General features: G+C 40.4%; 2 protein-coding genes across 3 annotated transcripts; one reads left to right on the top strand and one right to left on the bottom strand.

The window, feature by feature from the left end:
• The first annotated feature begins 7,433 nt into the window (after positions 1 to 7,433).
• Positions 7,434 to 141,958, top strand: DMXL2 (Dmx like 2). 2 transcript variants are annotated; one of them, XM_054565427.1, is made up of 44 exons: positions 7,434 to 7,601; positions 33,088 to 33,213; positions 35,621 to 35,692; positions 38,091 to 38,169; positions 39,010 to 39,145; positions 39,807 to 39,873; positions 61,213 to 61,391; positions 63,104 to 63,287; positions 65,775 to 65,949; positions 69,681 to 69,923; positions 70,436 to 70,707; positions 71,331 to 72,015; positions 72,363 to 72,484; positions 80,742 to 80,831; positions 82,879 to 82,996; positions 88,102 to 88,221; positions 93,727 to 93,954; positions 95,608 to 97,284; positions 100,396 to 100,506; positions 103,970 to 104,139; positions 106,957 to 107,054; positions 107,496 to 107,661; positions 108,952 to 109,216; positions 112,609 to 113,687; positions 114,110 to 114,301; positions 115,797 to 115,873; positions 117,408 to 117,538; positions 119,706 to 119,954; positions 123,906 to 124,084; positions 125,107 to 125,237; positions 125,760 to 125,845; positions 126,269 to 126,470; positions 127,281 to 127,398; positions 130,644 to 130,706; positions 131,508 to 131,594; positions 131,899 to 132,020; positions 133,173 to 133,311; positions 133,970 to 134,030; positions 134,160 to 134,287; positions 134,871 to 134,948; positions 136,796 to 136,887; positions 137,582 to 137,634; positions 139,630 to 139,847; positions 140,580 to 141,958. In XM_054565427.1, exons 1-44 carry the CDS (start codon positions 7,515 to 7,517, stop codon positions 140,787 to 140,789), a joined length of 9,165 nt encoding a protein of 3,054 aa, XP_054421402.1. In that variant the 5' UTR covers positions 7,434 to 7,514; the 3' UTR covers positions 140,790 to 141,958. The 2 variants fall into 2 exon arrangements, with proteins under 2 accessions (XP_054421402.1, XP_054421403.1); XM_054565428.1 differs by lacking the exon at positions 130,644 to 130,706.
• Positions 141,959 to 160,114: 18,156 nt separating this feature from the next.
• GLDN (gliomedin) lies at positions 160,115 to 213,370 on the bottom strand. Its single transcript, XM_054564789.1, has 10 exons — positions 213,008 to 213,370; positions 187,531 to 187,582; positions 180,020 to 180,037; positions 179,562 to 179,669; positions 169,513 to 169,650; positions 166,688 to 166,813; positions 163,954 to 164,037; positions 163,731 to 163,856; positions 162,501 to 162,651; positions 160,115 to 160,592 (listed from the first exon to the last, which is right to left on the bottom strand). The coding sequence occupies exons 1-10, from the start codon at positions 213,368 to 213,370 to the stop codon at positions 160,115 to 160,117; spliced, it is 1,644 nt and encodes a 547-aa protein (XP_054420764.1).
• Positions 213,371 to 288,358: the final 74,988 nt, after the last annotated feature.

The raw sequence follows: 288,358 nt of genomic DNA on the forward strand, positions 1-288,358 counted from the left end.
ACACTAAAGATTCATGATTATCAAAAACAGTACCTGTTCTTCCTAATACCTCCTCATAAAAATTCACCTCAAGGAGTTTCAAAGCAGTGCAATTGTTCCCAGGCCATATCCCCAGACTCTCTGATACTAGGGGGCATAATGACCCAGCCTTGTCTTTCCTATACATTCCTTCCATGTGATGTAAAATAGTTGATGATTGAAATGTATGTATCCTAATTCAAACTTCTGCCAGGCTACTTTTTTTGCTTATCCCTCTGCGTGTTAGTAGTCCACAGTGTGTGTGCCTGTCACTTCAAAAGGCCAAAACTCAGACCATCTGCGTCTGGAGTAAGTGAATGTTTATTGATGGAGAAGATCTTCTCTTCTCACCAACTGAGATAGAAGATGGGAGCTCTAATCCTCAAATCCATTTTAAGGAAGTACACAGTTTAGGCTTTTTTTTATGTCAAGGGAAGGGAACATGGGACGGATTGTTTTTGTAAAATCTCAAGCCCCAAGCAGAATTCCTCTGAAGGGTGGCAAGTCTAAAGCAGGAGCTCTCAGCTGGAAGGCCATGGCAGGGCAGGCCCAAGCAAGATGGAGCCAGAGACACCAGGCATTTCACTCTGTTACATGCCTACAGAGTGCTCTTCACTTTTCTAAAGTGGCCCAGTTTGGGGGCGTTGTTTCAAGGCTTCCCAAAGCTCTAGTCTTGGCTTATAACATACTTTCTAAAATTTTTAGAGATTCAGGTTCTTTTCATTGACAGCCTAAAGGGTACAATAGCCACCTTTTAAAGAAAATTTCCGGAAATTACTGTATAGCTCATCCTCAGCTATCACCTTATTTTTCAGAACTTAATCAATGACCAAGTAGCAACATGGTAGGCTGGAAAATGCAGTGTTTATTCCATTTGCCAGCTAAAAGCTGGAGATTTTAATTAGGAGAAACAGATAATGGAAAAGGCAATCAGCAATTGTCATCAAGACACAGTCCTCGCTTTCTAGACAGAAAGGGGAAGGGAATACCTATAGGAATGTATAACATAATCCACACTGGGCAAAGCTCTTTGGGGAGGGGTCTTCTGAACTGAAACTGTAAGGGTGTGGTGGTGGTGTGATGGTGATGGGGAAGTTTCTCGATGGCAAGTAGTGAGTTTACAGATCTTGAAAGATCAAAGAAATTACTAGCACTTCAGTGTGGTTGCAACATATATTAGAGGTCAGGAATAGCAAAAGATAAAGTTGGAAAGAAAACCAGTGGTCAGGTCATGTTATGCCTTATTTACATAACAATTATTTAAATGATAAATTATTTTTTAAAATGACTTCCCACTTCAGCTCTCACTTAAATGGGTTTATGAAACCACTGAACCTTGATATTTAAGGAAGTCAGTTATATTTGTAGAGCATCTTATTTTTCACAGCACAATCATAAATAGTGCCTGCAAAGATATGAACCATTTGCTACAATTCTTCTAAGATGATCAGTCTTAGATCCTAGCAACAAAAGAATCCAACTAGAGAAAAATGCACTTTATTCATTTGCTTATAAGACTCATAAAAATTCATTCTTACGCCCCTCTCCGCAAAAGTGTTTAAAAATTTCCCTGTGTATAATGCATCCATATTAGAGACAAAAAGCCAAAGGCTCAAGCGGTGAGTTAAATAACTAAGATTCTGAGGTGTAATCACCAAGAAGACAGTAATTTGATGTTGCCTCTAGAAGAGAAAGACATCACAGAAAATATGTAAATTTTTCATTCTATAAGTGGTATTCTTAATTAAAACAAAGCAAAAATAATAAGTCAGAGGCCATAGAGATGACCAGAGGTAGAGTGTGGGTTTGTGATAAAGACTGCAAAAATGACTATGATAATTTCTTCTTTATCTCTTTGCAATGTGACTTATCTGTTTCTTCCATTGAAAAATGGAATTTGTTTCCCTAGGCCTTGAATCTTTGCAGACCCTGGGACTCGTTTTGACCAAAGCACGTGATAGAAACGAGTCTGCGTATAATCTTCAAGACTGAGTCTGAGACTGCTTTGAAAGTCAACCTAGGCTTATGGAGGATGGGAGACTACAGGGTGAGGAACCAAGGCATCCCAACAAGCATCAACTGCCAGCCATGGGCTGATCTTGCTCCTTCTACGATGAATGCAGCCGCATGAATGAGCCCAAGTGAAACCAGCAGAAGAATTCCACACGCAACCCGCAGAACAAAAGAAATACTAGATCACTGTTCTTTTAAGTCACTGAGTTTCAGAGTGTTTTCTTACATAGCAATATATAAACTAAACAGGGTCATTCCCTATGACTCAAAAGCAATGAAGGCATTGCTATTATATCAATTTTAGGCTTAGTGCAATAGACTTTGCAAAATGAGCTGGTAAGAGGGAGTCAGGGCTTTCATTGCTGTCCACCCAAGAAAATAGCAGCTTAAATTGTTAGATATCTGCAAGAAAACTGTAAGATTTCCACAATTAGAGGAAATATTTCAAAAACATGGATATTAGACCCATCACACAAACAAATGGACTCACTTGGGAAATTCAATGTTTAAAACATAACGCTTAACAATAAAGAACTGATAACAATAGAAACATCAAAGATCAGCATCATGACACTCTAGGTTTGTGAGTAGAAATTCCAATTTCTTCTGTAGGTAAGAATAAGAATGACCCAAATGCCCCTTGACACTTGAAGACGCTATCCCTGAGTTCTGCAGTGTGCTAGTTAGCCTCAAAGGCAGCCCTCAGTAATATCCCTTCTTGGTATTCACTCTTGGGAAATATTCTCCCAAACTAAATTATGGCTGATCTGTGTCTTCAATAAAATATGGTGAAAGTGATGGCGTGTGACTTCTGAGGCTGGGTGATAAAAAACATGACAACTTCCACCTTAGTCTCTCTCTTCGATCACTCTTGCTCTCAGGAAGGCCAGCTGCTATGTCTTGAAGACATTCATGCAGCGTTACGGAGAGGAACACAAAGTGAGGAACTGAGGCCTCCAACCCAACATCAGGATCAACCTGCCAGCCATGAGTGTGCCATCTTGGAAGCAGGTCTTTTTGTCTCAGTCAAGCGTTCAGATGACTGTAGCCCTGGCTGACATTTCTCTTTTTTAGATAGGTTTATTGAGGTTAGAGTTTATTTATCATAAGACTCACTAAGTCCAATTTAATGATTTCTAGTTGATTTACAGAATTGCGCAGCCATGACCACAATCTAATTTTAGAACGTTTCTACTGTGCCTGTGCCCAAAGAAACCCCATGCCCATTAGCAGTTACTCCCCATTCCACCGCCAGCCCCCGGCAACCACTAATCTGTTTTCTGTGTCAATACATTTCCTTTTTAGAAAACGTAATCTTAGTGGAATAGTACAATATGTGGTCTTTTGTTTTTATTCAGTATCTAGCTGTCATTTTGACTGCAACTACAAGAGAGACTCTAAACTAGGACCTCCCAGCTAAGCTACTACTGAATTCTTGATGCACAAAAACTGTGGGAAATAAATGTTTACTGTTGATTTTAGCTACTTAGTTACAGGGTAATTTGTTATACAGTAATAGATAACTAGTGCACATGGGTATATGATAACTGCTGGGAAAGAAACTAATTCCTTCTGACATGCCAATGTCCCATTAAACTCAACCCCAGAGGCACAACATGCGCTACTACTAAAACTTGTGGACATGAGATGTTATACCTTACAGTTGCAGTGGCATGTTTTGTTAATGACACAAAACTGATATTTTTTTCTAATAAAAAAGCTATTTCGTGATCAAAAGAAAGAAACTTGACTTTTTTTTAGGTCCATGAGAGAGGTTTGATGAACAAGGAAGAAATGAAATTGTGGACAGTTAAAATATGGCTTAGTGTCCTAGTTGGGTGGGTTACTAAAGGAACTTGCCATATTAATCTGGAATGAGGTTTGGTTGATCAGATTGGACAATAAAATGCTCGCCTATAATTCCAGGAGACTTAACTAGCCAGCTGCAACCTTGAGATGTTGATGATCAAGAAGTCATTTAAAGGACTCATGAGAGAAGAGGGAACAGGTGCATGCAGGCTTCAAATTTTTTGAGTTGATACCAAAAGAAGGAAGAGGCTTACAGTTTCATAGCTATGTGAATGGGTCAACACTTCATGGAATGCTGTAAAATGAGAGCCAATTGTGAACTAGTTTCGATAACTTGTAATTAATCTTCATGACAATCTGACCTCAATTTCTTGTTTGATGATGATTTTGACTCAGTTTTTAATGCAGTGAAGGTTGAAGATTAAGAGATTCATCTAGAATTCAGTAGTAGCAATGTTTTTCAAGATCTGAAAACATTTAAGCTTTGAGGGTGAAGATTAAAATCTTTATGACACTTTGAAACGGTATTCGTTTTTTATTATGCAGCTATTAAGTCACTAAAACATTAGTTTCTCAACACATATTCAGTTTTTTCAAGCTATTCAATGTGTGTCAATACTTTGTAAAACATATTTGTCTTTAGGTGTAAACATGATGTTGGGATTTCTTCAAATTTATTATTTTGTGATATGTTTCCTTCCAGTTTTTACTGAAATGTTTGACTACATGTATTTTTGTAAAAGACTTTCAGTTTATTCTATTTAATTGCTTGCTTTTACTATTTTTTACTGAAATATGTTGTCTATATAGAAATTCTATCAAATTTATTTGATACTGTGGTTTGCTTTTTAGTTGCTAGTACCATGCTAATACCAGTATTTGCCTTCATGGTACTTCATACATAGCATGGGGTTTATTTACCCATCTTTGTGTGTGTGTGTGTGTGTGTGTCGTTGTTGTCTGCTATATTTTCACTATATATTTCTTTCAGCTATGTGGCTTAGTACCTTTAGTTACAGTTAATAGTATGTAATACACAGAACCTGTGATTTCCCAGAACCCAATATATTGTATATAGTGTACTATATTAACATGAGCATGTAATACTTCCATTCACATAACCACTGTAGACTCATTTAAACATTTTCACAGACACAAATAAATACATGTATAATGAAAGGTACATAAAATTTGAAAAAAATATTGATTTTAGAGACAGAGAGGGAGAGGGAGAGCGAGTGAGAGAAAGGGAGAGAGAGAGAGAAGTATTAATTTGTTGATCCACATATTTATGCATTCACTGGTTGATTTTTGTATGTGCTCTGATGGGGGGCATCGAATCCACACGCTTGGCATATGGGGATGACGCTCTAACCAGCTGAGCGACCCAGCCAAGGCTTTGAAAGTTACATTTACCCCGTAAATTTTCCTTGCAAAATCAGGTGCTCTTACATTCAAATCCTGTATGTCAGCAACTAAAGTACTATGATTCAGGCACTGGGTTAACAGGAAAATAAGATACTGATCCTGATTTGAAATATCTAAAACCCTAGTAGAAGAAACAGACACAAACCAACACATTGCTTTGTGATACATTGTTTCAATAGGAGGAAGCCTCGGGGTGTTTAGGGGTAGACAAAAAATTTGGCTGTACTGAATAGGTGACTTTTACACTAAATTGTGGTTTGTCAGGTTGAGAAGCACAGGAAGAGCATTCCAGACAGAGCAAAGAGCACGAACCAGGAAAAGGAAGCGTAAGAGAACACAGCATGCTCTGGAAACAACAAATAGCTCAGAGGGGCTGGAGCATAGAAGCTAGGAGGGAACAGCTGCAGATGACAAGATTAGGCAGAAACCAGAATGAGCAGGTTTGTCAGCTAAGCTAAGGAGTTCAGATTTTACCTGTAGGGAGTGGGGATTTTAAGCGGAGGAATTTTTCCTTTAAAAGGTTTCTCTGGCTGCAGTGCAGTGGATGAATTGGGAGAGCAAGAGATGGAAGGCAAACTAGTTAGGAGGCTATATGGTTACTGATTGAGAAATGATGAGGTCTAAAATGAAGGTAAATGGCAGTGGGATCATGAGGGGCATGAATTAGAGACTTCGAAAAGGGATCCTTAGAAATGGGCAAGAGAGAAAGGATCGGAAAGTGGCTCTGTGGTTTCTCGGCTGGATGACTAGGGGAAGAGTTATGCCACTAAATGAAAAGGAAAATGCCCCGTGTCATCACGATTATCTTTGACTCTTTCTCCTTTCCACTGAACAGATTACTGGTTCCTTCCAGGCCTTTGCCTCCAATATCGCCCCCCCCCCGCCCCGCCCAAATGTGTTGCAAAGTCATCTTCCTAAAGCAGTTTTGACTGTATAAACATGCAGAATAAAATCGAAGCTTCTTAGTGGAGCATTCAACACTCTCCACCTTCAGATAGGCCACAAGCTAATTCTTGGATACCTTTATTTCCTTAGCTATCATTTCCTTTCCCCACCTCAAACAGCAATCTAATTTTTGTTCCTCTGACACATCCTGTCAAAAGTTTTTCCTTTTCTGTAGTGCAAAGACTCTTGTGTCTCAGTCATAACATTCGCCGTTGTGCCTTGGTATCTCCTCTACTTCTTTGCCCCATTGACTTAAACATAGTATAGGATAAAACATTTGTGATGAATTGACCTGCAGCCCGGATCTGATCCCCGTTTAGCAGTCAGGGAAAATCAGGCGATTCTGCGAATCCATGACATCACACATGAAAAAAAATGAGTCTAGAGGAATCACCCGTCTCTAGGGGGCCCTTTCTCTATCTAGAACAACCGTGACAAAAGGTGGGAGCAAAATAACTGCTGTCAGGGGCGTACGGCATCTCCAGGTTCAAGATGCCTTTATTGTTTATATAAAATATCTTATGCACTGTACTTTGAAAAATCCCTTAGTGATCTAAGGTTTCCTGAGGTGGAATTTCCCGGTGGTGGATATCCTTCTGAGGTCAGCTGCGCTGGCCATCACACAGCGTGCTTCGGGCTAGATCATATACAGCAAAACACACTCGGCGGAGTTCCATGAGTTGGGAAAGCTGCCTGGCCCCGAGCGGCCTCCGTCCCGCCCGTGTCCAGCCCCCGCCCCCAGAGGCCGCAGCAAGAAGGCTCCGAGGGAACTCCCGCACGTCTGCGCGCGCAATCCCCGGCCGAAGATCCGCAAGGCGCACGCAATTACCTTGGAAACCACTGCGCGCGCACGCGCAAACGCGGGGCTGGGAAGAAGGGCTGAGCTAAGTGCTTAGCGACGGGAGGAGGGGTTTACCCTCCCACTTGACCGTCGCGCCCATCTCCCTCGGGCGGAGCGTCCTTCTAGCACGCGCCGGGCTCGCGCGTTCCCTCCGGCTTTCCCCCGCCTCACACGCACCTTTGCCCTCCTCCCGCATTTGTGCGCCGGTGCAGCAGGCAGTGGAAGCATCCGGGCATTTCCGCAGTCGTGCGGCGATCCGGGCGGCGTCGGCGGTTGAGGAGCTCTCATGGCAGGGACAGGGTGGGGGAAGGCGAAAGGGGAGTGAGGCGATAAGCCGGGGCCGCCGCGCGGTTGGTCCCGAGGGAGGCGGAGGGGGAAGCGCTCTCGCGGCTGGAGGAGGGCCAGACGCGGGGCTCGTCGAGCCTCTCGTGCATTCTCCTGGCCAGCCCGGGCTCCGGACATGCATCTGCATCAGGTCCTCACCGGCGCTGTCAACCCTGGAGACAACTGCTACTCTGTGGGCAGCGTCGGGGATGTCCCTTTCACGGTGAGCGGCGTCCAAGAGCCCGAGGGGGAGAAACCGGAGTCTGGGCCCAGGGGCCGAAACCCCCTGTCCTGGGCCCACACTGCTCTGGCTGAGGGGTGGGCTGCGAGGTGTTGGTGGGCCCCACCCACTCTCTCACTCTGCAGCCCAATTAAGGGGGGGAGGGGACGTGGGACTGTGAGTCCTGTGGCTGGTGTAGGAAATTACCCTTCAAGGGAAAGGATTAGGGATCCCCTCCGCTGTCCGCCTACAGCAAACGGGGCCCTGGGGTGACTGTAGACGGGGAGGTTACTCTCCTAGGGCGGTCCCCGGTCTGCGGGAGGAAGATCTGCTGAAACCCCAGATCGTCTGTTTCGCACCTGCTCTGGGCGTGGAGGCCAAGAGACTTAGTCTTGTCTCGGAGCGTGAAGGCAACACTGCTGCGCTTGGCTCCCGGTGCCCCCTGTGTTAGGACAGCGAGGAGACGTTGGAGCCTGCGGCTTTAAAACCCTATCCAACCCTCTATCTCCTGATATGCAGAATCTTAATTCCAACAAGAAAATAGAAAAATTCATTCTCTGCCCCTGAAAAATTTAGAATGGAAATGTTCGCGTGACATTGGCCTGGAGGGCTCTTATTTATCACGAGATCACAGTTTGCTAACCTTCCTAGGTAATATTTTAATCCGTTTGCAAGGTAGGCTGGTTTGTAAACTAAGGCCGTGTGAAATTTTATTACATGCTATTCTTGTTTGTGCGAGTAAAGTGTATGTAAACAATAACGTGTTAGAACCTCTTTAAAATCTAAGTGAAATAGGTTTGTTTCTCAAGGAGTGTGGATGGATCAGTCCTTTTTGAGGATGGGATGTTGTTAGTATAGCTAATTCAAACCAAGCCCTAGAGGTTTCACCCAGAGATTCCCATGGATTATTAGCCTGAGTTCCTTTTTTTTTGTGTTAAATTTATACATGGTCCTCTTTAGAAGGAACTGTGGGCAATGAGATCTTGATGACATACACATTGTTATTGATAATCGTCTGCTTGATAAAATTGGAAACAGCACAATGGTATGCTTTTTAGACAAGGGAAACTCTTTGATGTGATGTCTGCTTTCCAACAGCATGTTTTTTAAAGCTGCAGAAATATGAAAAGCTCCAGCAAAACTGCACAATCATTATGTAGCACAGTGCATTCTGGAACAGTTTGTCATTGTGATACATTAAAAATAACTACAGGATTGTTTTTTGGCCATTTTAATTTTAAATGTAATTAACTTGGCTTTGTCCCAGTTGAGAATGAACATATAATTTGCCTGACTTACATCGTTATACCTTTACTTATCAGTGGTGTCATCTGTGTTTTGTGTACATGTTACCTAAAAGATCCATCTAGTGTTGAGCTTGGACTTCTAGTGTGTAGAGGATATTTGGGGCACAGAGAAGAAATTTCCCTCTCCCTCAATTGTGTAGGTGGGGAAGAAGTTCCTCAGGGTTAGAAGAGCAGACTTCCTCCATGAAGAAACCTATCTGGAACCATGGGTTATGGGGTATTTCCACAGTATCCTGGTGGTAGTAGTTGTCTGTTTTCATCTAAAGTGGAACGGTGTCACTGCGGGACTGGTATATTGCGCTCGAATGGGTTCAGATGCACTCTGGAAAAGACAGTGCAAGAACTGTGAGTGCTGCGCAGGTGTGGTTATGCTGGAGGCCATCATGACCAGGTTCTTGGAATCATTTTCATATCTTTTTCCACCTTCCTAATTCATAATTCACCAAGTCTAGCTGACTCTCTGCAGTGCCTCTCAGATTAACTGCTTTTCATGTCCTTTGTTACTACTTTATTATAGAACCTTATTTGTAGTATTTAATGAGACAGCTTCCAAACTGGTTTTCAAGATACTTATCTGATCACTTCACTTCATCCTTTACACAGCTGCTGGGATAATTTTCTTCCAGTACCATTTCACCATATCATTCTGGGCTCAGGAATATATAGTTGTTCCTAATAGCTATGTACAGAATTTAAACTTGTCAGGTATTCTTCCATCTTTGACTTTATATTCGATTATATATACTTAGCATCTTCGTCCTACTGCTATAGAGATGCTAATTTCTTACTCTAGCTTACATTTTTATGTTGCAGCGAGAGAATTCTGGCTCTTTAATTTCCCAAATACGACTAAAAAATTACCTGGTTTAGGATGCCTACCTGTTGACACTGATTATTTGGCCCTTTGGCATTATAAACCCATTCTCATTTTAATATCTTAGTTTTGAGCACACTGAGCCAGTTGTAATTTTGCCTTGAACTAGGTAAGACATTTTGGACTCTATGAAGAAAAGACTTGCTTGAAAAGAAATAAGAACAAGCTGTTTTTAAGCACTCTAGAATTAACCCACAATTATTTGAATGCCTATATTAGTATGGTAAAAATCAAATTTTTTTACAGAAAATAAAGCTCCTTGTCATAGAACATGACATTTAATTTGTATAACAATCAGATGGTAAAACTTTAGTTCTGATGACAAAAACAGGGATCAACCCGATTGCAGTGGAAATCTTGTGACTTCACATCTGGTGGGCTTTTTTTCTGTTGCATGTTTCTTTCCTGTTGGAGTTCTTGCTCTGAAGGGAGGGGTGAGGTGGTGTGTGTGTGTAAGGCCAAGACACGGCCATCGTAGAAGGCAAGACTGTCTTGCAGCTAGCCAGTGGTTCTTAGGCAATGATAACCTGATTCGCTTTTCAAAATAGGGTAGATCATTTATTGAGGAGTCTATAAATGGAAAGTTTTGGGAAAGGAATTGCTCTACATGGATTTTGAAGTGTTCATGACATTAGTAGTTGAAAAACAGTGTTATATATATTGTACTGTGCCTGGTAGGTGGTGGGTGGTGTGATTGGATTGTGAATGACTGCTTTGTTATGTCACTGTGGCCCAGTGTGTTCTGTGCTGACATGGTGTTGCAGTTTGTGGTGGACAGTCTTCGTGATGTGTATATTTTTAGTGTTAACATGAGCTGTGATGGTTTTCACTTGTGTTTTGGCAGTTTTGGCAGTTAGCCATTTTTTAAAACAATTGAGATTTTATAAATATAGTGTATGTACCACCTTTTGATCATTCTGTTCTTTTCAGTGTACATAGAAGTTATGGAAATACTGTTATCCTACAAAAGTCAGGTTCCAGATAGTCCAAGGAGATGATTTACCATGTATGAGCTTTGTGTGTTTTATTTTGCCATTGAGATATTTCCAACTACTTTCTTATAGATAAGTGAATGTTTCAAGGCTTAATGAAAGAGATAGTATAAATTTCTCCTTATTTATGTTATTACTTTCCTGAAAAAATAGTCCTTAGTTATTAATTAAAATAATAATGGTACATGATGATTATTAATCTAATTTAAATTTTTTTACCATTTGGCTTTAAGGGGTGCAGACTGCATTTTCAGACAGACAGGGATAGTTGATATTATTCCAGTCTGATACAAATTCAACACATTGATCAAAGTTTACAAAAATTAGTAAGTTATTTCCACTCTCAGGGAGCTTATAATACACTGGCAGAGATAAAGAAGGATGTACATAATCATAATGTAAGGCAGATGACAGAGATTGAATGTAGTTGGGAAGATAAAATATTTCACAGAAGATTGATGTTTGGAAAGACAGTGGTAGTAGGCCTTTCTGAATGGCAAAAACAAAAAAAGCCAAGAAATGGTATGATATAAAGGATAAATTATTGGGTATAACGGTGTGATGTAAAGGATAAATTCCTTCACAAAAGTGCTTTAAAAAAAAAAAAACAACAGAGCTTTATTAAATAGCAAACACCCTTAGAATGCTGAAAAATATAATTTGCAAACATTACCCACAGCTTTTTAGGAAAATGTATTTGTATTCTGACATTTCTTGACTTATTGTTGGTATTGTTTTTTTCTTAAAGTCACCAGGCTAGTAATGAATGAAAAAACATTGCAAGTCAGAAGGTAATGTTATATGACCTCTTTTTCTGGCATTTAGATATATTTTAATTCTATCATAGCATAGTAGCATTCCAATCTTAGAATTATGGCAACACCTGTTTTTGAAAATGATCAGCCTGTTTATACATTTAGGAAGTGTTTGTTGAACTCATAGGTGTGCGAGGCTCTGTGGAGATCAGAAAAATAAAATGAACAACAACAACAACAAAAAACTTAGTCCTGATGCCAGGAAATTTATTGAAGTGTAGGAACCTGGTAGTATACTAGGAGAGTTAAGACTTGTACTTAACACAGCAGGCCAGCTGTGTGATATTGAAAGGCACTTAAAGTCTGGTGGGAATTCAGGAGGAATGGTAGCTTGCTTTTGGCCAGGGGAATTGGGGAGGTGGACAGAAATATGCTTCTATACTGGCTGGTTATCAATAGGTGTCACAACCCTTGCACTTACTGTGAGCCTATGTGAGAGTAAGGGGGAAGACAGAAGTCAAGAACTTAGAACGGGCTTGTTTTCCCAGAGAAATTGACCCGTTTTTTTCTTGGAGAGTAGTTTCTTGTTTATTTAAATTAATTTTTTTTTTTTTTTTAGAGTTTGTGGGCTTGTGTTTGGTGTCAGCCTGTAGGTGTACAGGGTGGGGCAAAAGTAGGTTTACAGTTGTGAGTATGCCAAACAGTTTATTCTCATTTATCAGTTATTTTCCATAGGAACAACAGTAAACCTACTTTTATCCCACCCTGTATATGAGGTTATAGAAGTTCTTTTGTATGTCCTCATGTAGATGGTTAACTAGCCTTCCTATTTATAGTGAGAAGACTCCTAGCAGCCACCCAGAAACTCTGGTACGTAGTCCAAATAATGCTTCCCCAGGGATGAGACATCAGAGACCTACTACCTGTGTGACTTTGGCTAAATCACTTAAGCTCTTTTAGGTTTTTCATTTCTAAATTAGGTTCTCTTTACATATTCAGACCTCAAATGAGCATTTTATCAACTTCTTTAAAGATTTCTAAGGGGCAAGAGAGAATACAGACCAGAAACAGAAGGTGTTTGTGGTGAAGTTATGTCTCGAGTCTGTTGTGTATTTCCTCTCTACTTGTATGTACAAGACTGTTTGTCAGACTTCACAGTCAGGGAGCTTAACCTCCTTTCTGGCTCAGGGCATAAGCCATAAAGAGTGTTTATGAAATAGTGGGTCTTTGGACTCACAGTAAAGAAGGAGGCTCTTGTTTATGATTGTATCCTCAGCATCCGGGTACTGGTAGTTGCCTGGGACTGTCGCATGCAGTGTGAAATGAGAGAAGGGGCCGATGTAATTGTATTCAGATTCTCCACCCCCTCAATGTATTTACTCCTTTACTTTCTGTTCTTAGGATTTGCGGTATTTGAAAGATGACATTAGAAATTATAATCAGTATCTTAACTTGGATCTTGGGAAATTTTTACTAGGGCCCTGGCTCGCAACCTAGGCATGTGCCCTGACTGGGAATCGAACTGGTGACCTTTTATTTCACAGGCTGGCGCTCAGTCCACTGAGCCACACCAGCCTGCGATCTTGGGAAATTTTTAGAACAAATCAGTCTTAGTTTTTGTTCTTGTTTTTTTGTTTTAATCCTCACTCGAGGACATTCTTACTGATTCTAGTGAGAGAGGATGGGAGAGGGAGAGAGAAGGAGGGACATCCATGTGAGAGAAACATCAATTGGTTGCTGCATAGGCGCCCAACTGGTGACTGAACCCACAAGCCAGGCATGTGCTCTGACGGGGATTGAACCCATAACCACTTGGCTTAGGGACGATGCTCCAACCAACTGAGCCACACTGGCCAGGGCAGCATCTCAGTTTTTAATCATCAAAAAGAACACAGGATTGGTTACAACCACAGTAATGCAGTGGAAAAAGAAGTCATGCCTGACCAATTTGATTTCTTTCTCTGATAGAAAGAAAAGCAGCGTTTAGAAAGGGATAATAATAGGGAACATCTGTAATTCAGATTTAGTAAGTCTTTTCTAACTTGTAGGTTGTGTTTTAAAATAAGTTTGGAAGCCAAGTATTTTCATAGAAGTTTTAGGGTTTTCTATATTTTAGAGTTCGTAGAATTATTTTGCATTATATTTTTGCTCTAGGACCCCAATTCATGTTGTAACAGAATAGGATCTGTTATTGAGGAAGCAGGTACAAGTTACACAGGTGGTATGACTGTCTTTTCTTTCTCCTAGATATGGCTCATGTAACCCTGGGACTTGATGTATACATGTGAAATCAGTTGCCTATACTTTTTATTCTCAAACCTTCTCATTTCATGATTGATAAGGACCCCTTGACCACTCTCCTTTGCACCTGTCCTAATACTTAAAAAAAAAAAAAGTGATGGTTACCTTATATTCCTCTGACAGAGAAGTAAGTACATATAAAGAGGTCAGTGAATACAAGAGCGAGATTCCTCTAAACACTGTACTGTATGGTAATTTAGTTGGGTGATATGAAAGCCATAAGTAATATCCTTTTGAATTATCATTGGAGATATGTTCCTTTTAGGCCCCTTTCTCTAAAAATTGAGTCCTCTCAGGGATATACCATTTAATTTAATTCATACTAAGTCACGATGTTTGTATTCTGTGATTTTAGGAAAAACCCAGGAAACCTGAATGGACATTATGCAAAATGGCATTGGTGGACCCCCTAAAAAAAAAAAAAAACACACACATGAAAGTTTTGGCTTAGACTTAGTTCAAAGATACACTTAGCTTATATGGTTAAATGCCAACATTTTCCTAGGAGTAATGACTTTGGTTTTGTGATACGTTAGCAACTTCTTCACATGTTATCTGGTCTTGACTGTACTGTGCTTATAAGGATCTAATAAGAAGGAGATATTCAAATTATTATCATGTACTCTACCCATAGCGTCTTCCCTCTTTCCTTTTATGTGGATGGATTATGTTTCCAGCAAAGGCCAGTTCCTTCATTTATATTGGTCATTTTGCCCCCTAGGGGACATTTGGCAATGTCTGGAGACATACTTTATTGTAACAGAGTTGGCCGGGAGGACTGGCATCTAGTGGCAAAAGGCCAGAAATCCTAAAAAATGTCATACAATGCACAAGACAGGCCCCCCTCCCCCAATGAAGAATTATTCAGCCCCAAATGTAAATACTCTTAGAGTTGTGAGAAACCCTGATTAATATACCCTAGTTCCCATCCCCTCTTATCTTCTCAGGGGCATTACCTTAGCAGTTTCTACTTTTCTCTCCTGTAAAATTGCTCTTTCATCTTTTTTGAAATACTTTCTTCATGTAGTTCTACTGGTTTTCCTCTACTTCCCTTAACTGTTCCTTTTCAGCCTGATTCCAGATTTCTGTATCCAGCTGTTTCTTGAATGTCTGATAGCTTCCTCAAAATGCCCATCCTCACTCATAACATTTTCTTCCTCCAGCCTTTCCTAAGTCAGTAAACTACTTTATTTTTTCCCAGTTCCTTTGGGATCTTTCACTCTTTTAAAATTTACACCCCATATCTAATATTGGCAAATTATGTTGGCTGCCTTCAGAATGCATCCAGAATTGGACCAGTTCTTCTTATCTATACTGCTACCACTCTGGTCCAAAACACCATCATCTCTTTCCAGGATTATGACATTCAGCTTTTAACAGGTCTCCTTACCTTGTCTGTCTTTAGTTTTATCCTTCTCTAGTTTATTCTCAATGTAGTAGCTAGAATGATTCCATTAAAATACAATCACATGCCACTTAATGATAGGGACACATTCTGAGAAATGTGCCGTTTGTGATTTCGTTACTGTGCTAACATCTTATAGTATACTTATACAGACCTAGATGGTATAGCTTACAACACACTTAGGCTGTATGGTATAGCCTGTTGTTCTTAGGTAACAAACCTGTACACGTTCTTATATAAAACAATAAGAATTAAATCAAGCACAAGAGAAAATTGTGTAATAGAGATGTAGTAAACACAAGATGTATGAAGCTGCTGCCAGCGTAAATGGCATAGTGTTTTATACAAATTTTTTATAAGTAGAAAGCATATACTTCAAAATAACGATAAAAAGTATAGTATAGTAAATATACAAACCACTAGTATAGTTTTTTTATTATTATCATCAAGTATTACGTGCCCTGGCTGGTGTGGCTCTGTGGACTGAGTGTTGGCCTGTGAACCACGGGGTCACTGGTTCGATTCCCAGTCAGGGCATATGCCTGGGTTGTGTGCTGGGTCCGCAGTGGGGGGCACTCGAGAGGTAACCACACACTGATGTTTTTCTCCCTCCCTTCCCTTCTCTCTACAAATAAGTAAATAAAATCTTTTAAAAAAAGTATGCATTGTACGTGATTGTATGTGCTGTACTTTATACCACTGACAGTGCAGTAGGTTTGTTTACTTCAGCATCAATACAAACACACGAGTAATCTGTCGAGTTATGACGTTAAGACCATGGCTGCAGCATCACTAGGCAATAGGAATTTTTTAGCTTCATCATAATCTTACAGGACCATTGTCATATATTCAGTCTGTTATTGACTGAAACATAATGTGGCTCATGACTGTATAAATCAAATCTTGTTAGTCTCTTGCTCAAAACTTTCAGAAAAGAAAAGACCTGTGTGCCTTCAGTGCCCTTTATTGCTTTTTCTTGAGTGCCTAGAACAAAAATGTGTGGGGTACAAAAAATACCCAATAAATTAATAAATGTAAAGGGCACTTACAGTAATACACAACATTCTTAGGGTAAAAATAGTGACTGCTTTTATAAGGCTATTTTTTATAATACCTGTTGTTAGAGGTCGATGACATTAGTCCATATTTATATAAATGAATTTTATAGGATAGGGGTAGAGAGAGAGCTGATATAATACAATCCAGGGGTAAAAGCTTTGCTGGTGTGGTTTAATCCAAGGATGGAGTATATTAAGGTATTGAAAGTAATTGATGGGCTGTGCCCATTAAGCAATTCTCAAATTTTCCTCCCTCATGATTTTGAAAGACTTCAGTTGCAGGGGTGTCCAGCCTGTGGCCCACAGGCTGCATGTGGCCCAGGATGGCTATGAATGCAGCCCAATACAAAATAGTAAATTTACTTAAAACATGAGATTTTTTTTGTTTTTGTTAGTGTTTGTGTATTTAATGTGTGGCCCAAGACAACTCTTCCGGTGTGGCCCAGAGACACCAAAAGGTTGGACATACCTGCTAGTGCATAAAAAATTGGAGGTGGAGTATAGTGATTTAGTTAAGACATGTATTTTAAGAGTTACGTGTTTTACATGTTTTAACAATCAGCTCAGCTGGGCCTGGAATTGATCATTGAGGAACCTGATAGACATGATCGAGGCAAAGACTTGCCCACTTGGTGGGAAACTGAAGTCAGCCCAAGGAGTACTCCTGGGAAAGCAATGTTAAGAATGTTCCAATTCTTATCCAAATGGCTCATTCAAACATGGTTATCATAATTTTATGCTGGGAAAATTTTTATGTAGATATAATCAAAAGCCCAATTTGGTCTTTAAAATCAACCTCCACCCCCCAACAAAGGAACACTAAAGAACTCAAATTTTTTGTTTTAAAAAGATTATTAATGTAATACCTGCATTCTGAAAAACTCACAAATCAAACAATGTTGATATATAAAAAGTGAGAAGGAAAGTGAAAAGGAAACCAAAGAGGAGTTTGTTTTCCAGCAGAATTTTGATTAGCCAAACTTCCTGTTTAAACTTTATTAAAAAATATTTGAGTGCTTAGGCATTGCATATACCCTTAAGGCAAACCAACTATTAAATGTGCACTGTTGTACAAGAGAACATGGCGTATGTTGTTATAAGCTATAAACTAGTTAAATTGGGGATCACCTACCAAAGTGATGACTTTGATTATAAAATAATTGAACTGTAGCCCTTCTTTCTGGCAGTATTTAATAGTGTCAGTTGTATGTAGTTGGTATATAGCAACAAGACAATTTGTTCTTTTTTGAAGTGGTAGGATTAATTTCTATCTATATTAAATTATTGGTACATGAAATTATTTTAAAGTTTAGATCTGCTAAAGGAATTTTATATCTAGGGATTAAAGGATTTAATCAAAGTCACATAGCTAGACCTGAGGCAGAATTAAAATTAGAACACAAAGCTCCCAGTCCTTTTTCCCCCCTTAAACTTTAAAAAGTAACATATGTAGAAGAAAGAAAAAATGTAGAAGAAAGATAAAATCATCTGTTTTGGCACAATCCAGAGATAACCCCTTTTAACATTTTGGTAAATTGGACCGAGGGCTCATGGAAGAGGCTTATATTACCAATTTGAGAATGTTTATCTTTATTTTTTTTCTTAATGAATTTTGGGTCATCATATTTCTAAGAATTTATTCTTTTGTGCAGATTTCCAAATTTATTAGTTTAAATTGTTTACGGCAACTTCTATTGTGTTGCTTGCTTTCTCATTACTGCCATTGGTTATTTGTGACCTCTCATTTTCTTCAATAGACGTTTATCAACTTTGTTAATCTTTTAAAATAACCTACTTCTATCTTTACTGTTCTCTATTCTATATATTTCCTATTTCATTAACTCTTATTCTTAATTTATTATCTTTTTCTTCCTGTATTATCTGGATTAATTTTTCTCTTTCCCTTTTAACTTGTTGAGACAAATGCTTAGCTCTTTCCAGTCTTTCTATATATGCATTTATGGATGTAAGTTTTATATTCTTAGGACCTACTACTATATCTGCATACCACAAAGCTAATTTTGAAACAACTAACAAATAATTTACAAGTGTGTTTCTACCCTAGAAATTACAACATGCAGTTTTCATTTACCATGTGATTTACCAAAGTTTGATGAGGGTTTATAAACTTACCAGACAGTATAAGAACCCTATGCATTGTTTTTACTTTCTTCCTGCCTGTAATCTATCCTTCTGTGATAAGTCTGTTTATTTATAAACCCTGTAGGATGCTATTATTTTACACAGTGTTTGTTTAGATTTACCTACATATTGTATTTACTATTATTTTGCTCTTCTGCATCTCTCACATTTCATTTGGGATCATTTTCTTCCTGGAGAACCTTTAAAATTTCCTTTGGTGTGGATTGGTTGGTGTTGTAATGTCACCTTTTGTTTGTCTGAAAATGTCTTGATTTTGTTTCATTCCTGACAGACATTTTTGCTGGGTCAAGAATGGCAGTAGTTTCTTTTCAGCACCTTGATGATATCAGTCCTTTGTCTTCTGGCCTCTGCTGTTTCTGTTGAGAAGTCAGTTGCCAGCCTATTACTTTAAAAGTCGTATTTTATTTTCTCTAGCTGCTTTTAAGACTTTTTCTGTGTCTTTCTGGAGTTTTACTATGTTGTGTTTAGGTGTGCATACTCTTTTTTTCAGTCCTGTTTGGGATTTTTCGAGATTTTTAAATCTGTGAATTGATGTAGTTCATCAAATCTGGAAAATTTCCAGCGAATATCTTCTCAATTATTGCTTCTGCCCCATCGATCTCATGAGACCAATATTGTCAGGCACTGTATAACAACATTTCCGTCATTGACTGCATATATGGAGGTGACCCCATAAGATTATAATGAAGCTGAAAAATTCCTTGTGTCTAGTGATGTCATAGCTGTCCTAACTTTGTGCACTGTGTAGTGTTACTTATGTGTTTGTGGTGATGCTGGTGTAAACAAACCTGCGCTGCCAGTTGTATAAGAGTATAATACAATTATGTGTAGTACATAATATTTGATAACGTTAATAACCAACTCTGTTACTGGTTTGTATAGTTACTATTGTTGTAATTTTAGAGTGTACCCTTTCTGCTTATGAAAAAAAAGGTTTGCTGTAAACAGTGTGCTGTGCTACCCTGGCAGCAGTCTCTTACCACTTGTGTTTACTGCCTTTCTTGATGGTATCATTATCTCTTGTTTGTGATGTAGTCTTGTTTTGTGCAGTCACATGTGTACAGGCTTGTAGTCTAGGAGCAATAAGCTGAACCATATAGCCTATGTGGGTAGTAGGCTAGAACGTCTAGGTTTGTGTAAGTGCACTGACTGTATTAAACATGTATTAGACTTTCTTACTCTATTTCTACATCTAATAACCTCTCTTCTGTATTTTGTTTTTATCCTTTGTAGGATTCTGGATGGTTTCTTCTAATCCATTTGCTAACCTATCTTCAGGCCTGTCTAATTTGCTTTATTGTACTTATTGCACTGACTAGTGCTAGGCATTGGTTTTGTTTTTTGTTTTTTGTAGATGGCCTTTAGGTTGAGAAATTTTTTCTTTTTATTTTTTTGAGGAAAGTTTTTATCACGAAGGGATCTTGAATATTGTCAAATGTTCTTTCTTCATCGATTGATATGGTCATATGGTTTTTCTTCTTTAGACTGTTAATATGGTCGATTACATTGATTTTTGCAAATTGAATCACTTTGTATTACTGGTATAATCCCTGCTTGTTGATGGTGTGTATTATATTTTTTACATATGGCTGGGTTTGATTTGCATATATTTTATTGAGCATTTTTGTGTCTGTGTTCTTTAAGGATATCAATCAGTAGTTTTTTCCCTTTTCTAATTTGGTTTTGGTACCATTGTAATATTGGTTTCATAAAATGAGTTTTGAAGTATTTCTTCCTTTCCTGTTTTCTGGTAGGGTTAATGTAGAATTGGTGTCACTTATTCTGTAAATGTTAGTAGAATTTGCCAATGAAACCATCTGGGCCTGGCATTTTCTTTTTCAGAAGGTTTTTAACTCTACATTTGAGTTCTTTCATAGTTACAGGATTACTTAGGTAATATATTTCTTTTTCTGTGTGTTTTTATAGTTTCTCTTTTGGCAGAATTAATCATTTTCATCTATTTTCTTGTCTCATTTATGAGTGTAGAGTTCTTTATAGTATTTCATTATTATCCTTTTAATGCCAGAAATTTAAGTACTGATGTTTTTTCCGTCATTGTTGATATTGGTAATTTGTGTCTTTTCTCTTTTTCTTTGTCTTGCAAAAGTTTTTATGTTTTATTGATCTTTTTCAAAGAACAAGATTTTGATTTCATTAGTATTCCCTATTGTTTTTGTTTTTAGTGCCATTGATTTCTTTTCTGATCTTTATTAGCATCCTGCCTTTTGCATGCTTTTAATATGCTTTGCTCTTTTCTAATTGATTAAGATGGAAGCTTAGATTATTGATTTGAGAGTGTTCACCATGTTCACCTATATACTTTTACGAGGGTTTTTATACTAGCCATTTTAATGTCTTTGATAATTTCTTTCTTTAATATATATTATTGATTATGCTATTACACTTGTCCTATTTTTCCCCTACGCCCCCATCTACCCAGTACTGCCATTGGCTCTTCTCCCCTTATTTCATGTCCATGGGTTCTGCGTGTAAGTTCTTTGGCTACTCCATTTCATATACAGTTTTTAACACCCCCCTATCTATTCTGTACTTACCAATTTGTACTTCTTAATCTCTGTACCTTTACCCCCATTCTCCCCCATCCACCTCCCAACTGATAACCCTCCAAATGATCTCTATATCTATGATTCTGTTTCTCTTCTGCTCTTTTGTTTAGGTTGTTTTTTAGATTCAGTTGTTGATAGTTGTGAATTTATTGCCATTTTATTTTATTAACCTTTAAAAAAAAGAGTTTTGTTTATTTTCAGAGAGAGGAAGGGAGGGAGCGAAACATTGTTGAGCAAGAGAAACATTTATAGGTTGCCTCTCTGCGCCTCCCAACTGATAACCTGGCGCAACCCAAGCATGTGCCCTGAGCAGGAATTGAAACAGCAACCTTTCGGTTTTCTGATGCTCAATCCACTGAGTCACACCAGCCAGGGTATTTATTGCCAATTTAGTGTTCATAGTTTTGATCTTTTTCTTAAATAAGTCCCTTTAACATTTCATATAACAGCTTGGTGATGATGAACTCCTTTAACTTTACCTTGTCTGGGAAGCACTTTATCTGCCCTTTGGTTCTAAATCATAGCTTTGCTGGATACAATAATATAGGTTGTAGGTCCTTGTTTTTCATCACTTTGACTACTTCTTGCCTGTCCCTTCTAGCCTGTAAAGTTTCTTTTGAGAAATCAGTTGACAGTCTTATGGAAACTCCCCTGTAGGTAACTCTTTTTTTTCTTTTGCTGCTGTTAAGATTCTCTCTTTATCTTTAACTTTTGGCATTTTAATTATGATGTGTCTTGGCTTAGGCCTCTTTGCATCCATCTTCCTTGGGACTCTGTGCTTCCTGACTTGTGTGTTTGATTCCCTCGCCAAATTAGGGAAGTTTTCTTTCATTATTTTTTCAGTAAGTTTTCAATTTCTTGTTTTTCTCTTCTCCTGGCACCTCTATGAGGCGAATGTTGGTACTTTTGAAGATGGCCCAGAAGCTCTGTGGCCTATTGTTTTGTTTTTTTTTTTTGATTCCTTTTTCTTCTTGCTGTTTTTTTTTTTTAAGATTTTATTTATTTATTTTTAGAGGAGAAGGGAGGGAGAGGGAAACATCAGAGTGTAGTTGCCTCTCGCACACACCCTACTGGGGACCTGGCCCACAACCCAGGCATGTGCCCTGACTGGGAGTGGAACTGGTGACCCTTTGGTTCACAGGCTGGCGCTCAGTGCGCTGAGCCGCACCAGCCAGGGCTCTTCTGGCTCTTCTGGCTCTTCTGATTGAGTGTTTTTCTTCCTTATGTTCCAAATCATTGATTCTCAGCTTCATCTAATCCACTGTTGGTTCTCTGTAAATTTTTATTTCACTTAGTGTAACCTTCATTCTGTCTGGATTTTTTTTATGCTGTTGAAGTACCCATTGAGTGTCCTGAGCATCCTGATAATCAGTGTTTTGAACTCTGCATTTGGTAGGTTGCTTACCTCCATTTTGTTTAGTTCTTTTTCTGGCTTTTTGTTCTGTTCTTTCGTTTGGGCCATATTTCTTTGTCTCTTCATTTTGGCAGCTTCCCTGTGTTTGTTTCTATGATTAGGTAGAGCTGCTTTGCCTCCCTGACCTAGTGATGTGGCCTATGGTAGAAAAGTGTGCTGGTAAGTTGGATGGAGTGGAGCCTTAGGTAATTGCCTGTGCAGGGCAACCCATATAAACCAGGTTGATGGAGTCTCACATATGGTGTCACTGCTCTGTGGCTCTTTGTGTGGGAGGGCTCAGATAAGGGACGTTGCCACTGCCTGGCCTCTGGAGTTTTGTCTGGGAGGAAGCTGTCTTCTGGCACTGGCCCTGATGCCAGACACTCAGTTTGTCCCCATATGCCACTGCTGCCCTTCTAGCTGCTGCCGTGGTGCTGGAGCCCAGAGGGAGTGAGTCTGTGTAAGTCCTTAGTCCATTGTGAGCCCTTTAAGAGGAGACTCTTGAGAATCCCGCCATCTCAACCCCCACTGGTTTTTATAGCTAGAAGTTATGGGGACTTACTTTCCTGGCACTGGAACCCTGGGCTGGGTGGTCTGATGTGGGGCTGGGATTCCTTGCTTCCGAGGTATTCCTTCCGACTTTTATCCACCATGCATGGGTGTGGGACCATCCATTCCACGGCTCCGCGTGTCTGTCCCTCCTACCTGTCTGGATGAATGTGACATCTTTAATTCCTCGGTTGTCAGACTTTTGTACAGCTCAGTATTCTGACGATTATGGGTGACATTTGTTCTGTAGTCTACTTGTAATTTTTGCTGTGGTTGTGAGATGAGGCGAGCCACGTTTACCTATGCCTCCATCTTGACTGGAAATCTGTCTTCGATAATTTCCGCATCTGGCCAGCCTGTATTTTGGAATGAAATTCATGGTCTTTGGAGTTAAGTGTTAAGCCCTGGTCCAGTCAGTTGTTTGCAGTGGGTGTTGGTCTTGTGGTCTGCCAAAGTCGTTCTTTCAGAAGGACTGAGTGGGAACAGTCTTCTAGAAATTGTCTGTGACTAAGATGGACAGTATGTGTGACAGGATAAAATATAATTTTCCTAGAATAGGATGTTTAGGTGGTTCCCATTTTAAAAATAGTTTTAAATAATGCTGCAATAAACATTTCAGTAATAGTTGCAGTGTTTGTTTGCATGTCTAAATGTTTTCTGAGGCTAGAGCCCTAGAAATAGAGTTAATGAATCAAAGAACTTAAATCTCTGTGTAGTCTCTAAATTCATATTATCAAATTGTTTTACAGAAAAGCCATATGGTTTGATATCAAGAGTGTATGAGAGTGACAGGTCCACCATACTCTTCTTGCTCATTGCTTTTTTGCATTCTTTATTTAAGGCTGAAAAAACTACATTTGGCTATCCAGTGCTCCAAAGCATTACTCTCTCTAGGTATGTATTCTGGATCCTAAGGGATCATACTTGACTACTTTAGTACCTGTACCTCTATTATATATCCTGTTTTTGCTAGCTTTCCACCCTCGCATCCTCATTGCATTCTCTACTCTAATATCACGGCCAATTCTGCATTTTCTTTGAAGTCCTGCTCGGAGAATCCCTAATCTTTTTACTGGTTTTGGTTCTAGTCAGGGCAAAGGACAGATGAACTGACGTTAAAAACAAGGTTTATTTCAGGATACCGGATATACCATCACGGAAGGGCAGTTGAGCTTCAGAGTGATTCAAACTAAAAAGCTGGTAGAACCAAGACTGCTGTTTCTTGGGGATTTTATATACTGTACTTGGTTTCTCATGAGCTCGTTCTTGTTTTTGGATATCTGACCCATTAGCTTTTTAAACTGTTGGTTTTAATTTCAAATTGCACATGGTTCTTAATAGCAGTTTTATTTCTGAATATGTATGACTTCTCAGCTCCACTCTTTCTGCTGACTTTGGTGGTTTTGGTTTAAGTTCCCCAGAGTGGATTTTCGTTGGTGTATCTCATCTTTTCCAGCTGGCTTTTAGCCACTGGTCATTATCATGGACCACCGTTGACTTCTGCCACCTGTGAGTAAAGAAAAGCGTCACAAGATAAAAAACGCTAAGTTGAGCTCTGTATAAAATAGTGCACATTGGATTATTTAATCTTTTCTCAGGACTGTTTGAGGCAAATTTGTGCAACCTTATCATTTTATAACTTTAAAGGGTTTTCAGAAGCAATCTAGGCACAGTTTTTCCTTTGACTGGTGAAGGAGATGTCTGTAGAGAGATCGTGCTTTTCCCATTGTTATAGTCAGTATTAGCACCTCTAGACTCTTAGGAATGTATTCTTTCCATTGTATTGATGATATTGAAAGTTTAATTACAACTTAATAGTTTAATTGTATTATTTGGGAAATATATTTTTTGAACACTATCAGGACAGTCTCCCTCAAAATAGCAACACTTAGGTTAAATGATTTTCTGGAAATGTCTAGTAGTTGCAAAATAATTGGCAGTTGTCATAAACATTACATATTAATGTTGCTAAGTATTACATAATACATGTATTATTAACTTTAAAATCCTTTCAAATGTAAAATGTATTAAGAACCAACTAAGAAACAAAATGAGGTACTCATGTTTCTAGTAACAAGGTTAAAAAAATGTTAATTTAATTTCTTTAAAGTAGCCATTTTAAAAAGTGGTGTTTTATTTTATTATTCTCTATGAGGCAAATTGTTATATACTCTAAGCTTTGGAGAAAAAGTTAGAGGCTGAAAGGTGGCTCAAGGTTTTTATACATGCTAGTCAGTCCATGGGGCTTATTTTTACCGGTATTACTATGATTTTCTTTAGAAATTTGTGATAATTAATATTTTGAATAATTTATTCTTAGCACTGAGATATTTATAAGAGATGATTTTTGGTTTCCACTCCCAGACCTACTTTTTGATGAGAAGGTAGGCCAGCTGGACATAGCTGGTTTTGTAGTGGTTAATTAGAGCAAATTAATTAATTATTACATTTATCTCTCTACAACGTCTCATTTTCCTTTCAGATAATACTAGCATGAGTAAATGAAAAAAAAAAACAAAACCTGTTTTTGTTCAGGGATATAGAAATAGGCTTAGTCTGGACTGCAGGTGACTGTTTTTGTTTTTGTTTTTAATCTTAGCATTTAGAATTTGTTATAGCTCCATTTTGTTAGTAAATTATGCAGTTTGGCTAGTTTTTGACTAATAATAAAATAGTCCTTTTTTAAATTTAAAGTTTTAATTTTAAAGAAAGTTCTTTTTAGATCATTTGCTTTTTTTGGGTTGTTAGGAAGAAATTAAAAATTATTTTGTCTCTTAACCACTTAATCGCAAACACTTGTAATATATTTTTAAAAAATTTCTTCTCTTTTCTAGTTATAGATTTTTGTTTTGCATATTAAGCTTTGTCTTATGATTTTTTCAGCATGCTACTGGCAGCTTTGCTTTTTTTCTAGTGCTACTTATAAGTAGTCTGTTAATTTTGCAAATGCTGATATGAGTTGTTTTCTAAAAGGAACAGTCAGTCCCCTTGGTTACCACACAAGTAGTCATTATTAGATTATTTCTGACATTGCTCTACCTGTGTTAATTTAGGTTATTTTTTTTGCTCTAAGGTTTTTGAATATTAATTATTTTCTCATTTATTTTTCTCATTCAGCATTTTTGAATAGATTTTAGTCTATTAGAATGAATCATGTCAGTAAAGTATATTCGTAGCCCTGTGGAAAGAAGAGTTGCTTATTTATTTACTACCCTCTCACCACTTTTCTCACTGGAGTGTAGACATGTCTGAATGACAAGAGTTTTATTTATTTTGGGGGGGCTGGTGGTGATGGGCAGACGATGATAATGGTAAGGGTTTGACTTTATGTGTATAAACTTAATAGTAAGACAACTTGTTAGCTATTTGTGACAAAGAGTTCTATAAAGAGCTCTTAAATAATTTAGAACAAACAGGACGATAGACCCAGTTAAAAATTGACCAATAACATTAATGATGCAGTTTGCAGAGAATATAAATGGCTGATAAATAATGAAGAGATGCTCAACATTCTTCCTAATAAAAATACAAATGAAGACAACAGGGAGCTGCCAGGTTTTGTTGAATTGGAAAGATTAAAACATTTGATAATGATCAGGTTTAGTGAGAAAGTGGAAAAACAGATACTTTTATATACACGGGAAGTATGATCTTTTTGGAGGCCAGTTTGCATTTTAATCACTGACCCAGCAAATTATATCTTAGAATTTATCCTATGCTATACTTGTACACATATGCATAATATAATGCATACTATATTTTATATATAGATGTTCATTGAAGCATTTTTTTGCTTCAGTGGTAAAAGACTGGAAACAACCTCAATTAATTATGACAGAGCCACAAAATGGAATACTCTGCAACAATTAAGAAGAATGAGGTATTTCCTTCTTTGCTGTTATGGAAGAATTGCAATATATATTGTTAGTTAAGTGGAAAAAAGTTGCAGAGTTTTGTGTAGCATAATCCCTTTATGTTACAAAAAGTTTTATAAATAGATACACTTGTATGTACACTAAACATTTCAGGAAGCTTTTATAGGTAACATTTAAGTGATTGCTCCTTCAGAATGAGGAGAGTCAAGGCTAAGGAGGTGGCTTAATTTTTCTATTTAGTTTTTTAGATTTAGTACATGCGTTATTTTCTCCATAAAAAATCTTATTACCGAAAACATACAATTAAACATTTAAAATGGTTTATTTAGCTTGTAGATGGCTTTAATGGATAAGTAATATACGAAAGCTCTAGATTAATAGGGAAACCTATTTGCCCATTTTATATATTGATTGATTTTTATTTATTGATTTTAGGGGGGGAGAGAAAAACATTGATTTGTTGTTCCACTCCTTTATGTATTCATTGATAGATTCTCGTATGTGCCCTGACCTGGGATTGCCAACATTTTAACCAATTGAGTTACCTGGCAAGGGCTGGAAGTTAATTTTTAATTCTGAGAGCATCATAGCAGTTAGAATTTTAATTAGGTGACTAAAATGAAGAGAGGGAAATGATTGGAAAATTTTTGTTAATCTGTACTTTGTTTTTTTGGTTGTAGGATTTTTAATAGGTCAGCATTGACTTCCTAAGAGTATTTGTTCAAGATAACTTGGTACAACCAAGTAACCATTAAAGCCCACATAACCCTGTCTTTTCTTTAGCTTTTTGTTTATGAATAGAACAAAGATCACAGCAGAAATGAAGAATTTAAATTTATGTAATTAACCAATAAAAACAAAAATTTGAGCAATAGAAAACAAAACCATAGAAGATGGTCATTATTTAAGTGGATAAAACAGTGTAAAAAAACTTGTATTTGCACCCCAGCATGTGGTTACTTTATTACTTTGATTTAAACCGTATGAACTTTCATTTCCTTATATTAATGTGGGATTAATAACCAACTTCTAAAATTGAAAGAAAGACTGGGAATACATAGTATAATACCTGTTGCCTAGTAGACTTTCAATAAATACTTCTTTTTAGTAATTATTTTTCTAACTCTTAACATATACCCTCATTTGTAGAAGAGTGAACATATTTACATGAATCAAATCTCCGTCTCAGGGAGCAATGGGAGTTTAACAGTAAAACTTCGTTAGACTATACTTTGTTAAAGTAGACAAACCTCTCAACATACTTTACACCTCTTGATTAATCCATGCTTTTCTTTTTCTTTTAAATTTAGATGTTTGTGAGTGGTTCTCAATGATCTCAGACTTTGACCCTGAAACTACCAGGGTGTTAAAGCATCCAGCTACTCCTTAGAATATGCCAGTATAATGAATCTATTCGTATTCTGAATTCTTATAGGAAAGGTCATATGCAAGATTTTTAAAAAGTTTTATTTCTTTTCTTTGCACTTTAATTTACCTAAGACTTAAAGTATATTTGATAAATTAGAACAGTGCTTGTAGAATATGAGTATTAGGAGTTTGCTCTTCTGAAAATAGTGTAGTCAAGGCAATTATATATAAAACTGAAGTTAGAGAAGACAAAGAGTGTGTTATGCCTATTTGGATATGCTTAGTCCTTCTTCCCAATAACATTAAACACTCTGGAGAAGGCAATAATATCTTTATTAAGATAATGATAGTATGTTAATTCAGAGTGCTTTATGACTTTAGAAGATATTTAATCTTTTTCATCAAGTGTAACATTTTAATGGGGTAACAGAAAAGGGTTACTTTGTTTTTCAGCCTCAGCTAATCAGCAAGGCCCTTCTAATGAAGTTTGGATACCACAACTAAAAACAGAGAAAAGAATCTTGGTAATAACAAATACTTAAAGTTCTTAGCTCCCATATAATTATTGTGAGATAGATAATATGACACACTCTAAGGAAGAGATTCTTTTAGACAAACTAATAACAAGACCTGTGGACCCAGGGAAAACAAATACATTCACATTACTTTATATATAATTTCCAGGAGTTCAGAGACCTTCTGGGACCATCTGTGACTTATACTCATTACACTCTGGTTGTTAGATTCAATGCTCAGAGCAGGGATGACTTCTCTCCTTCCTAATAGGATGGATTTGGTCTCCAAAAATAAGGCTAAAACAAGTGAGGATTAATAATTGTAAAGCATGCCATTGATTTTTGAATGTACAGGATTGTCTCTTAGTTATGAGTTACTGTTGGTTAGTTATTCATTCTTTGTCATTGTAAGGACAGCTCAGTCCTTCCACAATGGGAATCCTCCCACATGAATGGAAGGAAAGGGTGTTTTTGTGACTCCCCCTCTTTTCTTGGGCCTTACCTGTGTGTTTGGGCCAAGCTCCTTATGTTTGAAATAAAGTGTTTTAAAGGTCAGTACTGTTATAAATGCAAGACACTTTCATGGTGCAGTGGCACGGGGCGGTTCTACCAGGGATCCAAAGCAGGGCAACCTGGTTAAGGCAGGACAACCTGGTTAAAGCAGGACAACCTGGTTAAGGCATTCCATTTGCTTCAGAAAAGTCTTGGTTGGTGGTTTTTTCTACTTCCCTCTGATCCTGTGGCCTGTCTCCCACATGTGGAGTTGTTAGTTTATATTCAGCTGAGTCAAAGATATTTCATTTATCTAGTACAAAAGAGCCCACATCCCGTACTCTCTGGGGTCATTTTAGTATTTGCTTTCTAGTCTCAGTGAGCACTCTTTCCTGCATTATCAATTCCTCCTGTGGTTAAACCAAATTCTGAAAAACAAGGATGGAACAAATTTACTTTTTGACCAAAAATTGAGACATTGGTAATTTTTTGAGTAATTATAGATTTTGTATAAACCTTCACAGCTATAGGTCTTTACTGAGTGCTTACTCTGGGTGAGGTGTTGTGGTAAATACTTTGGGATTACAAAGTTGAATATGAACCTTCCAGCACTAATAAGACATGTAATGGAATAGAAGTGGGATGTTGCAATGGAGAGTAGGGTCTTTATTATGAAGCAAATGAATCCTCCTATGAACTTGGGCAGATTACTTACCGTTTCTGGGCCTCAGTTTCTCCATATTTAAAAGGGAGCCTGTGAAGATACAATGTTCATAAAGGCCCTAGCTGACTTCCTGATCATAATAGGATTCAGTAAATGGTAAATTATTAAGAAATGCTTTAGTAGATTTCCTTCTGGTAGGTCTTTTAAATCCATGATACTGTTAGACTGCAAAAGTCAGCCAAAATCCCTCTTTCACTTCTTGTAGCTAATGTCATAGACTTGGCCAAATTATTAGGTTACGTCAGCTGTCTGAACTCCATGTTCTTTGACCAAGTTTCTAGGCACTTAGGCTTCCGGAGCCAGACATTAGGAAGATTTTGAATCATTTATTTGTTATACAGATATTTACTTGAGGGCTGCTTATGTGCTAGGTGCAAGGACTACAATGATGAACAAGGACATGGTCCTTGTTCTGATGGACCTTACAGTATTAGGAATCAGGCAGACATTAAACACATGTTTATAGAAATCATGGAAATCTTATGAGCCTTCAGTTATAGAATGCATGTGATGCAGTACTCCCCTGCTCTTCCACAATTGGGTTATTTGTGCTTCAGACTCTTTAGAGAAGGTATAGAATAATATTATTCTTCTATATTTTTGCAAGCTCTTAGTGCGTAATAGTTTAGGGGATTCCATTCCAGCTGTGACCCTGGATATTATATAAAAAGGCAGGCATTGTCTAACTGTAGTTTGACAGGAAACCAGTACCAGACATAATTATTCCATTATGATGGTAATTACTAGTTTGATAGGGGATTTGAGACTATTTTCAACTATTGGTCTCCAAACTTTTAGTAGCTGCATAGTATTCCAGTGTAAGGCTATATAGTAATTTATTTAACCACTCTGCTACTGATGGGTGGTATGATTATTTTCAGTTTTTGCTACTATAAATAATGAGGCAGTGAAAATCCTCCTATATATTTTTTTTGCAATCTTGTAAGTATGCTTATAGAGTGAAATAGGGATTTATTTGCTCACAGGGTATATTGTATTTAAATTTTGATAGGTTATTTGCAAAATTCTTTTATCCATGACAATTCTGATTTAGTACGTTTGGGGTGGGACCGAGCAATCTGTGTATTTAACAAGCTCTCTAGGTGATTTTGATGCAGCCAGGTTTGAGAACTACTGCAGGATCAGAACAAGGGTAAGATTCCCTACAGGTAAGGAGTATGATGCACCTCCTCTGGAAAAGATCTGGCAGTTGTGAATATCAAGGGAAGAGTAAACGTCCTTTTTAATGATTGAGCAGTAAGAGCCTATCTGTCTATAGGAACAGTTGCTAGAGATGGCCCATTTTCAGAGAAGCAAGTAAACTAATAACGGGAATATTTTATGTCTTTTGATGAATAATGCTGGGGGAAAGATAATAAGAATTATAAGGACCAGAGTTTGAACAGCTTCCAGTTATTTACTGTGAGATCATAGGCAAATGAATGAACTTCAATTTTTATGTTACATTGATAATGAAGATATTTTCCAAAATTGCTGCAAAGATTAAAGCAGGGGTAATGTAACATTTATTGAGGCCCTTCTGTCTTCTGCTAGTATTTTGTGGATATTGCTGTCATGGCAGTTTGTTATGTAGTTGTGATTGGTGATTCACTTGTTCATCTTCCCATTAGACACACTGGGACCACCATCTTGTGGTTTGTATTCCCAGTCCCTGGCCCAGGCTTGGGATATTGTGCACTGTTTTGTTTCTTAATTGAATGATGTGTGGTAAGTACTATGCAAATAGATGATCTGTTTTAATTTTTACCATTATCCTAAGAGGTAAGTAGTGTTTTTCCCATTTTATCACAGGAGAAAATGCTCAGAGGGCTTAAGTAACTTGCTGAAGGTCACACAGTACCATAGAACCATAATTAAAAACCTTGCGTGTGTAATTCAAAACCAGATGAAGTCTGTGCTCTTTTCCTCAATCCACTTTGTTGAGATAATGCTATTGCACTTTGGAAATTGTGAAATAATTGTTCAAGGGTAAGATTATTTTGATAATATAATTTTAAAGATTAACAGCCATATGTGGGCCTCTTCAAGGCATAGGTCACCGACTTAGGTGTCCGAACATGTCAGCCCTGATGACTGGATCTCTGTTTTGTAGGACATGACCATATTGCTAAAGGGTATAGAACTAGTGAGGAAAAAAATATCTTGTAAATTTTATTCTTATATTACTTTTAATGTAGCTTTTTCATTTGAGAATTAGATTGGTGAGTTACTTTCAATGTTTAATCATAAGGTGAATTTGGAAGAAAAAGAAAAATGTCACCAACTTCTGTCCTTTATGTCATCATAAAATTCACAGAATTGCAAAACAGGAAGCGCATACACCAAGACGTTTGGCAATAGGAAGAAATATGTGGTTTTATTCATTATAGTTATGTTGAACAAGGGAATTCTCCAGGACCTAATTGTGTGTTACGTTTTATTTTCTAGACTGTATAGTTCTATTTGCCAACATTTTATATAAATCAGTTTATTTTTTATTTAACTTTTTTTTGTGTGCATGTGAAACCACTTTGGGTTGGTTTCCTCTCTTTCTCTTGTCCGGTAAGATTGTGGGGAGGGAGGAGCCATGCTGCATCATGGATTCACTTAGGTAGTTGGTGAGTTTAAGTTTAATCTTTGCCTTAGTGCATGTAATTCTGCCTTGTGATTTCATGTCAACTTAACTAGCTCTTTAAGCCATGTGGGATTGTGTTGGAAAATGCATCTGATTTCTATCTTTCTCAAGCCTGGTTTGAACCTTGGGAACATAGTCACAGCCTTCAATGCCTTATCACTTTCAGATGGCGTTTTTATTCTTTAGGGTTTTCTGAGATGAGCTTTGGAGAGAACCTCTAAACAGAATGATTTATGACCGGCAGGACAGAGGCTGTAGTGCTGAAGAACTGAAAGAACGCTTTTCTTGTTAGTAGCAGTTGTTGAATGATAATGTGTGGGGTGTCATTACCTCATGGTTTTTTTGTGACTTTTAATGTTCTTATTTAGAAATTGATATTCTTATTATTTTTACATTAATTTTTGTTAAATGTGTCAAAGTATACATTACAATGGCAACAAAATCTAAGCTAAACTATTATATAATAATTCAAAAGTTACATGTCTTACATACTGTAAAACTTTTTTTTTTTTAAAGGCATATGGATCTGGCTGTGATATTGTTATTCTGGCAAGTGACTTTGAATGTGTGCAGATCATTCCTGGTGCTAAGCATGGAAACATCCAAGTCAGCTGTGTGGAGTGTTCTAACCAACATGGAAGAGTAAGGGATTTAATTACTTTATTAAATACTTTTAATATATTTAACAATCTTAGAATATTCTTATCCTTTTATACAAGGCTTACCTACAATTTCCTATTAATATGCCTTGCTTAAGTGGCTTTTGATAGGAGTGGGTGAAGTGGTAGTTTTCATGCAAATAGTAATTCATTGTTCTATAGGTGTATTCTATCTTGAAAGATCTGTGAGCCTCATAGTCCTGTGGGTACTGACATTCTGCCAGCTAATAATTCTAGCAGCTGTTAAGCCAATAGCAGGGAAGTGGACTTTTCTCTACCCAGCACCCCTTATCTCTCCCAAATTATAATCATATTAAATTTTTATCAAGAAATTTAGCAAGTTGTTAGTGTCTAATATAATATTTAGGTACTTTATAAAGTTTCTATTAATTAAATGAAAGCTTATTTGTTGAGTGAAGAATCTTACAGTTCATTCCTTCAGACTTTAACAACAGTTTATTTTGACATAGTTCATCCTATGTACCCCTTCTCCAAAATTTCAAGCATAATGTACATCACATTTTGCCTTTATGTAGTAAACATAGCATGTTGTATACTATAGCAATTCAGTAAGGCCAATATTGTATAGCAGAGTTGAATGGCTCTCCAAGAATATGAAAATGAAATTTTTCCAGTAATAACGGTAACATAATAATTTACCATTTAATAATAATAATAACTTAAACAGTCTTAGTGTTCCAGAAGTCATTCTTTACTGAGTAATAACAAATTTTTTCAAGGATATGTTAAATCATAATACTTACGGTGATAAGTAGTAATCATGCAAGTTTATGCCAAATAATAAATTATTGTACCATTTCTACTCTTCCACCCTACTACTTGTATCAAGCTTTAATAGTTGTATAAATGTACTGTAATATGACATTCCAGTGATATAATTGACCTAGTATTGAAACACTGAATTTCCAGGTGTTTTCTGAAACTTGTTTGTTTCTTTTCTGATTTTTTCCCTCATTGTTTTCCTTAAGCAAGGGTTGTTTACTTTTCAGGGAACACAGAGTGTCAGATTTCTTTTATTAATTTCTTATTGCTCATCTCCCTAGGTGAAACAAGGTAGCTTTAAACCTACCTAGAGATGTACGATAGTTGTTGGAGATGAATTTCAGTAGATTATTTATATGCTGGTGATAATCACAATAAACAAATCTCTGGGAGCAAAGTTTTTAAAAAAATATATAAGACCTTGGTGTTCATAATCATGTTTCTACTTTCCTTAGCAGGTTGAAAGGAAAGAAGGCAAAATTGTGACATGTTTGATGTATTGTCTTTTATTTCTCTCCTCTTTTGTTTCCAATATCCCTAGTCCTTGTGATAACTTTCACACTTAGGACCTTATGTTAGCTAGCCACAATCGTTTATTCATTCATTGACATGTTGAATATGATCATTCATAATACTTTTTGCCTATTACCTCAGCCAAGCATTTTAAGTAGCTTCCCCACCACCATTGTGGATTAAAAGTTTTGTTTTTTCTAGGAAAGAATGATAGCCATTGAGTAACAGTTAAAATAACCTGTTGGCATGAGAGTACCCTGAAATCACAGTAGGTCTTTTTGGCTGGCCTTAAACAAATATATACCTTATTTAGTTTTATATGTTAACTGATAGGTCTAGAGGTGTCAGAAGGGATGATTTTTGGTCTGTGCCCTGTAGTTGATTCCCTCTTGCCAAGAGGAGGATGAACTAGGAAATGGCTTTCAACGAATTAGTGGAAAGCAAGCGCTGGTAGTTTTTGGGAGCAGAGGGACTTAAATGTCCTCTTACCAGGCATATGACCTAGGGCAACGCTACCCGGTCCCCGAAGCTCCAGCTAAGTCCCTGGGAGATACCTGCCTCACTCTTTCTCTTCTAGTTGCAGTAGGTGTCTCTGGTTTCTCCTTAGTCCATTTTCTCTATTCCTCCTTCTAGATGGGTTGCCCAGTTGGTATTTTTGTTTGCCTATGTAATTAGTGGCATTTTATTTGATATATTTTTAACACCTGTTACTCTTTGATGTCTTTTTCTACCTCTCATGGTTTTTATATTATATTCATTGGACTGTAAAGTTTCTGACAGATGTACTTTTGAAATGTGTTTTTGTTAATAAAATTATTACTATGTTAAAATAAAAATTCTTACGGAAAAATGATGATTTCTTTGAATAGGTCAACCTTGTATTTGATGTGTGAAATAAACCCTGGTGAATTTTTGCTTACAGAGAAGAGATTCTTAATTCAGTACTTTTCCAATTATGTTTATGCAAGGGAATAAACCATGACTAGTGTATTAGGGTTTTATTATATATAATTAGTTTACACATTATTGTGAAAGGAAGGTTATCTTTATTTTTCCTTTTCCTAAATATTAATGTTCTGTTCATTCTTTTTTAGATTGCAGCTTCATATGGTAACGCTGTTTGTATTTTTGAGCCCTTGGGCATAAATTCTCATAAGAGAAATTGTGTAAGTATTAAATGATAGTAGAAAACTTTTAGAATAAATTTTAGAATCAAGCTGTTAGCAATAAAGAGCTTCTTAGGAGCTGGTGCTGAAGGTGGTCAGGGTAAGACCTTTTACATCCACTCGGAATATACACCTAGGCCTTTTAGAGACTTGGTTTTCTGCAATATTGCTAATTGAGATTAACCATGTTAAATCCTCTCTGATATCACTCCAGCCACACTGGCATTATTACTGTTCTTAGAAGAGTTACTCTCCTATTTTAGAGTCTTTGCATTGGTTGTTCTTTTGTCTGGAATGTTCTTTCTCTATGTAGCTGGAGCTCCTGCTATTTTGTCTTTGCTCAAAAGTACTTTCTCAGTGGGTCCCACCTTGATTGCCCGTTCAAAACTTGTCACTTGCTTCTACAACCTTTATTCTAAACCCCATCCTTCTATTTTTAACTTTTTTCCATAACACTTATCTTGCTTATTAATTATAAGCTGCATGAAGGTAGGGAGCTTTGTTTCTTTTGTTCATTGGTGCTTTCCAAATACATAGGCTGTTTCTGGAACATATTAGGCTCCTAAATATTTGTTGACTGAAGGAGTTAAGAGCTTAGATAAATTCACTAACCAGCCAAGTGGTCTATCATATCATATTGAGAAACATTAAGATTCATTCTTGGATGCTGTATTTTATTTTACCTTACGTTATATTCAAAATATCCCATATGGTTAGAATTATTAACCCCCTTAAAAATCACTACATAAATTGGAACTCCACCATCACACACAAATAATCAAAACTGCCAATGTGAAACTTGAATGCCAAGAGTATGTATTACCAGTAATTTTTTGAAAAAGTATATTCTTAAGTACATTAGAACAAGTGGTGTTTATGTTACATTGATGTATGATTTGAATTTCTTTTTACATTTCCAAAAATACCAATTAAAATATTAGTCTTTTCCCTGTCTTATGAAATGGATACTACATTATAGAGTGCTTACAAGTCACCTAGAGTGACTTAAAAATTCAGATTACAGGTCTTAGTCTCCAAATTTCTGCCATGTATTTGATCCACAGATATACTCCAAGAAATACTAACAGAAAGAATATTAGCGATGTTTATAGTTTTAGGAATGATTTAATTATTACTTTGAAATAGATCTGTTGAACAGTATTTAAAATACTGTTGTGATTGTTGTTTGTTCAACAGTGGTAGAAAAATAACATTTCCCCTGATTAAAACTATAAAATTAGTTTTGGATAATAAAATTCAAGTTTTACAGTTTATATTTTTTAAATATATTTTATTTATTTATTTTTAGGGAGAGGGAAAAGGAGGACAGAAACATCGATCTGTTGCCTCTCAAACACACCCTTAACTGGGAACCTGGCTTGCAACACAGCCATTGAACTGACTGGGAATTGAACCAGTGACCTTTTGGTTTGCAGGCTGGCCCTCAATCCACACCAACCGTGGCTACAGTCATATTTTAAAATTCTGCCTATAGCTAGTCAGAAATCTTGAATAAATTATTTAATTGTTAAATATTCTAAAGATACTATAAAGAGAGAGGGAATTGCCACTTATTAATATTTCTGTTCAGGCAGTTAATATATAACTTGCCTAAGGTCACATAGTTTTACATTGCAGATTACTTTCACAAAAGGCCATTTTACAAATATTTATATACTATAAAGAAATATCTAAACTTTTTACTTAGATACTCTATTTCATGGCAAAGGCCTTTGACTTTTTAAACTTTAAATCTCTTTCTACCTTTTAGAATAAAAATAGAAAAAAGGATGGAAATTATTCAAATAAGTATAATATAGGTCAGGTTTGTGGATTTTATATAATTCAAATTTGTTGACTTTTGGGGAGGTATATCTAATTTTATTTTAGACATTGCACTTCTTTCTAAGGTGCATTTATTTTGTTTTTATGTGTGTTTATTGAACATTTGTGTACTAGCCATTAACAGCACTAAAGACATAATTCCTGCCCTGAAAGAGTAGTAATTTCATGGGAGAATCAGGCATATAAATGAATAATAAGTCAGGGTGACCAATGAAGTGACGATTGAGTTAGATCTTGATGTGAGCATAGGAGTTGGCAGGTGGAGAAGAGAGGATAGGATATTTTAAGTATAAGAATGTATTTATAGACACGGAAGGTAGTCTGAGAGAACATGTTTTGTGTGGGCCTGGCAAATAGCTTGATAGGGTAGAATAAAAGTAAGTGGAACCATTGGAAGTTTTTTTTAAAAAACAGTACTTTGAAAATAATAGTGCAATATTTCATCTTTGTTTGAGATCAGTCTTAAGTTGAAGAAAATGATGAAATAGTACTGTTTGTGGAAATTATTTTAAAAACATACCTTTACTTTGTTCTTTCTCTTCATGTGTTTCAGCAACTCAAGTGTCAGTGGCTTAAAACTGGACAGTTTTTTTTGAGTTCCGTGACATACAATTTAGCATGGGACCCGCAAGGTAATCAGTGATTCTATTTAGAAATTATGAGAAGTAAATAATTTATTTTATTTATCTATTTTTAAAGTAAATAATTTGTTTTAAATGTATGATTGCAGTGTGATATCGTCTCCTATAATAAGAAAATGATCAACATTATATTTTCTTTTTGCAAGTGAATGATGTACTTTTTTTCTTCTTGGTATACACTGCTTTAAATAGTGCTGAATTTATTATTAGTTCTGTGTTTTCCTCCCCTGCCTTTGAATAATTTATTTTCAGAACAACGATGATTTCCTTCTTTAGTGAACATGTGCTGCATTTTGCCCTTTATTGTATATATTAAGAAAGAAAATCAGAAATTAAACAGAACCCCGCCCCCCCAAAAAACTATCTTGTTTTGTTATTTGTATTTCAGGAAGCTATTGTCCTTAATTTTGAAAGATTAGAAACCTCTAATGATAATGATTTTTGTTCCCTTTTACATTCATAATTAATGAAGGGTAATTTTTATATTCCAAGTAGAAAAACAAATTTCATTAATTTTTAGTTATGTCTTACATCCTAACAACATTGTATGTAGTAATTTTTGGACTTTTCTACCTTTTATGTTATTTTTTAAAAAGATTTACCTGATACATAATAGCTGTTTGCCAATGCAGCTTTTCTTTTTTGTTCTCAAGTTTCTCACTATAACTGTTCTTTCTTGTCTAGGGATTCTTGAACTTTTAAATGGATATACCCACAGTGTTTTGCATAGACAACATTGCTTATTTTGTACTGTATAGTCTAGAAGCCCACATGTGTGTTCTCTCTCTAGATAATCTTTGCTTATTCATCAGAACATTCTCTAATTTTCAGATAACAGATTGTTGACAGCAACTGATTCTATTCAGTTGTGGGCTCCTCCAGGAGGTGACATTCTGGAAGAAGAGGAAGAAGCTGATAATAAAATTCCTCCTGTTTTAAGTGATTGGAAATGCATCTGGCAGTGCAAGTTAGTGTCTAACTCTGTTGTTATGTTTATTAATTAAAAAAATGTTTCCCAAAATATGTTCTGTTTCATAATCATCTTTACTTTTTGATGGTACTATTGCATTTAGAAACCTAGAACACAGAATTTTTCTAACCAAAACTTATAATATCTTTGTTCAATCTATGTTATAGTTGATTATTTAAGAAAAGGACAAATATTTTTATAGTATAACCTCAGAACTTGGTCTGACACGGTTGGCACAGAGGAATTACTCATTAAGGGAAGAGAGGTGGATGGTGACGGGGAGGGAAAGATGTGATGGAAGTTGCCAGCCACTCTTTCAAGTGGAAGGGTATTTGAACTGTTAACAGTGTGGATTATGTGAAGGGGACCAATTAGCCAGGGAAGACGATGGGCTTAGTTTTTAACGTGTATTTAGGACGTTGGCAGAACTTGTAGGTGGAGATGTCATTTATGTATGTTAATTGCACTCCTTTTTGGATCTCCAAAGTGAACTTCGGATTAGTTTTAATTAATTTGTATTTTGGGGGATGTGAAATATTTTATTTTCAGAGAGTTGAAGACACTCTTGTTCTGATGATGTTAATAATCTTATTTTGGCCATTTGTACCTACAGTGTTCCGGATTTTTAAAATGGTAACTGCTTAACTTTGTTTTTTAGAACCTCAGTATCTGTACATTTGATGGAATGGTCCCCTGATGGTGAATATTTTGCTACTGCTGGAAAGGTAAAGATCAAACAAAACATAAAATAAACAATGAAAAATATTCCTTATTCATTCTCATTTTCAGTTTTCTCATCTGTAAAATTGGGATAATCTTAACTCTGCAAAGCTGGCCTGAGGAATAGTGATAGATTTATATAAGATCAGATATGTTTCCCATAGATAGTAGGCACTTGGGAAATAATGGCTATTATTATTCTTATTTGACCTTTTAGAAAAAGTCTGTTTTTAAAAATTAATTTTCTTTTGAAAATATCATATATTCATAACTTAAAAAGTAAAACAGTACCACTAGAATCACAGGCAAAAGAAGCACTCCCTTCTTCCTGGAGGCAGTTATTTGTAAAATTGCGTATTTTGGTCCTTCCTTCCATGTTTCTAAATAACGTGGTTTTGCTCCCAGGTTTTGCTCCCATTTCTTGATGCTTTTTCCTTTGTTTTTAGGTATCATCTCCTTCCTTCCTTCTAAGGAGCTGAGACTTTAGTTCCCTAGCTAATGAATCCAACCTTATCTCTACTGCTAGCACATACACATATTGCTTCTCATTCCTCCCCTATTCCTGTCATAGGTAGCTCATAATTTTGCGTAAATCAGTATTCATCATTCACATTATTGATTGTGCAGTATATTCTTCACAGAATAATTACTTTGGTGTTGATGATTACTTTGTTTTTCTATTTGCTTAGTTTTCTGTATACCTAATTCATTTCCTAAACTTTTGACAGTTTTTGAATCTTTTCTTATTTACAGTCTAACATAGGAGGTATCTTGGAGATGTGTGTTCTCTTTGCTCCATTTGGCTTTAGTTGCTCTCTGAGTCTAAAGTAGCAGAGCTGTAATTTGGGGACTTTCTTTTAGTGATCTCAGGAGATTGGCTTTGCCTGTCTCCTTTGTTAAATTCCCTGTTTCTTCGCATCATTTATCTTCCTCTTTCCTTGTTTTGATGGAGGTATTGCCTAGTAGATTTCTTAAGAAAGTTGAATGGGGAAAAAACGTTTCGAGGACTTAAAAATGTGAATAAATATTTCTTCTGCTTTTATAGCTTGATTTGGCTGGGCAGAAAATTGGGTTGAAAATACTTTTCCCTCAGAATTTTTAAAGTCATGGTTCTATTGCCTTTTAGCTTCCAGTGTTGCCATTTGAGGAATACAGTACCATTATGACCATATTCCCCCATCTTCAGCTTATAGAGGTTTTAAGAATCTTCCCCTATCCCTGAAGTTCTGAAATTTCATGATGATGTCATGGTATGTGAAGTCGTCTATAAGTATTTTAGTATGTATCTTTAAGGAATAATGATTTTTTGTGCAGATAATTTGGTGGGCCTGTTCAATCTGAAAACTCATGTCCTTCAGTTCAGGGAGATTATCTTATTTTTTCTTCTGTGTTATTTCCTTTCTTTCGTGTTGTCTTGTCTCTCTGGATCTCCCCTTAATCAATGTGGATCCTTCTGTACTGATCCTCTAATTTGCATTTTTCCCTTCTCCTATTTTCTATGTTTTCATCATTTTAATTTCTTAAAAATTATTTTCATTTCTTTATGTTTTTTAATATCTGGGGGATTTTTCATCTTAAACTGTGAAATAATTATTTCCTACTATGACATTTTTAATTTTCAAGAGTTTTCCTTATTCTGTGAATATTCCTTTTTGAATTATAAATATTTCATAAATATGAAATATATTAAACAAATATACATATCCCAATTATCTAATTGGAGACAAAGAGCATAAAGCTAATGGGTTCCTTATGTTCCTGCTTGCATTTCCTCTTTCCCGTCCCACTGAGGCAACTAGAATCCCATATTTTATGTGTTATTTCATTATCTTTTTTAATAGTGTCACATGTATGAATTCTCAAATAATATAGTGTTTAGTTTTGCATAGTTTTGAACTTACAAAAATGATACCATATAGTTTTTGAAATACAGCTTCAAGATATTAAAAGTACATTTGTGATGATAGCCACAATGTACTTTTATATTAATGCATTCAGTAACAAAAAATTACATTTAAAAATCACAGTTTAAAGGTAAATTATAGTGCTTTTATGGAATTAAAACTTACATATTACACTTTATAAGAGGAGGATAGTTTTTCTGAGAACACCAGAATTTACCCAAGGCTTCTGAGTTCCTCTCTAGTTGTAGAACACTCAACTGTTTTGTGGCTGAATAATTACTTGGCACAGAGGTAGTTGCTGAACAGTTGGTGACATCACAGACAGGAAGAATGTACAACATTACAGAGAGAAAGACTGCAATCGTGTAGCAGTTTGGCAGTAAACTAAGTAGTTGCTCACAGTTTCAAAGTAGTGAGGAGTGTACAAACTATTTTGAGATATCTGCAGAACTATAATGTAATATTAAGACATCTTGATTTTATTAGACAAAGTCACAAATACTGCTCATATTACTTTGGTTTGCTTATATCATAACTGAAGTTCAGCATTAGTAATATCATAATTAGCAGTTATGAAATAAAAGTAATTGTTTTTCCCCCACTCAAATTCATGGTTAGTTTTCTTGATTTTTGAAGAAGCAGACCTCAAAACAAAGATTTGAGTATAAATAAATAATTTGAGGAATTATCACAAAGAAATATACTGGATTTGAGGCTGTGAAGTGAAGGTGCTTGGTAAAGGATGTGTTACCATGCAGGTGATTAATAAGCTTAAATCTGGGTAACTCTGGGAGCCAGTGTTCCTCACAACATCATGTTCTTCCTGTATGTTTTTCATGCACGTTAGTCACTGGCTGATGGTTGGGGGGTGGGGCAGGCTGTTAATTCTCATTATACAACTCCTAGAAAACCTCATGCAAAGATATATAGATGCTTTTAGTTAGAAGTGAAATACTAAGGCATGAGAGGATACAGTTGATGTATTTTATATCTTGAAATCTGTCCCCTGTCCCCTTGGGTAGAGGACTTCAGACAAAGAACCTCTGGTCTAAAATCTGGACATTTTATTTTTTTGTCTCCCACATTTAGGTCTAAAATTTATGTGGAATAATTTATAGGTATGGTTTGAAGAAGAGGTCAAGTTTTATTTTTTCTTTTATGGCTATTCAGCTGTCCAGCACAAGTTATTGAAAAGCCTCTTCTTTGTCCATTGCTCTGTATTAACTACTTTTGTTATAAAATCAGGTGTCCATATTTGTGTGAGTTTGTTTTTGAGTTCTTTTCTTTAGTCTTTTGGTCTTTCCTTGTACCAATGCAACTTGTCTTAATTGCTATAGCATTCAAATTATCTTGATATTTGCTGGAGCAAGTCCTGATGCACCACTTTAGTGGTGGTGACAACTTATTTTGCATTACTAAGTAAAACTTAAAAGTAATTTGTAGTTAGAATAATAACAACTACTAGTACTGTAATGCCAACAGATACTAATTATTGAGAGTTAAGTACCAGAAACTGTGCCTTCAAAAAGCTTTTGGGGTAGTCTGTACTGTTCCTATTTTATAGAAGAGGAAACTGCAGATTGAGAATTTTCTGTAGAATACAGAGCTAATCAAAAGGTAGAGCAGGGATTTTAATCCAGGTGTGTTAGGTATCGGAGCACCATATAACCATATAGACTAGCTTTGTATTTCACTTTGAAAGTACTTATTGCAAGTGCATTGTTGGGGATTTATTTGAGGCCTTTGTTGAGTGTGCATTCTTCCAGAAAAGGTTTATGTAGCTTCTGCCAGGCACCTGTGGGCACACCCAATTAAAATTAAATTCTCTGCTTGTTTTTGGGTCCCACAGAGTGTGTGTTTGGGTCTCATGAGGCCTGTTTTTCGGTGATAAGTGCCCAGTGGAGACTTTTTCCTCCACTCACAGCTCAGGTGCAGATGGACCCTTCATTACCACCATATCCCTTTTTGGAGAGGGTTTTTTCTTGACCTCATCTTTTTATTTTGGGGTAATTGTTAGCCTTTTTTTTTTTTTGCATTATCCAGGTTCCTCGGACCTGACTTCTCACTTTGCATCGACTCTCTGTGTTGTCTCTGTAGCTATTTAAAACCAGAGCTCTATGCCACAGGGCATTGGTAGATTCCGTTATGGCAGTCCAGTCACTCACTTCGGCATTTGTTTACTGTGGGTTGTTGCCTGAAAGACAGATGCAGTTGGAAGAGAACTTTGATAAGTTCCTATCACCTACTTATATTAGTTCATCTCCTTACATTCGTTCCTGTTTGTTCTGATTTCCTGTGTGTTGCCAAGGATGAACTGTCTGTGCTCTTCTACAGGCCAGTTTCTTCTGTTGTGTACTAGACGCCATTTGTTCTCTCTTACTCAGGGACATCAGTGTTGCAGTTGTCTCTTCTCTTCTCAGTTTTCTCCTCTGGGTCATCACATTGGCATATGTTTTGCATGACTGAATGTTTATGCCCCCTTCTTAATCCCATCTGTTGAAGCCCCAACCCCCAATGGTTTGGTATTTGGGAGATGGGGCCTGCGGGAGGTAATTAAGCTTGGATGGGGCCACGAGAGTGGCCCTCATGATAGAATCGTCCCCTTATAGGAAGAGATACCAGCAAGCTTGTTCTCTCACCAATACACGAAGGTGGTTTTCTGCAAGCCAGGAAGAGAGCTCTCACTAGAACATAGCCATCCTGGCCCTCTAATCTCAGACTAACAGTTGCTGAGAAAATAAATATCTTTGTTTAAGTCACCCAGACTGTGGTATTTTGTTATGGCAGCCTGAGCTGACTAATACAGCATAGCTTACTAAATGTGCTATAATCTTGCCCATTCTAAAGCAAACAAACTTACAATAATAACAAAAACTCTGTCCTGACCTTCTCCCTCAGCTTCTGCCACATTTTCCTACCCTCTTTATAGCACCATGAAAGAGCTGCTTACAGTTGCTGTCTCCAAGATTTTTTTTCTTATTTTCTGTGGTGCCTACTCACCATTCCTCTGAAACAGTCATCAGTGAGTTCCTGTTACTGAATCCTGTGGTTAGTAAACAGTTGGTTGTTTCCTCCACCTTGAACGCTTTTTCGGTTTACTTGCAGGACACAACACACTCATTTGATTTTCTTTTCAATTCTCTGGCTGCCCCTTCTTAGTTTGCTCGTATCATGTTGGCTCCCCTACTTTACAGTGTTGGACTCCTCCCTGGCTTTTTTGTTGGACCTCTGCTCTAACCATACCGTTAGCAATTTCATCATATCTTAACGGCTTCAAATTTGTATGTATTGCCTGTACATCTCCCCTGATCTCCAGACTTACAGATATATACAGGGGTGGGCAAAAGTAGGTTTGCAGTTGTGAGTATGTGAAAATGTTTATTCTTGTATTATTTATCATTTAATTATTTTAATATGAAAAACTGTAAACCTACTTTTGCCTACCCCTGTATATAGCTCATATACATCTTTAAGTAAATGTGTCTGAAATGGAATTCCTGCTCTCTACCCTTTTTTCTTCACCACTGCCCTGATGGCTCTGCCTTCAGAATATATCCCCAATCTGCTCACTTCTTTACCATCTCCACTGTTATAATCTGGTTGAAGCTGTCATCATTTATCACTTGTATTATTATTATGTTTGTTTTATTTTTATATTTATTTATTTTTAATTTTAATTTATAAATCATTTTATTCTATTACAATTGTCTCAATTTTTTCCCCCATATCTCCCCTCCACCCATCCCACCCCCACCCCCCACTCCCATAGTCAATTCCCGCTCTGTTGTCCACGTCCATGGGTCATTCATACTTGTTCTTTGTCTAGTCCCTTCCCCTTCTTTCCACTATTGTCCTCTTTCCCCATCCCCTCTGGTCACTTTCAGTCTGCTCCATGTTTCTGTGCCTGTGATTTATTTTGTTCATTAGTTTATTTTGTTGAATAGAGTCCACTTATAGGTGAGATAATATGGTATCAGTCTTTCATCAACCGGCTTAGCATAATATTCTTCAGTTCCATCCATGGTGTTGCAAAAGGTTGGAGTTCCATCTCTCTCTCTCTTTATTTTTTTCCTTAAATGCAGATTGATTGTATCTATTTTTTTAAATGTCAAAGTCCATTATAAAATATTATAAAATTTAAATCCATTATAAAGTCTCAGCAATTAAAACAACATGACACCAGCACAGAAATAATCAAATACATCAGTGAAATAAAATGAGCATTCTAGAGACAAATGTATATATCTGTCTAACAATGTAATATATGATTAAATTGATATATCAAATCAGTCGGGAAAATAAGACTTAATCAACAAATAAGGTGCATGGACCGCTATTACTTGAAATAAAACAAATATAAAGCCCTATTTCACACATTATACAAAAAATATTCAGGTGAGTTAAAAATCAATATGTAAAATCTAAGGAGTTGTAGGAGAAAATACAAGATAATATTTTTCTTACCCTAAAGTAAAATATTCAAACCCAGAAGCTATAAAGTAAAATATTCACAATATGACTATATTAAACATTTAAGACTGTACAGTAATATACGTATAAGAAAAGTTAAAGGACAAGTAATAGAATGGGAAAGTATTTGCAACACATCTAAAAGAGAGTTAATGGTTCGTTTTTGTTTTTTTTTAGGAAAAAAATTCTACAAACGTTTAATCAAAAAATAGATACAGAATACCAAAAAATCTTTTAAAGCTTTTTAAAAATAATAGAAATAGGCAAGAAATATACAAAAACAGGTTTGGTTTCAACAAATATAAAGTAACTATTAAAATAGCACATTGTTGTCACAATCAGATTAATAGGTATTAAAAAATATTGGTAATATCAAGTATTGGTGACTGTGAAAGGAACTGGGTATTCATAGACTTTTTTTTCATCTTCTTAAAGTAGTCCCTTTAGCATATTCTACAGTGTTGGTTTGGTGGAGGTGTATTCTTTTAGCCTTTTTTTTTTTTTTTTGTCTGGGAAACTCCTTATTTCACCTTCCATTTTAATTGGGAGCAAGAGGTCCCAGCCCCACACTAGACTGCCCCCAACCCAGGGTTCCAGTGCCAGGAAGATAAGTCCCCATAACTTTTGGCTGTAAAAACGAGTGAGGATTAAAGCTGTGGAAGACAAATTGCTAGAATCCCAGGCAGTTCCTCTTAAAGGGCCCACAGATAGACTTACCTAGACTCACTCCCTTTGAGCTCCAGCACAGGGGCAGCAGATTGAAAGGCACCAGAGGCACATGGGGAGGAACTGAAGTGTCTGTCATCAGGTTGAGAGTTGGGGGACAGATTTTTTCCAGACGGAAGTGCTGACAGTGGCCATTGTTCCTTTTATGAGCTCTCTCCAAACAGAGAAGGCAGGTGGGAATTACATCTGAGACTCCATCAATTTAGCTCACACTGTTTGCCCCACCCTGGTGATTCCCTAAGGCTTTACCCACTCAACTTTTGGGTCCACCCAAGCTGTTTCCAGTGACTTTTCCATACAAATGGCTTGTCTTGCCTCAAGCTTCAGATTTGCCTAAATCATCTTAAACAAGGAGCATCTGATCAGTGAGCCCTGTGCCTATTGCTAAGTGGCTTCAGGCTTGGCACTAGCAGTAGCTGGCCTTGGTTCACAGCTTGGCCTCGCTTGGGCACCTCCAGGCCCAGTACAAGTAGCAGCCATCTGCAGATTGCTTTGTAGCTCATGGCAGATGGCCCTGGACAGAACACAAGTGGTAGCTCACCTTGGCCTGTGCCTCCAGGGAGACTCCAGAGCACCGAATGGACAGCTATAGGCCATGTCAGAGCACCATCACCCAACCACCTCCACTAGTGGCACACCCAAGGGGTAGATTCAGTGGGCATCAGAACCCTGCTGAAGTCAGTCTTGCTCTGAGGAGTTGGCCCCTGCATAGCTGATCCTTCATGGTGGTCGGAGGTTGGTGGTCAGTGGTCACAGCCAGTCCTTGAAGCTGACTGGCCTGAGTAAGTCCCTCCCAATGACCTTCCACCTGCAATCAAGGCTCAACTACAAGAGGAGGTTGTACACAGCTCACATGGTACCCAGCTTGAGCGATAGGGGAGGCTGTGCCGCTGGACCCTACAGGACACCTACTACATTAGGCCATTCCTCTAAGCCAGGGCATTGTAGCAGCTCTAGCTAATATACAGAAACAAACACAGGGAGGCTGCAAAATGAGGAGACAAAGAAGAAATACCCAAATGAAAGAACAAAACTCCAGAAAAGAAAAGCCTAAACAAAATGGACACTAGTGATCTAGATGCAGAGTTCAAAACACTGGTTATAAGGATGCTCAGTGAACTTGAAACTTCAACAGCATAGAAAAGGACATGGAAACCATAAAAAAGGACCAGTCAGAAATGAACGCTATACTAACTGAAATGAACAATTTACTGGGACTCAACAGTAAAGTGGATGAAGCCGAGAATCAAATCAGCAATAAAGAATATAAGGAAGCAGAAAACACCCAATCAGAACAACAAGAAGGAAAAAGAGTCCAAAAAAGTGATGATAGTGTAAGGAGGTTCTGGGACAACTTCAGGTGTACCAACATTCCCATCATGGGGGTGCCAGAAGGAGGAGAGAGAACAAGAAATTTAAAATGTATTTGAAAAAATAATGAAAGAAAATTTCCCTAATTTGATGAAGGAAATAGATATACAAGTTTAGCCAAAGAAGGTGAATGCAAAGGGTCCTGTACCAAGACACATCCCAGTTAAAATGCCAAAGGTTAAAAACAAAGAGAAAGTGTTAAAAGCAGCAAGAGAAAAGCAGTTAGTTACCTATAGGGAGAGCTCTTATAAGACTGTCAGCTGATTTCTCAAACTTTGCAGCCTAGAAGAGATAGGCAGGAAATATACAAAGTGATGAAAAGCAAGGACTTACAACCAAGATTACTCTTCCCATCAAAATTATGATTTAGAATTGAAGTACAGATAAAGAGCTTCCCACACAAGAAAGAGCTAAAGGAGTTCATCTCCACCAAACCAGTACGATATGAAATGTTAAAGGGTCTTCTTTAAGAAGAACAAGAAGATCAAAAATATGAATAGTAAAATAGGAGTAAATACGTATCTATAATTGAATCTAAAAACAAAATAAATGAACAGGAAAAGAAAAAGAATCATAGATATAGAGAACATTTTGATGGTTGCCATATGGGTGGAGGGTCAGGGTGATGGGAAAAAAGGTGAAGGGAAAAAGAAGTACAAATTGGTTGTTACAGAATAATCATGGGGATGTAAAGTGCAGCATAGGGAATATAGTAGCCAAAGAATATATGTGCATGAAACATGGATATGGACAATGGAGTGGGGATTGCCTGAGGGAGTTGGGGGTGGGTCTGGGTGGAGGGAGGCAAAGGGGGAAAAATTGGGACAACTGTAATAGCATAAACAATAAAATACAATTAAAAAAAACTGCCCTGGCTGGCATGGCACATTGTCTTGCAAACCAGAAGGTCACTGGTTTGATTCCAGGTCAGGGCACATGCATGGGTTGTGGACCAGGTCCCCAGTTTGGGGCATTTGAGAGGCACCTGATCAACGTTTCTCCCCTCTTTCTCCCTCCATTTCCCTCTCACAAAAAGTAAGTAAATAAAATCTTCTATAAAAAAAAAAAAATGTAAGTCAGATCATGTCATGCCTCTGTTCAGAACTGTGAACAGGTTTCCCATTTCATTTAGTAAAAAATCCCAAGTGTTTTCGATGGCCTACCAGGACCCATACTCATCATACTTCTTTAACCTTATCTCCTGTTACTCTCCTTGCAAACTTGACTCCAGTCATATGCTCATTGTTGTTTTTTCTGAACAGAGTTTGTTGTTCCTCTACCTAAAAAACTCCTTGCCCCAGAGACCTGCGTGGCTTTTTTGCTTAACTTCTTAAATGTCACCATCTCAATAAGGTTCTTCCTAAGCACCCCTTTCAAAATGACATCCCACCTCCTGCTGTACTTTCTATTCCCTTTGCCTGCCTTAATTTTGCTCTTAACACTTATCACTAGGAGTCTGTATTAGTTTTTTGCTATGGCATAGATTACCACAAATTTATTTTCTGAGCGTTTATGAGCTAGGTGTCTGGGCATGGCATAGCTGGGTGCTATGATCAAAGATTCCAAAGGCTGCAAAAAAGGTGTTAGCTGGGCTGAATTCTTACCTTGACGCTTGACTAGGGCAGAATACTCTTCCATGCTCACTCAGGCTGTTTGCAGACTATTTCCTTGTATGACTGAAGGCTTGGCCTTTACTGTCTGTTGGCCGGAGCTTTCTTCAGGCCCTGGAGGCTGTCTGCAGTTATTTGCTATGTGGGCTTCCTCCCCTCTCCCATTTCCTCTTCTCTACCTCTGGCTTTTCCTCTCTCCCTCTTCCTCTCCTTCCCTTCCTACTCCCCCTCATAAATAATAGAGCTACCCAAACAATTTGGCAAGGCTGAAAGTAAGGAGCCAAAAGAAAATAGGAGAAAATAAATACAGATTAAAATAAATTAATTAGAAGAAATAATTAAATTAGATTTTAAAAACAAAACTGAAAATTTTGATAAACCAGTTCAGTCACCTGCAAATAAAAAAAGATTGGATAGAATGTAGAGATGTGCGCAGAATTTTTCGTAATGTTTGAAAAGTAAGGTTACTAAAGGAGAACTGTTACCAGAATCATAGGAAAAAAACTAGGCAACCACTTTTAATCTTTGGTTGGAGTATCATCCCAATAAGCCAAGGTTGTGGGTTTGATCCTCAGCCAGGGCACATACAAGCATTAACCAGTGAGTTCATAAATAAAGAGGAACAACAAAAATCGATTTTTTTTTTCAAAAGAACCTAACATCACATTACTCCTCAAACTTGACCATAAAAAAAACCTACCTACAGACTTTGTTTTTTTTGCTACTCATATTTCTTAGGGTTACCATATACTCATGAGTGATTAGTAAAGTTAGTCCATCTGTCCTGTGATTTAATGAGTCCATATTAGGTAAAACCACGGTAATTTAGTAGAAGACCAATCAGTGTGACCAGAAAGCTACTCTAGATTCATACTGGAATGCAGCTTTATAAATTTCCCAGTTAGTCATTGCTCTGACATCAGTTTAGTTATTGTCATGCATACTATGCATCATTTGAAGCACTCAAACCTTTGGGGGGCCTAATAAAAAAAAAAAAATATATTAAGCAAAAAAACTCCATTTAAAAAACCAAATTTTTTTTTTTTTTTTTTAATATTCTTTTTTTTTTTGGGGAAAAAATCTTAATCATAAACACCACAAAAGAAAAAAAAAAATTAAAACAAAAAAAGGGGGGGGAAATGTTAGCAGGACTTGTTAAAGAACAACAGAAAGCTGAAGTATAGTGGCTAGGTCAAAGTTTCACATACTTTCAGGTTAAGGTGTCATGTAGGACAAGATAGTCAGGAATTTCCCAGAGAGGTCAGAGTTAGAGATAGGGAGTTTGAGTTCATTAGCCAAAAGACAATGTTTTAAAGTTACTGAGCTGGGTGAAGTTAACAGTGGTGAAAATGTATGATGTAAAGATAGTGAAAAGATAGTGAGGCTCAAGATGAAGTCCCAGAATTCTTGAAAATTAAAAAGTGGGAAAAAAATGGCATGAAGTGTACAAAGGATGCTGAGAGGAAAGCTCACTAAGGAGGAAAACCAGGAGAATGTGACAGAGAAATTAGAAGGAAAAAAATTGAAGAAGGAGGGAATAGTTATAATTCTGTCAAATGATCTACAACATACGGGAGGACAGTTTGAACGTCTTTAGGAAGGATAGGCCTATGTATTTGGCATAAATTAAAATATAAACTTAACCACTTTTAGAGTCATAGGATTCTAGTGGCCTTAGAGGTCATAGAAAGAAGCTAAAGTCTTTAGGGGGGAAGTTCACTTCTCAGCCTCTTTTCTGCCTTTAGCCAAGTTAGTATCTTTTTGCCTCTGGACCCTTACCGTAGTCTCTTAACTGAATGTCTAGCAGCCATTCTGTAATTCTGTCTTACAGTGGTCAGGGTCACCTGAACATACTCTCCTACTCACAGTCCTTTCATGACTGCTTTTGCTCATAAGATAAAGACCACAGTCCTTACCATGCATGGTCTGTGAGGCTCTGCTGTATGATTAGGCTCTTGTGTACCTCTCCAGCTCCTTCCCACCTTAGTGCCTACTGATGATGATGTTTTAGGACCTTGAATATGTCAAGCTCTTTACTGCATTCAGGCCTTTGCACATGCTATTCTCCCTAGGGGATGCTCATCCTTCCTGTTTTTCTGCCTGGCCATCTTCTATGTAGTTCAACTCTCTGTTTGTTTATTTACTTATTTAAAAGGCACTTTAAGAATGTATTTTTATTTATTTTAGAGAGGGGAAGGGAAGGAAAAAGAGGGAGAGAAACATCCATGTGTGGTTGCCTCTCTTGCGCCCCCTACTGGGGACCTGGCCCGCAACCCAGGCATGTGCCCTGACTGGGAATCGAACCAGGAACCCCTTGGTTCGCAGGCCGGTGCTCAGTCCACTGAGCCACACCAGCCAGGGTTCAACTCTGTTTAAATATCACTTTTTAAAGGAACATGCTGACCTCCAAGACAATGTCAAGTCTCTTAAATATTCTCATAGTATGTTTTTTATGTTTAGCACTTATCATTATTATACTTAAAATAATAATTTGTGTTCTAATTTACTGTTGTCTTCCCTTGTAGAGAATTAATTGTGTCCAAGAAGCCAATATATTTTATTGTCATTGTCTCCTCTCTTGCCCCACCTATATCCTCAGCAGTTTGCACAGTGTCTGTATTCAAATAAATATTTATTGTTTGAATCGTGACCAATCCATTACTACCTGGGCAGTTATTAGTACACTATTATCCATTATATGTTACAGATTGATTTTGTCTGAAATGGATCTGAATACCACTGAATTTTCTCAGTTAAATTTGGCTCTTTAATAAATCTATATCTGGACATGATCAAGTGTAATAATTGGTTCTTAGGAAATAAATATATTGAAATACATGTAATTGGATTAAATTAAGAATATCACATTGATACAGATTATAGGATCCCTACCCATCCCTAAATGAGAGCAATGAAATGTTAAAATACTTACAAAAAATATTGTTTATTTTCTAGATTCTTTTTGTAATTTCTCTCATATATAAATGTATTTTTAATCCTCACCGTAGGATATGTTTATTGATTTTAGAAGGAGAGGAAGTGGGGAGGAGAAGACAGATAAAGAGATACAGAGATACAGAGGTTGATGTGAGAAGAAAACATGCCCTGTCCCTGCGTGCCCCAACTAGGGATTGAACCTGCAGGCTAGGTATATGCCCTGACTTGGGATTGAACACACATTTTGGCATCTGGGACGATGCTCCAACCAACTATGCCACCTGGCCAGGGCTTCCCTTATATATTCTTAATGTTTTTGATGATCTCACTTTGCATACCTCAGCTGTGGATCACAACTGGTTGAACTTTGAGACAATTTTAGAGTATTTTGACAAGGTCACTTGGTGCTTTAAAAACAATTAATTACTCATGAAAGATCAACAGTACTCGTTGTCTGAACAACCTCTGAGTATTTGAACTTTTATCCATAATCTGAAAGATGCCTTTGTACTTCAAACAAAAGTAAATAATGAGACTAAAAGCACATTCTCTTGAACGGGACAACTAGATTTTAAACTCCTTAAAGAGAGTTCTGTTTGTATACTCGTTATCTCCTTTCTTTGAATTTTTATTGCACACAACCTTAACAATTGATTATTGAGTATTTTTTTCCATTGTATTAGGCATGTTTACCTGTTTCTTATATTCAGTTCTCCTAAGACCGAAGTGTTTCATAATTCTTATGAAAAGGTAAGAATGTCTTACTGGTAAAGATCCTTTGGAGGCTCATAAAATGTGTCATGGGTTTAAAAAGCTTATTTCCTCACATTTTTTGATAAGATACCACATCTAATTAAGATCCTCCTGATAAAAAGAACAGAAACTAATTTTGTAATGTTGGCATTAAACCTCCACCCCCCCCGCCCCCCCGCTACACAATCTGTTCTGCTTCTGTTAATAAAGTCAAATTTGTCTGACTTGAGGAAACAGATGGTAAACTGTGATCTACCACTAGAAGGCATTTTCCACCGCCTCTGCTACACATGACAGGATTTCAGTTCATGTTGTGGCACTCAAATCCAATTACCTTCAGGATTTTTAATATTAATATTACAGCTCACTGAGCACTTGCAGTGGTAATTTTTATAAGTGTGGTAAATTAACTTTTCTTGGACTTGGGAGTATTTTTAACTTTTTTATCTGAGCTTAAAGTTTTACTTATTAAAGAACCTTTTATCCCCACAAGATATATGATTTAATCTTTGGGTCAAGAATTATTTTGGGGGCAGTTTGACTGTTGTTAGGTGTTTATTTAAATTCTGTTTATTTTATACAGTTTAATATCTGAATACTTTCTATAACAGTTGATTATTTTGTAAAATTTGAGAGTGATTTAAAATATTGTTTGCTCCAAAAACATTTTTCTTGATAGAAGATTATTCTTTCGAGTTAAAAACTGGGCTTTCTGAGAGCTGGGATGAGAAGAAGTTTGGGGGAGGGTGATTTTATGAGAGGGGGAAGGAGAGGACCATGGGGTGTTCCCAGAAGTTTTTTCCTCTGCTTGAGACTGCCTCTCTGTTCTTAGATTGTGTTTTGGTTATTTCAGGATTAGCTTATCAACTTTTTCTCCTCCTTTAAAATGAAAATATCTTTACTTTTTAGAAAACATAATAATGTGTTTATTATGAAAAACATGCAGAGAAAATGAAAAACCTCTACCAAATAAAGCCCTGCCTCCAACAGAAAAAATGGCCACTGTTTTTTATTTAATATATATTCTTTCAGACTTTTTTGATGCCTTTGTAAACCTGGTAGAAGTGTGTGTGTGTACACACATACTGCAATGAAATCATATTCTTTAATCTGATTTCTTCACTTAATAAAGCATATATAGATAGATCACAGTATCAATATTTGTATTCTAAAGGTGATGTAATTTTCCATTATATGAATGAATATTCCATATTTTAACTTAATTAGACAACTATTCATGAACAATAAGTTTCCGATTTTTTCTGTTGCTATTAAAAATGAACATCCTGGTACATTACTCTTGTGCTATTTCCTTTTCATAATTTATTGAGGTATAATTAACATAAAATGTATTTTTAAGTGTGCAGTTGTGTGAGTTTTGACAAATTTATAGACCCACATAATCACCACCACTCAAGTTATAGGCCATTTCAGTCATCTCAGGTTTCCCTTAACCTCTTCCCAATTAAACTCTCACTTTCATCCCTTGTGCCAGATAATAACTACTCTGCTTTCTACCATTGTTGATTTGATTTGTCTCTTTAGAGTTTCACAAATGTAATTGTGCAGTGTGTACTCTTTTGTGTCTGGCTTCTTGCGTTTGCTGTAATGTTTTTGAGATTTATCCATGTTCTGTTTATCAGTACCTTTTATTGCTGAGTTGTATTCCATTTTATGGATATATCGCTCTAAGTTTACCCATACCTTTTAAAAAATATTTTATTTATTTTTAGAGAGGGGGGCGGAAGGGAGAAAGAGAGGTAGAGAAACATTGATGTGTGAGAAAAACATCAATCAGTTGCCTCTTGCACGTGCCCCAGCTGGGGACTGACCTGCATGTGCCCTTACTGGGAATTGAACTGATGACCACTTTGCGGGACAATGCTCATCCAACTGAGCCATGGTGGGTCAGGGCTCCATTTATCTTTTAAAAAAAAGATTTATTGATTTTTGAGGGGGAGAGAGCAAGCAGGGGAGAGAGAGAGAGAAACACTGATTTGTTGTTCCACTTATTTATGTACAAGGGGGGACCCAAAAAAACTGGAATTATCTTCCGGAGAGTAGGCCCTTCGTAGTACAGGCTTCCCCCTATAGATGAGTGTTCTAGGAACCCATCTGTATCCGTGTACCAGCTGGTGTTGTGAGAGGCTGCATTTGGCTTCAGTGAATTCTCTTGAAGATTCTTGCAGCGCATATGCCTATTTCATGATGGGTGATTTACAGTGCATCTGTCCACACCGCACTGAGCATTCAGCAGTTTCTGACCAAAAATAGCATTAACCCCTGTGCCCCACGCTCCCTTTTCATCCTTTCTTGGCCTGAGTGACTTTTTTTTTGTTTCCCAAGATGAAAAAATTCCTGAAAGGAAAATATTTTGACAATGTTCAAGAGGTGAAACAAAAAAACGGCAAAAGCACTAAGAGCCTTTTAAATCGGTATGTTCAAAAACTGTTTTGAGCAGAGGAAAAAAATGTTTTGATGGGTGTATTGCATCAAATGGAGAGTACTTCGAAGGTGACAGAAGTTTAAACATGTAAGGATAAATACACAATTTTTAAATAAGTAAGTTCCAGTTTTTTTGGGGTCCCCCATCATATTCTTTGGTTGCGTCTTGTATGTGCCCTGATTGGGGATTGAACCCACAATCTTGGCATATCAGGACAACACTTTAACCAACTGCGCTACCTGGCCAGGGCTATCCATTTACCTTTTGATGGACACTTGGGTTTTGCAGTCTTAGGCTAAAATTAATAAAGCTATGACCATCTACTTGGAAATCTTTTTGTAGACATTTGTTTTCATTTCTTATGGGTAAAAAATACCTAGCAGTGGAGTTGATGGTCATATGGTACTTTACAAAAATGTTCCAAACCCCTCTAAAGTTATATAATTTACATGCCCACCAGCCAACATTTCTTGCCAACATTTGGTATCATCTGCCTTTTTGACAGTAGGCATTCTGATAGTTGTGTAGTTGTGTCTTGTGGTTTTAATATGCATTTCCCTGACTTTTCAATAATGTTGAGCCTGGGCTTATTGGCTTTTTGTATAATTTCTTTTGTCAAGTGTTTATTTCAGCTTTTTCCCGTTTAAAAAAAAAAATTGGGTTTCCTCATTATTACAGGGTTGTAAGAGTTTTTTTTCTATATACCTGTGTTGTTGAAAGATCAGTGCATTGCAGATGTTTTCTTCCAGTCTGTGACTTACCTTTTTATTTTTTTAACAGTATGTCATGTAGAAATTTTTAATTTTGAAGAGGTCTGACATTAATTTTCTTGTATTGGTTTGTGCTTTTTTTGTCCTAGATCTAAGAAATCTTTGTATACCTCAGAGTCACAAAGGTATTGCAGTGTGCTTTTTAAAAATTTTTTTAGAATCTTTATAGTTTTGAGTTTTACATTTTGAAGTAGTTTTTTGGTGTTTAATTTGAAGTTAATTTTTTTCCAAATGTATAACAAGATACTAAAGTGGCATTCTTGACTGAATTTCCTGCAACTTTGTTGAAAACCAATTTTTTTACGTGTGTGTGTATCTGCTCTGGCCTTTCTGTTTTGTTCCACTGATCCTTATATCTGTCCTTATGCTAATGATATGCTGTCTTGATTACTGTAGTTTTATAGTAAGTTTTGAAATTGGATAGTGTAAGTCCTATAACTTTTTTCTTTTTTTCAAAATATCTTTGGTGGTATTGGCCCTTGGGTTTACATACAAATTTTAGAATAAGCTGTCAGTTTCTACGAAAAAACGTACTCTGATTTTTTTATTATGTTTACATTGAATCTTTATAGGTCATTTGGGGAGGAATTGACATCAGTAATATTTGCTCTTTGGACCCATATTTATTAAAATTTTTATTTATTTATTTATTGGTGGGGGAAGGAAAGAGAAAGGGAGAGAAACATTGATGTGAGTGAGAAACTTCGATCAGTTGCCCCTTGTATGTGCCCCCACTGGGGACAGAACCAGCAACCCAGGCAAGTGCCCTGAGTAGGCATCGAACTGGTGACCTTTAGCTTTGTGGGATCACGCTCTACCAGCTGAGCCACACCAGCCAGGGCCAGATCCATATTTGTTGAGATCTTTTTTCTCTTAGTAATGTTCTTCAGTTTTTACTGTGTGTCTTTTACATAAATTACTAAGTTTATCTTTCTAATGTTAAGTATATTTAAACAAATTACATTTCCAGTTATTGCTAACACAGAAATAGAATTACTATTTGAATTTTGATCTTTAGTCTTGTGACTGTGCTTATCAGTTTTAGCTTTTTTTGTAGATTTCTTAGAATTTTATGAATAAAGACAATTTTAATTCTTCCTTTCTAATATATATGTCTTCTATTTTTTCCCTTTACCTAATTTATTTCATGTTCGTAGGACCTCTACTATAATGTTGAATAGAAATTGATGGGAGCACACATCCTTGTGTTGCTCCCAATTTTATGGGAAAAGCATTCAGTCTTTCACAATTATATGGTAACTTGTAGGTTTATTGTAGATGTAGTTGAACAAGTTGAGAATGTTCCTTTCTATTCTAAGTTTGCTGAGAATTTTTTCTTTCCATGCAATGTTTATTTTTGCCAAGTGCTTATTCTACATATACAGTTGACCCTTGAACAACATAGATTTGAACTGCGTGGGTCTGCTTATATTTGGATTTTTTTCAGTCACTATACAGTCGGCCCTCTGTATTCTTGGGTTTCACATCCACAGATTCAATGAACTGCAGATCAAAAACAGTATATTTCCTTTTTGCCCCCTTAATTAATATGTGGCTCTTATTGCATCTTTAAAATATTGCAAATAAGTCTGAGGAACCGTTCAGCACCTTGCTGTTTCTATAGTTCGACAGTATATTTTCAGTCTGCATTTGGGATTCTTCGAGTATGTTGGAACCAATACTCTGGAGATACTGAGGAATGACTGAGGTTTTGGGGGAGTCAAAAGTTATACATGAATTTCTGACTGGGGGGAGGGGGGTGAGTATTGGCATCTCTAACCCCCATGCTGTTCAAGGGTCAACTGTATTGAGGTAATTGTATAGGTTTTCTTTTTTATTCTGTTAATATGGCAAATTACAGTGATTATTTTTCAAATGTTAAACCTGCTTTACTTTGCTAGAATAAACTCCACTTGGTCATGATTTAAAAAAATATACTGCTGGGCTAGGTTTGCTAATAATTTATTAAAGATGATTGAGTCTATGTTCATGAAAGATACTCATTTTTTAAAAAGATTTTATTTATTTATTTTTTTAGAGAGAGGGGAAGGGAAGGAGAAAGAGAGGGAGAGAACATGAGTGTGTGGTTACCTCTTGAGTGCCCCCCACTGGAGACCCAACCCACAACCCAGGCATGTGCCCTGACTGAGAATTGAACCGGCAACCCTTTGGTTTGCAGGCCGGCACTCAATCCACTGAACCACATCAGCCAGGGTCATGAAAGATACTCATTTATAGTTTTCTTCTGTCTTTGTCTGATTTTGTACTGGTTTTACACAATGAGTCCCTTTCCTCAATTTTCTGAAACAATTTGGGTAGGATTGGTGCTGTTCCTTTCTTAAATGTTTGGTGAAATTTATCAATGGAACCATTTGGACTCAGGGTTTTAGTTGCAGTTTTACTTTTTTTCATTTTTTTAATAAGATCTCAAATTATGAATTAAACATCTTTAATAGATGAAGAGCTATTCAGGTTTTGTACTTCTTCCTCCATTAACTTTCAAAATTGTCTTTCAAGGAATTTGTCCATTTAACCTAAATTGTTGAATTTACTGAGATAAAATGATTCATAATATTCCCTCATTATTCTTTTAATGTTTGTGGGATCTATAGTCATGTCTCCTCTCTTTCATTCTTGATAATGGTAGTTTGTGTTTTCTCTCTAAATATTTTTTATCACTCTAGATAGAAGATTATTAATTTTATTGATTTTTCAAAAAAAAAGCTTTTGAATATATTGATTTCTCTTTTTTTTATTTCATTGGTTTCCATTCTTACATCTGTTTACTGTGGGTTCACTTTGCTCTTATTTGCTGCATCAGGTAGAAACTTAAACTATTGATTTAAGACTATTCTTTGTTGACTTAAGCACTTAAAGCTGTATATTTTCTTCTAAGCACTAATGTAGCTGCAAGCCCCAGATTTTGATATTTTGCTTTACATTTCTTTCAGTTCAACATACCTTAAAATATCCTTTGTAATTTAGAAGTTTAGTTTTCAGATATTTTGGAATTTTTCTATCTTTCTGTTAATGATTTCTACTTGACTTTGTGTTTTTTTTTTGTTGTTGTTTTCTGAGTTTTAGAGAGTGACAAGAAAGTGGGGGCTTCCTCTGGGGGAAGGGATGGGAGAAGGGGTTAGCTTGTCACCACTTGTGGAGGCTCTATGCCTATCCTTTGTTAGTCCTGAAGGGGGTTCTGAGGTGCCTCTAAGGTTTTCATGGTACATAGTCTGAAGCTATTGCCATAGATTGTGCAGTAAATTTGGTTAGATTAAAATGATGCTAAGGTCAACATCCATTACATTAATTGTTAAATGGTTGTCTCAGAGTAAGCACTTAAAGAGATTCGCTGTATAATTCAAATATCTAAATAAATGAAACATTATTGGAAACATAAACTATGGAGTGCAAATTTAAAATGAGTACCAAGAAGGAAAAAAACCAAAAATGTTTATCTCATCCAGATAAAAATGTTTGAACCTGTACACACTTTCTAGTAATACATACTTTCATTGTTTCTTAGTATCGATAATTTTGAATAAATGATAACATTTTATTATTTTCCTTAATGCACTTTTACCACTGAGGATAAAGCTGTTTAAAGTAGATTGTGTCTGTTAAATAAGCTACAGTTACATAGGCCTCTAACAAAATTGTTAGAACTAAGTCAAAATGATAAAATTGGTGCATTTTGTTATAAATATGATAAGTAGGCATAGAGGTGATTCCTGACAACTGCCTAACTGCCTTTCGTCATTTAGAGATCAGAAAACTGTGGCCCATCAGTTAAGAACGATTTACATTTTTAAGTGGTTGTAAGACAAAAATCAAGAAGAATCCGTGTCCACAGGGCTGACTTACTACCTGGCCCTTTATAGGAAAACTTTGCTGATTCCTGACTTAAAAAGGATTTGTTTCCCCTTACAGATCTTTTCAAAAAGGAAAGGATGACATCAGTGTCTGATAACATGGCATCCTCTTATTCTTTATCTTACCCAAGGGGCTGGTATCTGGTTTCAGAATCTTTCTTCTACAGTTACCCATGTCTATTTAAATGGTGGAATTTGGCATCAGCCTGTATAGAAAATCACCATTATGCAGAGAAGATTGATAATGAGCAAATGGTCAATGTATTTTTCAAGAATAGTAATCTGTAGCATAACACACATTATTTTAGATTTGGTTTTGTACTATATACATATAGTACACATTAGTTTTGTAGTGTGTGTATGTATGTGTGTGTGTATATATATATCGCATTTTTATATATAACTTAATTTTTAAAGCTTCTTCAAACCACTTAAATATTGAATTGTGTATACACAAATTAATTTTATGCTGATGTATATTTTTGCAGGATGATTGCCTTTTGAAAGTATGGTATCCTATGACTGGATGGAAGTCTTCAATTATACCACAAGATCATCACGAAGTGAAAAGGAGACAGGCATCTACCCAATTTTCCTTTGTTTATTTGGCACATCCTCGAACTGTGACAGGTTTTTCATGGCGTAAAACTAGCAAGTATATGCCCAGGTTAGATAAATGTACCATGTAACTTGTATATTTACATGTTGATAAAAATAATGAAAACAAAATCCTTTTACCACATTGACATGGTGGCAATTAAGAGCAGAGGCTCTGGTGTCAACTGCCCGAATTCAGACCCTGCTGCTGTTGTTACTGGCTTCATGGCTTTTGACTGAATTTTTGAAGTTCTCTATGCCTCATTTTTTCTCTTTGTAAAATGAGGGTAGTAATAGTACCTACCTCTGAGTTGTGAGACTAAAATGTGTTCATGCATGTGAATGCTTAGTGTAGGCCCTTTGTACATAGTATGTACTCAGGCAGCATTAGCTGGTATTGTTGGTAGTAGCTGTAGTAGTTGAAGATTCTAGAAAGGAAATGTTTGCAAGTAACAGGGTAGCACACTCTGAGGGGAAATAAAACATAAGTACACTGTCAGTAATAAACACGGTGAAAGACCATGTCATATATAGTGAATAAAGTGGCCAGCTTTTTCTCAGGGCTATCAACAGAACTTTCTCAAAGGATTTATTATGTGTTTTTTCTCATTGTCACATTATCTTTTGAAAATATTTAGAAGGTTAAATAAACTACAGAACAGCTCATACAAATGATTCCTGTATTATATATAAAATTCTGTAAAAGCTTGTTTAGAAATCTACATTCGTTTTTGAGGAGGGGTTATTTCTTCTAAATATATCTGAGAAATGTTTACAACTAACAGGATATACAGTACATATTATAGAGGTGTTCAGTCAATGATAACGTGGGAAATTTATACATTTTTGGAATCTAAATAAAAGGTTTATTCTTCCTAACTTATTGGCATCTATTGAAAGCATTTGCAAAACAGTTTACTTTTGACTGACTGAGATTCTGTGTAAGCATTTTTTAAAAGGGAGAGTTTATTTATGGCAAGGAGTTATGTCACTTCAGCTGCTTAATGCTGTGACATTTTTGCTTAATTTAATGGAAATTAATTTGTAGCTTGAAATTATATTCTCTTTGCAGTTTAATTATGAAGATGCTCACTTGTTTACCTATTTGTAACCATTTAGGTTATAAGAAGGATGATGCAAAAATGATGCAACTACTGCTCTAAGCCATATAGTTTAATTACTTTTAATGATCTTTTATTAGTTTCTGTAATTTGCAGTAATTAGGTTTTCTTTTGCTGTTCATTTTGTTTAGGAGATACTAATATTCCTCCAAATCCTAGTTTTCAAGCAGCACATGTGTAATCTGGCATTAATTTCTATTTCCTTTGTCAAAACTGTTTCCAATTTTTGTGATGTTCATAGCAATACTATATATATGATTTCAGACTCTTGAATTGACCACTCTTTTTCCATATAGTGTGATTTCTAAAGCTGTTGGAAGTATACTATACTGGCATTTAGCTTAGCTATTCAAAGCATGATTTTAATGAATTAAGATGATTGTCAGGTACAGATAGGTTGTTCTTATTTTATGGTAACTTATTGCAGCTCTATACCCAACCTCCCACTTTGCAGGTATGAGCAGGTAATAAATGGGGTTTGATGAAGCTGTGAAATAGTGCAGATCCATTCCATTATTGGAAATACAACTACACATAGTTCATACTGTTAGTTTTTCACTGATGTTGTCTTTATATGTGTAGAACCAAATGCAAATAGCCTTTAATTAATCGACAGGATTGATATTCAGAGTAATTTTTGTTTACTTCTCTTTGTCATTAGAGGTTCTGTCTGTAATGTGTTGTTAACTTCATGCCATGATGGTGTCTGCCGGCTCTGGGCGGAAACCTTGTTACCAGAAGACTGTCTTTTGGGTGAGCAGATTTGTGAGACTACCACTTCCAGCATTGCCAGCAATCTTACTCATGCTGGAAAACACAAAGACAGAATACAACATGCTCTTGAGGTACTACATTATTTAAGGTGTTAAATGAATTTTGAAGATATATATGTCTGGTGGGAATTTATAAACTAGGATGCAGGTAATACACAGTGGTACATGTAATGATAAAACTAATAGCAAAGAAATCTCACTTATTTTATGCTTGTTAAATTACTCATTTTATGCCATGTAGAAGCTGACTATAGATAGTAATGATTTCAGACATGTAGTCTAGGTAAATAGTATAATTTTAATTCTGTCAATTTGAGTGTCAAATATGAAAATCTTTGGCTTACATGTTTACTAAAACATGTAAATGTTGTTTTACATTTCCTTGAAATTAGTTGTAATTAAAAATAGTTTGCTTGTTTCATGAGGATTAGATTTTACTTTTATTGTTTTAATTAAAAGTGACTATTTAGATCTTTAAGATGTTATCAGATGTATATGAACCTACATAATTGCTTTACAATTTCCATTGTTTAATGTTTTGAAAAATGAAATAATTTTTCCAATTTTTAAATGCAATACATATGAAATACTATGCTTTCTAAGAAATTAGGTTATTTATAATATAGCATAAACTGTTGTATCCATTATGATTAGAGAATAAAATGGGAAAAACACACTATTGGAAATTACCAGAAATTTATTTTGGTAAACCTATATTACTAATATTCTTAATTTCTTTTGTGACTTTTTATTACACAAATAATATATGCTTATTCTAAAATTAGGTTAGGAAAAAAATATGAAATTTATAATCCTGCTGTTCTAGTTACATGCATATGTGTATTCATTATTTATAAGATTGAGATCCTATTTTAAAATAATGGTTTGTAATTTGCTTTTTAAACAGTGTGTTACCTCTCTACAGTGCTAGTTATACATAAATTGTACATTTACTTGAACAGTTTAGTGGTCTCATAGGCAAAATGGCTCTGCTGTTTCAGCAAGCTGAGATAATACCTGGGTTGGGCTAAGGATGTTGTCCTTAAAAGTTTTATATAAAGTGGGCCTGCTCTGGAACTAATTGTGATTTGGCAGTATTTTACATTCTTTTCTCAACATTGAAAGCATAAATGAAATTAAAAGCAAAGTCAGAGCAGTTAAAATTATATTTTGTTATGATATTGACTGACATTTAGTGGGACAAAGTGCTCAATTTACTACATGGTTACAACCATTTATGCCTTTGTAACATATCTTTACATTATATGTGAGCTTTTAGAGACTAAGGGGTTTTAGACTTCTTGTATTCTCCTTGGTATATGATATATTGCTTTTTAAGTACTTGCTAAATTGAATTACTAATTGCTGTATAAAGTAAAAGCAAAAATATAAGTAAACATGTATAATCAATGATTTGACAAGCTTCTACTTCACTTTAATAATGTTATCAATAATGTTAAAATTGCTTTTAATAGTAAAAGACTATTTATCTGACCTAAGAGCTGTTTTGCTTTCTGACATCCTTTCCTGTGAAACTCCCAGTTGTATTCCTAGGAGAAAATAAGCAGCCAGTATTATACCAGCTGTGCCAATCTAATTAAAACTAATGATAAATGTCAAAGATGGCGTGAAACTAATTTGATGAGCAGTTTGGAGTAGGAGGTTTCTTAATATCCATCTTAACCCTATCAAAGAAATAAGCAACTCCATAGTCTGGAGACCAAGGGCAGAGGACACACCATAGAACTGATACTGTTTTCCATATGAAAAGAGAAAAAGGGCTGGAAACTGAAAGGAGGGACCTGATGTGTTACTTTAATGGAGAAACACTTGAGATGATGTTAACATTTTATTTGATTGAATGTGAGGAACAAAGGAAAAGAATGGGAAATTATAAGACATGATATTGGGGGTGGGTTAGGTGACAAGAATGAAGAAGTACTGTGAGGCAGAGTTATATGGGAAAAATCATGCTGTGGGTGATAGGATCCCAAGTTAAAATAGTTCAGATCATCATGTATGTTAGTAGAGAATTTTTATTATGTAGATCTCAATTTTAAAAAATTCCATTGGTCAGCACTATCATGAGATCTTTCCTGGATAGGTTCCCATTGTTATTCTGTGTTTTTGTGCCCTCTTCTTTATAATAGGGTTATATTTTAGACTGTTTGGCTGAGTAGTTCTAAGTGAGAATTTTGGGGAGAAATATTCTTCCTGGTAGGAAGATTCAGGAATTTTTTTTTTTCCTTTTATGAGTAGTAAATTACATCTCAGTACTGGGATGTCCTGAAAAAACTAGGCTTTGAATTCCTAATCTTAATAGGGGTTTTTGTAGATAATATTAGTAAGTGTTTTTGAGCAGCTACTTCTGACTTGAACTATTACATATGTAAGAACTATGGAGAATGTATTTGGAATCTTTTTCCTGTAGTTAAGAGAATTTCCTTTAAAATGATCAGATCTTACAAGTAGGAAAATCATAAAATCCTTCATAATTGAAAGTACTTTGGCACTCAGTTGGATTTAGCAATCTTCTTCTTCTTCTTTTTTTTTTTTTAGACAATACACCATTTGAAAAACTTAAGAAAAGGACAAAGGAGGTCTTCTGTTCTTGTAACTCACACTGAATTAGTGCCTGATCAGATGACAACACATGAAGTTCAAAGACACATTTCCCACCATGCAAATGCACTGTGCCATTTTCACATTGCAGCAAGCATCAATCCCGCAACAGGTAAAGGATAGTTATTTTTCTTATAAATATGCTGAAATAAGGTAAATAAGTAGAAAAGTGGGACTATTTTCATAACCTGGTGTTTATGTTAATATTCCGTATTTCCTTTTAAAATAGTTCTTGATTGGACTAGGAATATATAAGGTACCATTTCTTAAATATAGACTATGTGATTCTCAGGGAATAACTTCAGATAAGTATTTTTGAGCATCTTTGTCTGTCTGTTTAGAATATAGTGAGGTTCTAAGTAAAGTGACATTTATTTGAACCTGGGAACACAAGTGGTGGTGGCCTGGTTAATTAGTGTGGTTTCCCTCCCTTTTATAAATTCACTGTTATTCATTCTTCTCAACCCTTTTATATAACTATCTAAATATGTTTTTGTATAGTTTTCCTTATACCTCAGCATACCATATTTTTCTGTGTATAATGTGCACTTTTTTCCCCAAATTTTTGAGGGAAGAATAAGGATGTGCATTACACATGGGTAACCCCTGAAATACCTTGTTTCTGTTCTTGTGTTTTGTAATTATTTGTTACATAAAATTTCTTGTACCATAATATGTTCAAAGATTCCTATTATTCCTTTATGATAAAAAAACAAATATCTAAATATAAATGAATACATAAATAATTGAATTAAAATATTAAAATGAAATATTTTTTTCCTGAAAGTTTGGGCCAAAAATGTGGGTGTACATTATACATGGCACATATGATACCTTGTTTTTTACTGTCAGAAACTTTCTTGTTTTGCCCCGAGAGAAAGATAATTTTTCTTCTAACCTTGATGTTTTCTTTTTGCTCTTTTTGTCTCATGTGGTTGAGAAATATTTTGAGGCAGGTCCAGTGTTGGAAAAGGCACATTTGAAAGCTTCTATTTAAGGGCATTGTTTTCTTTCTGCATGATAAATATATGAGAAGGCCTATAAATTTCGTTACATTGCTGGTATAACTATTGTTACATAAAGTTATAGTCATGTTTTAATGAAATGGAAGTCTATTGCTTCAGAGTGCAGAAGATTTTGTTTTTAAATGTTCCTTTATAAAAAGAGGATGTTCAGTAAATACAGTTTCAAAAGGATGATCTTTAGGATGATTCTCCCCATTTTAGCAGTGGCTGTAGATATGTGCTGTCCTTTATGGTAGCCATGAGCCACATACAGCTATTTGAGCACTTGAAATGTGGCTAGTCCAAACTAAGATATGCTGTAAAATACACACTGGATTTCTAAGACTCAGCACAGTAAAAGAATGTAAGGCCTCTCGTTAATAATTTTATTTACTTTTTTTATATGTTGAAATTATAATATTGTACATATTTTAGGCCAAATAACATGTATCATTAAAATTAACTTTATCTCTTTCTTTTTACCTTTTATAATGTGGCTACTAAAATAAAAATTACCTATGTGCCTTACTTTGTGCTTTGCTTTATATTTCTATTAGAGAGTGGTGTGCTAGCTGATTAAATGTTATTTTGCTTATAGTATCTTTTCTGATCTAAAATCTTAATTGTATTCTAAGGTTGTCTTTATAATATTAACTTGTTTTTAAAGTGATGTTGGTTTGAGATATATATAAATTTTTAACCTTTTTAAAAGAACCTTGAGTTACTATGATGAAGATGTAACTTTAAACAAAATGTAATTATTGATAGTATGTGGTAAACTTAATACATACTAGAAAACTTGGCTTTTTTAACTGTATATGCTATTCTAATCAAATGTAATAGAATTATAAGATCATTCTCTGTGGATCGATGTTCTGTCATATAATTTGAGTCTAAAGACTGGAAAAGTTTGTCATTTTGAAAAAATATTTAACATTATGCATTTGTAGCTACTGTATGTAAATACAACATTTTGGTTGGCCAAATTGATTGCTAAATGCAAATAACTTTGTATTGTAGGACTCTTCTTCTTCACCTTTTTTTTTTTCAGGAAAATTTTTGAATACATAGTAAAGCCAAAAGCATAGTACAGTAAATACCCATGTACCCTTCACCCAAATTCACCAGTTAACATCTTATCATGTATGTTTTTGTTCTCCCTCTTCTGCCCATATACAGGCTCCAGCAGAGGTAACTCAAGGCCTGCTTGAGTGTGGTTGGTAGGATAATATGGGTGTAATAATTTATAGTTTTAATTTGAACATTCACCTAAAATGTCATATGGTGTGCTTGAGTGTGATATCGTTGTGTTACAGAATTACATGCTTATGATTTTATAATAAAAGATTTTGTAATAAAAAAGGGGGCGTTATTTGTGTCGGATCCTATATATGTGTGTCTTTGCTCCATTCTCCCTGATGTTTGGCTGAGCCATTTGAAAGGAAAGTTATCACCAACGTTATCCTTAATCCCTAAATATTTTACAACATTACATAAATATTTCAAAATTTGTCTTCTAACAAAATAGGAGTTGCCTTCTTAACCATAGCACTGTTATCACATGCACAGAACATGGATAAAGTAATAGAATCTAATATATAGTTTATATTAAAGTATAGATTCTTTTTCATGCATTTCTCTTTAAACTCCTCTAATCTAGAATAGCCCCTTTGTCTCAGTTGTCAAAATAGTCTTTCAGTCTCAAAAAAATTACCTTTCATTTATCTTTTAGAATGTCTTGCAGAATGTCTCTGAATATTTGCTCATGGTAAGATTTAGGTTAAACATTTTTAGCGAGAATACTACGTAGGTACATATGGGATGTACTGGTTTATAGGGTTAATTTACAAGTCCTCTTTTGTCTGCTTTGTTTCATTTTAATCAGAAAACCCAGACTGCCATCCAGGACAAGAAAGAAAGAACAACCTTGAGCTTTCCTTAACACTGATATTTATTAATAGTGCACTATTAGGATATTCTGTGCATTTTATCTTTAGGTTTTCACTTCTTTTTACAGGGGACAATGTTTTGTTTTTCCTTTCTGTTGAATATTTTTAATATACACTGAGATTAAGGAGATTAATGTTTCTGAGTTATACTATTTTACATGAACTAATCTATATCATGAATTTCACTTATCCCAAATGCAGAAAACCTGCTATCCTTAGAAGTCTGGCTGCCTTTCTGTGTTCTGTCTCGTTATTTTCTCCCAAATTTTTAGGAAAGTTGCTAATAGTTAGAAAAGTTGGAAGAATAGCATAGTGAACACTCAGTTCCTCCACTTTGATTCAACAATTGCTATCATTTTACCACAGTTGTTTTATTCTCTTTGTATATGCACATATATATGTTTGTATGTGTGTGTATGTGTGTGTACTCACATATGTATCTGGTCATGTGTGTGGTGAAATTCATAAAATTACATCATTATTATACTTAAGAAAATTAGAAGCAATTCCATAATTTCTATTATTTAGTTCATATTTAAATTTAAATTTCTCCAGATATCTCAAAAATGTCTTTTGTAATTGCTTTTCTGTTTAGCTTTCTTTTCCCCTGTCCCCAAGCCAGGATTCAATAAAAATTTGTGCATTTGGTGTATTTAGTTTTTAAATTAGTAATTTCATTCCCTATAAGTATATGTCATTAGTTCTTAATATTTACATTTATTATTAAATTCAGTTAAAGTTTTTACATATCCTGCTAGAATTATATTTACTTGCTGTTTAGCACTTTTTCTGTGTAAGTATGGAATTGGTATTTATAAGCACTTGTAATATTTTTAAAGACATTAAAAATTCATATCAAAAACTTATGATTTTCTATTTTGTTTTCATAGATATTCCAAATGCCTTGGTGGGCACCGCGTTTAACATTGATGAAGGAAATGGAGGCTTTGTAGTTCATTGGTTAAACAACAAGGAATTTCATTTTACATCATCTACTGAAATATTTATGCACCAGTTACGAAAAATTTCTGAAAAGCAAGTAGACCATGAAAGTGATGATAGAGAAGATAGAGAAGATGAGGAGCATTCACAGGAGGAAAGGGAGAAGGGTTTACATATGAAAATAGACCATGGTTAGTATCCTGTATTCAGGTTTTTCTTTTTTTTTTTTTCTTCAAGGTAACGAGTTTTTGTAGTGCCACTTTTCATTTGTAATTCTTCCTCTTGCTGTTCTTCCTTTTGACTTTTTGATTTATTCTGCAAATATTTATTGACCATCTACTATGAATCATCTATCATTTAACTCTATATGCTTTGTTATAATGTACTGCTCTGAGTAATGTATTACTTGGAAGCCATATCCTTTTTGGGGGAATGGGTTTTGCTAATGGTAATAACGATAATGTGAATGAATTAAATTTTGATTTTATTGAGAAGCAAGAACTATAATAACTTTCAGTTCAAACCAGAAAATAGTTTCCTTCCTTTTTTTTTTTTTCTTGACTATAAATTGGAAAAGGAATTTATAGTTTTTAAAAGATGGTATGTTGTTCATTTACGGTCAAGTACATAAATGAATTTTTATAGTGTTATTAGTATGTACTGATGAATTTGTATGTGTTGATGCATTTATTTTCTGATTCAGAGTTATCCCTGGACAGAGAATCTGAGGCAGGTACAGGATCATCAGAACATGAAGATGGAGAACGAGAGGGAAGTCCTAGAACCTATTCACGACCTAGTGCACTAATGCCTCTGCCTACTGTCCTGCTTGATCGGAAGATTGAAATGCTACTAACTGAATGGAATAAGAATCCTGACATGCTTTTTACTATACACCCTGTAGATGGTACCTTTCTAGTGTGGCATGTAAAGTATTTGGATGAATATAATCCTGGAATATTTAGACAAGTCCAGGTATATTTTATTCATAAAGCAATTAGTATATTCATATATTTAAAAAAGGAAACAGATAATATGCAGATTTAGCAGGTTTTCAGAATTATTCAATGATTTTGTTTTTGATAAGCAACTGAGAAGAGATCACTTATATTGCTACCAAAATTTGTGATCTGTGACTACAAATTTTACAAATCTGGTTAATTCAAAGTAAGATGAATTTGAAATGTGATACTGAATATTTGAATACAGGTGTATTGATATTTTTTGCAATATTTAAATAAACTAAGAAGCTATCCTAAAAATGTGATTCAGGATGATCCTCCCCTTCCCCAACCTCCTGAATTTATTAACTGAATCTAGCTAGCTTTATCTGTTATCTTTTTGAACTTTAGATTTGTGGTTGTGTTTATTTATGTGTGCAGGCAAGGCACTTGAACATTTTTTTCTTCAGTCTTCTCTTATATTGTGAATAGAGAGATACTACATAAATACAGGAGAAGGATTAGACCATAAAAGTTTGAAAATGATACTTTTTGCTAGGAAGCTGAGATTCGGCATTTTAAAAATAAAAGTATATTTGGAAGACTTTTTTTGAGGGACAGGCTCCTTACACTGAATCATATAATTGTGTTTTTCAGGTTTCTTTTTCTTCTCGGATTCCTGTTGCATTTCCTTCTGGTGATGCAAGCTCTCTTAGTAAAAATATCATGATGTATGCCTGTATGAATGCTACCAGAGAGTCTCACCCCACTCTGTCACACCAAGAGATGATGCCTGTAGGCAGTCCTCACAGGTCCCAGCCACACAGTACAAATATGAACATTCTAGCTCCCACAGTAATGATGGTCTCTAAACACATAGATGGGTCTTTAAATCAGTGGGCAGTCACTTTCGCTGATAAGTCTGCCTTTACCACTGTTCTAACTGTATCTCACAAATTTAGATACTGTGGTCATCGATTTCACCTCAACGACCTGGCATGTCATTCAGTTTTACCATTGTTACTGACATCATCTCATCATAATGCTTTGTTGACTCCTGAATCAGATTGTCAGTGGGACTCAGTCAATACATTAAGTAAATTAATGGATCCTATGAAACATATGAAAGGTTCCTCGAAACAACCTCTTAGAAATGCAGCCACACGTACATTTCATGACCCAAATGCAATCTACAGCGAGCTTATTCTATGGCGTGTAGACCCAATAGGACCTTTGTCATACACTGGAGGAGTATCAGAATTGGCTCGAATTAACTCTTTACATACTTCAGCCTTCTCTAATGTAGCTTGGCTTCCAACTCTTATTCCCAGCTATTGTCTTGGTAAGTTCATTTTAATTGTGAACTTAATAAATTCTTTAAATTGTTATTTGTTATCCATAAAATGGTTTTTATTTGTCATTATTAAAAGGATTTTAAATAACTGTTCAGAATGTAGGCACCAGACTTAGTATAGAATTTTTAGACATTTTGTTTTTAATCTTTTTCCTCATAATCTATTTTCTCTTGAAATTTTTTGCTAATAAGTTTGTATCAATTTATTATGTCTGTTTAATTATGATTCTTGACCATGATTATGCCTAAAAAGTAAAGTGTGGATATTTATTTCTTGTACTTCAGCCAATAGTAAAAATAAACCACATTATAATGCAAAATGTTTACTTTCTCAGGTACATATTGCAATTCTGCAAGTGCTTGCTTTGTTGCTTCTGATGGCAAAAATCTTAGACTCTATCAAGCTGTGGTAGATGCAAGGAAATTACTTGATGAACTGTCAGATCCAGAATCTTCGGTAAGTATTTACTAACCTTTGTTAATATAATTAAGCTGACAAGGAATTCTCTTTTACTTTGTCAAAGGTCTTTGTTAGTTGGTAGTTAGGGAGTCCTGGGTTCCTGCATATGTCCTGGGTTCTGTATGACAAATGTAATTTTTTTTTAGTTTGTGCCTGAGGTGTATGAGTCAGAATTACAGTCTACACATCACACACCATTACATTTTACATTTAAAGAAATAAATTTTTCTTTTTCTAAAATATGGCAGTGCTTGACATTTTTTACTTTCTAGTTTGATTCTGTTAATCTTTTCATTGCTCAAAAAAGATTTTAAGGCAGCTTTATGAAGGTCTGTGTTTAGGTGAGACCATTTGAACTTTTTTGAGCTTGATTCATTATTTAAAAAAAAATGCTATAGGTAGAATATATTATCAGTGGGAGGCAGTATTTTACTCTGTTAGTTCTGTATCTGAACTGGGAGTTATGTATATTATCAGTTAATATTTAGATTTGAATAGTAAATTTTTCATTTACCTATAAAAACATGCCTCTTTATGAAACAACTGTTATAATAAAAATCTTTTCAATGTTGAAAACCAAAGACAATTTTTAAGTGTCTGTTTTGTGCCTCTAGATACGCAGGGGATATAGAGTATAAGTTTCAGTGTCTGCCTGTAAGGAGCTTTTAATTCATTTAAGGAGAGAAATTATTAATAAGAGGTTAAATAACAGTTTAAGACAGGAGAGGAGATGTCTGAGGATGGTTTGTAATAAATTGTCAAATAGATGGCACTAGAAGTATTTCATAAGTTAGAGGCTAGAGATAATCAGTCTAGGGTACGCATAGAAGTCTTTATTAAGAACAGTATTTAGTTTCGTTTGTCATGGATGGAGAAGATTTTGAAAGACAAATTCTTTATCTTCCCCTGAGTGAGAGAGTGGCCTGAAATATAGGAAAATACATGTAGAAATAAGGCTTACTGCAGAAACCAGTGAGAAAGTTAGCTGTACTGGAGCCAAAGGTTTGTCATAGAGAAAGTCTAGCATCTTAAAATTATAGAGTTGGAAGATACTTTAAAGATCACCTAGTCTCACCAGCTATCTGATGCTTGATTCCTCTCTACCACATTCCTGCCATTTTGTCACCTGGCTTCCAAGAGGGAGAACTGAACTCTAAAGGCAGCTCATTCTGTTTTTGAAGTACCCTCACTATGATATCAAAATACATTTCTAATCCTTAAATTCTATTTGTTAGTCCTACTTCTATTTAGAATAAGTCTAATATTTCTTACATATGAGAGCATCTCAGATATTGGAACACAACTTCCCATTTTTTTTTTTTTTTTTGTAACAGAAAAAGGATAAGGGAGGGAGAGAAACATCAATGTAAGAAACATTGATCAGTTGCCTCTTGGAGGCAGCCTGACTGGGACTGAACCTGCAGCCAAAGCATGTGCCCTGACTGGGCATAGAACTGGCACCCTTGTGTTTTGCGGAACAGTGCCCACCCCACTGAGCCACACCTGTCAGGGCTGATCACATTTTTTGTATGTAGTTGATTCATATTGAGCTGAGTCTTAAATATCCCAAAGGTTTTCTTTTTCTTTTCTGGCCAGTAAGCCATTCTGTGTTTGTGCATTTGAGTTTGGGGCCCAAATGTAGGCCTGTTTTTCCTGTTACATTTTGTCTTGCTAGGCTCAACCTAACAATGCAACTTCTTAGTATATTTTGGAATCCAGGTTCTGATATTTGTTATTGTTTTATGACTTACAGGATCAGTCTATTTGATGAATGTTGTATGTGCATCTTCACTTAAGTCAGTTATTACAATGTTAAACAAGACAGGCATGAAGAAGGAGTCTAGTAGTGTACATTTGAAATCTTTCTCAGTTTTTATTGTCTGGAATATCTCTCCAGCTTGTCCCAAGGATTTCCATGAAGGAGCTTGTTATGTACTTTGCTGAAATAAAATATGCTCTGTCTGCCAAATCTCAGTGAAAAAGGGAAGTCAGATATATGTGCTACGATTGTTCTAATAGATAGTAGGTTGAATGTATGTAACCTGATCTTTCCTGGTGACTAAACATTGTACTAAATAGATATCAAGCATTTTTTGTTTTCCTTTTTGAAAATTGGAACATTTGACTGTTTTTAGTCTTTTAGCTATGCTAGTCCCCATGATTTCTTAGAAAACATCGTTTGTTCATTGATCTCATTTATAAAATTTCCCTAACCTGGTCATTATTTTTCCAGAAAATATAAATTCACTTAGAGCAGTTAGATACATTCTTGTAATTTTTTTTTATTTATCTTGGTGTTTTACTTCAACCTTACTAATGTACTTTTTTTCTTAAAGCTTCCACTTTTTTAAATGTTAAGAAGTAATACTTATTCATTGTAGAAAATTTTTGGTTCTTTCTCCTTTTGCAGGCTAAATTTTTGAAATAGAAGATCAGAGACAATTGGACTTTTTTAATATTAAACCATCAGCCTCTGTTAATAATCTTTTCCTTTATTTCTATAATTTGAAAACAATTTATTCAATGCCTTAGTTAATATTTAAGTAAACTTTTAATTTTAGGATAGTTTTAGATTTACAGAAAAGTAACAAGCATAGTAAGTTCCCAGAATACCCCACAGCCAGCTTTCCCTATTGTTAACATATTTCTGGGATGCATTTGTCACAACTAAGAAACCATAATTGATATGATACCATTAATTAAACTCTAGACTTTATTAAAACTTAACTGATTTTCCACTCATGTCCTTTATGTGTTCGAGGATCTCATCCAATAAACGACATTATGTTTAGTTAGCATGTCTCCTTAGTCTTCTCTGATCTGTAAAAATTTCTTCATCATTTTTCTTTCTCATGACTTTGACAGTTTTGAGTAGTACTAGTTAGATATTTTGTAGAATTTTCTCTTGATTTGGGTTTGTCTGCTATTTTTGTCCAGGTTAGACTGCATTTATGAGTTTTGAGGAATACCACAGATAGGCAGTACCCTTCTCATCACTTCGTGTGATGGGTACATGCTATCAGCATGAATTGTCACTGACGATGTTAACCTTGATCTTTGTGCCAAGGTAGTGTTTGCCAGGTTTTTCCACTATGAAGTTACCTTCCTGCTTCCTACTCTTTCATGTTCTATACTTTGGAAGTTATTGTGCCACTATCCACAGCCCACACTCAAGGGAGGGGGGAATTAAACTCCACCTCTGGTTGGGGGATAGGGGCGTTAACCTTTAATCTCATTATCTCTGTAATTGAGTTTAAGTCTACTATCTGGCTATTTTTTTTCCTATATGCCCCATCTGTTTTTTCCCCGTTTTCTTCTTCTTTGTTTCTTTTTTAACTTAGTATTATGTTTCTGTTTTATCTCCATATGGGTTTATTAACTATGCAATTTGTTTTTGTTTTTAGTGTTTTATCTAGGGTTTATAGTATTCACCTTTAACCTATCATAATTTACTTTCAAATAATAATAAATCACTTCAAATGTAATTTAAACACCGTACAACACTATCCTTTCATTAACCCCATCTCCTTCTTATGTAGTTTTTAGCAGACAAGCTTTAGACCTAATTTTTTAAAGCAATTTTAAATAGTATTGTATTTTTAACTTTAGTGTGCATATGTTCATTGCCAGAATGTAGGAATACAATTAGTTTTTGTATGTTTATATTCTATTCTGCAACCTTGCTGAACTCACATTATTAGTTGTAGTTTTTTCTTGTGGATGTCTTGGGATTTTCTACATAGACAATCACATGTAAATAGGAATGGTTTTATTTCTGCCTTTCCAATTTTTATGCCTTTTATTTCTATTTCTTACTATATTGCACTGACAAGAACTTCCAGCACTGTATTGAATAAGAGTGGTGAGACTGGATATCTTTGCCTTGTTCCCGATTTTAGAGGGAAAGCATTCTGTCTTTCACCATGAAATATAAATTTAGCTGTGGTTTTTTTTATAGAGGCTCTTTATCAAGTTGAGGAAGTTCAATTCTGTTTCTGTGTGTGTTCCCAGTTTTGTTTTTGTTTTTGATTAAGCATTGAATTATCTTAAATGCTTTTTCTGTATCACTTGGTATGATTTGTGATTTTTTTCCTTTAGTTTTGGCTCACATGGTGAATTACGTTAATTGATTTTCAAATATTGAACCAGCCTTGCATTTCTGACATAAACACTACTTGGTCATGGTGTATAATTCTGTATATATATTGCTAAGTTCTATTTGCTAGTTTTTTTGTGTCTATATTTGTGAAGAATATTGGTCTTCAGTTGTCTTTTTTTTGGTATAGTATTCTTGTCTGGCTTTGGGGTCAGGTTAATACTACTTCATAAAATGAATTGAGAAGTATTCCCTCTTCTATTTTTTGGGAGAAATTATATGTACTTGGTATTAGTTCTTTAAATGTTTAGTGGAATTCCCCAGTGAAACCGTCTGGCTTAGAGATTTCTTTTTTTGGGAGTTTTAGAATTATGAATCATTTTCTTTAACTGGGCTTTCCATAGGGCTATTCACGTGACTTATTTCACATGCATGAGCTGTGGCCATTTGTGTTTTTTGAGTAATTGCTCCATTTTGTCTAAGTTACCAAATTTACGCAGATAGAAATTTCATAATATGCCCTTATTAACATTTTGATATTTGCAGGGTCTGTAGTGATACCCGCCATTTCATTCCTAATAACAGTAATTAATATTTTCTCTCTCTTTCTCTTTTCATTCTTGCTAGAAGTTTGTTAATTTTTATTGATATTTTCAAGGTGCCTTTTTGTTTTAATTTCTACCCTTTATTTTATGCCTCTTTTTTTTATTTTTTGTTCTCTTCTTCCTAGGTTTCATGAGATAAGAATTTGGATTATTGATTTGAACTTACTTTTTAATTAGGCATTTAGTGCTCTAAATTTCCCTCTCAGTGCTGCTTTGGCATTTATAAATAGTATTTTCACTTTCATTCAACTCACAGTATCCTTTGTGTTTGTAGACTTTAAGCTGTAACACTTGAGTCTCTCTTCACAAAGCTGTCTTCTCTCTGAATGTCTGTGCATGTCCTCTCCTCTTCTGCATCTTAGAAGGACACCATTCCTTGGATTTGGCATCCATCCTAAACCAGTGTGACCTTAACTTAAAACTGATTATATCTGCAAACACTCTATTTCTAAATACGGTTACATTCTGAGATTCTTGGTGGACATGAATTTTGGAAGGACACTATTCAACCCAGTATACTAACCAACTTTTTTTTTTTCATCAGTTACATTTGCAGTTGCATTTAATCAGGTACCGCCAATGTCTCCTGAGTCTCCAAACTCTTTGGAGCCATTTGACTTTTCAGAGCCTCATACTATAAGGAATTCCGAGATTTTTGTCTTTCTAAAATGTAGACTGCAGAGCTGTGTCCTTACTATTGATTTTAAATTCCTTTTTCTTTTTTTAAACACCTGAGGATGTGTTCATTGATTTTAGAAGGGTCGGGGACAGAAACATCTATGTGTGAGAGAAACATCTATTGGTTGCCTCCTCTGACCAGGGATTGAGCCCACAACCTTTTGGTGTATGAGGCAATGTTCTAACCAACTGAGCCACCCAGTCAGGGCTGTTTATCTTAAATTCTTAAAAGAACATGATTACTTTCTGTCAAGTTCCCATTTTTTTCTGCTCATCTTTTTTGTTTTCTTGTAAATCAGAGTAGCAGCCCTCATAGTTCCCTCCTCTACTGATTGTGAGTTGAAATTCAGTAGGAAGTTGTCACATGCTGTTTTCTTCCTTAAATGAGATTTTTAGTAGATGCTGAGGAGAGGCTAGCTTTTTAAAAAATTCCACAAGAAACATCTGAAAAGAGGTGAATCTTATTTTGTAGATTGAGAAGTAGACTGAATATTTTGGACAGAGAAGTAAAGTGGCTAGCTGGGAATCTATTGACTTCATCCCTGTGTCAGTCAGGGTTTAGGTGGGAAACAGATGACACACTCCTAAAGGTTTAACTGAGGAGAGTTTAGTGAAGGGACCCTTTACAAAGGTGAGCACATGGTAACCCACAAGGAGTAATAAAGCTCTCAGAGTCTAGCAACAGGATGAAGCCATCATCACCTTGCAGTAGGCAAAATAATGTTCCCCCTCCCCCAAGGTGTCCATGTGCTTATCCCGGGAACCTGTGAATGTGTTACCTCACATGGCAGAAGAGACTTTGCAGATATGAATGAACTACAGACCTTGAAATGTGGAGATTATCCTGGATTATCTATATGGACCCGGTCTAGTCATATGAGTCCTTGAAAGCAGAGAAGCTTTCCCAGCTGAGGTCTGGGAGAGCTATGACAGAAGAAGAATGGTTAGAACAATGACGATGTTGGCTTTGAAGATGGAAGAGGGGGCTATGAGCCAAGGAATGTGGCCAACCTCCAGAGGCTGGGAGAGGCCAGGAAAGAAACAGACTCCCTCCGTAGAGCCTCCAGAAAGGAATACAGCCCTGCCAACGCCTTGGTTTGGGGCAGCGAGACCTAAGTCAGACTTCTGAGTTGCAGAGCTGTAATATAATACATTTGTGTCATTTTAAGCCACTAAGCTTGTGGTGGTATTTTGCAGCAGCAGTAGAATAATAATAGCTCTATGCCTAAGGGATAGGAGAGACGTAACAGTGCACCAGGCAGAGCCTAAGTAGAGCTAGAGCTGTGGAAAAGGAGCTGCTTCTTGGGAGAGGCAGTCATCACAGAACGAGCCACTGCCAGAATGGTGGGGAGCAAGGGGGAAAATACCCCAGCCTCTTTCTTCTGTCCAGTCTCTGGCCACTGCTTCCACTCAGCTGCACTCAACTGAAGCTGAAGAAGGCCTGGGAGCAGGTGATACAATCCAGAAATCACTAAAGCACAGAACAAGACAGATACGGGTGGGGAATGGATCATGGTTTAGATACAAATAAAGAACAGTCAGCGAAGTCCACAATTTTTGCCCTTAGCATCTCTTTCTGTTCCTTAGATGAGGAAACTCTTTATTTCCAAGGTAGGGGAAACAGATTCCCATTTGGTATTGTATCATTGTGTAATGATGCTGGCTCAGTCGTAATAAGTACTACTTGGAACCTAAATTGTTGTTCTTGTACCATCAGTATTTGTCACAGCAGGGAAATTGGTGAAAAAAAAGAAACAATTAATGGAAAGCTCTTCTAGCCCCTGTGTTTATAGAATGTAGTCACAAAGCCAACTTTTGATAATCATGGCCTTCTTTTCCCACCACCAAAAAGGTTTTTTTTTTGTTTTTAGAGCCCCAATTGTGGGGACAGGAATAAAAAATTCTGTTGATGGGTTATTAGATGTAATAGGGAGAGGGGTTAGTTCTACCTCCATCCTTTGGTTTGGAGACCTAGCTAGGAAGGAAATGGAACATTAGTTTAAGCCAGATACCTACAGTGTGGAGGACAGCACCCCACCACAGAGGGTATTATTCCCTGGCTGGGGCTGTTATTTCAGTAAGGCATTCTGCTCTATTCAGCTGCTTCCAGGTGAAGAGCCACTCGATTATCACAAGCCAAGTGCCATACTTCTTCCAGATGGGCCCGAAGTGGGGTGAGTGAGACACTCACCTCAGGTAAAAACTTGAGGGAGTACCAAAAAAAAGTAATCAAGATAAATGGTATTTTAATGCAACATTTTAAACAATCAGTGTTAAAGCAAAAATGCCATGATGAACAAAATGCCAACATTTTAAATAAAGATAGTATCTAACAGTGTCATGGTGAACCATGTTGGATCCTGAGGCAAAAGGAAGGATATTTACCCTGTAAATCATGTTCCTGTATTTTTTTAATGGTTAATTTTTACCCAGGACATTAAAGTAGTTGAAAAGTATTGCAAGTTGAAAGTAAGTATATTAAAACTAACAACATTATTTTAAGTTTACATATTTATACCAAAAACAGAATTCATTATAATTCTTACTTTTCAGGTATAAAGCAAATTCTTCAGGAATATTATTGAAATGTCTGTCTTGGAGCTTTAAGGTTGCAAAATGAAGAAGACATGTTAAAAGACCTAGATGCCTTGCAGCTATATAGTATTGATGTAAACACTATTGATTTTTCTAACTGCTTAATTTAAAAAATGATAATAAGACTGAGTATAACAAGTTGCAGTAATTCTTTGACCATTTGAATTGTTACTGTCAATCAGTTAATTTAAAGGGACCTTTAATGTGTGAGGTGCTGTATCATATTGACAGTAGATTCATAAATTGTTGATTATTGACATTTTGTGTTTTTTATTTACAGAAACTTATTGGAGAAGTATTTAATATTGTGAGCCAACAGTCTACTGCTCGACCTGGCTGCATTATTGAACTTGATGCAATTACCAACCAAGTAAAAACATGCTTTTGAATTGGTGATATTTAATATATTTTATCCCAGTGTTTATATTTCATTCTCAAAATAATCTCGTTTGATACTATACACAGCCAACTTCTCTTGTATTTCTTGTAATTCTCTTGTAATTCTTGTAGTGAAAAATCCAGTGATTTAGGAATTATTCTTCTCCACTTGAATTGTATCTGTGGCCGTATTTTCTTGTTTAAAGATTATCCGATTCAGTTAGGGAAGCCATGAGGGAAAATATTGTACCACTGCATAGATGCTTGGTTTGTGGTTTCTCTTATATTATTACTCATTTCAGCTCAGTAGAGGGTGACTTCATCTTTAGAGTGTTTGTCTTGTTAGGCTGCATATTAGATATTTCTATGATGTCCATTAAAATGCAGGTGAAAATAAGATCAAAATAGCCAGTGTTCTTCCCCAGCTACCACTGAGGAAGTGAGAACCCTTCTCCCTGTAGGGAGTTTGTAAATTCACTCTAGCTCTCAGGTTATTTGTTTCTTTAGGATCATGTTTGTGGACTAAGAGACAGAACTAATATAGTCATTCTGAATATTAAAAAAAGATTACTTTGGTGAGGAAGTTGCCAATAATTTTGACATGGGAATGAAGAAAGAGCCAGTCATATTTAGAAACAACTGTAATGTCATCGTTTTACCATGGTGCCTTGCACATTTTCTGGGGGTGGGGGGAATGTAATAATTTTCATCAATGTAGAGAAATTACCACATCAGTTCTTGGCAACAGATCTGTGGATGCTAGACTCAAATTACTGATGCTTCCTAGAAAATCCTTAACTTTTCTGTTGCTTAGTACAATGTCTTTCTTACAAATTCAACATGTGATTCCTTTTTCTGTTCCTTAGCGATAGGGTAGGAGAGTGGATTGCCTTCATTCCCACAGATATCTTAATTTTTAATGGAAAGGATATTAAATTCATTCCCCACTTTAGCCCATTCTTTACTCTTACCATAGGATATTAATATAGTACATTAAATACTGATGATATTCCCTGGTATTCTGCTTTTCACTTCATACTTGCTCACAATTTTTCCCTCCTAGTAGTGGCTGTCTTTAATACAAGGGCTGGTAAACTGGAAGCACTGGTAAATGACTTAGGCTTTTTTATAAATGATAAAGTTTAAAAGTCATTCTAGGTTTGTGTCTAATGTACTGTATGATTTCTATATCTATGAAGAAAAGACTCTTTCCTTTTATTCCACTTTTTTTCTCTGGGCGAGGGGCCTTTTACGCTATGAATGGGAAAAGATTTTTTTTCATATTTCTACTTTGAAATCTGTGGGGTGTCCATCTAATTGTCTTGGCACACTTGTTAATAGGCTCTTGTTGGGATTTAGCCTTTCCTTGATTTTCTGTTCATTTTTTTGTGGTTCTAAGTCATCATTTGTGATTGTCTTTATTTTTCTCTGGTCTGAAAACATGGTAACAGCTGACAGTGATGCTTCATCCACCCTTCTGGAAGCCCCAGTTACATTTCAGTACATTTCTCCAGAGATGCGTCATCCTCACTGGCTATATTAGGATTCCTTGTAATTCCCACCATACTGATTTACTGGGAGTATATATTGTACTTTGAGAACCTTTCTGGTTTTTATTTATTTGTATTTTGAAGGAATTACCAAAACCAAAGGAATCCTTTACTAGTGTTCCTTACATAGTTAGCTTTGCCTTTTCAGCTCAATACTTTTGAGCTCAGACTGGTATAGATCACTTAACTGTTTTGTTTTTGTTTTTTGAATATGTTCTTTTGAGAAACAAATCTGTCGGTTTGTTTTTATTAGAGTCCCTCTTCTCTGCTATTGGCTGTAGCATCTTTGAAAGTATTTTTCTCTGCCCAGATAGTTCTGATGATTTTTTTTTCTGTTACTTTTTTCTCACTCCTCAATTAGTCAGTAGATAAAGAGTGGAAATTGTTAGAGAGATTTATTTCTTCTACATTAGTGTTCTTTTAAGGTGGAGGTATGAGGGAGATAAGGAATTTCAAAAATTAAAAACTTCATTTTTTTCATATTTTTAGTGTGGTTCAAATACACAATTGCTTCATGTGTTTCAAGAAGACTTCATTATAGGATATAGACCACATAAGGAAGATTTGGAGAAAAAGGAAACAGAAGTATTTTTTCAGCCATCACAAGGTATTTTTAAAAAAATAATCTTGAGTTTACTTACCTTAATATTAAAAAAAGGCCTTCAGAAAGTTTTTTGCGTATAGATCTTTATATCACAGGTCATCACTCTTGTAATTTTAGCAAATATACCAGTTCTGTCAGAATTGGTTATTTGTAGATTTGGAGGGCATGTGGCTGAAATTACATTTTGAAACAGTTTCATTGGCAACATAGACTTCTGTTAAGAGATGTTATTTATGGTACTACTTGGCTGTGAAGAAAAGAAGGAAATCTTACCTTTGGTGACAACATGGATGGACCTGGATAGTGAATGCCAAGTGAAATCAGCCTGTCAGAGAAAGACAAATCTCACATGATTTCATTCATATGTGGCATCTAATGTGCAAAATAAACTAACGAAATAAGAACAGACTCATAGATGCCGACTAACAGCTATCAGAGGGGAGTGGGGTGGTGGGGTTGGGTGAAAAGGTGAAGGGATTAAGCAAAAAAAACCCAAACTCATGAACACAGACAGCAGTGTGGTGATTGCCAGGAGGAAAGGGGGTGGGGGGACAAGAAGAGGATATAGGGGATACCTGGTGAGAGAAGGAGACTTGGTGGTGAACACAATACAATATACATATAATGTATTATAGAATTGGACGCCTGAAACCTATATAATTTTATTCACCCATGTCACTAGTAAATTCAATAAAAAGTAAATAAATGTTATTTATGAAACCTAGTTTGTTTTAAAAATTAATTTTAATTGTTTATAATTAAATTATGCTAAATGGTAGTAAGTTCCCTGTGGTATCTTAAGCAAACCAATTAATATTAGTATGAATTCAAAATATAATAGTAAATTGCTATATACTGTTGTTGAATATAAGGTATAAGGTATTATATTGCATGGTATGCCAGAAACCTCAGATATGCTATGAATTAAAGGGACTTACAGTTTTCTCCTGAAGTATAACATTTCTTTTTTCTTTTTATGAAAGAAAGTAGTTCTTCATAAGACTTTTCAAGAACAAACCATATGCCCTGGGGATGGGTAGCTCAGTTGGCTTAGAGCATCATCCTGACATGCCAAGGTTGCGGGTTTGATCCTCGGTCAGGGAAAACATACAAAAATCAACCAATGAATGCATAAATAAGTGGAACAAAAAATTGATGTTTCTCTCTCTCCAAAAAACATCAATTAAAAAAGAATAGAACATATCATGTTTACTTTAAACTTCAATATTTAGCTTAAAATGTTCCCTTTAGAAGGTACAACTTTGTAATTATAAAACTGCCATGTTGTATTTGAACAGAACCTATTGAATAGTGTACTTTCTATTAGAAAGAAGGAAAGACATGTTCTATTTTAATCTTTTTTAGTTGAAAAGTTTCAGATACTTTAACTCATTTGATTATGATGGTAATGAACATATTTTACTTTCTTAGTATAGCTTTTTAAAATTTTTTATTTTTTGTAATTTATTTTTTCAAGCCATCACACTTTCTTAGTATAGCTTTTATCACAGAATTGTATATAGACATTTAAAGAAAGTATTTCTAATGAATTCATACAGATAATTTTCTTTTATTTAGTGAAAAATCAGAATAAGTCTGTATCTTCTATGAAGCTTAGTTCAAATATCTTTTCACCTGTCAGACCAGTAATTTTATCCTTTCATGTCTCTTTCTTTATATGCCAGAACTTTTCTCTTTTATAAGTTATTCAGTTGTCATGTTCAGTTTTATTTTACTATCATTATAGCATAACAGTACTACTTTATAGATTTAAAATTTGCTTTTCCATAACATTTCACCTTTATCTGAGAAACTTTTTTTATATGCTTTCCAATAAAGCAATTTCTAACTATACTATTTCTAACAGTATATACATGCCAACCTACTAGAAAACAATGCTTATGTAAAGTTGGTGTTTTTCTTTATAATACAATTTTTTTTTGTGGTAGTGGTGGTTGTAATATTTTTAATTAAAAGACTTGCATTTAAAAATATTTTTTATTTCCATCTTTTGATAATTCTTTGTCACTGCAAAATCAGGCCAAAAACCCTGACCAGTGTGGCTCAGTTTGTTGGCCCTCATCCCACAACCAAAAAGGTTGCTGGTTCAATTCCCAGTTAGGGTACATGCCTGGGTTGTGGGCCAGGTTCCCCTGGGGTGTGTGAGAGGCAATCACTCAGTGTTTCTCTTGCACATTGATGTTTTCCTCCCTCTCTCCCTTCCTTTCCCTCTCTCTAAAAATAAGTAAGTAAAATCTTTTTAAAAAATCAGGCAAAAAGATTTTTTTAATTCCTTTCTTGATTTTCCTTTTGTTTTCATGCAGAATTTCTCTGATATTCTTTCTGATTTTATAGCTGTTTTCTTAAAAGACCCAATATGTATAAAATGATGTGTAAATATGTATAAAATTAATTACTCTTAATTTTTAAAAATGTCACATATTTGAATTAATCTCCTTATGCCCATAATTTAGATGGAAGATTTTAAGATTTTTTTCACAATTCATCATTTTTTTCCTTTTTTCTGAAATATTTTAAAGAAAATCCAGCCATCATGTCGTTTCACTCCTGTGTACTTCCATATACATTTGTAAAAATGACCTTCTTACGTGTGTGCTAGTAGCACACTGATAAAACAACAGGTATCCTCAGAACTGTGTAGTAACTCATCCATGCTGATGCCATTCACTTGTCTCAAAAATGTTGGGAATTTTCATTTGTTTTTAATTTGTTGGGTTGATATCCAAACCAAATTCACATTTCATGTTTCATTGTTTGTTGAGAGTTTTAATCTAAAGGAATCCCCCTTTATGCTCATTATGCCACTGAGTTATTTTATTTTTAAAAGATTTTATTTATTTTTAAAGAGAGAAGAATGCAGGGAGAGAAGGAAAAAACATCAATATGACAAAGAAGCATCGATCGGTTGCTTCTTGCAGGCACCCCAGTGGGGGATCAAACCGGCAACCCTAGGCATGAAGCCTTGATGAGGAATCAAACCTGCGATCTTTCACTTTGGGGAATGGTGCCCAACCAAGCCACACTGGTTATGACGCCACTGAGTTGTTTAGAGAGAGTTATTGTCTAGAAATTTCTCTGACTAGTTGCTTGTGAAGACATCTCATCTTTTTCTTGAAAAGTGTGAGTTAGCTCTATACACTTGATTAGATGCAGGTTCTCAACTTCTTAGGTGATGCTATGTACTTCATCTGTATCGCACCAGAAAGAACATGTTAAGAAGTCTCATTTTCAGTGATGCCAAGAGTTAGAAGATTCAGGTAGAGGCTCCAATGCAAAGATTGCCAGCAATCTTTTTTTTAAATTGAATTTATTGGGGGTTATAAAATTATATAGGTTTAAGGGATATTCTATAATATATCATCTGTATATTGTATTGTGTGTTCATCACTCCAAGTTCCAGCAGTCTTTTTACATCATTGTTTCTTCCATTGATAAGGTTGCTTTTGAATCAGTTATTTCATTAATAATAACAAAACCTTGGCTCAGTAGCTCAGTTGGTTAGAGCATTGTCCTGATATGCCAAGATTGCGGGTTTGATCCCTGGTCAGAGCACATAAGGAATCAGTCAATAAATGTATAAATAAGTGGAACAACAACTCTCTCTCTCTCCTCCTCCCTCCCTTTCCTTTCTCTCTTTAAAATCAAAAAATAAAAAATAATTACAAAATTATGATTTTATAATTCTGTTAGTTCTCATTTATTTATTAGCTGGAAAGCATTTGTAAAGAATAACTTTGTCTAATCAACTGGAGCTATTTGGCTACTTGAAATAAAGTAATTTTTTGAAAAGGCAGGGTAAGTGCTTAGTTCTTTCCCTTTAATTGACTGTTTCAGAGGAAGGGGTTTGTTCCCAGGTTAATGCCAGGGGTTACTAAAGAATTTGTAGTTGTTTGGTGTTTTCTTTTGGGTATCATATCAACTCATTTAAAAAAACTCTTTATTGAAGAAATGAAGAATAATATAAATATATACATGTATATAAAAGAACTCATATTACTCATAGATATTTATATTCTTAGCATATTTCCAACAGTTTTCAGGGTTTTTTTTTTAATGCTCGCATTGTCTTAATATATATAAATTAGGCTAGTGAGGATCCTTTCAAGTTGGTCCTCTGAGTCCTTTTGACAAACCTTGTTAGTTTCTGTAGTTTACCTTCTTTCAGGCATAGTTAGATGTCCTAGGCTCATCTTGTAGATATCCTTATGAGAATGGAGTCATCGCTCCAAACTGTTTTTTTAATGGGGAATGGGATTTAGAGAGCACAGTCTGGGCCCAAGCCCTGCTCATTGCCACTGAGGTGTCATTATGGATTTTCATTTTTAAGGAATCTTTTTGTTGGCCTGTGTAGATATCATTTTCATATATGAGGAGTACAATTTACATATATGACTAACAGGGAAAATTATGTCCCTAAATAATGTTTTTTTCATAAAAAATGAATAAAGTGTCTAGGAAGTCTCTTCTGTGCCAGTACCACTGCCCCTACCCCATGACTTAAAAAAATGTCCTTTTCATGTAGGAAAAACAAAATAAATGTTTATTTCATTTTTCTTTTTAATTGCCAATTTTTGAAATAAGGAATTAGTGCCCCAGATAGTCGAAGGGGTGTTCAATGAGACACTCTTGGCTCTTGTACTATCCCTCCCTCTCTTGTTCTCTCTGTGTCTGCCTCTTTCCTGTCTTTCTCTTCCTTTCTGTCCTCTTTCCATTTCTTCTTGTTTCTCTTTTCCTTTTTTTCTTGTGTGCCCTCTCACTCTCATTTGGTATTTTTATGAATTCTTTTTCTTAAAAAAATATATCAATGTGTTTTAATAGGTTATATTCATTTTTATTCTCTGACGCTTATATTGTCCCATCTTGACTAATAGCCGTCCCTTCATGTTGACGTTTGTATACTTTGACGTAGTCCCGTTAGTCTTGATAGCTACCTAACTTTTGCAAAAAAATTGTATAAAACTGCTTCTACATGTCTGTTCCTCTCCCTCCCTCCCAACTTTTATGCTTATTAAGAGATGTTTTTAAAAAGTATCTTTTAACTTTATAAAAACATATTAACTTAAATATTCTTTTTCTTTGAACAATAGGCTATCGCCCACCACCATTTTCAGAAAAGTTTTTTCTAGTAGTAATTGAAAAGGACAGCAATAATTACTCTATTCTCCATATGTGGCACCTTCATCTTAAATCTGTACAGCCATGTTTAGGTAAGTAATTTTCATGTAGTGATGATGTGAAATTCTATTTTATTGAATATGCTTTAGGTTACTTAATTCTTTAAAATGAAGAACTGGAAGTTGAGTTGGAGAATCAAAGTATGTATATGCTAGGCTTTAAATTACAATGTCATAAATCATTAATGAAACAGATTAATCTAAAAAACATTATGGATACATTAGACATAAAAACAAAAGCTTGATTGACTTATTTTTGTCATCAATACTTAATGTTTATTATGACCATTCTAGATACTATGTTTCTGTAAGTCAGTTTTGCTATAGAATTAATCCTTACTTTTCTGTTGATTAATACATATTTTGTATCACTAAAAGGACCAGATTTGCTATTTAGAAAAAACGTGGTTAAACATCTGAACTGAAGCTCATAAGTAGAACTGTTTTGGTAGTACATTAGGAACTGCAGCACTGATAAAAAATTACTTTAGGCATGAATTTGCTATACACATTTGTATTAATTCCTTAACAAAGTAGAATATAGTATGAAGCAAAGGAATTGATCATTGATATTACTTTCTGAGAGAGAATTCTTAAAATGAGCCGCATAGATAGCCATATCAAACCAAATTTCCTTTAAACTACTTAAAATGTTTAAGTTACTAAAATATTTTATTCTTATATAATTTATTTTATACGCTAAACATTTACTACATGAACTAATTTTTATATATATACATTTTTTTTCCTCTTTGTAATCCAAATTATTGGGAAATTGTATAAGTAGTGGTTCTAACTGGGCCATGAACTGGCATTAGCAAAACCAAATGATTTGATAGAACATTTTTACCTGTGGCTAGTACAGCCTAATCTTCTTGAGACAGCAGGAATCCAAAAATTATTTCAAAGCCTTTGGAGTTCTTGGCATTAGTTGTTGTTTCACAGAAATGCAAGAGTAGAGAAATCTAAAAACAGCTCATCAGGAAGATGATTCTTAGCAGAGACTATAGTATCTAGAGTTGAGTAGAGAGCCAGGGATGGTTCTGAAAAGATTAATGGAAGTAGTAGCAGATCCTTGTGGTAGGACGGGAATCATGTGATACCTTCTGTCCCTACTGCTTATGAGCAAAGTGTCCCACTGCTGTTTTCCTAAGGCCAGGGCTAGTGTAGAGTTGCTTGCCTATCCTTGTTTGTGACAATAATATACGATCACAAACAATGATATTTCAGTAGAGTCAAACAAATAACATTCTCTTTTCAACTATGACGTAAGCACCTATCTTTTGGCTCTATCATTCACAGCAGATTTAAGATAGTGTATATTGCCATTCACAGCTAATACTTGAGTTTATCAGTGTGTATAAAATCCTGGCAGAATTTCAAATCATAGGTTTCAATTTAGATGGGGAAGAGACATGTTGAGTAACTTCTAGGTGCCAGGCACTGAGATACGTGTTTTATATATAGGACATAGAGACTATCTGCACTTTACTGATGGAGTACTATTAAGTAACTTGACTAAGTCCAACATCTAACTTGTCACAAAATCAAGTCTTTGGCTGTAAAGTCTTTTCTTTTTTTCCTGCTCTTACTTTCTTTCTTAGTATGAAATATATATTAGAAAATTGCCTGTTTTACAGGAAGAGAAATGTAGTTCAACCTTTTTTGCTGACGGTGAAGTGCATTCCTTAGACAATAATAGTGATGGAGCCAGGAGTGGTATTTCTGTCTTCTGACTACCTATTCAAGTTTGTAGTCTTATTCTATTTTACAAAAAAAGTTTGCATATTTCATCTTGAGTGTTCAGCCATTATAAAAGAGAGTGATGTGTTTAATTTCCACCAACAACAAAAGAGGATTGATTATTACCTCTTTTGCATTCTGGTGCTTCTTTAGATGTAGATAGCAGTAAGACCTCATCCTTGTCCTTGATGAATTCATAGACTAAGGTGGGGAGACAGACACAGAAAGAAATAAATGTACTGCTTTTTAATGTTTTATGTAGCAGAAGCACAGGTAACTGAATCTGTTTAGAGATTTATATTTGCTCTTGTGTGAAAGGTTGAAACTCTTTGGAAGAAGATCAAGATCAGTGTGCCTTACAAAGCCAGTCAACTAATACTATATTGAATTTGATTGGAACTTTTATTTTTTGAATTTGTTCTTGAAATTATTATTTTATTTCAGCACTTAATATTTAAGAGGCTGGTATTTTAATATCTTCTTTGCCATAGCTAGTTATGTGATCTAAAATCATTAAGTTTTCCAAGTTTAAATTTCTTTATACATTAAGTGAGGACAGTACCTTGTTATTTCTCAAAGTTCAATTCATGCCTTTTCTGTTTTAGCAACACCTGGCCTGCTTATTAATGCAGATATCTGGGATCTACCCGAAAATAACTGAATCAGTGTCTTTGTGTTTAGGCCCAGGTACCTCTATGTTAATGAGTTCCTCAAGGTTTTTATGTCTTAAAGCTTGAGAACATTGGACCATATGACTTAGGGTATTTTTCTAGTTTTTAAAAAATTATATTTTATTGATTATGCTGTTACAGTTGTCCTGATTTTTTCCCTCTTTGCCCCCCTTCACGCAGCACCCTCCACTCCCGCAGGCAATCATCCCACCATTGTTTATGTCCATGGGTCATGTGTATAGGTTCCTTGGCTACTCCATTTCCTATACTGTACTTTGTACCCTCGTGGCTATTCTGTAACTACCTATTTGTACTTCTTAATCCCCGCACCTCTTCACCCATTCCCCTATACCTTCTCCCTCCCATCTGGCAACCATCAGAATGCTCTCTGTATCCATGATTCTATCTCTGTTCTTTTTGCTTAGTTTTTTAGATTCAGTTATTGATAGATAACTGATATTGATAGATATTTATTGCCATTTTATTGTTCACAGTTTTGATCTTTTTTTAAATAAGTCCCTTTAACGTTTCATATAATAATGATTTGGTGATGATGAACTCCTTTAGTGTTTTCTTGTCTGAGAAGCTCTTTATCTGCCCTTCGATTCTAAGTGATATCTTTGCTGTGTAGAGCAATCTTGGCTGTAGGTTGCTGCTTTTCATGGCTTTAAATATTTTTTCCAGTTGCTTCTAGCCTGCAAAGTTTCTTTTGAGAAATCAGCTGATAGTCTTATGGGAACTCCCCTGTAGGTAACTAACTGCTTTTCTCTTGCTGCTTTTGAGATTCTCTCTCCATCTGTAACCTCTGGTGTTTTAATTATGTGATGTGTCTTGGAACGGGCCTATTTACATCCACACTGTTTGGGACTCTCTGTGCTTCCTGGACTTGCATGTCTATTTCCTTCACCAAATTAGGGAAGTTTTCTTTCATTATTTTTTCAAATAGATTTCCAGTTTCTTGCTCTTTCACTGTCCTTCTGACACATCTATCATGTGAATGTTGGACTTCTTGAAGTTGTGCCAGAGGCTGCTTATACTATCCTTAATTTTTTGGATTCTTTTTTCTTTTTGTTGTTCTGATTGGTGGTTTTTTGCTTGCTTATGTTCCAAATCATTGATTTGATTCTTGGCTTCATCCACTTTACTCTTGTTTCTCTGTAAATTGTTGTTTCTTTTTTCTTTACATTTATTTATTTTTAGAGAGAAGGGAAGGAGGGGAGAAGGAGAGGGAGAGAAACATCTAGGTGCCAGGGATACATCGATTGGTTGCGTCTCACACACACCCCAACTGGGGAACTGGTCCCCAACCCAGGCATGTGCTCATCTGGGAATCAAACCAGTGACCTTTGGGTTTGCAGATTGGCACTCAGTCCACTGAGCCACATCAGCCAGGGCTGGATTGTTCTTCATTTCAATTAGTATGTCCTTCGTTTCTGACTTGATCTTTTTTTATGCTGTTTAGGTCCTCACCAAGTTCCTTGAGCATCCTTATATCCAGTGTTTTGAAGTCTGCATCTGTTAGATTGCTTACCTCCCTTTTGTTTAGCTCTTTTTCAAAAGTTTTGGGCCATGTTTCTTTATCTCCTCATTTTGGCAGCCTCTCTATGTTTGTTTCTATGTATTAGGTAGAGCTGCTTTGACTCAGTGTCTTAGTAGTGTGGCCTAATGTAGTAGGTCTCCTGTAGGGTGCAGTGGCAGAGCCTCCCCTATCACTGAAGCTGGGTACTTGTGGTGTGCCTTTTATGTGGGCTAAGTATACTCTCCTCTTGCAGTTGAGTCTTCGTTGCTGTTGGCAGATCAATGGGAGGGATGTACCCAGGCCAGTCAGCTGCAAGGACTTGCTGTGACCACTGACCACCAACCCCCACACTCTGTGGAGGATCTGCTGTGCAGGGGCAGGATGGTGGTGCTCCAACATGGTCTGTAGCTATCCATCCACTGGGTGCGCTGACCCTAGGGTTTCCCAGGTGGTGCATGCCGAGGTCAGCCACCACCTGTGTTTTGCCTGGGGTCACCCTGCCTGAGCTATAAAGCAATCTGTGATGGCTGCTGCTTGTGCTGCCCTTGGAGATTCCTAGGCAAAGCCAAGCTGTGCATCTAGGCTGGCTGCTGCTAGTGTTGGGACTGAGGCTCATTGAGGCCAGCTGTTGCTTGTTTGAGAGAATTTAGGAAGTTGTGTGGTATAAGCCAAGACCAGCCTTTCATATGGAAAAGTACCTTGGGTGAGCCTATAAATTGGGTGGGTAAAGTCCCTGGGGATCTCCATGGCAGGTCAAACAGTGTTAACCAGTTGATGGAGTCTCAGATATAGCACCTGCTTGCGGGCTCTATGGAGGGAGGGTTTAAAAAGGGGACAGTGAATGGTGTCTGCTCGTCTTGATGCCAGATACTTCAGTTCTTCCCTGTATGTCACTGGTTCCTTTCACATTGCTACCCCGTTGCTGGAGCTCAGAGGGAGTGAGTCTGAATAGGTGCATCTGTGTGTGGGTTCTTTAAGAGGAACTGCTTGGGGCTCCAGTAGTTTCCTCTACCGACTTAATCCCCTCTGGTTTTTGCAGCCAGAAGTTGTGGGGATTTATCTTCCTGGCACTGGAACCTTGGGCTGGGGGCCTGGTGTGTGGCTGGAACTCCTTGCTCCCAAAATATATCTCCCTATTTTTATCCACCACATGTAGGTGAGGGACCAGCCCTTTCCGCGTCTCTTCCCCTCATAGCAGTCTGGATGGATTAGTTTCTTCAATCCTGTGTTGTCACATTTCCCATCAACTCGATTTCTGATGGTTCTGAGTGATGGTTATTCTATATTTTAATTGTAATTTTGATGTGGTTGTGCGAAGAGGTGAGCCATGCCTGCCTACACTGCCTTCTTGACCAGAAGTCTCTCTAGTTTTTTATGTTGTGATTCTTCACTGACAGTGTCACTGTGGTGGAGAGACTAAGAAAGAGTAAAAGTGTTTAGAAAAATTTTTAAAAAAATTATCAAGGTAGCTGAGCAAAGTCTGAAAATAACCTTGTTTCCAAAGTACTTTTAAGAAACCATGTTTCTTAAATGATAACAAAATGTACTCGCTTCATGTGTATAATGATAGTAATTATATTTCATAATTTTGTAATTTATTTAAAGCTAAAGCTTCAGAAAGTGTTCCATCGGAGAGTCTGCTTTCAGTCCCTGGACAGAAGAATGTAGACTCTTCTCCAGAAACCTCTCCCAGTGTGAGCCCCATGCCACATTCTTCATCAATTGCCAATCTTCAAACTGCTAGTAAACTTATTCTGAGTTCTAGACTGGTATATAGCCAACCTCTTGATCTTCCAGAAGGAGTTGAAGTAATAAGGGCAACACCTTCAGCAGGTAAGATAACTTTAAGACCAGGCAGTTGTAGCTCAGAGCGATCTTCAATGGGTAAAATGCATGAACTCTTCTGAAATGTGCTACGTTGACATTGAAATAATGATTTATTTTCTAGTAATAATACATCTACTTAAAAACATGTCTTTATAAGATATTTTCTGTGATAAATCTAATCTGCTTGGCATAATATGTTGTGAATATTTTAATGTGAGGTTTCCTGCCTGCACTATCATTTCCTGTAAACAGGAATACTATGTTAGCACAGTTGTAAAGAACAAATATGCTCATTTGTGAATCATTGAAGCTTTTTTTAAAAATCAAGGCTTATCATCCACATTATGTTAATTGCATCTCACATTTATTAAGTATGTTTGAACTATAGTTGCCAGATACTTTGGTGAAAAAATTTAGGATACAAAATTATAGTTCAGCTAGCCTAGAATGATACTGACTTTAACAAGGTGGATAAGATAGTTTGGAGGGTACGGCTGGAAGACAAATTTAAAATGACCTGTCATTTGTGGAATTGTAATAGAGGAGCTTGTAGAATAGTATTTTTGGGGAACTGAAATGAGAGGTTCAAGATTGTTCCAATTACTGGTGAATGATTTTGAGTATGAGTATTCTTACTCATTCCTAAGACAGGGTTGAATTCAGACTTGAAAAGATCACATTAAGAGTTTACTCTGGGCTTTTGTGGCAGGTGCAGATCTAGGTCAGTTTTTTAATCTTTAAAATATTTGGTAAATTTGGGATATACTCAAGTAAGTTTGTTGGCATTAATAATAAAAAATTATGTATTTTCATGAGCTTTATAAAAATACTTTCAGGTATTTTATTTGACAGTAACATTTCAAGAGAAGTAGTAACATGATTCCTATTATTTAGATGGAATATGCTCAGATGTTTAAGTGGCTTTTCCACTGTTACGAAGGTATCAGTGGACTGGAACCTGAAAATACAGGTCTTCTGACCCCAGTCTTAAATGCTATTATCCTTTATTATTATATCTATACTATTATATCACTATTATGACTCTCAAATGTAAGATAATTCACGGGCAGTATTAGTCTTTTGCAGCCAGGAATAAATATGAGAGTTCTGGTTCAGTGTTATGACAGCATGAATTAAAACTGGTAAAAAGGGTGAGATATAGTGACCTGTTCAACTGTCTGAAAATTTTTTTGTAGGATCAGATTTAGGGTCTAGGTTATTTGAGGACAGCTTAGGGACATTTGAAGGGCAAATTGTAAAGATTACTTAAGCAACTGTGATGAAAGAGATAAAAGAGAATGAAAGTCCAGTGAGGCATGCTGTGGTGAAGGCATATAAAAATTACAGTGGATAATAGATGGATTTATTAAGGGTTGACTTGAATTTTATTTTAATGAAATATTTGCCTCATTTAAGCCTAATTACCTAAATAATTAAGTGATTATTATTTTATATTTTGATTTCACCACTGGGCTGTTCAGTACTTTCATAGATACCTTGACCAATGGACATTTAGTGTCAGACACTGGTTAAGGGTGGGCTGCAGAGTTATTCTGAAGAAGTGCATAGTGATTTTGGACTTACCATTCCGGAATTTGATTACTAGCATATTATTTTGTGGCTCTATTGTTATGACTGTGTACTTTTTGTTTTTTTAAGGCCACCTGAGTTCTTCTTCAATTTATCCAGTGTGCCTTGCACCTTATTTAGTAGTTACAACTTGTTCTGACAATAAAGTACGCTTCTGGAAATGTAGTATGGAAACCAACATACAATGTGAAAGTGATGATAAAGAAACCTATCACTGGAGGAGATGGCCCTTGATGAATGATGAAGGAGAAGATAATAGCAGTACAGTGAGCATTGTGGGAAGACCCGTTGCTGTTAGCTGTTCATACACAGGTCGCCTTGCAGTGGCTTACAAACAACCTATCCAACACAATGGTTTTGTTTCCAAAGAATTTTCCATGCATGTTTGCATATTTGAATGTGAATCTACAGGAGGGTCAGAATGGGTTTTAGAACAAACAATTCATCTTGATGACTTGGTTAAGGTTGGGAATGTACTTGATTCAAGAATCAGTGTCGACAGTAATCTGTTTGTGTATAGCAAATCAGATGCCTTTTTGAGCAAGGATAGATATCTTATTCCAAATATTAAGCATTTGGTGCATTTGGATTGGGTATCAAAGGAAGATGGCTCCCACATTCTCACAGTGGGCGTTGGTGCTAATATCTTCATGTACGGGCGGCTTTCAGGAATTGTGACTGAACAAACCAACAGTAAGGATGGAGTAGCTGTCATTACTTTACCACTAGGTGGTAGTATCAAGCAAGGAGTTAGGTCAAGATGGGTTCTTCTTAGATCTATAGATTTGGTGTCTTCTGTTGATGGGACACCTTCACTGCCTGTGTCTCTCTCTTGGGTCAGAGATGGAATATTGGTGGTGGGAATGGATTGTGAAATGCATGTATATGCACAGTGGAAGCATGCTGTCAAATTTGGAGACACTGAAGTTGATAGTCCTGATGTAGAAGAGACTGCAATACAAGATCATTCTGCCCTTAAACCCAATATGTTGTCAAGAAAAAGTATTGTTGAAGGAACAGCTGTTGCTGATGATGTTTTTTGTTCACCAACTGTAGTTCAAGATGGTGGCCTATTTGAGGCTGCACATGTACTTTCCCCTACTCTCCCACAATATCATCCAACTCAACTGTTAGAATTGATGGATTTAGGGAAAGTTCGCAGGGCTAAAGCTATTCTCTCTCATTTAGTAAAATGTATTGCAGGTGAAGTTGCAGTAGTTAGAGATACTGATGCTGGAGAAGGAAGTAAGCGACATCTTTCTCGAACCATTAGTGTAAGTGGAAGTACAGCAAAGGATACAGTCACCATAGGAAAAGATGGCACTCGAGATTATACTGAGATAGATTCTATTCCTCCACTACCATTATATGCATTGCTTGCTGCAGATCAAGATACAACCTACCGAATTTCAGAAGAAAGTACAAAAATACAACAGAGCTATGAAGATCATACCAAAAGTCAGCCAGAGGATCAGTATTCAGAACTGTTCCAAGTACAGGATATAACAACAGATGATATTGATTTAGAGCCAGAAAAGAGAGAAAACAAATCAAAAGTAATAAATCTTTCCCAGTATGGACCAGCTTACTTTGGCCAAGAACATGCTAGGGTACTTTCGAGTCATCTTATGCACTCAAGCCTGCCAGGCCTTACCCGTTTGGAGCAGATGTTCCTTGTAGCCTTGGCTGATACAGTGGCTACCACCAGTACTGAGCTTGATGAAAACAGAGATAAGAGTTACTCAGGTAAGTATTCTCACAAAAAAGTTATAAAGTTACCATTATTAGAACTATTTGTATTATCTAAATAATGACTCACATATTAAATTGCGGTCTTTCTTTGAATCTTGCAAGGAAAAGATCTCTAATAGGCAGTCACTATCATGTCACATGATTAGTTGTGAAAGAAAAGACAATTGTGTTAGGCCCTCACTTATGACTTCATGGATTCATAATATCTGTGTGCATTCCTACATGAGTTTTACACTGAAACTTTTGTATGATATTTGGATATAGTCTTCTGCTTTTTCAGATTGATTTTTGTAGTTTATTTATTTACTTTTAGTCATAATAATGGCCCATTTGTTAATTTTGCTGTTGAACCATGAGGCTCATAGACATTTCATGAGCTCAACTTGTTCATCTTACCATTTCTAGGTATAAGTAATTTTTACAGGTATCTAATTTTCTCCAAAATATATTTTGATAAGGAAGTTTTCACATATTTTAATATAATGTATGTCTTGCTTAATTCATTTTGTACCCAGAAGATTTTTGGCTGTCTCTTGAAACTAAATTTCATTCTCTTTTATGCAAATAGTTGAAGGTAATGGTTCTGATTGTAAATGATGGCATTAGCAAAGGTAACCAAAGATGATTGATCATTCATCAATAAATATTGTGGAGGGGTGAACAATTTAATTACTCTGTGCCAGGTGGTTATGTACTTTATGATATTAAATTATCATCACAATCTTCTAGTAGGTGGCTATTATTTAATTTTATAGATGAAAACAGTGACCCTTAGGAAGTTTGTGACTTATCTAAGATTTCACAGGTAGTATGTGGCAGAACGGGTGTTTGTGGAAAAATCATTGCCTTCAAGCCCGTACTCTGTTTCACAAAATTTCCAAATTTGAGGAAAAAAGATTGTTCCTCAAAGCCACCTGGAATACATACCTTTATAGAGATTTATACCCTTACAATATATCGCTAACATTTTCACCTCTGTAGATTAAAATAACTAGAGACCTTTGTGTCCAGCTTGCAGCCCGCAGGCCACATGCGGCTCAGGATGGCTATGAATGCAGCCCAACACAAAATTGTAAATTTACTTAAAACATTATGATATTTTTTTGTGATGACATATCACAGTGAATTTAATATGTGGCCCAAGACAACTCTTCTTCCAGTGTGACCCACAAACGCCAAAAGGTTAGACACCCCTGCCTTAGAGGATTTTGCTGATGACCCATTTTCTAACCATGTTAATTTTTTAAAAAGTTCTAATTATTATGAGCTTGTGTACAATAAAACAACATTCTTCTCAGAATAACCTTAAGCCTTTGGCACAAATTTAATATATATTACAGTTTTTGCTCTGGGACATTAAGAAGGCAGGAATGCCACAGTCCATGAAAAATAGTTTAAAATTCCTGATACAGAACTATATCATTGGCTAGATAATATAAAAATGGCTCATCCTGGTCACAGTGGACTTTCATAAGGTAGATAAGGCAGGAATGAATGTCTCCATTTCACAGGTGGGGAACTGAAGCTCAGAGATTAAATAAGTTGCACATCTCAGTAAATGGATTCTAAGTAAATGAATTCTTCCATTTGTTCAGGTGAGACAACTTAGAGGCATTCCTGGCTCTGCTTTCTCTCACACCCCATATCTAGTTCACTGGCAAATGCTGTCAGTTCTACTTTATCTAGAATCCAGTCATTTCTCATGACCTCTCCTGTTACCACTCTGGTCCACGTCACTGTCACCTCCTGCCTAATTATGGACAGTTTCCTAAACTGCTTCATTCTTATTACCTCATTCTGTGTGAAGAATATAGGAACCAGTGATTGTTCTAAAGCAAAATCACATTAAATCTCTCCTCTGCTCAGCACATACCAGTGGCCGCCTAAATCACTTTAGAATAAAAGCCAAATCCTTACAGTGGTCTACAAGGTCCTATGTGGTCTGTGCTTATTTCCACTCTACTTCATGGGCCTCCTTGCTGTCCCACAAACACACTAAGCATGTTCCTGTCTCAGAGTCTTTGCACATGTTGTTTCCTTTGTGTAGAATGCTCTTCTTCTAGATTTATGCATGTTTTCATTCCTTTGCCTCCTCTAATTTCTCCTGCCATGTCATCTTATTGGAATGTTCTTCCCTGGTTACACAATATAAAATAGAGCTAATTCCAGTGTTCCTGTCCTCTCAATCCTGCTTTATTTCTCTCCATAGCATTACTTTCTACTAGACACATTATTTGTTTATTGTATGTCTCTGTCTCCTAAAGTGTCAGCCCGATGAGAGTATGCATTTTGCCTTACTCACTGCCAAATCCCCAGTACCTAAACTGTGCTTTGCATTTAGTAGATGCTTAATTTGTTGAATAAGTAAATGAATGGATGAATGAATATAGCTAATGGGAAGTAGAGCTGGAACTTGAACTTTGACAATGCAAACGTTTTATTTTCTTCTGGAAAATGCTATTTGAGTCAAGAGTCTGAGTACTAAGTGGCGGTCACTGGGTTAGGTGCTATTAATACTTTTGTTTTGCATTTATCCAATAGTGGTTATTGTTTTGATTAAATGTACTACACTTTCATACCTTTTTAACTAAAGGTAAATTTCTGGATTCAAGGTTGTGGTTCAACTTTGTAACAGTAGCCTGGGGAATCAAATTTCAAATCTTTGATAGTACTACTGTATGTCAGTTGAGCTAAAGATCTTATAAAGTATTACCTATTTAATTATATAACAAGTGATTTCACTTTGGTTATATAGTTTCTGTCTTTAAATCTCATCTCAATTCATGTAGGGTGTAACTTACTGTAGTTAATATATTTTTATTGGCTTTCAAGATTTCTTATTATGAGTAGCTATAAACACTATTACCCATATTAATAGGTAATTATATTTCCCCAACCATATTTAATGAGTTTTAGTATTTATATACCTTTGTAAAGATATTTTAATAAAGATATTAAAGTATTCACAAAAGAGTACACTCAAAATTACCTTATATATTGTGTAAATTATCGTGACTAAATTTATTGTTTATTTTCTAACTTTTGATTGTTTTGTGACCTGTTGCATTCCTTTTTCCTTAAACATATTTTCTGTTTACATTATAGGAAGAGACACCTTAGATGAATGTGGTTTGAGATACCTATTAGCTATGCGCTTGCATACATGCCTTTTGACATCACTGCCTCCTTTATACCGAGTACAGCTACTTCATCAAGGTATTTAACTACTTGTTTGAACTTTTGCACAACTGTTACTCAATATAGAAGTGTTGTATTCATATTTGTGTATAAGCATTCAGTAAATATGCTACCTATAGCTAGGCTTAAGGCCTTCCTGTCACATAGTACCCAATTACCATTTTTCTTTGTATCTTTCAGCTAGGTTCTGTGACTTTACTCATCTATTTCAGTTTCTCAGACTTTACTCAATAAAGTTACAGCAGCTCAGCAGTAAACCTTATATGCCTGACATTGTAACCCAATGTGGTCCTGAATTTCTTTGATATCTGATGCCTTTTCTTTTAAAGTTCTGTAAATTTGCTATACATGTTATTATTTATGTTTATTTTAATATAAGCACTGTGTTCTAAGTTATTTACTTACAAGTAAAGCTGATGTTTCAGGAATATCTGCCATATAGTAATCCAGCATATTCCCAGCACACTGCCAAACATGCTGCTTTGAGACAGAAGGATATATATCAACTCTATTACTTATAGATTAAAAAATTGAAACTAGAGTTTAAAGTGACCTGCCCAAAATATAGGGCTATTCATTAATAGAGTTAGAATTAGAATTCCAGTCCCATGCAGTTTTCATTAGATTGTGTTCCTTTTGAAACCAGCGTTTTGGATATAGCCCCATCAAATATGCATTAGTATTGTAGGACTTAGAATACCAGACTTTACAGTGTATTATTCTTATATTCTTTGAAAATATGATTCTACATAGTAGTCAAATATTCTGTCATGTGTCTAAACTATTTCATCTATTCAGTTAGTCATTTTTGAAACAAATTTTGTTATATTCTCTACTTGACTTATCACTGTAATGAATCACCTTATAACCTTGCATATAAATATTTATGTATATATCTTATTATTTCCTAATGTTGGTTTTCTAGAGGGGGGATTACTGAATTGATGGGCTTGAAAATTCTTAACTCCTGATAAGTATTGCCACAGTGTGAAATACTGTGCTAATTTACCCCCCTAGAAGCAATGTTTGATGATGCTAAAACTTAACCCATTGCCAATACTTAATTATCATTTTAAGGAATCTGTCCCATTTGGATAGACTTAAAAAATGGTGTCTTGATGTTCTTTTAAATTGCAGCTTTACTTATTTATTTCAAGTATATTTTATTGATTATGCTATTACAGTTGTCCCAATTTTTTTCTCCCCTTTCTTCCCCCTCTGCCCTGTAAATGGTCATCAAGTGTACTTCCTGACAGTTGTTGTAAATTGCTTAGGGAGATTTAAAACGCCTTAAATTTCTAAAGCTTTGGCAAATACCACTTTCCCTTTGATACAGTTAAAAGATTGGAGATGAGAAGGGACTGGTATTGTAGGTAATGGTCGTGGGAACAATTTTCAGGGGAAAAAAATAAGTGGCCAGTATATAGATAGAAAAGCTAAGAAGAACAGAGATAAACTGCAAAGAATAGCTTGCCATTGGTAGGCAAATAAAAATGAGTGCTTGTTGGTGCCTCTGTTCTTTCTTTGTAATACTTTTTTTCACCTCTAATAGTTAGGTTTCCAAATGCATTCACTGCTCCTAATCTTACACTTTGAGCTTAATTCTCTTGACATGCCGGTGTGTATTTTCAAAAACTTAATTAGTCAAATTTCATTTAAGGTTATAGAATATAATGTTATTATTTTTATAGTATAAAAGTATAGCAAAAGTATGCATTTGCATTGCTTTATAATAGCAATTTCTAAAGCAATGTGTTACTTGATTTAATAATTATCTCTTCAATCAGATGAAGATAAATACAGTGATAAGATTAATGATTGCAGATAAATAGTGAGAAATTAATCTGTCTTTTAGATTCTGAAAAACTACAAATTGTTAATAAAATTTGTCCATTTTTTTTGTTTCTTTTTAATTGTTATTCATTTGCAGCTGTCCTCCTCTTTCCCCCCACTGCTCTCCCCTGCTCCCAAAGACATTTCCCACCCCATTGTCGTTGTCCACGGTCCTTTGTACATGTTCCTCTTCTTCCCTCCATTATGCCACCTCTCTCCTCCCTTCTGGTCACTGTCAGTTTGTTCATTTTTGTTCCCTTAAATTTATAGTGGCAGTCAAGGCTTGATGCATTAGGTTTGTGATGATTTCAAAACAGGTGTATATAAAGGTTAGCAATGGGAAATTTAAAAGACAAGATTATTATTCAGAGTAGTCATGATAGATTTTTCCTTTTATAGTTTCTAAAAGAATTATTTTGGAGGAGTAATTATTAGAAAAGCTTTAAACTGCATGTGAAATTTGTTTAATAGTTGTTAATGAGAAAATTATAGGTAGTAATATAGATGGCCTTATTGCATTGAGGGGTTGTGTTGTCAAGTGACTGTCATTGACCCCTGACATTTCTTTGTTTACAAAATGTGTTCACATAGATGGCTGCATTGACTGATCTGGCTTCTTCCCTAGGCTTGCCAGAATGTGCCCAACATTCTCACTGTCTATTACCACTCTCCTCATGTTTCCTCTTCACCTGCTCTAAGTGGAGTAATAAAGTGCGTTCAGTAGTTAAACCACTGATAAACTCATTTGTACTTCCAAGTCTGATGGTGTCCCTAAACCCATTTTGTTGCTTCTAAATACAGTCTAGATCCCTGTCAGCCTTCTACCAGGGCAAAAAAGAGTTTGGGATGTCTCATCAATGTTAGACAGTTTTAAACTATTTTAAGTTGCCCTGGCTGGTGTGACTTAGTGGACTAAGTGCTGGCCTGTGAACCAGAGGTTGCTGTTTCAATTTCTAGTCAGAGCACATGCCTCAGGTGTGGGCCAGATACCCAGTTGGGGGTGTGCAAGAGGCAACCATACGTTGATGTTTTTCTCCCTCCCTTTCTCCCTCCCTTCTCCTTCCCTTCTCCTCTCTCTAAAAATAAATAAATAAAATCTTTAAAAAACAAAACAAAAAAACCCAACTACTTTAAACCAAGGGGCTAAACACAGAGGAATGTACCTCCTGACTGTTACTCCGTGGAAGTCGCATGAAGTTTAGAGCTTCCTTCAAAGTGATATCTAGCTCTTTGGCCAGAGGGATGAACAGGGCAATTTTTAGTATTCAGCACTAAAAGATACGGTCCACAAGCTAGTGGAACCGTGAAACACTGCCACCCAAGCACATGGGCCAAGATATTTTGACTTGATCAAAGCTTCCACTGTTGATAAGTTTGGTGTGTGTACATAGGAATGGCTTGATATTCAAATATCTTTCTTTCCAATGTGTAAGTTTCAGTGTTTCCATTTTTGCAGGGGAACAAAAGCAAGTATGTTTGGGGAAAAGGTAGAGATTTTGATTTTGTGTGTCCTGTCACTGATCTGATATTTATAAGCTTATAATATAAAATCCTGAATGATGGAAGACTTCCTTTCTTCCTTGTTTTATGCTTTCCACAATGAATGAATACATGGCTGTGTGAAACACTGTTTATCTTTCTAATTTAGGTGTGTCTACTTGCCATTTTGCCTGGGCTTTTCATTCGGAGGCGGAGGAAGAACTGATTAATAGGATTCCTGCAATTCAGAGAGGAGACCCTCAGTGGTCTGAGTTAAGAGCTATGGGAATAGGTTGGTGGGTCAGGAATATTAACACTCTTCGAAGATGCATTGAAAAGGTAACTTTACTTCATTGGATTTTGAACTTAAAAAAAGTCTTTTCTTGAAGGATAAAAGATAGTATCTTCCAGAAAACCTGTAGTGAGGAATTAGTTTGTATATCTTGAGGTCTTGAAAATTTCTTAAATGTTTTTGGATACTCCAATACTTGAATTTTATAAAATGTTGTGCAGTATATCAGTTGTCTTTTGCTATATATACATGAGTTTATACTATTTATGGAATAGCAATATTTTCTGCTATCTGTTGATGTGTACTCTAATATAAGAAACTACAAAAATCTAAATTTAGAAAATAAATTTAAATTCTCATTAGTTATATACATTACCTAGAAAAATCATTCTTTTTATATAAAAGATTTTCTGCATGGCTAGGTTAATAACAGCAAATTTCCTGTGCTTACTTAAAATAACATTCAATAAAAAGTTTTGATATGTATGCACTTGAAGGACATATCAATGGCAGCAAATGAAACATGCTATAAATTTTTTAAGACAGGTTTTTGTAATCAGTTTCTTGGTAGATTCCCTTTAGGGAAAAAAATTGTTAAAAAATTTGTTAGTAGAAGCTGAAAGTTCTTTCAGTGTTGCAGAAACTAACTGTTATTGAGCACGTACTGTGTGCTAGGTTTGGTGCTAGTTGTTTCTCATAAATTATTTCATCTTCTCATCAGCCCCATCCCCATTTTTCACCTGGTAGAACTAAGACTCAGAGAGGCTGGGTAACCAGCCCAAGCTCTCAACAACTATATGTGTGAGATTTAGTCTGTGCCCTTTCTACTCTGTCATGGTTAGGAAAGTGGGTTACTTTTGGGAGTCCATTGCAATTCCCAAAGTACAATTAATGATAACTGCATTTGTGAAGTATGCATGTATTTCTCCCAAGACGAATTTATTCTTCTATAATAGTAGTTATCAAATTTTGGTGTCAGAAGAATCACCTGGCCAACTTACTTAAAATGCATATTGCCCAGTCCTGCTCCCACGGTAGGCTGGGAGGGCTGCGGCCTCTGCCTTTGAATTAGTGTCCTGTGATTTCATAGGTGAGTATAAAAGCGTCATTTTCCTGCTACATGTAAGGCAACCAGTAAGATATCCACATTTTTCCTCTCAAAATAGGCACAAATATCAGAAGGAATTTTTTTCTCACACCAGCCAAGAAATCTAGTGTCTGGTGTATGGGAAAAGTTAATTATTATAGTATATAAATAACACAATATCTACATGAAATTTTTTATGTCCCAAAGCAGTGGAAGAAAGAGGATATATTTTGTCTGAAATGTTTCAGATACTGCCTACAAAGATCTGTTTAATTTGTCAGTGATGTGTTATTATAATTAAATAGTTCTGATATATACATATGATTTATTTCTACAAGTAATTTATCTCTTAAAATTAAACCAAAAGGATATGTAAATTTTTTTGCCTTGAGATTTAGATTATAAATCATTAGCTGAAGACGAATAAAAATCCTTCTAAAAATTATTAAACATTGGAATACTAAGTTAAGTGATTGAAGGCAAAGAAAATACTAAAAAGGAGGAAGCGAAATAAAAAATTAGTGAGAGTAAAGCATTTTCATGCTGCATTTCTAGGTATTTTTCCTCTGTCCCCCAAGCCTCAGTAGCTCCTGTTTGACCACCAGTCAGTGTGAGCTAATAAAACATTTACTGTTTTTTATCATTATGCTTCTCAACTAGTGACTTGCACAGGTTATCTCAGAATCTTTGAGAAATAAGATATGGTCTATTTGATATAGTTTTCAAAACAATATAATTATATATAATAATGTTACTGAAATAATTTTTAAACTTAAACTGGTTTGACTGGTTCTGTATATAGTCAGCAGCTTTGGTTATATGGCTCAAAGGAGGTTATCAGTTACAATACAAGAATTATATACTCATTAAGAGTTTTTCTCATGATTTTCTAAGAACTAAAATTTGTAAGCCCTTCAAAGTAATAGAACCTCAACCTTCTGTATTTTAATTACGTGCCAGAGAGAATGCATCAATCCTTCAGAATTGTCAAAATTTGATTGAAAAGTACCAGAAAAGTATGCTTTTATAAAAGTACACTTAAAAAAACAACTAGAACTTTTATTTTTGTCTGTAATTTTATAAATGTGTGTGTGTATAATTGATATTTATTCACAGATGTCTATATCAGTATTAATTGAAAGCTTTAAATTGTGAAATCACATGTACCATAGAAGGTAACATTTTAACTTTTATAAAACATTGAGGATGTAAAATGTTTAATGTTTTTTTTTAACATTTTTGTTATTGTTCGAATACATTTCTCTCCATTTTCCTGCCACCACTTTCTCCTTCCCCTCCCACCCCCAACTCCCACCCAATAATATGTTTAATTAAAAAAAAAAGAAATCATATGTATTGAATATTCATTCTGCCTTCTTTATTGTTTCCTATGTTAGACAGTTTTATTACTACCAGGGTTCTGATCCCTTTTCTACCCCTTACTGTGTGATCTTAGGCAGTTTACTTAACCTTTCTGTGTCACAGTCACCTCATATGTAAAATGGGATAATAGTACCTCATGGATTGTAGTGAGTCAATGAGATAAATGTAAGGTGCTAATTTTTATTATTTTTTATTATTACTGGCATGCAGATGGTTGTCTTTAGGAGCATGTATTATTATAAGATACTAGAGACTGTAGGATACAGCCAGTTTCTCCCATCTCCATAGTTTCTGTCAGCCACAGAAATAGCAGGGAAGCATTAATTGGTGTTCAGTTGATTGTAATTGTTTAATCAAAAGGTTAATTTAATATAATTATTTACTTATTGTTTAGGTTGCTAAAGCTTCTTTTCAAAGGAACAATGATGCGTTGGATGCTGCATTATTTTACCTTGCAATGAAGAAGAAAGCAGTAGTGTGGGGTCTGTTTAGGTAAGTTGCCTCAACACTTAACATAATTTAGTTAAATGAAGATTGTGCTGTGAATCAGAAACTTCGTACTTTTGAAAGTATTTAGATAAGTGATCTTGATCATATCAACTTACTTATTGGGGCTTTGCATTGTTTATCTGCAAAAAATAGACATATTGTTTTAGCCTACCTAAAGAGTGGGATGGTGTTTAAAAAAATTGATAAAGGTACTTTGGACAGTAAAAAATGCTCTTGCTTCCTATTTGTGTGCAGATAGGGTAATTTGAGTTTTCCTCATTAGAAGTGAAGAGAAGCATTATAATAAGTACCTATCACTGAAGTTATTGTTCTTTTGTTAGATGGGTGTTTCAGGTTTTTATTTTTCATTTTCACACATTCTGTAAAGGATTCAAAACACGTAAATTGTGATTTAACCCCTGATGTTTGTGCTCTGGTTCCCAGGTCACAGCATGATGAAAAAATGACAACATTTTTCAGCCACAACTTCAATGAAGATAGATGGCGTAAAGCTGCTTTGAAAAATGCTTTCTCTTTACTTGGAAAACAGCGCTTTGAACAATCTGCCGCCTTTTTCTTGTTAGCTGGTTCATTGAAAGATGCCATAGAGGTATAAATAAGAAAATATGCTATGCGATACTTGTAAGAGATTGAAAACCTGAAAGGGTTGTAGAGGAAGTTGTAATTTTTTGTGATATGTTTGTAAGGACAGAGAACAACTATATAAGTCACTGAACTTAAAGAGTGGCACTGTGAAAACTGCAATTACAAATTCAAGTGAAAAATGAGAAAAATTTTATATAGGGTATATTTCATTTTAAGATAAGTATATGTTGTGTATAAATGGATGAAACAATGGCAAAAAAAATTGTTTATGAATATTTTCTTCCTGGCCAGCTTGTGATTCTGAACTGTTTAAAGTATATGTAGGTCACAAACCCCTTATTTGGTGTAGAAAGGCAGATACTTTACATTCTTTATCTTCTAAATGTAGTTCATACATATAGAACTGAAATTGCAATTTGTACTGTTTTGTAATGTAGTTGTTCTAGATACTGGAAAATAAATGTAAACAGGTTAAACTTTTGCATTTTCTAATATAGAATTCTGGCAGCTGGTTAAGAGCGTAATTATAAATGTTTCTATTTATTTATGCTGTCTTCCTGATAGGGTACTTACTGTCATTGTGAACAATCCAAGTGGGTGAAAGAAAAATAGAACTGAACATAATACATGATAGAAGAAATAGGAAATATCCAACAAAGTGAAAGAACTTCACATTTAGAATTTGTCATATTTTCAACATTATCTCAGGTTTATGGGTTTTTTTTTAAAATAACAAATGTTTTTAATTTTAAACGAGGAAGTTCAGCTTAGAAGATAGGCAAAGAAGAGACATGTTGATTGAGAACATTCATATTGCCTAAATGATATAAAAATCTGAAGTGTGTAGTTACATTAGAATATGAACTAAGAGTAAAATAGAGTATGTGGCTTTATTTCATGCATTATTTACTATATAAATAGAAGTTTATTTTAAAATGGTAGTAATTATGTTTATATGGAAATAATGTGAAAATTAGGAGGAACTGATACCACAATAGGCATTTAATTTAAAAATGAATGTTACTAATTTAAATTGAGCTAAGTCTGAGATGATATTGATATACTTTATTTTATGCTTATTTTATAAATGATTTTTCTAGACTGGCAGCTACTAAGTTCAGATTTTTTACTCTTCTTCCTATTCCTTTAATCTCCTATCAGGCAATCATTTAACTACCCTTCAACCTCTGGACCTCCTCCTTCTACTATGAAATATAAATGGTAGATAATCTCAGGATATTGGTGGGATATTTTATGTCTCTAAATAAGTATTTCTTAATATTAAAATTTACAGGTGTGTCTTGAAAAAATGGAAGATATTCAGCTGGCCATGGTTATTGCCCGTTTATATGAATCTGAATTTGAGACTTCATCAACTTATATATCCATCCTAAATCAGAAGGTTTTGGGTTGCCAAAAGGATGGCTCAGGATTCGATTGCAAAAGGTTACATCCTGACCCTTTCCTGCGTAGTCTTGCCTATTGGGTGATGAAAGATTACACCCGAGCCTTGGACACATTGTTGGAACAAACACCAAAGGAGGATGATCATCATCAAGGTAGGATATTTTGTAAGTTTCTCTTTTTCTTTTTTAAAAGACGACAACTTCTGAGCTAATGTTCACTTGGATCAAAACCAAAAACAAACAGAAAAATCATTACCAGATTTACTTCACAACTTTCAGAAATTATCAAAATTTTGTGTATGGCTAAAGGATTAGTTACCTACAGTTTATAATGTAGTGTATCATTTGTTTTCATAGTTTGAGTAGTACTACGATGACTTCACACACATTTTTACTCTCACATGTAGTAGAGGCTTATAAAATAGAATTGCCATGCTATTCTAGTTTCATATCTATTGAACTGAAGCATTATGCAGCTCTTTCCATTTAATTACATAACTAGTTTTTCTTTCTTTTTTAAATAGAAGAGATTTTGGCTATTACACATACTGGTTTAGTGCATGGGCCTGGAAAAACTTTATTCTTAGGTGCTAAACTTTCTTTACTCTTAATTATCCCAAATAATGTATATTTTTTAAGCATCTTGAAGTTATTGTCAGATTGTCATCAATATAGTAATTTAGAAAATGGAAACTTCTAAGTATTTGTCAATAGAATAGTTAAATAAATTATTCCCAGAGAATAGACACGGTGCCATTAAAAATGAGGTAAATTGATGTGTTAATATGTGCTGTATGATTAAGTGAAAAAAGCAAAATGCTGAACAATGTGGTTCTTGATGCCATCATTTTACATACATGTGTCATATGCACACACGAATGGGCACTCACAGTGTCTGGCCTCCCTCTCCTTTTCTTGTTTCCTGGAACAAATCACGAGAAACTAAAGACTGGTCACTGGTTAACTTTTGGGAATAGGAGGAGAGAGACTTAAGCTTTTACTTTTTATTTTGTACTTTGTGTAGTTATAATTTTCTAGCCTAATATTTTTATTACTTATCTTTCAATGTTAAAAGAGATACTCTGGAAGAGATTAGGACCCAATTTTTACTTATTTACAAAGAGAAAACAGGATAATTTTAATAATATTTAAAGGAAAGAAAACATTTAGAAGAAACAAAATCAGAACTACCCAGGTAATTTTTATAGAAGGAAGGCTCAACTTATTTCTTAATGTTTTCCAGGTTAATTTTTAAAAACGTATCCTGGAAAGTTTCAAATATATATAAAAGGAATAATATAATGAAAATCTGTGAATTAATCACCCAGCTTCAATAATTATTAACTTATAACTAGCATCGTATCATATATACTGCATCCTATCCACCATTTCCCATCTCAACATAGATTTCTTTTAAAGCAGATTCCAACATATCATTTCATCTGTAAATATTTCAACATGAATTTCTAAAAAAATGACTCTTAAAAAACATAACATATGCCATTGTAAAGAATTTCAGTTAGCAATCATTGAACACAGTGTTCAGATTTCCCTGGTTATCTCATAAGATGTTATACAGTTGATTTGTTTGAATCAAGATCCAGAATGGGACCTATATATTGTGATTGGTTAGGTTTACTTTAATCCATAGTTTTCCCTCCTTTCTTCCCCCCACCCCCCTTGCAATTTATTTGTTTAAGAAGTAAGGTTCTTAATCCTATAGTTTCTTGTGTGTTGGGTTTTGCTGATTGTGTCCGTGTTGTGTCATTTAACATGTTTCCTCTTCCTGTGTTCTCTCTATTTCCTAGAAATTGGCAGGTAAGATTCTACAGGTGTTTATCAGATCAGATTTTTTTGGCAGAAATATTTCATAGGTGATGTTCATCAGGGGACTTGCAATGTCAACTTGTTTTACTTTTTGTGGTATTAATAGCCATCAATGATCATTGTCTAGGTTTTTTATTTCATTAGTGGTTGTAAAATGATGTTCTAATTCTGCCATTTTATCCTCTCTTTTGAGCTGGACTATTTAAGAGTATAGTCTCTCTCAGCAACTGTTTGATTACACTGAAGTCTACTAGTATGTATAGTGAGGGGAACATTTTTATCAGTTTTCAAAATAATAGTTTCATTCCCTAGCTTCCTATGAAGCTGACCACTTATGTTTTATATTTTTAAAGGTTATTTTGAACTCACAAATTTAGATAGAATTGTGTTTTAATCCATTGCATTTTGTTGTTATTGATGCTCAGATTATGCCATCTATAACCAATGCGAGCCTCTTCAAGTTTGAGAATCCTTTTGACGTTATTCCTTGATAGTTTTTTTCCTTTCTGGCAAGATATGTTACAGGCTCATTTTGTACATTTTCTGCCCTAGACCTGGAAATGGCCATTCCTCCAAAGAATCCTGGGTCCTTTTATATGGAATAATATTTAGAGACCACAGCCTGGGCACAGGAATTCTCATTGCTATTTGTTTGGTCATCATTTGTAGGCCATTTCAATGTATGGTGCTGGGAAATTTTTTTCCTGAGAATTCATGAGTTCACACTGAAATTTCAAATTGAAATACAGATTATAGTATTTTTTTTCTCCTTAGATTTAAAATTTGTACCTTATCAAGAAAAGCTTGGATTCTCATGGCATTAACATAATTACCTGCTATTAATATGCATATAATAGTTTCAGAATGCAAATATTTTTCATCACAACATTACTGAGAACAGTTAAAGTTTTTTCTTTTTTTGCAGTTGTTTTTTGTTTTTATGACATAGCCCACTAAGGATGTATAATTAAATTACTTGTTTTAAAGTCCCCTTATAGTTACTCTCTGTGTGGTTAATGCTACCAAATTGATACACAAAATCATTTCTTTAATTTTGCTTTTGAGTGAATTTTTTTAAAAAAATTGATTACTGTGGAAAGAGGACAATAAGGGGACTAAATGGTAATGGTAAAAATACAATAAAGATTAAAATTTTTAAAAAGGCATTGTTACAAGGGAAAAAATCTTGAGGAATATACACTGAAATAATAAAAGGTGTTTTGACGGTAAAAAAAGTTATTTAAAATATTGACATGGTTTTAAATAAAATATATAAAACCACAGTATTTTTGGAGAAATCTAGCTTCTTCCCTGACCTCTCTGCCCTGTTCTTCCCTCCCTTTTTAGGGAACCAAGTAAAAAAATTTTTTTATATGCCTTTTTTTTCATTTTAAAAATACAAGTGTGTGTGCATGTGTTTGTGCTTGTATGTTCCCTCCACTTTCTCAGATAAAAAGTACTTTACAGTGTATCATTTTTTGTAACCTATTTTACTTAATATATCCTGGACATCATTCTATAGCAGCACATAGGGAAATTCTTTTTGTTTCAGCTATGTAGTTTTACTGATTATGTGGATGTACCATAGTTTAATAACTTATCCTAAGTTCATATTTAAGTATCCTCTATTTTGAGAAAATGCTGACATATTTTATTCTTTTTAATAGAAATACAAATTAACATAGTACCTTACGATTGTATCTGCTTGATTTCTATAGTTATCATCAAATCTTGTAACCCAGTGGTGTTTAGTTTCTACAACTACCTTCGAACTCATCCTTTGCTTATTCGAAGAAACCTTGCCTCCCCTGAAGGAACTTTGGCAACCTTAGGTCTTAAAACTGAAAAAAACTTTGCCGATAAAATTAACCTCATAGAAAGAAAATTATTTTTTACCACTGCAAATGCTCATTTTAAAGTTGGATGTCCTGTTTTAGCGTTGGAGGTACTCTCCAAAATTCCCAAAGTTACCAAATCATCCGCTTTACCTGCAAAAAAAGATCAACCTGACTTCATTTCTAAAAAGATGGGTGATGTACCTTCAGAATCAAAAACTCTGAGTGATGGCAGTAGCAGTTCTGGCGTCGATTGGTCAAATGTAACTTCATCACAGTTTGATTGGAGTCAGCCAGTAGTAAAAGTTGATGAGGAACCTCTTAATCTTGATTGGGGTGAAGATCATGACAGTGCCTTAGAAGAGGAAGAAGATACAGGTGGTTTAGTAATGAAAAGTACAGATGTCAGTGGGAAAGATAGACAAGAAGATCAGAAAGCATCAGACCCTAGTAAGTTATTGACTCCTCAGGAAGACGAGAGTCTTGAAGGTAACACTGAAGTTGATGTGATTGCTGAACAACTAAAATTCAGAGCTTGTTTAAAGATCCTTATGACTGAACTGAGAACATTGGCTACAGGTTATGAAGTAGATGGAGGAAAACTCAGATTTCAACTTTATAACTGGCTTGAAAAGGAAATTGCTGCCTTGCATGAGATATGTAATCATGAAACAGTTATTAAAGAATATGCCAGTAGAACTTATTCTAAAGTAGAGAGTGATCTTCTGGATCAGGAAGAAATGATGAATAAACCAGATATTGATTCCTATGAGCGCCACCAAATAGAACGACGAAGGTTGCAGGCTAAACGAGAGCATGCAGAAAGACGGAAGTTGTGGTTGCAGAAAAACCAAGATCTGCTGAGAGTGTTTCTTAGTTACTGTAGCCTTCATGGGGCCCAAGGTGGTGGTCTGGCCTCAGTAAGGATGGAACTCAAATTTCTGTTACAAGAATCACAGCAGGTACGACCTTCAGTTCTGTTTCCAATCTTGGTTATTTTAACTATTTCAGTAGCCCTTCCAGTTATAGCTATAAAGCTCCTTTTTTAATTAATATTAATATGTTCAACTCCTCTATTTACAGGAGGCAAATTTATATATATATAATCTACATGGGTCTTTTTTAGACTTAAGTTTTGGGAATTAGGAGTAGGCTTAAAAGATTGAGACGACACCTATGTCATACTCATCTTCATCTTCTGTATCTAGCATAGTACCTCGTACATAATGGGTGCTCAATAAATTTTTGTAGACTGGGGGAGTAAGTATGTGAATCTGCTTCTTACATTCAAATATCAATCACCAGTATTTTTATCAAATAACTATTAATTGTTTTTTTCTCCTTCATTTAACAACTTTGAAAAAAAAAAATCTCTTACCTACAGGAAACTACCGTGAAGCAGCTCCAGTCTCCACTGCCATTACCTACTACCCTACCTCTGCTTTCAGCAAGTATTGCATCAACAAAAACAGTCATAGCTAATCCTGTACTGTACTTAAATAATCACATCCATGATATACTTTATACTATTGCTCAGATGAAAACACCACCTCACCCCAATATTGGAGATGTGAAGGTAATGTAAATTTTATGATCATTTGATCTTGTACACACTGAAAAGGTAAATATGTTATACTTGTCTACCAATTTGAACTTAGAGGAAATACTTCAAAGTGCTCTTTTGTGCTACCTACTCACTTCTCATCAGCTCAAGACTATTTGTCCAATGAATGTAATTTAAAATTAAGTATTCTTCTGGAAAAGTTGTCTTCCTTTAAGAGAGGCAAATATTGTTTTGATAATAAAATTAATCCTCTAGATAGTATTCTTGTCACTTAATATTCCTTTAGCTCCTCCATTTCCCTTAAATGAACCATTGAGAAATGTACAACTATTGCCTTTATGCCAAGATATTATAAAAATACAAGTTCAAAAGGCCATCTTTGAGAGAATCATGATTGATCAAAAGTAGGCCCAAAGAAAGTATCCTTGTAACTATTTCCCTGATGATTGTGTTTATTGTTCAGTAATTAGGGGTAATCAAAATTTTGGCAGTCTTATTACCCAAAATTAAACCTATACTTTGTTTTGAAAACTTAAAAATGGATGGAGCGTGGCAGGATTTGGAGAGTTGATCAGACTTTTACTGTGCCAGCCTAAGTGTATTTGTACTGTGCTTTTTCCAGTTCCAGTGGCCAATGTCATTTCATGTCCCCAGCATTTTTATTTCTTATTCCTTTTGTTTGAAAGGTGTGTTCAATCTTTGGTTGTATGCTCTCCTGAAGGACCCAAGATTTTCCTGGTCATGGCAACCTATTAGAGATTTCTAATCCATAGCATGAATTAATCCATTTCAGTATTTTAGCAGAGATTGCTTAAATTATTTCTTAGATTAATACAGACACATACAGAAATGTATTAAGTGCATATAAATTGTAAGTAAACATTTCTAATTTTTGGAAATTTGGATGCTTACAAAGAGTATGAAACTTTTTCTGATGTCCCTTCAAATTGTAAGATTTTATGAGTCTGAAGATGTTGATTCAGTCCATATGGCATTTTAGGATGTGGTTTTTGTATTATGTTGATAATTTTTAAACTTTCTAAATTAAAAATTTAGAGACTATGCACTCCTCATAAGTACTAAGAAAATTATTTGCTTCTGGAAAATCAGCCATTTCACAGAGTGATTGATATATTTTCTAAACATTTAATTCATTCATATTGATAAGCTCAAGTCTTTATTTTCATCAAGGGGAACTTCATAAAGCAGGTTTAAATAAAAGCTCTGAAAAGTCTATACCTATTTGGCTCTGTTTTTATTTTTTATTTTTTTGCATATTGCATTTTAAACTAATTGCTAGCAAGCTGAATTAATTAGCTTTGTTGTGAGCATGCATAAAAGTTGGATGAGTTTTATTTTAGAAGTTTTAAAGTACAGTTAGTAGTCTCATATAGGAAAATCTAGTCTTATACTATTGCTAGTTTCCTGAGTATTTTCTGATATTTAAGGTATTACTATTGTGTGGACATGTTAGTACAAAATGTAATTGTGGCTGTTTTGATTTTAGGTGCACACACTTCATTCATTAGCAGCATCACTTTCTGCATCAATTTACCAAGCATTATGTGACAGTCATAGCTACAGGTAAAAAAAAAAATCACCCATAATAGTATTAATACAGCATAAATATTAAACTATTCCAGAGTTATATTAAGGTTCTATTTCCTAGGGACTGAAAAGTCCTTAAATAGCACTGCCATGTTTGCTTTAATAGATGAGAGAGAATGAAAACAAATAATTATTTATTTAATTTAGCTGTCATTTAGTAACAACAGAGACACATAGAAAATGACAGATAATAAATGGAAATTATCATCACCATCTTCTTATTTTTCAAGAAGAGTGTTTACTATCCAAAACAATTTATAAGTTAAAATTAAGTTTTCTAATTTTTTTCCTTAGGAAATATTTCTTTTAGCATTGGATTAACCTCTATTTATTTAACTGACTTTAAGTTGAAAGAGGAAGTACTTTTGAAAAATGAAAAGGTACATTCCTAACATTGAATTATTAAAATCAATTTTACTTACCCATTTGCATGTAATATAAGAAGTCTTTGGAAATGATGTCAAATTGAAGTAATGGTTTGACTTTTTAAAATGTCAGATTGCCTTCATAAGTGTATACTTTGCATTTTAGTGACTAAGCTGTATAGGTAGTAAGAAATCACTTAAAAAGATGACCCAAATTTAAATGAATTATGTTAATAAGTGAAAATTTATAATATACATAGAATTAAAATTAAATTTATATTAAACATGTCTAGATCTTTTTTTCTTGTAAATTTAGCAGCCTTTTGTGGAAAGACTCATTTTGATATTGCATAAGGAATTACCTTCTCAAAATGTCCCGTATTCTGCTTTTAGCCTTATGAGGCCGTGTCTAAGTATTCCACAGTCTTAGACATGTAAATAAGGAAAACACTTTTATTTAGTTGACTGTGGTCATCTTAATGCTCAAAGACAACTTGTTATGAATCCCTGGTAAAAATGGTACCAAATAAGAACTCAAATTTTTTTTAATGTGCATTTCCTTGCCTGTAGGCTGTGATTAACTCTCAAGGGTGTTAGGGTTACTTTTGCTTTTGTATTTTCTTCAACTCTACAAAGATGAGGAAAATAATTATTTAGGCACATTTTGGCTTCAGAGTTAGGTATTTCTAAAATATTCTTCAGATTTTAGTTCATATTTTAATTCAGGGTTAAACTTTTACAACTTTGTAGAGCTGAGAAGTGCAACAGGACAATACCCTGAAACTTTCTAATATATCCTAGGACCAGCATCAGTCTCCTTACCTCAGACTTTAAAAAAATACTTAAAAAAAAAAAATGACTGAAGAAAAGATATTAAAATATTAAGTGACATCTGGAAAAGGTTTTAAAAAACTAAGTGTCATTTGCCTAACAGTAAAATTTGGTAGTTTGGTATTTGGTTTTATAAAAATATCAAACATTTGCTACTAACGTCAAGAATTTCTAAAAATGAATTCTTACTAGAGCAGTGAATTGAGATTTAGGAATTTTTTTATTATAATTATCTAAAATAAATATGTATAAAGTCCAATTGCTTATTACCTCTGTTAGGATGATAAGCAGCTGAACCCTTATATTTATTTTAGCAGTCAAACGGAAGGAAATCAGTTTACAGGAATGGCCTATCAAGGACTTCTTTTAAGTGATCGTCGAAGACTAAGGACAGAAAGCATTGAAGAACATGCAACACCAAATTCTTCTCCTGCTCAGTGGCCTGGTGAGAATTTGTTTTCTTTTTAATACATATTTAGCAATTCTTTTTTAAAATGCTACTAACTGGTTTCCTGAATGATGTTCTTTGTGGATTTGGTGAATGTTTTTGTTTTTGATAATGTTTTCTGCCACAGGTTAAGTACATATGTACTGTAATATTGTCTGAAGACTCAAAGCTGAGGCTTCAAAGGGCAAGGTTTCCTTCATAAGAACATATTGTCTTCCTTATCCTTAGAAGTTCTTTTTTTAAAGTTATATTTTATTGATGATGGTATTACAGTTGTCCCAGTTTTTCCCCCTTTTGCTGCCGTCCACTCAGTACCGCCCCCTCCCTTGGGCAATCGCCATATCATTGTTCATGTCCACGGGTCATGGGTGTAAGTTCTTTGGCAACTCCATTTCCTATACTGCACTTTACATCCCCATGGCTATTCTGTAACTACCTATTTGCACTTCTTAATCCCCTCACCTCCTCATCCATTCCCCAACACCCCTTTCCATCTGGCAACCATCAAAATGCTCTCTGTATCCATGATTCTGTCTCTGTTCTTCTTGTGTTATTTTAGTAGTAATTTTGATGTGGTTGTCAAAGAGGTGAGCCATGTGTGCCTAAGCCGCGATCTTGACTGGAAGTCCTCATCCTTAGAAATTCTGAATTAGAGTTGTAGAGAGCAATATGACAGAGATATTCTCACAAATATATTAGACAGAATACAATTATTCTCTAGTATAATTTTCTATATTAGGATAGGAATGATCATTCTGTAGCATATACGTCTTGCTGTCTGCTGATCCCGCTTTTCCCCTGGTTAGCTTTTTTCCCCTTATTGTCCACATTTCAAACTTCCCCCACTCTCTTAATATCCTTTTCTGGTCTGCCGTGTCATTTAATTTTTACTGTACTTGCTTTGTAACTCTGAGTTTACATGTTAATGATCATTGTGAAGAGGGACAGGAAAAAGAAGTAACAAACTCAGTGTGTATTTAAAATTCATTTATACATAAGCTTATGGAAACATTGTTTCCTTTTAGCTTTTATTGAAATAATTTGATTTTATAAAAAGTTGCAAAAAATAGTACAGAGGATTTCTCTATAACCTTCATCCAGAATCCCCAGATGTTAACATATGCCATATTACTTTATCGTTCATTGCTTCTCTCTCTTAATCTTTCACTAAATTTGTATGTGTATAAATATGTATTCTTTCTGAAATATTTGGAAGTTGCAGACATGATGCCCTTTCAAATCTAAATGTATCAGCCTTTCCTAAAAACAGACACTCTTTTAACTCTAGCATAGTTACCAAAATTTCAGCATCTTAATATTGATGCAGTACTGTAATCTATAGATTTTTCTCACATTTCACCATTTATCCCACTAAATATCCATGTACCATTTAGTTGTAATTTCTCATGAGTTTCCTCTAATACAGAGTAGTTCCTCATTCTTTCTTTCTGTCTCATGACTTTGCCACTTCTGAAGAGAACTAGTCAGTTATCTTACAGAGTGTCCCTCAATTTGGATTTTTCCTGATGTTTTCTTAATATTATATTCAGGTTATATATTTTTGGTTGCGATACCAGAAAAGAGAAATTGTGCCTTTCTCAGTGCAAAATGTCAAGGAGTTCATGATGTCAGTTTGTCCCATTACTGGTGGTGTTCACTGATCTCTTGGTAAGGTAGCTTCTGCCAGATTTCTCCTTTGTAAAGTTACTGTTTTTTTCCTTTGCACTGAGTATCTTTTGAATAGACACTTTGAGATTGTGTGAAATATCATACTTTCACCCACAAATTCTAGGATGTAGTGATGATTCTTTCCTGAATCAGATATTACAGTGGAGGTTATTACATGGTGATTTTCTAATTCTATCATTCCTGCTACTGATTAGTTGAAATTATACTGAAATTGTATGGTAAGGGAGAGCTTTCCCTTCTCCCCTTTTTAATTATTTATTTGCTCATTTCTTATATCAGTATAGAATAATGGATTCTTATTTTTTTGTAGGTTGTAAACCATCCCTATCATGTTTATTTTGTTGCTCAAATTATGGAAATATGTTTTTCATATTATATAGGTACATAATTTTGGTTAAATTGCAATTTTGGTACTTTTTTTCCCTTCTGGATCTTTATGCTGATATACTTTTTATGGTATTTTATACCCTTACAGGTGTGAGTTCACTTAGTAATCTCTTGTGTTCAGCTCAAGATGAAGACCAGCCAAAATTGAACATTTTGTTGTGTGAAGCTGTTGTTGCTGTTTACTTAAGTTTACTGATACATGCTCTTGCCACGAATTCCTCCAATGAATTGTTCCGACTTGCAGCCCACCCATTAAATAATCGAATGTGGGCTGCTGTTTTTGGAGGGGGTGTAAAACTTGTTGTGAAACCTCAAAGACAATCAGAAAATATTTCAGGTAAGATTAGTGTATGTAAATGTAAATAATTACCATTGGTAAAGGAAAAGATTTTTTAATATTTTAAGAATTTTTATTTTGAAAATCAGTGATGCTTAAAGTATAATCACTCTTGTTAGGACAGTAAATAACTAAATTCATGTTAAAATAAGAAATTACAGTAATTTCAGTTGAACGATTTTTTGATACCTGGTCAAATTTAAGGTGGATAAAAAAGAAGTAAAGGAAAGGTAAAGATAAGTGAGGAGATTATGTTAACAAAGGAGGCCATGGAAAAGGGATAGTTTGTAATTAGAGAAAAAAGATTTAAAAAATTTTTAAATTTTCTATTATAGTTGATGTACAATCTTCTATCAGTTTCAGGTATACAGTCCACTGATTAGGCATTTATATAACTTAAAAATGGTCACCCTGATAAATCTAGAATCAGTCTGACATATATAGTTACTACAGCACTATCAACTATATCCCTATGCTGTACTTTACAACCTCATGACTGTTTTGTAACTACTAATTTGTACTTCTTAATCCCTTTACTTTTAAGAAAGAAGATTTCAATAAATCCTTTTAACCTTTGTAGAGCATACCAGCAACTGGCTTCAGAATAAGTTTATGGTCATGTCCAAGATAGCTGTTATACTCATGCACCTTGTTTATTCATTCTATTTTTTGTATGTTTTCCCCCTTATAGATTGGAATATATTTTTCATCTCACTTTTTAAGGTGGTAGGATATGGGAGATTAGACTAATGCCATAGGAAAGCTTTCCTTCTTGATGCTGAAACACAGAAATCATCTTAATTCATCATTAGTAATGGTTATATTACAGTTGAACAATTAGTGGCACAAGTTTAAATGGCACAGGTTCTAACCTGTGTCCTTACTGCCCAGGTAGATTGAAATGAATAGTCTGCTATGTAAAGCAAAATAAGGGAGGAGATCTCGCCAACTCCTGTTGCTTCTACTCCCATTATAGGTGGATGACTCTTAAACTTTCTTCTTACCCAGTTGTAGTCCACTTTAAATTTAAAAGTTTTCTTTTAAATCCCCAAATCACTTCTATTCCTGAACTTTTCTATTATTTTTTTATGGTAATTCATTCATCAGGTTATCCACACTTAAAATCTCTGAGTATGCATTCATACTTGCACTCACTTAACACCTACCATCTGCTTTGGAGATATGAAGTGAACAAAACAGACAAATCCTTCCCCTTCATGAAGCTTACCTCTAGTGGAGGTAAAATTAACAAATAAAATTTCAAGTATGATTAGAACTCTGATAAAAATAAAGCAGAGTTAAGTGGAGAGGGAAAGCAGGTAACGGCAGTTCAGTTAGGTTAGACAAAAGACGCATTCCTGATTAGGGAGCAGAGCCTTAGGGAAGTTGTGATCACACCATACAGAGCATCGCAGGCAGATGGAGTAATGGGGGCGAAGGTCTAGAGGTAGGACTGAATTTGGCCTTTTCTAGGAACTACAAAGGGGGCCAGAATGGCTTTCATGGGGTCAGGGGGAGGGTGTCCAGGGATGAAGTAAGATAAGTAGCTGGGGGCAAGGGTAACTTAGGGTTTCATGGATCATGGTATGGACTTTAGTTCTTCTAAAGAAAGATAGGAAACTACTGGAGCTTTTTAAGCATGGAGGTGACATAGTCTGATTTAGGTTTGTCCCACTCTAGCTGCTGTGTGGAGAGTAGACTGTACAACAAGAATAAAGGTAGGGTGCAGGATGGGAGGCTATTGTTATTCTCCACTTAAAAGGTAATTGCGGGCCTGGCCAGATGGCTCAGTTGGTTGGAGCAGCACTAAGAGGCTGTGGGTTCAGTTCCTGGTCAGGGCACATACCTAGGTTTCAGGTTCATTCCCTGGTTGGGGCACATATGGGAGGTAACCAATCACTGTTTCTCTCTTCCCCTCTCCCTCCTTCCTCCCCAAAATCAATAATACAATATATCCTTGGGTAAGGATTTCAAAAAACAGATAACCAAGAATGAATGAATTTTATTACTTCACAATGTATGTAAGTCAGATCATTATGCTGTATACCTTAAACTTAGACAATGAGTCATGCCAATTGTTTCTCAGTAAAACTGGAAAAAAGGCTGGTAATTACAAATGTTGGCAAAGATGTTTAGCAACTGGAACTTCCATATTATTGGTGAGGATGTAAAATGTACAACCACTTTCGAAAACTATTTGAGAGGTTTTTTTAATCCTTACCTAGGGATATGTTTATTGATTTTAGAGAGGAATGGAGAAAAAGAAAGAGAGAAACATTGGTCAGTTGCCTCTTGTACATGCCATGACAGGGGAGATTGAACCCACAACCTAGGTGCCCTGACCGGGAATCAAACCCTCAGCCTTTTGGTGTACGGGATGATGCACCAACCAACTGCACAACCTGTCCAAGGCTAAAAGTTGTTTATAAATTTGTGACCCCTTACCCTGTGTTCAAACAATTTCAAATCTAATTATTTATGTAGAAGAAATGGAACCATAGGTTCACACAAAGTTTTGTAAGTGAATCTTTATACAGCTTTATTTGTAATAGCTCCAAACTGGAATTAACAAATGTCAGTTGCTAAGTGAGTGGGTTTAAAAAAATAAACAAAATGTGGTATGCACATATAATGGAGTGTTACTCAGCCATGAAAAGGAATGAAGTACTACTACATGCAGCAGCCAGCATGGATCTCAAAAATATTATGCTAAGTGGAAGAAGCCAGACACAGAAGTCACATACTGTATGATTCTATTTATATGAAAGATTCAGAACAGGTAGTCTATAGAGACAGAAAGCAGATTAGCGGCTGCCATGGGCTAGAGAGACGGAGGAATGGAGAATGAATGCCTAATGGGTATGGGGTTTTTATTTGGGGTGATAAGAATGCTTTGGGATTAGATAGAGATGGTGGTTGCGTAACAATGTGAATGTACTAAATGCCACTGAATACATTTAAAAATGGTTAATTTTATGTAAATTTTACCTCAATTGGAAAAAAATTAAAGGAGATTTAGCTTAGGGCGTTAAGTGAAAAGTGGTCATATTTGGATATAATGTGAAGTTACTGCTGATTGTTGATGGATTGTGTGGGGCATGGGAGAAGGAGGAGTTGAGATAGAATTGTCATTTTCTGTGGTGTGGAGCTTTAGAATTGGAGTGGGGTTGACTCCTTTCTGGCTCTCCCATATCCAATAAGTTCCTGAATCCTTTTGATCTTTTTCTTACATATTCCTTGTATTGAGCAGTTTCTCACAATCTTTACCACCCACAATACTAGTTCAGGCCCTTCTCATGTCATCTGTCCATACTCCTCTCTAATTGATCAAGTAAACCACGTCTCATCGTGTGACTAGCTCAAGACAATTTTTGTGAGAATGTCTTGATAAGCTTTTAGGATAAGCTTTGAGCCTCATACCCACAAGCTGGTCCTGGCTTAACTCTACACTGTTGTTATTGCCCTCCCTGATTCCTATCTGGCAAAAGTAGTTTTCTCCTTATTTACCCAAACTTTTGATCACTTATTTCTGTTGTCTCTTTTATCTTTTCACCTGGGCCCTGGCTCTTTTTTTAAGGCATGCTTTACATCCTATAAATTCAGTGGATCTTGAGCAACATAGCCAGAAATAATCAGTCAAGTACTCTCCTTATGACTTACTGAATATACCATTTATTTAGTACATTATACCTAGAACTACTTTAATCCTTATTCTATACAGCACACAGGCTGTTTCAGGCAAGGATAGCCTTTTACGATCTATCCTCATCTCTGCCAGGATGGCTGGAATACTGATGCAGTAACTAGAATTTAGAAGCACTAAACTCTAGATGCAAGTAAGTAATTTAGTCTGAACTAAAACATGGTAAAAGTGGAGTGAAAAGAAAGGTTAACTCATTGAATTAATACTGGAAAATAAATGCTTATTTTTTTTCTTTTCTTTTTATTCAGCACCTCCTGTTCCTTCTGAAGACATAGATAAACACCGGAGGAGATTTAACATGCGAATGCTGGTCCCTGGAAGACCTGTAAAAGATGCTACCCCACCACCAGTGCCTGCAGAAAGACCATCTTACAAAGAAAAATTTATTCCTCCTGAACTTAGTATGTGGGATTATTTTGTTGCAAAGGTAAGGTGTGTGAGGAACACAGGTTTTAAGTGAGTCTGTTTCATTAACTCTGTACATGCATCACATAGGTATGATGGGGCAGCTTCTGGCCCGAATCACTATAATTTAGACATTTAATCTCTCAAGTCCAGAAACTGAATAGTCAATTCAAGAATGATCAGATACCTGATGATGGGTAGACACTTGATATGGATGAGACAGATTAAAATTATATGGGATTTTGGTATAAATGTGAAGTCAGTTTATTAACATGTAGCTGGCATCATCATTTTCTAGTGTCTGGAATACTTGGTTCTTCCACCTAGATTCCCTTCATCTCATTACCATAGTTCCCTTGGTCAGCATGGAATTAGAGCAGAAATTTGGGGGTTTATTGTTACCAGTCCAAAGTGTGACACTTCGGAAAGGCAAAATTCAAAACATCAGAGATTAGAATAAGGAAAAATTTATTGATTGAGAAGGTGTCAGCTGAGAAGATGGGAGCCCTGATCCTCCAATTCCATTTTAAGAGAGTACAGAGCTTACGCTTCTTTTACGCCGGGGAAAAGGAACATGGGAGGGATTGTTTTTGTAAAGTCTCAAGCCCCAAGCAGAATTCCTCTGACAGTTAGCCAGTCTAAAGCAGGAGCTCTCAGCTGGAAGGCCACAGCAGGGCAGGCCCAAACAAGATGGAGCCAGAGACACCAGGCATTTCACCTATTGCATCATCAGGCGTGGCCCGCGACACATCTCTGTTCCTCTAAGCAGAGGAAATGCTTCTGGGGAGCAGAATTGATGGAGACTAGAGCCATTGTAGTTCCATTTAGTGTCAGAATTTGGGTGCATCTCTTACTTTTCAGCGCTTTGTGTTTTTGAGCTCATCACCTGTTAACATTTCCCTCTTCATAAGTGTTAACACTGTTGTCACCTTGCTGTGAGTGTATAAGAGGGAATACATCTCCCATTCTGCCTCCTCCCAATGATAAGTTAGGGAAAAAACAACCCAAGTATATATTTAAAAATAACTTTACCTTTTATTGCAGCCATTTCTCCCTTTGTCTGATAGTGGTGTTATATATGATTCTGATGAAAGCATTCATAGTGATGAAGAAGAAGATGATGCTTTTTTTTCAGACACACAAATTCAGGAGCACCAAGATCCAAATTCCTATAGGTAAATAAGGCTTTTTTCTTTTCCTTTTTGTCTTTTGTAGAAAATCCTTATATTACTAATTTTAAGTAACATTATCACAGACTTGTGAAACCAAGAACTGACTTAGGTTTCAGGTTAGGAATTTTGTACCTTTTCAGGTAAATTTCCAGAAAGTACAGTATTTCTTTCACATCCAGATTCAAAGACTAGCTTATATACAGAGTACAAACACAACATTTTTAGTGAGGGAAAAATATGTAATTTGTTGTTGTGTTATTAAAACTTCGTATATAATTTCCATGTGGCTGTGGTAAATCTTTTTTCATCAGGTAATTTCCATATATTGCAAAATGTATTGTTGTATATCTTTTATTTTCAAAGACTAAAAAGGTGCCTTTTTAAAATAGTGAGTTGTTATAAAAGAACAGCTTTTTTTCTGTGCAGGCAGATTGGGCTAAACAATCAACAGGGATCATTCCTATACTTCACTCATGATTTTATTTTCAATTAAGGAGAATTTTTTTTTTTGTCCCTTTTGAACAGCTGGGCTCTTCTGCATTTGGCAATGGTTAAGCTGACACTTCACAATGTCAAGAACTTTTTCCCCATTGCGGGACTAGAATTTTCTGGTAAGTTTGGAATTTGAAAATTAATGTTAATAAATATAATAAATTACCATCAATTTTTCTTTACAAAATCCTTATGGAAGAGCCTTTGGTGCTAAAAAAGAAATTACTGCATTGGAGATTTAAGAGGTCTTGTTTATTTTAGGCTCCAGTCTGTGTTTTTAAATACATAGCAAGAATTACTGTCTTCCTAGAAAGCTGAAAGATAAAGCAAAAAATCAGACTGGAGAATCTAGATAGTTTCTCAGCTGATTTTACAGAGCTGGCTTTCTTCTTTGTTGAAAGCATTAAGAATCCAAATGGCATTAGATTAACATTTTCAAATTTATTGTATTTTTAGAAGTTTTGGCTATAAATTCAGATAAATACGTGGGATGAATCAACATTTTTCATCAAAATAAAATGACATATTCTGTTACTTCTTAGAGTTGCCTGTAACATCACCATTAGGTATTGCTGTGATTAAAAACTTGGAGAATTGGGAACACATCTTGCAAGAGAAAATGAATCAATTTGAAGGTCCACCTCCTAACTATATCAACACATATCCAACAGACCTTTCTGTAGGAGCTGGACCAGCTATTCTACGAAATAAAGCTATGCAAGAACCAGAAAACACTCCTTTCAAGTAAGAATGCTTTTTTAATGCTGAAGAGAGTATAGCTTGGTTTAATCTTTCTGGAACACAGTTTAGCAAAATATGCCAGTAGCCTTCAAAATATTCAAAACTTTGAATCTGCAGTCCTATTTTTATCACTATATGCTAATATAAGACATCTTGTTAGAAAATTATTTTTCCCAGTATTACCAGTATAATTCAGTAGACAGTACCTTTATATTCAGGGAAAAACATTTGTTATTATTATTTTTCATTTTAAGAGCTTTTACAGAAATTCTTTGAGATAATCTATATATGCACACAGGTGCTACCGACCTTTTTTCAGCAATCTAACAGTAAACATTATTTTTCATTGATGTTTTGATTGATGAAATGTTCATCTGGGCTCCTTTTGATAAATGGCATGCTTTTTTTCCTTGAAACAGCTGGCCATGATTCAAAAGAGTATTGCTTATAAGCTTGAAGAGCAGGGAGTTTTAGCTTGTTAGGATGTTAGAAATTAAATATATCACTTATCTTCATTGGTGGTATGCTTTAACCAACAGAACCAACCTAAACTATAATTTAAAAAGCGAATAATAAGAGAGTCATTTGACTCTCAGCTCAATCTGCTTACAGAACCTGAAATTAGAGAATTAATTGCTAGATTTTTAGAAGAACTAAAAATTAAAAATGAAATAAATTGTAAAATTTTGTTAGGCTCAATGCTGTATCTTCTTTGCCATAGATAATGGAGGTTTACAAAAAAAAAAGTGTCTGCAAATATGAAACACATTTTCTGTAGACTAAAAGAGTGTGATATGTTGATTGTTTTAATAGATCCCGGGATTCCTCTGCACTTCCAGTCAAACGACTTTGGCATTTCCTTGTTAAACAAGAAATCCTTCAAGAGACATTTATTAGATATATTTTCACTAAGAAAAGAAAGCAGAGTGAGGTATTTTGAAAAAAAACTTTCTGTTGTAATTTTTGTTCAGTTTTCTTTAACATTTCTAATGAAGTCCATGCTTGATTTATTTTGAAGTTTACTTTTTTTGTTTGGAACTTATCTTTCATACATCATAGGTAATAGTTTACCAAACTACAATAAATTTTTTTAAAGTAAAAACTTATCATTTTCATTTCATAACAATGAAATGACATAGGTCCCTTGATAAATTGTGTATACTCAAGTGAAAGTTGGTACTGCCTTTATAATATTTGCCATTGGGCTTTTACATGTAATAAACCTTGTGATGGGTGGTGTGGGGAATTTGATACATAAATGAGTGTACTCTGTATCATGATTCTCTGAATATCACTTACTGAAAATACAAGATAGCTGTGGGAAAGCATTTTCTTTATTTAGCATTTAGAAATGAACAGGATAAACTTCAGAAGCAACAAATTCAGGATAATTTTGTGAGAGAATAAACTACAGAAATACCAAATTCAGGATGAAGGAAGATTGCTTTTACAAAGTGAGTCAGAGGCTCTGCACTGCATGCTGATTTTTAACCTAAATATAAACTAGCAATGTTATGCCATTCTAGATTTAAGAAGAGGCAGGAATTTGGGAGACTGGCATGGTAGAACTGAAAATGATCTCTTCCTTGTATTATAAAAGGAAGGGTACATAGATCTTTTATATGAGCATTTAAGTTTATTTGGCTATTTAATGAGGTAAAGGACAGTTTGGAGCATGTTCTCAGAGCAGAGTGTCAGATGTGAGTGAAGATTTGGTGAACAAAATTTATGAGAAAAAAATGAATTATATTTCACTTAGGAAAGTGAAAACTGAGAGGGACCGTCTACATGATTCAGTTTCCTAATGTAAAATAGAGAACTGCTTCTCAGTTTTCCCCATACTGAAAGCAGCAGACTCTACTGAACTCATTCTTTGCCCTAGTTACCCACTTACCTAGGTGGTAGTTGTGGTCAGCCCTTGTGAAAAGTTTTTGTTTTCTCTGTGGATTCAAACTACATACTTAAATGAGGAATAAGGGGATTGAACTATAGAGATTCTTGAGTCTTATAAGCTTTTTTTGATACCAAAAAGCATGGGTAGAATTGATATTATTGATGTAGGATTTGTTAGAGGAATCACAGAACTAAATTAATTTCCTCTTTCATTTAATCCACTGTTTACACTGTTTCCAGTAGTGATGCTGAGTCCAAATGCCATAAGATACAGAAATCTAAGAAATAGATATAAAATAAAAGATAGTTGTTTAATTAGAGCTCTCCTATTCACAGGATGCCAGTTGATTGAAGGATTAATTTTCTGTATATTTAGTTCTTCACTAAACATAATGACCTATTGAAAATATGCTTTAATTACTCATAAGGTTTCTAGCAATTTGGTTGGGTTGGATTGTCAGAGCCTCAGGGTACTGTGAGAATCCAGGTGTTTGGGTTGTTTGGACCCTTAGACTTCTGTCTTGCTCTTTAGGTTCTAATCTCACCTCTCGGGTTTCCCTCTTCCTTAACTAAGCCCCTCCCTCTTTCTGCCCCTTATCGCCCCTTCTTTATGCCTCTTCGGTCTCCGTGCTCTTGGGATCAGCAGCCAACCTATTTTTCTACATATGTTCCTACTAGCCTAGAGTCTCCATGAACAGGGAGGCAGGTCAGAGATAAATAGAACATTTCTTAAAATGCTGTATCAGCATTGGTTGGCTCTAGGGAAGGGAAGTACATAGTTGGGATTTTGGATGGGAGGAAGAATTTTTATCATGTATCCTTATATACATTTTGAATTTTAAATTGTTGAATGAAATCCTGTCCAGTGCTGTTGAATAGAACTTCCTGTGATAATGGACATTTATGTCTGTTCTGTACCATACGGTAATCACCAGCCACCTATGGTTATTGAGCAGCTGAAGTGTGGATCGTGTTACTGAAGGGCTGAGTTTTTAATTTTGTTTAAGTTTCAGTAGCCACATATGGCCACTGTATTGAATAGCATAGATGGGCTGAAAAGTTGTCTTCATTAGGGAAAAAAATGTTAAAGCTGTTAAGACAAAATATAAACTGATCACTAAGTTCAGAAATGTGCAACATTATTAAAACTACCCATCTACAAAGAGAATTTTCTTAAATCATTTGATAGGATTATGGTAAATTCAGTGAATTAATTAGTAAAATAGACAGACTAATCCTACAAGTGCTAGTGTATTTCCTAATTAGGGAAAAAAGACTTAAAAAGAAAATTCTTCTGAGAAATGCTGAAATTTTAGATGTACTCATACGGAAGTTTTACTCATTGACTATATTAAAGAAGAATCTTCCACAAAATAGGTTTTTGTGAAATTGACAAATGTGGCAAACTCAGGCGCTTCATTACAGACAAGTAAGTTGTTCAGCACTGTGTCCTCTGCACATGTCACCATTTTTTCACTGTCAGCTGCAGGAGCTGCAGGAGCTGCAGCGCAGTCCTGACGGCAGGGTCAGAGAATTGGGTCCTTTTGGCTGTAAGTGAAGCAGTCACTTCAGGAGGTATTTGAGACAGTGTATTGCTCTGATCAAAGCTTCAGGGGTTTCCACGGCGAAGCCAGAAGTATTGCTTCCGATTGTAGCCCTTCCTCATGGCCCTGTCGTCAACCAGGAGCAAGTTATTTGTTCTTTCCCATGCCTCATTTATCAAACATTTATTTACCTAAAAGGAGAAAAATCATATTATTAAGTAAATGGTCGAAGTGAATTCTACTCCCTGAATTTATTTTCAGGGATATATCCCTTATGAGTAAGGGTGAAATAATAATCAGTACTTTCAATCTGTGTTTAGAAATAAATAGTTTTAATTTGTATTTGAAAGAAGCCCCTACAGGCTAGGAAAATGTGTATTATAGCGTACAGCTGCTTGTACAAGTAGGTCTTATTTTTAGAGATTATAGTTTAAGTTAGAACTTTAAGTTATATAACTGATACACAGATAACTAATTTTTATTTTGAAATGCCTTTTATATATGTAATAGTCACATTAATTTTGCCTGGTTTGGTTTGCTTTGTGTTGTGTATATGATGATGTCACATTTTACTCAGTTTAATTTCTTTCATGATTTTTTGCTTTTAAAAAAACCTTGCAAATTTCATTTTTACCATCATTAAGTGATGGAGTGACCATTTCAGTTTGAAATTTTTTATTCTCTTTATAATTTTGTTTCATGCGTGTGTTTTGTGTTTGTGGCGGTGTGGTGTTATTAGTCTGTAGAAGAACATGTGGAGCAGGTCAAACAAAACTACGTAGCAGAAGATGGTCATACCAAGGTAGTATTCCAAGCTCTTGTATTTAGCTCATTCTTTAAAGTTCAAGGAGCTAACACCTCATCTCTAATACTAACCATGACTTGCACAACCGGCTAATCAGTCCGAGTACTCATTGCGCCCTTATACCTCAGTGACAGATGGTAGCGGATGCTGCACTATGGCTGGCTGGCTCTTCCTGCCATTGGTGCTTCTCTTCCTTACTTTCTGTTCCATCTCCACTTCAGTTACATTTTCCAATCTCTTCTTAAACATGATTGTTTATCTTTCTTCTTGATTCTGCCTCTTCTTTCCTTCCTGTCACCTTTGACCCTAAGCTACTGCACCTCTCATCAATCTCCTTCATTCCTTTCTGTTTTTCTTTCTAACTTCTTATACCTGTCTCATCACCCTTACTTGAAAATGTTTCACTTTGTATGTGACTCCTTTGTCTTTCTGTGTCCATTTTCCTTTACTCATGCCTCTTATGTATACACATTCTTATTGTAGTATCTTTGCACTCTTTTGGAAGAGGTAAGAGACATACTACTGTCATAAATACTAGTGAAAACTCTGCTGGCTCTCTTTTATGACAGTTAATTTGTATCCTAGAATCAGAATGGAAATATTTATAATTGGGGTGATAAAAGGGCATCAGAAAATTCAAGCTAATTCCAAATCTAATTTTCAACACGCTGAAATTACTGGTACCTTATTACTTGCTGCTGCTACATTTTCTTCTTATCCTCCCTTTGATGTTGTGGGGTGTGCAGATCTCTACAGGGAGCTATGCTGCAATAACTGACATCGCTGACTCTTTTGTAGGTTGAAGCCGATCTGGGCTATCCAGGTGGAAAGGCAAAAATCATTCATAAGGAATCAGATATGATTATGGCATTTTCCATTAACAAGGTAAAAAAGCTATAGTCATTATAAAGAATGTACTTTTTAAAAATATTTATTTATTTTTAGCGAGAGGGGAAGGGAAGGAGAAAGGGAGAAAAACTTGGATGTGAGAAACATCAATGGTTGCCTCTTGATACACACCGCAACTGGGGACTGAACTTGCAGCCCAGGCATGCGCCCTCACTGGGAATCAAACTGGTGAACTTTCACTTTGCAGGATGACGCCCAACCGAACCACACTAGTCAGGGCAAGAATGTACTTCTTTTTAGTGAAATTGCTTAAATTATTGACTCCACATTTGCTTTACAGGCAAACTGTAATGAAATTGTTTTGGCTTCAACACATGATGTACAAGAACTTGATGTTACTTCTCTACTGGCCTGTCAGTCATACATGTGGATTGGAGAAGAATATGACAGAGAATCCAAAAGGTTCGATTGTCTTATATAGTCAATTTTAAATGTAGTTTTCTTCAGAAGGTTAAATGGTTATGCACACAATTTGAATTACCTTGAAAAGTATATTTGTATCTATCTCCCTTCATTTGGGTAGGAGACAAACAAATTGGTTCTCCTACCCAATAAAAGGCACTACTTACAGCAATGAGCAAATTACTCACACCTGTTCCATTAGTCCCTGAACTGTTCATGGTGTTTGAGTCAGAATAATCCCCAACACCAAAGTCTAACGCTGACAGATGCCACTTTGACATTTAACTACAAAGAAATGTCAGGAATTATACAATATTCAGTAAATTCAGCTCGCCTGGATAATTAAAGCAAAAAGCGTTATACACAAATGTATTCATTCATTATATGATTGAGAATCACATTTACTGAATGATTTCCAATGTTTCTTCTTATCCCCTTATAAGCATACATTTTTTACAGATGAAAATGTAGACGACTTTGCTTTTCAATAAAGCTATGGACATTTACCAAGTGTTCTGTAGCACTTTCCTGTTTGAGGTTTCTCCTCCACGTTTGCCCTTCCTCTGCTTTTCTCCAGACTCTTGAAATTTGTACATGCTTGGGAACAGCGCCACGATAACGTCCTTGTTCTTTGTGTTTTCTGTTTTGTCAGTATATAATATGACTAGATTTCAATATTGCACTTCAGGGTAGATATAACCATATAATATGATACAGTCCATCATAAAAATTACTTTAACATTTTTATGTGATAATTGGTACCTTAACTTTAAGAAATCTTTAAACTCAAATTTCTTTAAAATGTATGAATTTGATACATGAGATATCTGTACTTGAGAACATAGAACCTTTCTCTATATTTGATTTTAAAAAATCTCTGTTAAATGCTTGATAACAAACATTCTACTTGTGCAGCAATAGAATTACCACTGAACAACACTTGACTAAATTTATATTTTGTCTGCAGGGAAAAAGTTAATCAGTAGGAAAATTGGTTACGATTAGGACATGGAGCTAAGTTTTTCTCATGGATATTTATTCATTTTAAAAAAATAAAAAAAAAGTCCTGTGTATACACAAAAAGCTCTGTAATTGGAATATGTATAAAGAGAAAATGGAATTTTCACAGTAACACGTAAATGTTTTTCACAGTTCAGATGATATTGATTATCGTGGTTCCACTACAACTCTTTATCAACCCAGCGCATCATCCTACTCAGCAAATCAGGTGCATCCGCCTTCATCTCTGCCATGGCTGGGCAGTGGGCAGACTAGCACTGGAGCCAGTGTGGTATGTAGTTTACTATTAGGTGTGGTTTCTGGATATGGACTCCCTCAAAATAAGTTGCAATCACTTTGACCTGGGAATGATCCTGAAGGTTAGGAGCAATGACTAGTTAGTAGATCATCATAATAATAGCTAACATACTGTGAGTTTCTGAGGCAGGTGCATGCTTTTTCTCACAACAACCTTAAGTGGTAGGTGCTATTATTATCCCCCGCTATCATTTTATAGATGAGCAAACTGAGAGGCACAAAGTGGTAAAGTGGAGTTAAAGAGGAATTCATACCTACTCTAAGTGTGTGAAAAGTGCATCAGTAACATGGCTAGTCACTGTAGTTCTACCCTGAAGACTCTGGAGACACTCCTGACATCCTCCGGGAGGGGCACTTGGAGGAGACTTCCCTTTATCACTAGAGGAAGCTGCTTGGTGTCTTCCCAGCCCACACAGGCCAGGGCTCTGCCAGTAAGTGACTGCTTCTGCAAGTTGTGCAGACAAGTCTCATATGTTAAGTGGTTCAGAAAATCCACAACAGGGCTTATTTCCATAATTAGCCAGTTGTAAAAGAATAAATTTATCAGAGTTAGAGTTGGCCTGAATCATATCCCTCCTCACCTCTTCAGTTATGCACAAAATGAATTCATTTTTTATTATCTTCTTTTAAAGCTTATGAAGAGGAATCTACATAATGTTAAGAGAATGACTTCACACCCAGTTCATCAATACTGTAAGTCTTTTATGATCCGAGGACTGTAAAAGGTCCCTATCATTTTGAAGTTGATTTATAGAATGGAAAATATTGGGACTCTTTCTGTAGCTTTATTTCTTATTTCCTGCTTTGCCTCTTGTGTTTCAGATCTTACAGGTGCCCAGGATGGTAGTGTAAGAATGTTTGAATGGACTCGACCTCAGCAACTTGTCTGTTTCCGCCAAGCTGGCAATGCAAGAGTTACCAGATTATATTTCAATTCTCAAGGCAACAAGGTTAGTTCTTGGCCGGGGGGTGGGGCGGGGGGTGGGGGAGAGGGCAGGGGGGTTTACTGCTAAACTCATCTGAAAATAATTGTAGATATTTATGAGTAAAAGGTTAGTAAAACTCTATCTAAAAGCAAATTCAGTGACCTTGTATTTAAGCTGAGCAGGTAGTTTGTTGGTGTCTGTTTATATATCTCTATATCTACCATTAAAAGCATAAATCCACAAAATTTTGTACGGATTAATTAATTATCCACTTAAAGATACTGAATATTCTGTGAGGGTAAAGAACCCTGTTGAGTGTATTGGTGGTGCCAGTCAACACATTGAAACACCTGAGAGAAACCTTCTAGTTTCTTAATGAAGTGTATTACAGGCAACTGGAAGAAAACAGTAAAACACGTGTGGAAATATTGAATAGGTGGCTGGATATTTACAGTATTTGGACTTCCTTGGGAATTGCACAACAGAAACATAGGGATAGGCAGAATGTTAGTTAAGAGGGGACTAAGTGACTCTGCTTTCCATGAATGTTTTTACTTTTCATGTGGATACTAAGAAGCGGTGTTTAATAGTTAGGCCTTTCTTACAGTGCGGTGTTGCAGATGGAGAGGGTTTTCTGAGTATCTGGCAAGTAAACCAAACTGCAGCAAACCCTAAACCGTACATGGTGAGTATCACTCAGCACTCCCGGAGCGTGTAGAAGCCACGTGCTCATGAAGTGTCTGTTTCAGACAGTGAATCTCACTGGTGGGTCAGGTGGGGAAGGGGCAGCTCTGTGCAGTAGCCACAGCCCAGAACCCTTTATTGCCCTGGTTTTACACTGAAGTGGCCTAAAAACAAAAACCTTGTTTTTTACAGCCTAAAGAGGGCCAATTATATTTGAAAATTTCCAGGAGATTTCCCTGTGTATAGTCCTACATAGGATACATTTTTTTCCCCACTTTTATCCATTTTGAAAACTATTTTTAATGATAGAATTTTGTAGTGATTCATTTTAGACACCTATATTACAAATCAGACCTGTTCTATGTACAGTTGTCCCTTGGTATCTGTGGGGGATTGGTTTCCAGGAAATATGGATGTTCAAATCCTTTGTGTAAAATGGCAGTGTGTTTGCATGTAACCTACACACATACTGCTGTATACTTTAAATTACTTATAATACCTAATACAATCTAAACTCTATGTAAATAGTTGTACTATATTGTTTAGGAATAATGACGAGAGAAAAGTCTGTACACGTTCAGTACTGATGCAACCATCTCTGACCTAACTACATGTACATGTCAGCAACAATGTAACTTAAAAAAATTATTTTTTTTTCATATACAGATATGTAGGGCTGACTATTTCAGTTTTCTCCAGAATTTTGTTTACTAGATTATAAAATAACCAATCCCAATAGTCACTTTATTCATTAATCCAAATCATATTAAAACACTTGGTGATACAGACAAGCTTATTTTTACTCTGTGGGGGTGAGGCAGGGGAAGAGATAGAAGATGATGTTATTTTATGTGGAACTTCTGGCTTCATATATTTTGATTTTATAGAAAGTCTTGAACCTCCAGGGTTTGGATAGATTCTCAAATACTTTAAAATTTTTCTTTTCTAGACTGTACACATGTTCTTATTTCACTTAAATTTGTACACTATAGACTATAAAAATAAGTCTTTACAGAAATGGAAGTGATCTTGAATCTCTCCGTTACTTTCAGCCCAGTCTATACTATGATAATTTCAAACAGAAAAATGTCTGTTTTATTTTAAAATACCATGACATCCTCCTCCTGAGCGAGCCCTCACCTCTAAATTTCTACTCCTCCCGCTGATCCAACATGAAAGTTCTGCCTGGCTCAGCAGATGGTCTCCCACAGTGTTGGGCTGTCCTCAGGAGCTGTGCGCCACAGCCTCTGGATTGTTTGCAGGACCATTTTTGATCTTGTTTTTGTAAGTGCTAAAGCTCACAATCCAGAGGTGAGGACAGGGAGCTCCGGGGTGGGCGGGGGGGGGGGGGGGGGGGGTTGGTAAAGGAAGGGGGACGGTTACAAAGTTACTTTGACTTAAGACCTTCATTGCAGTCTAATACTAGGTGGGTATGGAAGAGTTTTCCTCCATGGATTGTTGTTTATTATGATTTGTATTATTGTTTAAAGTTCATTAAGTATATTTGATATCATTAGCACTAAAATTGTTTGATTGGGCCCTTAGGGAAGCCATTTAGTTATATGAAGTTCATGTGCTTGGTATCTTATTCCTTCGTTATGTATTCTAAAAAATATAGCCTTTAATTCCATGTTTTTACCATCCCTTTCCAGTTTTAAAAAATTATTGGGCATTAGCCAAATAATATGCAAATAACAGCTAATCCTCTCATTATCACTTATTCTTTAGCCTAGGCTGTTTTAAAAAACTGTTCTTAGCTCATGCATACAGTATTTATTAGAACTGTTTTTACTGTACCAAATTTTATTGGATTTTTAGATAATGTCAATTGCACTTTGTTTTCCATAGAATTGGCAGTGCCACAGTAAAGCCACAAGTGACTTTGCATTTATTACCTCTTCAAGTCTAGTTGCCACATCTGGACAGTCCAATGACAATAGGTACGTTGACAGAGAAGCCAAATAAGAAATAAGCAATTTTTGGGCAGATAGGAGTTCTTGGATTTCTATTTAGGAGGCTTTTTCCACCCCAGAAATACAAAAACTTTTTTGTTACATAATTCTTAGAGTAGTTTTTCTTATCAAAGAGAGAAACAAAAATTAGTTTATCGATAAGCATGTGTAATTATTATGCTACAGGTACCCAGTCATTTCTTTGTATTGCTGTTAATACTGTCATGTTCTTGAGAACTAAAAAGGCTTTGACAGTCTGTAGCCATCATTCTCGACATTTTCTTTGACCTCTCACTGTTTTCATTGACAACACATGCCTATGAGTAACACCTGTCATTTCCCTGCGGTGGCTCCCGCTGTGGGTATAGAAGCGTCCTTTCCACTCGGGAAATCAGCTTCCCTGGAGTGGCAGTGGGAAAGAGATGGGGCTGGGGGCTGAGATGGGGCAGAGACCATATGAGACAGAAGCATGCAGTGTGAAAAGGTTAAACTCTTAGAAAAGACACAGCCCCAGTCCCAGCCTCTGACCTCATTCTGGTGGAAAATCACTGCTTTATAAATGTGAGTGAACAAAAACAATAAGACTCAACAAGGTATTTGACTTGAAGGCAATTTGCACCTAGTGATGACTTAGAACAATTGTTTATGGCATTTTTGTTATTGTTCTTTGTTTCTTTATAAGAAATGTATGCCTCTGGGACACTTTGATATCACCTGGAAACAGCCTCATTCATGGTGAGTTATGGTCTTGGATTTCTCCTACACTCTGAAGGAATGCTTTCCTGGCTCTATTTTAACCCGTGAATCTAGGCGGTGTTTCATTACATGGGTTGACAATGGAGAAATATTTAGAATGAATAAAAACCTAAAAGTTAACTAGAATATCCAGCTCTCTCACTGAGATAAATATATATGGGCATAGAAATCCAACTAGCCTGGAGTGGTTTTCAGTTGTACTCTTTTCAGAAAATATGGTGGGGTGAGTACTGTTACTAACAAGGCTGCGTAAGGAGAAGGTTGCGAAGTGTTCATTGAACTCAATAGAAATGAGATCATATTTTAGAGAGTTAAACCTAACCATACATAAGAGTTAGAAATATGAACAGTACCATTTAAATATTACTCATTCTTTAAAAGACATGCTCTCTCTCCCACTTAATGCTGCTGAAAGTGCTCCATGCTCCACCCCATAAGTCTGGGTTACCGCTGGGTGGATGTTTTTTACAGAAAGATTTGTCACTCTTTTTACTATGCTGAAGTGGATTTTTGAAAAGTGTAGTTATTTCCCATTTTATTTTTTTTAATTGCTGAAAGAACATTTTCAAAAATTTATTTGGTGCTTCCATGATAAACAGGGAGTGACAGTCAGTAATATTTTACTTTATCATTATACTTTTGATCATTTTTTAAGCTCTGAAAAAACAATGAGATACAGTTTCATACATTTGAACTTTTGAAACATGGAGAAATGTTGTAAAACAACACTAAAAGAAAGCTGGGGATGCCTTTTTTTTAAAATTTCAGTAGGTGTGTAGGTGTGATTCACCCAGTACTTGCTTCAATGCTCAAGTTACTACTACTGTACTAACACCTGTACTGAGCACCTCCTCTATGCAAGGCACTTCCGAGCCAGGAGTCCCAGCTACTAACATCAGATCTCTCGAAGGCCTTCCCATGCAGGTGCCAATGGGGAATTCATGTGTAGCCCTATGCCAATGGCCTATGTGTGTGCTGGCTCCTCTCTGGAGCCAAGAATGCTCTCCTGGAGCTTGGATTTGCCCCTCTGAAAAGTCATTGGCTCTGATGCAGCAGCCGAGTGTTGACTAATTGGTCAACACTCACCATGGGGTTGGCAGCATATCAGGGCTGAATCTTTCATTGCAGGCTTTAGGTTTTGAGACGTAGGCCAACATCCCATTGTCCTTAAGCCTCAGAGATTCCTCTAGGAGTAAACCAAGTATTTCTGATCTGTGGTCAGTCACCACTGCACTCAGGGTGATATATTGGCTCCCACGGCCCCAGGACTGAGTCAGTTTGGGGAAGGCAGCAATGTTGTTAGCCCGCTCTAGGCCAGAGTGCAAGCTGCTTCTCTACTGGATCTCAAGGTGCCCACAGAAGGTGAATTTACGGAATTGAATGACTTGTTTTGATTCATTACTAGAACAATTCCTTTATAATTTTTCCCATTTTTATTTACCATCTTTTGAAGTTTAGTAAAACTTCAAAACTTAGTGGGTTATAGCTTTAATTATATTAACATGCACAAAATCCTGAGAGGGCTAACTCCTTAACTTGTAGCTGGTCATTTTCACACCAGAGTACTTGGGTTTCAGCTGCTTACCGGAGAAGAACTTATGATGAGGCTGTACGTATGGGCAAGAACTAGGAGAGGATAAATACTTGTCCTTGGTGGCTATTGGTGAGGTGGCTGAATGTGTCATTGAGAAGCTTGGTCACTTCTGCGCTTTTGCTTCTACATACTTCTTATGAGGCAACATGACTTAGCTTGGGCTTAAGGTTTAAACTCTGGGTGTGTGTGTGTGTTCATATTGAAATTATGGATAAAAATATGTTTTTCTGTCATTGCTTGGCATCTTTTTTAATACCTTGATCATATGATCACAGAAATTAGAATAAAAAATATGTATATATTATTTAAATATGCATTGAAATATTACCAGAATTGCCAAGCTAGAAATTTATTGAAGGGCTCTTGTTTTTCTTCTTAAGGTTTCACATGCCATGATCATGGTGCCACGGTACTTCAGTATGCGCCAAAACATCAGCTCCTAATATCTGGAGGTAGGAAGGGATGTGTCTGCATTTTCGACATCAGGCAGAGACAGCTAATTCACACATTTCAGGCACACGACTCAGCCATTAAGGCTCTGGCTCTGGATCCCTGTGAGGAATTTTTTACTACAGGTTCAGCAGAAGGTAACATAAAGGTGAGTCAGTAGGAGAGGTTGGAATTGTATGTTGTCTTGCTCTCTGTCAAGACTGATTGGGAAGAAAAAGCCCCAAATCCCCCTCTATCTTCTTTGAAATGAGGGCATAAAATGAAGTTTCCTGGAGATACTGAATGTCTCTTGACATTCTTCCTTATTTCTGTATTGTCCTTTCTAAACTGTAGTGGTTTAAAAAAACAGATAGTGAACCGCATTAGACTTCCAGGTTATTAAAAAGCCTTGAAGAGCTCTATTTTGTGTCAAGTGATGAGTTTAATTAAAGCATGGATTTTTTGGTGAACATTGGTTCGCTCCTCAGCACCTCCTCCCCTCTCCCACCTCTGTCCCCAGAACTTTACTCTGTTTTATATAGTTGTGGTGAGGTTTCTGGGTAAGTGAGAAGGTGCTGTTCTTCTTTTATGTTGCCAGGGCCTACCTTAGCATTAGGGACACACTTAATTGAATTAACTATGTAGTAATTACATAGTTAACATGTGGTTAATACGAAATTATAAGAGATGGAGAGAAATTTGAAAGAAGGGACAATGAAGTGTAAGGACAGTAAATTAATCATCTGAATGGTATTAGATTCTAATTAGATAGGCTGTCAGGAGAGTCAGTGGCAGGGAAAGTTGGGCCAAGGGAACAGAAGAAAAGACCATGTTTTTGCTTTTGGTCTCCCTCTTTGGGACTTACATATTTTGTTTTCACTCTGTGTTTCTTTTAAACCAGGTTTGGAGATTGACAGGTCATGGTCTAATTCATTCATTTAAAAATGAACATGCTAAACAGTCCATATTCAGAAACCTTGGGGCTGGAGTCATGCAGATTGACATCATCCCGGGCAATCGGATCTTCTCCTGCGGGGCAGATGGCACTCTGAAGACGAGGGTTTTGCCCAGTGCTTTTAACATCCCTAATAGAATTCTTGACATTCTATAAAGATTTGGGGCTTTATTTTTATAAACATTTCAGTTAAAAAACACTGTAGTAATTACCAGGCATTCCTGCTTTCCAAGCAGTTAACATATTGAAAACAATACAGAGAATCTCTGTAGAATTTGCATCTGATTCAAGCTGAGTATTATGCTGAGTATTGCCTATACAGGTTGGTAGAATGACTGTGCATGTACCTTCTATCATGCTGATACACTTAACAAATCAAACCTAGTGTTCTATGAAGGATAGCTATTCTTTACAGCATTTACTAAACCTGATTCAGAAAACATTATTAGTAAGTTATAATGATGAGAAGGACCTATCAAATTAAGGAAGGAAATGTTGCTGGTTCAGGTTTTTCTTCCTATTCGTACAACTGACTGAAGCATGCCTACAGTCTCCTTTGGTGAAGGAAGGATAGTCATAAGGAGTTAGACGCTCTTGATCACCAGGAACACTTTCTAAGCTATGACGCAGTGTGCAATGACTAGTTCCCTGCCCAGAGAGGCCATTTCCATTCTTTCCTGCTGAGTATTTTTCCTGTTAGTGTTTAAACTGAGCTAGTACTGTAACTTGCAGATGAGTGCAAATTTAAATGCAATGTTTTCCTCATGATTTGCACATTCACATTTTTTGGACTGCTAGTTTTTCTATTTAAACATTTGCTTTCATGTTAGGAATGTAATAATGTGAACATGACATATTTGTAGTTCCCAGAACATGCCAGTTTAGTACTTTTTCTTTTCTTATTCCAGTGTAGTGCCTTTTCTTTTCATGTATTCATGATTAAACACCCAGAGCATTTTAAGGCTATGTTGAAACTATCTATACCAATAGAGCATTTCATATCATAATTAAAATGAATGTTAGGCTTTTTGTGGCCAGTTAATAGTTGATGAGATTGGTGATACTATTTATTACCACAGCCTCTTGTATAAACTATGCAGAATTAAATATTATTTGCTTGTAAAATATTAGCCAATGTTGTCATATTTTGCTGTACCTCCTTGGTTATGACCAAAAATATGTTGAGATATTGAAACCAATGTCTGTGTGTTTAAATGTTTACCAGCAAATTGTCTCATCATGTTAATGAGAATGCATAATACCTGTGTGATAAATAGTAAAATATAATGGCATAAAAGCACCTTTCTCTGAAGGCAATGTGGTGTTCAGGCTGTGAAATACATATGTGAAAGAGAAATAAATGTTATTTGTTAGAGTTTTACCTTATTTTGGTCTGACATTTTTTGATTAATATTTTAAACTATTGAGATCATTTTACATTTGATAAAATGTTTAACTTCTAGAAAAATTTTAAGCGATTAGAATGCAGTTCATTCATTCACAAATATTTACTGAGTCATATGCCATTCTAGGAACTGGAACACAGTGGTACACTTACATAGTAGACTACTACTTGGCCATAAGAATGAAGGAAATCTTACCTTTTGCAACAGCTTGGATGGACCTGGAGAATATTATGCTAAGTGAAATAGACTAGAGAAATAACAAGTACCATATGATTTCACTTATATGTGGAATCTAATGAACAAAATTAACTAACAACATAGAAACATACAGAGAAAAGACCAACAGCTGTCAGAGAGGAAGGGGGTTAGGGGGGCTGGGTGAAGGGATTAAGCCTATATATATATATATATATATATATATATATATATATATATATATATATATTCATAGTCACAGATGTGATTACAAGAGGGAAGGGGGTTGGGGGGAGGTAGAAGAGAATAAAGGGTTCATAAGTGGTGATGAGAGGATACTTGGCTTAGACTGGTGAACGTGCAATACAGTATACAAATGATGTATTACAGAATTGTACAACTGAAACCTATGTAATTTTATTAACAAATGTAACCCTCATAAATTCAATTTAAGAAAAAACAAAACTGACATCAGGATCCAAAAACAAAACAACAAAAAGAAACTCACTTTAGATGTAAGGACAACACAAACAGTATAGATATGGAAAAAGATACTCTATGCAAATTAAAACCAACAGAAAACTGGGGTACTTATATCAGACAAAATAGACTTAAAAACAAATCCTGTAATAAGACAGAAGGGCGTTACATAATAATAAAGGGGTCAATCCAACAAGAGTATGTATGACATTTATAAATGTCTATGCATGAAATATAACAGTACCTAAATGTATAAAGTAAATATTAACATCTAAAGGGAAAAGTAACATCATAAGAGTATAGAGTAAGGATCCAAGGTGTCAAGAGGAATAAATGCAAGATGCACTAACCCCCTCCCAGGACCAATCTGGAATTACAACTATATTGTAGAGAAATCATCCAGAATAACCAACTGAACACTAGCTGGAGAGATGCATTATAAATAACCAAGGACAGATAGAAGAAACCAGTTCACCACAAGCCTAGTAGGGAGTGCAGGGGAAACACAAGGGGGTGGCTGGGCTCACCTGGGCAGCAGCTGAAGTTCTAGAAGGATATTTCAGGGGCTGCAGTGGGGTCACCTGAGAAGCATGCGGTCTAAACCCTAAGCTTGGTTCCCCAAACTATAGCACCAGAGGTGGAATGGAATCCAGAAAACATCCATCTGTGAAAAGCAGAGTTTCTGTCTATCAGGGAGACATGGCTGGGGATACAGAGAGCCTCTTAAAGGGCTAATGCACAAAATTTTATTTGTAGCCACTTACCCTAGGCACCGGCAGAGGGCAGGCAGAATGGGCTGGAAACACGTGAGGAAAGTCTGAGGTTGGTGCTTCTGGGAAGAGAACTGAAGGAAAAGCTACCAGGATCCCTGTGCTGAGTCTTCCCCCAGTACTGCAGAGGCCATCTTAGGCAGTGCGCTCTTCTCCAGGTGGCATCAGCCTGAGGGGAAGTGATAACCCTACGCTGTGGTGCTTAAGCTGGGCTGCTGATGACAGCATGATTAGGTTAGCAGCTTATCTGTTTAATGGCTGATTAGTTAATGACTTAGTTTAATGACTAAGGTGAAAAATACAAAGAAGTAGACAAAATGGGAAGACACTAACAGACCCCAAATGAAAGAACAAGATAATTCTCCAGAAACTAGATAAAACAGAGGCAAGCAATTTATCAGATAAAGAGTTTAGAGTAATGATTGTAAGGATACTCAACAGCATGAAAAACTATAGCATAGAAACTATAAAAAAGGACCAGTCAGAAATAAGAATGCAGTATCTGAAATGAGTAATAGACTGGGAAGAATAAACAGGTTAGATGACGCAGATGATTGAATCTGTTGTGGAAGACAAGGTAGGGAAAAAAACACCCAGGCAGAGCACCCCCCCCCCAAAATAATTTTATTCATTTTTAAAAATTGTGTGTGTGTATGTATGTATGTATTTATTTAAGAGTTTGGTGATGACAAACTCTACCTTGTCTGGGAAGCACTTTATCTGCCCTTCCATTCTAAATGATAGCTTTGCTGGATAGAGGATCTTGGATGCAGGTCCTTGCCTTTCATGACTTTGATACTTCTTGCCAGCCCCTTCTTGCCTGCAAGGTTTCTTTTGAGAAATCAGCTGATAGTCTTATGGGAACTCCTTTGTAGGTAACTGTCTCCTTTTCTCTTGCTGTTCTTAAGATTTTCTCCTTATCTTTAATCTTGGGTAATGTAATTATGATGTACCTTGGTGTGTGCTTCCTTGGGCCCAACTTCTTTGGAACTCTATGAGCATCCTGGACTTCCTGGAAGCCTATCTCCTTTGCCAGATTGGGGAAGTTCTCCATTATTTTTTCAAATAAGTATTCAATTTCTTGCTTTTCCTCTTCTTCTGGCACCCTTATCATTCAGATGTTGGATCTTTTAAAGTTGTCCCAGAAGATCCTAAGCCTCTCCTCATTGTCTTGAATTCTTGTTTCTTCATTCTGTTCTGGATGAATGTTTATAATTGATTTCAGTCCTGGTTTCCTTCCCTTTTCTGTTGGTTCCCTGTATATTTTTCTTTATTTCACTTTGCATAGCCTTCACGTTTTCCTCCATTTTGCAACTGTACTCAACCATTTCTGTGAGCATCCTGATTACCAGTGTTTTGGACTGTGCATCAAATAGGTTGGCTATCTGTTCATTGCTTAGTTCTATGTTTGGAGCTTTGATCTGTTCTTTCACATTTCTTTGTCTCAGTGTGCCTGTTACATTGGAAGGGGCGGAGCCTTAGGTATTCGCCAGGGCAGGGCAACCCCTGTCCCTGTGTTGTGATGCTGTATGTCGGGGAGGGGTCGGGGAGGGGTCCGAGAGGGAACAATACCACTTGCTCAGCTCTTGGCTGCTTTCAGTCACTTACCCCGCTACCCACAAGCAAATTGGCACCTTCTAGTGCTGATTCCCCAGGTGAGTGCGTTTGTGTACATCCTAGGACCCTGTGGGTCTCTTCCGTGAGGCTGGGAGTTTCTTCTGCTGCTTCATCCCCCACATGTTTTTACAGCCAGAGGTTTTGAGGCTTTCTTTTTCTACACTGGAACCCGGGATTGTGTGGTCTGTCTCACTCCCTAGCTGTTCCTCCTGGTTTATCCTCATGCAAATGCAGGACTGTCTGGACCTCCAGCCACTGCCTGGCTGCGCGTCCTCTCTGCCCTCACAGCTCGTCCTTGTCCACCCGTCTCCACCCCTCCTACCAGTCTGGATGAATGTTTCTTCTTTTACTCCTTGGTTGTCAGACTTCCATACAGTTTGATTTTCTGGCAGTTCTGGTTATTTTTTTGTTTTAAAATTTGTTGTCCTTCTTTTCATTGTTCAAGGAGGCAAAAGTTATCTACCTACACCTCCAAGAAAAAAGAATTTTAAAAAGGAGAGTGTAAGAAACATTTTGGACAACATAAAGCATAACAACATCTACATGATGGGAATACCAGAAGGAGAAGAGAGCAAGCAAGGAATGGAGAACCTATCTGAAGAAATAGTGACCAAAACTTCCCTAATCTGATGAAGGGAAAAGACACACAAGTCCAGGAAACTCTGACAGTCCAAAACAAGTTGGACCCAAAGAGGCACACCAAGACACATCATATATAAAATGACAAGGCTTAAAGACAAGGAGAGAATCCTAAAACCACAATAGAAAAGCAGGTAGTTACCTACAAGGGAACACAAACAGATTGGCATCTGATTACTCAACAGAAACATTTCAGGCCAGAAGGGAATGGCATGAAATATTAAAGGTGATGAAAAGTAAGGACCTACAACCAAGGCTATTTTACCCAGCAAAGCTATCATTTAAAACTGAAGAAGAAATAAGGAGCTTTCCAGACAAGAAAAAGCTAGAGGAATTTCTTAACATCAAACCAGTACTGCAACGAATGTTAAAGGGCTTGCTTTAAGAAGAAGAAAAAGAGAAAGTGGGGTGGGGGAAACCCAGAGGAAAATATCGTATAAAATGGCACTAATATGTATCCATCAATAATCATCTTAAATGGCCCTGGCTGGTGTGGCTGAGTGGATTGAGCGCCAGCCTGCATACCAAAGGGTCACTGGTTTGATTCCCAATCAGCGCATGTGCCTGGGTTGCGGGCCAGGTCCCCAGTAGGGAGCGTATGATAGGCAACCACACATTGATGCTTCTCTCCCTCTCTTTCTCCCTTCCCCTCTGTCTAAAAATAAATAAATAAATTCTTTTTAAAAATTAAAAAAAATCATCTTAAAAGTAAATGGCTTAAGTGCTCCAACCAAAAGACATGGGGTAGCTGATGGATAAGAAAACAAGACCCATATATATGTTGCCTCCAAGAGACACATCATAGATAGAAAGATACACACAGAATAAAAGTAAAGGAATGGAAAAAGATATTTCATGGAAAAATGAAGAAAGGCTGGGGGCAGTTGCAGCATTTATCTCTGACAGAATAGACTTTAAAACCATGGCTATAGTAAGAGACAAAGAAGGACACTACATAATGACAAAGAGAAAAATCCAACAAGAAGATATAAACTGAGCAAACATTTACACACTCTACATAGGAGCACCTAAATATGTGAAGCAAATCTTGATGCACATAAAGGGAGATATTGACAGAAATAGTTATAATTGGAGATTTTAAGGCCCCATTGACTTCAATGGATAGATCTTCCAGACAGAAAGTCAACAAAGAGACAGTGGCCTTAAATGACACACTAGAGCAAATTGATTTCATTGATAACTTCAGAGCATTTCACCCCAAAGTAGCAGAATATACGTACTTTTCAAATGCATGTGGAATGTTTTCTAGGATAGACCACATATTAGGACACAAAAATTTAAGGAGTTGGAAATCATATCAAGCATCTTCTCGGACCACAATGCTATAAAACTAGAAATCAGTCACAAGAAGAACAAAAACACACAAAGACATGGAAGCTAAATAACATGTTATTAAACAATAAATGGGTCAACAACGAGATCAAGGAAGAAATCAGGATACCTTGAAACGAATGATGATAAGGACACAACAATCCAAAATCTGTGGGACACTGGGAAAGCTGTCCTAAGAGGGAAATTCATAGCATTACAGGCCTATCTCAAAAAAACAAGAAAATGCTTAAATAAACAATATAACTTCACACTTGAACTTGAAAAAGAACAACAAACAAAGCCCAATGTGAGTAGAAGGAAGGAAATAATGAAGATCAGAGCAGAAATAAATGAAATAGCCTTAAAAAAAAAAAAGCTGACACAAAAGTTCAATGCATCCAAGAGCTGGTGGTTCTTTGCAAAGATGAACTAGATCAACAAACCTTTAACCAGGCTCATCAAGGGGAAAAAAAGAGAGAGAGAGAGAGAGAGAGAGAAGACCCAAATAAATAAACAAACAGAAGTAAGAGAGGAGAAATAAAAACTGACACCAAAGAAATACGAATGACTAAGAAAATAGTATGAACAATTATATGCCAACAAACTGGACCACCTGAACAAAATAGATAAATTCCTAGAAAAATACAATCATCCAAAAATAAACCAGGAGGAACTAGAGAGTCTGAATAGACAGATTACACCTAATGAAATTGAAGCAGTAATCAAAGAACTCCCCAAAAATAAAAAGCCCTGGACCAGATGGCTTCACAGGTGAATTTTACCAAACATTCTGAGAACTAACACCTCTCCTTCTAAAACTACTTCATAAAATCCAAGAGGAGGGCAGGCTCCTAAACTCATTTTATGAGGCCAGCATTATCCTAATTCCAAAACCAAATGAAGACACTACAAAGAAAGAAAATTATAGACCAATATCCATAATGAACATAGATGCTAAAATCCTCAAGAAAATACTAGTAAACCGAATACAGCAATGCATCAAAAAGATCACACACCATGATCAAGTGGGATTTATTCTGGGAACACACGTTAGATACACCATTCACAAATCAATAAATGTGATTCACTGTATAAACAAAATGAAGGATAAAAACCATATGATCATATCAATAGATAAAGAAAAGCTTTTGATAAAATTCAGCACCCACTGATAAGAACTCTCAGCAAAGTGAGGATAGAGGGAACATGCCTAAACATAATAAAGGCCATGTATGACAAACCCAGTGCCAGTATCATAGTCAATGGACAAAAAATACAAGTGTTCCCCTTAAGATTGGTAACAGGACTGTCTGCTTTCATTTCTCTTATTTAGCATAGTACTGGAAGTCCTAGCCACAGCGGTCAGACAAGAAGAAGAAATAAAAGGCATCCAAATTAGAAAGGAAGAAGTAAAACTGTCTTTATTTGCAGATGACATGGAACTGTACATAGAGAACCCCAAAGATTCTACCAAGAAAATACTAGAACTGATAAATGAATTCAGCAAGGTAGCAGGATACAAAATTAATATCCAGAAATCAGTTGCATTTTTATATGCCAAGAGTGAACTAACAGAATGGAGAATTAAGAAACAATCCCATTTACACTTGCTTCAAAAAGAATAAGATATCTAGGAGTAAACCTAACCAAGTATGTAAAAGACCTCTACACAGAAAATTGTAAGACATGAAGAAAGAAATTGAAGAAAATATAAATAAGTGGAAGCACATTACTGTGTTCATGGATAGGAAGAATTAATATCATTAAAATGTCCAAAGCAATCTATAGATTCAATGCAATTCCTATCAAGATTCCAATGATGTATATCACAGAACTAGAATAAACATTTCAAAAATTTATATGGAACCACAAAAGGCCCCACATAGCAACAGTGATGCTGAGAAAGAAGAACAAAGTTGGAGGAATCATGCTACCTAATATCAAACTGTACTATAATGCCATAGTAATAAAAAAAAAAAAAGCATGGTACTGGCATAAAAACAGACATATAGATCAATGGAACACAATAGAGAGCCCATAAATAAACCCACACCTTTATAGTCAATTAATATTTGACAGAGGAAGCAAGCACATACAATAGGATACAGTTTATTCAATAAATGGTGTTGGGAAAATTGGATAGATATGTACAGAAAAATGAAACTATACCTCTTCTTACACCACACACAATAATAAATTTAAAATGGATCAAAGGCTTAAAGGTTAGACCTCAAACCACAAAAATCCTAGAAGAAAACATAGACAGCAAAATCTTGGACATTGCTCATAGCAATTTTCTGTTGGATATATCTCCCCAGGAGAGGGAACAAAAGAAAAAACAAACAATGGGACTTCATCAAACTAAAAAGTTTTTGCAAAGCAAAGGAAATCGTCAACAAAATAAAAGACAAGCCAAGAATGGGAGAACATATTTGTCAATACATCTGTTAAGGGATTAATATCCAAAATTTATAAAGTACTTACAAAACTCAATGCCAAAAAGAACAAACAACCCAATTAAAATAGGGCAAAGGACCTGAATAGACACTTCTCAAAAGAGGACATACAGACGGCCAATAGACATGAAAAGATGCTCAATGTCACTAGTCATCAGAGAAATGCAAATTAAAACCACAGTGAGGTACCATCTCACACCTGTCAGAATGGCCATCATCAGTAAATCAACAAACAAGTGCTGGCGAGGTTGTGGAGAAAATGGAACCCTTTTTGCATTACTGGTGGGAACTCAGACTGGTGCAGCCACTGTGGAAAGCAGGATGGAGATACCTCAAAAAATTACACATGGATCTGCCTTTTGACCCAGTGATACCACTTCTGAGAATATATCCTAAGGAACCCAAAACACTAATTTGAAAGGACATAAGCACCCCTGTGTTCATTACAGCTTTATTTACAATCGCCAAATAATGGAAGCAGCCCAAGTGCCCATCAATAGATAAGTGGAAAAAACAACTATGGGACATTTACACAACAGAATACTGTTCAGCCATAAAAAAGAAGAAAATTTTACCCTTTGCAGCAGTATGGATGGACCTGGAGAACATTATGCTGAGTGAAATAAGCCAATCAGAGAAAGTTAAATACTATATGACTTCACTCATATGTGGAATCTAATGAGCAAACTGAACTAACAAGCAAAACAAAGTCAGACTCACAGATGGACAGCAGATGACAGCTAGTTGGGGCAGGGTAAGGGTAGAGAGATTGAGCAAAAAGGAAAAATGATACATGGACATGGACAACAGTATGGTGATTGCTGCGGAGAGGGAGGTATAAGGGGACTAAATGGTAATAGGAAAAAGTACGATAAAGATTAAGTATAAAAATAATGGTATGGAGCTTAAGTATGCATTTATTCCAATGGATAGATCATCCAGATACATATTCAGTAAGAAAACATTGGTCTTAAATGACATGTTGAACTAGACAGATTTAACAGATATACCTCATATACAAAACATTCCCTCCAAAACATCCAGTAAGTGCACAAGAAATATTTGCCAGGATAAATCATTATGTTAGGCCAAAAACAAGTCTTAATAAGAAGACTGAAATTATATCAAGCATTTTTAAAGACTGCAATGGTATGAAACTAGAAATATATTACTGGGTTGGCCAAAAAGTCTGTTTAGTTTTTTACATAAAATAAAAAGACACATTGACACAATCAATGACTTTATTGATTTGGGTATTTTGAGTATGTCGGCGGTCTCCTGCTATTGGTTTCTGGTGGGTAGAGGCCAGCGGTGCTGCTAAACATCTTCCAATGCATAAGACAGCCTCACAGCAAAGAGTTATTTGACCCAAATGTCAATAGTACCAAGAAACTTCGTAAACCACTTTTGACATGTTCGATCAGTCACAGTACCTTCTCCACACACTGCACAATTTTTTTGTGTTTCAGTTGTATTTTTACATTTCTTGAAATTACACTGAAAATGTTGCTTATTTTCTTCTACTTTAATTATTAAAATGGCTTCACAAAATTCACCAGTTTTGATAATTTTTAAAAAATGCACAGTGATATGACAGCTGCCCACAGTAGAATCTAACAAAATTGTTGCAAATGACATTAAGGACAACTAAGCAGTACTAGAGCCATGGCACAGAAAAAATGTAATGGACTTTTTGGCCAACCCAATACAAGAAGAAAATTGGACAGTTTACAAATAATGTGGAGGTTAAAAAATGTCATACTGAAAAACCAATGGGTCAAGGAAGGAATCAAAACTACCTTGAGAACATATAGCAAGGACTCATGGACAAAACCAAAGGGGAAGAGCTGAGGGAGGGAAGGAGGGAGGGGGCAAGGGAAAGTGGTGGGGGGGAGGCAGAGACAAATGTATTTGAAAAAATAAATTAAAATAAAATTTAAAAAATTAAAAAATAACAAAAAACAACTACCTTGAGATGAATGAAAATTAAATGTAACATAAAAACTTACGGGATGCAGCAAAAAACAATCAAACAAGAAAATTTATAGCCCTAAATGTCTACTACATCAAGAAACGAGAACAATCTGAAATTAAAACCTAAATTTTACATGTTAAGGAACTAGGGAAAAAAATGCAGCCCAAAGTTAATAGAAGGAAGGAAATGAAGATTAGAGAGAAATAAATGAAATAGAGGCTAAAAAGACAATAGAGAAAAATCAGTAAAACAAAGAGCTGGTTCTTTGAAAGGATAAAGTCTTTAGCGAGATTCACCAAGAAAAAGAGAGGATTCAAATAGAATCAGGAATGGAAGAGAAGCTGTTAAAATACCACAGAAATACAAAGGATCTTAAGAAACTGCTATGGCCCTGGCCAGGTTGCCCCGGTGGCTAGGGAGTCATTCTGATGTGCCTCGGTGGCGGGTTTGACCTCCAATCCGGGCAAATGCCGTATTTCACTGTGCATAATGCACATGTTTTTGCCCAGATTTTTGAGGGAAAAATAAGGGTGGGCATTATACATGGGTAGTACTAATTCTGTATCTATATAATTTTTAAAAATTCTTTTATTTATGCTTGTGTGTTAAAAGTGTAAATCTTGAAAGCAATAATGATATCCATATGCAAAATAATACCCTGGAATACAATAATCAATTTTGTTTCTAAATATAAATAAATAAAAATTGAATTAAAAAGTTAAAATGAAAGATTATTTTCCCCTGAAAGTTTGGGCCTGAGTGACAGTTTCTTAATCTCTTTTAGTCTGGAAAATGGGGATAACATTTATACTTTATGGGCTTCCTATGAGGATTACATGAGTTAATAATTTGAAGCCTTCAGTACAGCACCTGGCACATAGTAAGCCCTCCATAAATGTGGACTAGGATGGTGGCATTGATGTTGCCACCACTGTGGTATTCCTTTTCTAGGCTTTGGAGAAATGAAAAGAGTATTGCCGTCTATGTGTGCAATAATCTCTAAATTGACATAATGACCCCCATCCTCTAGGAGTGGCCAATAAAATATTCTTAAACATAAGCACGATTGGAGGCAGCATGAGCTTTTAACCCAGGTAGGAACACATTCAGCTTTCCACCTGTGTTTCTCCTTTACTCCCACACTATAACCACTCACAATAATTTTGACACCTGATATGTGGAGGTATTTCCCTACACCAAGCAATTCATGGACACCAGCTGGGTGACCAATTCATCTCAATTCTGACACTCTACCTAGAGACAGTGTAGATCCCATGGGTTAAGGGCTCAGTCCTGCAAGACTCCCCTGCTCTCCTCCTCTCCTGCCGCTTGAGACTCCAAGCAAAAGTCCTGGTTATCACCCGTGCTTCTGACATATCAGAGGTTTGCACAACCTCCTTCTTAGGTTCAGTTAATTTACTAGAGCAGCTCACAGAACCCAGAGAAACATTTTACTTGCCAGATCATCAGCTTATTATAAAAAGATGCAACTCAGGAACAGCCATGTGGCAGAGATGCATAGGGTGAGGTGTGGGGAAGGGTGTACAACTTGCGTGCTCACTTGCAGGCACCACTCTCCCTGCATCTCCACACATTCACCAACGCAGACGCTCTCCAAAACCAGTACTTTTGGGCTTTTATGGAGGAATCAATGCAAAGGCATAACTGGTTAAATCATTGGCCATTAGCAACCTATTCAGCCTCCTGAAAGTCTTTCTTCCTGAGGCCCAGAGGTGGGACCCAAAGTTCCAATGCTCCAACCACGTGGTTGGTTAATAGGGGCTTTCCAAACGCCACCATTAACATAAGAAAAGACGCCTCTATGACTCTCATCCCAGAAAATTCTAAGGGTTTTAGAAGTTCTGTGCCAGAATGAGGTGGAAGACCAAACGTGTGTTCCTTATAAATCACTGTATCACTCTAGGGCTTGGCAAACTGGCCTGCAAGTCAAATTGGGCCCAGTACTTGTTTTTGTACACCCTGCAAGCTAAAAGTGGTTTTTACATTTTTATCTAGTTAAAAAAATCAAAATGAAAACATTGTGTAACACATGAATCATAAAATTCAACTGTCAGTGTTCATAAAGTTTTATTGGAATGCAGCCGTGCTCACTCATTTATATATTGTCTATGATTGTTTTCAGCTACAACAACAGAGTAAGTGGTTGCAACAGAGACAGTGTGGCCCACAAAGCCTAAAATATTTATCAGGCCTTTTGGAGAAAAATATTTGTCAGCAAGCTTGATCTAACCCATCCTTAAATTTCCCCTTTATTTCCAAAAGACCACAAACACTATACAAACTGCAACTTGGAAGCAGCCGATCCAGATACCGCCCCCATCCCACATGGCTCAGCCCCTGTCTCTCCTTGTCCAGGTCCTCACCTTGGTTTAATGTTCTTCTTTTTCTGGGAGTTTAACCTTCTTTGGAGCTTGGCAACTTCTATCTTCAAGTCCAGCCCCTGGTCATGGGCTTTTTCTGTCCTTCTACTGCCAGAGGTGAGAGCCCCTTCGTGTGCCGTTAAGGAGGCCCTGGACCCCCAGTTAGTAATTAATTGCTCTCAGCTTTTTCTTGTATTTTCCCATCGGGTCAATCAAGCTTAGCAATACCACCTGATTTTATTATACTTTTAGTCTTTCTCTCGCCATAATTTTCAAACACCTGACACATAATATTAGCTAATGTATTCCATTCCAGATTATCACCAATGAAAGTTTGAACATTTGGACCACCTTGTGGACCCAATGGCTCTTTATGGTCAATCTACTACCAGCCATGGGGTCTTCATTTATAAACAGGGTGGTGAATGATCCAACCACAAACTCCATCTCAGTGGCTTCTTTCTGGGCTATACCTGGTTAGCGTTGCCAAATTTAACAAATATAAATACAGGACTCCCAGTTAAAAATAGGTTTCAGATAAGCAATTTTTTAGTAGAAATATATCCCATGCCATATGTGGGACATACACTAAAAAATGTTGTTGTTGTTGTTGTTGTTGTTACTTATCTGAAATTAAAATTAAGCTGGGTAACGCTACAAGGGGTTGGATTCCCCAGGAACAACTTGTGAGATGGAGTTTAGCCAGCAGGTATCAAAGGGTGGTCCAACACCCGTGCAAGGGAGGAGAAGGAAGTAGGAAGGACAAAGGGAAAAGTCGGCCTGCAGTGCAGGCCCTGTGACACCCTTGGCTGAACCATGGGGAGCTCTGGCACCAGAATGGCCCTTTAGAGGAGTTCCAGGTTGGGCTGAGCTGTCCAGGCCTTTCTACTCAGACACAGAGCAGTCATTGGATGAGGGGACGAGTCCTGGGTCTCTGCAGCCGAGGCAACCTCCGAACGGGGAGACAGCGGAAGGCTACATGCTGGCAGCCCCCCAAGCACCAGGGACAAAAAGGCTTTCCTGATGGGGAATCCAAGTAAAAGTGAGAGCATCACAGTGTCCACTACATTTGTAGAGAGGACTGAAACATTGAGAAGAGAGAACAGATGATATGTAAGGACATTTCCACTTGAGCACCTATGATTAAGTGAAATAATGTGTACAAATTGAAATTGCCTGGAAAAGACATGGCATATAGATGGTAAGAACTGGGTAGCAGCTACTTTGATGCCTCTAGGACTTTGGGCCTGGAAGGGTCATCCAATGGTGGTGGTAGTTTTTAGAATAACACCTGGTGCTGGACATCAGCCTGCGGGCCTACCTCGCAGAAGGCGATGATTGGCATCACTGTGCCGACAGCTTCTTTGCCGGGAGTGTTCTCTGTCTCACTAGGCTGGGTTTGACTTATTCCTATAGATATAGCTTTTAAAAAGGAGTGCCTTTAAAAAATATTCAGCATTAATTATTTCCACTTTCCAATTACAAAGGCCAGATCCTTACTTTGGAAGAAGGAGAGGGAGGTGGAAAACGATCATAAAGTCAGGACACAGCATCTCCTGTTGATGCATGCTGGCCCTTAAGCTGTGGTGTTGAGGGAGTTACCTCCTCTGGCTTCACTTTCTTAGACTTTAATGTGAGAGGGTTGGAGTGGGTGTTCCGTGAAGATCGCATCTAGTGTTGATCTTTTGTAACCCTGTGGGTATGTATGTGGTCTCTTGGCAAATGAGATTGGGACACTGATAATGCTAGATACCTAGCAATTTTAGAATTAGGGTGTGTGTGTGTGTGTGTGTGTGTGTGTGTGTGTGTTTGTCACATTTTAGAGAGAGTTTGACCACAATTTCTTAAGTAGCTCCGTTTTTGAGGCTGCTCATAGCAGATTGCTTGGAGAGAAAATAGTGAGGCAGATTAATTTCATTCTTCCTTTAAATCTAACAGTGAATGGCTATAAGATTGGGTATCTTAACATCACATCTAAAGTCTGAATAGAACAATTAAAAAGCAAAACTAATGTTTTCTTTGTGGTCTTTTTTCTTTTTGCTCTATTATGTTAACGACAAAAGTTATCTGCAGTACATGCCTGGGCTGCCTACTAACAGAGATGCTTCTAGAGAAGGTTGTAAAGAAGCTCTATAGGCCAAAGCAGCATGCCCGTGAGCTGTTTTTTAAAAATTATTATTTGGGGGAAGTTTTATCGTAAATTTGTTGTATAACTAAAGGGCCATTTTTTTTTTTTTTTGGTGGTGTGGAGTGCTGACTACCTAAACAAACAGACCAGCATATACCAGCAGATAGAAACTGTTGGTTCTGTGTCCCCGAGCAGTGCTTGAATAAAGCCAGAAGAAAAACAGGGTCACTCTGGTTTCCTGTATGAATGAACTATAAAAGTTACAACTATAATTTACCAAGAATTATATTACTTTCAGAACATTTCTCATTTCACATAGAGAAATCGAAGGAAGCTAAGTAACACTATACCCACATTTTACAAAATAAACAGATGTTCAAGCCATTAAGAGACTTGCCCAAATTCATACAAATCCAGTTTTAAAATTTGTTCTTTTTAGTTTTCAGCCCCAAACGCTATGTCCTTTTCATTTGCCTTCCTATGCCGATAAATTAGCAAGTTTTCATTGCACTGATGTCTGTGTAGATCTAGTCCTAGTTACGAGTGTTACATTTTTTCATTTTCCTATAGAGAAACCACAGTCCATATCAGCGAGTTTTCAGGAGGAGCTAGCAAATTCTAGAAATTTCAACAGAAACGCCTCCCAATATAATTCTACCATGATATCGGTTTTGGTGGTTGTTTTTTCTTTTAAATGTTGCATGTAAATTACCAAGCATTAAAAATTACAATACGCTTGTTTCAACATATGATTGTGTTCAGCAATGATTATTTTATTGGCTAATTAAAGTAAATTACAACCAAAAAAAGAGACATTCACCATTATTCATTTGTTGTTGAGAATTGTTCGGAGCCTATGGTTACAGATTGGAAATTATGACTTTTAATGATATGATACACAAGGTCACAGCAGCTGGATGAAAATGGAAAAGCCCTATCACATACTCCTCCTTCGGTGGTTTGACATCAAAAAGTCATAGCCAAAATGTGCTCTGTGCAACCCGAAAATGACACCTGGCTCTTCAAGAATTGCAGTGCCTCATTTGACTTTTCACCTTACAACCTTGAGGGAAATAAGACTGTCAAAACACCTAAGATCAGAACTCAGCCATTTGAAAACTTTCACCCCAGAACTCTTTCTCCGTTACAACACCTGTACTTAGTGATATGATGAGACTGTACCCACCTGCATGGCTTCAGTAGGAAATGTTATCAGTTGAAAGAAAATACTTTGAAATAGAGTCCAATCTACCTTTGAGGTTGGGATGGGTGGTTTTATTTATTTTCCAGGGGGAAGCTATCTACTTTAGATTAAAGGAGAATTAGAGAATTATCTGGTTTGATTCTGACATCAAAGGTGCAGCTATTTGGAAAGTGCTTGAAAGCAACTTTGGTAATAAGTGACAGTGGAAACTGCTAGAACGTTATCTTGACTTAAAAACATTCAGTTGTATATTCTATTTTAGCAGTGAATCCAAACCTTTTTTTCCCCTTTAATCAAACACTGCTTGCAGAAAAAAATGAGTAAAGTCTTATTCTTTCTCTCTGTAAAGGCAAACTTTCAACCACATAAAATTATCCATTAGACCTGATAGAACTCTGTTGTTCTTATATCACTCTGCCATAACCAAACCAAACCAAACCTGAACAAAACATACAACCCTCTATAAGCTTCTCTAGTAATGAGTGTATAATTCTTTACCCGCAATTAGGGGAGCCAAGATAGCTCAGACTTCAAGCAAGAACTGGGGGTTCTAAAACTTTTTCCTAAAAGGAATATGTGCAAATTTAATGACTAATCTTAATGGTTGCTACCACACATGCAATTAGTGTTGTATATAGTACTATTACTACATGGCTATTACTATGAAATTATGTTCATATCCAGGTCTTCCGTGTCCAGAAATGCAACACATATATTTAAATACTTTGAAAGAAGACTGGCATTCCTTAGACACATTGATCTTGAATATGAATCTCTATTTTACTTTTTTACAAAACATGAACCTGAAGAGTATTTTTTAAAAGCTGTGATGACAAAACACAACCAATCTAATTTAAAAATGGAGAAAAAAGTTTTAAATACTCTTCCTTTGAGAACGCAACAAAAAATTCCTTCATAGCTATCTAGGTATTTTCAGCGGACAGATTTAAATATTTAAATCAGCACATCCCCTAAGTTTTAAAATGCTTCTATTAATAAGGTATAAAACCAGGACTCAGAGTCAGTGAGAATGAGTCCCAGTCAAAAAGTTACAGAAGAATTTCCCTAAACACACACGTACTCAGTGAGGGCAAATCACGGAAACATCTTTACGTAAGAGTGTCCCTAAGTTGCCTACTGGCTGCAGGACCCTGGTAACTTTCTAGATTCCTCGCTACTCTCAGTGGTCCTGCCTGGCTGAAGGATGTTTGAAGAACTGAGCTGGCAGAAAACATACATATTTAAGGATGTTTAGGAGAAAGTTAAACTGGATTTTCTCCTGGCTTTCAAAGGGACCCGATCACAACCTTTAAAACTGTTTTAGAGAAAGAACAGGTCACTAAGTGCTGTTTGGAAGACCACTTAATTTTATACCCTTTCCCTCTATCAAAAATCTCAAACCATATAAGTGGCCAGTTTTGGGTCTGGAACAAAACAAAATAAGCAGGCTCTTATGAATAAGCCCTTCCGAGAATCAGGCTCACTTTATACTCTAGGCCAGCGATTTTCAACCTTTTTCATCTCATGACACAATAAACTAATTACTAAAATTCTGCGGCACACCAAAATATATATATTTTTGGCTGACCTGACCAAAAAAAATATGGGTATAATTTTGATTCATTCACACCAGATGAGTATGGTCATTTTTTTTTTTTAATTTGACAATCTAGGGAAAAAGAGGTCAGTGCCTCTGACTAAATAGTCAGCTATTGCATGTTTCAAAAATTCCTGCAGCACAGCGGTGGAAAATTGCTGTTCTAGATCAAGGGTGGGCAAACTTTTGCCGCAAAGGGCCAGAGGATCAATGTTTTAGACTTTGAGGGCTGCTACTCAACTGTCTTGCAATGACTCAACTCTGCCATTATAGAGCAAGAGTAGCCACAGGCAACAATACATAGCCAAATGCATGTAACTCTGTTTCAATAAAACTTTATTTATGAAAACAATTAATGGGCTGGCTTTGGCCCGTGGGCCATAGTTTGCCCTTCCCTGTTTTAATTAACCACATATGGTGCCTCTCTTCTGAAAACTGCCAAGTGCTTCCCATACTTCTGGCTAGCAAATGCCCACTCACACAGTATTTAGTACTCCAATAGCAGATGCACAGAAGAAGCCAGTGAGACCTGAGGATTCATTTTATGACCCACAGCTGCAAGTCAGCAATCAGAAACTGACAGGAGTGTGGAAGGGCCTGTTCCTGTTTTATTAGAAAATCTGGGCTTGCAGCTGCTGCCGGCTTTTGCTAATCTTGCAGCAGCGATCAGGAGCTGTGGGGGGTGGCCATCCTGGTGTTGTGCTGGCAGGTACAGAGGCAGAGAAGGGGAACAAACTCTGGGTAATGTGGTGCCTCAGCGGCCTGAACGGGTCAGTGCCGCTTCCCGAGGCACCAAGCGTAAGTCAGCACTAAGGAATTCATTGCTCAAGCAATTGGGCCGGTCAACTCAGAGGTAAATTTGCTCAGCACATGGCTCAAAACAAAGCAAAATACCCAAATATATAAAAGTTGTAAAAGCTGCAATGGCCAAAAATCACCGAATTCCCTCCAGGTAGAAAAAATCTTACCCATCATCTTAGCCAGCTCTTTTATATTATCCATGGAGGGAAAAGGGGCCGGAGAGGAAGAGGTAACTTGCCCAGCTAGTTTGTGGAGGGATCACCAAATCTCAGCCATTGTAACTTCTAATCTGCTACTTTCCTTTAAAGAACCTGAACATAAAGAGCATTTACCAACTGTATAAACCCTCATATCATGAAATAGGATAGCTAAGTGCCTGGCTACCCTTAACGACAGTTTTCTGTTGGGACATAAATGGTGCCAGAGAACTCCTGCAGCACAGCGGTTGAAAATTGCTGTTCTAGATCAAGGGTGGTCACTGAGGGGAACAGAACGCATCGTCACTGGTTTAACGTGGCTGATAAAAACCGCACAGAGTAGAGCATTAAATGACCATCTTCCCACGAATATAAATGCTGGTCTCTCCTATTGTACGATAGCATGGCAAGAACAGACTGAGTAGTTCTTAAATCAAAGCTTGCGTTGATCTGTTTCCCTCCTAACAAATCAAAGGCAAATGTTATCCTCATATCTTTGGTGTCTGTGACGTAGAGGATCCCTCGGGCAATGAAGGCGTTGCCGGCCTTGGATTTAGGGTACGTGGTGTTGATGTGCTGCACCACAGAGAATGTCCTCTCGTCCAGCTGGGCTACGAGAATGCTTGAGCCGTCCACACTGGAGGCATAGATAATCCAAAGGCCCTTCTCATCTACAGCTAAATTGAAGTACGTCTTGGAATTGGCAAAGAGGTATTTTCGATCAAAATACAAGGCATGTTCAAGCTTCAGGGTTTGGGATGTTTCTTTGCCAAATTCAAATCTGAAATGTGTAAAAAAAGTAGAGATGAGTCACCATTTTTGCGGACAAGGGAGGTTTTTAGGTTCCTTGATTAAATTGGGGTGGGTCCTGCAATTCTGCATTTCTAGTAAGTTCCCAGGTCATGCTTGCTCTGAGCAGTAGGGGTATAAAGGACAGTGGCCACATGTAAGTGTCCACCTGCCAGCCATGTGACCCCAGGAAGATCCCTTCGCCTCAAGAAGCCTCGTGTTTGCCAACCTCCTGAGATGCCCTCTCACAGTTTCCTAGAGCTTTGGGGGCCTCCACGGGAGATCTGGTCCAGCCCTTTCATTTGATTGGGTTGTCCAAAAAGCCCTTTACATTTTTTTCAGTAAAATAAAAGACACACTTTTCATTTTCACTCGTAACCTTATCGATTTGGATGTTTTGAGTATGTTGTATGTTGAATAGTGGCTATCTCCCACTATCGGCTTCTGGTGCGTAGAGGCCAGGGGCGCTGCTAAACATCTTCCAATGCATAAGACAGCCTCACAGCAAAGAATTATTTGGCTGAAATGTCAAAAGTACCAAGAAACTTCGCAAACCACTTTTCACACATTTGATCAGTCACAGCACCTTCTCCATACACCGTACAGTTTCGGTTGCATTTTTACCTTTCTTGAAATAATAAAACATGATATGCTGAAAATGTGTATCTTCTTCCATCTTCAATATTAAAATGGCTGCATAAAAATTCATCAATTTTGATAAGTTCTTTTAAATGCATGCTGATGTGACAGCTGTGACAATACAGTCTAACAAAATTGTTTTGAATGAAGGTAAAGACAACCAAGTACTACTGCAGCCATCGTACGGAAAAACGTGATGGACTTTTTGGCCAACCTAATACCAGTGAAAAAGAAGGGACTGGCCCAGGAATACAAGAAACTAGCTGAGCCAAAGTTAGAGCTTAGGATTTCCAACTCCAAGTTTTAGGGGTTCTTTCTCCACTCTGTGCTAGAATTTTAAGTCCAAAATTTCACAGCAGTCTAAGTTAAGATGTCACCAGCTGGAAGAAAGGTAGCAAAGTCGTGGCTGTAAAGTCATGTCTGGCGGGTGATTGGGTGAACGAAGCTATACACGGAACCCCGTACCCTCAGCTCCTGGAGGCCATCTCATGTAACCGGTTCTAAATCCAGGCCATATCATAAAGTGAATTTATGATTCAAAAGATACCTGACTCCAGGAATGACAATTCAGACATTAGGATGAAAGAAAAGAGAAACACTAGAGGGTGCCATTGAGCAGCAGAAGAAGCGGGATGCGTGGGACTCTGGGACACGCATCGGAGCATAACAGACTTGAAGCCAGTTAAGAAACCCTGAAGTAAGTTTGAAAAGAAACCAGGGCTCCGTGTTTCTTTTATATTATCCATGGAGGGAAAGATATTATCCATGGAGGTAAAGAAGGGGACTCCAGAAGGCCCTGCCCGCCCATCTCGGCTCGCGGGGCTCTCCTTCCTCTGAGCGCCCGGAATTCAGGACTGCCAACTGGTCCCTGTCTGGTCCTTGGCGGGGGCCGATTTCAGGGTGTGACACTTTCCTGCCAGAGGGAGCTCGGGTTCTGGCTGCTTTCTTTCTCGGCGATTGAGAAAGCTGCACGTCTCACTGTTCCAGGTCTCCTCCTCTCTGGCTCCAACCTTACTCTCGGTGTCCAGACCAGCAATAAATGCAGACCCCAGGCAGGGGCTGGGACAGGGGGCTCATTCACCATGTCCAGTGGTTCATCGTGTCAGCAAACCCTGAGTGGCCTCTGATTGCGTGCCGGGCCCCGGGGACACGCAGTGATAGAAACACAGTTCCGACCGCTAAACAGCTGGCGGATGGCTAAAGCGCCACAGCAGGCGCTGTCCGGGATGCCGGGGAAGGTGCTGCCGGCAGAGTGACTCACCTCACTATGGTGTTGGAGCCTCCTTTGTGGTAGTAGAGAGCATTATTGTAAACGGCGTGCCCACAGCCGTGGAAGTAATACGGGAGATGGATGAGCGAGAAACTGCCGTTCAGCAGGGAGGGCTGGTCTTTGAACTCCTTCACCCTGATGCCTGCGGAGGGAAGCCCAGGAAAGGCTGTCACCTGCCCGCTGGTCTGGCAGTCACAGCTGGGGAGTGAGTTGGGGGAGGAAGGGAAAGGAGGGAGGTTGGAGTGAGATGTCCTGCAAGAGTCCTTGTCCAGTTGGGAGAGTCTCAGACTCCCAAACTCAAAGTCCAGTTCCGTTCTGTGGAATCTCGTCTGTCTTTTGAATGCAATAGCCACAGAGTCAGCTTTGCTCCTCCCAGGAAAATGTGTCACTCCCCCCCCATCTGACTCTAGACTGTTTATAAAAATTTCTATCAGACTGACATAGGTCTTTCCTGGGAGTAGCAGATACCCAGCAGTTACTCAGTCCCCTCCTGCCTCCTCCTGCCCTCCACAGCATCGACTGCTAGTTCACATTTTCCCCTTCCCTTCTGAGCCATAGAGTGCTTCTCAGCGGGCCACCTGGGCAGCCACTGCCAGCTGAACCGTTAGCCTTGATGAAATGAAGCTGCATATCACAGCTGTTGCTCTGACCAGTGAGTATGGCCAGACCCCTCTGGAACGAGGCCGCTGCTACCTCCACCAGCAATTCCTGACCGCCTTCCTTTGGGGCATCATGACTAAGGCCATGTTCAGAAGCAGGATGGCACTTCACCTTCTCCCCAGGGCTCTCTGTCCATCAGATACCTTAGAGCAATAACTAAAAAGTACTCTCTCAGGGGAAGGGAGGGGGTGGCAACCTCAGAGAAAGATGGATAGTGCAAAAGACTTTGTCTCTGACATTTCTACTCCATTATGCTTGGAGGGTTTATGAGGCCATCAGTCATAACACCATATTGTTTCCTTCTGGAGACTTTGCCTAAAATTGGATCAGCTACCCTGGGGGTGCCCTGGTCATGTTCCTGTGTCCTGGAGGGCTGCCAGCAGGGTGCTCAAAGGAGAGAAGTACCCCGTCCCCTCCTCTGTGCTTTCTGAAAGAAAGAGCAATTGTTACACCAAGTAGCAAGGATTTCAGGCACACACAAAGCGAATCAGCCTGAAGGTAGGCAGCAGATGAAAGAGACAATGACAACACAGATTCAGATTAGCTGTCAGGCAGAAGTACCTGAAAAGTGTTCAGTCACCCAGATCCGCTCATCGCTCTTGTTCGCAGACTCTCTTATCCAAGTCCCAAATGTCTCGGTGACTTTTAGTACTTGTGTTGCGTTTCCAATGGAAGTGATCATGGATTCTTCCAAAAGAGGAGGAAAACAAGTTACTCTCCTGCCAACTATGACTTTAAGGCATCCAATTTCTGAATTTCAAAATAGGATGCTTTGTTTCTGTACCCGCTTGTGGGGAATGGTGCTCACTGACTTTCTCATCAGCTTTGCCAACCAAGGTATCATCATTGGGGACAGCACACGTCTCACCTAAAACAACAACAATAGTCAGAGCGAAGGCAGTCACACACTGAGCGGTGCGCCACCCCCAGCTGGCGCTCTCCGTCCCTCAGTGCGGGCTCTAAGTCCACAGGCATCCCTTGCAACAGGCCCCCCAGGGTTCTTGGTTGCTTGCTTTTAAACAACATCAAGTCATACACTTCCACATTTCCCCCCTTAATTGGTGAGTTCCTAACAAGTTTTCCATGACCACAGTTGCTAAGTCGGTACCATCCCCAGAGAATGTCCATAAAAGGGGAAAAAGTGGCCTGAGCCAGCTCGGTCCATCCCAGCAATCTGAGGGAAAGAGAGGCTTGCTGACGCTTTCCTGGCCTCTCGGGCCAGGTGGTATTGCTTATCGCAATTGCAACTTTCTGGAAGATTTTCCCTTTCAGGGAGGCTGATGGGAGGGGGAGCCTCGGGAGGGGGCCCACTTTACCCCCTCTTCCTGGACCGCCAGGGGGAGGCATCGCAAGGAAGGAGGAGCCTGGAGGCAGCCTGGCCTTGGCACGTTTGAGCCCCTCACCACATCTCCCCACCTGCCCCTGCCTGAAGGTCTCCGGCTTTCAGGTCCTCCATGGGCACCTGGTTCACACTTGGTTTGAGGCTGCACCTCCTCCATCCTCCTCAGTTTGTCCTTGTTCACATTACAAATGCGCTCGATTCAGACCTTTGGTGAGGAGGTGGCTCAGGGTGTCAGAAGCAGGACAGGAGGAAGGGGGGACATGGCCACTGCGACGACGAGAGGGAGTGGACTGGTTGGGGGAGGGCCCTGGTCTGGGGCAGGTTGGGGCAAATCGGGCTGTCTGGGGAAGGCCAGGCCCGTTCTAATGGGCTCATATCACCCTGTGGCTGCGGGACAGAGAGCGGCACCTCGGCTGTCAGTGAGGAAGCTCGGGGAATAATCTGGAGCGGTTCCTTTATCAGCCAGGAGGGGGCGGGACGCTCCGTGATTTCTGGGCTGGTTTCTAGCTGGACGCGCCCGCTCATGTTCCTCCGAAGTCCTTGGGCGCCCGAGGTGACCAGTTCAGCGTCTGCGCTGACTACCCCACCGGTGGTCCTGCTGCCTCTGAGTGTCACCTGGAGTATCCCCTGGGGAGCTCGGGCTTTGCACAAGAAAGGGGCAGGGAGACCCTCCTGTTCTTAGTTTGAAGAAAGGGCTCTCGTTAATTCCTGCTGTACCAGTCCTGTTCTAAAGGAGTGGGGGCGGGAGGGGGGCTAAAGAAATGGGATTGGAGCAGGAGGGAGGGCCGAGCTCAGGTGCAAGGAGCCTGCCAACAGAGGACTCATTTCTAGGGGGCAGAGTAGGACATGATGGCCTCTCGTTTACACCTTCACAACTCTGTCTCCATAGCTCTGGGGCCCCACCCCTGCCGACCAGCCTCTCAGGACAGAGGCCAGGCAGAGGACAGTGCTCCTCCGGGCAGCCGCTGTCACTGGCTGATAGAGCCTTGGGAATTATACTCCACAAAGCTCCGGTCAGATCTCCCCTTCGTGCAGGCAGAAAGGGCTGACGCTAATGGAGGCGGTGGCGCTGAATGCCAGCGGAGGAGCAGCAAACTGCCAGCGAGACTTCTAATCAGGCCCCATTTATGCGGGTGGGGGCACATGGGACATCTTTGAGAGCACAGATTTGCCCATTCTTACAGCTGAGTGCATGCCTCCAAAATGCCTTCCAGAAAAAACAGTGCACCAAAGAAAACGGAAGACTTTTAGGAAAGTGGCTGTGAAATCCACAGCAGATGTTACCGACACGCCGGTTGGGGCCCTCCCGTCTGATGCTGAAGTGACAGCATCAAGTGGTGCCCCCTCGCGGCCTAAGGAGGTGAGCGGGTCCCAGGTTACTGCCTTTGGGAAAAAGGTCTAGCATCACTCTAGAAGTATTTTCCACTAGTATGGACCTTGATTTCTAAGTAGTTTTCCATCCTGTGGCCACCCCTATCACAAACTGGCCAAAGAACAAGTCCTGTTGGCCTACCAGAGGTCAGCTGTTCCTTGCCTTAGTCTTAAGTGTGAATTTCTGTCTCCGAAAGGAAGATGTTCTAAGAGCAGGGGTTTTATAGTGAAGCACACCTGGGTTTGAAGACCAGCCCTGTCACTTAATATTGAGTGTTTCAGTTTTGTATCTGTAGGTGGGTGACACTAACGATTCCTCTACCCTAGGATTGCTGTGGGAATTAAATGAAGCCGCGCCGGGCACACTGTTAGCGCTCAGTGCTTAGTGGTGGCAACGGTAGTGTTGTAGTATTTGCGGGGCGTTCACCACTTGGAACTTCCCCATCATCTTCTCCAGCATCAGTCAAGCCCATCATGTTCCAGAAGTGGACAGTTTAGCCTTCGAGACTAGTCCAGGGGAGAGGGATGGTGGATTTGGCAAGTAAGAGGGATACACTGGTAAGTGGGGTGGGAGAGGAGGGAAGCTGGTGGGAAGCCCCATTCTAACCTGCCCCCAGTCCTCATCCCCGGGACAGACTGCCCAGGCCTCCCAGAAATATGTAGCAAGGGGGAACTCCTTGGATAAAATCTGGCTTTGGACAAAATCTCCTCCCTCTCTTTAAGAAATCCAGTCACAAAGCCTGTGTGAAGCCTGAGAGCTGGGACTATTAGTGGAAGAGGCAGGTTCCCTGGGGCAGGGGTTGACCTGGGCATTGGCCGTTGAACATGTTTGGCTGCCGAGGGCCTTTGGATCTTCTTCCAGGGGACCCTGGGGGACCGGGAGGGCCCGGGGGCCCGGGTGGGCCGGGTGGGCCCGGGTCACCTTTGGCACCTGGAGAGATGGAGAGAGAGAGAGAAGGTGGGGGGAGATCAATTAAAGAGCTGTGATCAGAGTTGGGTTTCTCACACACACACACACACACACACACACACACAGAACGAGTGCCCCCAGGGAGACTCTCCGCACAGCCCCTCCCACAGGTGACTGAGCTCTAGCACTTGCCCCCGCAGAGCTGAGGAGGCCCCACAGCAAGGGCTGAGTTCCAGCTCTGTGCCAGGAACTGGGCTGAGAATTTTATACATCTTCTCCTGGCCACTCCCTACCTCTCCATGAAGTAGCCCCTCAGTAACTTCAGTCTTAGGGGCATTGAGTGTTTTGCCCAAGATCACAGCCTGAATAGGCTGGGACTCAGCCTCAACTCTGTCTCACCCCAAAGCTCATCCTATTTCCCTGGCCACTGTCAGTGGAGGACCCCCACCCTGATTAATCAGCAGAATTACTCAAAGACTCAAAGAGCTTTTTTTTTTTTAAAATATTTTATTTATTTTTATATATTTATTTTTAGACAGAGGGGAAGGGAGGGATAAAAAGAAGGAGAGAAACATCAATGTGTGGTTGCCTCTCAACATGCCCCCTACTGGAGACCTAGCCTGCAACCCAGACATGTGCCCTGACTGGGAATCGAACTGGTGACCCTTTGGTTCACAGCTGGCACTCAACCCACTGCGCCACACCAGCCAGGGCTCAAGAAGCTTTAATACACTTCTTCTGCCTGGGCTCCTTCCCAGGCCAATTGGATCAGAACTGTAGAGAGGTAGGTTATTTGTATTTTTTTTTAAATATTAAAAATTTTTTTTTCAATTACAGCTGACATATAATATTAGTTTCTGGTGTACAACACAGCATTAAATATTTATATAACTTACAAAGTGATCACCCTGATAAGTCTAGTGCCCATCAAATACCATACAGTTATTAAAATATGATTGACTATGTTCTCTATGCTGTTCTTTATATCCCTGTGACTGTCTTTATTCATCTGTATTTTTTAAAGTTTCCTACTCTGCAGCCAGGAATGAGAAGCACTGCTCGGTGTGGTAGAGGAAATAAGGAGGTCCTGTCCAGCTCTGAGACCTTGAGTGGGCAGCATAGCCCTGCTGAGTCTGTTTCTTCATCTCCAAGTTGAGCCTCACGCTCCCTTGAGAATGGCCTCTTGAGAATGACTGAGGTCTCTGGAGTGAGTGTCTGAGCCAGAACCCCTCCACACCTGAAGGCAGCCATTCCCCAAACTTCCAGTGGCCAATGTGGATGCAGGCCTCTGCTGGGGCCGTTGGTTCTGGAGCTCTCATAGGGATGCCGTCAGGCTGGGCCGTTCAGCCCTTTGGTTCTACCCACCTGTCCAAGGCGACACTGGTGATCTAACGTCTGCTTCACTGCCTCTTCCCAGTCAGACCAAATAAGCCTTTTCAGTCTCTTGAGAGTGGGCAAGCAGGGGTCACTCTGGAAGAGGCAGGGATCTGCGGGCAGGACGGACGTGACCAGCCCTACGACGCCTTCTCCGCTCTGACCGGAGGACACCCTCAGCTTGGCCAAGGCCTCTGGAGCTGGAGTAGTCTCAGGGAGGCTGCTTTTCTGAGTGGTTTGTCATCAGCCTTCCCTTGCTTGGCAGTATAGGGGAAGGCTGCATTCTGGATGTATTGACTTCCCATGTAACTGAAGTGTAACATGATCTTATATTTTCAAAGCATACTCACATATGTTACCCTGTCAGAACACTTCTTAAATTTTGTGCATTTTGCAGAGCATCCGCCCCTGTTTATGAAACAAAGCTTGCTAAATATAATTTGATCTGGCCTCGATGCTTTGGCTTTAGCACAGCGTCTGGCAAATAGCAGGTGCTCAGTAAATTTTCAATGGATGAACGGGCAAATGACTCAGGATCATTATTCTGAACATCATCATCTTCGCCTCTTAAGGACAGATGTCATGTCTTTTACTCATTTTCATATTCATAGCCTCAGCTCTTAACAAAGCCCCCAATTCCTAAATGCTTCTCTTTGATATTTAACAGATGTTTACTGAATACATTAATAGGATAGTCATGTTTTGATGATATAAATGGTCTCCAAAGTATAGGGCTTTTAAAATTCTTTGCCCTGTGACCATCAACTGTCATCTACTCTTTCCACTACGTGATTGTCTTTCTGTGGCTCACTGCTTCTCCATCTCTTCCCCAGAGACACTCATTATCTGCTTTTAATCTGGGCTGAAAACCGGAACATGAAATCAGCAACTGTGTTTGCCCCAATTCTCCACCTCAAAGGCTTAGGATAAGGGCCTGGGGATGGTCCTGTCTTGACCGCAAAGAAAATGCCTGTGCTGTCCGTCAGTTGCTCTCCGGGGTATGTTAAATTGCTTGCTGACGCGTTTGATTTTCAATTGTGCTGGATTTAATAGACATTTGGAAAAAGGAAGCTTCCTTCACCCGAATTTAATCCAACCACTATGTTTAGGCCTGAATTACTTAACCTTCTTCTGCTTAGACCCCAGGTTTGGTCTTGCCAGCACTGGGGTAACATGCACAGTCTTCTCCTCTTTGAAAGCACAGAGTCCTAAAACGTGCTGCGAAACAGATGGCCACGGAAGGCGAACAAGGAGAGAGGACCCAGAGCAGCCCTTTGTTCGTTAAAGCCCAGGCAGGTCTCTGGGCCTGTTCACCCTGGGGGAGGGCCCAAGCGCCAGCCTCTTACCTGCGGGGAGCACATCATTGGACACGTCCCCCTTGTCCCCCTTTTCACCCTTCTGCCCTGCTGGGCCCTCGTTTCCGGTCAAGCCGAGTTCACCAGGGTCCCCCTTCTGCCCTGGCATTCCTGTGGCTCCAGGTAACCCTGAGAAAAACAATGAGATATTAGCCTGCTGTGCAAGGAGTTCTGACACACTACTTTGTGATATCATACTATATACTTTAAAAGTGAAGAAGCTTCAAAATCCAAATAGCTAACCCATACAGCCACTTTAGGACAGCATTGTGGCCGTCATTAAAGAGGGATATTTCCGGGTGGCTCTGATGGAATACTTTTAGAGACACTTGATTGCAATAACAGGCTGAAGAGGCAACTGAACCACAAGAGGGACAGCCACAAGAAGAGTAGAAAGGTAAGGCCGGATCAGAAGTCTGATCCGCCTGTGCAGGTTGGATGGAGCACCGTGAGGGGCTGACTTGGCGCTGGAACAGTGGGTGGTGCCATCTGCATTATTTGGTTGATTCTTCACAACGTATTGGAGTAGAGGCTGGGGACTTACCCTTACTCTCATTTTTAGAAACTGGAACTAAGGCCAACAATGGGTATAACTGATGCTGCTGAGCAAGCAGCAAAGATCTTCCGACTCTGTCACCAATGTCCCTTTCTGTGGCATTCCGATGCAGCACGCTTTCACGCGAAGGAGCAAAACAAGGAAAGTTGCTTTCGGAGAGACATTAAGATGGATGGTTACAGCGTGAAAAAGTTGCAGTGGGTGAAATTTCTGCCTTTGCTCCAGGGGAGCCATCACGATAGGACTTGCAGCCCTGCCACCCCCCGGCTAGGAACGGTCGAGGTGTGTGCTGTGACCGATCTCCACGCTGCTCTATGGGAGGTGCAGGTTTCCGGTCCCGCGGAGAAAGGAAGCAAATGGGGTTCATCTGACCGGCACAGCTCTCCTTGTTTCCAGAGGTCGTGGCAAGGGGTCGTTTCCAGGTAGCAGCACAGGGAGCGGGACCCCGAACAGAGTCTGGCAACTTTGTTATGGTGAAGAGATAAAAAACAACAGTCTGGGGACACAGAGGCAGCTAGAATTTGAGATAGACTGTGAGAGAGGAGGTAGATGTGCAGAAAGAGTCGGGGATCTTCAGAACTTGAGTCTTTGGCTGAGTAATGACCTGCACAGAATGCAGGACAGGGAAAAGGAAGGGCAGAAAGCGCAGCTCCTCACGCCTGCCAGGGAAAGTGCTCGTTCCCACCAGTCAAGGTGGAGCGATCTCAGAAAGTGACAGGATAGTGGGTAAGAGTCCTTGGAAATGTCTTAATTTGCCTGAGATTCAAGGCTGCCATGGGTCCATCATAACAATGCTTAAAAGCAAGCTTTGAAAGGGTTAGACTGAACTGCAAGTAGTCTAACTGCACTTCAGAACAGAGTCCAAAATTTGGATCATTCAGTCAAGGTGATGCAGCAAATTAACAACTTAAGAGAAAGTCATATGGTCATCTCAATGGGTGCAGAAAAGGAATTTCATAACATTTAGCACCTGTTCTTTCAAAAATTCTCATCAGACTAGGTATAGAGGCAACTTCCTCAACCTGAGAAAGGGCATCTATGAAAAACCTATAGCTCGTGTCATTCCTAATGAAGAACCTAAGTGCTTTCCCCTTATGGCATCAGGAACAGGACAAGGTATCTGCACTATCACTTCCATTTCACACTCTGCTGGAGATACTAGCCAGTGTGAAAAAGAAAGGGAAAAGGAATAAAAGGCAGACATGTTGGAAAGGATGCATTAAAATTATCTTTATTTGCAGGTGACATGATTGCTTATGTAGAAAACTGCCAGAAATCTATAAAAGAGCTACTCCACCTCATAAGGGCCCTGCGAGGGGAAGCAATTGCCTAGCACTGTGCAACGTTATCACCAGATATGGATCAATTCACATGATCTTCTATTGCAGGGAGCCTTCTGTTCATTTTGATGACAGCCTCCTGGAAATATTGCTCAATAGAGATATTCAAAGTGGCAGAGATTTTGAGCAACAGGAAAGAGCCAGAGGCATGTTTTACAGCAAACAAAACTTTGATTCCTCTCAAAGTCTGTCACTAAGCGAGCTCAGGATCCACTGCCTTTTCTAACGTCCCTGTCCGTCCCCACGCCTCTTCTTACAGGCTCTGGCTAAGTGACTGCCCATTTGCCCCTCTCCTGTGCCCCATCAGCTGGGACGGTCCCCACTCTCTAATGGTCATCCTTCCGGTGTTACAGTAATCCTCCCTCCAGATGTAAAATCAAACCTGGACTGCCCCACCCTCACTGCCTGCTAGTGCCAGAGGAGTCAATACAACTAACTGTCCCAAGGGAATCATGGAATTCCAGTTTGGAAGGCACCTGAGAGGCCAGTTGGATCACCTCTCCATCCAATCCTAAAAGCCTCTCTGTGCTACCCAATTGGCTCTTCAGCAGTGGGGAGGCTGCTGCATTCGTATCGCATCCCATCAGAGATCGTACTCGGATACTCGGCACTGCCACTGAAAGCGGTTATTCCCTAAAAAGTAAATCTGGAGCTCGCAGTGCTTTTCCTTTATGCCAGGGGAGTGGTAAGCATTCGGAATGGTTTCTGCTCTTCCATACTCCAGGGACTCTACACAGACCATCCCAAGGAAGACAGCAGTGTCTGAAAGAACCTTGATCACTAATAGAAAATGGAGTGAATAAAGAAACATTCGCTAGAGTTCAGCCAACCATAAAAAAAGTCTCAGTGAAAACGGTGAAATGCAGCTGTAGCTGGGAGTCAGAGGTTTGGGTTCCCTGCTAGTGGTGATCGGGGCGGGGGGGGGGGAGGGGGACGGGGGTCGTGTATGGATGGAGAAGCTGTGACACAATAGAAGAGAATGTGAAGAAGAGAAAAAGCGCCCCCACCCCCCAGCACCCATTGTCAGCATTTGCTCTGCCATGGATTCAGTAACACAGGGAAAATCATGCCTCTTGGGTGGGGCGTGGCTCATGATACATCTCTCACAACAGTATGGAAACCCATTGGTCTGAGCCATTCCTGCCCCATCAGGACATCTCGCTGGAAGGTGATTTGCTCACTTAACGGAGCCCTTAATTGGGGACCTCTGCATGAGAAGACGTTCTTTTGTCAGTATTTTAAATGGGCAATTTGGCACATTATCTGTAGGACACAAAGGACTAGCTGGTTGCCATAGAGTCCAGTCAGCAGAATGCATCAAGTATAACTGATACCATTTAAAGGTTTCACATGCCCAGATTTAGCAAAGCTCAGGGAAATGGTATCTTCTTGTTACTTCAGGGTTTTCTTTTTCAGGCATTTATTCTAGTCACAAAAAGCCTTTCTGCATCACCCTATTTTCCCTTCATTTCTTTTATTCTATCTTCTTACACCTATAATTTCCTTTCTCTAAAAGGTCATGAGTGAAACTGGAAAATGTTCATACTGTAATGCAGCTATTGCAGGGCAGCCCCTACGGAGGTGGGTGTTTAAACTAAAGATATTAAAGACCTGTGCTTAAAGGTGTATTTTGATATTTTCTGGGTGTGCATGATGATTTTTAAGCTTTTGTTTAAAAAGGGTGGGGGCACACGGCACATTCCTGGAGCACCAAGCTCAAGTGATCAAGGATAGGAAGAACTGACATCATTGAAATGTCCATACTATGCAAAGCAATCTATAGATTCAATTCAATTCCTATCAAGATACCAACAGCATATTTCACAGAACTAGAACAAATATTCCAAAAACACATGCAACCACAAGACCCAGAATAGCCACAGCAATCTTGAGAAAAAAGAACAAAGTTGGAGGAATCATGCTACCTGACATCAAATTATACTACAAGACTATAGTGATCAAAATAGCATGGTGCTGGCATAAAAACAGACATATAAATCAATGGAATAGAATAGAGAGCCCATAAACAAACTCACACCTTTGTGGTCAATTAATATTAGACAAAGGAGGCAAGAACATACAATGGGGTAAAGAAAGCCTATTCAATAAATGGTGTTGAGAAAATTGGGCAGATATATGCAAAAAAAAAAACAACCCCAAAACAAAAAACCAGACCACCTCCTTGCACCGTACACAAGAATAAACTCAAAATAGATTAAAGACTTCAGTGTTAGACTCAAAACCATAAAATTCCTAGAAGAAAAAATAGGCAGTAAAATCTTAGACATTTCTCGTAGCAGTATCTTTCTAATACATCTCTTTGGTCAAGTGAAACAAAAGAAAACATAAACAAATGGGACTACATCAAAATAAAAAAGTTTTTTCACAGAAAAGGAAGCCACCAACAAAATAAGACAGGGTTGTCTTGTGAGAACATAATCGCTAATGATATATTTGATAAAGGGTTAATATCCAAAATTTATAAAGAACTTACACAACTCAACACTAAACACACAAACAATCCAATTAAAAATGGACAAAGAACCTGAATAGATACTTCTCCAAAGATGACAGACAGTTGACCAGTAGAACATGAAAATATGTGCAATGTCACTAGTTGTTAGAGAAATGCAAATTAAAACCACAAGGAGATACCATCTCACACCTATCAGAATGGCTGTCATCAATAAATCAAAAAACAAGTGTTCGCGAAGATTTGGAAAAGGAAACCCTAGTGCACCGTTGATGGGAACACAGACTGTTGCAGTCACTGTTGAAAACAGTATGGAGGTTCCTCAAAAGATTAAAAATGGAATTGCCTTATTACCCAGTGATTCCACTTCTGGGACTATATCTGAAGAAATCTAAAACGCTAATTGGAAAGAATGTATGCACCCCTATAATGATTGCAGCATTATTCACAGTGGCCAAGATTTGGAAGCAGCCCAAGTGCCCATCAATAGATGAGTGGATAAAACAGCTGTGGTATATTTACACATGGAATCTACTCAGTGGTTAAAAAGAAGGAAATCTTACCTTTTGTGGCAGCATGGACAGACTTGGAGAGTATTATGAAGTGAAATAGGCCAGTCAGAGAAAGACAAATACCACATGATTTCACTTATATGTGGACTCTAATGAACAAAAATAAACTAACAAACAAAATAGAAACAGAATCATAGATACAGAGAACAGACTGACAGCTGTTAGAGGGAAGGGAGTTGGGGGTGCTGGGTGAGAAAGGTAAAGGGATTAAGCAAAAACACCCAAAAACTCATAGGCACAAGACCACAGGATGGCGGTTACCAGAGGAAAAGTGTGTGGAGGAGGCAGAAGAGGGTAAAGGGGGGATAAATGGTGATGGAAGGAGACCTGACTTGGGGCGGTGAACATACAACACAATATACAGATGATGTGTTATAGAGTTGTACACCTGAAACCTATATAATTCTATTTAACCAATGTCACCCCAATAAAATTTTGAAGAAAAGAAAGAATGGAGGACATTCTGTCAGTATACAAAATGCTTTGTCTTTGTGCTGTTGTGACCACCGCCTCTGACAAAGTTTCCCTTTGTCTCTGCTGATAAAATCTCCCTGGCCGTGCCCTGGTGTCAGAAGTGCACTGCTACCTAATCTCCTTCACCGTCAGAAGGCCCGTGTGTGGCCCTTTCTACCCTGCCTGACTCAGCTGTGCTCACACGGTCCCCTGTGTCGCCTGGACGCGGGCACTGTTTGTCCCACGACTGGAGACCGGGCGTTTGCCAGAGGAGAAAGGCCAGGCCCTGCTTGCCTAAGGGCTCTTTGCTGTTTTCCTTTCTCGTGGCACTTCCTCAAAACAAACTGTCTTACCAGCTTTAGAGTGGGGAGGCCTGCCGTGTTGCAGGGGTCAACTCCGACATCCTCACAGCACGGGGTGAGGGAGGACGGCTTATTTTGGGCAGGACCGTCTGTCGCAGGCTGAGGGGCGGGGGAGGGGACCGGAGGGTGTTAACAACACCCAGTCCCAAGACTGAAATGAATAAGGAGGAGGGTGTTTATTTCTGTTTTTACGAAGATTTGATTTTTAGAGAAGGCACTGTAGCATTAACTGTTAAGTGAGAAAGTGAGACAGATGGAGAGAAGGAAAATGTTTGGTTTTGCGGCAACAGAATGTCAAACTTCATAGAAGATGCTTGTTGCAAAATGACAACATTTAAGTCTCTTTTAGGTTCAGTCCTTCTCTGCAAATCTAAGTCAGCGTTTTCAAATGAATATAGGTATTTCCACTTAGATTTCCTTTTGGTCTAAAACCAAGTTTCTCCTTCCCAATTTTTGGAAACAAAAATAGCTGACACTAATATAGTACTTACCACGTGTCAAGCTCTATTCTAAGTGCCATATACATTATACGTATGAGTATACACACACACACACACACACATACACACTCACATAAACACTCATTTAATCTTCATAACAATGCTATGAGTTTGATACTATTATTGTCCCCATTATATAGATGAGGAAACCATGGCACAGAGTGATTAAGTAACTTGCCCCACACACAGCTAGTAAATGGAAGAGCCAGAAGTCAAGACGAGGCATCAGGATCTGGCTCCATGCTAGTCTTCCATTGTGCTTAGCATGACTAAGGTCAGAAACTGAGGGTTAACTTTCATGCTTCAATCTCCTGGAAACAACTCTTAAGCTATAGCACTGAAACTCTGATTTCATCAGGCTAGTGTATCTCATAACAGGCTGTTCTTTCCTTCAAATGAGTATCTCATGTTGTGATTAGATGTATTAGATCATTCACTGTTAACAATTAGATGGAAAGTTCCAGAATAGAGGCTCCATCTGTTTTGTTTCATCAGCAGTATTTTGAACCCATCCAGTAAATACGTGTTGACAAATATTTCCACCCTCTTCTGCTCAGTGCTGTCCTTGGCTCACCCAGAGGCTCACTTCTACTGGGTCACCAGATGCCTCTGCTTCTCAGGGCTCCATCCAGGCTCTCCGTGCGCCTGGGCTCTCTGTGCGCCCATGTCCACAGGCCGGTGGTCTCTGATACTCCCTGATAGACCCTAGCCCCATGGTCTCCTCTGACGGCAGACCTGCATCTCCAAGGCATCTTGGCATCTCCTAACCTGATGTCTCAGTCTCAGCTCATCTGCCGCTGAGCTCCTGACCATGTCCTTGAACCTGAGTCAGTGCAGGGTTCCCTCCTTAGGGAAGAGCAGTCAGACAGGGCAGAAAGCCCCTGAGTCCGTCTGGGTGCCTCCCTCCCTGCCCTCTGTACATCCACCTGCCATCCTGGACTGCTGATTTCACTCCCAAACGTGCGCTCCATTTGTCTCTCCATACCCACATCGCCACCCCTTCCGCCTGCGTTTTGAGAAGCTCCTGCACGGACCCCTGCCTCCACTCTTGCCCATCTCCTGTGCTTATTTCAGTGTGCTCTCGCGCAGCGGTGTGCTCTTGCGCAGCAGGCGCAGTGGTATTTTATAAAGGCAGACCTGATCACGTCACTGTCTGCTATGTGAACCCCCTCAGTGGCTTCTCACTGCCCTCAGGATAAAGCCATTTCCCTGCTGTGGCTCTGCATGCTCTGATCCCCCTGCAAGAAAGTTGGCTGTTGGGTAGGGTGGAGATTCATTCCGGGGCTCAGGTAGGGAGGGGGAGGGAAAGCACAGCCCTGGGCCTTTCACAGGGGGACCGGGGACCCCACAGCCCTTGCTCTGGAGTCTGACAGTGGGGCTGGAGTCTGAGCTGGCCCAGGGCTGAGAATACTTTCAACAAACTCTTTCTATAGAGCCAGGCTCTTCAGACAGGCTTTGTCTTTATAGCTGTAGAAGGGTGGTTAGTGTCCGCTTTCCCTGGCCTAGGGCAAGGACTCCCTGCAGGGCCCTCGGGACTCAAGCCCTAACCTCAACCTTATGGAAACTTCTTGTTCTAAGTTCTCACATTGCTGGCCTCAGGAGGCCTCCCTCCCTGGGAAGGTCTGTGCCTTTGCTGCCGTTTCTATGGGATCTTCAGGAAAAGAGGATTTGGCCAATCTCCATAGATAAACAGAATCCAGCACCTTCTTATCCATCCTCTGCCATTGCCCTCTAAGCCTCCTCCCTCTGCCCTGCTGCCTCCTTCAGCAGGGTGACCGGTTGCCAATGAGACGGAGCAGGTCTCTGCTCTGCTATAAATCCCGCCTCTCGCTCTGAGTACAAACCACAATTCTTCAAATGCCCGGGGCCAACCTGATTTGGCTCTTACCGCTCATCCTCTCCATCTGACCACACTGGCTTCCCTGTGGCTTCCTAGACTCTGAGAGCAAGCTGGACCTCCATGCTCGGCTGAAACCCCTCCCCCAGATCCCCCGGGGACTCGTGCTCTCACCTCCTCCACGTGTTTGCTAAAAGGTCCCTTTTCAGGGGGACTTAACGTGGCTCCCCGCTCTATAGTCACGCTCCACCCCTACGCACTTCCCACCTCCTCTCCTGGCTCTATTTTTTCTCTTTAGCCCTTAGCACCATGTAACAGACAATATATATACTTATTTATCTTGTTTAGTGTTCATCTTCCCAGATTAGAATATAAGTTTTATGAAGGCAGGGATTTTGTCAGCTTTTTCATTTCTGGATCTCCCCCTCTAGATCAGTATGTGCCACATAAATAAGCAATACCTAAATGGGTGAACTTTTTGTTTTCTGCCCTCACTGAGTGGCGGGCTGCACACCAAGCACCTTTCTGCAGGGCCAGAGACCTACCTCTACCTATCCTGGAAAACCACACCTTCCTACCTGCCCCGCTCCCAGCGCTAGCACTGTGGCTCCTGCCCCTCATAATACTCAGCGCAGAATCCTTACAACTGGGTCACATTTTGGGGGGCTGCCCGGGGTAAACCAAACGTCTGCACAAGGACGGTCATCATTATTCAACACCGATGTCCATTTATAATTACAATTACCATCCAACACGTAACGACCTCTAACTGCTCCGTAATTCTGGCTGTAATTGCTGGCCTTCTGGGGACCGAGCTGACTGGGACCATGCTGCACACGTCCGCAGAGGCTGGCCCCTGGAACATGAGCATGTACGTTTTGCCAAGTGGCAGAGCCCCTCCACGATTTCCCCGCTCTCCACTGGCTCTCGCTTAAGTTGCCATGGGAATAAGAGCAGGGTGTGCTAGACGGGGTTACTGTGCTGTCTGGAAGGATTTCCTAGTAGTTCTTCTAGCCCAGGGCCTGTGCAAGTAACTTAGAGTAGCAGAGCCAAGAGGATGAAAATAAACAAGAGGGTGTGATGGAGCCTCCACTCAGTGGCTGAGCACCAGGTCTTCCTAGAATTCCTGAGCATTCTCTATGCCCTGCACGCCAGTGGCCACCAGGCATGTGCCAGGTTTCGTCAGCGAGTCTGCCCAGGCCTTCTCCTTGACTCTCCAGGACTGGGCCTCAGAGCCCTTTAGAACCCGCCCCGGCGCACGCCCCAGCCCCCTGCCAGGCCTGCGCAAGCCCCTGCTCCTCTGGTCCCTGGACATAGCTGACACTTTGGGGCTCCCGCACCGTTGTTCAGGAGATGGCAATGTTGCTGCTCACAGCAGGGCAGAGGGGGTCTCTCAGAGATGCCAACCACACCTTTGTAACCATCCAGTGGCCCCTGGACAGGGGACCCTGACAACCCAGTGCTGGCCTCAGGGAGGCCTGGATGCTGCCATTTTATTCGAACCATTCCAGCTATTCCTTTAGCCAGGAAACCTGGGGGCTGACTTCACTCAGCTGAGTTCCAATCAAACGCAGGCGGTTTCTGGGCAGGAGAAGGCAGTGAGAGAGCCAGGCAGGAGCTGACCCTTGGAGGGACTCGGACGTGGCACATCCAGCCATCCTACAGCCCACAGCCTTCCCGCCCCTTCCGGCTCCCGCCCCTTCCACCTGTCAGTCTGCGTCAGGGCCGTCAGTTCCCGGGGAGACTGCTTCTCCAGTTGCAGCTGAACCGTTGTCGGTACCAGAAAGAATGCCCTGGCCTGAAGCACAGCAACTTCCAGGCAAGCACTGAACCTGCCTTGCATGCAAAGGGGCAACATATTACAGCCACTGCACACACTTCAGCCCGTTCAAAGTGCAGTAACAGAGACAAGCAACAAGGAAAACAGTGAAAGAGTTGCCAAAATACCCATTTTCCCTCTTTTTCCATTTGCTCCTTTTTCGCCTTTTGGGCCCTGGGGACCAGGCTGTCCATCCGATCCGTTATGTCCTGGTAACCCACCAACTCCTGGAGGTCCTGCGTCAGAACACAGGAAACAGGGACATTTCTTAAAAATCTCTTCACTGAAGTTAAGGCGGTTTCCTTAGGCCAGTGAAACTGGGCACGCGTCAACCCTTTTCTTTCTCCCCTTCCCTCTCTACCTGTGCTGCCCTGGCTGAAGCAGACAGGTGGGGAATGGTGATGGCGGGTCCTCAAGTGGGAGGGGCAGGGGAGCTCCCTTCGGAGTAGAGAGGGAGGGGACACAGTGATAGCCCTGCCGCCCCTCAACTATTCCCCCTTCCCCACCTCAGTCCCTTCCGAGTGATTCTGGGGAGACAGCCACCCATATTCCCCTCTACGAACCAGGAAAACCCATGGGTTCTTACCTGGTGGGCCAGGTGGTCCTACAATAGAAAAAGAAATGTAGATGATTATAGGTGAAAGAAAAGCCTGCTCCACACCCAAAAAACACCTTCCCCCTCTTAAAATGTACTGGCGTGGAACCGCTCCATTCCTTTTACTCAGAACTCAGTATGTTTGCTGAAAAGATTCTTCAAATCAATTCAACACAGATCCATTTGCCAGTCAAAACGACTTCTGTTTAAGTTTTAATGGACCAGGAATAATTTAATGGATTCAGAAATTAGTCATCTCTCAAGCGACAACTTAATTAAATGAGGCTGGGTGACAATACAGGCAGGCACTAGTGCGGCCTTGGCACAGGTGAGGGTCGCAGTGGCGGGCTGCCGTCGCAGGGCTGAGGTCTGGCTGCCACGAGGGAGTCCCAAGCGCTTCCGTGCAGCCAGCTGTCTCCTCCGCGCCGCCGAGGGGAAGTGATGGTGGAGGCTGGTTTGCCAGGTCTCTACATTGTTGCATGAAATAGCCTGAGGAAAATCTGAGGGCCCAGATCAGCGAACAGATGCTTTCCTTAGCATGCAACCACCCAGAAAATCTAAGGGGGTTCAGATGAATCAATCATTTACATATAATCTAACAAAAAAGATTTTGCTTCCACAAATAGGAGAGTCCTATCAATTATTCTGTTTGAGCATTCAGACAAGCTGATGAGGCTGTAAGAGCAGAGAAGGTCCTTTTGTTTCTCCAGGCTACATGTAATGACTACCAACGCTGCAGTGGAAAGGTCTATCCATAAACCCAAGCTTGGGACCTTACAGAAAAATCATCACTTACTAAGCACTTACTACGTGCACCAAAATTTGCTAAGAAGCAGAAATCTTGGTCCCTGTGTCTGTTATATTTACAGCCTACCTGGGGAAGGTGGGCACTTTGAAATCCCAACAAAATATGGGGGAGAGACAGAGGAGCAAACCCCCAGCTGGGGTACCGGGGCCGGGGCGGTGGGGCACACGGCTGCCTGCGGAGGCCTGCAGCGAGGTGAGCCGTGAGGGCGGGGCATCCCACCAAGGGGACCAGCAGGAGCAGAACTACAGAGGTGGGAGCCTGCATGACTCAGGGTGAGAAAGGCAGGAGATGGATCAAGCTGGTGTGTGCGCTTGAGGCTGAGGAAGTGCTTGGTGGGACAGGTGTGGGCGCGGCACTTGAATGCCAGGCGGAGGTGTAGGCGGGACCTGTGAGGTGGGAGGGAGCTACAGTACTTTCTTAAGGGGGCTGGCAACACCGTGAAGTCTGCACTTGAGACCTTCCCTGAAGGTGGAAGTTGAAGAGAACTTGAGAATAAGATGAGAGAAAGAAAGAGGGAAAAGAGAGGGTGGGGAGAACATAGCCAGAGGGTCTTTGTAGTTAAAATTAGTGGCAAGATTATGGATAAATGCGGTTGGTGACTGTAGAGTTGCAGAGAAAGCTAGAAACTCCAAAGGTATTTCAGCAGAAGAATGAGCAGGGCCCCGCATCTGATAAGGTAGGAGGCAAAGAAGGCCTAGGATATTAACAGAGAGAGGCTATTTTACATACATGGGAACTCATGGAAGAATACATGTTTGAAGGTGTGCTTTCAATACATATAGTCCTATTTTGGGCAAAAATGATCTGCTGAAAATGGCACCAGATTTTGCAGGATTAGCGTAGCCTGTGGCTATATGATTTTAGCACAAGATGGTGCATGCAGCCACTGCCTGGTAAGGGGGTGATGTGGGCCGCTGACAAAGAGATCAGTCAGTCATTGTTCCCAGCTGCAGATGGAGCCAAATTCAGATGTGCAGACTGGTAGGGAAAAAAAGGTAAACAAGAAAGAATCAACTGTATGTCATAGGCTTCAAAGCTCCTGGGACAGTCTCACAACCACTCTCCTGCAGTGGTCTACTGGGGACAGGTCCCGGCTGGAGCTCTGTACTCAGGACACGTTAGCCATGGCCAAGGCTATCACCGGAGTGGTGTTTAGATTAGGATTTCCTGGCAGAGGTCCATGGACACTCTGTGGCTACAGTGCTTAGCCATTTGAGTCCACAGAATCACCTGGAATGCTTGTTACAATGCAGCTACCTGGTCCCATCTGGAGATTCTAATTCAGTTTGGATACAGAGGCCCAGGAACCTGCATTGTTACCAGGCATGCCAGGAGACTGGGCTGCAGGTGGTCCTGGGTTCCTTCTCGCCTCCTACCTGGTGTGAAAATTTTCTGGGAAAAGAATCAGTCACTGTCAGCAGATCCTTGAAGGGGTCCCTGACTCTAGGAAGGTTGAGAGTTGTTAGTCTTGAGGGTAAAGTAAAATGCCTGGGCAACCAAATTTTGGGGTTCAGAGGGGTGGCGGGGAGGCCGGTGATAGAAGAGGTACCAGGAAAGAGAGGGAGTGATCCGCAGACATGGGATACGGGGAGGGGGAGGGGAGGGAGAATCCAGCAGGCCCTGTGCCCTGAAGCTATTGGAGAAGAGAATTTCAGAAGAGAGAGGATCACAGACAGTTCCAAAGAGCTCAGAGGAGGGTGCCATAGTGACGGCAAGCCTCTGTCCCACTGTCTTCTCAGGATGCCAACGGAGCTGCCCAAGGGTTCCTTACAGCTGGAAGAAGCCCTGCATTTGCGGCATCATAATAATGTCAAATGTCACCTCATATATGTGCCAACTGGGCATTTAGACAGTTTCCCAGGGTGTTTCTCAGCTCCTGAGCCTCCCCGTTCTGAACTACAGACCCGCTAAGGATGCCTGTGGACAGCGACGCTCCTGCCAATACCGTCCCGGGGCTGGTTTGCTGGGCCTGCCACCAGAGCAGCTGGCAGGGACCCCTTCAGAAGGGGCCTTGTGCTTGCGTATAGTGCTCTGTGGTTGCCATTCAGAAATTCTTAACAGTTTTATCTTTGAATTTGTGTTTTGGATATGAAGTCCGATGGGACGATGAAGCAAGGTCCAGGGACTGGGAGCCTCGGTGCGTGTGTGGTGCTTCCCCACCCCGCTGCCGCCCCAGGGCAGGTTTCTGCCCACTCCCCGTCCCGTCAGTGACTGCGGCCACCTTCCATCCCAGGGGGCGCCGGGCACGCACGCAGGCAAGGCTGGCGCTGGGGTGCGCCCCGCGTGCCTGGGCCGCAGCGTGGGGCCCCTGTGCCCGGAAGGGTCTGCACTCACTAGGTGAGTAACCCGTGCCTCAGACAGCCCAATATTAAACAGCAAATGAAAAAGCCCCACCGTAGCAGGTTGCAAGCGAGACCGTGGGAGAAAGGAGGAAAGCCTTTTTCCTGCTTTTGAAACGAGAGCCCCCGCATTTTCATTGTGCACTGGGCCCTGCGAGGGACGAGGGACGCGGCTGGTCTGACCATCCCACCCCACTCTCCTGGGCGGAGTCCATTAGAACTGGCTGGATGCTTGATAGGAGCTCAGCCCCTTAGATATTTTTCCCCTTAAAATGTAAAATTGACCCACTATGTGCGTAGCTTGTATACTACAGGTCTGCGAATGGCTTTGCACGGGGCGGGGGGCTGGGAAGGCCAGTCTTCAGAGAGAAGAGTGTGAAGTAGAGAGAAGCAAGGAGAAGAGAGTCCGACAGACTGGGAGGAGCTGTGTGGGTCCCTGGTGGCGGTGAGCCCCCCGCCCCCCCCCCCCCCCGCCCCCGCTGGCCTGGCTGCCGTCCCCTCCCCCCAGTCTCTCTGCGGTTACCCTTGTGAAGAAGCAGCCTCTGTGTCCCTGTCTTCCAGGGCAGGCACTGGTCAGTGGCTAAAGCTCTGGGCCCCTGGAGAGCCTGCCCCCCTAGTTCCTCCTGCCACGGTCATTCCAAATCTCACGGTTATGATTTGGAGGTGCTTGTCTCTAATTATTGGCTCCCCCTTCCGCCCTGGGATGGTGTCAGAGCAGGTGTTGCATGACCCAGGGCACCTGCTTAGCACAGCGATGATCACAGAGAAAGTGGCTGCACATTTCCCAAAGGCTTGCTGATACAACGGGAAAAGAAGCCAAAAAATCCTCAAATAGCAACATTTTAGAAAGTGAGATCTGCTTCTGCTGCTTCAGGAAGAGCTAGGGAAAGATGCAACTTCATAAACCTGGCACTGCCAGGCCCGGAGCACACCCGGCAGCTGAGGTCTGGAGTCCTGATCCTTCCTCTTCTTACCCCAGCAAGCACTCCGGGGGCTCAGGGCTCACGCCAGCCACAGCTGCAGGGCCAGGCAGGAGCCCTGGCCGGAGGAGGCATGGTCTCCCCTTCCCTCTGGGCGTCTTACATGCCTGGTTCTCCTTAAGGGACGGTCTGAGAGGGCCCAAGCTCTCACACTGGGAGCTGAATCTAACAACCAGCTAGTTCGCTCAGGGAGGCCTGTTGAATGAAACATAAGCAGCTGCAGTAGCTGGGAATGACCTGTCCACCCGTTTACCAAAAGTTGCACTGGCTACAGCTTTGAGGTTTCAGTTCCCGCCCCGTGAGTGCTGGTGCATCCTCTGGAGCCACCCCGCCACCAGCTACTGGGCCAGTGCTAAGGCACTTGACTCGGAAAGGCATCGTTCCTCACACACTCCCATTAAACGGTGGCTTTGTGTTACAGAATGGTACCCGTGAAATCTACATAATTTTCTTAACCAATGTCACCCGAATACATTCAATAAAAATTCATAAAAAATAAACTGCAGCTTTGATCCAATCCCATTTATCTGGTGCATTTCCACTTTAAACTATGGACATGGCAACCTTAAAAAATTAGAGTAGGGATGGGCAAATAGGTTTTATTTCGAGTGCCAGTTCTAGTTAGTTGGTGCAGCTTTCTGGAGCGCCAGAAGAGAATGGCATGAGGTCATGCCCAGCGGCAACTGTGATCCATTATTAATGTCTGCTCAGATATAGGATAAAGAGTAGTGACAAGTGCTGTGGCGGGGTTGGAGTCACTTGGCTGCCAGGAGATGGAGACACCACCCTGACAAGCAGTTCCGCAATGCGATGGCTTAGAGATTTACAGCAAGTCTGTAGTGGGAGGCCACTGGGAGTGAAGAACAGTCCAAGAACCTGCCTTCTTCAGGGCACCTGCTCGCCCAGAAGATGTGCCTCTGGGGCTCTGAGGAAACCTCAGCTCAGGGGTACAGTGCATCCGGAAAAGCCTGTGTGGTTTGACCAACTGCGCCAGCAAAACCCACTGAGCAGTGTAGCCAGTGAATTGCCCTCGTCCCCACCTGAGATGTCACAGGCTGCACAAAACTACACGCTATCTGTCCTTGTCCCCATAGCAACCACAGCTAAGTCCAGGAAAAGGAATAGGGATGTGGTCCCACCGTCACAGCTGGACTAGCCTCAGGTCACAAGTCCCTGCTTTTTAAAAAAATGGACCCAGAGTAAAGCCAGATCTTGTTCTTAGGCCCTGGCCCAGGGCCTGCCCCGGCAACCCTTTCCGCCTGCACCTCCCTGGGGCTCTGGCCCAAGCTCCCTCACCTCCCCCTGACGCTGCCGGTTCAGTCCTGTCTCCTTCCCTCCCCCAACCCAGGCAGCCTGGCCTATCCCAAGGCATCATCTCACTTTGTAACTTGTACTTTTCACACCGAAGTTTTAATGGAAGAACTTTCTGTGTAAAAAGAGGCTCGATTTCAAGCTGGTATGTATGAAAGGAGAAGGTGCTGGCTTTTGAAAAGCATTTTGAAGTGCCAAAGAATAACCTCCAGAACGGAAGCAGTCCCCCGCCTGCTATCACTCTCCCCTAAGTGGTCTCAATGGGTCCATCACACATTCACTGCACAGTATGGCTCTCCTTCTATCACTGTAAAAATAAAAAAGGAAGAGGCTTTTCCTGTGCCTCTCAACAGGGCTTTTGTGTCTATAATCCATCCATCTGAGCATTTCTCTAGCGCTCATTACTGCCACGCATGGGAACTCTAAAAAGGGACTTCGAGAGATGGGAGAAAGGTGCTTAAGCCACAAGAGTTTCAGAATAAAGGACCAACCTGTTCTGAAGATACTTAATTTTCTGTGAGGGCTGAAATGTGACTGAGTAATTCAATTAGCACTTACCAAGAAACCACAGGATCACAGCTTTCCTCTCTGAGGCCAAAGTAAGTGAATGGGAGTCAGGCTTGGACTCAGGGTCCCCCGGGGAAATGCCTTTCTCACCAACCCACCACCCCCATTTAATCACTCACACAAACCCCAGATCTAGTCACTTGACAAACTCCTACTGAGCACCTACTGCACACGGGTAACGTGAGGTACCGGGGAGAATACTGCCGAAAGCGGGGAAGCTTCTTACTACTCAACAGACACCGTGCGGGGGTTTTCAGCCTCCGCCAGTGCAGCCCTGGGTGCGAGTGAAGTGTGAGTGAGGCCTCCCCAGAGCCTGGGGCCATAGGCTGAGGTGGCCCAACAAAGCTTCAGAAGGCGACATAGTCTCGGGTTATATTGTCAAGTTTATGAGAGTATGTACTTATTCCAAATTAGACTTATTTTTTTAAATCCTCACCTGAGGATATTTCTACTGATTTTTTAGAGAGAAAGAAAGGGGGAGGGAAGAAGAGAGGGGGAAGGAGAGAAGGGGGGATGGAGAGAGAGAGAGGGAGAGAAACATTAATGTGAGAGGGAAACATCAATCAGTTGCCTCCTGCATGTGCCCTGACTGGGGATCCAACCTGCAACATAGGTATGTGCCGTGACCCGGACAGTGCTCCAACCAGCTGGGCCACCTGACCAGGGCTCCATAATAGACTTTTAATTGAAAAATAATTTTTTCTTTTTCCTCAGGGTGCTATACTGTCTTCGGAGAGGCAGCAAATGCAATGTCTGGCATCAGGCTCTATAGGCCCATGGTGGGGCGGGGGGTACACACGAATTCCTCGCTCCCAGCTTCGGAAGTCAGGGGGCGGGCGGTCCTCCCCTCAGGTGAGATGCACGACTCTGTCAGACTCAGCGGTAAACAAGCATATTAAAACCCCTCTCCTCCTCCCCTGCCCCAGCCATCAGCCATTCCTTGTCCCAAGGCTTGCTCTGCCTTGACGTGGATTCCCTCTCTCCTGTCTCTTTGTCCTTGAATCACTGAGTAGAGGCGGTCAGCGTGTGACCAACTGCCAGTCCCACCTAGCACACAGTAGGCACCAGACGGGCCATTCTTCATAAAAAGTGTTTCCTTGACTAATTAGCAGCTTGCTTCTAGAGCTTCCCATTCATGCTCTATGCATCATATATCATGAAGGGAAATAATTACTTCTGGTAAGAGAACTCTACCACTTAGCAAAGTCTTTTTCCTTTCTTTCTTTTCCCTTTAAAAAACTAACTGGAATAGGGAAACATCTATGGCACCGGTTCAAGATACCACAGGTTTCGAATCCCCCAAGACCTTGTTATTTTTCATGGCTATGTTTCTATGGCAATACCAAAAATATTATTGTTAAAATTACTTTTTATCCCATTAAAAACATCCAGTAAAGGTAAACCACATGTATTTTTATAACCTGAAGTGTTACAAGGTGTTCATTCGGCCCCCGCCCGCTGGCGAGCGCCTGCGCGCCCCGTGCGCGGCCGGCCTACCTGTGAGGCAGATCCCCTTGGTGCTGTTGCACAGGTCCACCATCACTCGGATCTGCGGGGAGAAAGGCTGGGGTCAGCAGCAGCACAGTGGGCCAAGGGCCCTGACCTTGCCTTTTGTTTGGGCAAGGAGAAAAGCGATTATAAAAATTCACAAAGTAACTTTGGGTGAATATGCAGAAGTCGAAGGGAAAGTTAACCGAAGACAGAAAAGAAACCTTTAAAGGATCTGAAAATATTTGATATCAGATGCTCATCTATCAACAATGTCAGCAGAATCGCCTTGATTTCTGTCAAATTCTGAGAAGACAGAGGATGGTGAAGGAATTGCTGAATTGAACTTTCAAGGCTGTACTGAGCCGGCTCCCCTGCGTCTAATGGTCTCAATCTGTGAGCTTAACTCAAGAGGGTCTATAGGCTTAGCGGTCGGGAGCAAGCACTCACTAGCTGGGTGGGTAGGGACAAGGTACTTAACCGCTTGACACTTCGGTTTTCTCTGAAAATGTAAATAACATGAACACCTGTCCTGAGCTCTGTCCCTGGCCCCCGAGGGAAGTGGTCCGCATGCCGTGTGGATGCTGCCCACCCAGGGCTGTTGACCACCTGTGGTGGTGGAGAGGGTCATCGCAGCGTGGTTTTGGCCGGATAGCTGGTTCCCCCACATCCCACTTGCAGCCGCCGCCCCACCCATCCTCCACAGCCTAGTGAGCTACACAGAAACCCAAACCGAGGGGGTCAGTCCTCATTCAAACACTTCTGTGACTCTTTGCTGCTCTAAAGACAGAGCGAAATTCCTCTTCCTCTGGACGCCCCTCACGCTGCTCTCCCCTCCCTCTGTGTCTGACCTCTAGTTATACTCTGCTTCAGTTTGCTCATCTGTAAAATGGAGAGTGTAGTTGTGCTGACTGCTGATGGAGTGCTGTGAAGAGTAAATAAAATTGTGGTCTGTGAAGGTCTTAGAACAGTGCCTCGCATGGAGGAAGCACACACAAAATGTTTTCCATTTCATGGAGGCAGTAGACTATGTGCATAGAAGGATGGATTCTAAAGCCAAACTACCTGTGTTCAAACCACCACGCCATTCAGAGCAGCGTGACCTTGGGCAACTTACTGCACGTCTCTGTGCTTCAGTGTCCTGACTGTAAGTCAAGCTCATAGCACCCACCTCCTAGCATGGTTACGTGGACTAAATGAGCAAATACATGCAGCAAGCTTAGAACAGAGCCCAGCATGTGATTTGCACATTCTATGCTGTTGTTTTGATGGTTCCTTGAATGTACAAAAAGGACTTGGTTAATTTATCAATTTACCATCCGTGAATTTTTAGTCTGTAGATACAGCAATTTTTAGACCCCCCAAAATGTGGCATTTCAAAATTATGGGGAGGAAACGTATTAGTTATCAAATAGAGTAGACACCCTGAGAGAAAATAAAGGCTGAATCCCTACTTCATTCCTTATACTAAATAAGTTAATTAAATGATATTGATCAAAAATGTAAAAGTAAAAAGGAAACTAGTAAAAATACCAGATGAAAAGCTGGGAAAATATTTATAATGGCATTAAAATAAGAAAGACTATTCTAGGAACAAAACAACCCCCTTACTATATATAGAGAGAGGTAGAATGGATACATTTGACTAATAATTAAAAATTTCTGCAAGAGGTAAAATACTACTAGCAATAACAAAGGAGAAACACAAACCTAGAAAAATAACTGCAAAGGGCTTGTATATAAAGAGCTAATAAGAAGCAATATGTATGCTCTGGCTGGTGTGGGTCAGTGAATTGAGCACCAGCCTGCAAACAGACAGATTGTTGGTTCGATTCCCAATCAGGGCGCATGCCTGGGCTGCAGGCTGGAGAGGCAGCCCATTGATGTTTCTCTACCTCTCTTTCTTTCTCCCTTCCACTCTCTCTAAAAAAATAAATGAATGAAACCTTAAAAAAAAAAAAAAGGCAGCAATATGTAAAGGGACAAGAAACCAAAAGAAAAATGGGCAATGGACCCAAACTGGAAGTTCAAAGAAAGAAGAGAATGCCTCATCTCCACTTAGAGTTAAAGAAATAAGTCCAAATGATGAAATACTACTTTCACCTCTTAGGTTTGTAAGAGACAAGACTAACAGAGCACATAGCGCAGGTGTGTCAGGCAGGAAGCACTCTTGCATCCTGCTGACGGGAGTCTAAAGGGACCCTCTGTCTCCTTGGAGGGAGTTAGGCAATAGCCACTAAAATTTAAATGGATCTACCTTTTAATCCATCCATTACACTCTGGGATTTACTCTAAAGATGCACTCACATACGTGTGAGGAGATGTAAGCATAAAGACGGTTGTTGCAGAAATGTGGGCGAGAGCAGCAACTGAAAACAACCTAAGTATTAACCCGTGAGGTCTGGTTAAATTAGCTACAGACTAATAAGGTGCAGCATAGCCCCACAAAAAATGCTGTGGAAAAGCAAAGGATTTAAATCTGTAAGGCTGACAATGAAAGCTCTCCAAGATAAATGAAAAAAGGCAAAGCACGGAGCAGCACATATAATGTACTTCCGCTGACATAAAAGTGGTGCACACACGAACGCGCCCATGTGCATCTTCTCTCTTGCTGCTTTCAAGATTCTCTCTTTCTTTGGCTCCCCAGACTGTTTCTGGAGAGAAATATAAAAAGCCTCAAGTGAGGATGAATGGAGGGCCGGGTGGGAGGGAGCTGTACCGAGCTATATGGTATGCCCTTTTGTTTAACTCAAAATTCTCACTCTTTCAATTAAACTCTTTTTTTTAAAAGAACATGTTTTGATTTGATGGGAGAAGTTGTTTTGTCTCCTGTCTAGGTTTATTGTGTTTGCTAGGAGGTCTAGAGGAAAACGCGGACTGCATTTACTTTTTGTCAAGTCTGTCAACAAGTATTTACTGCCTATGTTAGAAATTTATTGTGAAATATATCCTACACATCACAAATACATAAAGTGTGCCTGAGCAGTTTGAAGATGAATAATAAAAACAAATGTATATGCCACCCCCACCTTAAGGACTGGAAACATGCCTGGGAACATGCAGGTGCCCCTCTACAACACACGCCGGTCCCTCCCTACCCCAACAACTTTGAGCTGAAGGATATTGGGCCCTATTACTTTCCCTTTTATACAGATAAGAACATAGAGGCTTCGAGAGGTGGCATCATTTATTCAAGGTTGCACCTCCTGGCTCATAGAAGAGCTGGGCTCAGGTCCAGGTTTCCTGATTCCAGGCCTACTATCCTATTTATTATGACTCTGATGATTGTCTTAAAGGAGCCAGACAGAAAAAAATTTTGATTCATTGTTTTTTGGTCATTTTCATAAGTGAATGTAATCAGACAAAATTTATTGTCTACAAAACGTGTAATTGCCCATTGAAAGGCCCATCAAAGACTCAACAATGCTTCATTTGCTGCCTCGGGGAATTACCACAGGAGGAGGAGCTTGAAACAACAGAAACATGAATAGGGAAAATTAGACTTTCTCTTTTATACTTGTAGTGGGCTGGGATAGGCCCAGATTCTGTAAAAAAAAAAAAAAAAAAAAATTGATGAGAAGATTTCATTTCCCGACCTTTTGGCTTCATTTTTATGCTAAATGTCAATTAGGTATTTACCAATAATTGTGTTATTCTTCACTCAGGAATATCACCTGGGAATATTCTTTTAACAAATGTGAGCTGAACAAGATTGTACCAAGGTGAAATATAGGGTATGAAGAGGTAAGGCCACAAGAAAGTCAGAAACTGTTGTTTTCCTGATAATAATGAATAAGAATTTGGATGAAAATAAGAAAATCCAAAATTGACAGTCACAAAATCTAGACTGTCAAACTGAGGAGTCACATTTGGCACAGAGGGCTCCCTAAATCTTCATTCAGGACTGGAGACTGGCGGACGCTGGAAGAGGCTTTAGAGCTCACGTGCTGGAGGGTGTTGGCAGACCCATCTGTAATGGGTCCCTGCCTGGGGGCTGCCCCCAACTCTGCTCCAGCTACGTTGGCCGTTATCATGGGAGGGTCTCTGCTGTGCCCAGTATGCTGTGCCCACATCTTTTATTTTTTTTAATTTTTTATTTATTGATTTGAAAGAGAGAGAAAAAAACATCGATTTGTTGTTCTACTTACTGATGCGTTCACTGGTTGATCCTTTTACGTGCCCTGACTGGGGATCGAACCTGAAACCTTGGGATGATGTTCTAATCAACTGAGCTATCTGGCCAGGGCCTGTGCCCACATCTTCACTGAGGCCTGAGCTTGAACGTCAGCTCCTCAGGAGGTTTTCCCTGATTCCCCAACTGAAAGTAGGCCCAGCAGCTACTCTTCACCACCTCACCTGGCTTTTGTCTCTGTGACACTTAACATTCATATTCAGTATCCAATATTGCCTTGCCTGTGCACATATTCATTTTATTGCCTGTCCCTGCTTCCCAAAGAACCTGCTCTCTCTTTTGTCTGTACCCCTGCACAGCGAACGATGCCTGATTCCAGGCCAGAGCTTCGTGGGGGAGATAGGGTTCAAGTCAGGAAGCACACCAATTGTCTCCCAAGGAGAGCTTGCCTTGAGAGAAGGCGACAACCAGTTGTTAACCTGGGTTTCTGATGTGAGAACCTGACAAGTTGGAAAGAGGGTGGATGAGGCCCAGGAAATGTCCCTAGCACCGGTGGGAGGCCCTCCTCACCCAGGTACACTAGCTTGGAGGACACGTTCTGTGGGGACAGCAACTGTCACCCTGAGTGCAACGTAACGGACAGTACCCCTGAGAACTCAGGCCTAGTGCACCCTTGGTCAACATGTCACTGAGGAGCTGGAATCACCTCCCCAGAAGGAACACGGTGGCGTGTCAGGGCCATCTCCTCACTAAAAAGGTCAAGGCAGCAGTGGACAAGGACATATCCCATTGCATGGGGACTTGCTGTCAGCACTGATAACAAATGGTAGTGCATTTCCCTGTAATGTGAGTAATAAATGGCATGTCCACACCTGCTAGTCCACCGGGTGCTTTTTCCAGAATATCATGAGCACTTAAGCAGCTCCGGGGTTTGGGGCTCCTGCACTACACACTCGTTAAACAGAAGAAAGAGGAATGATGTAGATCCTTATATACTAATCTGCCCTCGCGTACTGTCAGGAGATACTGGCAAGGCGCAGCTGGGCCCCAGGACACAATACAACTTTTTGGTGGGATAATGGGTACTTTTTACTTTGCTGTGTTTCTATTAATTCAGAGAGTCAGCATTATTTGAATCTAAGGACCCAGCCTTCACAATTACCTCCATCACTTGGAATAATTTAGATCTCTGTTGCTTCTAGGCAAATGAATATAGAAAAAACCAGAACCGTTTCTAGTCTGGGGATTTCCAAATTGTTCATTATTACTCAAACGAGTTTTCTTTTTCCCACATAAATTGCCAAACCCCAAAATATAAAACAAATACAAATAGAACTACTCTGAGTGACCTGGGCTGGGGCTTGGCCTTAGTTACTTACCTGTAAAACGAGAGGGTTAGACAGGACAGATGATTTCAAACTCTGCTCCCACTGGGGGAGGGAGGGGGGAGGAGAGGCGGAATACCCAGAGTCGGGGAGCGGGGATGAGAGAGCTGAGGTCCAGAGCAAGCAAGTAGAGCAGTGGCCTGGGCTCACCCTGGCCTCCAGGGCTAAGTATTACTTTCCCCGACACGTACTTTTCCATACTGCCTAGGCTTTGCAGAAGGAATCGTCTGAATTCAGTTTGAAATGCTAATTTTTGCTTTAGCTCAGTTTGAATACGAACAGATATTAGATTTTCACTAGTTAATAATGTGTCAGTTTTGAGAAATCACTTCTGTGCAAAAAGAGGAAGGTTTAATTATAAGTATTTATTTCTCATCAGGATGAATAGAGCTAAATGCAGTGAGCTGCCCCTGTTCATCTGAACACAAAACCTCAGGGCAGCTGGCTCCCTTCCTTTCACATTTTACTCTCAGTACTGATTCGTGGGAAAGTGAGGGAGCAAACCTGCCTCCTGTCGCCAGCTCGCTCTCTTCTGCGCAGAGCGAAAGCAATGGGCCCTGCCACCGCTTCTCTGAAGTTCCCCAGGCACTGGCTCTGTCTGCTAGCTGGAGCACTGTTTAAATTCCAAGTCACTTTGCAGATCTGACCTATGTATTTTGTAACTTAGATTCCATTTTTTTTAGAAAGTTAGATACTCTTAATTACTCTGCTCAATTATGCAAATTGTTATTATTATGCACACGCAAATTACCCTTTAGAAAGGGCTCCAGGTTGCTGATAATCAGCCTGCCATTGACTGCGATACCTTGTGCTGCAGAGATGGGGCGGTGGCTCAGCTGTCTGCACCTGAGTGCTGGGTGTTGGAGGAGTCCCTCACAAGGGTCTGAAGCTGGGGTCAGCTCATCCCTGGGGAAGGCAGGCCTTCACACGGGGGCCAAGACATGGCGACAACAATCTGCAAACCCCAACAGAGTGTGGGGTTTGCCTGGTATGGCGGTGAAATTCTGTGGCTTCCTCTCCATCCTGCAGCCCCACAGGAAAATCAGCCAAAGGTTCAGGCATTTGTCAGCTCAAGTGAGCAAGCCCTGGCCATCCAGCATGATCGGCCTGGGTGAGGGCCAACCGCTGGTGCTGGTTCATCCGGCTCGGGCGCCTCAGAGCCCAGCTGAGTCCTGCCCAGCCCTCCCCAAAGGTCCCGATTCCCACTGAGTGCTGCCTCGGGAGCCCAGCAGCTTCGCTCTGTGGCTGGTGGTTGGCACATTTTTTGGCATTACTCTGGCTTCTAACCAGATAAGCTTTTATGAGTAGGGACTGTTTCATCCTTTTTCTGTTTGCCCCTTTCACTGATCCATTCCCTTTCCCCCCATTAGAATGACATCAAGCATACAGTAGACACTCAATAAAAACGTCGTTATTAATTTCTCACTCCTCTGGGTGGGAAATGCGTGCCTCCATCAGAGACATTTCTTTCTGACTGGCAGTATCATTGTTTATGGGACCTGAATATCTAGCATGTGGTTAGTTGCCTGTTTCTCTTTGTGCCAGTTTGCTTAGGATAATTTTACTTTGGCAGACCCTCCACTTAATCCCTAGAAAATAGGAGCTTGGAGACACTAGGGTCCTCCTAATTGGGCCCCCGAGATATGGCTTCCCTTCTCCTGCCCCACGTCCACATTACTACAAAACCAGAAACCAGGGACGTGCCCCTGGCCTGCAGGGTAATCACACAAACCTTGAGGAAGGTGCCTGCGTGAGTTCTGCACCCGGGACTGGTCAGGGCAGGGCCAGCCAGGCAGAGACAGGGTAAAGGAGACTCAGACATCACTGCAGATATAGCGCCATGGGGAAAACGTGGTATTCACCAGCTCCTTCTGCTTTGCTAAGTGGGTTAGGATGGTGCTGGGGGCCAACCTGCCCTCCAAGGAGAAGGGGTCAGACTATTTGTCCTAAGGCATTTAGTTGGCTGAGTAGGGTCCACACGATCGAACTGGATTGCCAGAGCCCGAGTGCAGCCCCCCAGAGCTCTCCTCGTCACCCTGCCTCAGCCATTGCCTGAAGTCACTAAGAAAGTGCTGAACAAATAATTAACAAGTGTCGGTTTGGAGGCCACCCACCAGCCAGGGCCCGTCCTCTTGCACACAAAGGTTGGGAAGTCCCAGAAGCTGAGGCAGCCCGTCTGGATTCAGGATTCCTCAACAATCCCAGATGCAGGGGGCAGCTCTGGCAAATGACCTCACCCAAGGTCTCCAGCAAAATTACTTACAGCTGGGATCAGAGCCTTGGGGAACAGCCCAGCCTGATATTTAGTAACACTGGGGACATTTGAAAACGCAGGACAGAAGTCCCTGAAGGAGCACGTCCTCCCACAGGTGTGCTTCAGGCTTTCCTCAGGCTCTGGCCCTGGTCATACAGGTGTGGCAGGTGGTTGGTGCTGTTTGTTGGCCACACAGGACCCTGCACAAGCTCCTCAGCCCCTTGACAAAATAGGGTCCATGGCAGTCCTTACCCCGGGTAGCGGCTGTGAGGAGTAAATGAAGGAGTCTTCATATGTGCCCTGACCAGGGACCGAACCTGCAACCTTGGTGTATGGAGATGACACTAGGACCAACCGAGTGAGGGTTCAATAAAAGAGTCCTTATAAAAACAACTTCATATGTTAATACTGGTGTTATATAAATGTGTTTCATGATTTGAACATAAATCAGCTGATTCTGCTTTTTGAAAATTCATACTATTTTATAAAGGTACCTAACCAAAGTCTAATTACTAGCTCGGTTTACCAACTGAATTCAAAACATAACACAGAGTAGGGTTTATAGAAATAACCAGACACAATCTACAAGTGCCCTAACCCACTAAGGATGAGCCAGCATTGGTCACTACAGCCTCCTTCTAGACCTTTCCCTCCACCCACTGGGAGCTCAAGTGCCAACCAGCCCCAGGTTCCCACCTTGGTCCCAGCTGCAGTGCAAAAGCCTAGGCTCTTTGCATTTTCTCCTGATCCCTGCTTAGTTGAGAGTCACTGGCAGCAAGGACTCCTGTGGCACCCATTGACCAGCCCAGCTCAGACACCAAACGCACTGGGCTGCTCTCAGAGGAGGCCCAGGGCGCAGCCTCCCACTGTCTCTCTTCCTCCGGGACAGACGCAAACACGTAGACAGCGTGGTATTTTATCTACTCATATTGCAACTCTTTTTGAGACGGTCCTCCCCTGATTATAAAAAGAAAATGTCACAGCTAAATATCAAGTTACTAATCTCAAATCCTTGTCTGTGCTTTATTTCGAAGAAGTTGTTTTGTCGCAAATTGCCTATTTTCAAGTCCAGCAATTTTATAATTTATCCTGGGCAATGGTTTCTTAAAGGGGAAAGGCTCTTTTTATCTCTGTGTATTTTAAACACATACTCATGCAATGGAATAGGTTTCAAATGAAATTATGTGTGACTATGAGAAAATACTGTATAGATGACTATTGAACCTTCAGATCTTGAGGTAGGAAGCAACACTCCAAGCAAGAGAGCAAAAGAACCCACAGAGGAAAGGCTTTATAGATTTGACAATATGAAAATAAAAACTGTCACATATAAGTGTGAAATGACCTAGAAACAAAAGTAAAAGGCAGATAACACACAAGGCCGAAGAGGACGGGCTTTGGCGTCAGACGCTCTCCATTTGCTCTGAGTTCCAATTCCGTCGCTCTCTGGCTCTGTGACCTCGAACTGGACGCTTAACCTCTCTAAGCCTCAGTGATCTGTCTGTTAAAATGGAAATAATATTGTAATAATGATAATAATGGTGACTACCTCATAGTAAGGGCAGATTTGACATACATACCTAAAGCTCTTGGCATAGCATCTGGCCAATTTTAAGTTCCCAGTAAATGTTATAAACATTCTTAAGGGCAAAATATAGCTACATGTGTAATACACAAAAAGCTAATAACTTTCCTATAAAGGGTATTTATAAATTAGTAAGAAAGATACTTTTAAAAGTTAAAAAATAAGCTAAAACACAAATGAACAAATCTCACGCAATGAAAAAATTCAAATAACTAATGAACATGAAAAAAAAAATCACCCTCACCACAAGCAAACGCCTGCAGCTCCCTCCCTGCTGTTACAGACCCAACCCATCCCGGAGCCCTCCTCTTTTAAACCTCCAACTGCAAGCCTCTAATCCCTTCTCCCACCCAGTCTGGCCTAATTCCAGGCCTGAGATTCTCCAATTTAGGATGTATTAGAATCATGTAGGGAACAACTTACATGCAGGTTCCCAGGCTCAACCTCCATCAGTTCTGACTCAGGTCCCGTGTGGAGCCCAGATGTCAGCATTTTAAACAGATTCTTCCAGGTCTTTTTTCTAAGCCCTCCCCCTACAAAAGAGCTGGCAAGCTGGTGCCACATCTGACACTCCATCAACTTGGCTAACACCCAGGTCTTTTTTGAGGCAGACGGCCCCTACCCACACTTTGAGATAGTCTACCTGTCCTCTCAAAACAAGGGACTGTTCCAGAATCTTCCAGGTTCTGTACTTTCTGTCTCTGTCTTCCCCTCCTCCCCGCCTCACTCCCCCGCAGAAAACTTCTTACAAGCTCAAGCCTTGAGAGCAGAGCTCTGACTCAAGAGTGGGGATCTTTTTGTTCTTCTCCTGATGAGTCTTTAGAAGTTTAAAATAACAAAGTAAAAAGAATCACAGGGTAACTTCTTCATCAGCTACCATGCTACATTAACTTAACTGATTTGCAAAATAATTTTTAAATTACCATTTTTATACCTTTCTAACTTACTATAATGGCCACACAATCAGAAAGAGTTACAAAACTCCTTGTTATTCTCTCACATCGTGTATCATCCCAGTTGTAGCTTAGATGTCACTTTCCCAGGAAGCCTTTCCTCTTGTCCCGGGCTAGCGGTGTTCCAATGCGGTCCCCCCTCATCCTGCACTCATCCCATTGGGGCACTTACAGCGTTTCATGATGACTTGTTTGTTCCCACTAACCTAAGCATTTGAGGGCCAGGGAGGTATATAACTGCCTCACATAGCCCAGAGCCTTCCACATAGTAAGCTGTTCATGAGTAAATTCTTCATCCCTCAGCGGGAAAGAGAAATGGACACCTTCCCTGCCTGAGCATCCTGGATTCAAACTGGATTTATCCTCTGTTCTTTTTGTGTTTCCTTTGATTTCTTACGTGAGTACTAAACAGACAGTAGGACTTTATGGTACAAGGTTGGAATGTGTCATTTTTAGGTCATCAGCCATGTGGAACTTACCCAAGGCTGTGTGTTTCTTCCCCTTGGCAATTAAAGGTGCCCAGGTGAGCAATAGCACCCAACAAAGCAAAATTCACAATGTCTAGCATCCAACAGAAAATTATTAGGCTTGTGAAGAATCAGGAAAACACAACCCATAATGAAGGGGCAGGGGAAGAATCAATCAATTGAAATCTATCAAGAAATGACCTATATAAAGGAATTAGTAGACACAGACAATAAAACACTTATTTAAACTGTATTCCAAATGTTCAAGAAGCTAGAAGCAAGATTGAACATGTTAAATAGAAACATAAAAATATTAAAAAACACTGAATTTAAATTTCTAGAAATTAAAATTACAGCATCTGAGGTGAAAAGTAAAGGAATGGGACTAATAACAGATTGGATATTGCAGAATGAGATTAGTGAATTTGAATGTATAGCAATAGAAATTAGTCAAAATGAAACTATGGAGAAAAAAAGATTAAAAAAGTGAACAGATTGTGAGCTGTGGGACAACTCCAAGTAACTAAATACACGTGTCATTAAAGTCTCTGTTTGACAGAGAGGGCAGAAAAATATTTGAGGAAATAATGGCAGAAAATATTCCAAAATTTTTTAAAGTATATTTTATTGATTACGCTATTAGAGTTGTTCCAATTTTCTTCCCCTTGCCCCCTCGGCTTGGTATCCCTCTTCCCTCCAGCAATCCCACCCTTTAGTTTATGTTCATGGGGTGTGCACATAAGTTCTTCGGCTTCTCCATTTCCTGTACTATTCTTAACATCCACCTGTCTATTCTGTACCTACCAATTTGTGCTTCTTAATCTCTGCCACTTTCTCCCCATTCTGTCCCATCCCCCTCCCAGGTGATAACCTTCCAAATGATCTCCATATATATGATTCTGTTCCTGTTCTGGTTGTTTGTTTGTTTGTTTTTTCTTTTTTTCTTTTTGGTAGTTGTGAGTATGTTGCCATTTTAACGTTCATAGTTTTGATCTTCTTTTCCTTAAATAAGTCCCTTTAATATTTCATATAATAATGGCTTGGTGATGATGAACTCCTTTAGTTTCACTTCCCCTAGGAAGCACTTTATCTGCCCATCCATTCTAAATGATAGTGTTGCTGGATAGTGTAACCTAGGTTGTAGGTCCTTGCTTTTCATCACTTTGAATACTTCTTGACAGTCCATCCTTGCTTCTTGTTTCTTCTTTCTGTTCTGGTTGAATGTTTATTTCTTCCTTATGTTCCAAATCATCGATTTGAATCCTGGCTTCCTTCCCTTCACTGTTGCTTCCCTGTGGATTTTTCTTTATTTCACTCAGTGCAACCTTTATTTCTTCCCATATGTTGTTGCCATCCTCAATGAGTTCTCTGAATATCCTGATTTCCAGTGTTTTGAACTCTGTATCTGATAGGTTGGCTATCTCTATTTCATTTAGTTCTTTTTATATGGTTTGGTTCTGTGCTTTCATTTGGGCCATATTTCTTTTTCTCCCCAATTTGGCAGCCTCCCTGTGTTTGTTTCAGTGTATTAGGTAGAGCTGCTTTGACTTCCTGTGTTAATGTACCTGTTAAGTTGTATGGGGTAGAGCGTTAGGTATTAGTCAGGGCAGGGCAACCTGCTTCACTGTTTTGTGTCTCTGCGTTCAGGGAGGGATCGGAGAGGGCACAATGCTGCTGCCTGGCTTCTGGAGGTTTGCCTAGCACTCGCCCCATTTTCAGTCACTTCTCCCACTTTCTATATGCGACTGGTGCCCTTCCAGCTGTGGCCCTGGTGGAGAATCACAGAGTGGGTGGGTTTACAGATGTTTTAAGTCCATGTGGGCCCTTTAAACGGACTCTCCTGAGAGACTGGCAGTTTCTTCTGCCAGCACAATCCCCACTGGGTTTTACAGCCAGAAGTTATGGAGCTTTATCTGCCTGGTGCTGGAACCCTGGACTTTGTGGCCTGTCTTGGGGCTGGGATTGCTCGCTCCCAAGGATAAATCCCTCCCCAGGGGTTTATCCACCACACGTGAATGTGGGACTGCCGGTTCTCCCTCTGCCGCCTCTCCGTGCCACACCGCTATCCTCGCCTCGCCACCCTGACCCCACATCTCCACCCCTCCTGCCCATCTGAATGAATGTGGGTTCTTTAAATCCTTGGTCATCGGACTTCCATACAGTTCCATTTTCGGGCAGTTCTGGGTGTTATTTGTTTTGAGGTTGGTTGTAACTCTTTTTGTGGTTGCACAAAGAGGTGAAGCATGTCTATTTATGCCTCCATCTTGACCTCAAGTCCCCAAATTTCCAAAATTTAATGAAAACCATAAACCTATATCTCCAACAAACTCAACAAAACTCAAGCACAAGAAACATGAAAAAAATTACACTAAGGCAATAACATAATAAAACTGCTTAAAACATTCAACAGAGGGAAAATCTTAGGGGCATTTCTGAAAAGATAATATTTTCAATTCTACACTCAAGAATGAAGGCAAAGACTTTTCAGACATTTTTAGGTCTATCTGTACCATGTTCTAGTTAAAATGAACCACCTGCCCTTCAAATGTGTTTTTCCCTCCTCCCAGTCCTTGCTTCTGAAATCCTGCCCATCCTCCCAGGCGTGGCTCAGATGACGCCTCCTTTTTGAAATCTTTCCTGGTCGCCCACTGGGTTTTATTCTTACTTCTCTGAGGATCCTATAATCCTTTTCATTGTATTGTAAGTGTTTGAGGATTTGTCTTTTCCCTCCCACCAGCCGATGCATTCCTCGGGGGTTGTTGTTCTTCCTCATCACCCACAGAGTTCACCCACACTGCCCAGAACAGGCACTCAGTATTTGTTATATTGACTTACATATTGCTTAGTCAGTAAAAGGTTTCTTTTAAAGTCCTTTCCAAGATATTTCTGACTGATTTAGAAGTACCTATTTATTCATCAGCAAACACTTTATAAGTCGGGCCCTGTGCTTATAAAGGTAAGACAAAATCTCTGGCACAAAAGGTTCACAACACAGTTAATTGATTTAATTTGGTTCTTTATAAAAGAGTTCTCTCTCTCTCTTTTTAAAGTTTAGGTTTAATAAGGTTTTGAAAGGCTCTTGGTTAGAGCCTCCCTGTGTCCAGGGAATGAATATTCTCAAGTTCAGCATCTCCACTATTTTCTGGTACACATCCAACCGGGACCCCCTCCCAGACTCTGGTATGCAGCTGCCTCTTCAATATCTTCACTGGGAAATCTAATGGAAATAATGTTAACACACTCTAAACTAAACTGGTATTTCCCTCAGTGTTCTTCCATCTGCAGTTCTGCCATCTCGGTTAATGGCAATTCTGTCTTTCCACTGCTTGGCCACTCACCTTGAAGTCACTTAACTCCTTTCCCCCTCATCTCACACCTCACAAATCCCATCCACTCCACCATTAGACATATCTAGACACCGTCCACCTTTTACCATCTCTACTGCTACCCCCCTGGTCTAAGCTACTATCTTCTCTCACCTGGATTATTGGCAATAGCTGCATTAATGGCCTCTCTGCTTCCACTGCTCACCCTGCTCACACATGGGGTCTAATCTCATCATAATGATTCTTTGAAAAGGCAGGTCAGATCATGTTACTTCTCTGCCTCAAATCCTTTAAAGACTCCCCATAAAGGCCAATATCTTTACAACAGCTTGCCAGGTCCCATGTGAACTGGTTCCCTTGTTCCTCCTCCCCACAACATCTTTCTGAGCTCCTTTCCGCCTACTCTCTCCCACTCACTCTGCCCCAGTTTCCTTGCTGCCCTTGAGTTCTCCAGACACAGTCCCACCTCAGGGCCTTTGTACTTGCCATTCCCTTGACCTGGACAGCCCTTCTCCATGTATCCACATGGTTCACTTCCTCCTCCTTCAAGTTTTTTTTTCTCAAATGTCACCTTCTCAGTGAGGCTTTCTCCATCTGCACGACAAAATTGCATCTTCCCTTCCCATTCCTTGAACCTCCTCCTTGCTTTATTATTCTGCATAACACCTACCCCCTTCTAATAGTGTAGATAATTTACTTTGGTTTTTGCCTGTCCTTTTCCCCCCAGAACAAAAAGTCCAAGAAGATGGGGATTTGTATGCATTGTTCATAATATTTCTCTTATATCCACAATAGTGCCTGGGACATAGTAGTTGTTCAGTAACTATGTCATGAATGAATGAATGAATGAATGAATGAATGAATGAATCTCTGACAGGTAAAGAAGACCCTTAAGTCAGTCTTACCGATATTTGACACCATCTCCTGTTTGGTGGGTGGCGTGAATTCTGAGGAAGGAATTTAAAAAATGCTCCAGGACTCACCTTCAAAACTCTTAGCATGTCAAGAAACTGGATGCAGAATCTGAGCTTAGTTTATATTTGCTCTTGTTGAGTTGTGGATGAATTCATCTGTGAAGAGGTATTCATCAAATACCTCACTAGAGGCACAGCAAAGAACAGTGAACTGTATTTAGAGAGACAGGGTGACTAAAGGTGACAAATTAGAGACCAAAATTATAAAGAGACGGGGTTTTAGCTGTGCAGTACAGACAAATAAATGCAGAAGGAATCAGGGGAGAAAGAGACGAGTGTTCTGAAGTGAGCTGAGAATCACTTGTCTCTCTAGGCCTCTCATGGAGTTTTATGAAGCAGGCGTGCTGCTGGAATAATCTTTCACTAACTGTTAATAACAATACTTTGTGCTCACATTGTTCCTTTCAACAAGCATCTTTAGAGAATTTCTAATTTTTATCTAAGCATTCTTCTCTGCACCTTATAGTCAGAAAAGCGTATGTAAACCATAGTTAAGTAGCTCGTCTAATGTTGAGGGAATGGACAAAGAATCAAACCATTATCCCCAAACTCTGCCTTGTGGCATTCTTTGTACATAGCAAAACTACTTGTGAAGATGCTTTGTCAACCCACTCCCTGCTCAGCCCCCTCCTCTCTCAGCACAGGGAATAGCTATAAGTGGTTATTCCAGAAAACATTTGGAGGAGGTCACCCACAAAATAATTGTTGATGCTATTAGCATCAGAACTCTAGCTGGATGGCGCCTTGGTCTGGCAACATGCCATTTATATGGGCTTCCAAGAGATTTGGTCATTGAAAGTATGAATGTGTGAGTTCACATTGTAAATAAATAAAAATACGTGCAAGTTATAATTAGTATAATTAACTTCCCTAAGTCTGATACCCAAAATATATATATATTTTCCTCTTAGACTCATTGACTGGAAAAATGACAATCTGGGAAGTGACATTCTTTTTAGGGGTCTGTGTGTTTCCCCAGCTACCAGGGATCCCAGACTCTAGAGTCACCCTAGAATCCGCCTTTTCTCTAGCAAGTTCTCTTGATTCCATCTCCATTGTTTTCATTACCAGATTCCAAAATTCCCTGAAGCACAGAAAGGAAACACGTGAGAAATACTAAAATATGAGTAACAGTAAGGTAATATTTATTGAGTTTTAGGGGCCATGCTTAGAACTTTTAATGGATTATTGAATTGAACCCTTATGATAACACCTAAGGTATAATCTGCTATTATTGCCCTCTTAAGATTGAGGGAGCGGAGACACAGAGAGGTTGAGTGACCTGTCAAAGGCCACAGAGCTAATGGGAGGGGGGGCAAGAGTGAACATATATAGCATGATTCCAATACTCATTATAAAGGCTTTGGGGTCTGCCTTTAGTCTTTAGACTTGTACAGACCTCACTCATGAAGAAGATAGATGTCTTTTTAGAAGCAGGATGTTTTCCTCTCCCTGAATATGCTTACATTCCTCAGTGCCCCCTTCAACTTTTTTCTCTCTTGTCATTTCATATTCAGTTTCAAATTCAGCATCCTCACTTCCAAATTAACCCCGCTTCTGGGTTTCCTCAATTCTGTCCATGATGCCACCATCATTCCCAGTGCTGGATAGGTCTGGACCAGATGGACCATTTCTCTTTCTTATATCCAAATAGTAACCGAGATCAATTCAACTGTCTCTCTTGATACTTTGAGAATATGTGCCCTCTTCTCCATTTCTGATGCCACCACCTCAGCCAGACATGAGCTATTTCTTTCCTGGACTAATGCAATAGCTTTTTTACTTTCTTCTTGCCTCTGATCTCTCCCCTGCCCACTCTTTCCTGAATCACATCACCAAATCTGTCCTGTAAAACCACTTTTCTCATGATCCTCTGCCCCTCACCCCAGTAAAGGGTCTACAATATTCCCAATTGTCCATCACATTCATTTCTTAAAAGTGGAAATTGAAGGCACTCTCTCACCCAGCCAACCTTAGTTCCACTCCTACCCCCGCCCAAACTCTGCGGTGCAGGAGGGCCTGCTCTGCCTCTTGCTCTTCCAGCACTGTACAATTTTCACTCAAGTCCCTAGACCGTGGTTCAAGTTACTGCTGGCACTTGGAATGATTCATTCTCCTTGCCTGCTCAAATCTCACCAACCCTACGTTGTCCATTTCAAATCCTGTCTCCTCCATGATACCTTCGTTCATCACTTTAGTGAGGATTGGTCTTCTCTCTTCTTGACCACCTGATACTCATCACACACCTAACTCACTGTAAAGTGTTTTCCTCTGTATGTCTTCCTGTTCAGAGGGATTGATTCCAAGGTCCTCAAGTGTTGCATGTAGGAAAAGGACTTTTTTTTTCTTTTTGCCTTCGAGTAAAAAGGATTCCAGATTCCAACACTTACCCACTAGAATTACTAAACAATGGGAATGACTCTATAGTTGCCAGCTGATCATTTTAGGCTGGGTACAGTTAATTATCCACAACCCATTCCTAAGTACTTCACAGATTTTCCATACAGCCCAGGTAGGGTCACCAAAGTTCCCAGCACTCGTGAGCACCAGAAATTTTTTTTGAGTGGCAAATGAAGGGGTTACTTCATCTACTGCATTCAGAACAAACTCCACAAATTGCATTTTAAATCATCTTTAGTTGGCCTTGTTGTTTTAACTACCTTTCAGTAAAGAAAATTGTGTCTTGAACTTAAGTTAAACTAGAAGTAAATTACATGTACTTAAAACATAGAGCTGTTAAAATCCAAAGAGCTACATAAAAGCAACTGATGGGCTGAAAAATGCTCCCTTTGTAGCAGAATCATAACCTAAAAGCTACAGCTTTTTTCACACAACATGACCTTTCCTTGTAGATAAAATGCATGTAAATTAAGCTTGAATGTCAGCTAGATTTGGCCAAGGATTTCTTTTTAGGGGGAAGGGAAGGGGAGTTTGAGGAATGTAGAGCAAAAAGAGAATGGAGAGCAAAAAAAAAAAAAAGTTTCCCCCCACGCGCCCCCCCCTCCTTAAGTGTGTTTTTATCAGATCTGAAGACTGTTCTGATAGCTTCCACACAGGTAACCGTATCCTAAAGAACACGAGACTCCAAGAAGTAAACTGTTCTCCTTTCTTGGAAGTTGTTTTTACTCTACCTTTCACTTATATTTTATCAATTTTTCAAGTAAAAGCATCCCAAACTTTTTTTAGAGCTGCCACCAAATAGGAATCAGCAGGATTTAACCACAGCTGAGCCCGTCAGGATTGGGGTCAAGATGACTCCGCCAACCCTGGTCGTCGGTGACCCGGCAGAAGGGGCGGGGGCCCCGGAAACCCAACCTGCTGAGAAGCCCTGTTGCCGTATCAAGTCTAACTCCCTTGTTTTCATGACAAGATCATTGAGGTTGGGGTGATGCTAATCTAGGCTTTAAGAAGCCAAATATTATCCTGAAGCAACAGTTGATAGAAGCACTTACGAACAGACAGCTTGGCATTCTGAAGGAAGCGGAGATAAAGAGTAAACCCAGAAGTAAAATGCCAAGAGCATGGAGCAAGAAGGGCTAATGATAAGAAGTGATTAATCTTAATGTCAACAATGAACACTTACTGGGAACCTAACTATACCAGGCACTGTACTTTACCAACAGCATTTCCCCTGAACCTCCTGATAGCTCTATGAGGTATGGACCATACCTCAGTCTTACAGAAGAGGAAATGGAGGCTTGGAGAAGTTAAAAGACTTGCCTACAGTCACCCAGATACTGAGTTGGGAGCCCAGGATGTGAATCCGTCTGACTCCCGGGTCCACACTGCTTAATACCACAACATACTTCAGGGAAGCATCAGGAAGAGAGGGTTTGGCTGGGAACCTAACAGCGAAGAAGGATTCCCAGGCTGCTCAAGTTAAGGGCAGGCACTCAATGGCTGAAGGCGGCAGCAGCAGCAGCAGCAGCAGCATCACACGGAGGTAACCCTGGGCCAGCCACAGAGAGATCCTGGGACAAGGACAATTGGGAGCTGAACCACCCCGTGGCACTGGAGGACCCACAATCTGAGAAGTTGTTCTGGAGCTCATCCAGAGAGGGCCCTCTGCCCAAGGATCTCTCAGTCTGTGGGCTAGTGCCACTGAGTGATCAGCTGGTCTAAGGCATTCTGCTGTCTCCCCAGAGTGGAGTGGCCCTTTTCAAGTGGGGCATGTGGTTTTTCCCTGGCATAGTGCCAGTGTAGGTTGAAGAAGAGGTAGGGACATCGCAGATAAAGAGTGGACAATTCACCAACCCCACTGACGATCCATCCTGCTTAGGTTGTAAAGGCTCAGTATGCTTGTTTCTACTGCCCTCACCTTTTCTATTTTGGCTAGAAAGAGACTAGGGGCTAGTTGACAGCTCCAGGGCCTGGGAGCGGGTCCAAACAGTTTAATGCCATTCATGGGGTCAGTACAGTTGCTCCGTTCTCATGGGTCCAGATGCTCAGTCTTGATCCACTTACATGCGGACTTAGAGAATCAAGACAACTATGCATATCTACAATGAATGTTCTCTTTGCATGTGTGCAAAATGTGTTGATGAAGCAAGTGTCTGAAGGAGGTGCTAAGGGGTCACCTCTCTCCTGTCTTCCTCAACATACCATCGTGACCTGATACATGAGTTAGCTTTATGCGTGTGTCTGCAATACCAACACCAGACACAGTCTTAGCAAAGGTGTAGCTTCAAGTACTCCCCCACCCTTAAGTGACACCGGAAATAGCTTCTGACATGGAAACCACCCACACAGTGGCAAGTGCGACATCCCAAGTGCTCATGTGCTCATGCTACTCGGAAGAAGGCCGGGGAAGCCCACCTCCCAGGCTCTGCATTTGGGTTTAGGACTTTGCCTGCCCTGTCTTTTTGTGTCCTGCTGTATCAGACCGCTGATTTCCCTTCAGAGCCCACTCCATACTGCAGGACCTATGGGGTGTAAACTTCTCCCCTTCAACTGAAGAGAACAGGCGAGGTCTGAAACAGGGCCTAGATACTGGGTTACGGGTGGTTAGAGCTGTCCAACATTGACTGCTCTTGACTTGGGAAGCCAGCCTAGAAGGCACAAGGCTGGAGGGCGGGCTCAGCAATACAGCCTCCCTCTCAAGTGCAACCACACTCTCAGGTCAGCTCTGTCTTGGATATGTCTTCTTTGGGGAGGTATTAAACCCTGGGTTAACCAATGCTGGGACAATCCTGATTTAGTAGCTTGGGCTCTGCAGAGGAATGACCCCACTCCAGTAGACCACAGTCAAGGGTGAACAAACTTCTGTAAAGGACCAGACAGAAAATAGTTTAGGCTTCATGGGCCACATGGTCTCTGTTACAACTACTCATATCTACTGTTTCATGAGAAAGTAACCACAGGCAACACGTAAACTCACGGGCATGGTTGTATGCCAGTAAAACTTTATTTATGGTCACTGAAATTTGAATTTCATTTGTTGATATGCCATGAAATGTGATTCTTCTTTTGATTTTTTTCCCTAATCATTTATAAATGTAAAAACAATTCTTACTTCTTGGGCTGTACAAAAACAAGTGGCAGGTTGGGTGTGGCCTGTAGGTCACAATGTGTTGACCCTGGGATGAAACCCTCAGCCTTTACACCACCTGGAAGTGAGTGACCTGGTCCAAAGGGCAGGAAAGGGAGGTAGACCCTGGCACAGCAATTCCGGGCCTTCATGGAATCTAGCCTCCATGCAAACAGGAGCTGTGACTACGGGGAATAGGGTTTCCCTTTAAACAAGATAATGCAAAGATCCCTAAACATGTACCTCACAGCAGCCATCATGAAAAGCCCTGTTTGTTACAATAATGTGTTACTGCCTAACACAGCTGGACTCTCCTCCCTGAGAACCACCCTCAGAACTGCCGCACGTGCTTTTGAAAAACCACGGTGAAGGGAAATCCCCATCCGCTGAAGGCATAGTTGATTTTTAGAAAGAGCCAAAAAAAAAAAAAAAAAAAAAAAAAAAAGGAAAACAAAAGAACCTTACCACCAACAAAAAAAAAGCCAAACCAACCCAAATGCAAAAAAACCATCTGCCCTCAACTAGCAATAACAGTAACAATGGTACCACAACCACTAGCCTATCAGAATCAGGCTGGAAAATAATAGGGTGGCATGGAGTTGTGATTGAGCTAAATAAAGCCATTTTTGTCCAAAACCACCCATGATTACAAGATGAGACTGCTACAAACTAAGCCTGGAAGTCATAACGTGGCTCCTAACAATGTGAGTGTTGTTTGACACTGGTCAAACAACTCATGGTCAGCCAATTAAAAACAAGTTTTCTGAATTTTTGTCAATATTTAAAAGCCAAGCGATTTCACATAAAAAGTCAGATTTCTTTTTCTTTCTTTCTTTTATTACTTCTCTTGAGAATAATCAAAAGATCAGGCACTGGATTCTCATTCTTACATGGCAACAATCAGCAAGAGCCACCCTTTTAGACAGAGCCCGGGAACCTCGGCTGGCAGTCCCTCCCACCCTCCAGCACCCCAGCCCGGTGGCAGCTGCCACTTAACCTTGTGCTTGCGGCATTTTCACTCACAAAAGAGTAACACAATCACAGGGTACAAAAGTCAAAATAACACACAGAGCTATACAGTGAAAAGGCTCATTCCCACTGTATCCCTACCCTCCCTAAGTAAGCACTTTTTTAATTTCTTCATTTAATTTTCCTCTTCTTCCCTACACAAAATAGTACAATATATACTTTTCCCTGCCTTGCTCTATTCACTTAAAATAAGTATACCCTGGGGATTGTTCCAACAGAAGTCCAGAAAGAATGTCCTTATTCTTGTTTTACCACTACCTAGTATCCCAGTGTGTATATAGGTCAGTTTTACTAGTCCTATATTGGTGGACACAGGTTGTTAAAAGTCTTGCTTTTACAAATATTGTGCTGTGAATGGCTATGTGCTTGCCATTTCATAGGTGGTAAAGTCTGTTGTGCAGGATAAATTCCCACAAGTGAAATTGATGGATCAGAGGATAAATGTATTTATAATTTTTTTAGGTATTGATAAATTGCCTTCCTCACAGGTTGTACCATTTTGCACCCCAAGCCGCAATGCAAGAGCATGTCTGTCATTACACTTCCTGAACAGAAGGTGTTCTCCAACTTTTGTAGTTTTTTCATTCTGACAGGTAAAAACTATTCAGGGCAGCCATAATTCCCATTTTTAAATCAAGAGATCTTTTCTCACGTGTTTAAGAGACATTTGCATTTCTTTTCTTGAGATCTGTGTTCCATTTTCCTATTGGATTCCTATTTCCATTGCTAATTTTACCCATATTATCCTTGTTTTTTTCCCCTTGTCATCTTCTAGGAGTGCTTTTTATGTGTCAGGAAGATTAGTGCTGTATATATGATATGAGCTGCAAATATTTTTTCCAGTTTGTTATTTATCTTTGCCTTTGCTTATGGTGTGTGTTTGTTTCTTTTTGTTGTTATTTGCTATACAGTTTTGTTGATGTCGTGTATGCTTTTTAAATGTAGTTTATTTATTTGTTGTTTGCTTGTGGCTTTTGAGTTACAGTTTGAAAGAAAGATCTTCCCCATTTCAAGGTTAAAAATGAAGTTACTCATATTTTCTTCTAGTAATTTTAAAGCTTCATTTTTTTTTAAAGTATAAATTATTGATCTATTCAGACCTTAAGGTGCACATTGGAAGAAGTAAAACTTTCTTTTTACTGGGTGCTGAACCCTAGTTTTTGTGCAGGATGACAAACCTAACTGTACTTAAGTAATAATTAGTTACGTTGCCCTTTTAACAAAGTTATTTACAGCTGCCAACCAGTCCCTGATCAGAATGTGCTAGCCAGAGTTACCATGCTGAGTAGATGTACTTTCAGCCAAAAGTACAAAACTCTGAATTCTGTTAGCTTGAGGAGGCTCATTATGGATAAAAGAGCCATTCTGGAGGACTTTTTGAAATGATATTAGTCTGTGTACAGCTTATTCTTTGTTCCTAGATCTCTAAGGACATGGGACCTCAATGAGGGGACCTCTGCGCCCTTGTTCAAGACCTACCGGTGCTGTATGAAGGGCGCGGGGGGAAGGCCACAGCCTGACAGTTGTCCAGAAGGAATCTGTGCACCCTTCTGTCAGGCTGTGTACTAAATCTCTTAGCAACTTCTCTAGTAGAAGTGCCCTAGGGACAGTTCTTTTTTAAAAATTGTTTCCTCATGTGAATAATTCTCTGTTCTAAGAGAGTCAGAGTAAAGACGAGAAAAATTTGCAAAGGTGAATGGTGAGGATGTTAACAAGGAAGGAAGGAAGGAAGGAAAGAAGGAAGGAAGAAAGGAAGGAAGGGAGGAAGGGGCTTTGCAATAATAAAATTGGTTCCTCTGCCTGAAGCAGAGGCCTCAAGGGGAGCGAGATGCTTAAGGCAGCTTTCTCTTATCAGGAAGTCAGGCCATATCGTTCCTGCTAGTGACTGCGCACCACCCCCTCCCCACCCCACCCCCCGACCCCCGGGGCTGCACCCCTAACAATTAATTCAGAATCTCCGGGGGTGGGGTCTACTCATAGTCCTGCTGAAAGCTCCCCGTATGATTTCAGTGTGCAACTGCTGCTCTAGAACCGTGGCACTCAAAGCGTGGTCCTCAGACCAGCGGCCTTGGTATCAGTGAAACTCGTTAGAAATGCAAAATCTCAGGCTCCCACTTAGATCTTCTGAGTCAGAAGCAGCATTTTAACAAGACCCCTACAATATTCATAAGCACATTGAAGCTAGAGGTGGTCTAGAGCAGTTTTTCTCAACTGTTCTACAGCGCCTGAACTACACTCGCCAAAGGGTAGAAGGGTGGGGAAATTATGATTCTATATGTCTGAGGGCGGAGCCTTGGAATCTACATTTTTAATGTGTCAACTGTTTGAGAACTACTCCCAAGAGGAAAGCCAGCATGGAAAGCCCCTCATTGGCTTTGAAAGGTCAAAGCATGCCTATTGCAAGTGGGGGGAGGGTGAGTGGGTGACAACGTGTAAGTGTTCCTCAGCCTGATAATGTGGTTGCTGCTCTCTGACCTGTAATAGAGCAGGTGGTGGTAGTTAAATTTAGCTTTCAGACTGACACAGAAATGAGCCCATTCTCTTGAGGTAGTGGCTGAACAGGCTGCAATTTGGATACATAAGCCTCTACCTTAAAAGCAGGATTAAAAATATAAAGTGTTGATGCTCAGACACATCCTTCTTAGAGGGTTTCATAAAAACCCCTCAAAATGCACAGGAGAGAGACAAGAGAAAGAGCAAATCCCCCTGATGATATTTCTTCACTTTACAGAGGTCTGTTTTTGAAATTTTTGCTTGGGCCCAGATTTTTAAATGTTTATGGGTTAAAAATAAAATGAAGCCAGGGATAGAAAATTTGATCTCTCAAAAAAAATGTTTGCAGTGTGTAGTACTTCCATGTAGTTTTAAAAGCATTTCAGCTCATATAAGATATTTAAAAGCTTCTTTGATAACAGAAGCATTACGTGGATGGATCTTCAAACACCTAGGATTCCGAATTATTTCTCACACTTGAGGTGACAGAACTGAAATCTTTGTAATCATACAGTGAAATAAGACCATTGTGGTTGTAATGGATTATAACATGGAATGGGGAAGAGCAATGTGATCTATGTGCAATTGTTAGATAATTACTGAGTTAAAAATCACCGAAATCAAAGGAAATTAAAACTGGAAAAAAGATTTTGGGGGCTTTGCTTTAAAGAATCTCTGTAGTGCAGTGTTTCTTAAACCTTCTTGGGGGAGTGCGGTAAAGCCCCTTTCAAAATATAACAGAGGGCTACAGACTCTTCCCAGATGCACTGTATGCAAACAATCTCTGAGAGTTTTTACAGACTCAATGGAGCCCACATTAGAACCATCACCTCTGACACTTTTAAGAAAACTGCCTTAGGCCTGGGAGCAACTTTCTCAGCATCAACGTTCTAGGTGGCTGGTAAAATTAGGGCTGATTGTGTTCACTTAAGCGAAGACAATTAGGTCAGCAATCTCGTGGGGACAGAGGCCAGGTGAAAAACCAGACTACTAGATTATGTCAGGAAAAGACTCCCTTTATTGAAGAAGCCTGCACCCTTTCAGATATGCTGCTTCCCTGCTCTCAGGGGGCCTCAGTGAGTTGTGCAGGCAGAGCCCAGGGACTGCTGGGGCTCCCTTCATATGAGAAGGTGAAAACTTTTGTCCAAAGTTAGGGAGGAAAGTAGGCTCTTACAAACACTGCTTATACCCTTCATTTACCTACAGACTCAACGACGTCAGAGATGGAAGCCTTATCCCTTCCCTCCCTCCCCTTCCCCATTTGACTGATGAGGGCTGGAGGAGAGGGAATGGGGCTCTTTCCCCACACTGTTTGCCGCCCACCCAGGCAGGGGCGCCACGGGGAGCCAAGCCCCGCCTACCGGCACCATGGAGTAGGTCATCATCATCAGCATGTCTTGGCTTTCGGCGCGGAGATGCGGCACTGGCTCCCCGCTTTGGCTGCGCTTGTTGCGAGCGACGCCCGCGGGGTCTGGCGGTGGCGCAGAAGCCCAGCGCGGCGAGCGGCTCAACTCCTCCAGGAAGGCGCGCAGGGCGCTGTCCTCGCTTTGCTCCCTGGCCCGCTGCGCCTCCAGCGTCCGAAGCGCCGCGCTCAGCCCGCGCCACTGGCAAAGAGCAAACACCGTGCCCGCAGCATTGAGCGCCGAGAGTAGGGCCACGGCGGCCAGGGCACCGCGCATACCCCAGCCCGCGCCCCCGCAGCCACGCTCCGCGCTTCGGGCCATGCTCTGCGCGCTTCGGGCCGGCGGTCAGGGCTGGGCCGCCTCCCGCCGGGGCAGCCTTTATACGCCACGGGCAAGCCGTGGGCTGGTGGCAGCGCCGTGAGTCACGCCGCCCTTTGGCCCGGCTGGTGGGGCAGGTTGGGGACAGCAGCAGTGGCGCCCGAGCAGTCCGGAGGGACAGGAAGGCGGAGATGGGTAGACAGGGAGAAGAGTTAGCGGAGACAGCCCGCGGCGGAGGGGTAGACAAGGCTCATGCTCCCGGTGCTGGCCAAGCAAACCAGCAAATCTTCTTCTCCCTCCTTTTCCAAACTGCCCCGACGGACGCTACTGCCTTGTCTCAGACGGCCAGACAAGGGTCAAAGTGAGGGGGAGAGAAGGAATTTTTATGGTCAAGAAGTGGCTGGATTCCTCCCCGTTCCCCCCCACACTGCCTTTTCTGGAGAAAAAGATCAGCATGCCCCGATGCCAAGTCACAGGCCCACTGTTCCTGGAAGGTCTGTGGCTGGGCGGGGTCCAGGCTGCCCATCAGTCCTCCTGCTATCACAGGACCCCTGAAGACCTGCTATATCTTTACAAGGAAGGGGATGGATACAGACAGCGAGACGGTTGACATTGGAGGATTAAGAAGGCCACTGGTCAGAAACAGAAAAGCCCAGCCCTGTCTGGCAAACAGGAGTCATCTTGGAAGGGAAAGTTCCAGGGTTTGACAGGTCAAGACCTCTCCCATGAGACCCATACCTGGGAAGTGACAGGGTGATGAGAGAGAAATTCAAGAGTGGGAATCAAGAGTCCTGGCTCTAATCCCATTCTGCCACTACCCAGCTGGGGGCCTTTGAACATGTCCCAGGACTACGCTGGACTGATTGGGAGGAGCTTTCTGGCTGAAGGCTTGGGACTCTAGCCAGGCCCCTCCCCAGCCTTACGTAGCCTGCCTTGCCTGAGGGGGCAGATGCCTAGTTACCCCTTCACAACCTCCCTTTCCTGTCAGCACAGATGCCTGCTTTGCCTCAGGGGCCTCTGTCCCCGAACGCAGAGTCACTTCTCAGCCTCTTTGCTTTCTGTCTTTCTCAGCTTTCCCCAGAATGGTTCTGCCGCCCCAGGGCCCCAGGGCGTGCAGGAGGCCACGGTGGTGTGGGAGGACCCCGACCAGAAGCCATGATTGCTGTTTCCACAGCCCATTATCTCAGAGGAGGGGGTGGTGCATCCAGCCAGCTGTAGCTGTCAAAGAGAAAGGACTTTCTCTAGCATAGCGGGTCACAGCTGTTTTTGCATGGAGGAAACCAGTAGGATGATGGGGAAGCAAGTGCCTTATGACTTAATGGCAAGTGCTCTGTAACCATCCCCCCCCCCCCACAAAGGTGTCCGTTCCAATTCTTGTAGGTAGGGTCTTTTGTTTGTTTGTTTGTTTTGTTTTGTCAGAAGAGCACTTTCAGGGCGTCTCAGACTTATTGCCCACTGCTCACTAGTGTGAGTGAGCCAGGGTAGAACCTCTGGGGAAGCATGAGAAGACTGAAGTTACATCTCAGAGGTCCTGTGTCAGGGTCTGGATTCCTGAGTTTTAGTAGGGACGCTGACCACCTTGAGTTTTCTTAGATGACCATCTGGATGAGGAGCAATAGGAAAGCATGAAAGTCCGTGTAGCTCACAAAGGACCCCAACTACAGCGGCATGATGGCTGGGAGTGAGGGAGATGATACGGACAACCTTGTCTAGTTTCTCCTACCTCTAACATACTGTGACCTAGTTGAAGAATTGCCATGTACCCTTATCTCTCGTCATCGAGGCTTAGGATGCCAATTGTAAGCCTTCTCCCCACTGTGGAGAAGACACAGAGGGACAGATTGGGGGTCAGCCTACTGAGCACCTACTATCTGTCGGGCACAGTGATGGGCTTTGGAGGTGTAAGAATGAACAAAACAAGCAGCTTATACTGTGGGCAGTTAGAGACCCATGGAGCTTCCTGAGCTTCTCTTTATCACAACATCCATTACAGTTACTGGTGCTTGACCATCTGTCACCAGTGCCCACCATCAGCAACAGAATATACAGCTCCTGAGGGTAGGGGCCCTATTTTGTTTGACCCGGACTCCCCCAACACCTGGCACAGTTCCTGGCTTGAAATGGCCATTTAGAAATTTCCTGTCGAATGTGTGAATGAACAAATGAATGTATGAAAGGTTGTTTAGTGAGGGCATTTCTATGTGAAACATGTGTGTGGTGGTGGTAGGGCTTAGGAACAAAACTCTGCTTATGCCACAGACCTGGCCCCGTCTTCCTCGGAAGGCTGGCTGTCTAGCGGTCCAGATAAGGAGGGTAGCCTGACACACATACCCCCACCCCCTCTGGCTCAGAGCCTACAGCTGATAGAAGGGAGTTCCAGTTCCACTGGTACCATTCAGGCTCTGCCTGACAACCACAGGCCAAGACTCTGTCACTCTTGGGACGTAGGATGCAAAGGCTTCTGGCACAGACAATGGGCGGGGGGGGGGGTGCCTGAGGATCTGCACTGGGGTCAAAAGAGGAGCAGAATGAAGGGAAAAAAAAAGACATTCATTCCCACCCAACCCTTCTAGTTCTCTCTCCAAGCCTTTCTGCGTAGGATGGTATTTCATAAGGAAGAAGAAGGTGGCACATGTTACCATGACCTACAGTGCAGCTTATCTTCACTCATCCCTTGTTCCAAAATGGCTGTATCCGAACAGCTGGACTTGCTTTGTTTTCCTTCGCCTTTCTCCTCTGTCCTCTCTCTACACCCTGTCTGTACCATGTAGCAACCTTTCTACTTCTCTGGCCTGTCTCAGGGTTGTCCCTGTTTAACGTCTAGTTCAGAGTCCGCTCCCTCATCAAGCCTTGACTTCATGCCAGCCTCAAGCACTCCCTGTCCCTGAGCTCTTCCCTGAGCTCTGCAAGCCCCAGGGACTCAGAGGCTATGAGCATGGGCTTCAGAATCAGGGAGACTTGAGCTTGAAACTACTTTTTAACTGTGACTTTGGGTATGTTACTCAACTTCTTGAAGGAGACTGTAATTTTATTTATTTCATAGGGTTATGAAGATTTAATGAGAAAATACATGTAAAGCACTGGCATACAGTAAATGCTGTTGGCTATGGACTGTCTGAACTTGCTGACACCCATGCGGTGCCTTGTGCTGTTGACCAATATCTTAATTTTTCCTGGTCTTAGTTCTTTTTTTGGGTTATAGCATGTGTAAAGAGGGGAACTCTCTTTACTGTATAGGGATAGACTGGCAGGGGCTTGTGCCAAGTAGGAATATTTAAGTGATTGATTAACTAATCATGCTTTGTTAATGCTTTTTAAGGAATAGAACTTTTGAATGCATAGTAAACTTGGCCTGTTGTCTGAATACAGTGCCTCTGAAGTTGGTTATGTGGGGCCCTTCAGTCTTTAGCATCCTAAGCCCCACATCGCTTCTTGAGAGGTAGACATGTCTATGAAGGCTGTCCTGCCTAATGTTTCTCAGGATGGGCTGATACTTTCCACTTCTTATTTTTTAAAAAGTTAGCTATTAGTCTGGCCTCTTTTGTTGACATAGGGGGGTCAATATACAGTGAGGACACAGGGAGAAATCTGAATTACTTTTTCTGGAGACCAAAGAAGCCAAGAACATTGTGTGCTATCTTTACAATGAGAAGTAGTTTTTCCATTAAAAGGCAGGTGCTCCATTTCCACAGGTTAAATAGGATGTTCCTTAAGAAATGATTCCAGCTGGTTAACTTTAGGGCCCTGGAGAATGAAATCCAATTCAAGGATATACTCCAACTTTAATTCCACTGCATTTCTTCCTGATTGTGAAGTGAATAATTTTCATTTACCCTAAGGTCTGGGTATTTTTATTTGGCCCTCTGTGATGAGGTTGGCAGCTATGCTGTGACTTCTGGTGGTGCTTTGCTACCTCCCCACCCACTCTTCCCTCTCATCTGCGGAGAGGGAGAAAGTCTCCCTAACGGTCACTGCCATGTACCCCTTCCACCCAACCACCTCTGATTTTAACTCCCCATTTCTACATTTTAACCCCAAGAAGTTTCAAGCCAACCAACCAAAGCCAGCAATTCTCTCTTTTTCTTTGTTCACTTACTTGTTCATTCACCCATCAATTCATTTACCCATTTATCAACAAATTGGGTGCTGGCGATCTGCCAGAAACTGTATTAGGAACTAGGAATAGGATGAAGGGCAAAACCAGACACCATTTCTGCCTTCCTGAAGCCCACTGTCTAAGTGGGAGACGAGCTTAATCCAGTAATAACAGATTTGAAGGTATAATTCTAAATGAGATAAATGCCTCGAAGGAAAAGAGAGAGATTCTGTGAGATCTAATCACTGAAGAACTTGTCATAGATGGGGGGTGTGGAGTTAAGGAAGGCTTCCCTGAAGAATTAATGATGCTTGAGCTGGAAAAGAGATAAGTAGCCATTAAAGAGGTGGAGGCGTGCGTGTGGAAGAGTTGGAAGCAGAGGGGCCAGCATGTGCAAGGCCCTATGGCAGGATGTACTATGGTTTATTTAAGGGACCATGAGAAAGCCAATGTGGCTGCAGCATAGGGAGAATGGGGATCAGGGAGGAGAAGGGAATGAAATGAGGCTGGAGACTGAGTTAGGGTCAGACTCTGTAGGTGGGACCTCATAGGGTTGGGGTCTTTATAGTGAGATCAATGCGAGGGATTTTAAGTGTGTGTGTGGGGAGGGGAGTGGTGGGAAGGGCTGGGTTGGTAGATGACAGATTTTCGTTTTCAAAGATTACTTTTTATTATCAGGGTTTGCTGTGGCTTCTGTCATGGCAGAAACTGCGTATGATCGCTCACCTTCACCGAACCAAATTTTAGCCTTTAAGCCATCTTTCCAAATGAAATAAAAAAAAAACATTGAGTTCTAGAAAAATACCACTCTGTCTTTTACTGCACATTTAAATGTAGTTGAAAAATAGAACCATAATTAACATTTAAATGATTTAGCAAATCTTGATACTAGCAGGGATTTCTGTGTAATATGCAGCAGGTATTTGCATTTTTCTGAGAAATCAGCCTTTGGTGCTTCAAGGCGAGAGCACCAAATCAGGTGATCTCTAGGGCTGGGAATAAGAACAGATGATATTGCTTCCTTTATGAGATTTGGTCTAACTTGGGCAGGTGACAACAGATTTCCCCCATCATAGTCTGTAGACCTTCAAGTCACCAAGTCATTGTGAGACAGGGAGCTGTCCAAGGTTGTACAGTAGTGTTATTTCAGGTCTCCACTACTCCTTCTGTGTTTTCTTTGTTTCCTTTGTTTGTAGTAAACATACCCTTCACCACCTTGCCTCATCCAGCCCTTCTAGTGCATTGTAACCAATTGTTACAGGCTGGGTTCTCTGCAATAGATGCTGAGGTGGAATTTGGGGTGGAAGACGTTTATTAAGGATCAGCCCCTATGAAGGAAGAAGGAGGAAGCAGGATTAGGCAGAGGCAGAAGTCCTACTCAGTGCAGTGCTGCTAAGCGTCAGTCCAGCCACTGGGGAGCTCTGGATTGAGTATTGTCCTTCACAGTGCTCTGTGTCAGCCAGAACGACTAGGTCTTCACACCAACCTCGCTCAGTTGCGGGGCAGATGTGGGCTGTCCCCAGAAAGGTGTGATCTTGGGCCATGTGGCTCTTGAAGCTAAGGCACACCTTGATTTTACACCCTGCAGCTGGGCATCGGGCTCTTCTTGAAAGGGGATGCGGGCACACACCTGTCTACCACATCAACCACCCAATTAATTGCAGAGATGGGTCTGCAGATTCTAACATCAGTAGACTTTAAATTGTGGCCTTGTCACACTATGGAGAGAAGCCTTCTTTTTCACCTGGGGTTATGATCTTTCAGTAAATTAAAATGTGACTTTCAGAAACTGAATGAAAACATGAAGGGAAGCTCTATGAGTATCTTTGAAATGACTAAATCTATGAAAGTTAATGCTGCAAAACCCCACTTAAGAAACGTGAGCCACTGTTTTTGAAAGTTCAAAACAAAGCCTTACATGTATAGGGGTTCAATTTTCAAAGTCCTTTCTTATGTCATTTGAGCCCTATAATAAGCCTGTGAAATGAGCAGGGCAAATCTTACATCCATTTCAAGGAGGAGAGAGCAAAGCTCAAGAAGGATATGGGGCTTGTCGTACTGTTGAAACCTTGCTGGCATTCATCCACACACTCTTCATCAGAATGTTCAAGATGATGGACAGGAAGTGGAAAAATAGGGCAGGGGAAAGATTCAAGGGGATGAAATGGAAAGTGGCTTGGAGCAGCACTTGGCTCCAAGGCTCAAAAACAAAGGTGGAGCAAGCAATGCTAGTATGTGTAAATTTCACAACGGAGAGGAATCCAGTCCCCAGTCCAGCATTTTAGGGTGGTTCAGAGAGAACAGTGGTATCAGAACATGATTTTCTGGAGATCAGGCAGGGGGGCCATCATCTTGGCATCTCGGGGATGGATAGGGAGAGAACTGGGGGCCTGAGAGGCCAAGACCTTTCCATCCTAGGATTTAGAAGCCAGAGTGACGAGCAAGAGAAGCTATGTCTTAACCTCTCCAGAGGCTAAGTGGGAGGGACCAAAAAGGTTTCCTGCCAATATCAAGCCTGGAAATGATGGAAGTCCATCTGCAGAGCCAGGGGACTGGAGCCAGGCCTGGAAGACTGCCCCGAGCCGGGCCAGCTCAGGTCATATGTAGACCCTGAACTGAGAAGACCTTTGATAAGGTTTATTTTATTCTCATTTGAGAGAAAGTGGGGAGACAGGGGGCAGGGAGATAGAAACAATGATGTGAGAAACATTGATCGGTTGCCTCCTTCAGGTGCCCAGACTGGGGATTGAACCTGCAACCTAGGCATATGCCCTAACCAAAAATGAAGTGGCAAGAAATTGAACTGGTAACCTTTCTGTTACCTTTTGGTTATGGGATGGTGCTTCAACCAATGGAGCCACACCAGCCAGAGTGAGATGACTTCTTTTTCTGAAAGAGATGTGCCTAGCTCTAATATTGGGCTCTTTCTTTTTTTCTCCCTTCCTTCCTTCCTTCCTTCCTTCCTTCCTTCCTTCCTTCCTTCCTTCCTTCCTTCCTTCTGTTTTTTCTTTTCTTTCTTTCTCTCAAAAACAATTAAAAATGCATTATTTTTATGTGTTATTTTACGTTTTTTTTTCTTCTAAATTTTATTTTGGTAAGAATACTTAACATAAGATCTATCTTCTTTACAAATGTTTCAGTATATTATACAGTATTTTTGACTGTAGGCACAATGTCATACCACAGATCTCTAGAATGTATTCATCTTGTTTAACTAAAACATCACGTCCTTTGATTAATAACTCCCCATCACCCACCCCTCCCCCAAATCCTAGGCAATGACCATTTCACTCATTGATTCTATGAATTTGACTGTTTTAGATACTTCATATAAGTGAAATCATACACTATTTGTATTTCTATGACTGGCTTATTTCACTTAGCATAATGTCTTCCAGGCTTATCCATGTTGTCTCATACTGCAGAATTTCTTTCTTTTTTAAAGAAAAGAATCCCATTGTATGGAATATTTTCTTTATCCATTTATTATGTCAATGGACATTTAGTATGTTTTCACATCTTGGCTATTGTAAATAGTGCTGCAGTAAATATGGGAATGCAGATATCTCTTTAAGATCCTGATTTTCATTCTTTAGGATAAATACCCAGAAGTGGGATTGGTGGATCACATAGTAGTTCTAGTTTTGATTGTTTGAGGAACCTCTGTACTGTTTTCCATAGCAGCTGCACCACTGTATTGTCCTACCAACTGTGTAAGGGATCCATTTCTCCACATTCGCACCAATACTTGTCAACTTTGGGGCTGTTTTTTGGATAATAGCCATCCTGACAAGTGTGTGGTGGTAGCTCATTGAAGTTTAGATTTGCACTTCCTTGATAATTAATGATGTTAAACATCTTTTCATGTACCTGTTGGACATTTGTATATCTACTGTGGAGAAATATCTATTAAAGTCTTCAGTCTGTTTCTAAATTGGGTTATTAATTTTTTAGCTATTGAATTGTAGGGGTTCATTACATGTGTTAGAAAAACCACTTATATATATGGTTTGCAAATAGTTTCTCCCATTCCATATGTTGTTGTCTTTTCATTCTGTTAATTATTTCTTTTGCTGTGCAGCTTTTTAATTTGATGTAATCCAACTTGTCTATTTTTGCTTCTGTTGCTGTACTTTTGAACGGAGGAAGGAGGGTTCCGATCTTCTACTCTGCCATCTTGTTGATATCATTCTGAGGTCACTTCTTGAATGGGGCTGTGATGCTTTCTTAAAGCTGTGTATGTAAGTGTGTGATCTCTGAACAGCCCTTTCTTCCGTGATCATAGGAAGGCACCGGCACCTGGGCGCCAGTAGGTATCCTGGCAAAGGGGCCTGGCTGGATGAGAGGGAGGGCAGTTGTACAGGTGCACGGAGGTCTTCCTCTCCTCCTGAAACTGGGGTATATGAGAACACTGGAGAATGAGAGTTCTCCTCCTAGGGCCTGGAGAGGGGGGATGAACGTCCACCACTTGTGCCTGGCTTTAAGCCCAGGGAGCAAACAAAAGAAAACAGTACCATAACACCTAAGAAGGCCAGAAATACTCTTAGAAGAGGTGTTCATGAAACCAAACCACTAGAGAACAATGATAACTTTAAAAGTAATGTAATAAGGACAATGGGATATAAAGATTCTAGGAGAACACAAAAAAACCTTCTGGAACCACAAGACAATATCAGCATACAAATTAAGTAGATTGAAAAGAAAGAGGTAATACTTAAGTAACAGGAAGTTAATTTCTCAAGCTAAATAAAAGGTCTGAGTCTGCTGATTGAACGGTTTGGGCAAGTTCTGGGCAAGGCAAATGAGTCATAGCTTGGTAAATTCCTGAAGTCTAAGGATAAAAAGAAAATCTTACAGTCTTTCAGAAAAAAAGTACAAGTTACTTACAGAAGATGAAGGATCATGGGGCATCAACTTCCTCTTCTATAACACCCAAAGAGAGATGATTGAGGTGAATCCTTTCCAAGCTTTAATGAGATAAAAAGGTTGCGTACTAAGAATCTTGTGACAAGACCTTACTCCTCCGTCAGAGTGAAGGAAATATATCTGAAGATATATAAGCATTCAAAGGACATGTCAACAGCATCTCCCATCAGAGAGAAAGATGTTTAAAAAGATCTAACCAAAAAATAATGAATGAATCAGCTGAAAGGCTTCAGGATGGAGGGAAGATGAAAAGGAAGAAGAGTGATGAGCAAGGATCTGTACAGTGTATAATTAATTACATTTGGATGGATAATAATAGATCATTTAGGAATCTGTGACAGAAGTGCTCAAAATAGAAGAGACATATTTCGAAAGAAATGTTAATAATAGCCTTGAACTAAAAATACTAAGGGAGAAAGAGGAAGTAAAAATTTTCCATAGGTCTCAGGTTGGTGTGTGACAGTGGGAAGAGAAAGCATTCTGAAGCTTCTTCCTGCAGAGGAGGAAGGACAGAAGAGCGGGGAATTGGGGGGGGGGGATATTTGGATTCTCACCTTCATATGATGGAAGAAAAGTATGGGTCTGACTGAGTGACACAAAAAGGAGGAGGTGGCTGGTGGAATGGAAGAGGAGAGCTCCCAAATCAAAAAGAAAAATAGAAAGAATTGAATAACAACTTAAGCTAACTAATACATAAAAAGGAAATGGGGGAAGGGGTGAAATAAGTATATAAGAAACATTAAGTAAAATAGGAGAAACAAGCCCCTGATTACGTGTTTGATAAATAAGTACAGTGCATACTTTTCCAGTCTAAAGCTCAATCTTACTTCTCTTCTCTGCAATCTTTGACTCTTGCTCTTCATCATTCTCCCCTTCTTGACACTCCTTCCCCTCTTGGCTTTCATGACATTACTTTCTTCTAGTTTTCCTCCTATTTCTCTGAATATTCCTTCTCAGCCTCCTTCGACTGCCCTTCAACCTCTGTTCACCTCAACTGCCAGCGTTCTCCTGGATTTTACCCTATATTCTCTCTCTCTAGACTCTCCTTTGTTGATTTCACTCACTTCCAAAGAGCCCGACCCCCACTTACCATGGATGACTCCCAAACTCCACCTGCAGCCTAGGCCTCTCTTCTGAGTTCTAGATGCACAGGGCCAACTACCAATAACACAACTCCACTTGTAGCCCCACAGGGACCTCAAACTCAACACATTCAAACATTCTTCACATCTCCTGCTCCTGTGTTCCCTACAAACAAACTAAAACAAAGACCCTTATCAAGCTGATAGAAGAAAGTACTGTATCATTTTATTTTTTATTGCTTTATTAGTGATAGCAATTTTTTTCATATTTTATTGATCAATTGTGTATGTGTGCACATGTCTGCAAATCCTTTCTTCACTTGATACTCCTCATATCTCTGCCCTGTGATTTAATTTGGGTCCCCATCAAGCCTCAGCCAGATTACTGTGACACTCTCCCAAGTGCTCCTCTTGCTCCCAGTCTGCTAGTTCATGGACTTAAATTCTTCGGTCTGAGTGATATGTTTATTACACAAGTAGATCGTATCACTTCCTTGCTTAAAATACTTCAATGGCTTCCCGTTGTCTTCAGCATGGAAACCAAGCTCACGGGCGTGGTCCACGCAGTGCCCTCCATGATCTGATCCCTGCTACTCTCTCTAGCCTGTTTCTCACCATTCCATACTGGGGCCTTATATTCTGTTTTCCAGCTTCTGGGAGGCACCTGCTCCATCCTTACTCCATGCCATTGCAGTGCTCATCTCTCTGCCTTTATTTTGCCCCTTTTCCCTTCTTTATCATTTTTCAAAACCCACTTCTGGCACTCCCTCTTGGGAGCCTTCCTTAACCCTGGCCCCACCTCCTTGGGAGGGTTAGCTGCCCCAACTCTGAGCTCCTGCAGCAATTGTTTACGCACCTGGTGTGCATCCCATCATTTTATCATTGCCTTTTTACATGACATCTTCCTGCCATGCTGTGAGCTCCTTAGGGACAGGCCTACATCTTGTTCATCATTATATTCCTAGGATGTAATGCATGCCTGGTATATAGTACATTCAATATATTTTTGAATGACTGAATATGTGGTAAAATGAAATAACATTGCCATAGTTTCTTTCTGAGACCTCCTTTCCTGAACACTGGATTCACTCACTGAAGGGGGAGTATCAAAGATTTCATGCCAACAGCCTCTGTGCTCAGTGAGAGAAGGTGCTCCCTTGAGAACATTCTTCACCATGGGTGGCATATAAAGGTGGTTCTCTATGTCTGCTTACTTTGTAAAATTTCTCTGCCTTTAGCCTGAGCCTGTTGACCTCCCTGTTGCATATTTGGGGGAGCGCAAATTATCCCAGTGTCTTCCCCCAAAAGCTATCCCTGTTTCTCATGAGGCTACAAGCCTGAATGTTCAAGCAGATACTAAAAAGGGGCCAAAGTCCCAGGCGTCAGTCAACTCTAGAGGATGTCTTGTTGACCCCCCCCCTCTTTTTTGTTTGCCCTTGCCTGGTTCATGCTGAGTTCGGGGTGGGGCCTGTGTGTTGAAGTTGTAGCCTCCTGATACAGTGCTTCAGGGTGCCATAAGATGGACCAAGTGCTCTGATGGTGAGAGCCAGCGCCCTGGAGTGGGGGACCAGAGGCAGGAGGCAGGCCAAGGCAAGGACATGGCTCAGACTTGCATGGGAGTGTTCTAGTCAGCGGCCTTTGGAGAAACTGAATGAACAGCATGTATATGTAGATAAGCATAGGTGGTATATAGAGATAGTCTCCTTCTATATAGATACACAGACATATCTTATAAGGAATTGACTCACATGAGTATGGAGGCTGATAAGATGTGCAGGGTGAGTGGGTAAGCTGGAGACCTAGGAAAGTTGATGGTATGGCTCCCAAGTCTAAATGCTGGCAGGCCCAAGACCTAAGAAGTGCCTATGTTTTAGTTCAAGTTCTAAGGCAGGAAGAAGCAAATGTTCTGGTCAAAGGCAATCAGATTGGCAGGACTTGAGGGAGAGTCAGCCTTTTTGTTCTAGGCAAGCCTTCAACTAATTGGATGAGGCCCACCAACATTGGGGAAGGAAATTTGCTTTACTTGGCCTACTGATTTAAATGCTAATCTCTCACTTCCAGTCAAGATGGAAGCATAGGTAAAAACAGCTTGCCTTCTTGCACAACCACAGCAAAAATTAAAAGTAAACTAAAAAACAACTATCACCCAGAATCATCAGAAAATTGAGCAGTATGGAAGTTCGACAACCAAGGGGTTACAGAAATCACATTCGTCCAGACGGGTAGGAGGTGCGGAGATGCGGAGACAGAGAACGGGCTGTCACACACCCACAAGTGGTAGATAAAAATTGGGAGGGACTGAAGAGAATCCCATACAGCAGAGTTCTCCCGGTTGCGGACGAAGAAATGAGTCGTTGCAGATACAATCATTCTGGCAGGAAAGGGGGTGGCAATTCCCTCTAGTGGAGAATGCCCTGAACCCCTCCCTGAAGTGGCTTTTATTGGAATTGGTGCAGGGGCATACAGAGTGCATGAAAAACTTATCAATCGATGCCTAAAAGCAATATTTACAGAAAACAGAAATGGTTCATAGATAACAATTGAAGGAACACAGAGATTTCCCTCAGGTCACGGTCTGTTAGACATGCTGATGCCAGATGGTTGTTAAGGCATGGCTCATGAATTCAGGAATTCACTCCTTCTGTTTTGAGCTTAAACATCTGGTTTATATTAACAGAGCTATACAAAGCAAAGCCAGCTTCAAAGGGTACACTGTATTCTTCAGGCCTGATTCCCTATGGAACCCTCAGTGCTAGCATTGCACCATGCCTGCCTCCTGCATTCCCAGCCTACCAGTCAAGACTTACAGGCCTCTTCCAAGGCTGTGCTTGCGCAGGGCTATAGTTTCTGATACCACACAAAGTGGTTCCTAACAAGAGATACCTCAAGAACGAGGGATCCCAGCCCCACATCAGACCACACAGCCCAGTGTTCCAGTGCCAAGAAGATAAATCCCCATAACTTCTGGCTGTGAAAACCAGTAGGGGTTGGGGTTGCAGAAGAAACAGTGAGATTCTCAAGCATCTTCTCTTAAAGGGCCTGCAACAGAGTTAGGACTTACTCAGACTCACTCCCTCTTGGCTCCAACACTGGGCCGCTTCTGAAAGGACACCAATAGCATACAGGTAGAAATTGAAGTGTCTGGCATCAGGGCACATGCTGGGGGATAGCTCGGACAAAACTACAGAGGCCAGGAAGCGGCCATAGTTCCATTTCTGAGCACTCTCCCTGTCAGAGCCACAGAGCAGCAACACCATACCTGAGACTCCATCAGCTTGGATCATGTTGGTTGCCTCACCCTAGCAATTACCTAAAGCTATGACCCCATTCAACTTACAGATGTGCTTTTCTCCAATAAGCCATGCGACTAAGACAGGGAGTCAAAGCAGCTTTATCTAATACTAGAAATGAACACAGAGAGGCTGTCAAAATGAGGAGACAAAGAAACACAGCCCAAATGAAAGAACAGAAGAAAACTTCATAAAAAGAACTGAATAAAATGGAGTTAAGCAATCTATCAGATGCAGAGTTCAAAACACTGGTTATTAGGATGTTCAAGGCACTCATTGGGTATTTCAAAAGACCCAGGCAGAAATGAAGGTTACACTAAGTGAAGTAAAGAAAAATTTACAGGGAACCAACAGTGGAGAGGATGAATCTGAGAATCAATGATTTGGAACATAAGGAAGAAAAAAACATTCAACAAGAACAGCAAGAAGAAAAAAGAATCCAAAAAAAACAAGGGTAGGCTAAGGAGCCTCTGGGACAACTTCAAATGTACCAATATTAGAATCATAGGGGTGCTGGAAGGAGGAGAGAAAGAACAAGAAACTGAAAACTTATTTGAAAAAAATAATGAAAGAACACTTCCCTAACTTCGTGAAGGAAATATACATACCAGTGCAGGAAGCACAGAGTCCCAAATAAGTTGGACCCAAAGAAGACCATACCAAGACACATTATAATTAAAATGCCAAAGGTTAAAGATAAATAGAGACTCTGAAAAGCAGCAAGAGAAAAGCAGCGTTATCTACAAAGGAGCTCTCATAAGACTGTTAGCTTATTTCTTAAAAGAAACTTTGCAGGCTAGAAGGGACTAGCAAGACGTATTCAAAGTGATGAAAAGCAAGGGCCTACAACTTAGATAACTTTATCCAGCAAAACTATCGTTTAGAATCAAAGGGCAGATAAAGTGCTTCCCAGACAAGGTAAAACTAAAGGAGCTCATTATCCTTAAGCCATTATTATATGAAATGTTAAAGGGACTTATTTAAGAAAAAGAAGATCAAAACTATGAACATTAAAATGGCAATAAATTCACAACTATCAACAACAGAATCTAAAAAACAAACTAAGCAAACAGGCATAATAGAAACAGAGTCATAGATACGGAGATCATTTGGAGGGTTATCAATTGGGAGGAGGAAGAGGGAGAATGGGGGAAAAGGTGCAGGGATTAATAAGTACAAATCAGTAGTTACAGAATAGACAGGGGGATGTTAAGAACAGTGTAGGAAATGTAGAAGCCAAAGATCTTATATGCACAACCCATGGACATGAGTTAAGTGGGGGGAGATTGCCAGAGGGAATGGGAGGTACTGGTTGGAAGGTGGCAAAGGGGAAAATGGCACAACTGGGATAAAATAATCAATAAAATGTATTTTAAAAAACACATATCAAAGATTCAGAGATGAGAAAACAACAAAAACAAAAAAGTTAATCTCATTCAAAATACACTCACGTAAACTCCCAGAATAATGTTTGACCAGATATCTGGACATCCCATGGCCCAGCCAAGTTGAAACATAAAATTAACCATCACAGGGGGCAATTGGGTGACAAGAAGTGACCCCTAAGTCCAGATTTTGGAAAACACATGTGACTTACACACACACACACACCCCCGACCATAGACACACACATCTGCCCTCTAATCTTTTAATTTAGGCTTCCCAGTGAGGGTGGTTCCATCCCCTAAAAGGCATTTTTTGGAATTTGAGACATTTATCACAATGCTGGGAGTTGAGGGCGGGGTGGAGGGCACTGGCATTTTGTGGACAGGGGCCGAGTAGGGGCAGATGTTGAGTAGTGGTCAGGACAGTCTGCAGCCCAGGAGGCTGCTCTGCATGCTTTCGAATGTCCCACTGGATGTTGATGTCTGTGAAAATCCCATTTATAATGATCAGGGTCTAGCATCCAACACCATTTTACACAAATAACGTTTTGTAGTTTTGACAAACATTGAATTTTTTTCAGTAATGCAAAACTGCGTCAAGGAGGCACATACAGAGGGTACAAAACTGAGTGAAGGAGAAACTTTACTGAGGAGTAATTTTACAGTAACTTCACTGTTCACTGTTCTGGACAATCATACTGTGAATGTCAATGCCAATTACAGTATTTGAGTGACCCTTAAAATACACACCAATCTGTGCAATTATTACAGATTGTACTCACGGTGAGTCTGTGCCCAGGTGCAGACATCTAACTGCTCATTTGGTCTTCCAGTGTAGTTGTGTACACATTTTTTCCAGATATCGAAATACTTATTATTTTACTATAAAATTGCTTTTCTTTGTTCCTTGATTATAGCACAGTGAGTGCATTATTTTAATTGTTTTGCAGTTGTGGATTTTGAAGTGGGAACTTTTTGTGTAGGCAGATTATATTATCTATGGCTTTCATTTGAGCATAAAGAAGGGAAAGTTACAATCTATTTGTTACAGAAAGGGGCACTGGGTGCAATGCGGCTGAGAGCCACTATTCTAAGTGAGCAGGTGCTTCTGAAGAAATGCTCATCTATCTGTCACCCCAAGCCTGGCCCCAAGGGGCCTGTGTACAGTAAGGAGACTGGTCCCCAGTAACCTTATCTTCCACTTTAAGGAAGCATCAGAAATTAACAAATCTCTAGGCAACAGGCTGATGTGTTCTACTTTTCAGTGTCACTGAGATATTTTTGTGCTCAAAAAAGAATGGAAGGATCAAAAGGCTTCATGTCTAATTCGTCCTAGAGGCTTACAGGCTCTATCTCCTCCATGAAGGCCACCAGGATTAGCATCGCCTCGAGGAATCTTTCTCTTTGCTCCGCTGATCTGCCTGCATTGCTCTACCTTAACTTCTTCTCATGAATTCATTTTTAAAACGTTTTAAATTTAAATTTTATTTTACAATTACAGTTGACATTCATACTATTTTGTATTCATTTTAAGTGTGCAGTATAGTGGTTGGATAATCATATACTTCACAAAGTGATCCCCCTAATATTTCAAGTACCCATCAGGCACCATACATAGTTATTTCGATATCATTAACTATATATTCCTTCTGCTGTGCTTTATATTCCCATGACTGTTTTGTAATTACCAATTTGTATTTCTGAATTCCTTCAGCTTTCGTACCCAATCCTGCAACCCCCTCTGCTCCGGCAACCACCAGTCTGTTGTCTCTATCTATATGGCTCCTCATTGCATTGGTCTGTTCTACTTTGTTTGTTCATTTATTTTGTTTTTTAGATAAGTGAAATCATATGATATTTGTCTTTCTCATGAGTTTATTTTTTTATCTCCTCAAAAGGACTGTAAATTCCTTGAAGGGAGAGATTGACGTGTCCTCTGTCCTAAGGTGCTCATTAAGCATATGAATGAATGGCCCTGGCTGGGTGGTTCAGTTGGTTGGATTGTTGCCCCAATACACCAAAAGGCTGTTGGTTTGATCCCTGGTCAGGGCACATACCTAGGTTGCAGGTTTGATCCCCAGTCGGAGCACGTATGGGAGGCAATTGATCAATGCTTCTTTCTCTCTCTCAAATTGATGAACTTATCCTCAGGTGAGGATTTTTTTTTAAAAGAATGTGAATGAATGAATGAATGAATGAATGAATGGTTTGGGGAGAATATTGGATAGCTCTATTAATTTGATCCTAATGTCTATGGAAATCAAATAGAGGCAACTGTTTTGTGCTTTCTACTCAGCCAACTTACCAGCTGAACTCCTAGTGGTGCCTTGGGTTTTAATCAGGAATTTAATTAGCCCTGGCACCTGATTCTGGAAGAAATGGAGAACAGAGAGGAGCACAAGCAGGAGAGGCCTGGGCTGTCCCCAGCCTGACATATGGCACCGCGTATCTCCCACCAGCTTTTGTTTCGGGCTAGACCAAGTCCTAGGTTACCTTACTTCTAAATGTTAGAAGTGTTTATTCTTTCAAGATGCTAGATGATTAAGAACTTTTATTGACTGCCTGAAACCCAAAATCTGAGCTTCTTTTGGATGATTAGGTGTATATATGAAGTAGCCAGAGATGTAGTGAGTGTAGGGAACACAGTTCTGGATTTGGATTTAAAAGACTGGGCTTGGGGCCCCTGACTTTTCTGGCAATAAGCTATTTGGCCATGGACAAGCCAGTTCATATTTCCAGGTTTAAAAGTCTGAGTCAATGAAATGCAGTGAACAGCTATGTAAAGGAATTACACAGTGATGCATTAGCAGAGGTAGATGTACCATGAAGCTAACGATGCTTTGGCTTTAAGGCTCCTCATTGCATTGGCCTTCCAAGGCCCTGTGTCTCATTTTGTCAGATGGGTTTATTACCTTAAACCTGGGTCTCCTCTTAAGGCTTCTTCAAGGTTCAGAATTTGATATTTCTGGCCAATGAGCTCAAGGAAGGGCATTTTCTGTTATACAATTCTATCCTGTTTTACAAGGGGCTGTTTTTGAGTTTCAAGGACAAGGCTGTGTCATGTATATGCATATTGTTTCTCTCTTTAGGTACTTAGCACAACTTTAGACAATTCTGGTGGAGAAAAAAAAAACAAACAAACCCTGAGCGAACATCTAGAGCCCCGGGATTTACTAGTACAACATTTAAACTCAAGCTGCATTGTTCATTTTATTGTAGTAGAGAATTCTACCAGTAAGAATTCGTTTACTGTAAGGTCCATGTCATGTTCCTGTTAGTTTCGCTGTATGCTCATTTCTCATTGTCCAGGATTTTTGGACATTTGACTTGAATATTGCAGATGCAGTTCTTTTCCTTTATTTTCCTAGACGGCCTCTTGGAAGCCACGGCTGGGAGGTGATTGGTAAGCTACACAATGGAGCTGACAGTATTCAGGAAAACGGTTCTTACCCTGTAGCAACCTGATTTGGACACCTACCCAAATCAAGCTGGGAAAATGGGGGGGAGGTGCTTCAGGAATCCTCTTAATCACTTGTTGGATAAGTGTGAGGCGCAAGTCCCATGATTTAGCGTCATACTGCTGGCCCAAGATGATACAGCAGAGAAAGCAGATGGTGGAGGAGGTGAATATCTTTAGGCTGAAAGTTGAAGTTGTTACAATGGAACCTTTCTTCCCAGCCTTCTCAGTCCTCACAACCTCTTCACCCTGCCAGCAAAAAGCACCCACAGAGCATCTGTCCTCAGCTTGCTTTTCAGAACCACTGTAAGGGCCTTGTCCTGGAGCAGTCTGGTTTGGGCACCCACCCCAGGCAGACTCGGAAAGTTTATCTGGGCTCAGAATTTCTTGATTATGTTGTTTTTCTTGTTACTGGCATTTAATTCCCTTTTGTGGGAAGCGAAGCAAAACCTGTTTTCTTTCTCTATTTCTTCTTCACCATTTTCACCAAAAATGAGGTTACAGCTCCATTTCTGACTTTAATTTGTATTAAACACAAGGCCTAGCATTTTGTTATTGTTTCGCCTCTGACCTTTGTTTTTCCAATGTGCTATCCCTTCCTCCTTAGAATTATGGCCCGCAGGGATCCCCATTGCTGACAGGAAACACTCCAGGTCAGCGGACAGCTTAAATGGGCTTCTCCTGTCTGAAATTTGTGTTTTCTGTTTATACTTTTTTAAATTTAAATTTAATTTCCATATATTTGTTAGTTTGATTTAACTAGGTGTTTCATTTTGAATCAGCTTTAAATTTGCCCCATGTTTTGGCTCATAATTGTCTTTTAGTTTATATTATTTTACTGCTGTTTTGTTTTCAACCATTCATAAGGTGGATTAGAAGAACTGGGTTCTAACCTAGCTCTGATCAGTGTGTGGCCACTTTCCAGACTTATGTGGGAACACATTTTTATCTATAAGCTTAATGGTAATTAAGAATAACTAGAGGAATTCCCCAAAAGCTGTGACTTTATAAATGTTAATCTTTGGAAATGACAAGAAGGATCTACATTTAAATAAGGAGAGTGTCCACTCTGTTGGGGGCTGGAGGGCTGGTCTCTCACTGAGAGGAAAATGTGGGAATAGCCCCATCCATGTGCTGCCGGATGTTACAATGGCCCCAAGTCTGTCACTGCACTGCCGACTCTTCCAGGAACTGAGACGTGTTGTGAATAGTGTCAGAAGGGACACATTTTTGTGTAGGTTAAAAAAAAATAACAAGACACCCTTATGTCTCCTGGTTTTGTCCTCAAAGCAGAGCTGCTCCACACAGTACCTCCTCCCTTCTCCCCTGCACACCCGTCTCCTGTTACAGATGGTGTCAGAAACCCTGTGGGGAAATTCAGCCTGTGGGTTTCAGAGATTTGGAGTGTTTTTTGTGGGGGAGAGGGCATCCACACACAAAACAACATTCGGTATCCCTGTGGTGATTAGGAGGTGGGGAGGGGGTGAAACGCGGAGAAGGTTGGAAGGGAAAACTTCAGTAGCTTTCCCTCCATCCCTCTTCTCCACGGGGCTCCTTAGAGGTGGAGCTAAGATGGAGGCGACTTAGGGAGCGGGGTGGGACCAGCCACACAGCAGAGGAGGGGGAGAAGAGGACGCGGATGTGGAGACCTGGGCAGGGATTCACAGTTTGCAAGCACTTTTCACATCATCACCCTGGGGTAGGTCAGTGGCCCTAGAGCCATTTTATAGCCGTAGAGATTGGATTTCATTGGTTAAATAAATTTCCTAAGAGCACAGAGTTTTGACGGAAAAGCTAGAGCTACACCCAAATCCAAAACTTTGGTGTTGGAAGGCCCCCACGCCACAAAACATTTCCCCCTATTGGTTCTCCTCCCCTCCAACTCAAGGATATTTTATTATTGATTTAAGAGAGAGAGGAAGGGGGGAGAGAGAGAGAGAGATACATCGATGTGAGAGAGAAACATCAATCCGTTGCCTCCCTGACCAGGGACTGAACCCACAACCTAGGTGTGTGCCTGACTGGGAATTGAAGCTGCAACTTTTGGAGCACAGAGCAATGCTCCAAGTAACCAAACCACCCAGCCAGGGCTCAAGTTCTACTTTTTAAAATTAATTTCATTGGGCACTTAATGAATTTGTTCTATAGGACATCCGTGTTTTAATTCCTTGGGAAGCATTATACCTGAACATGTGTTAGTTCATTCGCTCCTATCTACCCGAGAATGGCTTCTTACAGAAATTCTCAGCAGGCAGGGAAGGAGAGGGCTAGAGAAGGCCAGGCACGGTGGGCAATTGTAGGCGACCCAGGGGCCTAGGCTCAGCATGGCGACGGCTCGGCGGTGCGGGTACGGGAAGGGGGCCAGAGGAGGCAGCCCAGGAGGCCACTGGAGAAGAAAGCAGGAGGGCAGAACGTCGATTTCCTTCTTTTCTTACTGGGCCAGCTAAGGCCCATCCAGGGCCCGTGCGGTTCCAGCAGTCATTTGGTACGGGAGAAAACAGTGAATTCCTTGGAGTCATTTTGGAAGCTTAAAGTTTGGCGCCTCTGTGTCAGCAGCAGTTTAGGAACAGCTCTGCCAGAAGCCGGACGGGCTCCCTGCAGACCCCTAACTCTTGGGCCTGAGTTGTTTCCTCACGGGGTCACTGGTGATGGATTCGTGGAGCTGAAAGGGGCTCCACACTGGGAAAGTAGCTTAGAGGTCCTGTAACAGAGACCCAGAGGGATAGGGACTCGCCCAAGGCCTCACCGTGAGTTAGTGTCACCCACAGCTGTGGCAATCAAATGTACCTGCAAAACCTTAATGGCAAAACCCTAAAGGGGGGAAGTTGGCGAGCGGAGGTGGAAAACATTTTGTCAAGCATTACATTACGGCAAGTTCTCTTCAGAAAGTTCTCCATTCTTTCAGAAATTTAAAATGTGATGACTGAAGGTGGCCCGGGATATAGTTTTAAGCGATTTGGTGGTGTGCTGACATTTGAGTATCTCTGGTTTGCTTTTACACTTTGGGTGGTTAACAGCAGCAACAGCAACAAATTCTTACACAAAACTTCCCTCTAAACGTCAAAGCAGTTGCTTTCTCTAAAGAGAGTATGCAAAAAGAGAGAGGGATTTGCATGGAGTAGCCCTCTCACAATTCCCCCTCTGTGCTGCCAAACCAGGTAAGGGCTGCACAGTTCCAAGAAAGCCTCTACGTGTTCTCTGCTCACCCAGCGAGAGATCAGGGGCAGAATACCATGCCTGGCTTTAGGCCACCTTCCTCTGAAGAGGCCAGGACCCTCTACAATGGCTGATGAGTTCCCCCTCGCAGCGAGGTGGGAAGACACTCACGGGTCCCCTCCGTCCACTTCAAGTCCAGCAAGCAGCCCCCTTGCCTCTGCAGCCCCGCCGTGGCCAGTGGCAGGGAGGCCCCCCGAGACAAGGATGTGTCCTGTCATGCAAGGGTCTGAACGTGCTCCCTGACTTGGCTCTTGTGCTCAGGCATTTCATGTGTTAGGTTTCTTTTCCAAACAGCATTTCTCTCCAGTTCGTTCACAGAATGTGGGTGGGTTTCTCTTTCTTGGCCCCCAGGGAGCTGCTCTGGATCTAGGTGTCCCCCTTCCCAGGGCAGGGTTCTGCCCGCCTGCACCTTCTTTCATGGGCCTCTGGGACCAGAGTCCAGGCCCCCAGTGCTGTCTATCTGCTCTGTTTACGTCTGCTCAGTTCAGTAGATGCTCGCTCAGACTGACTCTGAGCGAGGCCTGGGGCACATGGCAATGGAAATGTCTGCTCTCTGGCCTTGTGGAGCCTGTAGACCAGTGGAGAGGCGGCCTTGGGGACATGAAGAGATAGGGCTGTGAGGGGCCTCAGGAGCGGGGCTGGGGAAAGAGGGGGAACAATGCAGATACCGTGTCTCCACAAACTGAGATAACCCTTGGGCCTGTGGGGGCCACAGAGAGCTTTGGGAATTATTGCCAGTGACCCCCAAATGAAGCATCTGGGAATGTGCCTCTCTCCTTCCCACTCACCTGGCACCTGACAGGGGCTGTTTTGTGCCAGGTTGTCGCTTACCTGTGCCTCTGAGCTCTTGCCTCAGCCAGATGACAAGCCTCTTTAGGGTGGCTCCATTGAATCCCATCTGCTGTCCCCAGCACTCTCTCAGCCCAGGGCAAGGGTGGAAGCAGGTGCTCTACAGGGACTTGGCAAACACACTCATGCTGTGGGGAGTCAGGCAGCTGGAAGTAGGGGTAGGGCTCAAGGACAGGGCAGGTTTCTGGCAACCGATGTTAAGCCTACACTATAATAAGGAAGCATTCATCTGAGCAAAAGGAGCTGCAACCTGGGAGACGCAGATTCAGATAGTAACCCAAATTGTGCTACACTCTGGAGAGAATGAAGAAAGCTGAAGCTTATAAGGGCAAAATCCACCAGTTGGAAACAAAGGGAGCAAGTTCCAGCATGTACTTCTACAGCAAGCACTGAAGTCCAAAAGTGCCAGCCTATTCTGGGGGCAAAGATGCATAAGTCTGACTTTTCTGTGACCTCCAGACTCCACTTAGGGCTCCCTTGATATTGGTAACTCTGTTTTAGCTCACACCTCCCTTGGTCCCCTTTTCTCCACTGTGTCACTCTTGACAGTAGATTTGCTCCCAAACTAGGTTAACAACTTAATGATGTGCTGCTCGTAGTGTGCAAATGACAGCGTGGTGGGCAGAGAGGGGACCGTGGACTGTGTCTTCCTAGAGAAAAGAAAGAACACGAGACAAGGAGATCTGGGTTTGGGCCACAGGCTCTGCAGTGCTTATTCACTTGAGCCTCCACATCTGTAAGAGGCAGAGAATGATGTCTACTTCCATTTGTGAAGATTAAAAGTTAATGTTTGAGTTTTGTTTCATGGCCTATAAGGGATTTGCCATCCCTGATCTCATTTGAACCTATCACAATAGGACAGGCGTTCTTATCATTTCTATTTTACAGATGAAAAACCTGAGGTTCATAGCGGGTAAATAACCTACTACTAGAGATCACATAACCATTACGAGGTAGAACTTGGCCTGACTTTGGCTGCCACTCGTTGCTGTGGTACATGGACAGTGGCAGAATGTTTCAAAGTCCTTTCATATCCACCAACCACTTATTCTTCCTGGGAAGATGTATAAATGCAAAGTGTTGTATACATGAAACATCGAGGGCGCGGTTTTCATGAGCTTGCTGTGGCCAGTGAAGCAGAGAGTCTGTGGTCATCACATGGATTCAGCCCCTAACGGACCATCACTTACAGGTGACAATGACAGGTTATGAAGATTGTTTGAGAACTATTTAGAAGAATGTCTACAAGGTATAACAATGACCGTGCTGCAATGCATGACAGTGCTTACAAAAATTGCATGTGCTTCTGCATCTGATAGAATCTGCACGTCTTCAGAAAACTTTGTTATAAACAAATTTACATTATTCTTTCATGTCTAGTTTCATAGGCTTTCCGTGGTGCATCTGGGAGTAGGAACGTTTATTACAGTGTTCACAAGGAAATGAACATTCTATTAATAATTATTAAAATCTGCTGGATTTAGACTAAGCGTAATATATCTAATTATAATAAAATAAGGTGAATATATTCTATCTTCAGCCTCATTACAGGAGAGGGTGCAGGGGTGAGTCTTAGGCTGAGCTTGGAAAGGAACGGTGGTAGTTCTGCCAATGAAAAGGGAGGTTGCACAAGACAAGAATGGTGTGGACCAGAGAAAAGCTTGGAAAAGTGCTTGGCCCCTGGTAGTTGGGCAGTGAATGGAGAGAGACCAGGGTGCATTCCTCACTGTCAGCTCTGCAGGCTACACGGTGTTTCCTGTGAAAATTCCAGAAGAAAACCAGTGTGCTCAGCTTGGGAGAATATGCGGTTCATATTGGAATACTGAACATACCACATTACTGGAAAGATGCACACTGAATGACCAGCATAATGAAACTCAAGTTTCCAAGTGTTGGCAATGATAGGAGATTCAGTTCCAGTGACGAGTTGCTTATTGAATGAATGTCAGTGCAAATAATAACAAATGCATTCTAACCATGATGGCCACAGAAAGGACACAAGGAACAGAGTGTCCTGAATCCTATGAAACAGCTCACTGCAATCTGTGAACTGCAGAACCTAGCATGGGAAAACTCTGATATTCCTGCCCTATGATTTCCCAAGACTAAGAACCCTGGGACACCCGAGTCCACAGAGGTCTGGGCATCGGTGGGCACCCCCTTACCCACACGGGGTCATGGGCAGGGTGAGGGTGATGTAATTCCTGGATGGGACGCTGTCTCCTGACTGCAGGTGGGATGCACACAGCTGAACTCTGACAGGAGGTCCTTGACACCAGTCAACCCATCAAACTAGGTAAGTCCTTGGAGTCTGAGCAGGAACAAGAGACTGTTGTATGTTTTGGCAGGGGTTGGGAAGACATCAGAATGGGAGTTGAACAAACATGACTTTGTACATCAAGTTTGCCATCAACTGAGTGATTTTGGGTAGGAGGCTTCGTTTCTTAGAGCCTCAATTTCTTCATCTTCATTGTAAAATAGGGGTGGTATATGACTTTCCTGTTAGGCTGTGAAGGGTAGTAAATTGGATAATGTATGTAGAGTGCCCAGTGCTGTGTCTGACATATGGGCACTTGGTAGATAGCAAAGCAGCACCCTGGCTGCTACAGCCTCATGGGGGTGGGTAAGCAGGGTGCCCAGGAAATGTCCTCTCATTTAAAGGTAGGTCTGGATCCCAGACTTTTGGAAACCCCTGAAACTTCCTCTGAGAGGTATGGGGGTGGGTTGGGATGCAGGGCGCAGTCTAGTTCACTGATTGTGCCAAGGTGCAAAGTCTCTATTCCTACTCTTTCTGCCTCAGATTCTCTCAAAGGGAGTACTGAACTGTGGGGTGGCACTGACCATGTGTCAGGAGAATTGAGATTGGATCTGCCACTCCCTGGCTGGGTGACCTTGGACAAGTACTATAACCAGATGAAGCCTGAATTTCTTCATTTGTAAACTTGGGGCCAGGCTATCTGTTCCGTGTTGGTCACAGGATCAATTCCAACCTCATTAGCCTGGTATTCAAGCTCCTTCAATCATATTCCCTGGCCTCATCTCCCATAACTCCTCTTCATGTCCATGTGGCCCTGCCAAGCCAAACCTGTCTTAGCATTTCCTTCATACCTGGACAGGACCTTCTCCGAGTCTTCATGTGTCAAATGTACACACCTTTGCATCCCCTGCAACATCTAGCACAGGGTCTTGCATAAAGTTGGTGCTTATTTTATCAATTAGAATTAGATTTGGTTTTATGGGACAGAAAAACTAAAAAATAGTAGGTGAAACAGAAATTATTTCTCTCTTATGACAAAGAGGTCCAACAGAAAATAGCTCAGGGCGGGGACCGTGACTCCAAGTGTCAGGGACCCACACCCCTTCTGTCTTGCTGCTTCACGCTTCTTAGCACATCACCTCATGGTCCACTATGACTGAGAAGTTTCCGACATATTATATTATTCAGTCAGAAGAAAGTAGAGGTGAAAAGGTACAAAATGTATCCTGTTCCTTCTGGGAGGCTACCTGGATGCTCTGCATGACTCTTCTGCTCATATCTTATTGGCTGGAACTTAGTCACATAGTCATTCTAGCTGCAAGAGACACTGGAGAATATAGCTTTTAACTGATCCATTTCTAATAAAGGGAAAGGAAGGGGGAGAATGAATACTGACTTACCCATACAGTTGCTTCTGCCACAGTTATTAAAAGAATAATAATGATAATTTACTCACTAGTTAAAAGCCCCATATAATGCATGAAATTATTACAAAACACCTATTTTAAAAATATGTGGGTGTCCTGATCTCGAGGATGGAAACACCCTAACTCTTTTTCACCTCTGGTGAGGAGGTGATGACATGTTTTTCATAGACTGATAACTCAGACCTGTAAGGAAAGATAAATCATCAGTCCTCCCTCTTACCACATTTTACCAGCGAGGAAACGAAACTTCGCATCTGCTAAGTGATTTGCCTGTGGTCAGATAGCTGATTAATAAGGGAGCCAGGGCTAGAACTTGAGTTGTGGGGCTCCATCAAGGCTTCTCCCTGATCCTCCTCGAGGGCTGGCTCATTCTGGCCCTGAAGGCCCTGAGCTCGAGCTTGGTGGGTCTCCCAGTCTCGGCGGGGGGACCCTGCTTGTCCGGATTGCTTGGAGGAAGATCGGAGTCACCATGCTGTCATTCCTCCGAGCATGCCGTTCAAAAAGCCTTCAGTCTGGAGAAGGGAAACTTCAAGAATAGAGGAGAATGCTGTTTAAATAATAAAGCCTTTTTGCTAAAAGCATTCAGTCACCTCCTTTCCTTTTGCACCTAGAATGCATAGGACCCTAAATTAGGCACCGAAAGGAAATACAGAGAAGCATAAGAAATGGTTGTTACCCTTAAGAATTTGGATGGATAGATTTACTTTTTTCATTCATTCACTCAAAAATTACTTCTTAAATATCTACAAAAGGTGGAACTGGGCCCAGGACTGGGAATACAAGAGAGGAATGTGCAGATGTGGTTCTTGTTCTGAAATTGCTTAAGTCTAATGGGGTTCAGAGGCCAGTAAACTGGCAACTGCAAAATAGAATTACAAGTGCAGTGATGGGGTCCTGGCCAGGTGGCTCAGTTAGTTGGAGCATCATCCTGCGCACCAAAGGTTTTTGAGTTCAATCCCCTGTCAGGGCACATACCTGGGCTGCAGGTTTGATCCCTGGTCTGGGCGCATATGGGAGGCAGCCATTGAGTGTTTCTCTCCCACATTGATGTTTCTCTCTCTCCCTTCCCCTCTCTCTAAAAATCAATAAAGTGTATCCTTGGATGAAAATCTTTTTTAAAAAGTGCAGTGATGGGGAAGGAGAAAGGTACGCTGGGTCTGTCGTCTCAGCTGGGGTAAGGGGGGGAATGAATGCTTAGTGAGTGAAATACTATTGGAGACCTGAAGGCTGAGTATGTGAAGGCCAAGTGGGTGCTGTGTGAGGATGGGCGGGGGGGTGGGAGGAAGGACATTCCAGACAGAATGTCCAAGACAGTGTGAGTTTGTGAGGGGTTGAGAGGGGTTTTGTTTGTTTGTTTGTTTGTTTGTTTTAATGACCTCGGTGATAGTGGTAGAATAAGGGCATGGGGCGGGGGGGACAATGAGAAATGGGACTGGAAAGGTGAGTGGGGACCAGTAACTGATGGACTTAAAAGGCTTGTTGGAGAGTTAATATTTTATCTGGAAGCCAGCGAGGCAGATAAAGGGCTTGCGGCAGATTTGTATGTTAGAGAGTCCTCTGGCTGGAGGGGCAGGTGGGGACGCGGAGAGACCACTCGGGAGGCTGCCTGCAGGGACGGTGGCCTGACCAGAGAAGAACCCTGAAAGGTGTGGAGAAATGAAGGGATATGAGGTATGCTTGAGAGGTAAAACCAACAGGTTTGGGTGACTAATTGGGAGAAATGAGAAAGATGGAGAAAACCAACATTCGTGGAGAAAAAAATGAAAATAACAAGGATACAAACAAACAAAGCCATCGAATAAGAGCTATTCAGAGAGAAAATATAAAGAACAAACTACAGGGAATCAACAGTAGAGTGGATGAAGCTGAGAATCAAACCAACGATTTGGAATATAAGGAAGAAAAAAACAAAATAAGCAAAAATACTTTGTGATTTGAGAAAAGGATAATTGCTGTGGGCTAGAAAAATTTTGGAGGGCATCCTGGAAGAGCTGGGATTGGAGGTGGGCCTTGTATATGCATAGAATTTTGGTGAATGGAGAGGACATTCCAGGCTAAATAATGACAGAAGTAACCATATCGAGGCAGAACAGTGTGTGGTTTGTTTCACAGATGTTTTGGACGTGGTTTTCTTTGGAGAGCCACAAAAAACGTGTTCTCTGGGGAGGTGCAACTAAAATTCTTGCTCAAGAGAAAGAACGGGGAGATGAATCACATTGCTCTGGTACAGAGTTCTTTGTATAGATATAAGAAATGTCCAAACATATAGAGAATTTTTATGAGTTTATTTGAACCAAACTATTGACAATTACCCGGAAGCAAAATCTCAGTCGATTGAGAAAATGTTCCACAGAATGGAAATTTTGTACCTTATTTTATAGATTACAATCAAAGAAAGAGGCATAAGGGGTTACATGAAATCCATTGGTGATACATTCGGGAGCTGGGAGAAAGCAAAGCAGAGAAATCTCTGGGACTGGATAAAAAGTAAAACTTATAGACACATAACTTCTTTTACATCAGTGGGTAGAAGATAGTTAAGAGTTAACGATTAACGGAGGAGTTTTGTGGTCTCTGCTCTGGTGCATTGATAGTGCCCTGAAGGGTCTTGAAAAATGAAATCACCAGGACATTCCCAAGGTATGTTATCCTAGTTGCAAAAAGGCACTAAACAGGCTCAGTCAAGGTAAAGATTGACCTTTGTCAGGGAAGATACCGGCCTAGGACTTGACTACCTGCCATTGATTGCTTTTAGTTAGGAGTTTTAATTTCAGACCATCCTATGTGGTTACTTTAGGTCTCTGAGTTTGTAAGACTTGCCTTGCAGGCCTCCCCTGAGCTTGTCACATTTAGTATGTGGCCCCTTTTTCATCCACATTTTTGAGTCCCCAGTCCACTTGTGTCGGAACGACAAGGGGTCTGTGGACCACTAGACAGCCCAGCATGACCAAACCCCCACAGATCCCAGCTTCTACTAGAAGAAAGAAAAAAAGTTCTTTTTCCCCAAGAGGCATGTTTTTATGCTTGTGGATTTTCTGCAGGGCCTGGGTCTGTGAGAGCTGCTGTCCCAGGGTGTTGCTTCGTTACTCCAGGCCCCTGCAGGGCCCTGCCTGGCAGCATTGTGAATGGGGCCCGTGAACCCATCAAGGAGGCTGCTTGAACCCACAGCTTCCAGCACAGTGTGGAAGACACAGCTGCACAGGTGGTTGTTTGGAGCAACCCCTTTGGCCCTGGGGGTGTGGGGCGTCTCTTGCCAGGGACCATGCCCTGCCTGAGCACCCCACCCCACACCGCTGGGTACTGGCTCGAGCCTGCAAGCTGATGGCATGCTGGTCCCAGCTTCTTTGGCTCAAAACCTGCTGGTGTCTCCTGCTTTGGCCCAGCGTCCAGGCTCCAACATCAGCTCTTACCAGAGGACTACTGCAATCTTCCCAAGGACCCTTTTTTGGGAACCTGGCCCCTTACAGTGACCTCTAAGGTAAGTAATTACAAACTCAAATTGACTAGCAGTACCACTTGGGGACCCACAGTGCCCCAGGGCTGTGCCGGACCCTTTATTACATCATCTGTAGCTCTCACAACCTTTTGGCAAATCACGTCATCCATTTCATGGAAGAAGAAACTGAGGGAGACTAAATGACTGCCCAGGACTACCCACCCTGTCTGTCCACTGTCCTACACATGAGTCAGGGAGTCTGGGAGATGACCGGGGCAAGCTAGGCACTTTGCAGATGTTACATTTTATCCTCACCATGACCTTATCAGGGAAAGCACTACTATTCCCTCTTTACCAATAAGAAAACTGAGACTCAGTGAGGTTAAGCACTTACTTCAGAGTCACACAGCTAGGAAGTGGCAGAGGCAGGGCCCTAAGGGCCCTGACACCGAAGCCTCCTTCTCCACATTTCCAGGTACCTAAGCCAGGTGAGGGTCAGCTCTCCTTTCCTGAATCGAAGCTCCAGCGCCCATGCAGGAAAGCACAGTGATCCAGGGAAGTAGTGAGACTGTGTACCCCCGTTCCAACCCACGGTTGTGTGATCCTTTTGAGGTTATTACAGAGGGGAAAACAGGTCCAGAGATGAGCAAGGGCTTCACATGTTACCACTCTATTTTCTCAGTCCCTTTGCCTGCTCCATGCCACACAGGCGTGGCTCCTGGGACTCGGGTCCATGGCCACAGCTTAGGTGGTGCCCACCCTCTGCTCCCCCCACCCCCAGCTTCCTGTTCCATGGCCAAGACTACTCAGCTTTGACTCAGGTTGAATGAGTCATTACAGGAGAAACAAGGAAGGCCTATTCCCTTTCTAGATAATATGAATTCACCCACCTTTTGACTTCTTTTTGTTCTAATGACAATATGCAATGATTCAGAATGATCACACTCAAAAAGGCTACTTTGTATTTTTCTTGAAAATGAAAAGACATTGTGTGAATAAACGAGCTGAAAATCGCTCACGTAGGGAGGGAAGGATGACCTCAGTGGACATCAATGCAGAGTGGAGGCTGAATGAATGCATAAGAACGGGAGTGGACATCGATTCCTTGGCACGAGGGAGAGCTATGTGGAAGCAGATGGAGTGCCAAGCCGAAAAGCCCCTCAGTGGCAAAACCTGAAGCAATCACCAATTTCCAAGGCTACTTGACTTAAAGCCAAGTACATTCACAGGTGGCTGGAGACTGGGAGAAAAGGCATTTTCAAAAGAGCCATCATGTGTGGGGGGTGGGGCTGCAGACCTTCCTGTGTCTAATACCACAGAGCGTCTCCATGCCAAGCAGACTGGCTGTAGGCAAATGAGGGGCTTGGAGAGGGAGAGTGTCTTGCAACAACTCAACACTATGTTCCTCTCGGGATGAATGAGTTGAGAGGACCTATTTCACTACAGCCTGCCCTTCAAACATGGGGTTACAGGTCTCTCGCCCAGTAGCTGCTGCTCATAGCTTGGCTCTGGCATTGCCCAGGGCCTCTGGTTCTTGGTGGTAGGAAAAGAAGGCAAAATCAATAAGTCAGAAGAGTTGGTGCTTTCGCAGCTTAGTGCTAGGTGGTCTGGGGTAAAACTCTCGCCCTCTCTCAGACTGTTTCCTCTGAGGAAACCGGAGCGCCCACCTGCCTCAGAGGATGGTGGTTGGGAGGGTGAAATGATTCGTGTAAAGCATGAAATGAGAACCGCTCTGTTAACTGTAAAATGCTATACAAGCAGCAGTTACTATTGTGTTTACAGACATAGGAGACTTAATGTATTCTCACAGACTTGATGTCAACCTAGGAATCTGGGGCAATGGGGAAATTCCGTTCCATTCCATAGCCTCGGATAAATGTGATGACATTGGAAATGCGTTCATTGGGAGTAGTTTTCCGCAGACTCCCTTTCCTTTGCAATGAATTCCAGGCTTCCCGTGGCGCTGGAAGGGCTCTGTGGGGAGCTCCTGGGGAAAGCTGACCCCCCACAGCGGTTGCTGTGAAGCTCCATTTTGGGTTGCATTCTGTGAGCATCTCCGCTTCAGTCACTTGCGCCATCACGAAGGGCAGGAAGACTTGATAGGAAAGTGGTTTCCTGTTTCACAGCACTAAGTCTTGATAAAGTTATCATTTTTGAATAGAAAAAGTCCACACAGGGACTGCTACTGGGTGATATTTTAGAACTAGAAGGCAATTGGAAGGCCATCTAGTTGGACCCTGAGACTTTTTTCCTGGGTCTCACACTGGAATCAGTGAGTTGAGATTAATCGCAGGTACCTGACCCCATTCCTGTGCTTCTTCCCTTAGCCCAGAGTCAAAAACTTAGATGTCTTCAGGGTCCAGGCAGGTAAGAACAAGGAGGACATTGGGGAGTGACATGACAGGAAGTAGTAGGATGTACAGTTCAGTTTTCTTTATGTTTATCTTGTTTGAGGTTTGCTGAGCTACATGAATCTGTAAAGTTAAGCCTTTCACCAAATTTGGGAAATCTTCAACCACTATGTTTTCAAATATTTTTCCTATATCAATCTTTCTTCTCTCCCTTATGAACTACAATGATGTGAATGTTAGACCATTTGATATCGTTCCACAGATCCCTGGGTCTCTATTCATTTTTTTCCAAACATTTTTCTCTGTGTTCTTCAGACTGTGTAATCTCTATTGACCTATCATTTAAATTCTGCTATTGAGCCCACCCACTGATTTTTTTAATTTCTGATACTGTCTTTCTCAGTCCTAAAATTTCCATTTGCTTTTATAAAAAAGTTAGTTTGCTATTTTTCCACTGAGAACTTCTACCTTTCCATTTATTTCAGGTATTTACATTTACATCAGAAAGGATGGTTATAATAGCTGCTTTACAATCTTTTTCTAATAATTCCAACATTGTATTGTCTTATCCTATGAGGATTGGTTAGATTGTTTTGATTCTTACCATGCTGGGAAATTTTACATTGTATACCAGGCAATTTTAATGGCATGTTAGCAGACTCTGGGTCCTGTGAAAATCAGAGCGTGCTGTTTTGTTTTGCTTTGTTCCGACACGCCAGCAAGCCAGTTAAGTTCAGACTGCAAGTTCTGCTTCCCTTTCTGGAGGCAGTTGTTCCACTGTCAGTGCAGGTTTCAAAGGCTTTTGTGTGCTGGGTGCATGTGTTCTGCACATGCACAGCGTGGAGGTCAGCCCAGGACTTACGTTGGTTCATATACGGGACCCCTTTCTCTCACTCTTTCCTCTGCAGATCCCTTCACATGATTCAGCTCCCAGGATCCCCCTTCCCCAGTCTCCTGGCCAGAAAGATGGGGGTCTCTCTCAGATTTATAGTCACTGATGACTTCACAAAGTTTCATGACACTGAGCTGGCCCTCAGGGCAAAGCAGTCAGAGGAAAAAAAAGACTCCCTTCCTCCTCTTCACACAGCAGTGGCCCTTCCCTCGGTTCCTGTGGGCAGCGGCACAGGTTTCTCTCCAGTGTTTAAGGTGCCCAAGCTGCTGTGGTGGCGGCAGCACAGTCTCGGGCTGCATCTGGCCGCGAGGCTGAGCTGACAGAAAAATAAATGGGGAAAAAGAACAAGGATGTTCCCAACACTCTCTGGCCTGCCGGGGCCCCATTTCCAGGTCATCTGGCCAGGAAGCTGGGCTGCTTCGTGCAGTGGTTTTGTCTGTGAGTGCTGTGCAGTTCCACGGCTCAGCTTACCCTCAGAGCAAAGCCAGGAGAAAACCCCTGGGAAATCCACTGCCATCACATTGGTTATTCGTAGGATTGGTTTCTCTTCCCAATCCACCTGACTTTGTTTATTTTTCAGAGTCCTCAATTAATTGCTGCTGCTTCTTCTTCTTCTTCTTCTTCTTCTTCTTCTTCTTCTTCTTCTTCTTCTCCTTCTCCTTCTTCTTCTTTTTTGTTCAGAGTGTTTAGTTGTCTTCAGTGGGACGGGGAGTACAGTGTGCTTCCTCCATGAGGCTGGAGCTGGACGTCTAGCAATACACTTGCAATCCCTATCCCTTGCTGTTATCGGCAGAGGCCCACTGATAGCGCCTGTATTTTGAAATCCTATATTTCCTGGTCTGGTGGTGTCAAGTTCCAGGAGTCTATGAATCCAACTTTTCTGCCTTATTTTGGGTTGATATTGATATAGATGTTCACTCGACCAAGATGTATTGGGTACCTGTAGGTGCTATATTCTGGGGATACAAAAATGGTTAAAACTTGGCGCCTGCCCTAAAAGAACTCACTATCCAGTGAAATAACAAGACTTGGGACTAGAAATTTAGGATCTAAGCTTGAAATCTTTTTCTCAAGGCCTCTCGTGTGCCCAGAATCACAACATGTTATTAGAGTGCATTTCCCAGCCTGATCTTGGGCTTTTGCCTTTCTAGAAAACTTTTTAAAAAAATATTTATTTTTAAATCCTCACCCAAACATGCCTTTAAAAAAAAAAGATTTTAGAGTGAGAGGAAGGAAGATAAAGAGGGAGAGAAACATTGATGTTAGAAACACCCATCGGATGCCTCTCATATGCGCCCCAACCAGGGATCAAACCCACAACCCTTGGTGTGTGGGATGATGCTCCAACCAATGGAGCCGCCCGGCCAGGGCTCTAGAGAACATTTTTAATTGTCTCCTCTGAGGGGAACCAAAAGCAAAGCACTTCTACAAAACACTATATAAAGTGCTACTTTTAGTTTTGTACACTCTACAAAATGCCACGATCAGTCCATGTAATAATCTTCCTACCTATTAAACATAGTTTTAGGAAACACAGCCTGGTTTGGAGCTCCAGAACTCAAAAGGGAAACGAAGTCACAGAGAGGGTCTAGAGTAGCACTTAAAGTGTTAAAAGAATGGATGAGATATTTTTTAAAAGGAAGAGTAGGAGCCCTGGTGGCTGAGTTGGTTGGAGGGTCATCTCGTACATCAAAAGGCTGTGGGTCCGATCCCTGGTCAGGGTGCGTACAGGAGGCAACCGATGGATGTTTCTCTCCCACATTAATGTTTCTTTCTCTCTCTCTTTCATCAATAAAAATATAACTTTGGGTGAGGATTTTAAAAAAAAAGTAAGAGTAGAAGAAGCTGAGGCCATCTGCCAAGGAGATGATCCTTCACAGGGAAGATAAATGATCTTCCCCAGCCTGCTTCTGCGGTCTTTTCTGTTCGAAAAGCACTTACCTTCTCTTTCCACATTGAAGTAATGCTGGAGTGTTGAACCTGGGGAAGAAGATAAAAAGTGGGAGGAAGTACAGGGGCCAGCCACTTAGCTAGCACAGCTAGATGTCATGTGTCAGCAAGGGTGTTCTCGGTGTCTTACCACCCTCGTGCCAATTCAGCAAGCCTCTGTGACAAGTTTTGTGATTCATGGAGGGCAGACAAGGAGACTGAGACTTAAGGGTGACATGATTTCCTCAAGGGCTTCACAAACTAAGCATAGACTAGAACCCAGGCCTCCTGAGTCTGGGTTCTGTTTTTTCCACTGTATCTGCCTCTGAGACTTTGGACTCTGAATATGTTCCCTTCTCATGGCATTAGAGCCACAGCAGTTTTCGGTGTGACAAATGGGTCATTTTGAGGAGGGGTTTGGGGAAAAGAGACCCTACCACCGATAGTAGGATCTGGGGCTCACGGGAGAGGAAGAAGCCCACCGGGAAGCCGGACCCGGGTTCTCTAGACCTGTATCCCCTTGCAGTATAATTCAAGCAAGCAATCAAAAATTTTCACAGCTGCTTGCTTTTTCAAACATGTGCCCTGCTTCCTGCTGTGAATGCCACCGTCAACACAACCGGTTTATTTATTGCTACACAAATATGCCTAAGCTCTTCCAACCTTCCCAGCTTTTTCTTGCCCCATGTAACAGTTCCCTTCTCAGTCATCACCACTGATGGGAGATCGCCCTTCCTTCAAAGATGGATTCAAACTCAGTCACCTGGGCTGTAGGCAGTTCCTCCCTCCTCTGCAATTACACCTTCGACTGTCTGGACGCCTTGTGCCATGTGTCATCATCCTGATTGCTAATTGTCTTTATAGGTCTGTGATTGCTTTCACATGCCGACATGACCACAGCACGGTGCCATACTTTTCTTTCAAAATAGACACTGAATATTCTATTGAGCAACCTACCAGAGCTTTGCAATTTCATATAACGATAACTTCGTGATTAAAAATATTTTATTGGGATCCAAGATGGCAGCAAAGTAGGTGGATGTTACACTCACCTCTTCCCAGGACCAAACTGGAATTACAACTGATATATACAGCAACCAACTGAATAACCAACTGAACTAGCTGAACGTGTTTTATTATTTCCAGTAGAGATTTACAAGGTAGAAAAAAAAGAGATGGAGGGTTTTCTTTTTAAAGCTGTTTGTCCTTTCTGTGCATATTATATAACCTTTAATTATTTCCAATGTTAAGGAAATAGTCCCTCTGAACCCTTTAAAATGATTCAAATGTTGAAATGATCCACCAGTTCAAAAGAAACTGGTGTGACCCTTCCAAAAATATTTTTTAATAGAGGAAAAAGCAAAGAGAAAGAAAAACCAAATATTGGCCTTCTTGAAGGAAAAATAAACTGCCTGCCCTTATACTTGTGCCATATTCTGAAAGAATTGAGAATGCACCACAAAAATGGGAGGGGTTGTTTTTGTGCCCTTAGTAGTAAGTAACAACATGGAAGAAAGTTCTAGGAAATAACTAAACTTCAGGGGAAAATCCTGCTAAGTTTCAAGGGACAAAAATGAAATCTGTGCTTTCGACTGAAACACATTGTTGATGCCTCCCCAAGATATAAATTTCATCTCTGTCTGAATTCTGTTCCCTCCGTCAACTGTGGGTTGGACAGAAGTCCCAGAGCTGCGGCCGGCACCACTCACTCACCTGAGCATTCCTTCTGCAAGAGAAAGACTTCATGGGTTTAATGTCTACTCTGGGAATCTGTCGGAGGAGGAGAGGCCTTCTTTGTTTGACTTTATATTTCAGCACCTCTCACCGAGGGACTCCAGCTGATCAGAATGCTTCTTGCATCCCAGCTTCTAAGAGGGCTTCAGATCTTACCTCAGCCTCTGTCTTCAACATTTATTCCCTTCTTTACCCACTGTATCAGTTTCCTTTTGCTGTATGACAAAGTACCACAAATTTTGTAGCTTAAAACAACATAAATTTATTACCTCATGTAAATGTGGAGTCCAGGTATGGGTTAGCTGGGTTCTCTGCTCAGGGTCTCAGTAGATTAAAATCAACATGTTGACCAGGGCTGCAGTCTCACCTGAGGCCTGGTATTCCGTCCATGCTCACTGCTTGTTGCCAGAATTCAGTTCCAGCTCCTAAAGACCACCTGCCATGTGGCCCTCTCTACACATGGCAGATTGTTTCTTCAAGGCCATGAGCATCTTTGCTGCTTGGAATCAATATGATTTCTGGGAAGGCCTAGAACATTAAAAAGAATTTTTTTTCCAATTTTTTTTTCAATTACAGTTTACAGTCAACATTATTTTGAAGGCCTGGAGCCTTTAAAGGGTTCGCCTAGTTCGTTCAGGTCCATCCAGGAAAATTTCCCTTTTAATTAACTCAAAGTCAGCTGATTAAGAACTTTGATTACATCTACAAAATCCCTTCTGCCATATAAGGTGACAATCATGGACATGAAATTATACTGTATTCACAAGTCCTGCTCACTCTTAAGGGGAGGGGATTATACAGGCATGTGCACCAGGAGGCCGAATCTTGGGGTCCTTCTTAGAATTCTGCCTATCACCTTGGCCCTGCTCATGTCCTAGGTGAATGGAGCTCAGTTTTCATTTAACTTTTTGGTAGAATAGGTCCCAGAGTAGTCCTCCATCATTCCTGGGCCCTTCTCTCCATGTGGCCTCCTTGCTCTCCTCTCTGGGCCCCCACCGTCTCCTAGCCCCTCCCCAGCGTACCTAGTGAATTGATGCATGTTTCCCCTCTTTTGTGACCCCTTTCCCTTATTTCTTTCCCATCTTCTTCCTCCCAGGGAGCCTCGAGCTCTCTGTGATCCCTAACACTCTGCTCAGGCCTCTGGGCCAACAGCCATCTGCTGTTGAGATCTTGACCCAGCTACCTCTCTTCTTGGCTCATTAGCTCTTCAGGGCAAGAATTTGTCATGTCTGTTTTTTCCACTCAGAGCCAAGGCACAGTGAAAGGCACATACTAGGGGCTCAGTAAAGTTTGGACCAATGAATGGAAGGCCCAAGAGCAGGCCAGTAGAGAGTATGTAGTGGATATAGAAAGAGATGTCAGAGGATGGGAATTTGAAGACAGCAGTGGAGGGCAGTGGGTAGTACCTTGTGCTTAATGTGTCAAGTTCATATTGTCTGAATCTGATTTTGAGATTTGAGACAATCCTAACCACATGACTATTTTCTCCATCCTTCTCTGCTACCTGAGTTTCTCCTAGTCATATGAGATAGATCCTACCTTACAATTATATTCTCAGGAATCTTCCAAAATCACATTTTTCTGTACTGCCTTAAAGAGTTTATAAACATGGGTGATGTCCTACACTGAAAGGAAGAAGGGCATCCACTGGGAGGTAGTAAACTATTTTGAAATGCAATCCTAAAGATCACCTTGTAGAGTTTCGGCTCATGCATCTTTTTAAAAATAAATTTTATTTTTTAAAAGACTTTATTTATTTTTAGAGAGAGGGGAAGGGAGGGAGAAAGAGAGGGAGAGAAACATCGCTGTATGAGAAAGTAACAGTTACCCATCACATGCCCCCAATTGGGGACTTAGCCCACAACCCAGGCATGGGCCTTGACTGGGAATTGAACCAGCGACTTTCCAGTTCACAAGCTGGCATTCAACCCACTGAGCTACACCAGCTGGGGCTAAAAACAAACTTTTAAAATTTGAATATTATGCTGAGAATTTTTTCTTGAAGGCTACAGAGACGTTGCCATGTCACTGGAAATTTCAGGACTTAGGGGGATTCTCTTAGAAGACTTATAAGAGTGATAACTTCAATCACAGACTTTTTTTTTCAAAACAAACAAAAAAAATTAACTATGAAAGTATTATTTGGAAAATGCAGAAAATGTAAAGAAAATAAACATTTCCCGTAATCTCATCACACACTAACAGTCATTGTCAACATGATGTGGGCTGGAAAAAAAATAGGGCAAGAGTTTTACTCCTGGAAAGGACTGCTGTTGCCCTTCAAAACTTTGCAGCGAACATTAGCTTGGTGATACCAGGTGGAAGAGAAGCACAAGCCATGAAAAAGTGATTTTATTGTGCAAGGTTTACTTGCTGGCTGGCACCTAAAGGGAGACAATCAGGGAGGAAATGATGATTTCCACAACCACGCCCAGAAAAGGGATGCACTGTACAAATCCAGAGCCAAGGAGAGGGCTAAGTGGGAACCTCAGCTCAACATTTATTGAGCTCTTACTATATCTCCCAGCCCAGAAAAACAATAAAAATGTTATTTTTTGAAATTATTAAGTAAATACAATGTCAAGATTTATTTTAAACAAAACTCCAGCACAGTTAAGGTTTCTAGTGACTTCTCCTTCCCCCATCCTATATTTTTCTCCCCGGCCTTTACATATTTCTGAACTTTTCTTCTGTAATTGGTGAGCTTGGAAGGGCTGAAAACACTACTGCCATTACCATCATCACCCTCCTGCCCTACCCTTTTCACTTGAACACTCCCTGCATCCTGCACACTGCCCTTTCCTTTGTACTTGTTGCCTTGCATGATCCATTCACTCCCTGAGACCCTAGGCCCCACTTCCCCACACCTAGCCTGGGATCTTGAGGCTCTCAGGGGACATTTCTTCTAACTGACCTACCAACACACGCAGTTGCAACTTGAAGTTGAATTCATCATCACATCTTCCTTCAACTTGACCCTTCTCTCCCCTCCCACTCCCTCCTGCCATCTATCCAACACTACTTGTTGGTTTCTTAGAAGGGCCCTCTCTTCAGTCATTGGCCATTCCCTGTGCGCAGACAAACTGCTGATTTTCACCACCTCATCTTTGTTCAGACTGTTTTTTTACCACCAGGGAGACAGATGCTTCAAAACCCACCTTGACACGTCCTTTTAGAAACTCTCCCTAACAAAACCCATCTACATCTCCTGTTTGTCACCTCCAAGCGCTCATGTGTTTAGGGTAGGCTATGTGTGTTTTCATGCATCTATGTTGCTTACGTTCTAAACTTAGTAGTAATGACAATAATAAGAATGATTACTACTTATTTAAGGGCTACTATGTGCCAGGGCATACATATTTTTTAAAGAGCATAGGCAGTAAAAAAAGGAAAGTAGCTCAGAATACTAAGGGGCTATAACTGAAGGGTGTCAAGAAACAGCTCTTCCAATCCCCCAAATTCCTCCCTTGTCCAGCCTGTCATGCCTAAATTCTCTAATAGGAGTACATGTCATTGTGGAGTGGAAGTTCTCACCTTTACCCACTTTAACCCTACCGTCCCTGCCCGCCACTCTCTGGCGCAAAGACTTCTGGGTGCTGCCACATTCTAAGCTGTTAACAGCAGGAGGCTTCCAGAGGATTCTGTCCCACGGTGACAGTTGGCTAAAGACAGTGAAAGAGAGAGGGTCTTTCAGGAATGGGTTGCGAGTGAGAAGAGGAGGGAAGGGGATGACAAACCTTAGGAGGAGGTAGACTCCCAGCCCAAGCCTCCCCCAGCCTACTGGCTGAGCATGCTGAGGCATGTTTAGAGCCTCATGCCTTCCTCAGCCATCCCTGCACACTCTGAGCGGGTCCATGGGGCTCAGCCTTGCAGGGGACTCAGAGATGAGTCGGGCATGGATCCTGCCCTCAAGAAGCTTACTGTCTAGTGGTAGAAAGTGCCAAGTATCAGAGAAAAGGCAATTCCAAGGGTCATGGGGCTTCAAAAGAGAGAAAGATGTAGGGTAAGCATCAAGGAAGGCTTGCCAGAGGAGGTCGCATTTGAGCTGGAGTTAGGAGGATGACAGGGTACTTAATAGGCAGGCAGAGATCTGAGATGCTGCTAGTTATGGTGACGAACACCTTTAGTCCAAGACTGTGATCTGTAGGAGTAGGGTGGTAGCGGAGAAGTTGAGGGGTTGGGTCGCTGGAGAAAGGTGAGAAAGAGGCCACAGAGACTCTGGACATGCTGTCTAGTAAGACAACACCAAGGATGACACCTTGCATGTTTCAACATTTTGTTTAGTGTTGCCCAGATGAACATAGGCCATTGTTTATAGGGAGTACTGGTGAAAAGTTGAGAACTCAAGGATGGAATAGCAAGTGTTCTCTGAAGCTGGTTAGGCTGACAATCAGCCCCATTATTCTATGAATCTGTGATTTGGAAGGGGAGCCAATGACATGCCTTTGGGCCTAGGCAAGGTTTCTCAGCTAGTGAATACCCTCATTTGAGCAATGATGCTTCACAGTAAAATGGGAGCTGGGACTCCAAAGAGTGAATAAGCTCAGGACTGCTAGCATAAATTTGCAAAATTTTCCAATCAATGTTTAGTTTAGCTCATGTTTGTCAGCGGAAACAGATGGGCACGTGTTTTAAAGAGTCTGTAGACAGACAGAAATGAGGAAGAAGAGGACTGGAGCTGACATTGGGTGGGGGGAGATGGCATTAAATTACCTGATAACCAAAAAAAAAAAATAATAATGGACAAGAGGGGGCAACTGGATAATATAAAGACAAAATGGGGACACTTATTGAAGTCTACACTTTAAATATTGAATTCACCATTGGTGCTATTTTAGAATTGTAGCTCTACCATTTTGTGGAGATTACATAAGTGATCTTATAAAAGTTTTTCTTTGGCAGGGAAATCATTACCCAAATATTACTCTTTTAAAACATGTTTGTACAACTTTCGAGAACAATTTTTTGTTCAATCTTTGGTGGTATCATACTCTTTGGATTTTTGTTTTTAAGCGCAAACATAACCACTATTTCCCTAGGATCGCAGTCAATCATGATGGGCTGAATTTGGCGAGCAGTGACCCTAGCCTTGGAAAGACCCCCAGCAACCGAATGATACTTAATGGAAAAGAAGCTGGCAGATAAATCCTATCTAGTCAATCGAAGGATGAAGACCAGAAGATTCAAGCCTGAGAGAGCAATAGCATGTCTTTGATGGCCAGATTAAAAAAGGAAAGGAGGGAGGTGGGGTGGGTCACCCAGATTAGAGTCAGCATGCAGTTCTGAGGCTTCTAATCCTCAGAACCCTCAGAAAAGGGGAAGGGACATTTATTCTCTGCTTGACCTTTGATACACTTAGCTGGTGGGAGAAGCCTTGATCTTGGAGGTGCAGCCCCCACATCCAGAATGAGGGGAATCTTCCTTCTGGTCAACTCAGGACCAGAAAGGGTAAATTTACCTAATTTGGAAAAAAAGCTTTGTGCCCTCTCAGTTATGCTCAGTGTCTGTCCTTGGAACGAGAATTACCATAGAATAGTGTGAATAACCTCCGGGTATCAGAGAGGGAGAGGCAAATGACAACAGGCAACACAGCCAAGTGCAGTGTGAGAAATTGCCTTTGGGGATTCTCCCACACTGGTATATTTTCAGTCTGCAAACTCGGGCTTTCCATCCCCTGTGCGTGTCTCACAGTTTGCTTCAAAAGTCCATTTTTCCTTGGGCCTGTCCCAAGCCCAAGCAAAATGCCCCCTTAACCTTTAGGGTGGCAGTCCCGTTGGGTCTGATGTGTTTTTTGACAGTGTTCTCAACCCCTAGTCTGATTGCATTATCTTCCCTGGGGCCATGGTTTGCTTTCTTAGCTTTCTGTTCACTTCTCTTCGCCCCTCTCTCCTTTTTGCCACTCCCCCAATTACACTTTGTTGGCCTTTCATCATACTTGTGTCCAATCCAGTTTGCCCCTTACTCTTAGTTCGGTTTTCTGGGGGTGAAGATTTTCTTAAGGGAAATAAATATTCTCGTATTTTCTAAATACACAAAATAGTTGCACTGATTTGATACACTAAAAAGGTACAGAAAATGGACATAACTAGGGGAGAAGGCTGTTCTTTACAGGAGGGAAAAGCAGCAGGAGCTGGTTCCCGGTGTCGGACTAGGGAAGGAGCTGGTGGTGGTGCTGCTCAGACTCTGCAGGGCTCTGGCACAGGGGCTTCTGGGTTCCAGGCCTGACAGGTATGGTGGGAGCAGGACAGTTAAGGTCCAGCTCCTGAAACTCTCTGCCCTGACAATGGGCAGAGGAGCAAGGGGTCAGTGTCACCTGAAGCTGCCACAGTGACTCAAACCTCTATTGCCCAGCAAATGATTTATGAAAAGAGTTGAAAAGCACTATAGTGATTTCCAATAGTCTCAATGACAAGCTAGCAGGCTGTTTGTAGAGTCTGTTAGCTGTGGTTTGGGGTACAAGCACAGAATACTCAGGAACTTACATAGAAAAATGCTGAGAGATTCCAAAGAAGCCCAGACAAAGAGGGAGTCCGTTGAGATCATGGAGTTGCTGTTTAAGAACTCCTTAGGGGCCTCTTCTGCCTCAAAACCCTCATTAGGAATGTCTCTAAAGAAAAGGGTCTAAAGAGTGTTACTTAAAGTAGGCTCAGGACTCTGAGGCAGGCTGACGGATGAACTTGGAGGACATATTTGTGGTGGCGTGGTCCATCCCGCCGTCTCAGCCGCTGTTCCACCCTCCCTCCTGCTCAGATTGACTCTGCGTTTTTCTGCCTTCACACTAGGCAGCCACATAAGGCCTTCTCGTCTTCATTTCCATCTGTGAAATCCTACCTCTTCTTCAGGCCCGCTCAACTGTCACATCTTCCATAGAACCTTCTAAGTGTCCTGTTGGAAGTCAATACTACCTCCTGTAGGTGCCACAGCCATTTGATTGGGTGTTTTGCTAGACTCTAAAAGCTGGAGAGCATGTTAGTGAAGGTGTTCTCTCCCTCAGCTGGGCTGTAAACTGCAGATCAAAGGAAGGTTGCTGAGCCCAAGGTCATGATGAGCCAGAAAGTTGGCAGTTGTTTTTTCAGTCATTAAATTCCTATAAATTTAGGAGTTTATAGGAGTTTATCAAATCTGCTGCACCCTCTGTGTGGGAAAGTACCTGCAAGGGCTCCTTGTGGCCTTGTCTTTGCAAAAGCACAGTCAGGTCCGCACACAGAGGATTCGAGCAGCTGTGGCAGGGCAACCCTGATCATGTGACCCGTCTTTTTCATTCTCCAGCTGACCTGTTCAAAGGCCACTTTGGGAACAGCTCTGTTCTAACAGCCACTAAGAACTGTGGAGGCAGGAGTAGGGGAGGAAAGACAAATGTCAAAATTCTTGGATGATCCTGGGTAGTAACTGGCCAACTGGAGGATGAGAATGGGTGACAGAGCCTTTCACCTTTGGGGTCAGCAGCCTGCTAGTCTGCAGGGCCAAGGAGGCCAGAACATCTGTCAGCTGGGCAGCAGCTGTTCTGAATGAAGCGCTTTTGTCTTGCTGGAGGCAGCGACGGGTATGTGTTCATTTGATAAACAGAAAGCCACATAAACCAGGAAGCCCAGGTGATGGCAAAAAGCCCAGTTTCCAGCAGACAGAAGAGACCACCAACAATGGAAAGAAGTTGGAGGAGAGCAGCACAGAGGAATGGTCCTTGACTCTCTATGGAGCTTTCTGAGGCAGAGGATTGAGAAAGCCAAAGAATGCCCTTGCTGGCCCCAAGACCTGCACAGTGCTGGCAGATCCAGCCATCTTGCTTCCCAGTTTCCCACTACCCATGTGAGCAAGCTCATATTTGCAGTCAGCTCAGCCCCAGCTGCTTTTTCTCACTTCCCCCAGCTCTGCTGGCTCTTTCCTAGCAATAGCTAACGTGGGACAATGGTTGTTAGCAATTGACTAATGTTTGAGTCAACAAACTACCAATGCTAAGAGCTCCTGAGAACTCTGGTGAGCATGTTAGTGAGCATGTTAGCATGACAAGGATTTAGGATTTCAAAAGCAAATGATATACAAGATTGATAGACATGGAAAGGAACATTCTGGACCGCGATTCAATAAAGGAATCCCTTGAATTTTGGCATAGAAATGGAAGAGCTGGAAGAGTCCTTAGAAACCATCTATTCCATTTCCCCCTTCCTTGGGCAACTGCTTCCTGCCTACAGATGAGAAAGTGGATGGTAGTCAGGAATGAGACACTTGGTGCCAAGAGCTGAGTCAGGGTGACAAGCCGAGACTTCCTGATTCCTACATGAATGCTCTTTTCCACAAAGAATAGGTTTCTGGATTCCTTTATGTTAATTTCAGTGATACGTATGAACTTTAAAAACACAGGCTCATGACATATCTCCAACTTAACACCTTATCATAATATGTACCATTAAGTGGTTATATCATTACTTTTAATCATGAGCAAAGGGCATAAATAGCAGTGAGATGTCAGTAAAGCTTGTCAAACTTGTCAATAGAACGGTTCACATTTTAATTTCTTAAACTTTATTTTTTATGGCATGGGCTCCGTGACACTTTAAATTTTCTACAAACTCTAAACAAGATAATTAAACAAGTCAAAAAATAGAGTATCTTAAAAAGCATTGAGACGTTACATCTCAGTGTGTAGTCAATGGACAGACAACCTTAAACTATCAGTTGGGGCATAACCCACAGGAGTCAGGAAGGACATTTGCTTCGACACCACCCCAAACAGTCGCTGTATGCCATCTGGCGAGTCCTCTGTGGCTCCTATGCGGCTCTCCTCTCTCATTCCTGCTTGGCTCTCCAGGGTTGGTACTGTGACTAGGGACAGGGAGCTACGTGGAAGGTCCTTTCTCTGCTTCTAACTCGTTCTTCAAGGCCCAGCTCAAATGTCTTCTCTGTGAAGCTTTCCTGGTTTCTCCCTTCAACCCTCAGAGTGGCCTTGCCCACAGTGTCCTTACAACCACAGTATTAAGGTGACTCTGCTAGGTCGCTGCCTGCCCTAGACATGTTCTTGTTGGTAATTCCTCGACGGTTACTGTGAGAATTTATGTGCCAATTGGTAGAACTGAGATTCCCACAAGGTCTAGTTCATTAGAAAGTAAGTAGATGCCACTCTTGAGGGTGGGCAGTGAACAGGGAGGTGAGGAAAGGAGTAGGTGGTAGAGGCGTTTGCAGGAAAGCCTTGTTGAAATTGTGGAGGCTGAGGTGGCCGATGAGAGCCTGGGCCTTGGGATTGACCTGAGTTGTTTCAAGAGAAGCCCCTCTGGGAGGGGACTAAGAGTCTGCAGCCGCCGCACTCGGAGTCATATAATCGGGAAGGCATTGAACATTTGAGGCAACAGCCATTATCACACAGGAGAAGACGGCGCTCTACTCCAGGCACCACCTGATAGGCCTAGCATGCTGGGCCAAGGCTTCCACTGAGTGGCTTGAGGCTTAGCTATTGGGAAAGAAGTGGCTGCGACAATACTGAGCCAGGGGCAAGGAGAGATGGGAGAGCGCTCCCTGGGGGGTTGGAGACTGGGCCTCACTTTTGTCTTGGCTCTGCTGCTATTTGGTTGTGTGGCTTTAGAAAAATCTGTTCTCTTTGAAAGGGACTCAAATAGAATAATCAAGATTAGATGACAAGAGAAATTCTAACATTCTTTCCAGGCTGAAAGGTCTGGGATCGCAGGGCTGCATGAGCTCAATTCCCACCACTACCCTGTTCATTGGTGTCTCTGGAGGGCGATGTACACAAAGTCACCACTTGGTCCTTTTAGAAATAGCTGAGTCAGAAAGACTTGGCTTCCCATTCCTCTTTAAGGTCGGCTTCGCAGGAAACAGTTCACAATTTGGTGACATATTGGCATGAGGTTGTGAATCCTAACCAGGGAGCCCAAACCAGAAATGTTTTTCCTTGGGTGCTCAAAAATATTTCATTTAAAAAAGCTTTTGAAACTTTATTTTGGAAGTAATATAAACATTAGTTTCAGAACAATGGTTCCCAATAACTTATTTTATAAGCAGGAATAAGAAAAATAAATGGCTGTGGTGACAGAGGGGGCACCCACATGGAACAGCATTTTTTTTTTCCTTTTGCTCAGACATGGAAAAAAACAAACTTTGATCTAATATCATTGTTTCATGTTCACCAAAGAACACTGTAATACCTTTAACATTGAATCTAGCTCTATGGAAGAAGTATCTGGTCCAAACTGAAGTCAAAAATGTGCTGAGGGAGGACACTGGTCTGTGGATTGGCCATGGTGATCAGCAGTTTGGAGGTGCCGGTACCTTTTGATGAAGGTGAATGGATTCACGCTGCTGCTTGTTTGCTCTTTCTAGTGACTGACTAGCTCACACCACAAAGGACTGACTGTGAAGGTCTCTATCCCTGTCACACACCTCATGCGCCACCTTGACTTGTGAGAGGGATATTCACAGGGGCAAATCAAATCTAATCCATTCTTTTCTACTTTCCTCCAATCTCATAAGAAGAATATACTTTCCCTCTGTTCATCAGATTCTTTCTCTCAAGGCCTCTTCTACCATAACCCCTACCCAGAGAGCTGTTGCTAAAACAGAACTCTAGCACTTGCTTCCAGCCCGTCTGACATGGACAACCCTCACCACCGCCTCCCCCGCCCCACCGTGGGCATTCTCTCAGTCCCTGCTGCTCTGGAAATGTGTAATCTTTGTTCTGCCCCCTCACTCCCCAAGCCCCCATTGCCCCCCTGCCATCTGGCTTCTAGCCTGACCTCTCTAGAAAAGGTTGAAAAGTCAAGAAACAACTTCCTGAAATCCAGGGGCCTTCCCTTGGTTGTCCTCAAACTCAGTCTGTTTGTAATCTTTAAAACGCTCCCATGCTCCCTGAACCTTCCTTCTGCCTGCCTTTGTGGGTCTGGCCACATTTCACTGTGTCCCTTCTCTCTTCTCTCCTTTATCCCCAAACTCCTATGATGCTGGAGCTTTGTAACTGAAATCGACGGGTACAGCCAGCTTCCCCAAGGCCAGCCGAAACTGGACAAGATGGCCCTGACTTGGAGGAGACTTCATTCCATCTTCCCAGGAAATGGGAAGAAGTTGAGACTGACTCTGTCATTCCAGTAGGATAGTGGAAGCATTAGTCTTTCCGAGTTTGGCTTGGTTTTTCTGTGTTTATTCCAGTTTCTACTCTAACTCTTGCTTTCTATACCCAACATCAGTGCCTTCCTGAGAGCCTGCTTTGTGTGAAGTATGCTGCTGTGTGCTTTTGGGGCCTGGGACATTAACACAATGTAGTCTCTACCCTCACAGGTCTCCCCAGCTCAGGGAGGGAGGCTGATGCTTCAGTTACTGGGAGGCAAGGCAATCTGGCAGGAACTTTGTGAGAGAGGGGCAGTAGGTTAGAGGAGTGTAAAGGAAGATCCCCGGTGGGAACTGAGAGAAAAGTAGCCAGAGTGAAGCTGGTCTGGATTCCTGTGTAATGCTTTGGCTAACGTTCCACTTGCCCTTCAGAGTCACCCTGGCATTATCAGCAAAGAATAACGCATGCTCCTTCTTGGAGTAAAAAGCATTTAGTAGCGCTTCACAAAAATGCTATTGTAAATATTGTGTCCTGCCTCAAAATTATTTTTTTAAAAGAACGTTAATTCACTTCAAGCCCACTCAGATGCTGAAGAATTTAGAGTATTCAGCTAGAGAGCTTTGTAATGAACAAGTAGCTCAATTATTCTATTTTCATTATACAATGTAGTAGACATTCTTTGGCATGAAGGAATTAAAGCACATTTTCTCTGGCAAAAGGCAACAATATTTGATTTGAAGATATATTCTACACAAGTGGTTCTTGACTAAGTGTAGTTCCATTTAAAAAATAACGTTTTTCACATGATTTAACCTCTTGTAGTCTGGTCGCAGCTGGCTCATTCAAGGAGGGAGAGGTTTGCTCAGACTTGTTAATTTCATGTTTAAAATAATTTGCACAAATTCCAAAGTTGACACTATTTTGCACCAGGCATGGAACCCCCTACGGCTTGCCCCACAAAGCAGATTGTCTCGGTCCCTTCCTTTATTTTATCCAGTGCTCCCCCAACTAAGGCAGGCCTGTCTTCCCAAGACCACCATGGCCTGTGGCGCACGCATCCCAGCTCTCCTGGCTCGCCCTTCAACACTGGGCAGAGACTGGGAGTTGGGGACTAGGCCTATGGCCACCAATGGACCTCCCTCAGAGAAAATGGCTTCTCTTGAAGAAAGAGTTGCCCTCTACCCATGCAGAAGGACCCCCGCCCTTCTCCCAATGTAAATGTATAGGCAGGCTCCCACTAGCCCACATTCCTTTGTGCAATTTAGAAAAAGGTATCTCATGCAGACGGGCACAAAGCTTACCAGGGAAGCAGGGGCTGGATTTTGCTCCAGCCTGACCCCTGCTCAGGTGGCCCCAAGTGAAGGGGGTTTCCCCTTGGCTTTTAACATTGTTCTCCCTGGACAGTCCCCCTTCCCAATTCAAAGGCTAAAAGTTGAGCAGGTGCCGAGGAACAGGCTACATCTGTAAAAGTTAGGTATGGTTTGCCAGTATATAAAAATGCTCAAAGCCTTCTATAGATTTTTGGATCCATAAGGCCGCTTACCAGTCCCAGCCCTTCCCGCTGCTGCACAGAGTGGAGGGCTGGAGGGGACGGTCTCCAAGACTCTAGCATCGTAGTACAGGTTCATTACTTAATGGGTCGGTGATGGCGGCAAAATTACTATCCGCCGGGAGTTGGGGGTGGAAGGGAGGCGTTATAAACTGTTGCTACTGAAGTATGGTCTGTCAAGGGCCAATAAATCTGGTTGGGAATGATAAAATATCTCTGAATATCACAGGGGTTACAATTAAATCTGTGATTAAATCTGTGCAACTTTGCTGTTAGACTGGTCCAAAGAATAGGTCCTCCACCTGCGCCACCCACCCCCCAATGTTTTCCAGTTCTTTCTCTTACTGCCAAACATTTTTTTGTGTGTGAATATTCTTCAAATTTTCTTTTTTTATTGTTCTGTTACAGTTGTCCCAATTTCCCCCGTTGCTCCCCCCACCCCTCTCCACCCCTGTCAACGGCTCCATCCTGTCGCAAAAGGTAGGTTACTGCCAGATTTCCTGGGAGAAGAGTCTACGCTTGCTGTCTCAACAGCTCCTCGGCTTACCATCTAACTGATGGGAGAGAACCAGTGTGTCTAGTTGCTGCTGGCCTTTGCTTTGTTTTGGCTTCTCTTTCCTGCTTTTATACTGCCCTCTTTGCACAACCTGCATCTGGTTTTCCTTCTACCCTAGTGGCTCCTTTCCTGCTTCTTCATTAGTTCCTAAGCCGAGGGCATCCCTGAAGGTTCTAGTCTGAGCTTTCTTCCCTGATCTCAATCTCCTGTGTTGGAGACGAGATGCATGCCGGAGTTTCTGCTTTAACAGCTATGTGGCTGACTCCCAGATTCGTAGCTTCTGGTCCTGATTTATTTCCAGATCTCCATGCCCACATTTCTAACTGCTGGCTGCACTGCTACCTATCCTGCCAGCCCCTCAATATGTTCAGATCCCTTGTCTTTCCCCTCTTTTTTGCTCCTCTTTCTCTAGAGAAACACTGTGCAGGGCAAAGGGCAAGGGCTTTGGGGTCATGCACTGAAGTTAGAATCCTGGTTCTGCACTTTTCTGTGTAGCATTTGAAGCAAGGTCCTTTTTTCTCATTTCCATGAATGCTACCAATGCCCTTTCTTCAATAAGCACTTGTAAAATATTGGTCCCCTTGCCCAAACATTATCCCTCCGAAGTGGGCTTACCTCATTCCCAGGTGACTCCTGGGAAACTGAGTAGGAACGTTTAATAAATAGAAACCTGAGATATGGCACCAGCTTGCCTGCCATGTTGGGGGAAAGCTTAGAAAAGGGACAATGGCCTCTGGTCCCCTTGATGCCAGCTGGTATCTTTTGAGCTGCTACCCTGCTGCCAGAGCTCACAGGGAATGAGTCTGAGGAGGCGGGAGACCTGGAAGACTTGGAAAAATTGGACTATCTTGCCACTTGGGGAAGCAGAATGCCTCCATCTCCATACATATGTGCATTTGCCATGGAGACATCACAGGCTGGAGAGGAATAGAAGGAACTGACCTTCAAGCACCTAGTTCTCTCACACCTGTGGCAAATGATGGCACTTGAAAAATCCCCTTTACATTCCTCAGAAGTCATCTCTGAGCCGAAAAATTCACTGTACCAACCCCTGCTGCCCACTTAGTTATTTATGGTCTCTTTATTGCACAGAGAACACAGAAATCTCCACTATTTACAGCCGTTAAATAAACCACCCCCTGGCCCATGAGACAGACCATTCATTGCCAGCACCCTAGAAGGCTCCTGTGTACCTTCTGGAGTTCTACAACCATAATCTAGTTTGAGTTCTCAAAAAAAGTAGAAACTCAAAGGAGACAGGGGAGTATGGGCTCATAGCCACTGGGGCCGGCCAGGGAAGACATTCAAAAGACAGTTTTGTCTAGTTTGAAAATAATAATAATATACGTTACCTTTCCTGTACTTCCCCAAATTCATGTCGGTTCTTTTGAACCATCTCTCACATTGGTCCCCTCCTTGCCACCTTGAGGGGAAGCCATCTGGGCCCATGCAAGCAGTCCCTCGGCCTGCTGGCTGTGGTCGCCCGACTGACACTGCCCGCCACCGTGCCAGCAGCACTGCTCTGACCACATGAAGTACCTGCTAGAACTTTCCGTGCTCCCACTTCTGATTCCATACCTTCCCTTTCAAGGTTTTCTATAATTTGCTTCAAACTTAGTTGTCTGCCAGCCTTAGGTTGGGTCAATTACCAGGCAGGCTTGGGACAAAAGTGACAGAAGTTCCGGGGGTGAAGGGTGGGGAGGGTGGCCGGCATCCTTTCCAGCAGCATCTCATCCAGATCTTGGGCGCTATGCTTCCGGGCCCTGGGACACTCAGAGTAAAGCGTGGGCTTCACCTGCACCTTGATGCTGAGCTTAGTCTTCGGGGCAAGGAGCATGACCAGTTGTAGTCAGAGGGTCAAAGGCTGTACCCCGGCTAAGGAGTTTTAGGAGGCAAGGGAGAGGATCTCTGGAAATCAAAGAGTCTCAGGAAATGGAGACAAACTTCCACCGCCAACGTGCAGAGCCACGTGACAGGGGAAGAGGCAGGAAGGAAGCCATGCTGTGAGCCTGGGCTTAAGGCAGCAGGTTATTTCTGGACTCTGAAGGCAGAAGCTCAGCTGTTTCTCTTTCCATTCCTTGGCTTTAGGTGAGAGTCTTGCAAGTAGTGGTTGCTTAACACACCTCGCCAGCCTCATCTCCTTCCGTAGAAGGTACTGGGTCCTATGAGAGTTCGCTACAGCACCTGGCCAAGTGGCACTCTCAGAGCCAAGACCAATGACAGGCGGCGGGGTGTGTTTGGCCATAAATCTCCATCTTAGGTATTAAGCAGGATGTCTAACCCATTTCAACTCTTTTGGAGATTTAGGAATGATAAAGGATCTTGATCACTGTCATTTGGCCAAAAGCCTTTTCGCCCCCACTTTAAAGAACTAGAAGTCCCTCCAGTTCAGAAACATTAAACGAATGGTTCTCTAAGAGTGTAGCTGCACTCCACTGTCCGGGTCCCCCGAGTATTCCCAGCAGCTTCTATCCATCCCGTGGGCCCCATTCTGGATTTATTCTTTTTACTATTAATAGCTAACATTTACTGAGTGCTTACTATGTACCAGGCACTGTGCAAAGAAAAATGCATTGCCTCATTGCTAGGCGATTCCTGTGACACTGAGTAGGAATGCGAAGTCAAGAGAAACTCTGAGGAGTTAGGGGAGTGCGCGCTCACGCCGGCACAGGCTGGGACCAGCGGGGGAAGATGGCCTTGAAAGGATGGGTTTGCTGCTCATCCTCGGCTTCACACATGCTGTCCGCCTTCCACTCACTCAGAAGTGATGCTGAAGTTCAGTGGTGGAGCAGACGCATGGTGGAGGGGCGGGGATAGGGGGAATTTATCCTTGACCCTCACCAGCCTCTACTGGTAGCAAATGGTTCTAGGGAAGGGACAGAAGGGGGTTGCCTGCTATTTATAAGCAGCAATGAATGACTCAGGCAAGTTTTCTGGCAAGGACTGGAGGAGGGACACCCAGAGATCCTGCCTGTCTGAAGGAGAGTGGGGAGCAGAGGGGTCAGGCGAGCAAAGCACCCACCCAGCCAGATAGGCTGGTGGCCTGTAGCTGCACAGGGCAAGGAGCCAAGAAAGGTGACAAGCAGAGCCAAATCCACATTCCTGTTGAAGAGGGCATGGCTCCCGGAATGTGGCGCTGGAATGAGGAGCCGGTGCAAGCGCTCCCTGGGTCTACGCTGTCCCAGAACTGTCTCAGGCGCCGCCCCGCAGCGGCCTGGACCCTTCTTCCCAAACTCAGGACCTGAGAAAGAAGCCATTTAAAGTGCTTTTGGAAATGTGTATAAAGTCTAAAAAAGCATTTGAAATGCAAAGATTTGTGTATTTAATGTGGCACAAAAATTACCTTCATTGAAAAGAATAAAGCACGATGAATAAAGCAGGACTGTTCCCGATAATTCCACGTCTGATGGTCGGAAACCTGTCCCCTCAGCCCCACCTTCTGTGAAGAATGTAACTAACCCCAAATCCTAGTTCTCTAGCAACAAACCCATTTCAGATCAATGCCTCCCACTTAGTTCACCTTTCCTTTTTCTTGACAGTGCAAGAAGGAATCTGGAATGGATGCTTCTTGTCAACAGTGGGCCAGCTGGGAGGGCAAAGGGCTCAGCAATCCCCTATCCTGACTTAAACAAGTGGCCAGTCCAGGGGTTGAGGACTGGAGGTAGAGGTGTCCTATGAGAGGGGCAAAGCAGGGACCAGACCCAGGGCAGACAGATGCTGTCACCACTGAGAAGAGCCTGAGCTGCTGTTGGGCTCTTGGTTGGACAGAGAGCGAGCTGTTGGGCCAGAGGTTCAGAGCAGGACTTCTCTTTCCAGGAAAGAGCAGGGATGGGTGGTGAGGACAGGGAGTGGAATAAGAGCAGAGGGGCCGAGTAAGGGGGCAGGGCATGCTGTCTTGGCAGCAGGAGCGAACCAAAGGGTGAGGGGGTGGGGCTGGAGTGCACACTAGACAGTTTCCCATAGTAAGGAAATGAGATTAGATGAACCTGGGTACCAAGTGGTGAAGCCTTAGGTGGGAGGGTCCAGTTTTCAGGAGGGGAATCCCAGGGAGTGTGGGATGGTGGAGAATCTGTGGCCCGAGTAGCAAATGTGCCATGCTAGGGGTCCGCTCCAGGGCACAAAAGCTCAAATTAGACCACGGAGGGTAGGCAGGGAGATGGTGACACTTTGGGTAGTGAGCGGAACTGGAGCTGTTTAAGTAAGAATGCCTGCCTCCAGAACGATTGGCCTGGGAGTGTGGCAGGGTTGAGGGCTCAGGTAACAGCTGTCAAAAACTGAGATGTCCCAGGGAAGGCAGGGGCTGTAGACACGAGGCAAAGGGTAAACAGTTTTATTCATTCAAAAATCACTGTACAGCTACGAAGTGCTACAGGCATCAGTGGTCCGGGTATAAGAAGATGAGTAGGACATGGTCTTTACTCTTGAAAGATTCGTGAATTTTAAGGGGAAAGAGGCTAGGAAAAAATAGAGACCTCAAGGCTGTACGATGATCTTGTCAAATCCATGGTGCTTTTAAATTATTATACAAAAGCAACTTTCTATTACTTACACTTTACTCCAATATTACAATAGTCTAGTTTCGGTGCATCAGATCTGGTCACCCATGGACTATTTTGCTGAGGCATCAAATCGAGCTCTTTAACATTCCACCTTCAATTCCCACCCCACCTCCAAGATGCACACAGGCTTTCCAATTAGTTGCCAATAAAATGAGCTGGTGACTTGGACCTCGTTTGGGTTAGACATCAAGATGGCGGTGCTTCTGTTTCTTTCCTTAAGTAGTTTTAGTCTTGAATCGTTGAAGAGAATTAGGAGTCATTTTAACAATAACTTTGGGGGTTTTAACTGAACAACTGGAGGAGGGGTCCACTTGAGAGTAGGGTGAACACCTGGCCAGAGCAGAGTTAAGGCCCAGGAGAGGAGGCGGGGCCTGGGGGAGCCCGTGTGGGAACAAGCTCCTGTTGCCGAGCCGTGGGACCAATGTCTGACCCGTAGCTACGCCAGGACCTGAGGAGGCTTACAACGTTCTCAAGGAAGAGGCATTGAATGAAGCCCCAAGTTTAAGTGGGCTCAGTTTCCTGGTCACTTCAAGTCAGACTTTCCCTGATCTGCCAGAGAATGCGTCACATTGTTTCACAGTTTCAGCAGTGCTTCTTGGAAACAATCACACTAATGCCCTAGCAATCCTTAGCCTTCTTGTCCCTGTTCTTTCCTTAAAGGATAGAAGAGTATTTTCTATTATTTTGATTGAGGTTGGTCTAGGGGGTGGGGAAGGACAAGACAGGCAAAGAAGGAAAGACTGATTAATTTTCTAGCTCATTCCCAGAGGTCTATTTTTTATTTGGAGTAGGTGTCATTTAAATGAGTTATGTGTGGGAGGGACATGTGGTGGCAAGCCCCACTCTTGTCAATCCTGCCTTCTACTGATGCCACCCTGCGGTTGGAAATGTCGGGAGGGATGAAACGAGGGCTTTTTCTGGTGGAATCATCCTCAGCAAGACTGGAGCAGCACCTCCTGTCCCCTCCAGAGGCCGCCTAGAGGCGCATTCCTGGGCTCTACCTCTGCATTCTGAGGTCACAGCTTACCTCTCTCAAGATGTCACAGGCCTGAAGTGTCAACTTCTTGCTTGTACGTAACCCAGTGTATCTTCAGTGCGCAGATCTTGCGTTTTTTTTTCCTTCTGGGTGATTTTCATCAACCTTTCACTGGTTGCCCGCTCCATGCTTACAAGTCTGCAGAATGAAAAGGGTCGGGAAATCCTGAATGTGGGGAGGCGGCAGTGTCAGGATCCAGGGCAGCAAGTGAACATTGCTCTTCTTGAGGAGAATCCCCCTTAAGCTATAGAAGGCCTGAGGAATAAGGATCATGCCACAGGCAGATTCCTGTGAATATCCTTACCACAAGCCCTCCCTTTACCAAAGTAGATGGATTGATAGTCTTCATATTTTGCAACCAAAAGCTCCAAACTAACATAGGACACAAATAATTATGAGATACCACATAAAATGGAACAGCCGCTTTGGAAAACAATCTAGTTCCTAAAAAGTTTCAACCTAGAGTTACCATATGACTGTAATTCCACTCCTCAGTAGATAGATACCCATGAGAACTGAAAACATATGTCCACACAAAAACTTGTATGTGAATGTTCATGGCAGCGTTCTTCCTAAAAACCAAAAAGTGGAAAGTACCCAGATGTTCATCAAGCCATGAATGGATAGACAAAATGTGGCATATCCATCAATGGAATATTATCTAGTCATAATAAGAAATGAAGTAATGATACAGGCTTCACGGGTGAACCTTGAAACATTGTGCTAAGTGAAAGAAGCAAGTCACAAAAGACCACACATTTATATGATTCCATGTATATGAAATGTCCAGACAGGCAAAACCATAGGAACAGAAAGTTGTAACAAATGGGGGGTGGGGGATGGAGAATGACTGCCAGTAGGTACAGGATTTCCTTTTGTGGTGACGAAAATGCTGTAACTTTAATTATAGTGATGGGTGCACAACTCTGTAAATACACTAAAAAACCATTGAATTGTGTACTTTTTAATTTTTTTTAACATTTTTTTATTTGAACTTTACATTTTAAATGGATGAAGTGTATGGTGTAGGAACAGTATTTCAATAAAAGCTGTTATTGAAAAAGGCCAGAGAAACATAAACAACAGGGAAACATTGTTCTTCTTCAGGAGGACTCCCCTTAGACTATCAAAGACCTGGTGCCATTACACAGTGGGCTTTTGATATGCAGGGCACACCTGGCTTCAAAATGCAATGTGCTGAGTGCAATAAGAAGTGCTTTATACCGTGCTGGCTGAAGACTGTGGTTTAGGCAGGATTCAACCATCAAGGGGATTCGTGGGGGTGGAGAGCAGAATCCCAGCACGACTACCTGAAGACAGAGCAGTTCAGGTATTGCTTCTTGGTCTTTATCTTGGCCCACCTCATTTAAAGACGTGCGTCTGTGCCAGGCCTGAGTGGTGGGAGGGAGGGTGCTCAGCTGCAGGTGTGAGGCGGCTGTGTGGGACATACGGGTTAGAGAGGAGGGAAATGGGGAGAGATGAACTCAGAGATGGGTCAGAAAAAAGAGACAGGAGAGTGGAGGCTAGGTTGATTTATGACAATTTTGCTCAGTTTAATTGTACTTTGCGAAAACAACATTGTCAGCTCATGATTATGTTGTAATTAGTAATTATCCCAATTTTTTTTTTTTTTTTGAGGCTGAGAAGATTCCAGAGTTAGTAGGTTGTTGTGTGGCTATTAAAGTGTGCACCGTATGGGGCCACATTACTTTCTCGGATCAAGAGGCTCTTGGCCTCGGTTTGCTTCCACCTTTGCCCCACCACATCGTATTCTTGTTTCCCGTCCCTCTCCCCAGTCTTGCCTCACTCAGCAAACTACTTAACAGATAGGTATAATTAATACCTGAAAGTTGTTAAAGGCAGTGACTAGAGGTAAATTACCATCTGTGAAGAGGGTCAACCAGAGCCAGAGAGAAGAACATCATGGTTCTTTCTCCAAGAAGAGCCGTGAAATTGGACTGTGGAGGAGCTTATTAGGCTGTGCTCTTGTTATGTTAATTACCACACAAATTGCAATCCAAGAACCCTCTGCCTTGGACGCCTGGTAACCAGCAAGATGAGCCAGACACATGTGCGTGCTCTGGGGCCCCGGGGTGGTTGGTGGGCTCTTTGTTGCAGTCTTCACATGTCTGAGCAGGGCAACTCTGAAGCCTTCCAGGAAGGGGATTGCTGGGGCTCCCCCAATGGCAGGCTGGTTGCTAGAGTGTTTGTATGGCCAGAGCACTGGGAAATTGGGGGGCAGGGGGACTGGAAGCCATATTTTCTGTGGCAGGGATAGAGAGACGATACACTGTGTCTGGCCTCGTTCTTTAGTAATTGTCAGAGAGCTGGTAGCCGTGCATGTGGTGAGATGTATGCCCACAAAGCTGGGATGCAATATAGATGGGGAAGCAGGGGATTTAGAGACATTTTTGCGGAGCACGGCTGTGATGAGGTGCCAAAGGGAGAGGATGCAATGTGGTATCTTAAAGCCTCCATCACTGCAAGGAGGAGGTAAGGCCAACAGGAGGGTGTTTGATCAGGGAAGCTAACTATAAGCATGTATTTTGAGGTGTGGCCACCCTCGAGCCAGGCCTCCTTGTCTCAAGTCTTAGCATGCCGGAAATCCCTGTGGGCTTTGACAGAAATATTTGAGTCCAGAGATGCAATCAGCACAAGGGCAAGCTTGGTCACAGTACCTCTGGCCAGGCTGAGCCATTGTCCCCTGGGAGAGCAGACCCTCTACACGTTGACCTCCTGCCTCCCAAAGTTGCCGCGGCGTTCAAATCGAGACAGCTGTGCTTTGCTGCCCTCTGCTGCTCAAGCCTCACTCTTTAATAGTCGTCTCTGGGCTGGATGGCTGAGGTGACGCTTCCAGAGCAGGCCCTCCTCTGCCTCTCCTTGGTGCTCTGGTTTATAAGAGTAGCTTTTTGCCCAGCATGCGGCATCTGGCCAGGTAAAATTGCTTGGAGAAAGTAAGCTTGTTTGGTACTGGTTTTGCTTGTACTGGCTGCTCTAGGCTGCACGCTGAGGTCTTTCTGGAGAGAACCCCAAACACTTGAAGTAGCTGCCATTCTTACCCAGCAGGCTCCTAGAAAAGCTTACCTATACTTTTCTATAGACTGTTTAGCCCCTTCTGGGAGCAGTTTCCTAGAGAAACAGGAACAGAGTTGCAGGCTGCTGCACTGGAACCTGCCAAGAGAGAAGTGGATTCTTTCTACCTCCTAGCTAAAGAGGGGGCTGTGTAGCTTTTCTAGAAATGGTGTCTTGGGTTTTCAGCCAGGAGAGGCAAGTCCTGGGGGAATTACTGGCAGCAGATGATAGATAGCGTCAGGATCTTTGGGTACTCAGTTGAGAGTAGCATCAGGGGACACTGGCTTCCCCCAACAAAAAAGGTACCTTGCAGCAGCAGCCACTCTGAAGAGGCTGCTAGGGGCCTGATGTCTCTCAGTGTACCACCTCCTGATCTGGAGGTAGGAGCCTACAGTTCTAGGGTCCCAGCTGTGTCCTCCCTCACTCCCGAGGTGGGGAGGTGGAGCTCGCCTGGGCTGGCAGCATCCCAGCAGTGTGGGGCGGGGCATGAGGGCCCTGTGGTCCGAGCACCTGTGGACAAGTGGTCTGCCACACTGCACGACCCCAAATAGCATGGGGCTGAATTCCTTAGTGCAAGCAGTTACATAACTGCAAAAAACTTTTCCTTTCAAAGCCTCAAGTTGTCAGAGCCCTATTTCCTTTAGCCACACAGTGTTGACACCTGAATGGATCATTCATAAACAATTGCACCTCCCCGCCTCCACCCAGGCAGAAGAAAGCTTGCAGCCTTCCAAGGACCGGTATCCAGAATAGTGCCTGTGTCACCTCCTGGTAGGCCAGAGGTGGCCAGATGGCAGGGGTGGGGCCTCATGTCCCTGAGGCAGAGCCCAAGACTCCAAAGCAAATGGCCACAATGCAGGGAGAGAGAGCCAAAGCAGAGCCAAAGGAGTAGAGAGATCAGGAGGGAGGGATAAGAAGAAGGGCAGGCTTTTTAGATTGAGGTCCACAATATAAATGTAGGCAGAGCACCTCCTTTGGGGGGGGACAGGGCACATGGGGTCCTGGTTCCCCTGGGGAACCAGGGCCAAGTAAAAGTTCAACCCCCTCAGGCCTATCGTTTCTGCTTTTTCTCTCCCTGACTTAGAATTAAACAAAAACATTTGATTGTGTTCTAAGTGCAAAAGCCCAGTAGAAAGTACTTGAAAGGAGGCAAAGATGCATATGAGGTGGTTTCTGCCTCAAAGAACATACAGTGGAGTTAATCGCCTTCTCCCCCCCTTTAGCTTCCTCTCCCCCTCTCATTCCTTCGACAAGCATTTCTTCCCAGGGACCCACAGTGCACCCCAAAACATTCATTTCCCTTGCCTTTTTTGACCCCTAATTCCTCTTTCTATCTCTCTCAAAAAAGTAGGCAACAAAGAGAAATTTGGGGGATTAGAAGGAAGAAAAAGACTTCAGCAGAAAATGCTAATGCTTAGATGGCATGCCTGTGTTTATTCTCTGACACTCAAATACTATGGTTCATGTTACTTATCAGTTGCCCTGGGGAAAATCGTTCCATTTTCTCTTGTAATGAATTTTTGCTGAGTGTTAGCCCCGTCCCATTTTCACAGGCTATATGCTTGTCTTACTTCTCTCTCTCTCTCTCTCTCTCTCTCTCTCTATCTCCCCAAATCAGTTGCGAGTCTTTGATTGATTTCATAACTGCGTGCTGGAATGATGCTCATCTGACGGTGACCAGAGATAAATGGTGATTGCGAACCTGCCCTCGGGGCCCTCCTGCCTGACACTTGCAGCCCAGCCTCCAGCCCGCATTCCACCCTCTCCCTCCCTACAGTGTGTTCACCACAAGACTATCAAGGCAAAGGCATGAAGCCTCCTCTAATGGCCAGCACTTCAGAGACTAGTAAAAGAAAAAAAAAACAAAACACAAAAAAACAAACCTCTGAGATCCTAGATTCTCTTATCTTGTTTTTTAACTCCCTGTCTCTGACCTCTATCTCTTAAGATGGGACCAAGAAGAGAGGGAGGAGGAATGAATTTGTGATTGAGTTGCACAGTGAAGGGTTGTGTTTAGCTTTATTTGACTCCCAAATAGCTCCCAGTCTAACTGTTAAGAAGCTTGGAATGCCACCATTCACGTAAATCTTACAGAAATTTAAGAGTCTTTTATTTAAAAATATATTCCTTAAGTGCAAACGTCTCTGGGAGGGGAAAAGGGGAAATACTTAGGTGACAGTTAATTCGAAGAGAGAAAGCCTCGGGAGGGGAGACAGAGAACCCAAAGCCAAACCGTGCCTACTTAAGCAATTGTGTGGGCCCCAGGCTCCTGGTCAGCCTTATATCGGAGTTCAGGGGAGCAGAGAGAAGGAAGACGTGTGCGCGGATCCCCTCCCTCCAGCACACACACACCTGGACCCGAAGTAGTGACAACAGTTCTCACAGGAAAACATCTTGCTGAAGGTTAAGATCCCATCAGATTTCCAACTTACATTTTCCTAAGTGTAACGTTTTCCTCTTTATTTTCTTTTGGGAAAGTCTAAAGTAGCTCTGCAATTTTCACATATCTTCACACTCCAAACTGCACTCAAGTTTGTCTGGGACAGGTATATGTGTATACATAAATCTATATTTCCAGCCTATGTCTGGAGCTCCCACACGGGGCCAAAGTTTCAGAGAGCCCGACGACGCCGGAACTCCCTCGCAGGTAATCGGAAGCATTACTGTCTGTCCAGGGGAGCGTACGCACAGATCTTTTCTCCTCCTCATAATCGCTTTTCTATTTGTCATTAGTAATTGGCTTCTCTCGCTATGTTACGATCTGTTACAAAAGCCAAACATTCAGAGGGGGAGCTGAAATGACAATTTGGTTATAATTTATGTTGGCCCCTGACATATATATTTTTTTTTAAAATGATTTGGTCTCTAAGCAACTGATCTCTTAGCAACAAGAAGCACCTTTATAAAAGATGGCACACAAAGAGTGATTGCCAGAAAAGCCAGCCGGTTCTTAAACAGCCGCGCATCATTAGCAAAACTCACCATCTTCAGGAGCCCAATAACTAGAAGTGACCGGCTGACTCAGGTAACCTTGATATTTGCACATTTTCCTGAGAGACTAAAAAAAATTCATGCAACTATTGAAAAGAAGAAAATCCTTTGAAATATGTTCATTGTTTGAGGTCTTGTTAGTCTTGGCTAACTTTTAATAGAATGTATTCTGTTTACTGACTGCTGCTTGATTTTTCTGAAAACAACTTGGATGTGAATTTTGTGATAAGAAAACAGTTCGTTCAAAATATTCCATTGACATGAGAAGATGGAAGGGGGGCAACAATTTCTTGTTTTCTGAGTTTATTTCTGTGGGTTTTCATTGGAAAGGAAAAATTCCACACTGTGACAAAGTAGATGAGCCCGCGGAATGTCGCCCCGAGTGCTGTGTGCGACTAAGGGGTGAGTGTGGGCTTTGTCCAATGTGTTTTTACATCGCTACGCTATTTGAAGAGCGGCAAATTTATTTTATTTCCAAACTTCAGATTTTTTAATTGTGTCAGTTCTCGTAGCAAGTGATGGATTTTTCTTGCAAATATTCAAGAACTGATTTTTTTTCTTTCATGGCACTAGAACAAGAAGAGTTTGGTTTATTTTCATTGCCATAAGAAAAGATTCATTCCAAAACTAAAAATAGGAGAAATTGCAGCCATCTGTACCCCGTTTCAGGTAGCCAGGAGTTGAAGACTTAAATGTCTTTCTAGAAAATTGCAGTTGGAGATGAGAAACAATTGTTTTTCTACCAGTACCCCTTCAATTAAGACTGTGCAATTATAAACCCACTTAGGCTACTCGAACTGCATATAAAGGAGATTTTTTGTGAGAAATAACAATCTCTCTGACCTTAGAAACATTACATAGAGATATCAGATCTAAGCAAACAGACTCTAGAAAACTGTAGTTTCAATAAAGACAAATTGGGACAGTGAAACTTTGTAAAAAATAGTAAGAATTACATGTGCCACTGATCTTTAAATTGAGCCTTATGTTGACAGCTTCTCAGGATCAGAAAATAGGACACTTTATCTTAATACAGAGCTTGGCAATGGATCGGGGCACTCAAAATCAGGGCAACCCCAGAAAATTTGGGACCTGCAGTTGTTCTGCTAGGAAAAGACTTCTTATCAGTACAATATGATTACAACTTGATTTCAAAAGCTGCTTATGAGTTGTATTTCTGTTACTGCTACCAACTTCAGGCAGAAAGAATTCTTGTGATTGCTTTGCTCAGAAGTTAGCAAATGTGCCTATCTTAAGTCGAATGGCAGAAACACTTTTTTTAAAAACATGTACCATGTTTTAAAGCACAAATAAACATACAGCTTTGTCATTTAGAACGAAAGATTTGAGGTACGTATATCGCAGTGTGGTCATTATTGTAGAATACATTTGTGGCTTTAAGAAATTTGGATAAATAAGATATAACTTGTGTTGGCTGTGACTGGATGTGTTTCTGGTTTTAAATGTATCACAGTCTCCTAAATATGAAGGAGAATAGAAATAAGCAAAGATATGGTAACATTTATACCACAAGTGGCAACTAAGTTTTTACAGTAGTTCTTGAGGATTTTTAGAATCCCCATAGCCTTTGAAGTGCATGCTTTGTAAGTTTTGTCTATGCATAAAGAAAAGAAAGGGGGCCAATGGCACTGTAGCGCCTGTCATTTTGGCTGTGCTAATGAGCCATCTGACAAAAACGGAAAACAATTGCAAGAGTCCAAACTACTCCAAATAGACTGCCCGCGATATATTGAGCTGACTCATTCTGCTGTGTTGGGATCAGTTACTTCTGAGATACACATACACTTATACACAAATGGTCTTGATATAAATCAAGCCAGGAAATCAAAATGATCCTCTCCATTAGTGAGGGTTTCTTGAGAGAAAGGATAGTTTTTATTTAATGAGAGTTTCCAATTGTAATGCTTATTTTGTGTCTAAAAATCCTAGACGCACTTGATGGCTTTTTTCCTTCAAACCTTAGGCAGGGGTTGGTTTGGTGGGGGCGGAGGTATGTGTTAGCGGAGTGGTAAGCTGGCAGACCCACTCCCTAACAGTTCTGCTGTGTGGGAGATCCATGCTGCAAATGGATTTATTTACTTTGGACACCTTAATACCTGAATTGAAATGATCAGGTAGATCCTTGATCAATTACTTTTAACAGAAACATTTTAACCCTTCTGAGTTAATCATACTTTGGATAATTTGGTCTTTCTCTGATGAGAGGAAGCAAGAAAAACCTTGCGTGCCACGAGGGGCTGGCACCCCACACTGCGCCATTGTCTATTCCTCACAACAGCTGTGCAAAGGTGTCAGCCTCTCCGTTGGACACATGCGTAAACCAGGTTGAGCAGTTTGCCAAGATGTTATCTAAACAGTGAATGGCAAAGTTGGAGTTTAAACCCAGGGCCAGTCTGACTCCCCAGCTTATGTGCATTCCTTAGGCCACAGTGACATAAGCCACTGTTTTATTTGAAATTTTGTTTCTTTTGAGAGAGAGGAGAGGGAGGGACAGAAACATCAATGTGTGAGAGAAACATCAACTGGCTGCCTCTTGCATGCTCCCAGCTGGGGACCTGGCCCGAAACCCAGGCATGTGCCCTGACCAGGGATCAAACCAACGAGCTTCTGGTTGGTAGGCTGGAACTCAGTCCACTGAGCCACACCAGCCAGTTTTAAATTGACATTCAATAGCCTTTCTCGTCTTACTAGAGCAAAAGCTCTGATTCAGGCATCTTCTCACAGAAGAGTCTCTTTAACCCTGGCTATGTTGGCTGGGGGATTCAGGTCTGGCATTTTCAATGACTACCTTAGGCTATGAACTGGAGGCGGGCACTAGGCTGGGCTGAGGCAGCAGGGCCCCAGGGCATGCCACCGTTCCTGGCCATGATGCACATCTCAGATGCAGTGGGGTAGGACTCTTTGATATACCCTTTCTGTGAGAAAAGAGCCTGAGGCAGGGCTTCCCAGGGGACATCCTCGCACCACAACAGTTAGGGGTTACAAGGTAGAGAGGAAGACAAGCCAAGATCCAGAGTGGGTCAAATGGCATGCCACCAAGTTAGGGTACCTGGGAAGAGAAACCAGGTGTAGCTGGGGTGGGGGGGAGGGTGAAATGATGCTACAGAAAGCAGAGCTCTCTCGCAAGGACACACATCCCTTCAAGGCTGAAGGACTGCAGAGTCCCGTTCCTCTTGTTCTAAAGCCTCTCTGGCTTCTGTTTCGCCCCTCTTCAAATATCCCTGACAAAGGGATCAGTCTTAAAGAGTTAATCCTGAAGACTTCCCTAAAATAGGATTTGGGTGGGAGAAGATTTGCAGAGGGATGAGGCCCAGGGCAGCCGTGACCAGCCCCGGAGCACAGCACTCCACACCTCCCCATTCCTTTTGATCCTCACATCAATGAGCTCAGGGGCCTGCAGTGTCTTGCAAAGCCAGATAATTCACGCAGGTGGGTCTTGAATTTAGGTCTTTTGACTGGAAACTCTGTGGCTCTTTCCTATAATGGGCAAATGTGATGTACATCAGCACATGCCAGTTCTAAGGTATAATATGGATCCAGAAAGGTTTGGGGCCGGAGGTGACCTGCCTTGAACTTGGCATGGCCATCCCAGAGGAGGACTCACACTCTAATAGTTTGTAAGAGGCAACCTCCCATTTCTCTGTTGGGCTATACTGTGGGTCATCCTTCCAACCATAAGTCAAAGGGCTGGTGGGCAGCTTAAAAAGCCTGAAAAGAATGCATAGGTTCTATTTTTGCACAAAATATAATCACTTTTGTGCAAAAGATTCCTAGTAATCCACATGCCTCTACTTCCCTTGGGTTCTTGTCCCCAATCCAACAGTTTGAGTCTTGCCTAACATGTGGTGCTATGATGTACATGGCATCATACTTATAGACGTAAAGACACCACGTATCATGGGCAGCACAGGCCAAATCCCCCTCCGTATAGTGCACAGAAAGTCTCCTCCCATCTGGCACCCCTGGGTAGAAGAAGAGAGGCGCTTAACTCATTGCATGTCTTTAAAAGCACATCATTCTTCATTTGGGAGCTGGCTTAGAGATTGTGCAACTTAGACCTCTCGTTTTGGAGGTCAGGGAGCTGAGGGAGCTGAGTTGAAATGATGTGCCCCCCGCCGGTCTGTGCAGCTAGTCATAGCGAGGGATTGAGCTCTGTTCTCTTGACTCCCAGCCCAGGGCTCTTTCCTCTGTATCATAATCCTAAAAAGAGGGTAAAAGTACAAGTTATTACTCTTATTTCACAGATAGAAAAACTGAGGGGATAGCTCAGTTTAGGGACAGCTGCCACTCTAAAAGTTATGAAAATTATTAAATCTGTGGAAGTGGTTTAACAGCTCCCTGGGATTAACCATTTTCATTATCCCTGCTGGATACAAATATGTGGAGTTCAGTGTTACAGTGAACACACTGGAATGTCCAAAGGCTTTTCAGCTTGCAAATCCTATTATTTTTCCCCCTCTGTGGAAGTAAGGAAGGAGAGGGAAAAATGGTCTTTACTGTTATAAAGCCCAGTGTTCAAACAGGTTTTGCATTGAGGGAATCTCTTAGACAGATAAGCCAGTGTATATCTGTGCGTGCGTCAGAGCTGCCAGCCACTCTCCACTCCAAAAGCTGGTAACAAAGGGTAATGTAAGCAGCCGTCTTTGTGGATTTTCCTTCCATTGCGCCAAGATTTTTTTTTTATAGATTATTACAACACCCACACTTCAATTTGGTATTACCCCAGAAGCAGCTCTAGCAAAAATACCCTGATATGCAGGAGCAATTACGGGAACTGTACAATTCTGATGACAATTCTAAAAACTTAATGGGAAAGTGTGAACTCACATGGATTGAGCTCTCTGGGCCAAGTTCCGTACCTGGACCTTTACACAGGTTTTCTTATTTAACCCATGATGTCAGTATTCTGAGTACTATTTTCCTGATGAGGAAGCTGAAATTCTTCCACATTTAGGGAACTTAACAAAGATGATAACACCATAAAGTGTAGGATTAGTTAGTCAACATATTTTACCGGACTTAAATGAGGTACCTGGCACTGGATTAGATGCTAGTGATATAAAGTTAAATAGGATGTGGTGTTTGTCTTGAAGAAGCTCACAGCCTAATGATGTTTATTTCTACACAATGTGGGAGCTTCTCCTCAGATCTCCTTTAATAGCAAATAGGTTATTTACAAAGTGAATGCTAAGAGAGTTACTGTAGAACATACATCTTGGATGTTAGAAAGGGTTAGAGAAAAATTTCTTAGGAAAACGTAGGGCTGGGGCTTTGATGATGAGGGGGGAAATTAAAGACTGACAAAAAGTTGGCATTCATGACATCTAGAATAAAAAGGGCAAACACATGGAGGAGACAATGATTCACATAAGAGAGCCAGCAAACCTTGGTTCTGCTCTGGTTATAAAAGTTCCATATTGAGGAATAACATAAACAATAAACTCGGTGGTATAGGGCACTGGTAGAAGACCTTAAAGAATTTGGCCCCGGCCTGGACAGTAGCTGTAGAAGATAAGACCCAACCCAAATCAAGCGCAGAGCCAACAATTGGCCAGGTGGGCTGTTTAGATGGGAGAAGAGGAGGAGGAGAGAAAACAAAAATGGTGATGGTATCTCTAGAGGTAGGAGAATTTGGGAATTAGCTGTCACTTTTGGTAGAATTATGGTGAGCTTGTTTTCCACCATATCTTCTTCTTTTTGCATACATGGCCATCCCAGGGGGGACGTTTCTTGGAAATGCTGACTATGTCCCTCAAAGTACAAATCAAGACATATTAGGTCTAAGAAAATATTTGCGCTCTTTTGAGAGTCAAAGAAGAAGGGAACAAAGAAGATGTGAAAGACATCATTTAGATGCTAAACTATTAGAATTTCCAAGATATTGTAATGGTTTTATGCGGGCAGTAGGGCTGTCCTGGAAAACCCAGGAGGCCTGGGACCACACCTTTAGGCAACTGGCAGCACTGATGAAAGAGGTCTTGCTCCTGCAAGTGTTTGAAAGAGCGTATCTAAGAATGAGCGTGGAGAGGGACAAAATAGAAGATCTCAGCAGAGTGGGTGATCCTGGGTGATAAAGGAGAAGAGGCAGGAATCAGCACAGAAGACAAAAAGTGACCAGAGACTTTAGAAGAGAACCAGAACAAACTGGTCACGCAGTTCTAAGAAGATATTCTCTGCTAAGGCAGCAGAGAAGTAAAAAAAAAAAAAAAAAAAAAAAAAAAAAAATGCTTAGACTTGCAGGCTGGTGAGAGAAAGGTCACTGGTACCCTCAAAAAGCAATGTGGGTGGAGCAGGAGGCTGGGGAACCATGCAGCGTGGAAGGTGCCGTGGGGGTGGAATACCAGAGTGCAGACAGACCTCCTGATCTCCATGTGCTGAATGAATGCAAGATCAGCCAGTCTTGAGACTTGGCCCTCATTAGCTGTCCATTCTGAAATCTAGCTGTCTTCCTGGAACAGCCAGGTTGAGGCAGGAAGAAAGTACATGAACTCTGGAGTCAGAAAGAAGGATCTTAATCCTTCCTCAAATCGAGACCAAAAGTGGGACCACAGGAAGGAAATTTAATCTCTATTTCTTCATCTTTAAAATGGACTGCTTCTACTTATCTCACAAGTTGGGTTTTTTTTTCCTTTTAAAGATTAAAATGGGATAAAATATGGCAGAGGTGCTCAGTAAATACCAGCTCCTCTAGAGCGGTGGATTGTTTAGCTGTGTTACCTGGACTCTTAGAGTTCTTCAGAAATTTCCAGAAACCGTGTTTTGAAGGTGTTGGGGGTTGGAGGGTTGGGGTCTGGGGAGATGGGACATGATGGGAGGAGCTCCAGGTACCCACACCCCACTCTTAACAGAACGCTGGGGCCCCATGGAATTTTTGTCTAAAAAGTTTCAGGAAAGAAGGTTAATTCAGAATACAAAAATCAAATTGTACTCTTATACACTAGTAGCAATCAATCGGCAAATTTAAAAAAATTCCACTATAGTATTACCGAAAACATAAAATACTTAGGAATAAATCCAACAAAAGATGTCTGAGACCTCTACACTGAAAAGAACACAACATGGCTGAGAGAAATTAAAGAAGACCTAATAAATGACAAGATATATTTGTGATATAAGACTCAATATTGTTGAGGTAGCAATTCCACCCAAATTGTTCTTTAGAGTCAATGAACTTTCATTGAAATAAAATTCCAGCGGGCTTTTGTTTTTGATTTCTAAAATTTATATTGAAATGAGAAAGACCTAGAATAACCAAAACATGTTAGTTAGGGACTTTTGAGAAGCAGGCAGCAAGACTAGATATGCAAGAGATTTATCGGGGGAGAGACTAGGGAGGATCGAGGGGAATGAACCAGGAGTAAGCAAGGAAGCTGTCACACCCCCGTGCAGGTTTGACACCTGAGAAAGGAGAGAAGGAGGAAACACTTGTGTGGAAAGGGCTTCAGACCACAGCGTAGTTCTGAGAGTTTTGGCCAAAAATGGACAGTCCCCAAGGAAAGATTGTCTGTTAGAGAAGTCCTACATTGGAAGGAATGGGCTACCACTAGTACCCACACCATACGTAGTCACTGGTTAGGAGCTACCCAAAGAAGCATGGTCTTTCTGTGACCTTGGTGGTGAATCCATAGGGAGGAGCTATCAACGAGGCTCCCAGTAGCAGGTTCTTTTGAAAGAGATCTGAGCAGTGCACCTCCATCAACCCTTCCCTCACACCATACCCAAAAATTAACTCAAAATGTATCAGAGATCTAAATGTAAAACCATAAAACTTCCAGAAGAAAAATCATCTTTGTGACCGTGGAGTGGCAGAGTTTCCTTAGAACACAAAACATAAACCATAAAAGAAAAACCTGATAATTGGACTCCATCAAAAATTTAAAACTTTGATCTTTAATAGACACTAAGAAAATAAAGCAGACCACAGACTAGGAAGAAATACTTAAAAATAAATCAGACAAAGAACTTGAATCCAGAATATATTTTTAAAAACTCTCAACATTCAGCAAGACAAACCAATTTTTTAAAACAGGATAAAGATTTGATTAGACACTTCCCTAAAGAAGAAGATATTTGAATGGCCAGTAAGCTCACTAAAAAAATGTTCAAAATCATTGCAATTAGCTACCTCCAGAGTGGCTAAAATCAAAAGACTGACACATACCAAGTGTGGGTGGAGCAACTGGAACTCTAAAATATACAACTGGTGGGAACGCAGTGGTACTTTGGAAAATAATGTGGCAGTTTCTTAAAAAGTTAAACATATACCTACCATACAACACAGTCATTCTGTAATACTTTTGTATGCTAGTGTTCATAGTAACCTTATTTGAAATTTAAAAAAAAAAACAACCTAAATGTTCAGTAGCAAGTGAATAAACGGTCATTTAACTATACAATAGAATACTACTTGGCAATATTAAGGAACAAACTGTTAATATGAACAACATAAGTGAATTTCAGAATCAATATGCTGAGGAAAGAAGCCAAGTAAAAAAGAGTACAGACTGTATGATCACAATGACATAAAATTCTAGAAAATGCAAACTAACCATTACTTTTCTGGGAATGGGGTAGAGGAAGGGCAGATTACATGGAAATGTTATCCTAATTTTAGTAGTGGTTTGACAAATTTATACATGAGAATATGCATATATTTGTATATATAATAACATAAATATAGGTATATGTATTATGTACATATATGTATATATTTAACATATATGTATGTTAAAACATAAAATTGTACACCTTAAATATTTGAGGTTTATTGTGTCATTTATGCCTCAATAAAGTGATTTGAAAAGGATGGGGGAGATGGGGTCTGATGTAACTAAAGCCACCCCACCTGTACAATAGAAATTTTGAGACTGTCCTAGAAGAAACCTAGGGAGAAGTGAGTCCGGTACTTTGCTTTCCTGTTTGTCTATTTGGTTTCTCCATTTCCCCCAGGCCGGGGGAGGAAGTGGAAAAAGGAGCAATGACTCGTGCCAAGGAGCGGTCGCATAAAAAAACCCCACAAACAACAACAAACCCTCGGGCCTTCTGCCTGCTGGGCGGGGCTCTACACAAGGAGGACCCTTCTCCGCGACAGGGGAGCGGGCAGGCCAGCTGCAGCGGCGACTGGCCAATGCATCATATTGGTCCGCGCACAAATGGGGCTGCACTTGCGGTTAATGCTCTGCAGTCGCCACATTGAAATTCTTCGTAATTGCATCTTTGAATGCGTGTTTTGTAAGCGAAGTCTGATGGGACTTTGGATGCACCAGGAACGGGGACCTTTGGATGCGCCAGGAACGGGGACCTTTGGCTCACGCAGGGTCACGTCTCCCGCTGCTCCGCGGGGACGAGTTCTGGGCTGCCGGCCCCCACCTCCGCCCGCTCCCCGCGAGCACGGCCGCCCCCCCGCAGGGAGGCGGGCTGAGAGCACAGCCGGGGGGTTGAAGTCACAGGGTGCCCCCTCCCCACCCCGCAGCTCCGGGCACCTGTGAGTGTCTGAATTTGCGGGAGCGAGAATCCCTATGCCCTAGGGAGCACAATATTAAGTGGCAAATAAAACACACCATGACAGCTGGAGAGACATAGCGAGGAAGAAAGAAAAAGGCTTTTTTCTGGCTTTTTGAACAAGGGGCTCCCCATTTTCATTTTGCCTTGAACCAGACATACTCTGTTCCCTCAGTCCCCACCTGGCCTGGCCCGCGCTCCAGCTATGGATTGCCATAGGTGGAGGGCCTGGTCTGATTTTGCGCGGGAAAGCTTCCAACCACCCCAGGGGGGAGATTTGGCTCAAACTGCCCTGCCCAGCAGTGGCAGAGACTGAAGCATTTGTATCAAATGTCTGGACTGTAGGACTGAACTGCTTTCCAGAGCAGGATGTGTATTAGGGTAGAAGCAGGGAAAGTCCTGCTCTCCTGAGATTTTTTTGGATGCCAGGTGTCCTTGTTTTTTGATTTCCTCTCCAGTGTGGAATGGGAGTGAAAGTCCCAATTCTGGACTTTTGAAAAAGTCACCATGACAACAGCCAAGTCCACAGAGAGTAGTAAAAGGCATCAAGCTCACTATCTCCACCCCCCTTTTTTTTTTACAAATGTGATCCAAAAATATTTTTCTTTAATAAAGATTCCATATGTCGCCCTTACTGGTGTGGTTCCGTTGGTTAGGTGTTCGTCCTGCAAGCCAACAGGTTGATTCCCAGTCAGGGCACATGCCTGGGATGTGGGCTAGATTCAATCGATGCTTCTATCACACATCGATGTTTCTCTCCCACTTTTTCTCCCTCCCTTACCCTCTCTCTAAAAATAAATAAATAAAATCTTCCTTCAAAAAAGATTCCACATTTCATGTTTAATAGGAAACAATTAAAATGTTTAAAATGTTCCATAAACAGTCCAAATTTCTGCTATTTGTTCCAGATTATATAATTTTGTTCAAAATCTGTATATAGTCTTGCGATGCTTTCAAAAATAGATCTGGGTATGAACTTGACTGATCAATTGGTCTTACAGCATAGGCTCTTTAGGATTTAGCTTCAAATTTAGCAGTGTCTTTTTTGTTGTTGTTGTTCTCTAGTTAGTTTTTTTCATACTCCTGCTGCATCTTGACTGGTAAGGCTCCACGCTGTTACTTGAAGTCCATGGCCTTGAGGTAGGAATCACCAAATTATATTTTCAAACCTTGGATTTTCTTTCTGAATCAACACTTTTAGTCAGACAGTGACCCAGCTGCAACAAAAGGGAAAAGCTGACCTCCGTTTGCCCAGGCCCCTCGCAGATTAGTGGTTCCTCTTTGATTTCTCAGCTCTTTGCCTCCAGCTTTCTTCACACAGTCCAAGTCAGCCTTAAAAGCTTATTCTAAAGGACAAGAGCAGATATGAACTCTTAGGAAACATGGTTTACAAATCTGTTCAATTCACGGATTTAGAAGTAAAAATAAACTTGGAGGGTTCTGTTAAGTGAGTCAGGGTAAGAGAGGAATTTGGGACCAATCCTTGACTCCATGGGTTGGAGAATGATCTAGCAGAAGCTTGTCCACTTTTATCTCCATGAAGAGGGAAGTGCTTTTCCTTCGGCCCAGGGGGAGGGCCTCCCACCCAGCCCTTCTCCAAGACAGGATGAAGCAATAGAGTCTTTAAGGGCACTGGCTGGGGAATGAGGGGGCCTGGGTTCTAAACTCTTATCCCTAATTAGTATGAGACCTTGGTTACATAGTTTAACTTCTTAGGAGATGCCACTGTTTGCCCTGCTTGATCAGCATATATGCAAGTTCCTCCGAATGGAGAAAACGTTCACATGATGTGACGTGTAAGAGCATTATCACATATCTTGCTCTTCGCTCCTCTCCGAGCCTGGCAGAGAAGGGTCAGATCTGGCCGATTTTTGCTAAGTGAAAGCTAAGTTTTTTCTCAGCAGAGCCTGAGCTGTGCATCTGGGCAAATTCAGGGAGAGAGCAGAGGCTTATTGCATCTTTGCACAAAAGAAACTGGCTATTTTCCTCAGCATTGGGGGACACTAGATTTATCAAAACTGGGCATATTTGCTAGCCGGTGGCCTGGCACTCAGCTCATCGGGTACCAGGGTACTGAAGCTCAAAGAGGACAGAGTTCCGGCAGGTAACAATAATCAAGGGGACTGGAGAGCACCTGCCTTGTTGAAAGCAACGACAGATTGTGGCCAGAAAGGGACGTGAGTCTAGCATGGCCAGATAGTCTCAGTTTTTCTCAAGAAAGACCTGAAATCTGCACTTTTAAAATGTAACGTATCCAAAATTTTAAATAATGGCAATGAAAGCAAATTTAAAGGACAGTGTAATCCAAAATGAAACAGGTTAGCAGTTTGGGTGGGTTAATGAGAGCAACTCCAGTTAAGACAGGGAAGCACAACAGCCCTGGGCCCCGCTTCCTTCAGAGGGCTGAAAGAAAGAAGATCCTGAGGGGATTTTATCCAGCTTCTCTGCTGCCTCAGCCTCTCTTCTCTGCCTCTTTTCCTCCCTTGGGCCCGAGGAGATTTCATTTCTCTGTGTGAGAAGGAGGTGAAAAATCTTGCTCCTATAACCCATTCCTTTCCCCAAAGCCATTATTGTGGCCAGTCCTTGCCCACACCTATAGGGCCCCAATTTTGAAACTCAAAAACCTAGAAAGCCCTGGCCATGTAGCTTAGTTCGTTGGGATGTTGTCCCAATATGCCAAGGTTGCGGGTTCAATCTTCAGCCAGGGCACATACAAGAATCAGCCAATGAATACATAAATAAGTGGAACAAAAAAATCTCATTCTCTCTCTCTCTCAATAAATAAATAAATAAATAAATAAATGATAAGGTCCTGGCCAGTAGCTCAGGTGGTTAGAGCATTGTCCTGACATTCCAAGGTTGTGGGTTTGATCCCCAGTCAAGGCACATAGAACAATCAACCAAAGAATGCATAACTAAGTGGAACAGCAAATCAATGTTTCTCCCCCCACCCCTTTTCCTTCCTCTCTCTAAAAAATCAATAAATTAAAAAGCATTTTAAAAATAAAGCCAGGAAAATATTTTTTCCCTTTGCTCTCTGCTTCCCTAAGGCAATGAAAATATGCTCAGCAAAATTAATGAGAAGAGAGGATAAAGGGTACCAAGTAATACTAGCTAACCACACCCAGCCGAGGGGTTATGCTGTAGGAAGGAACATCACACAGTCTCAGCAGCCTGAATTGGGGGTGGTATGCTTGAGAAGGTAGGACTAGTTTAGTACAGCTGGGTTTGTTCAGGGCTCATGACACAAAAGGAGACTGGAAAGGTAGATGAAACAGAACTCAAAGCTCAGATGTGTTATTTTTATAAAGTTAGTGACCCAACCCTGTTATCTGTTCTGTGTAATTTCTCATCTATGCACTTTAAAATGACATAAGTGCTTCAGAAACCATGATCTGCAAACCGTACCCATCCTAATCTGTGTGGTCTTAACCTCTCCAAAGCTGAGGCTGGTTGAACTCCTTTAAGGGTGTTCAGTAATCCCAAGCTTCACGGAGGGGTATGCCGCAGTTGTCACCAAGCCTTCTTGTTGTTCCAGGGACTGTTGCTGTCTTCTACCTGCCCTCCCCCAATTCCAGCACCCTTCTCTATTTCTCTAGGCTCCCCCAAATTCTTCTTCTTCCCTAGTGATCCTCCCGACTCCATCACTTCACTGTACTTGGGCTGACCCCCTAGGACCCTATTTTCTTGTCTGCCCTTTCAAGTAAAGAATGACTTTTCAATCATAAATCTCCCAATTTCAGTATTGGGGTTGGTGTCTTTCCGAGATGGTAAATACATTTGTTTTCAAAGGATAGGGACAGTATGTTATAGTTATTTTTTATTTCAAATTTTACTTATGTACCGAAAGAAACTGATATATCAATGTGTAAGATACATCAATTGGTTGCCTCTCATACGCCCCAGACTGGGGACCTGGGCCACAGCCTATACATGTGCTCTGACTGGGAATCGAACCAGTGACCAAATGAGGGTTGGGGAACATGAAGTTAGAGCCATGCCAAAATGTCCTGCTGTGTCATATTCTCCAGTGGTACTGATCTACTCAGGCTCAGGCATGAATGAGTCCGGCACTCAATCCACTGAATCACACCAGCAAGGGCCATTAATCCATTTTTATTTCTAAAATATGGAACCCTCCTTGAGGTTCACACCATCTGCCCACTCTTCCTGACTCCCCTAGTCACTGAAGGCGTTGGCCTCTTTCTCTTCCTCTTTACCCCGTCATACTAAGCAGCTGTGTGCCCTTGTGGCTGATCTAAGTGACATCTGACTATAGAGTTCCACAGTGGTTGCACCTCTGTGCCGCTGAACCTTCTCCTAGCTAGA

Source organism: Pteronotus mesoamericanus, unplaced genomic scaffold, assembly GCF_021234165.1.
Source record: "Pteronotus mesoamericanus isolate MK-2021 breed Mesoamerican mustached bat unplaced genomic scaffold, CSHL_Meso_final contig_164, whole genome shotgun sequence".
Lineage (NCBI taxonomy): Eukaryota > Metazoa > Chordata > Mammalia > Chiroptera > Mormoopidae > Pteronotus > Pteronotus mesoamericanus.

What these genes read in the sequence shown, in the direction of transcription:
- DMXL2 (XM_054565427.1), top strand. Translation starts at nt 7,515, where the DNA reads ATGCATCTGCATCAGGTCCTCACCGGCGCTGTCAACCCTGGAGACAAC. An exon ending in TTTAGCATGGGACCCGCAAG is followed by an intron (nt 38,170 to 39,009) that starts GTAATCAGTGAT and finishes TCTAATTTTCAG; the next exon opens with ATAACAGATTGTTGACAGCA. An exon ending in CAGAGATAAGAGTTACTCAG is followed by an intron (nt 97,285 to 100,395) that starts GTAAGTATTCTC and finishes TTTACATTATAG; the next exon opens with GAAGAGACACCTTAGATGAA.
- GLDN (XM_054564789.1), bottom strand. Translation starts at nt 213,370, where the DNA reads ATGGCCCGAAGCGCGGAGCGTGGCTGCGGGGGCGCGGGCTGGGGTATG. An exon ending in TGGAAAAAGAGGGAAAATGG is followed by an intron (nt 169,651 to 179,561) that starts GTATTTTGGCAA and finishes TGTTTTTCTCAG; the next exon opens with GGTTACCTGGAGCCACAGGA. An exon ending in GCACCATTCCCCACAAGCGG is followed by an intron (nt 163,857 to 163,953) that starts GTACAGAAACAA and finishes CTCTTTTGGAAG; the next exon opens with AATCCATGATCACTTCCATT.